The sequence below is a fragment of the Garra rufa genome, chromosome 20 (assembly GCF_049309525.1).
Source record: "Garra rufa chromosome 20, GarRuf1.0, whole genome shotgun sequence".
Taxonomy (NCBI): Eukaryota; Metazoa; Chordata; class Actinopteri; order Cypriniformes; family Cyprinidae; genus Garra; species Garra rufa.
In genome coordinates this window covers 18,651,939-18,921,399 of record NC_133380.1, presented here as the reverse complement: position 1 = coordinate 18,921,399, position 269,461 = coordinate 18,651,939, and the positions used below count along the sequence as shown (strand labels likewise).

Below are 269,461 nucleotides of genomic sequence, written 5' to 3'. Positions count from 1 at the left end.
ATTATTAGATTGAAGCACTCATGAGAGAGAAATAGTTTTCCCAGAGGAGGTTAGAGAAAATTGTGTTTTACAGATGTACACTAAAAAGAGAAAACATGTTACTTTTAAAAGAGCTATTCTTAACTGATCTGACCTATACAAAAATACTTTTGTTGGTGTAAATACAATCGCTGATTTAAATAAAACCATTTTTTTTAGATGTAATCACACTATCATTTTATTTTTACTTTGTTCACAGGGATGCTTTGTCATTTTAATTACATCTGCATTGAACATGTCTGTGTTTTTCTTACACAATCTCTGTACGAATTACAGAGCAAATTACTGGCTTTTACAAAGCGCAACAGTCAGGTTTCGAAAATAAAAACTCTATTCATTTTCTCAATAGGGTAACAGATTTTAAACAATAATCTACAAAGCTTTAAAGACAGACCTACTGTGAGCTACAAGGTTGTTAATTAATTGTATACACTTTTGTTGAAGCTATTCGTTCACATTATTTTAACATTTATAAAAACAAAAACAATAAAACAAAAAACACGCATTTAAGAGTTGAATTTGTGGCAAAAATAACCTAACTCATGATGATGTACAAAACAGAGTCAGTCTCGTTATGTTGTCATATACTTTAATAATTGTATATATATATATATATATATATATATTGTCAAAATTAGCATGTTAACTTAGCTGATTAATTTTTCTAGTTTAACAGCATTAACAGCGTAGGGTTGGCCATCCCACTCACAACAACTGCTTGGCAGAAATCTCTCGGATTTCATCAAAAGTATCTTAATTTGTGTTCTAAAGATGAATGAACGTCTTACGGGTTTGGACGTGAGAGTAAGTAATTAAAAGAGAAGTTCACTTCCAGAACAAAAATTTACTGATAATTTATTTATCCCCTTGTCTTCCAAGACGTTCATGTCTTTCTTAAATCGTAAAGAAATTATGTTTTTAAGGAAAACATTTCAGGATTGCCGTTTAAATGCAGTTTCAAAGAGCTCCAAATGGTCCCAGCTGAGGAAGAAGAGTCTTATCTAGCAAAACGATTGGTTATTTTCAAAAAAATTGTCAATTTATGTACTTTTTAACCTCAAATGTTTGTCTTGTCTAGCTCTGCGTGAACTGTATTTTAGTTCAAAACAGTTAGAGTATGTCGAAAAACGTCCATCTCATTTTCCCCTCCACCTTCAAAATCGCCCTACATCGCTGCAGAGGTACCGACCAAGTGTTTACAAAGTAAACACCATTTACAAAAAAGTTAGAGGAGAAAATGAGATGAGAGTTTTTCGACATACCCTAACTGTCTTGAACTGGAATACACAGATTTCAGGCAGAGCTAGACAAGACGAGCATTTGAGATTTTAAATTATATAAATTGTCTACATTATTTTAGAAAATGATCGTTTTCACTAGATAAGACCGTTCTTCCTTAACTGGGATCATTTAAAGCCCTTTGAAGCTGCATTTAAACTGCATTTTAGAAGTTCAAACTCGCGGCACCATAAAAAGTCCACTAGGCCTATATGGAGAGAAAATTCTGAAATTTCTTTACGAATGAAGAAAGAAAGACATGAACATCTTAAATGACAAGGGGAATAAATTATTTGTAAATTTTGTTCTGAAAGTGAACTTCTCATTTAATGACAGAATTTTTGGGTGAACTATTCCTTTAATGCACTGTTCTCTGGAATAATCTATTCTGATTGCAGATTAAACAATCCATCAATCAAATATTTTGCTGTCATCCTTGCCGATGCTGTAAATCAGTCTGCTCATCCAGGTAACTGAAACAGCTGTCCTACTGCTGGCATATTATTCAACATAAAAAGTAATTAAATCAACCAGGAGTTTTATGATATAGTACTTGAAGCTAGTAGTAGCAGCATCCTACGAAGTATGATTAATTAATTCCTAATGATATACATAATATTCGAATTGTATAATTAATCACATAAACACACACATTTAGAGTACATGACCTTCCATAACAGCCATATCCAGACAACACTTCAATATTTATTATATAGATCCGAACCCTGACCAAATTTGCACATTAATTGACTTCAATATTAATGCCTATTTCTCCAAAGTCATTTTAGAGTACTAATCTGAATAATGCTCAAGACAATGACTTGCGCATGTGTAATGGTGCAGTGCCGTGTATGTCATGTTAATGTATTCATTAGACGTAACTGCTGCAGTATTAAGAGAGAGCTGACTGTGGAACCTGCCAGGCTAGTTTGTCACTTTGTATCTCTTTGTCTCACTCAGCAGTCAGGAGTCAAGCCTGTAGGAATGGCCTCATGTGTGACAGCTTTCCAGACACCATGTCAGTTTAACTCCAGGGGGACGTGGCCAGACAGCCCCGACAGCCAGTGCTCCGCTCTCAGCGGATTGCTTATTTACGAAACACCCTGTTAGAATGTTGATGAACAGTGCGCTCTCATGCCTGCTCACTACTGACCCCTGTTGCCCAGCAGTTGAGTTTGGGAGTAGAGTGGGGTACGGGGCAAATGTTGCTGATGACTGGCATGCCAGGAATGGTCTGATGCTGGTTTACATCAGTGCATGCATGAAAGGGATGATTCAGAAACTAGAAATTCTGTTATCATTTATTCACTCTCATCTCATGTTGTTCTACTTGGTTGATTGTGCTAAATCTAGATACAAAGTCATTCGGGTTTGAAATTACATGGGGGTGAGTAGGCTAAATGATCAGAGATTTTTTTGTGAATTATTGCTCAATTTGTCGATAATTAAATAAATGCACATTTTTAATGTACTGCTTTTACAAAGAATCATTTTGTGGCTACATCTAAATACATACATTCTTTTAAAAAACAAAGATGTTTATTTCCCCTGAGGATTTACAGAAAAATAAGATGTTTGGATTAAACTCTTCGGCCCGGTTTCACAGACAATGCTTAAGCCTAGTCCTAGACTAAAATGTAAGTCTGAGCTGTTTGAACTGAAAGAAACTTGCACTGACTGATCTTAAAAATATATCGGTGTCTTTGTTTTGTCTCAAGATGCACACCAGTAATGTTTTTTTCTAAGCATGTTTATAAAAATTACTTAAATATCCTAATTGAACTATCTGCTAATCCTGGCTTAGTCTAAGCCCTGTCTGTGAAACCGGGCCATAGATGCTTAAAAGGGATAATTCACCCCAAAATGAAAATTCATACATCAATTACTCACCCTTATGTTGTTACAAAGCCATAAGATCTTTGTTCATCTTCAGAACACAAATTATAATATTTTTAATGAAATCTGAGAGCTTTCTCACCCTGCATAGACAGCAACACAACTACTACGTTAAAGGCCCAGAAAGGTAATAAGGACATTGTTAAAATAGTCCATGTGAGATTAGTGGTTCAACTGTAATGTTATGAAACTACGAGAATACTTTTTGTACGAAAAAAAAAAAAGTTTTTTCACTTCTGTGTCAGTCTTCAACGCATTTTTACAAGAGTGGCGCTGCTGACTCTGGAGCCGACATTCTGACGACCTGAATAAGATGTTTCACATAAAGACATTTATATGTAGTTTACAAGAAAAAATAATAATAGCTGAATTTATAAAAATGACCATGTTTACACTCGTTTACACTTGATTCTTACATGTTACATGAATAATCCACAGCTGTTTTTTTTTAATAGTTCTTCAGAAAAATCCTTCAGGTCCCACAGATTCTTTGGTTATTCAGCATTTTTGTGTATTTGAACCCTTTCCAACAATTACTGTATGATTTTGAGATCCATCTTTTCACACTGAGGACAACTGAGGGACTTATCTGCAGCTATTACAGAAGGTTCAAATGCTCACTGATGCTCTAGAAGGAAAAATTATGCATTAAGAGCCGGGGGTGTAAACTTTTGAACAGAATGAAGATGTGTACATTTTTTTTTATTTTGACTAAATATCATATTTTTGTTAATTTAATACTGCCCTTCAGAAGCTACAGAAGATACTTACATGTTTCCAAGAAAAAAAAAAAAAAGTTAAATTTACCCTGATCTTAAAATTCAAAATGTTTTCACCCCTGGCCCTTAATGCATTGTGTCATTGTTGGAAAAGGTTTAAATACACCAATTTGTGGCACCTGAAGATTTTTCTGAAGAATAGCTGACTGTTTAGGACAAATAAGGGCTCATGAACTATCACTTGTCACGACCACACACAAAGGGAGAAGGTGAGTATCTTTCAAGGTATTTATTAACAAACGTGCACAGTACAACACACGTGCAATCGGGTGAAATAAGGTCTCTGTGGTCAAATCTTCAAACAAACACAACAGGTGAGTTCAAGTTCATAAGGATCATAGCGTTAGCAATAGTCACTTCCCTTTAACACGATTAACGTGTATCACAGGAGAACATCAGAGCCATCCACGAGGAGCACAGGAGAACATCGGAAGAATCCACGAGGAGCACAGGAGAGACAACAGGAGGGAGAGAAGATCCACAGAGAAGCATCCATGCAACTTCGATACCAGCCGATGAGTGAGTGGCAGAGGTAGGTATATAAAGGGTGTGGTGATTGCTGGTGCAGGTGACGGTGATTAGTATTCTGGTGATGGTTCACGGGTGTGCTGTGGTGGTGATTGGCTGGTTGGTGGAGGATCGTGGTGATTGGGGCTGAGGGAACGTGCAGAGGGTGTGACATCACCCCCTCCTCCACGGGTGACTCCTGGCACCCAAGAACGGCGACGGGGACGACCACGACCTCTGGGAGCTGGGCGTTCGGGATGTTGGCGGTGGAATTCCTCGAGGAGAGTCGGGTCCAGGATGTCGTCACGGGGTATCCACGATCTCTCCTCGGGTCCGAACCCCTCCCAGTCCACTAGGTACTGGAGCTGGCCGTTCCGCCGCCGGGAGTCTAGGATTTCTTGGACTTGGTAGATGTTATCTCCAAGGATCTCTGGCGGGTCGGGAGGAGGAGGTGACTCCGACTCTGTGGAGGAAGGGAACAGGGGTTCAGTGTGGCGCTTGAGTAGGGAAACGTGAAACGAGGGGGCGATTCTGTAATGTGGAGGTAGGTTTAGACGGTAGGTGACAGGGTTGATCTGTGAGTGCACGGTGAAGGGCCCTATGTAGCGGGGACTCAGCTTCCTACTGGGCAGCCGGAGGCGTATGTCTCGAGTGGACAACCATACCTGGTCCCCGGGGAGGTAAACTGGGTTGGGTAACCTACGGCGGTTGGCATGTTCCGTATGCCTCCGTACTGCCCGCTGGAGATGGACGTGCGCTGAGTCCCACACCCTCTCGCTCTCTCGGAACCAGTGATCTACCGCGGGCACCTCGGAGGACTCTCCAGTCCATGGAAACAGAGCTGGTTGATAACCTAGAATGCATTGGAATGGGGTTAGACCAGTAGAGGTTTGACGGAGGGAATTTTGCGCATACTCAGCCCACGGTAGATACTGGCTCCAGGTGTTTTGATGTTGGGAACAGTACGTCCGAAGGTAGCGGGAGATTTCCTGTATTTTCCGTTCGGTCTGCCCGTTCGTTTGAGGGTGATATCCGGATGACAGGCTGACTGTGGTACCCAGAAGTTGGAAGAAGGCCCGCCAGACCCTGGAAATGAATTGGGGTCCCCGATCGGACACGATGTCTTCTGGGAGTCCGAAGTTCCGGAATACATTGTGGAATAGTGCCTCTGCGGTTTCTAGTGCTGTGGGGAGACCTTTGAGAGGTATTAATTTGCAAGCTTTCGAGAATCGATCGACTACCACTAAAATTGTGGTGTAACCCTGAGAGGGGGGCAGGTCTGTGGCGAAGTCAATGCCCAAGTGTGTCCAGGGTCGGCGGGGAATAGGTAACGGTTGTAATTTACCTTCGGGTAAGCGGCGTGGGGTTGTGTTGACGGCGCAGACCGAACATCCTTGGACGTACCGTTCCACTTCCCTGCTCATGTTGGGCCACCAATATTTCTGCTGGAGGAGCGAGAGGGTTCGCCTGCTGCCAGGATGTCCTGAGCCGGGGGACGTGTGCGTACTATCCAGCAGAAGGGGTCTGAGACGGCTTGGGACATAGACACGACCCGGGGGAAGCTCCGGTGGTGCAGGTTCCTCGAAGGTGGCGGCCCGTATATCTTCATCCAGCTGCCATAGTATGGGTGCGAGAAAGACAGATGGGGGTAGAATTGGATCAGGATCGTCAGAGGTAGGTTCAGGTGAGTGCATACGTGATAGGGCGTCTGCTTTGGTGTTTTTGTGGCCGGGTTGGTAAGTAATGTGGAAATTGAATCGGGCAAAGAATAATGACCAGCGAGCTTGGCGGGCATTTAGTCTCTTGGCGTTCTGAATGTACTGGAGGTTCTTGTGGTCGGTTATTACGGTGAAGGGGAACTGGGCTCCTTCCAACCAGTGCCGCCACTCTTCGAGGGCGAGCTTTATGGCCAGCAGTTCGCGGTCTCCAATTCCATAATTCTGCTCAGCTGGGGTGAGTTTTTTGGAATAGTACGCACACGGATGGAGGGATCGGGGTTCATCAGACCACTGGGACAGCACGGCTCCTACGCCCACGTCCGCCGCATCTACCTCCACCACGAAGGGCCTTGAAGGGTCGGGGTGCTTGAGGATGGGAGCGGTGGTGAACATTAGCTTTAGACGGTCGAAGGCTTGCTGAGCCTCTGGAGTCCACTGTAGTACCCGGCGACCTCCCTTTAAGAGGGAAGTGAGTGGAGCCGATAGGAGGCTATAGTTCTTTATAAAGCGTCGGTAGAAGTTAGCGAAGCCTAAGAAACGCTGAAGCTCCTTCACCGTCCTGGGCTCCGCCCACTTGGCCACTGCGTCCACCTTGCCGGCTTCCATGTGAACTCCCTCCGCAGTGATCACGTATCCGAGAAAGGAGATGGTGGGCTGATGGAATTCACATTTTTCTAATTTTAGATAGAGTTGGTACTCACGGAGGCGTTGGAGAACCTGACGGACGTGGTCTTGATGTTCTTTTAGGTTACGTGAGTAAATGAGGATATCGTCAATGTAGATGATTACGAATCGATGGAGGTAGTCGCGGAAGATTTCGTTCATGAAATTCTGAAATACGGAAGGACTGTTAGCCAGGCCATAGGGCATCACCTGATATTCATAGTGACCGGTGGGGGTGATGAAGGCGGTCTTCCACTCATCTCCTTCTCGGATACGGATCAGGTTGTATGCACTGCGGAGGTCGAGTTTGGTGAAGACACGGGCTTCCCGTAGTTCCTCCAAGGCAGCTGGCACTAGAGGAAGTGGATAGGCGAATTTCACCGTGGCGTCGTTGAGCACCCGGTAGTCAATGCAAGGTCTGAGCCCACCATCCTTCTTGGGGACGAAGAAGAAACTGGATGCTGCTGGGGACGTGGAAGGTCTGATGAACCCCTGTTGGAGAGCCTCCTGGATGTAATTCTCCATGGCTTCCTGCTCAGGACGTGAGAGGGGGTAGATCTTCCCGTGGGGTAGTTTGGCGCCTGGCAGCAGGTCGATACTACAGTCCCAGGGCCGGTGCGGTGGTAGTTGTGTGGCCCGTTCCTTGCTGAAGACATCGGTGAAAGACTGATAGACGGGGGGAATGGCGGTGGCGGATTGAGTGGCAGGGCTCTCTATGGTGGTGGCGTGCAGAGGGATAGGACGGTATGGAGACTCTGTATCTGACGAGGAAGGATGGTAGCCGTGGTCCTCACACGTTGCGCCCCACTCCAGGACCTCTCCTGTGCTCCAATCTATGCGGGGTTGGTGCTTAATGAGCCATGGTCTGCCCAGGATGACATCCACGTTGGCTCGCGGGAGTACTAGGAGGGTCAGATGTTCCCGGTGGTTGTGTTGGGAGACGAGGGTCACTTTTCTGGTCCGGCGAGATATCTTACCATCGCCCAATGGTGAGTTTTGGATTGTGGTAATTTGGTAGGTGACCTCATTTTGAACGGTGGGAATTCGATGTTTAGCAATGAAGTGTGATGAAACAAAATTGCCAGCCGCTCCGGAATCCACGAGCACATAGATGGGGAGAGTGCGAGAGTTTACTATTAGTTCAGCGGTAATATGGGGTAAGAGAGACATGGCCGGAGTAATAGATACGGTACTCACCATTGGACGAGGCGGGCGGACTGGACAGGCACTGATGAAGTGAGAGGCTTCTCCACAATATAGGCATAGACGATTATTAATTCGTCGTTTCCTCTCCGCGGGATCCAGGCGATAGGAGTCAGTAATCATAGGCTCTTCCGCATCTCGTTGGGGTGACGATGTTCGGAGTGGAGGGAAGCTGGGTACAGACTTTGTAGAAGGACACGCTGAGAGATGTTGAGAAATGCCTACTGCCTTCTTAATAAAGGTTTCCAGCGGTACGTCGTCATCGTAAATGACCATATGCTTGCGGATCTGGGGTTTAAGCCCCTTACGGTAGGCTGCTAGGAGAGCGACTTGGTTCCAACCACTGGTGGCCGCTAGAGAGCGGAAGCGCAGGGTGTAATCATGAATATTGGACGTACCTTGATTCAGAGTAATCAGTTCGTCGTGCACGGAAAGGGGAGTGAGAGCAGCTCCAAACACGTCCTTGAAGTGGGCAACGAAAGCATTATAGGAGATTAATGCATCGCTCCGTGAATTCCAGAGTGCATCCGCCCATTGAAGTGCCTGCCCAGTGAGGAGGGAAATCATAAAATATATTTTAGAACTTTCGTTTGGAAACTGGTGTGCGTTGGCTTCGATATAGAGGGAACATTGCAGGAGGAAACCATTGCAACCACCCGGGTCTCCGGAATAGTTCATGGGGCGAGAGAGGGGCGTGTTGGAAATCGTCGTTGGAGCAGCCGGTAGAGATTGACGAAGGACGTTTACCATATCCGAAAAGGAGTCGGGGGTATCTTCTGTGATAGCGGCGCTCGCCTCCATGAGTGACGTGGTGTGTTATTACTTTTGGGCTGGTATCCTGTCACGACCACACACAAAGGGAGAAGGTGAGTATCTTTCAAGGTATTTATTAACAAACGTGCACAGTACAACACACGTGCAATCGGGTGAAATAAGGTCTCTGTGGTCAAATCTTCAAACAAACACAACAGGTGAGTTCAAGTTCATAAGGATCATAGCGTTAGCAATAGTCACTTCCCTTTAACACGATTAACGTGTATCACAGGAGAACATCAGAGCCATCCACGAGGAGCACAGGAGAACATCGGAAGAATCCACGAGGAGCACAGGAGAGACAACAGGAGGGAGAGAAGATCCACAGAGAAGCATCCATGCAACTTCGATACCAGCCGATGAGTGAGTGGCAGAGGTAGGTATATAAAGGGTGTGGTGATTGCTGGTGCAGGTGACGGTGATTAGTATTCTGGTGATGGTTCACGGGTGTGCTGTGGTGGTGATTGGCTGGTTGGTGGAGGATCGTGGTGATTGGGGCTGAGGGAACGTGCAGAGGGTGTGACATCACTAAACAACGACAACAAAAACACAGCTATGGATCATTCAGGTAACAACACAGTATTAAGAATCATTACAGTGTATGTAAACTTTTGAACGGGGTAATTTGGAATTGGACTATATTTAAATGTCTTTAATGTGAAATATCTTATTCAGGTCAGTACCATTGACTGTAAAAAAAATATGGAATGTTTATTGAAGCTCATAGTGGGCGGGATTTGGCCGTCGCCATCTTGGAATCGCGTCATCATGCGTCACTCCCGGATAATCAAAAATGGGCAAAGAGGCGGGATGTGGGTGGAGCTGGTTGCTGAAACCACGCCCGCATAGTGCGACAGTGGTGACAGCAGCGGCAATCTCCCTGTCACTCAAGTGGCCACGCCCTTAATTATGCTGAACTTTAAGGCTTAATATAACTTAAACAGAGTTATAAAAAAATTCACCCCCCTCACACTTGACATGAAGGTCAAAATTAGCTATATAGCCCCAAAGCACTTTTTGTTCCAGGCTGTAAACATATTTTTTTTTTCTGCTGTATAGTTGGGCATTTTAACATGGGGAGTCTATAGGATTGACTCCCTTTTGCAGCCAGTCTCTAGCGGCCAGTCGATGTATTGCAGTTTAAGTCACTTCCGTGTTGGTTTCATTAGAGAGAGCTGGAAGTTGCCGCTTGGTCAGTACTAAATAAAAAATAACATGCATTTTGTATGATCCCTTTTATTTTGGTAAAATAATTACCATTTTGCAAGGTGTATGCAAACTTTTGACCTCAACTGTATTTAAACCAGAATATACAGATGATAAACTAATACAGATGGGCATTAAAGCATCTTAATTTGTGTTCTTAAGATGAATTAAATTCTTACAGGTTTGGAACAACATGAAGGTGAGTAATTAATGATAGAATTTTAATTTTTGGGTCAACTATCCCTTTAAGGACTTTTCGTAGAATGCATTATCATGCTAGCTGAATGTTACCTCAAAGTTGACAGAATGGCAGACACAGTGTTGTAGAGACAAAATAGACTGTTGATTACAAACAGACTGTGAAAGAATGCTGGAAAATGGGCTATACCAAGAAGGGACCAACTGAATTTTCAGAAAAATATAACACAAAAATGTCTGCAGAGGGTGTGCCACTCTTATTTGGACATTGACTGGTCATCTAAGATGACACTATTTTGAAAACAGCTGAGCTAATGTCGCTACTTGGAGCTATTCTCTAACATTTGGGAAAGACTATAACATTCGCTTTCCCAAACAACTTTGAACTAAACATCCAGAAAGTAATTTGCTGCAGTACCGTCAGTGAGATGATGTAAGCAACCTTAATACAGTTACTGGAAGACTTGCAGCTCAAATGCCAGGGGAATGCTGGGTCAGAAAACCATGAACTATCTGGTGTGCCATTTTATCGCTCTTGGGCTGGCAGGTGTATGCCTCTCAAGAGACTAGCTGAAACTGGAGGTAAGAAGAAAGACTGAGAGCCTTCAGCTGTTTTCCTGATGATCAGCATGATTGCAAGTTTTTGCATGGATGTTTCCATTAGCATGGAATGCATGGTTATTTTACTGGCTAGAATCTAATTCCAAAGTCAATAGAACTCAAACTCACCCAATCCGTTAACGTGACTTGGTGGACCATTAAGCAATTTCCCTTCACCTCAGAAGCCCCAAGGACATTGGGTGGAGAATCCCCAGTCTTTTGTGTGGCTTTAGACTCAGGGGAACGCAAACTGGGAAGCAGGGGAAGTGGAATGGATATGTCAGATCTGTTAAGAGGCTGAGTGATGGCCTTGTCAGGTCCTCTGACTGTAATTATTGGATTACTGGCCAGCCACTGCCTTGCTAATAAACCAATGGCACCATCCCATTAATGATTACGGTTAAGAGGGCGGTACAGCATCTTCATTTTGTTTTGTGCTCTGAAGTCAGAGATTTTGTGCAGACACACTAATACAAAAACATCTGAATGAATAAAATAGCAATAAGATGTATATTTACAATTGCTTTCATATTTTAAGAAAGGGATCATCATATGGAGGTCCTTAGCATCTTGCAACCTGCTTTGGAGTACTTCTGAGCTTCAGGAAATCCACATATTTTTCCACCCATTTAGACTGCAATCTGTGGATGTATAGTACATTGCTCAAATTCGAAACTACATGCTTGCAGCATTTGATTGAAGATCGAATCATGATGGAATCAATCATCATTTAACCCTTGCAACTGCCATTACGCTTCAACCATCAGGCACTCATGTTAAACTCATGCAATTTTTGGAAGAAACCTAGCGCAGGCACACCCATTATTAAAAACCCACAGCCATTTTCCACTTCACATCAGTGTGCTGATGGTACTCTGAAAACAGAGTATTAGAAGTGATCGTCTCTGACCGCCTGTCCTCTACACTCTCTCCTAGGCAGCCCTCCAGAGTCATATCTGTGGGATCAGTTCTGTCGCCACAACAGCTAGCCGCTTTAGCAGCTAGCAGCCCTCCATCTGCAGTGTTTTATTCAGTGACCATCTCCTTAGTGGCCATGCTGAAGGATAGATGAATCCAATTAAATGCATCTCACAGAGAAGAAGCGCTTGGTGATGCTGACTACTAAGAGATAAAAGTCTTCAAAGCTCACAGCGCGGCAAGGATTCATAATGAATGCTATAATATTCTGCAGAGATAGAATTGAGATGTGCGTGTTTAATGTTTGACTACCCTTGATAAAAGAAAATGCTTAAAGTCTTTTTGCAATCTTTTGAGACGGCGCATCTCAGGTCTGCACAAATGGAACAAATTAAGAATTTAACTGTGTTGTGTTTTTCACTAGATGAAAGATTTTACATAATTATGTAATTAGTAAGCATGAAGACACTGTAAGTGTCAGTGTCTCTTCTTGTGGACTCTGTTAGGCAGCAGGTAAAAGTTTATGAACAAACCTGACGGGGTTCATAGAGATGAAAACTGGTGTTAAAGAAATCTGTTTTGATCACAATCTCTCACCTGCTCAGTCATGCACCTGCTGGGAAACCATTTTGACATCAGACAGTGTGTACATGCCAAGGATGCTCACGCACACACACATAGCTTAAAGCAGCAGGTTCTGCTGTTCGATAACTGTCAAACAGTCTGTCAGCCTCTGGCCGACACAAACCAAATTCTTGAGGAGTTACTGATGCACAAAGTATGCTTCAGATCTTGTAGGTTATGTAGGGCAACACACACAGATACATCAAGCTTTAAGATGTACCTTTAGCTATTCAGTAGGTGTCAAGCGCAACATTGTATTGTTACAATGATTTGACTAGTAAGCAATTCTTCAAATAGTTGCGATGATGGCTTTTATGCACATTTAAACGATAGTACTGGTGCTGTCCAATCTATAAAGACTGTGTCTGTTCCTCGAATAGTGAGGTCAAAACAAAAATTTAATGCAGGATCTAGAAAAAATCTAATCGTGATTAAACCAGAAAAATGCACAATAAATGAACAAAAACAATTTTTAAAGCTTGGGCTCCTAAATATTAGATCACTCGCACCCAAAGCACTTATTGTAAATGAAATAATCACAGATAATAGTTTTGATGTACTCTGCTTGACTGAAACTTGGCTAAAACCAAATGATTTTATTGGTCTGAATGAGTCTACTCCACCAAACTACTGTTATAAGCATGAGCCTCGTCAGATCGGTCGTGGCGGTGGTGTTGCAACAATTTATAGTGATATTTTCAATGTTACTCAGAAAACAGGGTACAGGTTTAATTCATTTGAAGTACTCCTACTTAATGTTACTCTGTCAGATATGCAAAATAAATCTCTCCTATCACTTGCTCTGGCTACTGTGTATAGACCTCCAGGGACGTATACAGATTTCCTAAAAGAATTTGCAGATTTCCTTTCTGACCTATTGGTTAATTTTGATAAAGCATTAATTGTTGGAGATTTTAACATTCATGTTGATAATATAAATGATGCGTTAGGACTTGCATTTACTGACCTGTTAAACTCTTTTGGAGTCAAACAAAACGTCACTGGGCCCACTCATCGTTTTAATCATACACTAGATCTAATTATATCGCACGGACTTGATCTTACTGATATAGATATCGTACCTCAAAGCGATGATGTTACCGATCATTTCCTCGTATCGTGCATGCTGCGTATCACTGATGTTAACTATATAGCTCCGCGCTATCGTCTGGGCAGAACTATTGTTCCTGCTACCAAAGATAGATTCGCAAATAACCTGCCTGATTTATCTCAACTGCTCTGTGCACCCATAAATAAACATGAACTAGACAAAATGACTAGTAACATAGGCACTATCTTCTCTAATACATTAGAAGCTGTTGCCCCAATCAAGCTAAAAAAGGTTAGAGAAAAACGTACTGCACCATGGTACAACAGTAATACCCATTCTCTAAAAAAAGAAACTCGTAATCTTGAGCGTAAATGGAGAAAAACTAACTTAGAAGTTTTTAAAATTGCATGGAAAAACAGTATGTCCAGCTATAGACGGGCTTTAAAAGCTGCTAGAGCCGAGTATATCCACCAACTCATAGAAAAAAACCAAAACAATCCAAGGTTTTTATTTAGCACAGTGGCTAGATTAACAAATAACCAAACACCTCCTGACCTGAATATTCCTGCACAGTTTAATAGTAATGTCTTTATGAATTTCTTTACTGATAAAATAGACAACATTAGAAATACAATAACAAATATAGTTACTACTGCAACTGATACTTCAACATTAGTCATTACACCGGAAGAAAAACTGCAGTGCTTTACAACTATAGAACAGAAAGAATTAAATAAACTTATCACCACATCTAAACCAACAACATGCCTATTAGATCCTGTACCCACTAAATTACTAAAAGAGTTGTTACCTGTAGCAGAAGTACCGCTTCTTAATATTGTTAACTCATCATTATCTTTAGGTCATGTCCCAAAACCATTCAAACTAGCAGTTATTAAACCTCTTATTAAGAAACCACAGCTAGACCCTAGTGAACTGGCAAATTACAGACCCATTTCTAATCTTCCATTTATGTCTAAAATTCTAGAAAAAGTTGTGTCTGCTCAATTGTGCTCCTTCTTGCAAAATAATAATATCTTTGAAGAATTTCAGTCAGGTTTCAGGCCCCATCATAGCACAGAAACTGCACTTGTAAAAATCACAAACGACTTGCTACTTGCGGCAGATCAAGGCTGCGTCTCATTGCTAGTTTTAATTGATCTTAGTGCTGCGTTCGACACTATAGATCATGAAATACTCATAGATCGATTACAAAACTATACAGGTATTCAAGGGCAGGCATTAAGATGGTTCAGATCATACCTGTCTGATCGATGTCACTTTGTGTATTTAAATGGGGAGTCATCGCAGCTAACACCAGTAAAGTATGGAGTGCCACAAGGATCTGTCCTAGGTCCTCTACTATTTTCAATTTACATGTTACCCCTTGGTAATATTATTAGGAAATATGGGATTAGTTTCCATTGTTATGCTGATGACACTCAACTATATATTTCAACAAGACCAGATGAAACTTCTAACTTAGCAAAGTTAACAGAGTGTGTTAAAAATGTGAAAGACTGGATGACCAATAATTTTCTACTGTTAAATTCAGATAAGACTGAGATATTACTTATTGGACCAAAAAAGAGTACACAGAATCTCTTAAACTACAACTTGCAACTAGACGGATGTTCTGTTGTTTCCTCTACAGTCAAAAATCTGGGTGTTATATTAGACAGCAACCTGTCTTTTGAAAATCATATTTCCTATGTTACTAAAACAGCATTCTTCCATCTTAGAAACATTGCTAAGGTACGGAACATGTTACCTGTTTCTGATGCAGAAAAGTTAGTTCATGCATTTATGACGTCTAGACTGGACTATTGTAATGCACTACTAGGTGGTTGTCCTGGTTCTTCAATAAATAAGCTACAGGTAGTCCAAAATGCAGCTGCTAGAGTCCTTACCAGATCAAGAAAATATGATCATATTACCCCAGTTTTACAGTCTCTACACTGGCTACCTATTAGGTTCCGTATCACTTACAAAATATTACTTCTTACCTATAAGGCCCTTAATGGTTTAGCTCCTGCATACCTAACTAGTCTCCTACTACGCTACAATCCCTCACGCTCCCTAAGGTCTCAAAACTCTGGACTTTTAGTAGTACCTAGGATAGCAAAGTCCACTAAAGGAGGGAGAGCCTTTTCTCATTTGGGTCCCAAACTCTGGAATAGCCTTCCTGATAACGTTCGGGGTTCAGACACACTCTCTATGTTTAAATCTAGATTAAAGACTCATCTCTTTAGCCAAGCATTCACATAATGTATCTCATAACGTTGTACTTCAGTTACATCTGATCAAATGCACATTAATATTCTTCGGCTTGGGCTAAACACATCATTTTTGTTTGGTTGGAAGTTGGAACAGCAGCTACGCTAATTATTTCTCTATTTGTTTCTCTGTTTCTGACACGGGATTTCCATCCCGTGGTAACTAGGATTTACACAAGATTCAGTCTGGATTCAGAAGAAGAGATGATGCCGACCCCTCAGAGGACCGCAGATGATGCCAGCCTTGAAACAACATACAGCACTACATAATTTTCTTACAAGTTTGATCACAGCACATAATCATTGCAATTAGTGTTCATCATCTGTTCGATTACACAGTTACTGATTTTAACATTTATATCATATGTACATCGACTTGACATACAGTATTCACCACTAAATACTAAAATTACTAAATATATTGTAGTAGCCTAAACTTTTGTACAGCGCTTTGCAACGATTCGTATTGTGAAAAGCGCTATACAAATAAACTTGAATTGAATTGAATTGAACTATGCAACGTTTAGTTCTGATCCTCAAATTTCATTATCTGAGAGGCGCTTCATCTCTATCACGTGTTTTTGCAGTAAAAACCCTGTTAAAAAACAGCATATGCTGGTTAGGTATGTTTTGAAGCATGGCAGCTGGTCTGAGCTGGTCCTGAACAGGAGCCTAGTTGCTTAGGACCAGCATCTGACCAGTTTAACCAGCGCATAACCAGCTTATAACCAGCTCAGGACCAGTCTAAGCCAGCTCAAACCAGCTGCCATGCTTCAGAACATACCTAACCAGCATATGTTTTTTCAACAGGGAAGGCAGTGAAATTAAGAAAAACAGTTTTTAAGATACTACTTTCAATTTAACATTTTCATTATGTTTTTAGATGCTGTAAAACAGCGAAATGGCCAAACATGTCAGTCTAGCGCATATTTACATAGAAAAACAGCTGACAAGCAGCAGAGTTGAATGCAAAACATTTGTGTGCACAGCAATCTTTCACATAGAATGAGGCACAGGACAGTGGAATGAAAAAAAAAAAACAAGGTCTAGAGACCTCCTTTTAACTCCCATCACCGCATTTTTAGAATTCCATATCATGCACGAGACGTTGCAAAAAATGTGAGGAATGTGCGCAACAACCAAACATGTCCGTGTGCAGCATTAAAAAACAATGTATGAACAGTGGAATGCAAAAGTTCTGTGCAATAATGCTGGGTTTTTTGTGTGATTGCTTCTGTATGTTATTGGCATGCTAGTGTGGCAGCAAGGGACTTTCTGTATGAGTGAGTCATTGAAGGAATCGGTTAAAGGAATGATTCAGATTTTGAACAAATTGATTGAGTCAATAAGAGAGACCCTGAATCATTCACTCAACAGATTTGATCAAAACCACAGATTCCTAAAGGATTTGTTCACCTAAAAATAAAAATTCTTTAATTAGTCATTAATTACTCACCCTCAAGTTGTTCAAAACCTGTAAGTCCTTCGTTCATCTTCAGAACACAAATTAAGATTTTTTTTATTACATCTTAGAGCTTTCTGACCCTGCGTAGACACAAATGCAACAACAACCTTCAAGGCCCAGAAAGGTAGTAAGGACATCAAAAAAAAAAAAAGTCCATGAGGCATCAGTGGTTTAAACGTAATTTCATGAGAAGAAAATGTTGAAAAAAGTTTTATTATTTTAATTATTTTTGTTTTCTTTGCATACAAAAAGTATTATTGTAGCTTCACAACATTACAGTTGAAGCACTGATGTCACATGGACTATTTTATCGATGTCCTTACTACCTTCTGAGATTTTCCGAATGCATCGCGATTTTCTCTCAAATTGACTCTGAGCATAGTTTTTAACAGCAGATGGCACTGCATGCTTTAGAATCAGCCATACCTTACACACACACACTTTAACCTAAAATTATCATTCATAAAGTTCAAAAAGGTTGAAGCAAATTACAATGGTGTTTACTAATTAATCTTGTTTAATAAAAGCATTCTGAGACTCAGCCGAACGCACAAATGCTATGTATCACACAAAGTAAAACATGGCAGTAGGCACGTCAAAGTCATGGTTTGATTTCCAACTGGAATTATACACAATGCATTTTACATAAAGGCGTCAATTAGTGTTGTGAATTAGTTTCAGCTACAAGCACTGTGATGCATCCATGGGATGGCTGGCTGTTGCTTCAGTTTCATCTGTTTATTGTATCTGTCTCTAACAAATACAACATTAAATTAATAAATTAAATAAATGCATAAGTGAAAATGTGTCGATCATTCAGAATCCAATTGCATTAATCAACACTATGAAATAAATTATCACCATATCTAAGCTGACTGGCTGACTGACTAAACAGCTCTGAAACTGAATACATATACAGTGTATTCAATGCTTAATGTCCTATTGATTAGGAAACTTGTTAATAATGTCCAATTACAAGAGTTAAAATTTTCTGTCCTTTTAGAGAGAGAAGGAGTAAGAGAGAGAGACATTTCCCAATAGTATCGCATTGATCTTTTTGTTCCAGCCACAGACTAGATAACATCTCTGGCTGGAGTCGATGAAACGATAAACCTTTCCTTTCTGAAGGTAGGACAGTTTAAAGAGGATCATGTCATTCTCTGAGAAACTCACATTAAAAGAGAAAGAGATGGTGGGAGGAGGTAGACTAGCTTGCTGTAAACATTCCTGTCATCAAGCGAGTCTGGTGATGATTGGGCCACAGTACATAAAACGTGCTTTGACAAAAATCTTGAGAAAAACTCACCTGGGCAGATCTTTGGTTTATATGTCAAAATACAAAATGATTTATTGATGTATAAGATTTATTGAAGGCCTCCTGAAAATAATATGTAACTTAACAGAAAGCTCATGTTTTCTACTGAGTGCAAAGTAATTTGATTTGCAAGGCTGTTTGAAGTGGTTTGGCTATTACATTTATGTAAAAAATGTAAATTCAACCTACATACAAATCACATCTGCATGAACAACATTTTCTGATGTATTGTGAAACTGGTGTCTAGATGCTCTACAGCTACTTGAATATTCTTTTATACAGGTAATCAGCATATTCCAAATAAACTGGGAGATTTTTATTCGTACTGCTTTTCTGGAAATACTGAAGATGCCTGCTTGTTCCATTTATTAGTGATTTTGTACAGCAATTGAAATTAATTAATTCTCATTCATGTCTTTGATAATAATATTGAACACACTGGAGCAATGGACTGTGAAATGTAGCTCAAGAGACTTTCATAAAAAAAAATGATTCTCCTTGATTAAAAAAAAATATTTCTTTAATGGTGTACTGTCTGTATCTAATATCACCCAGAATAACCTTAGTTTTAGACATTCGCTGATATACATGTTCTGTTATGGACTGGTGGATGTTCTGAATAACCCAGTATTCAGATCAGCGCAGGCATATTTCAGCTGTGCTATTCTGATTTCTAAAAACTGTGATATTGGCTTAGCCGTATAAAGCCGTATGTACCATATGTGTATGATACAAATTGCATTTGTATTCATATCCGTATGTACAAAAACTTTTTGGATACAATGTACTTACGTGTATTCTGCCCCCTTGTGGATAACCCATGATCTTCATGAAGTAGAATATCTGCCTCTGCGTCGCGATGCACATTGCTAATGTTAGGAAAGAAATTACAAGCATAACTTTACAATATTACAATTTTTCTTTACATAATGTTATCAGTACAAGGTAGTCCTGTACTGTGAATTAGCCACGACTGAAGGGCATTGTTTGGCACGACGCTACGTGAATGTACTAATATCTGACTTTTTTGATGCAAATTCATTAAACGCTATCCTTCCGCTAAAAAAATAGTTTCTGACAGTGACAGTAAATGGAAAGAGAATGTTCCTAGCTGTAACATGCCTCATTTTATGTAGATAAAAAATAAGAGAATAGAAACTGTTCTCATCCACTGTGTCATTTTTAACACCATATATAATGTGTGTGTTTTTTTTTAAACCCAGACATCCCTTTATCTCTCAGCATGAGAAAACTTTCCTTGATGGCGGGAAGGGCGTGACGCAGGTGAATGACGCAACATAACGCCAGCAGGGGTCACTCATAATTCATCACATAAATAATAAACAGTTAATTTTACTGAAATGCATACTACATGGAACAGTTTTGACGCTAGATTGATGGTTTATGTTGCTAAATGTGTTGAGCAGTGATGCACAGAATCATTGGGTGAAGGTTATAGCCATGCCAATCAGAAACAATGACTGAAACTAATCACAAGTATATATATATATATATATATATATATATATATATATATATATATATATACAACTTGTGATTAGTATTGTATGTAAATACAACCTGCTTTATCATTATTAAAACTCATATTTACTCGCATATTTTGCTGATAATTGCTGCTGAAAATGTTAAATTATTGTCATGTTTTGAGCTATACTAATTGGTAGGACCGGGAAAAATGATAACAAATCAAGGAGAAGACTGCAAAAAAAAACAAAAAAAAAAAAAAAAAAAAAAAAACCTAGGGAACAAAAGGTGTTTTTTCCTTCCTGGGCAAGAATCTTGACAATATTTGTGTTTGTTCTTATAATTTCTGGTCAGGTAGGTGATTAGGCTATTATCTTAATTATTACTGCTCGTATATATCTTTACCACCTATTAACTTTAGCTAGTCCAAATATTTAGCCCTTTCCTGCTTACTAAGTCCTTCTCAATATGATTTAGCAGCTTCCACACATTTTTTTAGCGGTTTAGACAGCATAAATTAGCATAACAATGTATTCAGTAGTACATTAACCGTCCAATCCATGTTGTTTACATCCGAATATCGCCAATATTGCCGAGCATCCGGGTAACTGACCAAATCATGACGTAAGTACAAACCCATGCCCGAATATGACCAAATTCTGATTAATACTGGAATTTTCTTGTTTATGCAGTCCCTTGGGCATCAGTTTAATGCTCATCAATCAGCCATATTGGCGGCACTGATTGTAAATCCCTGGTGAAAAAAAACAGCTAAAACCAGCCTAAGCTGGTTGGCTGGTTTTAGCTGGTCAACCAGCCTAGTTTTAGCTGGTCATAGCTGGCCAGCAGGCTGGTTTTAGAGGGGTTTTAGCTGGTCTTAGCTGGTCAGGCTGGGACACCACCAGCTAAAACCAGCCTGACCAGCTAAGACCGGGCTGGGAGACCAGCTTAAACCAGCTACTTCCAGCTTAAACCAGCTAATACCAGCCAACTAGCTGGCTGGTATTAGCTGTTTTTTTCAGCAGGGTTTTGAAAATATTGTGCCCTTTCCTCCTTATTAAGTCCTTCTCTATAAGATTTAGCAGCTTCCACACATTTCCCCCTGTGGTTTAGACAGCATAAATTGGCAGAATAATGTATTCAGTACTTCATTAATCGTGCAATCCATGCCGTTGTTTACATCTGAGTATTGCCAATATGGCCACGCATCCAGGTAACTGAGCAAACCCTCTATTAGAATATGACCAAAAATCTGATTAATACTGGAATATTCTTGTTCATGCAGTAACTTTAAAGATGCTCTCAGGTTTCAGGTTGGGATCATTGTTAATCATCTGTCTAAGTATAATAGTGAGCAGCTCCTCTTGTGGCTATATGCTGGGTAAAACCTTACCTTAAATGGCCAAGCAACATGCTGACTCTATACAACTATCAATGGCTTTGAAAACAGATGTCTTCTCAGAGAAGGAGGAGAATGGCTAGTTGCCATACTTAGCTATGAAGGGGTGAGGGGGCAGCATGCTTTTGGATCTGGCTCACTCTATCCCCCTTCATTTCTCTACTCTTCCTGTCCCGTTACTCTCTGGGGGAGTGAGTATCTTTTCAAAGGTTGGCCTTTGCTCACTGCATACCTCTACCACAAAAGGAAGAGTGAGTTGCAGGATCCAGCGTTCGTCTGTATGTTTCCATACTTTTGAGACAGCTGTCTCCACACGAATGCAGTTTGTATTTGTCGTCCCAGACTTGACCCTTTTTTGTCAGTGAAATTTTAGACTATTTGTGTTTGGAAAGCTATTGGGCAGCATTTTATTTTTCATAGGAACCTGAGGCATTACACCATTTTAAATTTATGCGACTGGAATTAGATGAAGTGTCTACCAATTATGGCTCAGATTCAGATTCATAATGGATGTACAGTGACACAGGTACAAATGATGAGTGTTTTCATTTACCGCAGTGCACTCATAAAAAAGAGCGGTGTAAAGAAAATGGCCTCAGAATTCATTTCCTTCTCCAACCCTGTGCCACATTAAAGTGAACTACTGCTATGTCTGCTTTAATTCACTGCTTTTCTTTCTTTCTTTCTTTCTTTCTTTCTTTCTTTCTTTTTATTTCTTTCTTCCTCTCAGTCTCTCTCTGTCTGCAGAACATTCAGTTATTGATCGCACACCCACTCCAGCCCCCCAGTGTTTCTGCCTGCCGTACAGCTATTTCTTTCTGTTCACTCTTACTCGCTCTCTTTCCCTGTTAATATTTCTTATACTTTTAGTTTTCATCTATTTCGTGTTCCCTCCCCCCCATCCAGCTACAGCACAAACGTCACTCTACCCTGCAGTAGAAACAATGCTTTGAAGTTTCAATGGCTTCTCCTCTCTTTTGTCTTTACGCTGATTAGGACCCAGCTGTCTATTATTCAGACATTTTGAATTTGAGTTTAAGGGCTGGATGTGCTTCTCTGATTTAATCACTCAGAAGTAGGGAGAATAGGGTAAGATATGTTGCCCTCCTTAATCTAACAAACTGTGCATTATATTTTAGAAGAACCTTTCATGGCCAGCAAAGTCAGAACTGAGGAATATTCTAGAAATGTTCTTATTAGGTTTTTAACACTGCCAGAACATTCTGGGAACCAAAATTGTTAGGTGGGTATCAGATGCTGTAAGAAAGGATCCACTGAAACGGCGAGATGTAAGATGAACCCAAGTGCAGTTTTATTGACAAGTGTGCAACCCAAACAGTGACAAGAGATCCATAATCCAAACGACAAACATAATCCAAACAACTTGACATGAAACAGACTTGACTATGAATCAGACACTCACCAAACAGCAGGTTACTATAGCAATACGTGACAGGGGACCATTAAAACACACGGGCTATATATAGCAGACATATAGCAGTCACATGACATAAACTAACCAATGAAAAACAAGGAACAGGACCATAGCAACCAAAGACAACCAATGAGAACAAGACACGTGGAACTAAGGGACCAATGGCAGGAATACATGAGGGCAAGGGAAGCAAGACACAACAGCATGAAACAAATACAAAATAAAAGACCTGAAAACATGAACATGAAAACCCCAAAACAAAACCCCATGTTACATATCCCCCCTTCTAAGGGCGGCTCCAGACGCCCTAACATACCACCCAAAACAAAAACCCAAAAAGTCCAGGAGGGTGGTGGAGCAGAGACATTTTATGGGGGAGGGATGGAGGGCCAGGTGCATGGAGGGGAACAGGTTCAGAATCAAGGCCCAGAACAGGGGGCAATGGCAGACAGTGGGACAGTGGAGGTCCTGGGCCATGGAGCAGTGGCAGACAGTGGGACACTGGAGGACCTGGGCCGTGGAGCAGTGGCAGACTGTGGAACCGTGGAGGACCTGGGCCATGAAACAGTGGCAGACTGGGAAACAGTGGAGGGCCTGGGGCATGGAGTAATGACAGACCTGGATCATGAAGCAGAGGTGGACCTGGACCATGGATCAGTGGTAGACAGTGAAGCTTTGGAGGACCTGGGTTATGGAGCAGTGGCAGACCGTGGAGTAGTGGAAGCCAGGGCGGAGCCGGTAGAACAGGAAGCCATGGCGGTGCAGGCAGAGCAGGAATCCTTGGCGGTGCAGGCAGAGCGTGAAGCCTTGGCGGAGCAGGCAGAGCGTGAAGCCTTGGTGGTACAGGCTGAGCAGGAAGTTCATAAAAGGGTGCCACCCTCTTGGGAGGTTCTGCCATGAACGCCGCCTCCTTGGAAGGTTCTGCAGTTGGTGCTGCCACCTCTGGAGGCACTGGCGCAGCAGACTCATGGTCAGACGAGGCCTCTGGAGCAGATTCGTGGACAGACGTGGCCTCTGGGATGCAGTGTGCAGCCCACACACTTAAAATGGCGATCGCCATCACAGGCAGCGCAGTGGATAGAGGGAGACTCACCGGGCTAGTGGGTGTAGGGACCACTGGGATGCCAGCAGCTCTCACTGACATCATTGGTGGGTCCATCACACTAGCAATCATGACATGACGAAGCTCTGAAGGATAAGGTGAGGCATGGTGTGGCTCTGGCAGATCAGACGAGGCATGGCGTGGCTCTGGCAGATCAGACGAGGCATGGCGTGGCTCTGGTATAGGGACCGTGGATTGGCTTGGATCTGGCGTGGCGGCCATCTTGGCCGGGGACTCTGGCGTGGTGGCCATCTTGGCAACAGGCTCTGGAAGGGTGGCCATCTTGTGAGCTGGCTCTGGGATGTCGGCCATGATGGGTGCAGACTCTGGGATGGTGGCCATCTTGTGAACAGGCTCTGAATTGGCGGTCATGATGGGTGCAGACTCTGGAGTGGCAGCCATCTTGGGTGCAGACTCTGGGATGGCGGCAGGCTTGGCGTGAGCAGGCTCTGGAGCGGCAGGCTTGGCGTGAGCAGGCCCTGGAGGGGCAGGCTTGGCGTGAGCAGGCCCTGGAGCGGCAGGCTTAGCGTGAGCAGGCTTTGAAGCAGCAGACATGACGTGAGCAGGCTTTGGAGCGGCAGACATGAAGTGAACTGGCTGTGGCTTGGCAGATGAGATGTGTTCCTCATCTGCAACCCCCACAGTATATGAGGAACCCGTCAGCAACAAAGCAAAGTCAATATATTGTTCCAATGACCAATGAATCTTTCCCCCAGGCAGTTGAGAACAAATGGGCTTATTTAAACCCACTCTAAAAATGTCCTTTAGGGCCACAACATTAAAAGCAACAAGATGGCACAGCCCACAAAAATCTTCAACATACTCCTCTATCGCCCTGTCGCCTCGACGAAGGCAGAGGAGGCGCGAAACTGCTGGGTTCATTTTTGACGGTCACATATTCTGTAACAATGATCCACTGAAACGGCGAGATGTAAGATGAACCCAAGTGCAGTTTTATTGACAAGTGTGTAATCCAAACAGTGACAAGAGATCCATAATCCAAACAGCAAACAATCCAAACAATGACATGACTTGACTTGGCTTGAAACAAACAGACTTGACTTGACTTGACTTGAAACAAACAGACTTGACTTGACTTGACTTGAAATAGACTTGACATGAAACAGACTTGACTATGAATCAGACACTCACCAAATAGCAGGTTACAACATCAAGACGTGGCAGGGGACCATTAAAACACAAGGGCTATATATAGCAGACAATACAGGTCACATGACATAAACTAACCAATGAAAAACAAGGAACAGGACCATAGCAACCAAAGACAACCAAAGAGAACAAGACACGTGGAACTAAGGGTAAAGTCTAGAAGGGATACAGCTATGGCTACTGGGCATGCGCACATCAGTCTAACGTTATTTTTGTCACACTGTACAACAATAATACTTTTTTGTATTATAGTAAGGGTTAAGTTTAGGGTTGGGGTAGGTGTAGACGTTAATAAAACACAATCTAATAGGTAAACAATTAATTTCATTGTTAGTTTCCGGTCTGAGCTGTATCCCCTCTAGCCACAACCTGAACTAAGGGACCAATGGCAGGAATACATGAGGGCAAGGGAAGCAAGACACAACAGCATGAAACAAATACAAAATAAAAGACCTGAAAACATGAACATGAAAACCCCAAAACAAAACCCCACGTTACAGATGCACACGGGTTTCTACTTGGCAGGTAAAGTAAATGTAATGTAAAACAAGTTTATCTAGGGCTAAAAATTAGTTCAATAAGTCATGATGTTTAGTTCCCTGTGTATAAAACCATTGTTAAATGTTAAATTAAGTATTATTACATTATTATAAAAATCTATCTATCTATTTATCTATCTATCTATCTATCTATCTATCTATCTATCTATCTATCTATCTATCTATCTATCTATCTATCTATCTATCTATCTATCTATCTATCTATCTATCTATCTATCTATCTATCTATCTATCTATCTATCTATATTGACATTACACAACCTACCCAAAATGTTTCTTTTTTTTTCTTGCATTTAAAAAAATTTCTACTTAGCAGATAACATTGTTAATTTAAAAGCTAATTTATTCTGATCTGGAAAAAAAAATTATACATGTTGGTGAATTATAAAAGAAAGTATAAAAACATGCAAATATTTTGGCTCAGTGTTAGTCAGTAATTTTTAAATAAAGAATTTTATCAGAATTAAGGGCTTTGGGGTAAGATCTCCCAGTGAGTGCCTAAATAATTAAGTAAACAAATAATTTTTGAGAAATGAAATGGAAATTATTTTACTTTATTCAAGCATATTGAATATTAAACTTGGCTGATTTGTGAAAATACAAATAATGTGAAGCGAATTAATGTTAAGTAAATTGTTATTTAACAATTTGCATTAGTAAACTGTTTTTACTCAACATTTATGTTAATAATTTTAATTAAAATGTCATTAAAATGTGCTGTATGCACCCCATTGTTTGAGAAGTCATATTTCTGTGATGTTGTAGATGCAGTCAATACAATAGGATATAATAGCAAACATCCTGAAATATAATTAGGTGTATTAGTTTAGCTCTTTATATGTGACCCTGGACCACAAAACAGTGTAAAAAGTGAACAGTTGGATCAACTTAAAAAAATTACTTCAACTGGTAACACCTAAAAAAATGTTAAATTAATTAAATTGTATCAACTTAATTTTCCTAGGTCAATCACACTTACATAATTTTAGTTCATTCAATCCTAATATTTACATTACACTAACTTAATTCAACTGCATAAGTGAACAGTTGGATCAACTTAATTTTCCTAAGTCAATTCAAACTCAAACTTAATTTGAATTTCTCGTTGAACCTGAAACTGAAATATTTAATTAGATGTGAAGTTGAGATATATTTCTAGCACAGGTATATTTGTAGCAATAGCCAAAAATACATTGTATATGCATGGGTCAATATTATAGATTTTTCTTCAATGCCAAAAATCATTATGATATTAAGGAAAGATCATGTTCCATGAAGATATTTTGTAAATTTCCTATCGTTAATATATCAAAACCTAATTTTTGATTAGTAAAATGCATTGGTAAAAACTTAATTTGGACAACTTTAAAGGTAATTTTCTCAATATTTTGATCTTTTTGCACCCTCAGATTGCAGAGTTTCAAATAGTTGCATCTCTGCCAAATATTCTCCTATCCTAATACATCAACAGAAAGCATATTTATTCAGCTTTCATATGATGTATAAACCTCAGTTTCAAATATTTGACCCTTATGACTGGTTTTGTGGTCCAGGGTCACCTTTAAAAATGTGTCACCACAGGCACACTTTTTATGTTCTTATGGTCACATGTCTCATTTTACAAAGAAGTGGCACATCTTACCCCACCTTGACATTACACAACTTACCCCAAATGTTTTTTTGTTTTGTTTTTTGCATTTCAAAAATGTTCTATTTAGCAGGTAAAGTTTGTTTAATTTAAAAGCAAATTTATTCTGATCTGATTTTTTTATACATGTTGGTGAATTTTCAAAGTATAAACATGCAAATGATTTGGCTCTGTGTTAGTCAGTAATTTTTTTTAAAGAATTTTATCAAAACAATGGACCACAGATGTGCCACAGTGAGTGCGTAAATAAATAAGTAAATAAATATTTTTTGAGAAATGAAATAGAAATGTTTTTACTTTATTCTGGTGTATTGAATATTAAAATTGGCTGATTTGTGAAAATACAAATAATGTGAAGCAAATTAATGTTAAGTAAACTGTATTTACTCAACATTTCTGTTAATATTTTTAATTAAAATGTAATGTGATATAATAGCAAACATCTTGAAATATAATTAGACATGTTTAGCTGCATGTCTCAATTGACAAAGAAGCGGCACATCTTACCCCACCCTCCCTCATATGTAATGCTTAATAGAATGCAAACCAGTTTCCCCCTAAGATTCCGATATCACAGCAATTGAGTGAGTTTGTCTTCATGTGGGAGGCTGGAGAGAGCATTTGTATGTTTGTATCTGTGTGTGTGTGTGTGTGTGTGTGTGTGTGTGTGTGTGTGTCTTGTTCAGGCGGGGGCTCAACTCAATTATTCGATGGCTCTGGGCGGCTGAAAGGAGGATGGATGCGTGTTTTAAACATTCCTCTTGCCTTAGCCCCTCTCCTCACCTACTACCTACACAAACACACACACACATGGACGGCTGAAATACACCCCCACAGCATATGCACCTATCCGTGGCCCCTCCCTCCCCTGAATCATGTGGGAGGGAAGCCCGCAGGTCCTTTCAGTGATGAGATCAATGGATGAGCTCAGGCAGAATGCAAGGTCACCTTCATGGACCCGGCGCAGAGCGGGAGAGAAACACAGAGACGGCTATGTAGAATCCGTGACATTAAAGCAGGTGCACGCTTAGCCCTCGTCAGGAGCACAACATGTTTTCAAAATCATTGTTTACAAAGGTGCTTTATTTCTTTGCTTTCTCATCTCAGACACTCCTCCTTTTCATGTACCAATTAGACGTTGGTAGTGTTCAGGCTTCAAGCACCCCTTCCCTCCCTCACCGTAAATGCTCCTGCAGCCGCAGGGAAAGGGAAAGAGTTTTCTCTCGTCTTTATTCATCAAGTGAGTCACTGGCAATGGCTGCCTGGAAGAGGTTAAAAAAGAGTCATATGCGACAGAGGAGAGGAGGGATGATATAAGCCCTCGTGAAAGCAACTAACAATGGGAGGATCATTCGGGCAAGGACAATGTAGCCCGAAGAAAAGGAGAGGAGGAGGAGGAGAAATCGCACCGATCGTAAAGCTTGACCGTACTGGGAGATTAGCGGCGCTTAGCCTCGCTCTCTATCTCTTCCGCTCATTGATGGACTGCAGACCAGTGGCTTTCAACTAGTGGGCTGTGAACCAAAAATGGTTCGTGGGCTTGTTCTGACAGAGTTATGAATAGCAGAGGATTTGAATGCAGTGGAAACGGATTCAATATCTTTTGTTGGTGACGTCAAAGGCCACAGATCAGTATTTGGGCACAAAGTCATCTCTCACTTGGTAGAAGCTACCTTAATTATACATATGCCAACTTGTACAGGTTGCATAACATGCCTTCATCCTCAAACCTTGAACAAAACTACAATTAAATGGCATAAACGAAGACAGTCCTGTCAAGCAGTTTTGTAATCAAGACCACCTAAACCGAGAGCAAGTCGAGACCAAGACCAGAGTGTGTTGAGATCAAGACGAGACCTGATTTTTAGCATTATCTAATCAAATCACTTGATAAGAAAATCATCTTTGCACTGTATCTGAATTGGTACAATTACAACTGCAACTGAGATTAATGTTATAAAAATAACATTTTGAATAAAGAAATATGAATGAAAAATTAAATGATACTTTTAAATATGAAACTAAAATTTAATGAGTGAGTCATGGGATCATTTATTCAACTAAATCATTCAAAGAAGTAGATTCATTCAGTAACAAAATACCACTGTGTTGCTCGTAAAATGGAACAGTTCTTCGAAATAGCAAAAAGTTGTCTACAATTGGGTCTAATATGTAATTCACTTAATATTACCTTTTTGTTTGTTGAACGTTTATATAAATCTTTTTTAAACGTTTATATATATCATGTTTACAATCATGCTCATATTCGTGAAAACAGCTCTCTTGCTCTTGACTTTTGTTAAGGAAACTTGATCTCAAATGAGTACTCTGCAATCATATATTGAATTTTTTGGACATTTTATCAATTTGAGTGAAATTTTTGACACAATTCCCTATTAAATTATGACCCGGCATAACAGTATTTTAAAAACAAATCTAATTAGAAATAAGTTATGTATTGCATTTGAATCCAATCACAAGATGTTAACAAATAAATCGGACAATGCACCAGCAATATTTAGTGATATCCACAAAGTTATGGCCTTGACTGGTCTTTCAGTATGAAATACATATACAATCTAGACCAAGACAAGATTTAAGACCTTCAAAAAATGGTCTTAAAGGCCTTTTTGTCGTATTGAAGTGCTATATTCGGTTCCCCGGTGCATCTACCAACCCAGAAAAAGTGAAAAAGGACAACCCAGTAACTTTTTGCGATTTCTGTGTTTATAGCTTATGTGTTTTTAACATAAACTGGTATGTATTTAACAGTTTAAGCGCAATAAGACATGGAAAAGAATTTAATTTAGTACTGTTTCTGTGGACGTGTTTCCGATATGTGTGCTCAGAAAACCCTATATCAGAAGTTTAAACTGATATTGCTTTAAAACACATGATTTCAGCGGGATAGACATGATAATCAAAACCAAACAGATATTTTTTAGCAGAGTATCTGAGGTATGATCCGTAAAGGCTCAGTCCTCTTCAGGAAAAGAGGGCGGGAAGCAGCAGCTCAATTGCATTTAAAGAGACAGGCACGAAAACAGCTTGTTTCTGCTTCCACTCAAAATAGGCATTTTCAAAATGATATAATAAATGATTCGTGGCGAATTTTGAGCTGAAAGTTCACACACACATTCTGGGGACACTGAAACTTGTATTACATCTTGTAAAAAGGGAGAAAATTGGTGACCTTTGGTAAATTGAGACTAATCTTGAGACCAAGACCGGTCTCGAGTACTACCGGTCCAGTTTTTAAAAAGAAAAAATGGGGTTTGAAAACTGCAATCTTTAAAAATTAGTACTATGGCAATAATTCATCAAAAATAATGATTGTACAAAATTGTTCATTTAAAAGGACAGTTTACCCCAAAATGAAATTGCTGTCATCATTTACACATCCTCATGTTATTCCAAATCTGTTTGACTTTCTGTATTCTGTAGAGCATAAAAGAAGATATTTTTTAAGAATGTTGCTAACCAAACCATTTTGGTTATCATTGACTTTCATTAAATTGACAAAAAAGAAAGAAAAAAAACATTGAGACATTTCAAAACATCTTTTATAGTCCACAGAAGAGAGTCATGCAGGTTTGAAATAACTAAGATAGATAGATAGATAGATAGATAGATAGATAGATAGATAGATAGATAGATAGATAGATAGATAGATAGATAGATAGATAGATAGATAGATAGATAGAAAATTCTGTCTATATTCTGAAACAAACCATTTGAGAACCACCGCTGTTGATCTTAGTGCCATGAAAGAGAGCCAAACTGTAATTTTCTGCTGTTGTGTTTAATTTAGTGTTTGGACAAAAATCTGGGCTTGATTCAAAATGCGGTATTAAACGGATCTGTGTGGGATGTTTGCAGTGAAGACCTGTGTGGCACTTTGTCCAATTGGACACCGTGCTTATGGCATCAATGCCGAAAGAATGAGCGCACACATTTTTGATGTGTGAAAACCTGTTCATGCTCATGGGATTACATTTGTTGTGTCTTTACAGGTGCTTAACATCCAGTGCAAATAATCTAGGAGTATCTTTACATTGTGCTCATGGGTAAATGTCAAACTATAAATATTTGACAGTTGCTAAGTAACCTCAGAAACCACCTGCAGTGGTACATGAACGAATTGATTTAAAAATAGATGCAGCTGAATTGTCACTGTATATACGTCCTGAAAACTGTTGAATGGGAAACAGAGAGTGAGCAAATCAAGCAATTGTACTGTATCATTAATAAAGAACAGTGCATTCTCAAAGACCGTTAGCATCAGTGTGAGATTTAATGACACAAACACCTGACAGATGGAGCTGAGGGTCTATAGAAATGCAGAAATTTCTTACAGGAGACAGAAAATACTGGAGAATGGCGCCACACTGTGGTGAAAATTGAAAATCAATTATTGTGCACTATATTCTTGCTCCGGCTTCCTCTGCAACTTTGTCATCATGACTAATCAATGTCTCTGTTCCGAAACCTAGTGATCTGCCTACAAGACATTTTAAGGCATCATAGACATGCTCACAATATGAAGGGTGTTCCAAATGGTAGTTAGCACCTTCTTATGAAAAAAGGCAGCATTACATATATCCTTCAAGGAGGAATAAATCCCAGAATACTGTATATCGCAATGCCATTAGAGAAAAGAACACCCAAAATGGTGGTTAAATAAAAAATAAATAATAAAGCTGTTGTTTATACATGAACATAAGAGAACATAAAAAATGTGCCTGTGGTGACATTTCTGCAAAATTATTATATGTGACCCTGGACCACAAAACCAGTCATAAGGGTCAATTATTTTTAAATTAATATTTAAAAGCTGAATAAATATTCCATATTCCATTGATTTATTTAGCTAGCAATATTTAGCTGAGACACAACTATTTTAAAATCTGGAATCTGAGGGTGCAAAAAAATCTAAATACTGAGAAAGTTGTCCAAATGCAGTCCTTAGCAAAGCATATTACTAATTAAAAATTATTTTTTTATATATATTTACTTTAGGAAATTTACAAAATATCTTCATGGAACATGATTTTTACTTAATATCCAAATGATTTTTGGCATAAAAGAAAAATCTATCATTTTTACCCATACAATGTATTTTTGGCTATTGCTACAAATATACCCTTGCTACTTAAAACTGGTTTTGTGGTCCAAGGTCACAAATTATTTTGCCTGTTGCACATTTCACAACACTGTTGCAACATTTTTAAGCGAAATGTCCAGTGGGTCCAGTTTATTTAGTCTTATTTGAAATATCAAAACGTGAATCTTGAAATTTTATGTTAGTTGTTGTATGTACTGGTAAGTGGCACTAAAAGGGTAATGCTTTATTGCATTTGAAAACCAAGTGCTCTGCATCACAAGTGCAGTGCTGTACCAGGTGAGCTACTGAGCAAGTTTACTATATCAGAAACATCACACATATGGAGCTGGTTATGTGATGCAAATATCAAAATTTATTAGTTTCTAAATATTGCATTATGGTAAATAGGGATGTGCCAAATCCGAATAGCCTACCGTGTTCGGAAAGGTGTTCGTGCATTGAATATTTGCAAGACATATTTTTAAGAGTGCAATACGTCATCTGCAATACGTCTGTAGGACGTTTACTATCAGATGTCAAATAGACGTCTATTAGATGTCTTTAAGATGTTTATGATTTAGAATGAATGTAAAACTGACATCTTACAGACATTTGTCAGATGTTTGTACACAGCAGATGCTTTCCAAATCTAGTGATATTTAACAGACATCTTGCAGACGTACGACTATTTGGGTTGTCTATTTAATAGAGCCCAATTTAAAGTTGCCTATGTAGGCTGTTCCAAATTGGTCACATATTGTGGCTTTTCATTTAGAATTACGCCTAGCTCACTGGATTTTGGAACAGAGCCACAGAGAGTGCAAAGTCACTAGATGCCTATAATACTAACTTGGAATTTAAAAGATAGATATTGATTGCCTAGAAATCGATATAGTGACATTTTAAAGTATTTAATCTTTTTGCTTCAAATTATTTTCCTGTGTACTGGCCTAGACTGGAGTTCCTATTGGTAGTCGTGGTAAGCAGACATAAGCCTGGGCGTAAAGATTGATGTCCACAGGGTTGCCGTCAAGCCTGATGTCCTCCAGGGCTTTCCGTATGAAGTTCATGTCATGGGTGTTGCAGAAAGTATCTTGGCTTATGCTCTGTATATTGTTGTTCTGGAGAAAAACAAAGAGAAGTAGTATTACATCTGAGGACATTTCTTGTTTAGTGAGGAGAGTAACAGGAGCTGTTTTTACCTGCAGGTGGAGCACTCGTAAGCTCTCAGGTAGGGGTACGGGAATGTAGTCTAACTTGTTGTTTGACAGGTACAGGAAGTGAAGTTCCTTCATTTCCTACTCAGAAGAGGAAATGAACACAAACAAGATAAGATTATCAAGCTCACTCCATGGACTGTCTGTAATTTGTTAGTGGAAATGAGCACCAAATCAGCATATTAGTATGATTTCTGAAGCATCATGTGACACTGAAGACTGGAGTAATGATGCTGAAAATGCAGCTTTTCCATCACAGAAATAAAATATAATAATACAGGAAATATACTAATATAGAAAACAGTTATTTTAATTGTAATGACATAATGTGACCCTGGACCACAAAACCAGTCTTAAGTAGCTTTTATGCCAAAAATCATTAAGATATTAAGCAACGATCATGTTCCATGAAGATATTTTGTGAATTTCCTACTGTAAATATATCAAATCTTAAACTTTGATTAGTAATATGCATCGCTAAGAACTTCAACTTTCTCAATATATTTTAAGTTTTTTTTTTCCAGATTTTTTTTTTTCTGTATTTTTGCAGTTTTGGTGAGCACAAGAGACTTATTTTAAGAAACATTACAAAATCCTGCCAAGTCCAAACTTTTGAACGGTTGTCTGTACCTTAAAGGCCTCTGCATGCAAGCCTGAACTCCTCAGCTGGTTATTGCGAATGTCAATGTGTCTGAGGGCAGCTGGGAGTTCTGGAAGGGCCTGGATGTTGTTATCAGCCAACATGAGATCCTGAAGCTGAAGCAGTGAGCGAAAAGCATCCTGGTTCACTTTACCTATCTGGTTTCCACTCAGGTCTATCCGTTTCAGCTGATCTGAGAACATGGATTAAGTGAAGTTTTTTTTAAACATAATTCATAGTACAACTGATTGAGTCTCAAGAGGTCAAAAGTTTACATACACTTTGCGGAATCTGCTAAATGTTAATTATTTTACCAAAATAAGAGGGATCATACAAAATGCATATTATTTTTTATTTAATACTGACCTGAATAAGATATTTCACATAAAAGACATTTACATACAGTCCACAAGAAAAAAAATAATAGCTGAATTTATAAAAATGACCCCATTCAAAAGTTTGCATACACTTGATTCTTAATACTGTGTTGTTAACTGAATGACCACAGCTGTGTTTTTTGTTTAGTGATAGTTGTTCATGAGTCCCTTGTTTGTCCTGAACAGTTTAACTGCCTGCTGTTTTTCAGAAAAAGGTCCCAAAATTCTTTGGTTTTTCAGCATTTTTTTTGTATTTGAACTCTTTCCAACAATTACTGTATGATTTTGAGATCCATCTTTTCACACCGAGGACAGCTATTACAGAAGGACCAAATGCTCACTGATACTGTACTTCAAAAGGAAACACGATGCATTAAGAGCCGGGGGTGAAAACTTTTTGATTTTGAATATCAGGATCATTTGAAGATTTAACTTATTTTGTCTTCTGGGAAACATGTATCTTCTGTAGCTTCTGAAGGGCAGGACTAAATGAAAAAAAAGATGATATTTAGGCAAAATAAGAAAAATGTACACATTTTCATTCTGTTCAAAAGTTTACACCCCTGGCTCTTAATGTGTTGTTTCTCTTTCTGAAGCATCAGTGAGCATTTGAACCTTCTGTAATAGTTGTGTATGAGTCCCTCAGTTGTCTTCAGTGTAAAAAAATGGATCTCAAAATCATACAGTCATTGTTGGAAATGGTTCAAATACACAAAAATGCCTAAAGGATGTTAGGACAGCGGCCAGTTTAACTGTTCAAGACAAACAAGGGACTCATGAACAACTATCATTAAACAAACAAATGGGGAAAAAAACACAGTTGTGGATTATTCAGGAAACAACATTAAAAATCAAGTGTATGTAAAAATTTAAACAAGGTAATTTTTATGAATTCAGTTATTATTTTTTCTTGTGGACTATATGTAAATGCCTTTTTATGTGAAACATCTTATTCAGGTCAGTACTAAATAAAAAATAACATGCATTTTGTATGATCCCTCTTATGTTAGTAAAATAATTAACATTTTGCAGATTCTGCAAAGTGTATGTAAACTTTTGACCTCAACTGTATCCAGCTATAGAGTCTCCATTAGCTAACTATCTATGCATCTCAGGCCTGATGTAAACTGCGTAACACTGCATGTGTTTGAAAAACCACATTTGTATTTGCAAGAAAGAAGGACATCTCTGAGTCTTACTGAGATAGCTGAAGTCTGTGGCCCTGATCTCAGTGATCTTGTTGAAGCGAGCGTAGAAATGTGTGGTGTCTTTGGGGAGAGGGGGAATCTGAGTCAGATCTGAGTCATCACAGTAAACACTGCCACTGATACACACACACAGCAGGCAGGAGGGCATCCCTACAGTAGAGAGGAAGAGAGGACAATATTATGACGGTTTACACCACTAGAGGGCGAACATGAACAACTAAAATGAAAAACAAAATGTTTATCCCTTTCAAATTAATTATCAATCTACCTAAGCCTGTGTCAGGCCCAAACAAGCCTGGATCATGGAAGTCTAGAGAGGAAGGGACAGGTGACTTTGTCGGACGGGGCGGTAGTGTCACTTCCTCAACATAGTCCTCTGGAGGAACTATAGCCGGTGGCTGAGTGACTGTTGGAGGAGGAGCCAGGGTCCCAACCTCAGTCAGTGAGAAAAAAAGAGAGGACAGACAAAATGACTTTACAGAACATAACAACATACATAAACATGTAGATAATGACTTTTCCTTAAAGGGATAGTTCACCCAAAAATGAAAATTCTTACATTAATTACTTACCCTCATGTCTTTCCAAACTTGTAAGATGTTCATCTTCAGAACACAAATTAAGATATTTTGATGAATTCTGATGAAATCGGAGAGCTTTGTGACCCTGCATAGACAGCAACGCAACTACCGCGTTTAAGGTCCAGAAAGGTAAAAAGGACATCGTTAAAATAGTCCATGTGACATCAGTGGGTCAACCATAATTTTATGAAGCTATGAGAATACTTTTTTTGCACAAAGAAAACTAAATTAACTAATATTTTAACAATGTATTACCTTTCTGGGCCTTAAACATGTTAGTTGCGTTGCTGTCTATGCAGGGTCAGAAAGCTCTCAGATTTCATCAAAAACATCTTAATTTGTGTTCAGAAGATAAACGAAGGCCTTATGGTGTTGAAACAAGACGAGGGTGAGTGATTAATGACAGAATTTAGATTTTTAGGAGAACTGTTCCACTGAACAATCTCTTGAAACCTCCACTCACCTCCTCATCCAGGTCATCATAATCATACAGGTCTCCGTATGTGTTTAGATCCAATGTATTTGAGTCATCATAATTCTCCAGATCATATGCTGCAGGGTCCAAATCAACTGGAGGAGCACTTAGACTGAAGCCCATCAGGGTCCAAACAAGATACAGCGCCATCTATAGTAGATAAAGTGGAGATGTACTTGGTACTTCATCATTTGAGACTCGTAATGGGGTCAACATCACTTAGTGTAAACTTAATCCATATTATGCCATTTTATACTCTAACTTTCTTATTAGCTGACAAATTCTGCTTTCATTTTGTGGTTTTGGCAAAGTCTTCTCATTTTTTCCATGGATTTTATGACTGTCTGCCGGAGCTCTTTGTCTATAGCCCTGTATGCCTGTCACACAGGTGTTTGTTTAACCTTTAAGGCCATTTATTTCCGGCTGCCTAGACACATTAATCTATAATAGGCAGAAACATTGCACATAATGACAGTGTGCAAGTTTATACACTTTAGACCCTCCACGTATTTGAAAACATAAAGTGGTTGCTTGGTTCGCAAACAGTAGTCTATCATATGGTTTTATATGGATGGCCTAACATGTGAGGAAGGCTGTTTGCTTTAGATTTTCCACACACATGTTGCTATTAATAAATCCTCTGAAATTGCTTGGCAAAACAACTTAAATAACCTACTAAATATAACATAATAAATCCAAATCATGCGTCTTCCTCCATGCTAAATCAACACAGATGGAGTCCTACATAGTTGTCAGTGCCGTACAATCAGGGGACCACACCAACATTGCCTTCCCATAAACTCCTAACAGCTTCAGCCTGACACGTCAGTATTCAGAGCTCTTCTGGGTCTATTTAATTATTGACGTAACTCTGTTCTGAAAATATTTGGAATAAGACTAATTACCAAGAAGTCTTCTCGCAGCAGGAAGGGAAAAATGAAACCTACCTTTGATGTTTTTCTGTGAACAGCCATGCCCTGAGAGTGCATCTTAGGTGAACAGTGGTATGGAAGCTGGCCCTGTGTTCTTCTGAGGTTTAAGCAATGAATAACTGACCCAGGATTGAGGACACAAGCAGGTTAGGTGAGGGGGAGAGGTGGGAGCTCAGCTGGGGGATGGCCAGGTCAGTTTGCTCAGCTGTCACTAATTCTACAGCCCTTGTCAATGGTGTAGTCTCAGACTGAGTCTGGTTTTGTAATTTACCGCCAGGTTGTTATCATTATGTGAGATGCAAGGATTCCTGTTCTTGGCAGTGTGTTTTATCATGTTTTCTTGTTCCAGAAGACAATTTTCGATTCCTGGAAGCATCTTGAATTGTTCTGGGAGCAGTCCGTTTACCCTTGTGGTTTTTCAGTCTATTTAATCTTACACTTTTTAGACCTCTTAATATAATCGTGAGAGCTGAGAAGAAAATCTGTGTGGTAATTGTTTGACTTGATTTCCTGAAGCTTTAGAACTGATTCTGACTGAACAGCCTTTAAAGTCTAATTCAAACTAATGGTCTAGATGTTATTTCATGCTGTATTAAGCAGGTCGGTAAGGTCAGCTGTTTGTGATTTGACTCAGACTGATGTCCAATAGCAAACCTAGTGGGCGACCTTTGACATCCTCTGATTTTTTACTGGCGTCTGCTTGACGAGACGCAAACAGACACAGAGATCTTTCGTCACTTCTCAATTAGCAACTGTGTTTCAGATATCAAACATTCCTTTGCTAAATACTTTGTACAGATGATGAGGAAGGAGCTCAGGAGGAAGCACTAATTAACAAGAGAAGAGAAATGTAAAACTCTAAAGGTGATCGATTTAGATTAGATTTAGATTAAGATGTTAAATAAATTTCTGATGTCCCCAGAGTATGTATGTGACATTTTAGCTGAAAACACAGACCATTTTTTATAGCTTGTTAAAATTGCCACTTTTAGGGTATGAGCCAAAACACGCCATTATTGTGTTTTTCATATGTTCGAAAATGTTTTAAAAGTCAGTCATCTGATTTTACTGTGCATAATAAATGCACATTGATGAATTACACAGACGGTCTCATGCTGGACTCATTGTGCCTTCACATGCTATTACAAACTTTATAAGTCCCACTTGTGATTATGAGTTTGACAAATTCAAGCGGTCGACTTCACATTACTTTCATATGCAATTTTTAACTACCACAGTCCTATTTACGATCATTCTGGTAGCATGTGAATGCAGCATCAGTAAAAACAGGCAGTTGTAGCTTTAGCAACATTAGCCTTACAGAGTCCCAAGAAGCAAACAAGAAGACGCGTGATACTTTGTCTGGAGCTGATGTTTGCACACAAAGCGTTGGTACTGATCCCTAAACATCAAGAGAACTTTAACGTTTTCGGGATATTTTCCTTTGAAAATGAAATTAACCAGTGTCCTCAGTGGCTCAGATGGAGGAAGTCTATGAAAACTCTTATGTTCGTTGGTGCATCTCAGTACAACACTTTTAAGAAAACAGTAATGGCGGACTGCTGCTTCTCACTAGCCACGTTTCCACTGTCGGGCCAAAAGCGAACGTGCTAGTGTGCGCGGTGCTTCCTCAGGGCCAACGGCCAGGGTACGAATACAACAACAGAATACAAGCGGGCCAACTGGGGATAGAGGAGTGGTCATGTTCAAAGGAGGAGTTTATTCTAGTCAGGACATGGTCTGTGCTGCTTCTCCTTTTCTGTGTTTTCATATCAAGCTACCAACTAAAATCAGCATTTAAAACATTAAAAACTATTTTGAAACTATTTTGAAATAACCTTCAGACACCAGCAATTGCGATTCGATGGGAATTCTGTTCTGTGTTTGAGGCAGGAATGCACTATATGCTAAAGATGCTAAAGGCTACATATGCTAACCATCGGTATAATAATAAATACACATTATTCTTATGAAAATACCAGAGACCGCTGGAGGATCTTCGACAAACAATTCATGATTATAAAAAAGTGTATTTTTTTGGTTTCTTGATCTGTCTATGTCCTGTGTCTTTGTTGATCAAATTTCTGCATTCGCATACAGTCAAGCCCAAAATTATTCATACCCCTGGCAAATTCTGACAAATTTTCCCAAAAGGTAATAAGACGATGTACAAGAGGCATCATTGTGGAAAAAAAAATTCTCAACTTTTATTTACATTTGAACAAAAAGTGGCATGTCCAAAATTATTCATATTCTTTGCAAACTGTCACAGTCTATGGGAAAATCCAAAATTCTATACCATTCCAAATAGTACAAGCTTTTCTAAAGCATCCTAATTACCTTAGCCGCTTTTCCACTATCTGGCCGAACCGTTCTCAATGCTTAACCGCTCTGTTCCGTGCCGATCCTGGCCAGTCAGCACAGATGCGGTTTGATTTTCCACTGAGGTGCAGATAACGGAACTCTTTGGAATGTAAATACAAATGCGTCAGTCGTTGCCTTGGTAACGCAAGAGTAGGCAGCCCCGCTTGTACTGTTATTGTCCTTTTGGACGCGATATGTATGTTTGAGTTTTTTATTTTTTACCGGCACTGTTTTGAACTTTTCTTAACGCCCTTCTCTGCAAGACACTGCGCTATAATTTTAAAAACTTTTCGTTTCTCTTTGCACCCTCCAGCTGTTGTTGAATTTTTCTTTCTGTCCAAATATCAATATTAGAGCAAATGTTTCATCCACAGACCAAAGTGTCTCAGCCATTTATATTTATATTTACCGTATCTGCTTACTGCGCATCCGCTTAGCCATAGACAGAGCCATAGAGAAACTGGTAGCCAGGCAACAGCGTGGCGACGTCATTCACACGCATTTTACCAGCCCGGTTCAGCACGGTTGTCTAACCGTGCCGAGAATTCCGTGCCGCGAACAGTTTGTAATCGTGCCGTGCCGTACCAGGCTCAGGTGGAAACACAACTGGAACTGTACCCGACCGTTCTAAGAAAGGTTCGGCCCGATAGTGGAAAAGCGGCTCTTGATTCATTGGGAACAGCTGTTTTAATCAACTAAACAGGTGAAATAGAAGCTCTCTGCTGTTGGTTTGTAAACAGTCATGGCTAAGACAAAGGAGCTCACTGAGGACCTGCGGCTGCGCATTGTGGCTTCTCAAGATAAGGCACACAAAAGCCTGCTTGGCCTTTGCGAATGCTCATCTGGACAAAGAAGAAGAATTCTGGTCTTCTGTTTTATGGTCAGATGGAACAAAAATTGAATTGTTTGGCCCCAATGATGTAGCCTTCATTTGGTATAAAAAACAAGAAGACTTCAACCCTAAGAACACCATCCCTACTGTCAAACAAACATGGTGGTGGGAACCTAATGTTTTGTGGACGTTTTTTCAGCTGGTGGACCATGGAACCTAATCACAGTAAACAGCACCATGAAAAAGGAGCACTACATCAGATTTCTGCAGAGAAACTTGGCCTTGGACAGCAGTGGACATTTCAGCATGACAACGACCCAAAACACACAGAAAAAGTGAAGAAGTGGTTAGCAGACAAAAACATTAACGTTTTGCAGTGGCCCAGCCAAAGTCCTGACTTAAATCCAATTGAGAATCTGAGGAGGGAGCTAAAGAAATAGCAGAAAAATACCAGTTGAGACATGCAAAGAGCTGGTCAGCAATTATAGGAAGCATCTGATTGCTGTAATAGCCAATAAAGGCTTTTCTATTGATTATTGAGAAGAGTATGAATACATTTGGACATGTTACTTTTTGTTCTAATGTAAATAAAAGATGAGTATTAATTTTTTTTCCACAATAATGCCTCTTGTACATCATCGTATTATCTTCTGGGAGACATCTGTGTCATTTCTAATTAAAAAAAAAAAAAAAAAAAAACTTGCTGGTTGGATGAAAGTAACTTTAAGTCAGAATTTGCCAGCGGTATGAATAATTTCAGGCTTGACTGTATGTAATAAATTTCATACCTTTTTAATAGGAAAACAGTAATAGACAGAACAGTGCCTAAATATTATAATATATAATATAATGTCATGAAAAATTGGTATAATCAACTTCTTTCTAATGAAATTAACGCAAACATATGGGTTTATTAGTGCTTACAAATAAATGGAGCAGTCACGACTGAACAAGTACATGTTTTTATTCATTTCCCCCTCAATGATGAAATGGTGATGTTGTGTAACATTTGCTTCAGAGAGGCATGTTAAGGCCGGGTTTTAGAGAATAGTGCTGGACTGAGAATGAAAACGCAGCATGATTTTGGCTTCACGGCTTGAGGTAAGCCCTTGCTCAGTGGAAAAGCACCTACTAAGGTCTGTGTCTCTATGCTAATAGGTCAAAGATCTCCACAAATGGGCGAGATTTTTTTCCTACAATGTGTAGGGAGATATCTGGAACGGTGTGTTCAGAGAGACTTTATGATTTATTGTGGTTATAAGAAAATGAGTGGGTGGATTTTTGTTTTCTCACACTGCGGCCACACAACTGTGTTCAAACAGTTTATAAAAGTGATTTTTGCATAATAGGTCACCTTTTAACTTTTTATAAAGTATTTATTTGTTTATAAAGATTTTGTTAATGTTTTTGAAAGTCATGTATTTTGTTTAACAAGGCATGATCCATTATACAACAAAGATTGTAATATTGTGAAATAGTATTGTTATTTAAGAGGTTAAAAAAACTGCTTTCTATTTTAATGTATTTTAACATTTATTCCTCTGATGGAATTTACAGCAGCCATTACTCCAGTCTGCCACAGCACATGATTTATTTGGAATAGAAATCTTTTGTAACATTATAATGTTGTTACTGTCAGTTTTTATAAATATAATACAGGTCCTTTTTAAAAAATTAGCATATTGTGATAAAGTTCATTATTTTCTGTAATTTGCTGATAAACATTAGACTTTCATATATTTTAGATTCATTACACACAACTGAAGTAGTTCAAGCCTTTTATTGTTTTAATATTGATGATTTTGGCATACAGCTCATGAAAACCCAAAATTCCTATCTCAAAAAATTAGCATATCATGAAAAGGTTCTCTAAACGAGCTATTAACCTAATCATCTGAATCAACTAATTAACTCTAAACACCTGCAAAAGATTCCTGAGGTTTTTAAAAACTCCCAGCCTGGTTCATTACTCAAAACCACAATCATGGGTAAGACTGCCGACCTGACTGCTGTCCAGAAGGCCATCATTGACACCCTCAAGCAAGAGGGTAAGACACAGAAAGAAATTTCTGAACGAATAGGCTGTTCCCAGAGTGCTGTATCAAGGCACCTCAGTGGGAAGTCTGTGGGAAGGAAAAAGTGTGGCAGAAAACGCTGCACAACGAGAAGAGGTGACCGGACCCTGAGGAAGATTGTGGAGAAGGACCGATTCCAGACCTTGGGGGACCTGCGGAAGCAGTGGACTGAGTCTGGAGTAGAAACATCCAGAGCCACCGTGTACAGGCGCCAGGTCAAGCCACTTTTGAACCAGAAACAGCGGCAGAAGCGCCTGACCTGGGCTACAGAGAAGCAGCACTGGACTGTTGCTCAGTGGTCCAAAGTACTTTTTTCGGATGAAAGCAAATTTTGCATGTCATTCGGAAATCAAGGTGCCAGAGTCTGGAGGAAAACTGGGGAAAGGGAAATGCCAAAATGCCTGAAGTCCAGTGTCAAGTACCCACAGTCAGTGATAGTCTGGGGTGCCATGTCAGCTGCTGGTGTTGGTCCACTGTGTTTTATCAAGGGCAGGGTCAATGCAGCTAGCTATCAGGAGATTTTGGAGCACTTCATGCTTCCATCTGCTGAAAAGCTTTATGGAGATGAAGATTTCATTTTTCAGCACGACCTGGCACCTGTTCACAGTGCCAAAACCACTGGTAAATGGTTTACTGACCATGGTATTACTGTGCTCAATTGGCCTGCCAACTCTCCTGACCTGAAACCCATAGAGAATCTGTGGGATATTGTGAAGAGAAAGTTGAGAGACGCAAGACCCAACACTCTGGATGAGCTTAAGGCCGCTATCGAAGCATCCTGGGCCTCCATAACACCTCAGCAGTGCCACAGGCTGATTGCCTCCATGCCACGCCGCATTGAAGCAGTCATTTCTGCAAAAGGATTCCCGACCAAGTATTGAGTGCATAACTGAACATAATTATTTGAAGGTTGACTTTTTTTTGTATTAAAAACACTTTTCTTTTATTGGTCGGATGAAATATGCTAATTTTTTGAGATAGGAATTTTGGGTTTTCATGAGCTGTATGCCAAAATCATCAATATTAAAACAATAAAAGGCTTGAACTACTTCAGTTGTGTGTAATGAATCTAAAATATATGAAAGTCTAATGTTTATCAGTACATTACAGAAAATAATGAACTTTATCACAATATGCTAATTTTTTGAAAAGGACCTGTATAATCTTGTTGAATAAAAGTATTGATTTTTCTTCAAATTCCTTCAAAAATCTTACTGACCATAAACTTTTGAATAGTAGGGTATAATATCTGTCAAATATGTGTCAGCTTGATGTTGATGTGCTAGCATACCACTAACCAGTATGTGAAGCCACAATCCTGTGGTGCCTGCTCTTGTCTCTTTTACTAAAATTTTGCAGTTCTCATTTCTAATAATGAAATACACATTGCTGTAAGAGGAAAACACATGCAGTAAGGTCTCAAAAGATGTTCTTTAATAAATATTCGTTGCAGGACGGCAGTGATCACAGGTAGGATCAGGTAGGTCCAGTGAGTACGATGGAGTATTCTGCATTGGATCCAGCCATGACTGGCACATAATGCGAAGAATAAGATGAAGAATGCACCCTATTTAAGATTCTTTCCCATAATTCATCCAGAATATCTTCTGATAGGTCTTCTTCCCACTGCTGAGCTGTAAAGCCTTTTATAAATTAGCCTCTTCAGGAATATATAAATGTATATATATATATATATATATATATATATATATATATATATATATATATATAAAATTAGGCCTAATAGTCTTCAGTGTTCTTCCATAATAACCGTTACAGTTGTTATGTTTTGACATCCACCTGCTGGGGGAGCAAGATTACTGAGCAGTTTGCCACACTGTACAGCATTCCATCAGCCACCTGAATAACATTAGTCAAGCCATGGAAGATGTCTAAAATTACAGAAAGCTCACTAGGATTTTTTCTAAGAACAAGGACGATGTGGCCACTGTTAGAAAACTGACTTTCAGGAAGCTGCTGGAAGAACTATTTTAGTGTTTATAGTCAGTGAATACTTATAGGATTGGAGCTAAATGCTGCAAGCGACTTAACGGACTTTAAAAATTAATAAATAAAACATAAGATTAGTTATGTTGCCGACATATTGCTCTAAATCTGTACTTACCTTTTACTTTTTTCCACCATAGAATGAAAGTCAATATGCTGGCAATTGAAACATCCTTTAAAATATTTTCTTTTGTGTTCCACATGATAAAGAATGGTTTGGAATGACACAAGGGAGAATAAATGATTCATTTAAACTTCCATTTCTGGATGAACAATCCCTTCAACAAAAACATAATAACCGTTAAAGGGACGAAGAGCTATAAGCAAATAAGAGCTGCTTCTACTGACTTGGACTAATGGGAAAACAAGATTATTTGATGACAAGATACACCTGGGAAAATGACAGGGAACAGAAAAACATGACAAAGAAGATACATGAACCTACTCAACTGGTAAAAAAAAAAGAGTCCTTAAAGGGATAGTTCACCCAAAAATGAAAATTTAATGTTTATCTGCTTACCCCCAAGGCATCCAAGATGTAGGTGACTTAATTTCTTCAATAGAACACAAGCACATTTTTTTAACTCAAACCGTTGCAGTCTGTCAGTCATATACTGGCAGTCAATGGTTACCAAATCTTTAAGAGTAAAAAAACAATACACAGATAAAACTAAATTAAACCCTGCGGCTCGTTTAACCCATCCTTCTGGGCAGTTTTTTTTTTTAACTCAAATATTGTTTTAAAATGACTATATGGCTGACTTAAAATGATTTTACTTAATAAACTTATTAATAAATGTTCTTTTGACTTTTAATGTCTTTTAAACTAAAAGTAAGTAGTAATTTCATCTTTTTATAATGACTGTTGAAATTGACTTTAAAAGTCATAATTATGAGATAGAAGGTTGAAATTATGAATAAGTCAAAATTACAACTTTAAAAGTCATAATTATACGATAAAAAACCTGAAATTATGACTTTAAAAGTCATAATTATGAAATAAAAAGATTTTTAAAAATTAGACTATTATGACTTTTTATCTCATAATTTCGATTTTACAAGTCATAATTACATTTTTTTTATCTCGTAATTACTACTTTTAAAGTCAATTTCAACAGTCATTATAAAAAGTTGAAATTATGACTTTTAATTTAAAAGACATTAAAAGTAAAAAAAAAAAAACATTTATTAATAAGTTAAGCCATAATTTTGCTTTTTGTGTCTCGTAATTATGACTTTTTAAGGCATGATTTTTTTTATGTGGTGGTAATGGGCTTCCATAAATGTTGGTTCATTTTTATCAAGAAATATAGTCATTTTTAAGCAATAGTTGAGTTAAATAAAACTACACAAAAGGTTGGATTAAACATTTAACCCAACCGCTGGGTCAAAACAGCCCAGTCACTGGGTCTGTCCATATTTCATTCAACGCTGGATTGTTTTTATCCCAACAATTTTAGTGTAGTGGTGATGATTATGATTCATAAAATGAATTTGTTAATTTGTTCAGATTTGTTCTCTGATTCATTACAGTTTCTAGGTTACACCAGTAGGTGAGTAAGTGTTTTATTTATTGCAGTGAATCAATCACTCAACAGATTCATTCTTTCAAATATATGTATTTGTTCACAAGATCCAAACTACAACTACAAATACCATCATCCAAGCCAAGCAAGTGTACAGTAAGTGTGGCTTCTGTTGGTAACAACCTCTAGGAAACAATGTGGTTTGTAGGCTTACTAAATGTGACCCTGGACCACAAAACCAGTCATAAGGTAAAATTTTACTGAGATGTATGCAATCACCTTTAAAGTTGTCCAAATTAGGTTCTTAACAATGCATTTTACTAATCAAAAATTACATTTTGATATATTTACAGTAGGAATTTTACAAAAAATCTTCATGGAACATGATGTTTACTTAATTTCCTAATGATTTTTGGCATAAAAGAAAAATCAATAATTTTGACCCATGCAATGTATTTTTGGCTATTGCTACAAATATACCCCAGCGACTTAAGACTGGTTTTGTGGTCCAGGGTCACAAATAACCAGTGTTTTTGCTCACTCCTACATTCATGTTTTTGTGTAGCAGATAGTGACAATAAAATTAAACTGCTCTTGAACCCGTTGGGCTGAATGTCTGTGCATTCATAATGCAAGGTTAGAAAAAAGTATGAAAACTCCCTGACTGTTTATACCACGACTGCTTTAAATTGAACCATGTATACCAGGGTTCCCCAAATCTTACCCTGGAGGTCCAATGCGGAGTTTAGCTCCAACCCTGATCACACTCACCTACCTGTTATTCTCTAATGATCCTGAAGACCTTGATTAGCATGCTCAGGTGTGTTTGATTAGGGTTAGAGCTAAACTCTGCAGGAAAATGGATCTCAAGGTCCAGATTTGATGATCCCTGATGTATACAGTTACCACATTAAGGGCTTTTGCAAACACAGTGTAGTATCTACTTACTCACACGATTTTCTTCACTGACCTGTATGTTTGTTTTTATAAGCACACAACATGGTGTCTGTTGTTCTTTCCCCAGCATGACAGTGTTAACAATTCACTTGTATAAACGGTTTATTTGTTTTTTGGGGAAACCTTAGTCCAGAGTTTCTCTGTCTCTAAAATAGCCAGAGGGTATGCAGATGATTCATGAATTGTGATATTTCAATTGATCTGGAATAATGGAACACTTTAAATGTATGGTTGACTTTACGTTATTGACTGAATTGTAACTAGATATATATGTCTCACTTGTTTTAGCAATGCATCACAATGTTAGAGCATGAAAAACTTTGAGGAACACTGCAATAGTCTACTGACAGGACATTTCATCTTTTTTGCAGTCACACGTCAGGAATTTGATTGGTTGCAGACGGTAAGAAGACACATTTTGGAATCCTCATAGACGAACTCATATTTATTCACATTTGTTCTCACAAACAGTGAAACATTGAACCAACTTGTGAGGACATTTCAGCAGTGTTATTTTAGTTTTATTTGAACTTTTATTCATTATTATTTTAAATTAGATTTCAATTTTACATTTTAGATACAGTACTTTTTCATACGTTTTTAGTTGCTTTTGTCATTTTTAGTAGTTTTTTTATTTGTTTAATTTTTGTCAAGGCAATATAGTTACAGTTTAAGTGCTTCCCACTATTTAAAAATTAGAAAAATCAATCAAAATATCCATTTTGTCCCCTTAACTCTATCCCCACCATAGTTTTTGGAAAAAAAAAAGTACTGGTAGCATTTTTGATCATTTTCACTCAAATTTCATTTTGTAGTATGAATATCTGAAAATGCAATACACCAAAATAAAGAAGAGCTCTATTAAAAACAAAAAACACTTCCTGGATCAACATTTGACTTGGTAACATTTGGCCATTTTCACACCGCAAAAAATGTTTTTCTTATTAAGATTTTTTTGTCCTGGTTCCAGCCAAAATATCTAAAACTGAAATAAAGAAGGATTTTAGACAAGCATAAATTATTGTCTTGTTTTCAGAAAAAAGAAGGCCTCTAGTGATTATATCTGTTGGAAACTGCAGTGTACTTGTTGGTACATATTTCGCGTCTTGCGGAAAAGTTCCCACAGGTACATTTTCGAGATCAAGTAGAAAAATTCGAAATGTGTTTGGTGGGGAAGCATTTTCTCATAAATAACTAAATATTCAGTGTTTGACGGGGTAGCTTTGTTTCATAAATAACAAAAAATTTCTGTGTTTGTCAGGGAAGCGATGTATCATAAATATAGAAAAAAATTACGTGTTTAGTGAGGAAGCGTCTTATAAATAACCAAAAAATTATGTGTTTGGCAAGGAAGCATCATCTTATAAATAATGAAAAATTACATGTTTGGCGAGGAAGCGTTGTTGCATAAATAACGAAAATTTGTGTGTTTGGCGAGGAAGCGTTGTCTCAAAAATAACAAAAAATTGTGTGTTTAGAGAGGAAGAGTTGTCTCATAAATAACAAAAAATTGTGTGTTTAGCGAGGAAGCGTTGCCTCATAAATAACGAAAAATTGTGTTTGGCGAGGAAGCGTTGTCTCATAAATAACGAAAAATTGTGTGTTTGGCGAGGAAGCATCATCTTATAAATAGCGAAAAATTACATGTTTGGTGAGGAAGCATTGTCGCAGAAATAATGAAAAATTACGTTTGGCGAGGAAGCGTTGTCTCATAAATGAAAAATGGTGTGTTTGGCGAGGAAGCGTTGTCGCATAAGTAACGAAAAATTACATGTTTGGCGATGAAGCGTTGTCGCATAAATAAGGAAAATTTGTGTGTTTGGCGAGGAAGCGTTGTCACATAAATAACAAAAAATTACATGTTTGGTGAGGAAGCGTTGTCGCATAAATAACGAAAAATTACGTTTGGCGAGGAAGCGTTGTTTAATAAATAATAAAAAATTGTGCGTTTAGCGAGGAAGCATTGTCTCATAAATAACGAAAAATTACATGTTTGGCGAGGAAGCGTTGTCACATAAATAACGAAAATTTGTTTGTTTGGCGAGGAAGCGTTGTTTAATAAATAACAAAAAATTGTGCGTTTAGCGAGGAAGCGTTGTCTCATAAATAACGAAAAATTGTGTGTTTGGCGAGGAAGCGTCATCTTATAAATAACAAAAAATTACATGTTTGGCGAGGAAGCGTTGTCGCATAAATAACAAAAAATTACATGTTTGGTGAGGAAGCGTTGTCGCATAAATAAAGAAAAATTACGTTTGGCGAGGAAGCGTTGTTTAATAAATAATAAAAAATTGTGCGTTTAGCGAGGAAGCATTGTCTCATAAATAACGAAAAATTACATGTTTGGCGAGGAAGCGTTGTCAAATAAATAACAAAAATTTGTTTGTTTGGCGAGGAAGCGTTGTTTAATAAATAACAAAAAATTGTGCGTTTAGCGAGGAAGCGTTGTCTCATAAATAACGAAAAATTGTGTGTTTGGCGAGGAAGCGTCATCTTATAAATAACAAAAAATTACATGTTTGGCGAGGAAGCGTTGTCTCATGAATGAAAAATTGTGTGTTTATCGAGGAAGCATTGTCTCATAAATAACGAAAAATTGTGTGTTTGGCGAGGAAGCGTCATCTTATAAATAACAAAAAATTACATGTTTGGCGAGGAAGCGTTGTCTCATAAATGAAAATTTGTGTGTTTGGCGAGGAAGTGTTGTCGCATAAATAACGAAAATTTGTGTGTTTGGCGAGGAAGCGTCATCTTATAAATAACGAAAAATTACATGTTTGGTGAGGAAGCGTTGTCACATAAATAATGAAAATTTGTGTCTGGCGAGGAAGCGTTGTTTAATAAATAAAAAAAATTGTGTGTTTAGCGAGGAAGCATTGTCTCATAAATAACGAAAAATTACGTTTGGCGAGGAAGCGTTGTTTAATAAATAACAAAAAATTACATGTTTGGCGAGGAAGCGTTGTCACATAAATAACGAAAATTTGTTTGTTTGGTGAGGAAGCGTCATCTTATAAATAACAAAAAATTACATGTTTGGCGAGGAAGTGTTGTCGCATAAATAACGAAAATTTGTGTGTTTGGCGAGGAAGCGTCATCTTATAAATAACGAAAAATGACATGTTTGGTGAGGAAGCGTTGTCACATAAATAACGAAAATTTGTGTCTTTGGCGAGGAAGCGTTGTTTAATAAATAAAAAAAATTGTGTGTTTAGCGAGGAAGCATTGTTTCATAAATAACGAAAAATTACGTTTGGCGAGGAAGCGTTGTTTAATAAATAACAAAAAATTACATGTTTGGTGAGGAAGCATTGTCGCATAAATAAAGAAAAATTACTTTTGGCGAGGAAGCGTTGTTTAATAAATAATAAAAAATTACATGTTTGGTGAGGAAGCATTGTCGCATAAATAAAGAAAAATTACTTTTGGCAAGGAAGCGTTGTTTAATAAATAATAAAAAATTGTGCGTTTAGCGAGGAAGCATTGTCTCATAAATAACGAAAAATTACATGTTTGGCGAGGAAGCGTTGTCACATAAATAACAAAAATTTGTTTGTTTGGCGAGGAAGCGTTGTTTAATAAATAACAAAAAATTGTGCGTTTAGCGAGGAAGCGTTGTCTCATAAATAACGAAAAATTGTGTGTTTGGCGAGGAAGCGTCATCTTATAAATAACAAAAAATTACATGTTTGGCGAGGAAGCGTTGTCTCATAAATGAAAAATTGTGTGCTTGGCGAGGAAGCGTCATCTTATAAATAACGAAAAATTACATGTTTGGTGAGGAAGCGTTGTCACATAAATAATGAAAATTTGTGTCTTTGGCGAGGAAGCGTTGTTTAATAAATAAAAAAATTGTGCGTTTAGCGAGGAAGCGTTGTCTCATAAATAACGAAAAATTGTGTGTTTGGCGAGGAAGCGTCATCTTATAAATAACAAAAAATTACATGTTTGGCGAGGAAGCGTTGTCGCATAAATAACAAAAAATTACATGTTTGGTGAGGAAGCGTTGTCGCATAAATAAAGAAAAATTACGTTTGGCGAGGAAGCGTTGTTTAATAAATAATAAAAAATTGTGCGTTTAGCGAGGAAGCATTGTCTCATAAATAACGAAAAATTACATGTTTGGCGAGGAAGCGTTGTCAAATAAATAACAAAAATTTGTTTGTTTGGCGAGGAAGCGTTGTTTAATAAATAACAAAAAATTGTGCGTTTAGCGAGGAAGCGTTGTCTCATAAATAACGAAAAATTGTGTGTTTGGCGAGGAAGCGTCATCTTATAAATAACAAAAAATTACATGTTTGGCGAGGAAGCGTTGTCTCATGAATGAAAAATTGTGTGTTTATCGAGGAAGCATTGTCTCATAAATAACGAAAAATTGTGTGTTTGGCGAGGAAGCGTCATCTTATAAATAACAAAAAATTACATGTTTGGCGAGGAAGCGTTGTCTCATAAATGAAAATTTGTGTGTTTGGCGAGGAAGTGTTGTCGCATAAATAACGAAAATTTGTGTGTTTGGCGAGGAAGCGTCATCTTATAAATAACGAAAAATTACATGTTTGGTGAGGAAGCGTTGTCACATAAATAATGAAAATTTGTGTCTGGCGAGGAAGCGTTGTTTAATAAATAAAAAAAATTGTGTGTTTAGCGAGGAAGCATTGTTTCATAAATAACGAAAAATTACGTTTGGCGAGGAAGCGTTGTTTAATAAATAACAAAAAATTACATGTTTGGTGAGGAAGCATTGTCGCATAAATAAAGAAAAATTACTTTTGGCGAGGAAGCGTTGTTTAATAAATAATAAAAAATTACATGTTTGGTGAGGAAGCATTGTCGCATAAATAAAGAAAAATTACTTTTGGCAAGGAAGCGTTGTTTAATAAATAATAAAAAATTGTGCGTTTAGCGAGGAAGCATTGTCTCATAAATAACGAAAAATTACATGTTTGGCGAGGAAGCGTTGTCACATAAATAACAAAAATTTGTTTGTTTGGCGAGGAAGCGTTGTTTAATAAATAACAAAAAATTGTGCGTTTAGCGAGGAAGCGTTGTCTCATAAATAACGAAAAATTGTGTGTTTGGCGAGGAAGCGTCATCTTATAAATAACAAAAAATTACATGTTTGGCGAGGAAGCGTTGTCTCATAAATGAAAAATTGTGTGCTTGGCGAGGAAGCGTCATCTTATAAATAACGAAAAATTACATGTTTGGTGAGGAAGCGTTGTCACATAAATAATGAAAATTTGTGTCTTTGGCGAGGAAGCGTTGTTTAATAAATAAAAAAATTGTGCGTTTAGCAAGGAAGCGTTGTCTCATAAATAACGAAAAATTGTGTGTTTGGCGAGGAAGCGTCATCTTATAAATAACAAAAAATTACATGTTTGGCGAGGAAGCGTTGTCGCATAAATAACAAAAAATTACATGTTTGGTGAGGAAGCGTTGTCGCATAAATAAAGAAAAATTACGTTTGGCGAGGAAGCGTTGTTTAATAAATAATAAAAAATTGTGCGTTTAGCGAGGAAGCATTGTCTCATAAATAACGAAAAATTACATGTTTGGCGAGGAAGCGTTGTCAAATAAATAACAAAAATTTGTTTGTTTGGCGAGGAAGCGTTGTTTAATAAATAACAAAAAATTGTGCGTTTAGCGAGGAAGCGTTGTCTCATAAATAACGAAAAATTGTGTGTTTGGCGAGGAAGCGTCATCTTATAAATAACAAAAAATTACATGTTTGGCGAGGAAGCGTTGTCTCATGAATGAAAAATTGTGTGTTTATCGAGGAAGCATTGTCTCATAAATAACGAAAAATTGTGTGTTTGGCGAGGAAGCGTCATCTTATAAATAACAAAAAATTACATGTTTGGCGAGGAAGCGTTGTCTCATAAATGAAAATTTGTGTGTTTGGCGAGGAAGTGTTGTCGCATAAATAACGAAAATTTGTGTGTTTGGCGAGGAAGCGTCATCTTATAAATAACGAAAAATTACATGTTTGGTGAGGAAGCGTTGTCACATAAATAATGAAAATTTGTGTCTGGCGAGGAAGCGTTGTTTAATAAATAAAAAAAATTGTGTGTTTAGCGAGGAAGCATTGTCTCATAAATAACGAAAAATTACGTTTGGCGAGGAAGCGTTGTTTAATAAATAACAAAAAATTACATGTTTGGCGAGGAAGCGTTGTCACATAAATAACGAAAATTTGTTTGTTTGGTGAGGAAGCGTCATCTTATAAATAACAAAAAATTACATGTTTGGCGAGGAAGTGTTGTCGCATAAATAACGAAAATTTGAGTGTTTGGCGAGGAAGCGTCATCTTATAAATAACGAAAAATGACATGTTTGGTGAGGAAGCGTTGTCACATAAATAACGAAAATTTGTGTCTTTGGCGAGGAAGCGTTGTTTAATAAATAAAAAAAATTGTGTGTTTAGCGAGGAAGCATTGTTTCATAAATAACGAAAAATTACGTTTGGCGAGGAAGCGTTGTTTAATAAATAACAAAAAATTACATGTTTGGTGAGGAAGCATTGTCGCATAAATAAAGAAAAATTACTTTTGGCGAGGAAGCGTTGTTTAATAAATAATAAAAAATTACATGTTTGGTGAGGAAGCATTGTCACATAAATAAAGAAAAATTACTTTTGGCAAGGAAGCGTTGTTTAATAAATAATAAAAAATTGTGCGTTTAGCGAGGAAGCATTGTCTCATAAATAACGAAAAATTACATGTTTGGCGAGGAAGCGTTGTCACATAAATAACAAAAATTTGTTTGTTTGGCGAGGAAGCGTTGTTTAATAAATAACAAAAAATTGTGCGTTTAGCGAGGAAGCGTTGTCTCATAAATAACGAAAAATTGTGTGTTTGGCGAGGAAGCGTCATCTTATAAATAACAAAAAATTACATGTTTGGCGAGGAAGCGTTGTCTCATAAATGAAAAATTGTGTGCTTGGCGAGGAAGCGTCATCTTATAAATAACGAAAAATTACATGTTTGGTGAGGAAGCGTTGTCACATAAATAATGAAAATTTGTGTCTTTGGCGAGGAAGCGTTGTTTAATAAATAAAAAAATTGTGTGTTTAGCGAGGAAGCGTTGTCTCATAAATAACGAAAAATTGTGTGTTTGGCGAGGAAGTGTCATCTTATAAATAACGAAAAAGTACATGTTTGGTGAGGAAGCATTGTCGCATAAATAACGAAAATTTGTGTGTTTGGCGAGGAAACGTGTCATAAATAACAAAAAATTGTGTGTTTGGCGAGGAAGTGTTGTCTCATAAATAACAAAAAATTGTGTGTTTAACGAGGAAGCGTTGTCTCATAAATAACAAAAAATTGTGTGTTTAACGAGGAAGTGTTGTCTCATAAATAACAAAAAATTGTGTGTTTGGCGAGGAAGCGTCATCTTATAAATAACGAAAAATTGTGTGTTTGGCGAGGAAGCATTGTCTCATAAATAACAAAAAAATGTGTGTTTGGCAAGGAAGCGTCATCTTATAAATAACGAAAAATTACATGTTTGATGAGGAAGCGTTGTCGCATAAATAACGAAAAATTGTGTGTTTGGCGAGGAAGCGTCATCTTATAAATAACGAAAAAGTACATGTTTGGTGAGGAAGCATTGTCGCATAAATAACGAAAATTTGTGTGCTTGGCGAGGAAGCGTTGTCTCATAAATAACAAAAAATTGTGTGTTTGACGAGGAAGCGTTGTTGCATACTGTAAATAACAAAAAATTGTGTGTTTGGCGAGGAAGTGTTGTCTCATAAATAAAAAATTGTGTGTTTGGCGAGGAAGGGTAATCTTATAAATAACGAAAAATTACGTTTGGCGAGGAAGCGTTGTTGCATAAATAACGAAATATGACATGTTTGACGAGGAAGCATTGTCGCATAAATAACGGAAATTTGTGTGTTTGGCGAGGAAGCGTTGTCTCATAAATAACAAAAAATTGTGTGTTTGGCGAGGAAGCGTTGTCTCATAAATAACGAAAAATTGTTTGTTTGGCGAGGAAGCGTTGTCGCATAAATAACATAAAATTACGTGTTTGGCAGGGAAAGTTTTAAGTGTACTATTATGAATAGGTTTGTATAAAACTTTGGTTTAGAGGAGTTTCAGGTTTGGGGTTTTCCAAATATCATCCCCTCTTTACTCTTCATTAATACAGTAAATTTAAAACGTGTGTACATGTTAACTAGGTTTTTTCGACATTATGAGGACCAAATGTCTCCACAAAAATAGTAATACCAATACATTTTTAACTTGTGTGGACATTTTTTTGGTCCCGTGAGAAAACAAGCGTATAAATCATACTGTAGTTGTGGGGAGCAAATGTCCCCACAACTGTAGTAATACCAGTAAATTCTGACCTTGTGGGGACATTGTTTTTGGTCCCCATGAGGAAAGAAGCTTATAAATCAAACAGAATGATGTGTTTTGAAAATCAAAAATAGCAGAAAGTTTTTTTGTGAGAGGTACGTTTAGGTGTAGGGTTATGGTAAGGGAATAGAAAATACAGGTTATACAGTATAAAAAAACATTATGTCTATGGAATGTGCCCACAAAATTGGAAACCAGATTGTGTGTGTTTGATTGTTTTGAGGGTTTCTCATGAAACCCTGCTGAGAGCCACAGCAAACATGCTGACTACTGTGCTATTGTTGAGTTGGCTCCAAAACACACTGCTCCTAAGACATGGAGGATACATTTACCTCAGTTTATCAAACAATTTTCCAGATGTGTTTCTTAACTTCTTTAAAATGGACATTGCTTTTTCATCATCTGTAAATTTCTTGGTAAAAAATTTGTATGTGATGAACTTCTACTGGAAGTGCATTAGTGTAATCATGCTTTTGATTCATTTTTACGAAATCAGGAATTGGTTGAAATGATTTTATGTGGTACACCACAGCAATGCGGTTCACCACAGATGTTGGTTATAGACGTTAAGTCATAAATAACCTAGCATATTCAAGAATTAATTAAAACACAATAAACTTTAAACTGTTTAATATTTTCGGCAATTAAACAAATATTGGCTGCATATCCGGTGGCCTGTTTATACTACAATATTTGTGATTCTGGTTGACATCTGTTCCAAGGATGTTGATTAATTTCCCATAACTGAAGCATCACATTTGTTGACCGCATGTTCTTCAAAATTAGGACAGGTGTCATCCAATATCCTTCTTTGGAATCTCACCCGCTTGGACTCCAAAAGTGAGCCATTTGTAATGACTGATCATTACATTTAATCAAATACGAATATGCAAGGCTGGCAAGCTCATCATTTAGCAATGAGCTAAGCTTGTAAGGCTGGTGCTCCAGTAGCCAACTGTTTTTCAGCTGATTATCAGTTTTACGATTTATTTCCATAATCACTGATGAATCAGCGGGAGCAGATGTATGAGGTCGCCTCTTTCACTGTGTGCACGGCGCTAACAGCCGCAGCGATTCAGCTCCCTGCAGAGTTAATGGTCCTGTCAAGTCAATGTTTGATATCCTTGTTGACAGTCTGTAGAATGGTCAAGCCGTTATTATATTCAGAACTGATCCAAACATTTTCCTCAGCAACTGAACAACCACATGTCGTGAATGCAGATTGTTATCCATTGTGCAACCAAACTTTTTTGTGTGGTTTCTGAGCACTTCAATGACATTCACACATGTCCATGGAAAAAAATGCTTCGTGAACTGCATCCTAATTTCATAATAAGTGACTTGTTTGTATTTATGCGGTTTGTTTTTATGTGGTTACATAGTCAACAAAACCAGGTTGATCCAATCTTGAAGGATATCCGGAAGACTAGTCACATTTAGGGATGTCTTATGTTTTTCTTTCCTGTCTCATCCATGAATCTCAGTACTTTTAGGCAAAAAAATAACGAACAGCTTGAAAGGTATGATTGTATTTGTCTTTCTTTTTGTTGTCTCACACAGAGGGACACTGTAAAAAAGATCCTTCTCAGACGATTTTGTTTCAGCATTTCATCCTTGCACAGTTGGAAGGAGACTGGGACCATCTGAAACGTAAAACTTCAATGATATTCCATTTACCCCTACAGACACGCTGCAGTCAGTGCGTAATCAGTTTTGCAAGGACAGTCTTGGTTACTTAATCATTTCCAAATGACTTTAACCTCTTTGTCGAAAGTGTGAAAATGTGGATCTCAAGATGGATAAATGGGAATAGATGGAATCCTACAGCAACGCTGGAAGTGATTCAAATATGCAGAATATGCTAGAAAACTGAATAATGTCTAGGATCTGGGTTTTTTTTTTCTAAAGAACAGTGGGCAGTTTAACTGCGCAGGACAAAAAAGGGACTCACAAGCAATAACAAAATAAACACATCAGCAAATGAACATTCAGGGGTATGTAAGCGTTTGAACTTTTGTCTTGTGGGCTGTATGTAAACATCTACTATGTAAAACTGCTAATTCAGGACAGCACTAAATAAAAAAGAACTTGCTATTTTATGACCCTCATATTTTGATAAAATTATTAACATCTTGCATACAAAGTCATTCAGCATCCATAGCGTCCATTTGCAAGGGGAAAAAACTAAACTTTAGAGAAGAGGATATTGTTAAAATCATAAGTATATTGTTGAATATATGCACCATAAAAAAATGTTTGGAATCATTAAAGGCCATTTTGTCTTTTTTTGTGACAGCCATTTAAATCATTGTCTCTTCACAGTGGTTTGGAGTAGACACATTTTCTAGGAATGTGTTTTCAAGGTCAAAGATGATAAATGATATTTGTCATATTTGTCATGCAAGGCCTCACACACACTGAGAATAGAAAACACAAAGATTCTCTTTAGGAATTTTGAAAAGGACTTGCTTATGGCTGTATCATAAGAAACAGGTTTATGGTAACTCTGTGGCTGTGTTTCTGCTTTCAAGTACATTCAGGTGTGAGGAAAAGACTGAGATATCATAAGACTATGGTGTACCTTTCAAAGGAAGAGATGGGGAAGATAGATGACCAGATGTAGCAGATGTACTGTAGCTGCTGCCAGGTTGAAGTGTAGCTTGCTTAAATTCAGGGGGCCCAGGACCAAATGTTTATGAGTGATGCTGATTTCACAGAGCCCTGGAGAAAAAGGTGGACTAGGCCCCATAACCAATATGCTTAGCAGCGAAAAGGCACGTTTAATGGACTCCCAAAGTTCTGGTTGTTACCCCCAACAACAGCCCTGAATTGGGGCCTCACACACAAATGTGGAAATGATCTAAATGCAACACTGCAAGACCAAGAGCTGTGAACCAAAAAAAAAAGGAACATACCAAGCATTCCTGTAAAAGCAAGACTATGGAAACCGGAGAGCATATGTGTACTAACTCAAACAACACCTGGGCACAATTACATGAGGTGACAGATCAAAAATCAAAAATCACTTCATATTCCCTATATAGTGCACTATATTGGATTATGGGCATTCTGTAGTTTCGTTCCAATTAAAGGGTACGACGGGGCTAATGGCGCACGGTGGTAAAAGCTGCCTTTGATATTATTTTCCTCTAAACCGCTAGATGTGGCGTAGCACTTTCCAAAACATCCATTTTTAATGATACACGTGCAATTTTGTCTGATCCTTGATGCGATTGCGGGCAGCACTGCAAAGTCGATTCTGTGGTTACTTGATCTAATATTTGATGTTTTTTTTTTTTTTTTTTAGTTATTTAGTTTTTTAAAGTATGGTATTTGGGGTATAAAGCACCCCTGCTGTTGGGGCTAAAAGACAATAATTAACATGGTAATTAATAGAAGGCTGACTTTTCTATTTGTTGACATGATATTGTTAGATTCAGGTGGTAAATATCATATATTATGTTGGGTTTTTATCTTAAAGATAATTACTATGCTTAGAATGAAGCCATCTTATTTAAAAACATGCTATTTATCATAGCATATAATAAAATATAATTTGTTGTTACTACTGTAAATATATATTAAATTATTATGGGATCTCTTTCAATGCTTTCAGCATCTTAACATTTTAAAATGATTTTGTTTCTGTATTTTAAAGTATATGTTTTATTTTAACATTTTATTGACAGTATATTTATTGAACAAAAATTCTTTTATTTATCAAAATAAGCAGAATTGTTTTGAACAAGTATTAACTCATTATTAAAAAAATGTAAACTTGTATGATTTATTTTCACACAAAATCTGTTGCTCCATAAATTTTTCTGCAATCATAGGGCGCAGTGAAAAGCACTTTTTTTTTTCTCAGAGTGTGCCTTTAGCCCCATTGTACCCTACCATTCACTCTTTTTTTAAATCTTCCCAATAACACTATTATATTGTTCATTCATACTGATTTGCGAACGCAGAACACATAACACACACAAATACAAGAGGTGAGATTTATTTTATGAACCAATCACAGCCGATCATAAACAGTCATATTCAATCATATCACAAAAAGTTTAGTTAGGTTTAGTTAGGTAAAGTTATTATTTTTATCATCATCATTATTATTTGATGAAGTAAATGAGAAATTATAATCCATAGAAAAAAACTTAACATAAATAATAAACATAATAAATGCCAGACAAAAACAATGGCTAAAAAACAACAAAAGGGGCAGAACTACACTGTGGACCTAAGTGGTGGATGTGGCTAGACAATAAAATTTACAATATTTTAATGGGCTGAGAGGCCCACTCTCATGAGACCAATGAATGCTGCCAGGCACTAGAAGACTGTAGTGGGCCACACGTGTTTGCCGCAACTACATACATGTGGGGGAAAAGGGTTTGAGGTTTAAGAAAATATTTTTGGTCGCACAGTCCCAAAAGCCCAGGGTTGCTAAAAGGGGAGTGTAAAACTTGCAGCTAGCAGCCCAAACCATTAATCTAGGCAGTTACCACAACGTGAGCACAAATTGGTCAGTGTGGTAATTAAGTAACTCCCTAAATACAGATAAATAAGGTTGACAAATTTCCAAGATCAATGGAACATTTGTTGGAACAATTATAAAGTCAAAAGAATTTCAAAGGACATTGTTGTGCTACAGTAGAGTCTCTGAAACATAGTGTTGGGAAGTCATGTGACACACCTCTGCTTCAGAAATTTAATAAGCCAAAAGAATACCAGATGGTATACGGTTAGAGGAAGACTCAGAGTGAGGTAAAGAATAAATAAAAGATTTAAAATCAGTAAGTTAGATGTAATGCTTGGTGGTTTGACCAAAAATCGCTATCACATTTTTTTTATAGGATTCTGGTGGTTGGACATTTATAGCAGTCTTTTCCTAGCTGTGCATTTATATAAATAAGAATGCATGAAACTGTTACAGAACCACAAAGTCATAAGGTTTTTTTTAAAAAATAAGTTGAATAAATAAGATTTCCATTGATGTATGGTTTGTTAGGATAGGATGTTATTTGGCTGAGATACAACTATTTGAATATCTGGAATCTGAGAGTGCAAAAATCTAAATATTGAGGGAATCTTCATGAAACATAATCTTTACAATATCCGGTAACACTTTACAATACGTGTGCACACATGTGCATTAATTTATGTTTAATTAATGCACTGATAATCACAAGTTAATGAAGAACTAAACAATTTATTAATGATTACTACATCAGCAACTAATGAACATTCTATATGATTCATAGATTAAGTAATAAATAAATTGTTATTAATTAAGTGTGTCATAATGTATTAATTCCCTAATAACCAATTTTATTAACTAATAGTGTAAATTCATGTGTTAATTAGCAAAATGGGTTCAAGTCATGCATTTAAACTTCCAGTTGTCTGCTTTAATTAATCATTAGCTATAACTATATTACTTAACAATTAGTTAATATTTTTGTGCCCCAGTAAGTAAAGTCATAACATAATGATATCTTTGCAAATCATTAGCTAATGATTAATTAAAGCAGACAACTGGAAGTTTAAATGCATGGCTTCAACACATTAAGGCGCATAACTGACTAATTCTATATCATAACCACAATGACATATTACTTAACAATTAGCTAATAGTTTTGTGCCTCAATAAGTAAAGTCATAACATTATGATATCTCTGCAACTCATTAGCTAATGAGTAATTAAAGCAGACAACTGGAAGTTGAAGTACATAGCTTTGACCACTGTAGTAACTAACACATGAATTTGCACTATTAGTTGATAAAATAAGTTATTAGGGAATTAATACATTATGGCACAATTAACTAATAACAATGTATTGATTACTTAATCTATGAATCATATAGAATGTTCATTAGTTGCTGATGTAGTAATCATTAATAAATTGTTTAGTTCTTCATTAACTTGTGATTATCTGTGCATTAATTAAACATGAATTAATGCTTATTTGTGCACACGTATTGTAAAGTGTTACCCAATATCCTTATGATTTTTTGGCATAAAAGAAAAATCAATAATGTCACAGCTTGGGTCAGAGCCATTCAACTCAGTAAAGCCACATTTGACAGCATATTAGAGTCACAATCTCATCCATGTCACATTATCTATATATAAAATTGAATTCTGTGTAGAATTCAAATGGGTACCATACATTTTATGGTCTGCACATATGGTGCATATGATCTGCTCCATGCAACTGTGTCTCTGGACCAGAGCAGACTGTGTGCACTTCTGAGGTTTGCGTGACACTGTGCGAAATCAGACTTCTTTCGCCCCAATGGAAAGCATATTTACACGGAATCATTCACTATTCCCTATATAGTTCATTCACTGTGGAAAAAAACCCAAACAAATTCTGTAAACAAGAGACAGATTTAAGCCGCATCTTCAGCATCTATTTATAGTTTAGGGGGTGGAACGCTTCAAATTCTAGAGAGCATTTTGGACAGAAAGTTTGATGTGAAGCTTAAGTGCAGGGAGATGTCATCAAAATCATTGTTCCATATTGGCAGAACTTAGAGACTGAAAGTTTTGAATGCTTGTATCTTCTAAATGCGAATTTTGTCATTGTTTTGAAGCACACTACCTTATAGACAACCTGAAGGCTAACATATTCATACTAAAATCTGAAAAACTTCAATTTTGATTTCATGGGGACTTTAAATACTACAATAATATGCATTATGTGGAGGAATAAGAGCAAAACAAAATACCATCTAAACTTTTCTGAATACAGTCAGTTCTCCTCAGAGATACATTCATTTAAACCCTCACTCCCAATGCAAAACACATGATATATGTAGAATTAGCAGTTTTTGATATAAATTAGATAATTTCACATTTTAAAGTAAAAACAGAATAGTCTGACCTTAACTTGAAATTGTGCTACATAAAACATATCCAAATGAAACAAAAACAGCAAACAGGCTGAATGAGAACACAAATTCACTCTCTGACAGCAGGTGGCGCTTATGGAACAGCAGCAATACAGCGTTTCCTTGGTAAACAAATAGCGCAGCGCTTTTAAAGGTCCACTAAAGTGCTTTGAAACATGCTGCGTTGCTCTATATGTTGAGGTAATTTCAACAGAAACAGGAAGACAGGGCGGGATATATCATGCAGTCTCGCCCCCTTTTTAAATAGCCAATAGTGATTTGTTTATATCACAGCTTGGGTCACAGCCAATGAGCTCAGCAAAGCTGTATTTGACTGATATGAGAGCCGCAATCTCATCCATATCGCATTATCTCTATATAAAAAAGCTTTCTGTGTAGAATTCAAATGGGTCCGATACATTTTATGGTCTGTGCCGACTTCTTTTGCCCCAATGAAAAGCATATTTACACTGTCTTAATCATTCCCTAGCCCCTATATAGTTCATTCACCGCAGAAATGAACAAGAGGCTCATTTAATCCGCTGCTTTAGCAGGCGGGGGCGGGGTACTTCAGATTCTAGAGAGCATTTGATTGGACTGAACGTTTGATGAGAAGCTGAATTTATCTATATTTGCGGAAGTTAGAGACTGTAAGTTTTGAATGCTTATATCTTGTCATTGGTTGTGTGGTATTTTGTTCCCTTCCGGGAACTCGAACTGCGTCATCAACGCTTTGGGGAACGCCATTGGCGGGCCGCACTCTGAACATGTCTACAACCAATGAAATGACGGGAGTGACGTCACCGACGTGGTGACGTCAGCGACCAGGAAGTATAAAGCACGTGCGTTTGATGCCGGCGTCAGCTTTTGTCATTCAGCGAGAGCGCTCTGTGTATGTGTCTGTCTAAAAGCCTGTATATTGCTGTTTTTTGTGCCAATTGCACAGCTTTTGTTTGAGCAATATGCCAGGAAAAGGGGGAAAACTAAAAAGAGAGTTTAGAGCAGTTGAGCAGCCACATAGGCGGTGTGCTCCCCCTTGCCAGCGATTCATCGCTGGTGGGGATACACACAACCTATGTGTAGTCTGCTTGGGAGCGGAGCATGCTCAGTCAGCCCTCGAGGGGGCTGGCTGTAGGCAGTGTGATCGTCTTCCACTGCGGGTGCTTCGCTCCCAGAGAGCCCTCTTTGAGGAGGGGGCTTTCACCAGTGCTCCCCGTGGGTCTGGCCCCGCTTCCGCCGAGGCGGAGCGGCAGCTGCACTCATGGGGTTCGCAACTAGATCTGCTGGAGGGAATGGAGACGGGCCCAGCCTTATCTCCCTCCTCACCTGGCGGATCTAGCGACCTCTTACTGGGTGGAAGCCCGCACTGCGGTTCCTTCCCCTCCAGTAGAGGACGAATCAAGGCTTCTCCTATCTTCCTCCGAGGAGGTTGATGTGGAAAGCCTTGACACAGTTCAACCGCCCCCCCCGTTCACCCCATTATGAGGAGCTAGTAGAGGTGTTGACTAGTGCTGTGGCCAAATTAAACATCGACTGGCCGGTCGAGCAAACACATGAGCCGCAGAGAAGCCGTCTGGATGAACGCTTCCTGCGGACTAAGTCAACACCTCCTAGACGGAGCCTTCCGTTTTTCCCTGATTTGCATGATGAGATCACCAAATCATGGGGAAAACCTTACTAACCCGCTTATTCTCCTCAGCCACTGATCATTATGGGAATGTGGCTGGGATGAGTGAGCGCGGCTACAAGATGATGCCGCCGGTTGAACAGACGCTCACGGCTATCTGTCACCGGGCCAGGCATCATCTTTGAAGGCTCCGTCCTTGCCCACCAAGCCGCTTAGAGTTACATCAGGCTTGATGGGCAAGGCATACACGGCAGCAGGTCAGGCTGGGGCTTGCCTACACACTATGGCGGTCCTCCAAGCCTACCAAGCAGACCTGCTGCAGGAGTTGAACGACGGCGAGGAAGTAAGCGTCTCAGAGATGAGGCGCACCGCAGATCTCGCTCTCCGGGCCACCAAAGAGACCGCCCGCGCTGTGGGTCGGTCTATGTCAGCCTTGGTGGCCGCGGAGAGACATCTGTGGCTGACCCTGTCTGAAATGAGGGAGAAGGACAGGGTCACGCTTCTGGACGCCCCCCTGCATCCATCCGGCCTCTTTGGTGACTCTGTTGACACGGTGGTCAGCAGGCACCAGGAGGCCCACAAGCAGGCGACGGCGTTCCAGAAGTTTCTTCCTCGCCGCGTTTACTCCTCTGGGGCTGATCGGGAGCAGCCCCAGCCGTGTGCTAGCTCCTCATATAGGGAAACACAGAAAAGGAGTGTTGCAACCCGTGCTCCTCCGGCTAAGCCTAGAGGTCGGGGTAAGCAGCACTCCAAGTCGGGGGCCTCTGGGAAGAGTTCTGACCTGAGGGTCGTCCTCCAGTCCAAGAGGTCCTCGGCTAAAAGGCCCTGACTGCTGTGGCTCAGGGCCAATGAGGGCAGCCCCTCTCGGGGAGGTCAGTGGTTCACCACAGTACATGGTGGCCGCCCCTCCTCGGGGCCCTCAGGAGATTTGTCAGCTAACCCTGCCAATATTACAGGGCGCGGCAGTCTCCCGCGAACATCATTCTCTGGTCCCTCCGCCCGGAAACGTAGCGGAGCTAGAGAGTTCGCAGTCCCCACGGGGACTTTCAGAGCAGCCGATTCAGGTGTTTCCTGCCAGTTCGCTGTTACAGGCCACCGAATCAGCTGTTCAAATAAATCCAGAAACCAGTCTCGAGAGGCTGGTTCCCTTAGTAGATTATCTGGCAGCGTGGAAACTACTGCCAAATATTTCTGCATGGGTCCTGCGTACTGTAGAGAAAGGTTATTCTATCCAATTCGGCGACCGCCGCCACCTTTCAACGGGGTATTTCCCACCGAGGTGGGCCCCGAGCAGGCTCTGGTAATGGAACAGGAAGTAAACTCCCTTCTGAGGAAGGAGGCCATCGAGGTGGTCCCTCCTCAGCACAGAGAGTCCGGGTTCTACAGCCGGTACTTCATAGTTCTGAAGAAGGATGGTGGGATGCGGCCCATTTTAGATCTCAGACACTTGAACCGCTCAGTAAAGAAACTGAAGTTCAAGATGTTGACTATCAAACAGGTCGTGTCTCAAATCAGGTCCGAGGACTGGTTTGTCACGATAGATCTAAAAGACGCGTATTTCCACGTCTCCATCCTTCCTCAACACAGGAGGTTCCTGAGGTTTGCTTTCAGGGGCGAAGCTTACCAATACAGGGTTCTTCCGTTCGGCCTAGCTCTCTCACCCCACACTTTCACGAAGTGTGTGGATGCTGCGCTGGCTCCATTGCGACTCCAGGGCATCCGCATACTCAACTACATAGACGACTGGCTTATCCTAGCCAGTTCAGAGCAGTTAGCGGTTCAGCATCGAGGTGTTGTTCTCGCTCACATGCAAGAGCTGGGGTTGAGACTCAACGCCAAGAAAAGTGTGCTGTCTCCATTACAGAGAACCACTTATCTAGGTATCGTATGGGATTCGACCACGATGCAGGCACGAATGTCACCTGCTCGGATCGAGTCGATCCTTACTGCAGTAAATGCGGTCAAGCTAGGCCTGTCACTCACTGTCAAACAGTTCCAAGTACTGTTAGGTCTTATGGCAGCTGCATCCAACGTGATACCTCTTGGACTGCTGTACATGAGACCACTGCAGTGGTGGCTCAAAACCAGGGGGTTTTCCCCGAGGGGCAACCCGTTCCGCAAGATCAAGGTCACGCGGCGCTGCCTACGTGCCTTGGAATTGTGGAAGAAACCCTGATTTCTGTCTCAAGGCCCGGTACTGGGAGCTCCTTGTCGCCGCGTCATGCTAGCGACAGATGCGTCCCTTACCGGGTGGGGAGCGGTCATGAGTGGCCGCTCAGCCCAAGGCCTATGGACCGACCACCATCTTTCATGGCACATAAACTGCCTGGAGATGTTGGCCATGTTTCGGGCCTTGAAGTACTTCCTTCCGGACTTAAGAAACCGTCACGTATTGGTCCAGTCGGACAACGTCGCGGTAGTCTACTATATCAACCACCAGGGTGGTCTGCGTTCACGCCCCTTGTACAAGCTGGCGTACCAGATCCTCCTGTGGGCTCAAGGAAGGCTTCAATCATTGAGAGCAGTCCATATACCCGGACGCCTCAATGTGAAAGCAGACGTCTTGTCCAGACAGGGGACGAGACCTGGGGAATGGATGCTTCACCCTCAAGTAGTGAAGCAGATCTGGAGAGTGTTTGGCCAGGCTCAAGTGGACCTCTTTGCGACTCGAGAGACATCGCAATGTCCCCTCTGGTACTCTCTGGTGCCTCCAGCTCCACTGGGGCTGGACGCCATGGTACAGACGTGGCCGAGGCCTCGTCTGTACGCATTTCCCCCGATCGCTCTGCTCCCGGGAGTTCTGGAAAGGGTACGCCGGTTCGGAGTGCGGCTGCTACTAGTAGCCCCGTACTGGCCGGCCCGAGTATGGTTCTCGGACATAATTGCCCTCCTAGACGGCTCTCCCTGGGAGATTCCCGTCAGGAGGGACCTCCTATCCCAGGCCAGGGGCGCAATATGCCACCCCCACCCGGAGATGTGGAAACTATGGGTGTGGCCCCTGAGGGGGCGCATCTCATAAGGGCTGGTCTCTCAACTGAGGTTGTTGAGACCATCCTCCAGTCCAGAGCTCCCTCTACGAGGAAACTGTATAGCCTTAAGTGGAACCTGTTCGTGTCTTGGTGTCATGAACGCTGTTTAGACCCAGTTAACTGCCCAGTTGGTACAGTGCTGGAGTTCTTGCAGACTCGGCTTTCCGCAGGGCTTACCCACTCCACCTTGAAGGTATACGTGGCGGCTATATCGGCTTACCACGCCCCTCTGGGTGGCCTCTCAGTGGGTAGAGACCCACTGGTTTCACGTTTCCTCCGCGGTGTACTCAGGTTGAGGCCTCAAGTCAGACAGCGAGTCCCCACGTGGGACTTGGCTGTGGTGTTAGAAGCTTTATGTAAGCCTCCCTTCGAACCCATTGAGGAGATCTCAGATCATATGCTTACTATCAAGACAGCGCTGCTTCTTGCTTTGACTTCTCTGAAGAGAGTCGGGGACCTTCAGGCCCTTTCAGTGGCCCCCTCCTATATCGACTTTGCCCCTGGGTTGGCCAAAGCGTTCCTTTACCCAAGACCTGGGTATGTTCCGAAGGTCCCGACCTCAACACCACAGCCGATAACGCTACAGGCGTTTTACCCTCCTCCATTCGTGGAGCAAGAAGACCGGAAGTATAACTACATGTGTCCTGTAAGAGCACTTGACACATACGTCCACAGAGCTGCCCTGTGGCGTAAAACAGAGCAATTGTTGGTTTGCTACGGCCCTCCAAGAAGGGGTTGCCCAGCATCTAAACCCACTATAAGTAGATGGATCGTAGATGCTATATCTACTGCATACGAGTCCTCTGGTCTCCCATCCCCGATGGCAGTCAAGGCTCATTCTACTCGAGGTCTGCCGGCCTCTAAAGCTCTGAAAGCAGGTGTCCCGATCCAGGACATCTGCAGTGCGGCGGGTTGGTCCTCACCTCTCACGTTCGTTAGGTTCTACGAACTTGATCTCAGAGCCACTCCTGGCTCCGCAGTCCTCATGCCCTAGCAGCAAGCTAGGCTCAGACTCTCATCCCTCCTGGTCTGGCAGCTCTCAAGGCAGGAGATGAACCTCGTGTGCCCGAGGGCCGAGGTTTACTTCCCTCTGGTTCTAGTAGTTTCTAGACCAAGGATTATTTTGCTCCCTCTGGTTCTGGCACGTCCAGACCAAGGAATACTCTTCTCCTCGTGTGCCTGAGGGCCGAGGAATATCCTCTCCACTGGTTCTAGTAAGACTAGACCAAGGTTATTCTCCCTCTGGTTCTGGTATGACCAGACCAAGGAATATTCTCCCTCTTGTTCTGGCACGAAAGGTCCCCAGACAGAGGTGTAATACCACTCGCGTCCTGGCAAATTCCCAGGCGGAGACATTTCAGTGTTCTGGCAGGTACACCAGACACTACTTGAGTCCTTCTTGCTCTGGCAGGGAACCAGGCAAAGGACTACCTTTTCCTCGTGTGCCCGAGGGCCGAGGTATTTACTGCCCTCTTGTCCGTAGGAATACTAGACAATGGCTTATTCGGTCCCTCTTGTTCTGGCTCTTCCCAGACAAAGGACTAAGACTTCTCGTGTGCCTGAGGGCCGAGGAGTACCTCTTGTTCTGGCTGACGAACAAGAAGAGGTCTATCACTCTCCTCGTGGGCTCGAGGGCCGAGGAGGGTTTCTCCCTCTCACTCCGGTTGAGGATCCGGACTAATCATGACTCTGGTAGAATGGTGTAATACCACTCGCGTCCTGGCAAGTTTCCCAGGCGGAGTTATCGCAGTGTCTTGGCAGGTAAGTATTCCAGACACTGTTTCCTTTTTGTTCTGGCGCCTTAGTGTTACCAGACAGAGGGAACTTCTTCTCTGGAGTGATGCACCAGAGACTCAACGCGTTCCTTTCCCTTGGCCTAGCAGCAGACAGACACTGCGCAGGGATTTGGAATCATGGGGGCGTGGGTAGTCTCGTTCCCCAAAGCGTTGATGACGCAGTTCGAGTTCCCGGAAGGGAACGTCTCAGGTTACGTATGTAACCCTGGTTCCCTGAGGGAACGAGACACTGCGTCATGGACCATAATTCCCGCATCCCTACGGCGCTCGCTTCATTCCCTAAGAGCTGACGCCGGCATCAAACGCACGTGCTTTATACTTCCTGGTCGCTGACGTCACCACGTCGGTGACGTCACCGACTCCCGTCATTTCATTGGTTGTAGACATGTTCAGAGTGCGGCCCGCCAATGGCGTTCCCCAAAGCGTTGATGACGCAGTGTCTCGTTCCCTCAGGGAACCAGGGTTACATACGTAACCTGAGACGTTTTCCTTTTATAACTCCACATAATGCCTATGTAGTATTTAAAGTCCCCATGAAATCAAAATGGAAGTTTTTCAGATGCCGCTGAGCTCATTGGCTCTGACCCAAGCTGTGATATAAACAAAACACTATTGGCTATTTATTATTGGGCGAGACTGCTTGATATGTCCTGCCCTGTCTTCCTGTTTCTGTTGAAATTACCTTAACATACTGTATAGAGCAAAGCTGCATGTTTCAAAGCACTTTAGTGGACCTTTAAAAGCGCTGCGCTATTTGTTTACCAAGGAAACGCTGTATCGCTGCTGTTCCATAAGCGCCACCTGCTGTCAGAGAGTGAATTTGTGTTCTCATTCAGCCTGTTTGCTGTTTTTGTTTTATTTGGATATGTTTTATGTAGCACAATTCCAAGTTAAGGTCAGACATTTCTGTTTTTAATTTAAATGTGAAATTTTGGCCTTTGCACACTAGTTTAAAGACAACCTTTAGGCTATTATATTCATACTAAAATCTAAAAACTTTCATTTTGATTTCATGGGGACTTTAAATACTACATAGGCATTATGTGGAGTTATAAGAGGAAAACAAAATAGCATCTAAACTTTTCTGAATTCAATTTTGTGCATTGTAAACAGTGATTGTACCAGTGTGCTGGCTTTTTAAAAATTCATACCACTTCCGTAATTCAAACCATCTAATTCAAAAGATGTTATTTTGAAGGCCATGTGAAACATCTGCAGTTTAATGGATGGAAATACTGAATCTATTCAAGACTCCAAAGGGAAAACAAAATCCAGCTAGTGTATAAAAGAGGATGGTGGTTCCTAGGAAGATCTGCTGCCAAATGCATTTCACGGTGCTGTTCATCTCACAGAACTGATTCTGTAGTGACATCTATGTTATTTTAAGGTAAAGTTTGTTGTCCCTAAATGAGTTTGGTTACTACCATTACTACCAAGACAGCTTGAAAACATTTAAATCCACATGTTAATTTTAAGATATTTTTGTTAACAAGTAATGCCAAATAATGTTTCATTAAAAAAGACCACATGAAGAGTAATCTAAATATATCAAAACAAACACTTTAACATATGTGATATGTTACCGCACAATCAATGAAAAGTTTGATTAGATTCTGACTGCTTGTCCACAAAAATGCATTTAGGTTTGTCAGAAATGTCTCTCTCTGACAAACCTGGCTTTGAGCATGTGCTTTACAATGTCTACTTAGAGCTATATGTGATTTAACTACGATCATCTAAAAGCAAAGCTAAAAAGGGGGTAGCTGATCCAGTTTTAAGGCTGAATATCAACCACTCAGTGTGCCAAAGGAAGAACAGAACAGTGATCTACTGAGAGCACACATGCTTTAGGCCTGTAATGGATTTTGCTCTCTCCATCTTGAAAGAGACAGCACATATGCGATCCATGTGCATATGGTTATGTGGTGTGAAGATATTCAAGTGGGAGACATGCATGTTTTAGTCTCCCATAGCATGTGACTTATAATTCGTCATTGACTCCATTTCGAAGCCAGTAGGAGACAAGCATAGATTAGAGATAGATTAGACACAACAGATGTTATCTCAGTAATAAACATTCTGTTGACCTTTGTAGCCTAACCTTCTTTAGAGATTTGAATGTAATATAGAGTTAAATGATGTTGAAGGCTCTGATCATAGTTTACACAGCGGTTAAACCTCATTATTATGGAGTTTAACTATTTCAAATCTGAATGGTTTACACAAGAATAGTTAGCTTGTGTAAGTCATAGTTGGCATAAACAAACAAGTTTATATGAGGTCAAAAATTAAGGTTTTGCTTGTTTTCTTTTCTTTTCTTTTTTTTAATTTGTGGCTGTAATGACTAATAAAAATGCGACTTCACAATCCAGAGCTCAATGACAGGCAGTGAAATATTAAAATAGAAAACATGAAAATATGATCTGCTCCAATCTTAATTTGTACCAGCATCTCAGCCTGTTTATATCACCATGCATTTTTTCAACCTTCATGGATTTGTGTATCAGACTGGATGTCTGAGCAGAACAATGTGTTATTGATCACCTAATTGATATATAATAGGACTGAATCAGCTTATTTCAAGAGACTAATGACACCAATTCCTAGCAGAGACAGATGTTAAGTTTAGAAGCAATTTAATTAGTGTAAGGTCTTGGATATTTAAGGCAGTTTAGACTGGAGGAAATATCTTTAGATAAGATCATCCTTCCTCTCTGTAAAATTCAGGTTATAATGACTAATGACATACTTCAACAGCACATGATCAGGATTAGATGAATTTCTATTTTTAGACAATAATTCAATGTGTTATGTAATGTAAAAACATCAGTCTATTTTAAACTCAAGTATTTGGAACAAATATGTGAATGAACAGTAAAAGAGGTCTTTTTACAGACTTGCACAACAGGGGAGAATGATGTTTAAACATTGTAAAAACAGTACAGTATTTATAAAAGATATTTCAAACATCTTTCATCGCTTTCAGAGGAAGTGAAGACATTACAATAATGATTTAAATTCAGTTCTGTCAGCATTTACTCATTTTAAAATCTTTTAAAAGTCTCATATGTTTCATCCTTCCTCAAAACACAAGATTACATTTTGGAACAATGTCATAATCAATAAACAAAAGTAAATGGCAACAGTAATTGTCAGGTTTCAAAACATAACAAAAAGCACCTTAAAAGTATAAATCCCATCTAACGTGTAAGTAATAATAGATGACAGACCGTTGATTTATTAGAAAATAATGCACACCCAAGTTTTCTAAAAATACAATGGACTGGAGTCAATTAATCCATTTATACTATAGTTACCACACCTCAAATATTGTTCAGATGTTGTATTTAAGGACATTTGTCGGGTTTTTGTCCTCAAAACACTCTTGTAAGTAGTATTCATTTCTTACGGCTCAGTTGCTAATTCCAAAACTTCATTTTAGAACATTCCAAAGCATCATTTCACTTAATAATGAAGTTGGACAGAGAGAGATTAAAGAAATAGTTTACCCAAAATTGAAATTTTGATGTTTATCTGCTTACCCCAGGGCATTCAATGTGTAGGTAACTTTGTTTTTTTTCAGTAGAACACAAGTGAAAATTAAACCCCGCTGTTCGTGACGATATATTGAGGTCTTAACACACAAAACAATCAGTCTGTGCAAAAAACTGAACAGTATTTAAATTATTTTTTACCTCTGATCCACCGCAATGTCCAACTGTCCTGAGCATGTCCACAACAGCTGACGTGTGACACGTCTACAGATGCATAGTAGACGCATGCGCAGAAGCAATCTGTCGCGGGTATACGTCACTCATTGTTTACACAGTGCAGAGAAATTGTGAGTACGAAGGCTATTCAAAATGGTTATTACTTGTGCTTATCATGATTGTTGCAACCGATTAAAAACTAAAAGATTATGTTTACTTATACGGAAGTGTTGAATTGTCTTGAATTACCTTTTTAATTTTGAGCCTGATTGACTGCAGTTATGGTTGCTTGCTCTTCGTCACGTGCTGGCTGTTGTGAACATGCTCAGGACAGTTGGAAATAGTGGTGGATCACAGGTAAAAAATATATATAAATACTGTTCAGTTTCTTGCACAGACTGATTGTTTGGTGTCTTAAGACCTCAATGTATCGTCACTAACCACAGGGTTTAATTTGGTTTTGTCTGTGTATGTTTTTTTGACTCTCAAAGCCATGGGTCCCATTGACTGCTATTATATTACTGACAGACTGCAATTGTTTGAGTTAAAAATCTTCATTTGTGTTCTACTGAAGAAACAAAGTCACCTATATCTTGAAACATCTACATGTTTCTGTGCAAGTGTTTGTCCGTACAGTATGTGTGGGCGTTTGTAAGGGAGAGAACGTGGGGGGAATACAGTATGTGCTTTTAGTACATAATAAAACATAATTTGTGGCAAAAACATAAAAAATAATTTGTTTTTTTTTTCTTGTTGTTTACCATTTTTATTTGCTTGGTTAGTGTTGGTCTTTTGCTTTTGTAGGCTGTAAGGATTTTTGAATGACTGAAATAGTTTGGCGAAGTGATATGGACGTGTATTGCGGTCAAAACCTGCCTGGAACTACTTTAGCTGGGTGTTTCCCTGAAAATAACTGCTCACTTTAGAATGTTTGTCAGCCAATCAGATTCAAGCATTCAACAGCCTGTAGTATAAAGGGCTGTAAAGCATTCATCTGTCATAAGACACATGTGAACTGATGCTGTTAGGTGCCACTGATGTCAAACTTCATATTAAAATCATATACAAAGACAAATTGTGGAGGGAATGATTTTAAGTCTGTTCTTCAACAAAACCCTGCTGAAGAAACTGCTTAAACCAGCCTAGGCTGGTTGGCTGGTTTTAGCTGGTCAACCAGCCTGATTTTAGCTGGTCATAGCTGGTCAGCAGGCTGGTTTTAGAGGGGTTTTGGCCACTTTCCCAGGCTGGCCAGGCTGGTCAAGCTGGTCAGTCTGGGAGACCGCCAGCTAAAACCAGCCTGACCAGCCAAAACCAGCCTAGGCTGGTTTTAGCTGGGGGGTTTTTTCAGCAGGGAACCCAACACAAATCTGTTGCATGTCTTCGGAAAGGCTTCGGAAAGCCTTTTATACTTAACTTTTGATTTTATGGTTCTTTTTTGGCCATTTGCCTTCATTATACTGCTAAACATCTGCTATTGTTTCTCCAATGAAAGTCACGGATTGTTTGAAGTGACATGAGAATGAGTAGATGTTGAAAACATTTTTTTGGCTGAATCATATCTTTCACAGGGTAACTACTTCTGATCCAGATTTGCAAGTTTTCAATTGAAACTTAGCATTTAAATCACTACAACTGCAGAACGAGCAGATGATTTGACATCCCCGTTGGATTTTAAACTCATCTCCAAATGTAACTTTTGAGAGGACTTATATTGGTCTGAAGGGAGCGTAAACGTCCTTCATTAATAGTATGGAAGGATGTTGGAATGATCTGAGAGAGGAGAAAGTGAAAAAGCTCTTTTCATAAGCCCAACAGTGGGAAAAGAGGAAGAGGAGGAGGTCTTTCCCAAAGCTTACTTTATTGGTCCACCATAAAACTCAGGCAGAAACGTTCATCCTCTCAAGGTGGCACGCCTCCACTGTTTCACAAGCAGATCTGTTTCAAGACAACCATCAATATCTGGACGCATGAAGCCCACAGAGATCTTCGAAGGGACAGACGCTATCTTCATTAGGATCAAACGCAAAACGGAAAGACTAATCCAATGAATCTACGTGTGGACTTCATTGCTTTCTACTTGCTCAGGTCAGCCAGATGAACACACACATAACAGCCCACAAAGCCAAGGTAAGTCTGCTGCTATCCGTTGACATATGCTTGTTGCTTGTTTTAATTTCTGCTTCTGCGCGATTAATAGATTGCGTTAGATTGATGTGTATAATGAGGTTTGTTTAATGTCAGATACGATCTCTGAGGAACCTTAATTTGATCTCCCTCTTGTGAAACTTGAGAACATTGTTTTCCTTTCTTGTTGAACCTTTTCCCATAGACTTTTATTTCTTGATTTATGGCCATCACACTATTTCAATGTGAGAATGCCAAACCATTAAACAACCGGGGCTAATTTTGTGAGATTTGGAAAGTGCAGAAGTTTGTCAAATTTCATTGCTTCAGTTTCATAGCTTCAGCTTTTAATTGCTCGTTTTAGGCAACTGCTGAGTAAAAAATTAATTATTCTGGCTATATAATTGTTGTTTGTTAAGGTGCTATATCCACATATATTCCGTGTTATTTTTTATTTGGTCTTTTATACACAAGTGTTTTCATTCAGCTATTTAAGATAAGGTCATAGAAAAAAATCACTTTACAGGGTTTTTGTTCTTACCTGTTATCATTACATGCTTTTTTGGCTAAATACCCCAGGACTTCCCAGACATATTGAAGAAAAGACTATTTCAGTTTTTAAATTTCAATTTTAAACAGTAGTGTTATTGAAGCTGTTTTATTGCTTTGAAATAAATCAATAAATAAATCTTTTTTTTTTTTTTTTTCGCATTACGATATTGCACTTTTTGGTCTTGTTTAATAACATAAATGTTTTCTCATTATAAATTTGGATGATATGTTTATTAGGATGTTTGTTTATTCACATATTTATATATCAATGATATGATATAACACCCTGAATTATATATTTATTTGTATTTTTATTCAATTTCAACACCCTGCAAAAAATAACTGATTGATTAATTGATTGATTTTCAACACCTTGATGTATATAATTCAGTAGCATATTTCATCACTGAAATTAGTACAGGTATTTGCAGGGGACTAATAACACATATTTATTAATATATTATTTATGAATAATATGATATGACACCCTGAATGATGTTTATTAGTATATTTTTTAATTGCCAACTACCTCATATATATATATATATATATTTGATATGTATCTATCACTATAGATATTACCACAACAAGTAGCACACTGAATAAATATTATGGTCTAATGTAGAAAAACTGCAATATTGTTATTATTATTATTATTGTCAAATTTACTCCTTTATTAATCTTTGATTTACTTTGATTGACTTTAATCAGTGTTTACAGATGAAAACTATTAAATAGCAACAGGCTGTCTGAACTGCTTTTTAAATTTCCAGGGTAAATATTAAATTCATTGCCTAGTTAAATTTGACAAGCCAAATTTGCTTGTCACCCTATACTATAAAGCTAAGTGTGCCATAAATGTGCCTTGTTGAGCTTTTTTTTTTTTGGTTGTTGTTGTTGCCTCAGAGCTGAAGAAGCTTATAAGATGCTGTCAAGACGCTAACATGCGGTCTGGCTTTTATCAAACTTTAAGAGGTTGAGAAGCATCACACAACTATGAACACAACTATGAGTTTCAGCTCTCCTGTGGAGAAGGCTTTGGATGACATCTATTACTTGTTTTAATGATTTGGTCCACATCATAAACACAGTTTTATAGTTTCAGTGGCTTTTCACACTACAGACTTATGAAATTGGCTTATGTGCTGAGAGGTAAGGCAGTACTTAACCCAACATTATGACTTTATTAAGTGTACTATATAGCATTAAATGATAAATCCCTGTTGTGTTGCAAAAACGGTGTTGCGTAGTTAAGGGGATCTAGAATCTAAGGACTATGAATTCTAAACAGGTTAAACCAGGTTGGATTGATTTAAGGATTGGGGAGTTACTGAGGTTACATTCCTTTTCCATCAACATCTTCCCCCCTAAGATCAGGTTGCTCCAGGGGAATTGCAACTGTTGTTAATAAATGTTAAGTAGCTTTGGATATGTTCCATATGGTTAAAGCTACTTAAGTTGCATGTTAGTTAAGTTGCATGTTAGTTGGAAAATAATAATGAAATCAAGCTTTTTATGTTATATTTTCTTAATTTTGCTAGTAAATTACACAAATATTTACAAATAAATGCAAGTGAATTGAAATAAATGTGAAATTCTACAGCAGACCACATACAATGTGAATTTGGTTAACAACATTACTTATGACCAGTCATATTGGTAGTTTTATTGATTATGTGAATAATTATGTGTATCTTAAAGAGGGTCATGAACTAAAAAAACTAAATTTCTTTGATATTTTGACATATAAGAGGCCATTGTACTTTAAAAACATCCTGTAAGTTTGAGAACTCTAAACTTTCTCGTTAGTCTAAAAAAGGACTGTCAAAACGACAAGATGTGAAATATGCCACTCTATGATGTAATAGTGTGGCTGTATCACTGCCTGTTTAGCCCCGCCCACCGATTGGCGCATGTAGTGTAAATAACAAGAGGTGAATGCAAATCTACGCAGAACCCAAAATATAAAGATCACTCCGAATAAATCAAGACATTGTGCAGTGCCAAGATGTGGAAAAAGCAATCTTTGCATTGGATGAAATTGAATTTATTATTATTATTATTATTTTTTTTTTATTGACAATAAACATAACAAAAGACAATATAATTTATAAACAACAAACAAACCAAATGACAAACAAATGGACATACATGCAATGTGTTGAATAACAATACTCCCCCATCTTCCAATACATGTAAGAAAGAGTTATTATAAATAAGTAATAATAATAACAGTAGTAGTAATGGTAATAATATATTATATAAATCCAGCATGTATCCATTGCTAGTTTTTTTTCCAATTGAATATATGTAAAGTTCAAAGTATAATTTTTTTTTCCTCCCTTCCCTTCCCTCCTCTCCTCTTTTTTTCTTTTTCCCTCTCTCCCCTCCTTTTTTGAAATTTAATTTAAATAAAGTTCCAGACCACGTCAGTAAGAACTGGCTCTTTTCTTCACTTCATTTTAATGCGGATTTGCTTAGAAACAAGGAACAATTCGACATGGGATTTTCAGAAAGACTAAAACTAAAAGACGACGCTATAATGAATTTGACATTAATGTCGCACCACACAAGTGTGAGTAACTGTTTTTATTATGCGGTCATTATTGCTTTCTCTGTTATTACAGATCATTTGATATGTATGCGTTTTTTTACCTAAATCACAGCAGGGTCATTCTGTGTGAACTCAGCTTAAATTTTGTTCCTATTTTTTCCATAGAAAGACAAACATATACAATTATAAAAGCCAAAATATTAAATGTCACAGATGTATATTTACTGATTAATTACTATTTTGTAGAGGGGGGTTAAAATTACAATTTTCACCTAAGATATGGAGCCAAATTACAGGGGTGTAAAAATTACTTAAGAAAGCTGGCAGCATCATTGTTTTATTTTTACACAGAGATTGGTAGGTCTATTAGTAAAATCTGTTGATTTTAGCAATTTTTATTTCATTATATGCCAATGGTGACACTTCAAAAATTGTAAAAAGCACTTCTTGGGTTTTTTGCCTCAAGTTTTCATGTCTGTAACTCAAGAAGAATTTATGAAATCTTAATACCCTTATAGATTCTTGTTCTTAACAAACTTTCCATTTGGTATCTTTGTTTTAAAGGCCCTCAATGGTGCATTCCCCGAGATATGGAAAACTAATGCAGCTCCATGAGTAAATTTGTAAATGGTACACAATTTCAGTGGTCAAAAACCAAATTTGGGTCACTTTGTGTTTGTCTGACACTTTTTTCTTTTAGAGAGAAATATCTAAAGAACAAATTGTGTTATAACTAGAAATGTACTAGAAATGTTCTATCAGAATTTACCTGAGTGCCATAATGTCTCGGTTACGTATTGTAACCCTCGTTCCCTGAAGGAGGGAATGGAGACGTCTTGTCGAGACCGAAGAATTGGGATCTCGCCTAGAGAGACCAATCTACTTCGTGTGTATACTAACGAGCCAATGAACATTGGCATGCATGATTGCAGCCAGCTGCAGCTGATCACAGCGTGAACATGCATAGACAAGATTTCGCTGAGGAGCCGGGACGGGCCCGGCCGTACAACGTCTCCGTTCCCTCCTTTAGGGAACGAGGGTTACAATACGTAACCGAGACGTTCCCTATCAGTCGGTCTCTGGGCCCCTTTACTGGCTTCGGCCAGGGCTCGCATCAAGGAGAACCAGTCACCGTATAACATAGCACCACCCATTTCAATGAGGCTGGAGCACTGGGCGTATGCGGAGCTCACGTCCTTCCAATAGGAGGTTCGGAGCAATACACATATAACTCAATTCAGGAAATATGGAAGATTGGAGGTGGTTGAACCCTCATATACTGGTAGAAGGCCTACCGGGGAAATACACAGCCTCTAGGGAGCATTGTGGAAAATCGTAAGAGATGCAATTAAGTCTCTACGTGGAGCCTAGCCCTCTACCGGTTCTGAACGATTCATTGAGTGAGGGCCTGACGCCTGACGTTCCGCTACGTCGGCTGTCAAGCTCAGCGGAGGAACTCGACAGAGTTACTCTCAGGTTACTCTGGTTACTCTGGAGCTGTATAGCAAGCCGACCCGAGGCCTCTCTGTGCCTCTACCTGTTTGCTTGCAGGCTCACCACTTGGTCCCTGAAGGGAGTAGTGGGAACCTTGGGCACATAACCAGGCCGGGGCCTCAGTGTTACCTGGGAATCTGCCGGGCCAAACTCTAGGCACTAATCGTTGACTGAAAATGAGTGCAGGTCTCCTACCCTCTTGATGGAAGCCAATGCAAGCAGGAGCAGAGTTTTCATTGAAAGAAACTTCAGCTCGACTAAGTGCAAAGACTAAAAGGGAGCCTGCTGTAGCGCTGAGAGCACTAGAGACAGGTCCCAAGAGGGCACAGAGGGGGGCCTAGTAGGATTTAACCTTCTGGTGCCCCTAAGAAACCTGGTGACCAGGTCGTGCTTCCCTACCGACCATCCTTCTATGAGGTTGTGGTTAGCAGAAATAGCAGCCACATAGACTTTGAGGGTTGAGGGGGACAGCAAAAAGGAAAAGGAAAGCACGGCTCTGATCGAGAATCTTCGGGGGTCCTCTCTATGAGAGGAACACCAACCAACGAACAGGTTCCATTTTAGGGCGTAGGGATGTCTCGTAGACTGCGCTCGCGCCAAAGTAATAGTGTCAACTGCCCCTTGGGGTAGGTCACTTATAACCTCCCCATCCCGTCCAGGGACCAGACATGTAATTTCCCGAGGTCTGGACGCGGATGCCATAGGGTGCCCCGTCTCTGAGTCAGAAGATCCTTCCTCAGAGGAATTTGCCAGGGAGGGGCTGTCGCGAGGAGCATAAGTTCGGGGAACCAGGTCCGAGTGGGCCTGTAAGGGGCTACCAAAAGGACCTGCTCCTCGTCCTCCCTGATCTTGCACAGTGTCTGTGCGAGAAGGCTCACTGGGGGGAACGCATATTTGCGAAGGCCCCGCAGCCAGCTGCATGCCAGTGCGTCCGTGCCGAGTGTTCCTTCGGTCAGGGAGAAGAAGAACTGGCAGTGGGACATCTCCGGGGAGGCGAACAGGTCTACCTGAGCCTCGCCGAAGCGTCTCCAAATCAGCTGAACCGACTGGGGGTGGAGTCTCCACTCTCCGGAAAGCGCAGCTCGTGAGAGCTCGTCGGCCGCACGGTTGAGCAACCCGGAAATGTGAATGGCACGAAGCGACCTCAGATGCTTCTGACTCCACAGGAGGAGATGACGGGCGAGTTGCGATATGCGACGGGAGCGTAGACTGCCTTGCCGGTTGATGTACCCAATGGTCGCAATGTTGTCCGTACGGACCAGCACGTGCTTGCCTCGTAAGCGCCCCTTGAGTCGGAGCAGGGCAAGACGTACTGCAAGCAACTCGAGGCAGTTGATGTGCCAAGTTAGCTGGGGGCCCGTCCAAACCCCTGAAACTGCCTGTCCGTCGTACGTGGCCCCCCAACCGGTGGTGGAGGCATCCGTGTGTACCACAGCATGCCTGGAGACCTGTTCCATGGGTACTCCTGCCCATAGGAATGAGATGTCTGACCACGGGATGAAGGTCTGGCGGCAAGCCGGTGTAATATGAACCCGGTAAGAACCGCATAGCCAAGCTCTCCTCGGGACTCTGCCATGAAGCCAGTATTGAAGCGGTCTCATATGGAGCAGCCCTAGCGGTGTAACTGCCGCTGCTGCTGCCATATGCCCCAGGATCCTCTGAAACTGTCTCAGTGGGACCGCCATCCTGCTCTTGAGTGTATCCAGGCATTTCAAGACCGACTGAGCACGTTCCTGCGTGAGGCGTGCTGTCTGGTTGACCCAGTCCAGTTCCATACCGAGAAAAGAGATCCTCTGTGTTGGAGTGAGTTTGCTCTTTTCCCAGTTGACCCGAAGGCCCAACCGGCTGAGGTGTGTGAGCACCAAATCCCTGTGTTCGCATAGCAGGTCCCAAGACTGTGCTAGAATAAGCCAGTCGTCGAGGTAGTTGAGAATGTGAATGCCCTGTTCTCTGAGAGGAACAAGGGCTGCCTCCACGACTTTCGTGATGACACGGAACGCGAACCGCAGAAAGGGTCTGTGGCGCGGAAGGATTGAAACGTGAAGTACGCGTCCTTCAGGTCGATCACTCCAAACCAATCTTGGGGACGAACACATCTGAAGATGTGTTTCTGTGTGAGCAGCCCCCTGTGGGGACCCAGAGATAGAGATTTGCTCTTTTGTCGAGTATTTGGGTACCAGAAAAAACAAACAAAAGATTCTCCGCTCGGCACTCCTCCGGGGGAGGGAGTGGTGCTGTCACCATCTGAGAACCAGCGCGGGCCACCCCGAGATACCAATCATCCAGCCGGGAGGGCTCGGGACGCGATGGAGGATTCCATTCAAGCCCTACCCTCTCGGCGGCATGGGCAAGCATAGCCATAATCTCCGGGTCGGTATCCGGCACCACTGACCGACAGTGTGCCGTCATCCTCCCCAGAGTGGTCTGGCTCTCCCTCCGATGCCGCGGCCGACAACTGCTCATAGGGGGGAGCCCCAAAAGTAACGGGCGGTACCCCCTAGAGGGGGTAAAAGTGAACCATATTTAGTTTTTTAAACACTGAAAACGAGTAAAGTTCAACAATTTGAACAATGAGCTGCTTTGAAATCCCATATCTATGGGAATGAACTATATGAGGCCTTAATAAAATTCAGATTTCAAAAGGAAAGTTTATTGAGAATGAGAATCTAGAAGTGTATTCAAATATCTTGAAAACTTTTAGAGTAACAAGCATGCAAACTGCGGAAAAAGAAAATTTATAGCACTCAGACAGGTATGTTCTATGCATTTGTGAAATGACCCACATTTGGTTTTTGACCACTGAACATGTGTACAATTTACCAATTTACTCATGGAGCCACAATAAGACCTTATCTCTGGGACTGAACCATCGAGGGCCTTTAAAATGAAGTTACCAAAAGGAAAGTTTGTTAAGAATCAAAATCTAAAAGGATATTAAGAGATCTGTAATACTTCTGAAGTTACAGGCATCAAAACTTAAGGCAAAAAACACAAGTGCTTTTTTTTTTTTTTGCCATTTTTGCAGTGTCACAGTTGGCTTATATTGCAACAAAGATAGTTAAAGTCAACAAATTTTACTAATAGATCTACCAATCTCTGTATAAAAATAAAATAGCAATGCTGTCAGCTTTCAAAAGTAATTTTTACACCCCTGTAATTTGGCTCCAAATATTAGGTGAAAATTATCACTTTGACCCCCTCTACAAAATAGTGTATTACTCAGTAAAATATATATCTGTGACATTTAACATTTTTGGCTTTCATCACTATATATGTTTGTCTTTACACTGAAAAAATATTAACAAAATCATAAACTGAGACGAGGATGTTCTGAAATTTAGTTGATTTGATATGACCCAGCAGAGAAGAATGTAAGCTGTACAATATCCACAACCGATAGCCAATCATTGAATTGTGTGTTTACTTCTGAGTCTACAATCCGGCACACTTATTCATACAGAGCGTTCTAAACATGGGGGGTTAAAAAGCAGCCTATTACTTCTAAATTGTGATGTTTTGGTGTAAAAATCTTAATAACATTATAAGGTGACCTCAAGAAAAGAACAAAATAAAAAAGACAATTTATGGCCCCTTTAAAATCTGCCAAAATTGCAATAACTATTCAAAAACTATTCAAGAAAAAAATTGTTATAAGTAAATGACCTTAAAAAAAGAGATGACTTAATCTAAAATCTGCCAAAATTGCAATAAAATTAAATCAACCAATCAATCAATAAAATCAACATTATCTGTGCAGTTGTGATTTTGCAAAACAAAACTCATAATCATTTTGTGATTGTAGGTAAGGCATCTGTGCTTCTTCCTTATCCTGTGCTTTCATTTGGTGTATGCTGGTGTGCCAGGTCCATGTAAGCACTCAGTCACCCAGGACCATCTCTTTAATTTAAGACGTCTGGTAAGATAAACTGCTTTTACTGTCAGTAACTCATCCTGTGGTCTGTACAAAATGTACTTGTATTTTAAAATTACATGGTAAAGGAATTATTATGCTTCGTTTATTATAAAATCCCACAGCAAACCACAGCTGTCTGTAATGATCACTCATGCACAAGTGATTTGGATACGTGGAGTGCTAGTGAAATTTAATACTGAATTTACAAGTACTTTGGTATTAAACCTTTCTAAATGAAAAGTGGCACATTAAATAGTGCAGATAGTATAAATGCCTTCTAATAGGAAAACCTGACCTTTAAAAAAAGTTCCTATTAAAATGGATTCCGATGTTGATAAATATGCTCTAAACATATAGCGAACACTGATTTTCACACTGAATGCTTTCCTTTGCAGATTAAGAACCAGCTGCAAAATGGTTGTTCAATAACCTACACCTTTACCGAACGTCAGAACCTGGTATGCACATTTTCACTTTTTTCATGTACGTAATGGCTGATATGGATTACCCAGCTTTCCTCTGGGTATTTCAACAGATATGAACATTATATGAAAGATCCTGATATGATCGCGGACATTCTGGTATGATAGATCTTCCTACCATGCCACAAAATCCGACATTGATCTGAAACAGATGTTCCAGAATATCATGTTTTCAGCCAGGGACACAGCAAAACCATGTGATGCAAAAATGTTTAAGCAGTTTAACAGTCATAATATTAGCATATAACTAAATACATATTTAAGTAGGTGCAAGTATGGTTACTTTTATATTGTGACCCTGTTTTTCATGACAGCCGTTGCAGTTGCACTAGACCTCCCTGAAGTTTTGGAACATGACTGTACAGTTTGTACGAGCAGAAGCTCAATTTTCCACAGGGAAATGATCCAGGAGGTCATTATTATGTGGTCATGTCTCTCAGCAGCTCAACTGTAGTATTGAGGATTGAGATTACTACAGCATCCTCCTGAGGAAAATAAATAAACAGCTATGAAGGCCTATTTAAAGAGACTTTTGGCCTGTCGGAATCTGAAGTTACTTTTTCAAATAAGTAACGGTAGTTACTTTGTGTTCCCATTCCCATTTATATATTTGTTCCCATCTCTCATCCCGTGTTGAGAGAAATTGGGAGTGAGGCACTGAGGTTTCAGGCTGAGGTTTAGTAATTTTACTTTTGGTGTGAAAGGGTCTTAAATTCCCCATGAAATCAAAATTGAAGTTTTCTGGCTTTTAGTATGAATATGTTAGCCTTAAGGTTATCTGTAAGGTAGTGTGCTCCAAAAAATTGACAAAATTCGCTTGTAGGGTGTTTATACCTGTATTTCGGTTTGTTTGTTTGTTTGTTTCATGTGGTCCGGGTTCACTTACACTGCCATTCAGTGTAATGTGCTCACACTGGCATTTTAGACAGCGAACCTAAAGATACCGAACCTAAAGACATAGTGAAACTTTCACAACCTGATTGGTCGGGTTCAATGACGTGTATTTCGTGACAGAACTCACTAAACACTCCAAACAAAAGTAAAAGGTGTGTGACTTAATGCGGCACTGTGGGTGTATCCAATTACTGATCGGTTTGCTTAGCTCCGCTTCAGTTCATCACTTGCAAACTCACAAAGAGCTCATAAAAGGCGCTTTACCTCCTCGACGCTCCACATTTGCCCTCTGCTCATTTTGTTTTTAATACACCCTTCGTGAAATCATGTCGCACACTGTCGCATCTTGTCTTCACTTCCTGTTTTTGCTTAGTTTAGAAGTATTTGGTCTGTGTTGCATTCATTTTTTATTTGAACCATAACAGAGTTCGTTTGGAGTTTGTAACCCTGTGCACACCAAACAAGCGGACCGAGACTGCTAAAAAGAAGGGGCTCGGTCCTCTTGTTTGGTGCACACTGAGGTTTGGAAGGCAGCGTTCACACTTACTCTAAAGAGTACACACACAGAGCAATCGCACCAAAGTTCGTTTAAATCTAACTAAACATGACAAGTGTGAAGATTTCTCTAGAATCCAACACAAATTATGTGCGCTGAAGCTGCGGCTGAAATCATCAGCTGTTTCCAAAATTAAAGGCACACATTTTTTTTTTCTGTTTTTGCCACAATTTACAGAAATATGTTAACATGACGTGTGATTGACTGGAACTCACTGAAGTTGGACGTGGGGCATTTCAGCTTGGATGTTCCTTCTGCTGACCTTGTCTGGAACGCAGCATAATTTCTCACATTCTTACTGTCCTCAATTAAAGTTTGGAATGCGTGTCTTTGGTTCTGAATCACTCTTTGCCAGCCTAACTATTTTCCTGCATTCATCACATGTGAATCCCTCATCAGGTGACAATAACAGGAGAAGAAGCCATGACTGATCATGATTGTTGATTCCGAATTACCACAGTTGTTTGATGAACTTAAAAGACAGAAAATAAATGGTAGGCAGAATGACAAGCTAACAGACTAATGGAATACTAATTGCTGCATTAGCGGTTGTTTAGATTAAAGAGAATGATGTCAAATTAGTTTGACAGATAATATTGGAAATATGGTGAGAATCAAGTTAAATGTAGCCTTTTAAACAACAGAGAGTGATAGTAAGATATAGGAAAAACAAAGCTACACAGAGTTACAATCACAAACTACTCAGCAGCACAGTTCTTATATAAACCGTCAATTAAAGGGTTAGAATCTGTGTTTTCCACACAAAAAAAAGCACAACAACAGTTTTCAACATTGATAATAATAAGAAATGTTTTTTGAGTACAAAATCAGCATATTAGAATGTCTTAAAGATCATGTGACACTGAAGACTAGAGTAAAAACTGAAAATTCAGTTTTGCCACCACAGGAGTAAACTATATTTTAAAATACATAAAACAAGAGCTGTCCTGATATTTTTTTTTTTGTGCCCCAATGTAAACAATAGTAGACATTGCGAACAGACTGTGTGCGGTGTGGTCACAGTTCTGAATATAGGGCTATTGATATAAACTTTATATATGCAGTTAATAACTGCAAAATAAAAAGTAAAAAAGATAGGAGATAAGGATAGATAGCATGAAACCTACTTAAAGACGCATACTGCCACCTACGATGGTCAACGTAAAATAAGCATTGGGCTTTTGGAATGCCAATACCATGGGCAAGCTACTTGGAAAATGTAGTGAGCTAAGCTAACAGTTACTCTTCATTAAATGAAACTTAACTACACTAAAGCTACAGCCTTGGTGTAATGTAGCAAGCTAAGCTACAGCATCATGGCAAAAGTAGTTCACTAAATCTAAGCTATTTTTTAACATTTTATTTTTCTATTCAACCAACATCATACCAAGTCAATGCTCTCTCAGTGATCAATTAAATTGTCAGTCATACAGGCATACAAGTTCAGTTTAATTGTTTATTCATCCACTCTTCCAAACCAATTTGGCAACAAAAATCAGTATCATGTTGTCACAAGGAGGAGTCAGAGACGTGCGGATCCAATTGCAAGGCTTTATTGAGAAGTGTCGACAGGCAAGAATAATCACCAGAAAACAGGAACAACGAAGGTAATCCGGGAAACAGTTCAATAGACAGGCAATGGTCGCAATGGCAGGAAGCAGGAATCGTCAACGGGGTACACAGTCCAGAGTCATACACAGATAATCCAACACAGAGAAACACGCTTAGAATTACGACCATAGGAACAATAAGACTTCGCAAGGTGGCTGTGTGTGTGAGTGGCTTAAATGCAGTCAGAGTGATGAGGTGCAGCTGTGAGAACTAATCAGAGCAGTGAGAAACAAGGGCCAGGTGAATGCAGAGATTAGTGCAGTGGCTTATGGGGAATGAAGTCCATGAAGTGTGGTGCAAGAGTTTATGTTGACAGGGAAGACCAGATACATGACACATGTACAGGGCTGGATTTATCTCATATTTTGGGGGGTTGAATTCTTTCTTGGAAAAAACAACAACAACAAAAAAAAACAGAATATTAAACGAATAAAACAGGGAAAACAATAAAATAAAATAATAAAATAATTTTATACATATTATTGAATAACATAAGTCTATATATGAATGGGTGGGTAAAAAATTGCCTAATGGAAGCGCTGTACATTTGCTGTATATAGCTACTAAAATATGACACACAAAAACAGCACTTTAATTTACTGCCATTTTTGAACAAAGATAGTGATTGATTTCATGAATACAGGAGCCTGTTTTTTTTTAATTGTCAGAATCTATAGTACATAACAAATACAAAAATAAAACAAATCACAAACATTTGCAGTCAAGACTGTGAATAAAAGACAAGTGTGAAATGTAAGCCAGATTTGGCCCAGACCCTGTTACTATCTGGGAAGCAAAGCTAAATTCTATTGTAAATTTGTTAACTGACAGTAAGAATATATAACCGAATCAAGCGGCTATTTTCGTTTGCAGAAGGTAAAACACATTAACATAAATTGTAAGTCTTTGAGAGGAAAAATTAAACCGACAGGTCACAGCAGCTAGGCCTAGAAGTCACATTTTATTATATTCTGAAATAAACAGGCCTACAGCATAATGTTATAATGTTTTGACATTATTTCCCTCACTCCACAACAAATCCTTTAACTTTAACCTTATTCAGAACAGAACAATGATGAAATCAATAAATAAATAAATTTGCCTAAACAATCCAAAACAAATTAAATGCGAAACTGAAAGTAAAGTTGGGCTTATGTAGACTACCTCTCTTGCCACAAATACAAATGATCCATTTCTGCAATGTATTTGAAGCGAAATTATTATGCATTGGGTAAGCTTTGTACTTCATGCACGTCGACGGAAAATATCATGATGAGCAAAAATGTGCCACAGGACCGGTTGTCACGCTGAACTGCATGTAATACACACTATTTAAATTGACTAGTGTAACTTTTGGGTGACTGTGTTTTATTTTTCAAATGAACATGCTGCAGTGATAGTGTGCGCATAATAAGACGCAGGCACGATCAAACAGCTGAATGGAATATTCTGTCATTTTGGTCATAGTAAAGGCATAATTCGATACTGCAAGTCCAAAGCAGTTTGAAGTATCAAGAATATTAGCAAAGATTATTATAATTTGTTTGTTTTTGCTAAGAACGGACCGAAACATTTTGCCTTTCTCCATGAATTTGACACCCACACCCACCAACTCCCCATCTCGTACTCCAGGTTTGAGATCTTCCCAGAGCACTAGCCTGCTTCAAAGACTAAAATCAAGGCGCCCATCACTAGTTCTAATACTACGTTTTACATTGCTGTTTTCTGTTGCTATGTGGGCGCTCAGTTTTTTCTGAAATTTAGCTAAAATATAAAGATTCAGCGCTTCACGTAAGCAATTTGGTTGTGTCGATAACAAATGCTAAACTAAGACACACTTTTCTCATCTCCTCGAATGCAAAAAAATAGCCTTTATAAATACTGTGCTGTATTATAAATACAGAAAACATGTACTTTTCAATCAATACCTCTTTATTTACCTCAAGTCTGCAAACACGAGATGCTTCAAACTGCGCACCGCACTTCATTCACGAGAGAGGCGGGAGGAATAATAAGGTTTGACTGACAGTTTAACGAGCCAATGGTGTCAAGAGGTTTAGTGGCGGTGGCGCCGCTTACTGACCCAGGATCAGTGATCCGTAACAGTTATATTTATGATTTGAGCTTAAAGTATAGAAAAATATATAGCTTGTAGCTTTTGTTGACACTACCGCGCTACTTGATCAAAATATCTTAGTTACTGAAAAGCTATTTGATTCAGAAAACAGCAACGCTACCACCACGCTACTGAGAAATGTAGTTAAGCTAGTAGCATCACTACTTGTAGCGATGTTACTGCCCAACACTGGTTAAAGAAATGCTTAATCGGCCCCCTCCTGATCCCAGAGATCAGCTCAGGACATTGCTAATTAAATCACAATGTTTCTGTTATACTGCTTTTTAATTGAATAAATGCAGCCTTGAGCCTAGAGACTTCTTTTAAAAATCTTACTCACCCTAAACCTTTAAACAGCAGTGTATCTAAGTAATACATTTATATGTTTTTATAGTGCTTTAGTTGTGGCTTTTGTTAGCTGTGGTCGCTAAACGTACTTGAGGTGCAGCTGTTTCTTCTCGCTCTAATGTGGGTCCTGCAGATCATTACTGTTTGTTTAATTGCTTTATAATTGCTTTGTAACAAAGGCTGCAGATTTTATTTGACTTTTTTACTCATTCAGGTTGAACTAATAAATTGCACACATGCTGATCCATACCATGGGTATAGTGCTGCCATCATGTTGTGTCTGTATTTAGTTCGCTTGTTTAAAAGTAGGGGAGAGTGGGGTGATTTGTGGCAAGGGGGAAGTGGTTCCACCCCTTGTTTCTAGAAAACCATAGAAGAAATTGGTCATGTGACCACATACTTTTGAAGAGCCATCTTTTTACATTCCTGAAAGAAGAGAGACACATGGCATGAGGGCTCAGCACATTTTAGCTCAAAAAACAGTTTTTTTGCCTTTCAAAGTAAAATTTATATGATCAAGGTTTTTTGATTGTTGCGTCTGAACAATTATAGACACATTTGAAAATATTTCACAGATGTTTTAGTGCTTTAGTGGGCTACACAGTAAGTCTATACAGTTAGCATAATGTTAGCTCTAAACTGCGGGATCATGCTAGTCTTTCAAAATTGTCCGTCTGGGGTAATTTGTGCCAAAGGGCCAGGGTTAAGTTGTGCCAGTGGGATGTTAAATAATAGTCCAGGGGTGCGTTTCCCGTACAACGACATAACTCACTGGTTAACCTCCATAGTACGATGCATTGTTGTTGAAACGAACTAGCTAGTCACGAGTGTTTCCCGAACATGGTCGCATCTCTGTCGTTTGAACCACATTAGTTCAACAACTTAGAGCCGTTGTTAATGACGTCACCGAGTAATAACTTCTGCTATTTAACTGATTAGGGATCTCAAAAATGCAGGTATATTGAACATGGCACCTAATGACTAATTTACTAATTTTCCCTAAAGTTCCCTGTCATTTCGCTTTATTTGATGTTTGATTCATCGCGTGTTCTCTCTTACGTCATACTCCGGGGTTCCCTCAGACATTTGTGCACATGCGCACTAGGGGAGAGCGGGGCACAACCTAACACTTTTTGAATTTCGTGGTTTATGTAAATCCACTTGGGGTTCAGAGTACAACATTTATCCACATTATTTTCACATTTGTCTAGTACAAATATATCGCTTTGTTTCACATTTACAGTGCATACGTTTTTCGTTATTTACCTCAAAAGAAAGGAAGTGAAACGTGACAACATGCCCCCTAGGTGGGGTACATCTGAGGGGCACGTTGTAACACGACCATATGACAGCTTAAAATGTTATCTGATCGAATGAAATAAATATACACAACAAACTAAAATATTTTGTCAGTAAAATACATGTGTTAACTTTTTCAAATGAAGTAATGGCGTTTAAAAAAAAAAATAATCGAATTTTGGAGTTTGAAAATGAACACATCGCAACAATGCTTTAAACGGCTTTGATCGCAACACACAGCTGTACACTAGTTCAAAACAATGTGGACAGATAGATGAAACACATTTAGACATTCAAAAGAACACTCCACTCCTCCACACACAGCTCTCATAGAACACGACACACATAAACGAGCCAAAATGCTTTACATTACTTGAAATAATAACTTCTGAACATTAAACATTGATTGTCAGCCTTTATTCACCTGTTTCTTGAGGTATCTTATCAAAATCCTTAGAAGTAAATCGTGTAAACTGCACCGCTAATGTCACAGAATAGCATAGTTTAATAACAGCGGGGCATATTGTAACACAGTGTTACATCTTTCCCCATCTGCGTGACTGGAGTTTAAAACAGGTTAGTGTCTTCTGCTGGTTTGCGAAGCATTAATAAACCATCTAAACTGATAAATAACAAATTGGAGATTAAAATAATAGCAGATTTGTCTAATTTTAAATGAATATTAAAAACTGAAATGAAAAGTTTACTTCAGCCAGAAATGTACTTTTACTATGGTAAAATAAATATTCAGCGATATCTTCAAAAGGCTTTTGAATTCTGGCGCTCTTTTTTTCTCTGCATAGTGTTGCTATGGCAACTAGTAAACACCGTAAATTTGGTTATGCTAGCATGTGTGGAAATATTTAAACCACGTGTTACAATTAACCCCGCGTTAGGTTGTGCCCCGCTCACCCCTACTCATAAACAACGCTTACAGAGGATGCACAAAAATACATAGATTAAAATGCATTTATATTTAGATAAAATTGAGGATATAGACCGTACTGCGTGTTAGCTTGCAAACTGTGACCAAGAACATATTTTATTAAGCCCACATGTCTTACTAACAAGAAACGATGCTTCTAACCACAGGTCGAGAGCTGTAGTTTGCGACGCTGTTTGCGAATGTTCGTTTGAACTATGGTGTCGGGAAACACCCAATAGTTGAACTACGTTGGTAACGACGGAACTTGCGACCATAGTTGGCTAACGATGCTTTTGGGAAACGCACCCCAGATCTAGACCATCTAAACCAGGGCTGGCCAACCCTGTTCCTGGAGATCTACCTACCTGCAGACTTTAGTTCCAGTCCTGCTCCAACACAGCTGTCTGTAATTATCACATGCTACCTAATAGATCAATTAGCTGGTTCAGGGGTGTTTGATTAGAGTTGGAGCTGAACTTTGTAGGATGGTAGATCTCCAGGAACAGGGTTGGGCCCCCCTGATCTAGACCTACATACCCACAGGGGATAATCTGTGTGAAAAGATGAATGTGCCTCATCAGTGTTTGATTTACCTGCCGTTTGTCAGTTTTTTAAGTGACCTAAGTCACAATGGGATGTTCAGAAATGTTCATAAGTAACTTCTTACCTATATGTTACATAATTGACAGACAGCATTCTAATTATTCACAAATATCATATATTGTGTATTTGATTTTTTTTGTGTTTTCCGAAAAAGTAGAAAATATGACATGCCAATAGTTTAATAGGGTAACGATATCTAAATAAACCTTAAATGAGCAATTTTGTATTGAATTTGTCTTGATTTTATGTAGCATTACTGTTCATGATATTAAAATGCTCTTTTTAACTTAAATAATCACTGGCACAATTTACCCCAATGTATTCTCCCCAAAGGCACAACTTACCCCGCACCGGGGCAAGTTGTGCCACGAGACCACTTTTTTTCTGAAAGCTATAATTCTGAATCAGTTTATTTCAGATCCAAAGTTATTGTTCCCAGGGATGCACCACATCCTGAAATATATGTACATGCTTAAATTGGAGGGATTACTTTCATGGCTTCACTATAAAGTCACTATGAGTAAAAATTGGTACAACTCACCCCACTCTCCCCTACTTTATTTGTGTAAATCCTCTCTGGAACGGGCCTCAGTGGATTATCCCATAATAGTCTATTGCATCATGCAGGGCTCCAGATTCTTAACATGGCCAAGGCGATTTTATTTTTTATTTGTGAAATAGCGAGTGAAGTTTGTTGTCAGTAGAAATAAAGATCTTTTTGTCTTCTTGTCATTTATCTTTCACATTAGTAACTGTAGTACAGCTTGTCAGTACTTTTATAAAGAAGCTAACCATAATAATTTTTTGGTTTAAACAAAACCTTGCTCTTGCAAATGTACCACTAGTTTTCACATAATCAAATTTGAAGTTCCTCACATTCTTTAGCACCAGGAATTAAATGTAATCAAATTAAGCTATTTTTTCTGATTGTTGACGCCAAAGGGAGTCTGTTTTTAAAGGCTTTTAAATTCTCAGCATGATGTGTGTGAAGTGTGAAGAGGAAATGTTTAGTGAAGGAGACCACTGGCAGAACAAAAATAGTGAAAGAGTCGAAACGTACGTGCTTTCGTAAATTTACAAGGCCATCAGTCATTTTAAGAGTTTGAAAGATCACAGCTTGAAGACTGCTCTGGACACAGATGTGTTTTGGGATGCCTAAAACAGCAGGAATTGGCCATATATGGCCAGATGTCTTTTATATTTGAAGAATGCATCTTGAATCCCTGACTGTGAGGGAGTGGTAACAGTTGAAATGACAATTTAAAGATTTCAGGCTCCCAAACTAGGCAAGCGAGCAATAATTCTGCTGTAATTGTGTACTTGACCAAGTCACTTATCCCTGCAGAGACTTTCCCTGCTATTTGTGTGAAACTACTAAAAGTTTATATGGAGAAAAAGTTCCATTCCACTCAAACACTATAGAAGGGTAAGCCTTTGCAGGAAATCAAATTAAATAAATTAAATGATTAGTTTACCCACAACTGTGCTGAAAATGTGCTCACCCTGAGACCATCCAAGATGTAGAAGAGTTTGTTTCTTCTTCAAAACAGATGTGGAGTTTCTCAGCATGAATGGATGCCGTCAGAATGAGAGTCCAAACTGCTTATAAAAACATCACAGTAATCCACAACACAACTCCAGTCCATTAATTAACATCTTGTGAAATGCTGTGTGTTTATAAGAAACAAATTCCTCAGTAAGATTTTAACATCAAACCGGCTTTCGGCTAAAATGCGAGTCCATCTATAATAAGGGATGGACTTTTTCACTTGAGGAAGCGTCATTAAAAATCATGGACCGGTATTTTGGTGAGAATTGATGTTTTTAGGTTTTAAAATGCCTTTATGTTGGATTTGTTTCTTACAAACAAGCAACCTTTCTCTTCTAAAAACATTAATTGATGGACTGGATTACTTGTGGATCACTGGGAATTTTTTATCAGCTTTTTGGACCTTTTGATGGCACCTATTCACTGCAGAGTGCTCTAAGGTAAAGACAGTTGAAGACCATGTAAAGACAATTTGTTTTAGGGAATGCAGTGAACATTTCCTGCCTCATTTGTAAGAAAGAAAAAGTCCTGATGGCCACATGTGCCTTACTTTAGAGATATGAGACATCAGCATTCATCTGGAGCACAAGCAAAGCAGGTTTGATATGAAGCGTGAAGATGGCAAGCAAAGCTTGTATTATAATAGGAATAAAAACTCTGAAAATGTAGTCTAAAGAAACACGGTGTATGATAACATTAAAAAAAGCCTACATCAATATTACATCAATGTGTGTGATAATATCAAATGTTCATTGAGGTTGTCGTATGTTTTTGTGTTCCAGAGTGTTGTGTGTTATGTTAAAGCAGCATTCCCTCACATACTGGAGCTACTCAACACCCAGTTCAGATATGCAAAGGACTCAGACAATTATCGTTATACTACTTCACTGAAGAACTTGATCTACAACATTTACTCCCAGAGATGCATCCCTCCAATCAATGAGGAGATTGAGGTAACAAAGTCCATCTTAATTCTCTTTGAGAGCAGGGGTGTATAAAATAAGTTATTATAGGATTATGGAAGAAGATTTTTGCCTTTTACTTCTGAAAATTTCAATGTAATTGTGTTCAAATGTCCACAGTTGAAACACAAGTAAACTGAACAACAAGAAATTAAAGAGTAATTACTTTATGAAGCTGCTTAGAAATGCCTCATATAAATGTTATGGATGAAATGGTCAATATACCAGATAATAAGCTGACAGTTTTATTTAAGAAATGAGCTAGAGCTACAGACATTGTGCTGTATGCATACATTTGAGATGTATAAAGTTTCAAGGGGAAAAAGACAAGAAACCAAGAGTCTTGGACAGTAGCTAGTGGTTTTGGCAACAATGGTCAATGGTCTTTATTAAAAAAAAGAGTTTTTTGCTGTAGTGTTGGATTGCATTGTTAAATTGTTTTACTATAAATTGAATTCTGGGCATTTCTTGGAATAAGCACTTAAGAGTGATTATTATTGTGTTAAGTTAACCTCTGCCAGTGTAAAGTTAATTAGACCACATGCTTATAATGTAATCTGTATCAGCCACATAAATATTTTCTACTACAGCATGTCCAGAGGAAACCTTTCCCGTTGCAGTCCTAATTAAATCACAGATGAATAAATCACACATGCCATAGTGCATCATATGCCTTTGTCTACTCTATTTTAGAAACAAAGTCAGATGTTTGTTGTCTTTGGCACGATGCACACAGGGAAAACCAGTGTATATCATACAGCTACTTTTATATATCTTGGAACATTTCCTTATAAATTACAAAACTGATTTGATCTTAAAAGGCAATGGATATGTTATTAAATGATCTGCTTGAATTAAAATGTTTGCATTAAAATAAGTTCACAATGACCCGTGTAGCCTACCGCCTGCTTTTCCAGTTGTTAGGGTTCAGCCTAATTATGCTGGAAAAACATGTTTTGCATCCTACAGGATAGCCCAATGAAGTTTGTAAGGACCCACATGACTTTGCCCAGGGCAGCGTTGGAGAAAGCCGAGGAAGTGATTCGCATGTATATGGGTCTAATGACTCAGAGCAACAAGCCTGTGGACTGGAACTGTGAGGAGGAGTACACAGAAGATTACCCAGAGTCCACCACTGAACCTTTCAGACAGACTGCAGGTAGTACAAGAGTTTTTATGCAACAGTTGAACAAAAAGTTAAACAAGATAATTTTAACTAGCTTTATATGCTTTCCAGTACCCTTCAAATTGTGCAAATTTAAATTGCGCTGAAAAGATGGTAATAGGTGCATTTACAGATTTACAGATTTGCGCGAAACTTCTGCAATATTTTATGAATGTTGATAAAAAAGATTGCGAAATAACAGTGTTTCCATTAACCAATGTTATGCGACCAAAACTTTTTCTTCTTGCGATAAGTTATTTTATTTTTAATCGAAGTAGACATAGACATGTATCTTTATCAAGGCAGTGCGGAGAGCCGGTTCTAGGATGCTTCTGAAACATGCCGCAGTGCAGCTGGTATAAACACAAGCATTTACTAGAGTGGCCACTATCAGTTCTGGTGGCTGTATCTGTCGCAGCAGATGTGTGCAGTGTAAATAAGGAGTTATTCAAGCATTAATGGCAAGGAAAGCCCCTTAAACTTGTGAGCGGCCACATATGAGGTGTTCCTTGGAGGCTATAGTACATTAAAATGATCCTGTGACACTTACGCCAAGTGAGCTGTAAATGCGAAAAAACTTTCCATTGCAGTTTTGCAAAATATTCCTTTTTCAAATTGCCTGAAAAACCATTTAAAGGTCCCATATTGTACACATTTCTGGAGGTTTATTTTAGTTGTTGATGTCCTTAAGAATATATATTTGCGGTATAAGTGCCAAAATCCATCTCAATATATTTTTACAGCTCCTTTTTTAGGAGCTCTGTCAAAAACAGGTCGATTTTGGCCCATCTAATTAATATTCATGAGCCTCTCTTCTGATTGCCCTGTTGTTTTCTGAGTGACGCACAGCCAGGCCAATCACAGGTAACTATGGTCATGTATGCTGTAAGCGAGCTCAGAGCAATAGAGAGAGCCTAGCCTGCTGATACTCAGCAGGATATTTCAGAATGATCATTAATGTTTTTTCTTTTTCAAACACCGAATGCAGTAAGCTACATAACTGTTGCTTTAGTAAAGCCCCTTTCACAATGCGCGCTGATTCTGGAAAATTACGGGAACGAGCGCTGTGTGAACAAAAGCCAGAACCATAAAGGCAGTGTTGTAGTGATGCACGTTACCCTGCGACTCTTCACAACAAAAAAATATGTGCAAAGTGGAATGAAGCGGTGATCGAGCAGAGCCAGCTCCGCACTATCAGCGCTGAAGCACAGTTTGTTCAGGTTAGTTTCAGTTTCGTGAAGCGTATGCGTCGCATTACATCTCACATCCAGACGTCACATGTCTTTATGGGTTGTGTGTAAAGCACGCACAGATTCCGGAAAACAACTGTGAATGAACCAAATTAAACAATTCCGGAACAAACCATGGAAAAAATTATCCGTGTATTTACCGGAATCGCTGTGTGAAAGAGGCTGAAGTTGACGTGCCAGTGGTCTCTTATATTCACTGTTTTGTGAATATTATATTGACTGTTTTGAAACTCATATGGTAGTTACATAACCCCTAGACCTCAGTTATCATGAAAAATTTCGATTTTGACAATATGGGACCTTTAATGTTGATGGGGCATACTTTCAATTCACAATTTCAATTTGCGCAATTTGAAGGGTAATGGAAACACTGCTACTTTCACAAAAACTTCCATATATTGTAAAAAATGTTTAGTTTTTACGCTTACATGAAGTGGTTTTTCAGGCTAACTGAAAAAGGAATATTTTTGCTTTTTCCGCATTTACAGGTCAGCAGGCATACGTAAAAGTCACATGATCATTCTTTAATGTACTATAACCTCCAAGAATTGCGAATTGAAAATATGGCCAATGGAAAAACTTTTTCGCTAAAAAGTTTTGATGCTCACATGAGCTGGTTCTTCAGACAATTCGAAAAAAGAATATTTCTTAAAACTGGAATGGAAACAGTTTTTATTTCTGCATTTACAGCTTATTTCCCTGATAGCACACATACATCACAGAGATGTCTATTTGATGTCTGCATTTACATCTGCAAGATGTATTTTTTAGAGTGTTTGCTCGTCTACAATACATCTACAGGATGTTTCCTATCAGATGTTTAGAAAATGTCTATAAGATGTTTATGATTTAGAATGTATCTAAAACTCACATCTTAAAGACGTCTATCAGATGTTTGTTTACAGCAGATGCTTTCCAGATGAAGTGATCTTTAACAGACATCTTGCAGACGTGCGTGTGCTATCTGGGTTGGCATACGTAAAAGTCACATGATCATTCTTTAATGTACTATAACCTCCAAGAAACACCTCAAACGTGGACGCTCACAAGTATAATAGGCTTTTCTTGCCATTAATGCTTGGATAACCCCTGGTGGTGGTCGTGGTTTTTAAGGAAATTCGAAAAAGGAATATTTTGCAAAACTAGAATGGAAACAGTGTTTCGCATTTACAGCTCACTTGGTGTGCGCAAAAGTCACATGATCACTCTTTAACGTACGCATACAGTACTATAACCTCATGGCCGTTCTCAAGTATAAGGGGCTTTCCTTGCTGTTAATGCTTGAATAACCCCTTATTTACACTGCACACATCTGCAGTGCACTGTGGCTACAACACAGCCACCAAAGCTGATCGTGGCCACTCTAGTCAATGCTTGTGTTTATTTCCGCGCTGTTTGATACACGTGGCAATACACGGCTACGTCTTATTCAATTAAACATAATTACTAGTGCGGTGGCTATATACATAAACCTACCACTATTGGTCGTGATGACTTGTTTTAGTTGCATAACATCGGTTAATGGAAACACCGTCATTTTACAGTAGTTTTTTATGTACATTTATAAAATATCACAAAAGTTTTGCGCAAATCTGTAATGGAAATGCACCTACCGTTTATTCTTTCTTCATCTTACCTGCAATCAGATCTACCCATTTATTTGCCAGCAAAAATCTTTTAAAATGCGTCATTTGGCATCATTCAACAGGCTTTTGACAGCTCTTGGGCTTTTGATAAAACTGTAAATCATACATCTGCATTTTTGTATCACTGACAAGGGCATTATGAGTGTTAAAGTTTCCCTATCTTTCTCACCAAATTAAACCTCCATAGCACCTTTTCTATGTTTACTTTTAACTCACTTATAAAGACACTTTTTTCTACCTACTGGTATAACAACATAAAGAGAAAGAGTCACAAACATCTAGAACACACACACAAAAAAAGATAGTGAAAGATAATGTAATAGAGCATAAAAGACTTTCAAAATTAACTTCATTAGCAAAAGATTAGCAAAGCACCAGCTAATCTTACTTTACTTGTGTTTTTCATCCTAATTTGTTTTACATTTCCTCTAGGTGCCTCCGAATGCCCCTGCATTTGTCCAACCGTGAGCATTGGATCATCTGGGACACCTGCATCCACAAGCCATTGGAATATTTACCTGAAATCTACTCCAGCCCCACGAAGATCATCCTTTTCACCTGTGGGAACCTTGCAGGGTGGCAATGACAGAACTAAACAATTCAAGGCAGCTGTCCCAGTCACCAAACACCAAACACTAGCTCTAGGGTCGCCTGCAACAAGGAGGCCAACACAAGGAGATTTATCAAACTTCCTCTTTGGTAGCACTCCAGCATTTCAGGAAGAAACTTCAAATTCCGAGATGGACCACATGCCATCACTGAATCATTTCCCTTCATTTACACATCTCCAGGATGTATTTCCAAGCAGAACTGACTCAAGAGTTGAGTCAACAGCCTCTGGCTTCTATCAAAAAGGCACAAGCGAAAGCACACAGGATGGTGTGGAAAAGAGCACGCCGCTTTTACTTGCCAAGAGGTCTTTGGATTCCAAAAGCCAAGAAGGACCATCCAGTTCCTATGTGAAATTATCACAGAACACAGTTACTACAATATCCGAGCCAACATATAAAGACATAAAGAGCACAGAGATAAAAGACAAGCCTTTCCAAATGCTTCAACTGAGTAAACACATTGTACCAGTCACAACCACAGTTATGTCTTCTTTGAAAGCAGCTGAGCATTCATCAGAAAGTCTGAACGCCCTTGTTAAACAGCCAGGTCATTTAATCAGCCCTCCTAAAAATTTCCAAACACACACCCAAACTCCGATGAGGGTGCCAAGGAATTTCATGAGAAGCATTCATGAGGCAAAGCTCAGCAAAGGTGAGAAAGTCAGATAGTACCAGTGTTATTGAAGTATTATTTATGTACTATTTTAGATTTTAAATTAGCCTTTATTTTTATATTTTTCACTCTAATTTTAGTACTTTAGTGCTTTTGTCTATTTAGGCATAATTTATTTTTAGTTTCTATTTCAAGTTATTATCTAATGTATTTAAGCTGTATTTCAATTAACCCTGAATAGTAGCAGTCAAACATTTTCCCAAGTGGAAGAATGCATTTAAGGTCGCTTCAGTCATGTGTTATTAATTCTGTGATGACTCATCAAAAATGCCTTTGGTTTTCACAGACAGCATATCCCAAGATGACAGGCAGGAGACAAAGGACTATACTCATCGATACAGAGAAACAGACAGGAACTCTTCTACAGAGCAATCCAGCAGTACAATCATCACCTTTGGCACAGTATTCATAATGACATTAGGGTGTGGTGGACTTCTGCTCTTAACTGTCCTGTTTTACAGACAGCACAGAGTAAGTGACGCACAATTAATTTTTGCTCTGCTGAAAAGACCCACTTAGAATGATATCTTGGTCACAGTGTTGGCCTGGTGTTGGTCTAGCCTAAGAATCATGCTGAGACCAGAAGCCAAAACACACGCTCGTGACTAGCTCTGTTGGTCTTTTCAGCAGGGAGTCCCAATTGATCGCGTTCAAACAGAGAAAAAATGTCATTCTTGAAATTTCCAATATAAAAGACAGATGCATCATGAAGAACAGAAACCCAGAGTTGATGAAGTTAATTATTTATTCAAAACAAACCAAAATAACAAAATATCAGCAGGTTGCTTTTTCTCATTCTGTACATACATTTTAAAACCATCTTTTATTGCTCAAAAGATGTCTACTACTACTAGAACAATAAATTACTGATCTGGCAGATTGATATGAAATATGAAAATAGTTAAGCATTCTTGCACCAGCTAAACTGCACCACATTTATCTTCACTTTGCACATTTTGACCTGGCAAACTGACCATGAAATGTTGGAAAATATCAATAATTCTTAGAAAAAGAGAAGAGAGTTTATTTTTCTTTAGTGTCAGTCTAAGATCATACTCGTCTGGATATTCAAACGCACAAATATATATGTAATGTATGTAAATAAATATTTACTGTATATAAACTGTATATACAGGACAGGTGGAATGAAGCTACTTCTAAAGCCCAAAGTATACTTTGTTTTACACATGACAAGGCTATTGTACGCATACAGTCAAATGCATAGCCTTGTCCTGTAAGAGCGGGCATGCCCATTTGTAAATTTTATGGGTCAGGCTTCCGGTCTCATCGCGTCAAGCTATTTTTAGCTGTACAAAACAGCTTGTTTTGCTGCTTGATAATTAAAATTAGTGTGTTTTGGCATGTTATTTTAATGTATTATCTTAATTATGAACACACTGGTTTTGTGGTGCAAACAGTTTTACCGTTTACTGCACGTTGTTGTTCTTGTCGTTGTTTCCCTATAGCGGATAATGAACCGGAAATCTCACCCATAGGCTTACTTCCGCATTAAAAAGGCGCTTCACACATGCACTCTAGAAAGCATCATCCATGTCCAGTGTCTGCTCTATTTTTCCCCCTTAAAGATTTAGTTCACCCAAAAATTAAAATTAACCCATTATTTACTCACCCTCCATGCATCCTAGGTGTATATGACTTCCTTCTATTGCCTTGTTTTGAAGCAACATAATCTGCCAGTGGGGTAAGCAAAATAATCTAGTTTTCTGATTGAAATAAAATTATTTTGCTTGTTTTAAAGGGGTCATCGGATGACGGAAACTCACTTTTACATGTTGTTTGAACATTAATGTGTGTTGGCAGTTTGTGTACACAACCACCCTTCAATTATAAAAATCTACCCAGTGGTATTTTTTAATCTTTTAAAGTAATATCCCCTTTTTAAAATCAGGTCGTTCTCAGCTTCTTGTCGGGCTTCTCCCACGATAGTTGATTGACATGAGCGCCTTACCTTAGACCCGTCCTCACCAAGCTGAAACAGTCCGACTCTGAGAGCCATTGTGTCGACTCAGGTGCAGGGGAAGACAAGAATGTCTCAGATTGAGCGATTGAGGTGTTCTGTTGTTGGATGTAATAATGAACATAGTAGTCGTCATTTACTCCCAACATCTGAGCCACTGAAGACACAGAGGATTAACATTACTTTCGTTTTTGAAAGGAAAGCGCCGATCCTGATCTACATATCTGTCTATGTTCGTGTGAATCATTTCTGAGGCAGCTTCACCCACAGCAGAAGTGAGTATAAGGGTTTTTTATGCATCTTCGCAAAAGGCAATAATTTTTTAATAATGTGAGAGGGGCGGGGCGAGGAGAGCTCATTAGCATTTAAAGGAACATGCAACAGAATAGCTCGTTTAAAAAATCGTTGATTTTGACAAGGTAAAAAGAGTGTTTTTTCTACCATTGAGAAATGTTAACCAAAGTATGTTATAGACTTCTCATTTAGACCCTAAAGAATCATATCGACATGTGGAAAATTGGCATCCGATGACCCCTTTAAGCTCTTTTTTTCTGAATAATAACAATAATTTTTACTTGTCTAGAAAATCCTTCTTGATTTAAGTATTTTGGGGTATTTCGGCTGGAAAGAAAACAAAAAAATCAAAGAAAAGCATTTTTTGCAGTGTAATTTGTGACCGGTGCTGTTTTTTTTTTTTTTTCTTTCTTTTTTATTAAAATCGGTGCTGTGTTTACCTCTCTCTATGGCGCGTCCGTGCTTCCATGTATGACCAACAGGCGCAAGCTAGATTAAATTGATCCTTGTTTTTTAAAGTAACTTTTTTTACCTTAAAATAATGTTTCCGAACTCATGTCAGTGGTTCATCAACTCATAACAGGGTGAAACAGCACTTTCGTATTCGCTTTGCGACCCTCTATCAGCCATAATAGCACTATGTAAGTTTGGGTCGTCGGGTCGCGGTTTTGTAGTTCAAATACTACAAATGCGACTTGCTTCACGGCAGGCTTCACAAAAGGTTTTCATACTTTTATAAAGTCATACAACATACTCTACCTTGTCACTGGACATCGTTATTTCCAAAGCTGGTCCTGGATAGCCTTTCAAACAAATAACGTGCATGTGACACGACGGTAGGCTAAATTATTTACGACAGCGGTAATGGACAATTCCGCTTCTAACCTGTAGAGGGAGCATTGAGGGAAAAGTTACTTAGTGTTGCTTTAAAGAACTTTTTTATTATGGAGGGATGCACTTTATTGGACTTGTTTTAGACTGACGAAGAGAAACACCTGCCTATGCAATTCTAAAGCTTGGAAATGCCAGGATTATTTTTAATATAACTCTGAATGGATTCGTCTGAAAGAAGAAAGTCACACACCTAGGATGCCTGGAGGATGAGGATGAGGATGATGGGCTAGTTTTCATTTTTGGGTGAACTAACCTTTTAAGTTATGACTGACAACAAATACAGACAAAACAACAAGAGCCAAACATGCTGCACTGGTCTCTTCACGTAGTCAGCGTTGCTCTTTGGATATTTGGAGGTAAATATCAAACTGAGAAGATGAAATACTTCAAGGCACTCGTATAGTAAAAAGCTTTTGATTAAATGATGTTTGATTAAACAAGGTTCAGGAGGAGCACGATCAGATAATCAACCCATTCGGCACAGGTGCAACCTGTTTAACCAATCATTCAATCAGCGCATCCTCTATATATTACCAGCCGTCTTACCTCCATCCAGCGATAGTTTCTTGGCATCCCTCCTCCACCCCTACTCCCCACTTCTAATCTGTTTCTATCCTACACTAGCAGGGGGAGTTCTCTGGGTCCGGCCTGTATTCCGGCCCGGAACCCTTCCCCCGGACAGCACGCCAAAATATGCTTAATACTCGCTCAAGCAGATAGATGTAAGGGCGAACTCGTGAACTGGGCTAAATCATTAAAAAAAGTGTGAAGCCGAAACGCGTAGATCTACACTTTTAACTTTTTTTAACGATTTAGCCTACCTACTTAATGAAAGGCTTTTTACTATACGAGTGCCTTGGAGTATTTATCTTCTCAGTTTGAAAACAAATATTTTTGAACACCAAAGCTGAGCTATCTCATATACTTTCACTCACAAACGCCTGTCAATGTGTGAGCGTCTGTTGTTGTAGTCTCTGCTACTTTGTTGTTGTCGTTCGGTCTCTTTAGTTTGATTTTCTATTGTGAAACAACGGCCCGGGACAGTGTTGCCACCTTGTGGAACAGCTGATTACTGCAAAATAAATTCAATGCGCATGTGCAACCTACGCATATTATTCTGATGAAGAAATTCGCGTCACACCCACTGTACGCTTGCCAAGTCCGCAGTTTGCTGCCGCGGGTTGTTTTTCACTCTTGCTCTCATACACGTAAAAAGCGAAGTATACATTGGGCTTTTGTGCCGTCTTTATGTCAGAAGCAAATAATTAATCTAATGATTTGCTTGGCTCATATTGCTAAAAAGAAATCTAACAACAATATCTTTAAATCAGTACCAATAAACAAATGAGTAAACCAGATTAAAGGAACAGACAACATTATCAATGTCATTAAAACTACCCATTTACAATAACACAGTTTCAAGTTAATTGGTTCTTGACTCAGATGTGTGTTATTTTATTGCTTTCAAGTCACATGCTGCTTCGGTCCTCTAACATATGACTTATATAAAGATAAATAGAAGTCAGGGCAGATGTATGTGCTAAGAATTAGATGTGCTAAAAATTCTGTTATTTACACACCCTTGTGTTTCCAAACCCGTTTACCGTTTACTTTCATGGTGCTTTCGCATCTCCATATGGACTAATTATGTGAAAATACTGTAAGCAATTAGGACAAGTTGTCCTTTTGTGCTTCACAGAAGTAACTAAGTCATATGGCCGTTAAACAACATGAGGCTGAGTAAATGATGACGACTTCAATTTTGGGGTGAGTTATACAATAAAAACGTGCATCAAGGAATTTAAATGATGCATCATGCTGGGAAACTGTAAAGGACACTTGTATTTTAAAGCTTTTACGAGACCAATGGCATGTCTATCAAGAAGACATAAGTTTGACATTAGTTCTTTTTTATTCACATTATTACTATAAATGAGTAAGTGGTGTTTAAACTGAAATTGACCATAAAAGGTCTGAAACGGTGTGGTAATAAGGCTAAAGAAGTTTATTGATGTGAGGTTTTGGTGGTCAAACTTTCATTGCATACAAGAAATTAAAACATTCCAGTTTTTTTATTTATTTGATCATGAAGCCATTAGGGATGCACCGAAATAAAACATTCTTGGCCAAAGCCGAACAAAATTACACATTGGGCCAAAAGCCGAAGGCCGATTACCGAACATGTTTTTTTAAATGTTTTTCCCCTATGTATTTTGCCATTTTTTTCACAATTGCATAAATTAAATAGCCAATATTTGCTTTTTACAGTTTTGTCTTGCTTTTCAAAGAAAAAAAATCAATTACAAAACAATTTAAAAATATTTTACACTGAACATTTTTAACATTCTAGTAGAAATTATAGCCTTTCAGTCATCATACAGTAACCAGCAACAACCACCCCTTTCTCTTCTCATGGAAGACATGCGATGCGATACTAAACAGTCTCATGTCGGTGCTTGTAATGATTTTTGCGTCTTTAAATGCTTCCACACTGCCAACATGTTTGCTGCATTAGTGCGCTCCTCTATTTGATCAAATCACGTCATTGCTCAGTATAATTTATTTTGCCTTTTCGCTTTTTACGAATAACTTTGGTTGCCAAACATTCGGTGCATCCCTAGAAGCCATAGCAATACAGTTTTCATGAAGCCTTCAACATCAAACATTAGAGCCATTAGGATATTTTTAATATGTTCTTTAATTTTCCCTTTTGATCAATATTAGCAATGCACTGATAAAATCTTGTGTTTAAATATTAGAAAGTGCAGTTAGCATTTCTATGGTTTATATTAAGAGACTTTTTTTAGAGGGATTTCTGAAAACAGAGTGCTGTTGTGTAACCAAGCCACCAATTTTCACAGGCCAAACCTCTGTGGATGTGCCAAAAAATGATTGGAATCCTCCCTGTGTCACTGGCTTACGTTGCACAACAATCAATCTCTTTTTACTGCCTGTGGAAAAGCACTTTTTGTAATTAAAAGTTTGATTATGTGACAATGACACTTTTTTATAGAAAGTTTTTTATTGAGAATTAATTAAAAACCATTTATCTTGGACTATCAACATGATGCGCTCGCAGCTGAGTATTTAATGAAACAGACAAATCAAAGCTCATTATTAGTCGGATGTGAGCAATTGAACGGATTGCTTTTTTCATGCCACTAAAGACGGAAAACTTTTCAACTTTAGCATCTGTTATGAAATTAACCGTATTCCAACCATAAACAGAACCACATGCAGGCAGCATGTTTGTTTGCGAAGCTTCCATAACACAAATACATAGCAAGAGACATGCGCTTCAAGTTCACTGAACTACAATTATTCCATTCTGAAAGCTGAATTTAAAGCAGTCGCGCAAAGGATCTGCAATACTCGACTAATTTTATAATGAATTCAATTCAAACGCTAACTCAAAATAGAAGCATTTGTTGGAACTTTGATGTCTCCTCAAGATATTTAAGCATCTATGTCTTATCAGAATAAAGAGGGTGACTGTTACTGGCCTTTTGAGTTATTTTTAGAGTCAGTGTATGTATGTGTGGTTAGGGTTGCCCTTAAAATTAGAAGGATGATATAATATTGAATTTGTTTCCTTGTGCTCTCGGCATTGGCTCACGTTGAAATGTCCAACAAATAACATCACAGTTTAACACAAAGTTCACATCCTAATAGTTTTTTCACAGTGTTTACTACATCGCCATACAGTAACACATGCAGAGCTGTTGATACCACCAAGTGGTGGGACACTGTCAGTGAAAGTTGATGGGATCTACCATAATATTTTTGATTTGAATATTAAATATGATGGTACTGGGTACTGGGTACTGGGTACTGGGTTTACTAAAATAAGAGGAATCATACAAAATGCATGTTATTTTTATTTAGTACTGACCTGAATAAGGTATTTCAAATAAAATATGTTTTTCATATGGTCCTCAAGAGAAAATAATAGTTGAATTTTTAAAAATGACCCTGTTCAAAAGTTTACATACTTTTGATTCTTAATACTGTGTTGTTGCCTGAATGATCCACAGCTGTTTATGTTTGTTTGTTAGTTTGTTTGTTTGTTTGTGTTTAGTGATAGTTGTTCATGAGTTCCTTGTTTATCCTGAACAGTTAAACTGCCCGCTGTTTTTCAGAAAAATCCTTTAGGTCCCACAAATTCTTCGTTTTTTTCAGCATTTTTGTGTATTTGAACCCTTTCCAACGACTGTATGATTTCAAGATCCATTTTTTCACACTGAGGACAACTGAGGGGACTCATATGCAACTAATACAGAAGGTTTAAATGCTCACTGATGCTTTACAAGGAAAAACAATGCATTAAAAGCCAGGGGTGAAAACTTCTGAACAGAATTTAGAACTCATTTTGTCTTAATACCATATTTTTTTCATTTGGTGCTGCCCTTCAGAAGCTACTAGGGGTGGAACGGTTCACAGAAGTCACGGTTCGGTTCGTACCTCGGTTCAGACGTCACGGTTCGGTATGATTTCGGTACAGTGGAGGGAAAAGCAAAACAAAAATGCAGAAGGCAATTAGATGTATTTCCACTCACATACCCAACAACCGCTGAACAACGGCAACACACAGTCCTCGTCTTTTCCACCACTCTCTCGCCTGTACTACTGTAACTGACTGGAAAAGCGAAGTTTTCCCAAACTTGCGATCTAAGGGGCCGTTCACATGTCGCCAAGTAGGGCTCGCTGCAGCCTGCGGTGGACATCCAACCCCGCCCACATCCATGTGTGACGTCAGACACCACGCCCACGTCAATGCGTCATCGTGTGACTCCTCTCCCCATCGGTAGCCTTAAAGCGGTGCATTTCAAAATACTTCACGAAATTTATCCATGTAAAGTAGCTCTTTTTTAATTCATGGATATTGATAATACCTGCAGTTTCTGTAACACACATGAGGAGGACTTGTGTCATTTGTTTTATAATTGTGAATTGTCTCTTAGTTTTTGTCTGATGTTAGCACATTTCTATTCTGCAAAGAAATGATAATTATATGCTTTCTTTAAAAGATGTTATCGGTACTTATTATCATAAAAGTAAAATGATTGAGTACGTTGTTAACTTTTAAAATTTTCAAGGCAAATATTATATTCATAAACAGAAATTTGCTAAATGCATACCAAAATGTAATTTATTTTGATCAGAAATAGAACTTTTTAAAAAGTCTTTAAGACAAATGAATACATTTGTTGTTACATTTCACGGAGAACTTTTTTTCTGGTTATGCACCCACAATATAATTTTTGTTGTATATTTAAGGGAAAAGGAAGAAATTTTTAACTATTGTTTAGTTGTTTCTAGGTTTTAATTTAGTTTTTGTTTATTTATTTACTTTTTATTTATGCATTTATTTATTTATTTTTCTCTCTATGGTATTAGTTTATTTAATTTTTTTTATTATTATTATTTCCCCCCCTCTTATTACATATTGTATTACTGTATACAGATTAAGCTTGTATTTTGTGTATCTGGAATTCAATTTCAATATTTTTGTTTATTAAAAAAAAGAAGAATCCCGATGTTGTACACATGTGCAAGAATGGCGGAAGTATGTTGTGTCGGGGATGTAAACAAAACAGTTTGTATTAAATAATACAAATTAAACCTAGGTCATCTTTCATATGGAACTAATTACATTCAAACAGCCGGTAAAACGCTTGCTTTGGTTGATTAAAGTTAAGAAAATGGTAATTGGTAATAAAACATTTAAACCTTGCCCTATTTGTTTGTGTAATGAAATAAATTCACGTTTATTATAATCGATTTTGACATAGCTTACACAAGATCAGATTTAGACGGACAATTAAGTTTTGTTATTGTAAAAGTAACACTTAGCATGTTTTCATTTTTATCAAATTCTCTAAACATATGTCCACAAATGTGAACATTGCTAACCATATTATCATTATTTTAATATGTGTTAATACTATTTAATATGTTGGATGTGTGACGTGTTTGAACATGGGCGTGGCGTCTGGCGTCACACTTGGATGTGGGCGGGGTTGGATGTCCACCGCAGGCTGCAGCGAGACGCTACTCCATGTCGCGCCTAAAAACGCGTGAAAAACGCTAGGCGCGCCGCTTTCTTCCAGCTGCGCTCTAGCTCCAAGCCTATGCGTCTCCATGCATTGTTTCTTCTATTAGCGTCAAAATAATGGGGGCTTGACAAATCAAAGTTCAGGAAATCCCTGGACCACAATGATGGACCGTCGAGCTGACAAAAAATTGCAGAGTGCCAGAGAATGTAGACGGGCTCTGATAGGCCGCATACATAGGCGGAGCTCGGCTGCATCGACGCCAATCAGAGCTTCAGAGCTAAAGCGGGGCTAAATATTAGCTGTCCCTAAAGAACCCGCGTATCTAACAGTAGTTCCGCATTACATTAATTATTTTGCAGGCAAGTTTTTTTTTTTTTTTTCATACCGTGTATTCTCCGTTTAAATTCATGCACCGAACCGTGACCCCCGTACCGATTCGGTTCGAAACGAATACATGTACCGTTCCACCCCTAGAAGCTACAGATGATAAATTCCCCAGAAGACAAAATAAGTTAAATTTACCTGTAAGTGAGTGTTTGAACCTTCTGTAATAGTTGCATATGAGTCTCTCAGTTATCCTCAGTGTGAAAAAAAATCTAAAATTCATACAGTCACTGTTAAAAAGGGTTTAAATACACAAAAAATACTGAAAAACCCAAGAATTTGTGGGACCTGAAGGATTTCTCTGAAGAACAGCAAGGAGTTTAACTGTTCAGGACAAACAAGGGACTCATAAACACAACTGTGGATCATTCAGGTAACAACATATTAATAATCAAGCATATGTATTTTTATAAATTCAACTAATAGTTTCTCTTGTGGACTTTATGTAAACATCTTTAATGTGAAATATCTTATTCACGTCAGTACTAAATAAAAAATAACATCTGCCCCTCTTATTTTAGTTAAATAATTAACATTTTGCAGATTCTCCAAGGTGTATGTAAACTTTTGACTTCAACTGTATATCAAAATTATATCTAAAACTGGTCCTTTTATAACAATGTTCCTAAGAGACTGCACATCAGATGAGATTTTAATTGTTTTTTCTCAGGCCCTAAATGAAAACTTATGCTTGGTGGTAGAGGAAAAGGCAAGTCGATGCTGAAAAGGGGCATGTTTGTTACCACAGTTCAGCATTTGATGACTGCACATTTAGAGAAGTTATTTATTACTGTTAGACTTTCACAGATGCATGCCTGGTTGCTTCCTGTCAGGATGTGGTGTTTTATGATCTGAAAAATGCACTAAAAAGTGCGCCTGAAATGCACTGGATTTAAAAAAAAAAAAAGCCTCCCATTCCTTGTTTATAGGAAACATGTTTAAAAATTGTTTTTGTTCAGAAAATATGAATATTTGTAACTGTATACATGCACATCTTCTAAAAGAATGTTAAATGTACCTAAAAGAGTGAAAATTCTCTCATCATTTACTAGCCCCCATGTTGTTCCAAACTTGCATGACTAACTTTCTTCTGTAGAACTTGAACCTATAATAAAAGGTTTCTATACACTGCTTTTTAAAAGTTTGGGATCAGTAAGATTTAGTAAGACTTTTTTTTTTTCTTTTAAGATTTCGCATAAGCGCATCAAAGCTTCATTAATTTAAAAAAAAAATACAGAAAAGAATAATATTATGAAATATTATTGCAATTTTTTTTTTAACCTGTGATACTTTTTTAGGATTCTTTGATCAATTAAAAGCTAAAAAAACTCTTTTTTAATCACTTTTTTTTATCAATTTAACACATCCTTGCTGAATAAAAGTATTAATTTCTTACAAAGAAAGAAAGAAAACATTTACTGACCCCAAACATCGAACAGCGGTGTATTTTGTTAGAAAAGATTTCTATAAAAAAAAAAAAAAAACTGAAACCCTGAAAAAGTATCACAGGTTCCAAAAAAATGTTAAGCAGCATAACCGTTTCCAACACTGATAATAAATCAGAATATTAGAATAATTTCTGAAGGATCATTTGTAGACTGAAGTAATGATGCTGCAAATTCAGCTTTGCATCACAGGAATAAATTCTGTTTTTAAAGTATATTTAAATAAAAAATACTATTTTAAATAGCAATAATATTTCACAATTTGACAGTTTTTCCTGTATTTTTAATCAAATAAATGCAGCCTCAATGAGCAGAAAAGACTTCTTTAAACATAAAAAAATCTTACTGATCCTAAACTTTTGAATGGCAGTGTATTTTGTCTATAAAATTAAATGTCCATCAAATGTAAACTTGGACCCCATTGACTTTTTAATTGCATGGGCGGAAACGCAATGTTTTTTGTTCCACAGAAGAAGGAAAGTCACACAGGTTTGGAACAACATGAGGTTGAGTAAATAATGACAGAATTTTCATTTAGGAGTGATTGATTCACTTTTTTTTTTTATTTTTTTTTTTACTTTTCTACCTTAGTAAAGACAACCATGGAATAATTCACAGCAGAATCGTCACTGCTAATACTTGTAGTACCATCACCAAAGCTTTCTTGGGCCTTTTTTCTCATCCTTTTCTGTTGGGACTCATTAACATTCACATAGTCTATATCCGTCTTTTTATTCTTAAAGTCCACTAGTCCAATGGACCCCGGTTCTGAAACATTTATGTAGTCAGAAGTCTTACGACGGTCTTCAAGGCTTACGTATCGTTGAGAGCCAGTGGAAATATCCGCCAGCTAATAACCAAAAACAAAGATAAAACTCCATATGAAACAAATCAATGGCAGTAAATTATTGTAATGTTCTTGAAATGGCGCGTAACGCATCTGGAATACGTAACGGATGGCTTTCAGGTGCGTGAGGAAAAAGTGAATGGCTTTCAAATGACTTACCGAGCCGTCAGGGGAACTAGTAGAGGATGAACTGTCTCCACCTAATTGTTGACAAGGCAAAAGTTTAGTGTAAAAGCCTCAGTGGACGAACAATTACGTATTGTAAAATGTGTTTTACCGTTGCATGAAGTAGGGGAAACACTTTGCATTATTAAAGCATCATTCTGACACAACGCGGTTGATTCTCTCGTGTCGCTGGTTATGTGGATAGCGTCTCTTTTAACGGCTGTTAAAACAAAAAAACATTTCAAAGTTACATCTTATGATTTAAAGTACTTGTCAATTACTATTTTATAAAGGAATAAATAAGCAATTAATCATAGTACTGTAATACACTCACCACTTTGCATCGAAAGGAACATTTTAAACAGAAGTATCATTAGCAAAAGAACTACAGCAGCGAGGAAGCAGATGATGCCGTACATCAAGGGAAGAAGATGTTCACTAAAACAATGCAGAAATAAATGTTATCTGAAATTATCACAAGATTAAATTATGTAGTAAGGAGAAAAACAGTTTTAACCCATTTCAACCAACTTGATTGCTTCTCGTGAACGAAAAAATATACAAATAGGCTACTTTACATCTCAAAGGCTGAAAGTGAAAAGATTTTAAATGTGTTACATTACAATTACATTGCATTACGTTACAATTCAACTGGTATTTCAGTAAAAAATAAAAATAAATAAATATAAAATACAATGAGAATTGTTATACAATTACCAAGCTGTGTTTGTAAGGGCACGGCTATCTGCAGAAATCAAGACATTTTATTTGCATTAAAACAAACTGATACAGAAAATTAACTATGCAATGTTTTCTGTTTTTTTTTTTTTTTTTTTTTTTTTTTGTATCCCATTTCTATATGTGAGCCTGGACAACAAAACCAATCTTAAGTAGCTTGGGTATATTTGTTGCAATAGCCAAAAATACAATGTATGGGTCAAAATTATTGATTTTTCTTTTATGGCAAAAATCATTAGGATATTAAGATCATGTTCCATTAAGATATTTTCTTGTCAATTTCCTACCGTAAATATATCAAACGTAATTTTTAATTAGTAATATTCATTGCTAAGATCTTCCTTAAGACAACTTTAAAGGTGATTTTCTCACTATTTAGATTTTTTTCCACCCTCAGATTTTAGATTTTAAATCTCGATTTAAAAAAATTGACTGGTTCTGTGGTCCAGGTTTACATATTCCATGTACATTCTATGTTACAAAGTTATAGATTCATTTCAAGCATCATTTATAGCTTGAATATGTTTGTTCACAATAAATCATTCTCTGCCACATAAGAAATAGCATTTTTTGTTCACTGTTGATGTTATTTTTGTACATATCTGTAGTAAATAAATACATAAAAAATGTTTTATTATATTTAAACATTCAAATCCTACAGAAATTGGTTAGGTGTTTAAATAACTGCTATATTATAGTTGGACATGCAGTATATCATTAACGGTTTTTATAGTTTACAGACATAATCTTATATTTTATTATTATTATGATATCTTTTTGTATTGCATTCTAAAAATACTGAGTTAAATGTTTAACCCAAGTTTCTAGGTAGTTTTATTTAACTCAACTAGTGTTTAAACATTACTTCAAATCCAAAAACAGGTTGTTAATTAAAAATCAGACATAATTATCTTGTAAAAGTCTTGTATATATCATATATATTAATAAAAGTTATTTTATTGAACATATTAATAAATCTTAATTTCCAACCTATTTAGGGTTCATTTTAAGCAAGAAATAGTCATTTTTTAAGAGTTAAAATAAACTACCCAGAAGGTTAGGTTAAGCATTTAACCCAACCGCTGAGTTTTGTCCATATTTTTTAACCCAGCATTAATTATCATAATGTATTAGAAAATATATCAGCAAAAGTCAAATAAAATCGATGCCACGTGTCTTACCTGCCAGCACACCACAGAGAAACATACAAAGAGTAATAAACACAGGTTGTATAATCCACATGATGCCTTCAGAAACTCACACAAATTCCTTTTTTATAATGATCTTTAAAGAGGGGACTTGATCAGCCCTTTGATAAAAATATTAAAGCACAACCACGGAAATGCTCAGTGATTATCTAGAGTCAGTGGAAAGTTGTGGTTGAACGTCACCAGTTTTAAATAAGGTAAAACACTGAAGATACAGCACTTGAAATATCCTGCTTTTGAAAGCAATTCTGAATGTTAGATTTCTACCAAAATAGTATTTGTAAATTAATTTTATTATTACAAATTTATAATAATAATCCAATTTATAATAATAAACCATGGCAAAGAAAACAGACAAATCTGTAATTTGTAATCATACAGTATATTTTAAGAGTAAACATCTCAGTTTGGCTGTAATTTCCAGATTTTCCATGATGTGCCAGTATTAGTAGTTTCTTTGTAATTTAAAAGGTCGATAAACCTAAAATCAAATTTTCTTGAACCAATGTTAGGTTTGTCATTAGCATGTGTGAACAACAGGAAGTATACAATCATGAAAAACAGACAGGTTGACTCGGATTCAGTCATATTAAAATGTATGACATATTTATCTTTTATTTTAATTACGTGCCCTCACAGTTATCATTACAGCTTTTCATAATCAAAAATGATGAACTACTTCACTAAATTTCTGTCTACAGATCAATCCCATAGTACATCCAATTATGGCAATCAGATGATTAAATGATCTCAAAGAATGCATGTAAAGACATTTTTAATTGATATAATACTTCAAAGAACAATTTCCATATTTTAAAAAGACCCACAGAACCTCACTTTACAGGTATCTGCTGTTTAAACCCTGCAAGCATGTTCTGTTCTCTCTTGCCATAGCGGAGGCCGAAGGAATTGAGATTGTAGTACGCAACATTCTGCCTCCTTTTTGTATAAGGCCTTTCTGGAGACCACCACCATGTGTTTCGCTGAGGACCTGCACCCATGGAGAAGTGCATTGACAGCTTAGGAGAAGGAGATCCAGCTGTGGGACGAATATCAGTTCCCCTGAGAAGCCTGAGTGATGTTTCTTCCGGAGTTTCATCTACAGATACGACAAAAAGTTGAGAGAGATAAAGCTTGTGAGAAAAAGGCCTACAAATGAAACTTGTGCAAAACAGACTATTGCTAGGCTATATCTTATAATGTCAGTTTTTAATCAACATTACATTCAGAATCTTAGATATCTACTTTTTTAAGTTATTGTCATTTGTTGCCTTTGGACTATATTGATACTGTCTTTGATAGAAGTTATTGCCAATTAACAAAAACAAAAAACATTGAACTTACCTTCTAAATAATACTGAAAATGCCCTGAAGGGTATGTGTTGCCATTCGTCACTGACAACATCAAAATGATGGTAAGTAGCATCATTTTTAATGCGTTTTGACCCATAGTTTCTGTAAGAAAGCAATGCAATTAGAAACCAATACACATGGTTATTTTATGAATCATACACTGTAAAAAGTTTTCACCATATTCAACTTAAAAACCTAAGTTTAGCAGCTGCCTTAAAATTTTAAGTGAAATCAACTTAAGTCATTTCAACTCACAAGTTAAATCAACTAATTTTTATTGTAATAAGTTAAAATGACTTGTATTTTTAAGCTGATTTAACTTAAAATTTTAAGGCAGCTGCTGAACTTAGGTTTTTAAGTTGAATATGGTGAAAACTTTTTACAGAGTAGGTTCTTTTTACAGAATTTATTTATGAGATCACACATTTTAATGACATTTGTGTCTTTTCATAGTTGATTCATAAGCTCAGACACACGCATATAGATACAAACAAACAAACACACACACACACACACACACACACACACACACACACATGTTGGGTTTACATGTTTTATGGGGACATTCCATAGGCGTAATGGTTTTCATACTGTACAAACCATATTTTCTATCACCCTACACCTACCCTATACCTAAACTTAGCCCTCACAGGAGATTGTGCACACTTTTACTTACTCAAAAAAACTCATTGTGCATGATTTATAAGCCTGTTTCCTCATGGGGACCTAAGAAATGTCCCCACAAGGTCAAAATTTACTGGTATTACTATCCTTGTGGGGAGGGGACATTTGGTCCCCATAATGTGATGAATACCAGGTGCACACACACACACACACACACACACACACACACACACACACACACACACACACACACACACACACACACACACTTCAAAGAGAATTTAAGTTAACAAAAGCATCAGAAATCAGCCGTTCACATCTGCTCCTATGCTATGCTGTTCATAGATGTAAAAAATGAAATACAAAAATATAAAATATAATACATTTGTAATATAATTAAAAAAATATATATTAAATAATTTTAAAAAAGAAAAACTAATTTACATTTTTATTATTTTTATTAAAAAATACATTTTTGAAAAATAAGAAAATAAAATATAGAATATTAAAAATGTCAAACTTTGTAACCAAAAAGCTCTATCTATCTATCTATCTATCTATCTATCTATCTATCTATCTATCTATCTATCTATCTATCTATCTATCTATCTATCTATGAAACAACAACAATAATATAACGACATTAAATGTAAATAAGAGCAATTGAAAGACTGCAGAAATTGTCAGGATCTAAATGTACATTTATCTATTGCATGAAAAAAAAATGTAAAAAAAAAAAAACTATAAAATGGACCAAGATCATATTCAAACCCTTTTGGTTTTTACCTGCCTAACCAAAACACCTATAAAAATAAAACAGAAATAAAACACATACTATGATTAAAGAAAGAAAGAAGAAGAAAAAAAGATCTGTCAAATGCATAAATGTAAATATGTTATTCAATCCCTCCAAACCCTAATTAAAATCACATATTTAGTGCATATTTATAACACTTGTGCACTTGAACATGCTAATGGGAGTAAATGGCTTACCTTTACACTTGCAGGTATGAAGGTTGTGTTCGGTTCATGCAATCCACAGACAGAATTTATCTTTCGCATACAACAATATCACCTGCGTCATAGGCTCCTCGGTGGGTCGCAGACCTCCACAACCCTCCCCTCTTTCCCTCTGATCTTGTCTTTTTGCCCCAGGGTGGGTCCACCACCCATCCATTTCACCGGAACATTCCGGAACCACAAAGCCTTTATATATTTGAACTCAATATCATTTTCTATTTGAGGGTACATTGAAGTTGAAGGGAGCGGACAGATGAAATAGAAATTAGATGATTGGAAAAGCACTGCTCTAATTCATAACTTGAAGTGTTGTGAGCACATAAACTAGCTTTTAAAGATCACTGGACATTTCATTTTTGCTTGTGTTCATCTCTAATCTGAAAAAAAAAAGATAAATAAATAACCACACCAAAAATTTTGTTATGGTGAGTTTATTCAACATATTATAAAGGTTAACTAAAAATGCTAAAATATATTAAAAAATAACAAACCATACACAACTATCCATCATATACCACATATACATACAAAAGAATAATAAAAATTCAATAGTTCACTGCAGAAGCACCTCTAGATTCTCCAGCATCTGCTCTTACACCATGGAGGAACTACTTCCCGATAACTTGTTTAAAATCTGCAAGAGAGGGAATAGAAACATCAGAGAAGGTTTAGCCTCACCCTGGGTGTTTAATTGCACAGGTTGCACTTTAAAATTTAATTGGTAGCTAGATTTATAGATTTATTTTTCTCCCATACCGTAGTTAAAAAGGGAATGTTTGAGGCTGCTGCGAGAAATCCAAAAGCCATTGGAAAGAATGACCTGCAAACAATACAGAAATGTGTTTTTAGCTTGTTTATGAGAGGAACGATCTAAGAACAATGCCAGTTCAAGCTGAGAAAGAGCATGTATTTGGGGTAATGAATAGTAAAATAAAGGCTCCGCAGTTAGTTTGATGCAGGAACATCTTGGAGGCTTCTGCCTTGCACACCAGGACAGGATATGATTCAACTATTTACTTACTTAAATAGAAGCACAAATCCATAGGTCTCCACTAGCATGCCAATACGAGGCCATCTTAGTAGAACTAAAGCCACGCCTCCTAGAAAGAAGGCGGAGCTTCTGAGCTTCTGTCTCTGGAAGAAGAAGTGGGCCGTCCTCTTTAAGCCAATGATAAAGGCCAGACCAGACAGAAACAGAATCTGATACAGGAGAAGAAAAAAAGTTATATACAATAAATATGCAATATATGCTTATATACACTAACATTCAAAATATTTTGTGATGTTTGTGGGGTAAAAAACATCTGGTTCATTATCCGCTATAGGGAAATAATGAGGATAACAATGTGCAGTAAATGGTAAAACTGTTTGCACTACAAACCAGTGTGTTCATAATTAAGATAATACATTAAAATTATATGGTAAGACACACCATTTTGCAATATCAAGCAGCAAAACAAGCCATATTGTACAGCTAAAAATGGCTGGACGCAGATGCGATTGGAAGCCAGAACCATAAAATTTACTAATTGCTAATCTTATGGCAAAAATAAGGTGGGTAATATTGTGAAATATTATTACAATTTAAAACACTTTTTCTACTTTAATATGTTTTTCAAAATTCAATTTATTCTTGTGATGGCAAATATGAATTTTTAGCAGCCATTACTCCAGTCTTCAGTGTCACAAGATCCCTGAAAAATATTTGAATTTGCTAATTTGCTGCTCAAGAAGCATTGCTTTTTTTCATCAGTGTTAAAAATAGTTCTGCTGCTTAATATTTTGAGGAAACTTTTTTTCATTATTATTATTTGATGAAAGTAACAGTTAAAAATAACAGCATTTATTGGTAACAATGTAAATAAATGTCTTTACTGTCACTTTTGATCAATTTGATGCATTCTCAAAGAATAAGGAATAATTGATAGAAAATAATGCACATCGGAGGTGGTGATGTGTGATGGGTACATTATTTTCTATTATACTACAGGGCGTTGAATGATTGGCTGACGAACGTTCTAAGCAATGTGCATTGTTTTCAGGGAAACACACAGCGAACGTAGTTCCAGGCAGCTCTTGTCTTGACCACATTACATGTCTATATCACTTTGCCACACTATTTCAGTTATTTTAAAGGTCCTTACAGCCTAAAACAGCAAAATAACCAAAACCCACACTGGCCAAACAAACAAATACAGTAAACAATAGGATAAAAATGACAGATTATTTCCATGTTTTTGCCCCAAATTAAGTTCCCCTTCGGTAACGTCGAGCTGCGTCGTAACGCTTTGGGGAACGCCCCCAGCGTGACCACGCTCTGAACACGTGTGTAATCTCGTCCAATAGGAACGCGCGTATGACGTCACAGGCGGGGTGACGTCATACGCACATTCCTATTGGACTAGATTACACACGTGTTCAGAGCGTGGTCACCCTGGGGGCGTTCCCCAAAGCGTTACGACGCAGCGTCTCGTTCCCTCAAGGAACTAGGGTTACGAGAGTAACCCGAGGCGTTTTATTATGTACTAAAAGCACATACTCAATTTCTCCCACTCTCTCTCCCTTACAGACGCTCACATATACAGTTTGCACACACGTTAACATTCGCACTAATGTTGTTAGCACTGCTATGACAATTAACAACTTAAAAACGACATGACATTTCTCACAAGCGAGGTAACAACGAAGCAAATTAACTTAAAGTTTCACTATTAGTAGAGACGCTGCTGCCGATCACTTTTGAGAGAAGCACAGACTCACAGAGATAATTCACAAGCTTAATCTCTCTCTGCCTCTCCCTTTCCATCTGTCTGCCTGTCTGTCTAAACTTTATTATTAACTGCATTAGTTTGCTATCAATGGCTCAAGCATCATTACTAGGTCTGTACTGACACTTTGGATTTAGCAACGAAAAATTCTACTCACAAGGACAAAAACTGGACAGATGTCTTGAAATATATCATCTGGTGTGGTAACTGTAGTATAAGCGAAATAATTGACTTTGGGCCGAGGTGTAACAAGACTCATTATTTTCTAAGAATTCAACGGCCCAAAGTCAATTATTCCTTACATAATTCAGTGAACCAAAGTCAATTATTCCGCTTATGGTTACCACACCTCAAGACATCGATCAGATTATATATTTTAAGGAATTTGTCCATTTTTTGTACTTAAAACACTATTGTAAGTAGTAAGCATCTCATCCAACGCCTCCGTTGCTAATTCCAAAACGTCATTTTAGACCTAACGAGGCTTAAGCCATTAAAATACATAATAAAATGCAATTTTGTGGCAAAAACATGGAAATGATCGTTCTTACCCTATTGTTTACTATATTTATGATTTGGCCAGTGCCGTTGTGGTTATTTTGCTATTGTTGGCTGCACCTTTGAGATAACTAAAATCATTTGGCAAAGTGATACGATCGTGTAATGCGGTCAAGACCTGCCTGGAACTATGTTTGCTGTGTGTTTTCCCGAAAATAATTGCACACCTTAGAATGTCCGTCAGCCAATCAGATTCAAGCATTTAATGGTCCCGTAGTATAAAACTAAATAAAAAATTTTAATAAAAAAACAGTCCCAAATTTTGAATGGTAATGTATGGATTGTTTATCCAAAAATTAAATGGAACAATCCAACATCTAAAACCTGCCTACACTGGACGCGACAAAGCAACCGTTGCAAAGAATTTGAACTTTGTGTCAGTACGTCATAAATAGAACAAGGCATCCATTTACTGCCGGGGCTTTGTCGTGCCATGTCACGCCACATCCAGAAAAGGCAAAAATGGCTGCGCTACCTCTTGCTATTTTTACCGCAACACAACTCTGAAAATAAAATATTGATACGATCTCACATTGTGCAGCTTTTGGTTGTACTTTTCAGTCAAAGGGCAACAAGAGAAGCAATGTAAGTCTTCACTGCTTTTCCTAGCAATAAGAAGAGAAGCAAACAATGGGAAGATGCTTGTGGAAAAATAAAACTTCCAAAGACCAGCGTCTTTGTTCTTTCCACTTTAGCCCTGATGCCTTTGAGGCTTTTTAGTAGACCACAGATACCGAAAGAGCTTACAAATGGCAGAGACAAGAAACGCTGGATCCTGGCAGGATGTAAACATGTCAATGCTTGTCATGACGCTGCAGACACTGAAGGAGTTTCTTAGCGCAGATTTCACTCGATATCCAGAGCGTTTAGACTCCTTGTAAGAAAAATAAGATTGTACGGCATTTGGTTTAAGCTTACGCTTAACATCCATTGCCACCTGTAAGCTCTTTCAGTAGCTGTGGTCATCGTATCAGTATTTTATTTTCAGAGTTCTGTATTCTGAAGTGTGTTGCAGTAAAAATAACAACAGGTATAAGCAGTAGCTCACTAAATGCAACCATTTCACATCATAATGGCGCATCCCATAGTCTGACATATGTATAAAACCATTTGGACTTTTTAAATAACATAATCCTTCATAGGTTTTATACTGCATGTTTTAGTAAGAAACATCATTTACGTTATATTAAGCCATACATGGCATAATACCCAGGGTTCCCTTTAAGAAACCTTTCCTACACACCAAAGATCTATCATAATTTCTTGCGTCATGTCTAAACAGCTCATTACAGTACTTACGTTTCCAAATGCCAGCAGGACCGAGTCAAAGTACAGCAGTATTCCAAACAGCACAAAGAACACGCCAAATCCTGACAGACCAACACCAATTTCTAGAATCCAGTCAGAATAGATTGGTTATAACTGTATTCTTGGTTAGTCAATAAAACATATTTCAGTGGTCAAATTTAAAAAGGTGAACACTGTGTGGAAATCTTCTAGCCATTGCAAACAAAAACACGTCTAAAATACAAGCCATGATCAATGTGCTGATTTACATTGTTTTAATTTAATAGAACACTATTTATATTAAGAGTGAAAATGAAAATAGCAGTGTCTCTAAGCTGAGATTTAACTGTACAGAACCGTAACTTGTCCTTAATTCTTATTCAGTGAAAGAAAGACACTCACTCTGAAACTCTGTGATTGTGATCATGGTTTCCCCTCTGTTGTCTTTCTTGGCTCAGATCTCCCGGTTTTTGTTCCTCGGTTTTTACCGGTTTGTGTCTTTCACACAAATGCTTGACTTTTGAACCCTACCGTAGGGTAATCATTAACCGAACCTATTAGTCTGATGAGAGAACGTTCTGCCTGATGTTCGCTTTATCTCACCTACGCTGTATCACAGTCTATTCACTCATCCAAAGAAGCATGTGTCTGCTCACCCTCTGCCCTCATTTCTTTCCTCACATCCCACTAATGACTTCATCTCTAATATGACAGCTTGCCACATGCACCCTAAGCAACACCCTTTCATAACTTGCTGATATCCCTTCCCCTTTAATCAATTGTAATTTAATGCAATGTACTTTTATTAGCATGCCAAATAATTGTATATTTATAAGAGCTGTATACAATAATAGAGCTATAAAAGTCAGTTGATCAAGAGTGGCCTTCTATAAAAGTATGTTCCTTCAACAGAATTTATAAAAAGTAAAGGTATACACTACCAGTCAAAAGTTTTTGAACAGTAATATTTTAAATGTTTTTACAGAAGTGTCTTCTGCTCATCAAGCCTGCATTTATTTGATCAAAAGTACAGCAAAAATAGTAAAATATATTTACTATTTAAAATAATTGTTTTCTATTTGAATATATTTTAAATGTGATTTATTTAAAATACTAAAAATATTTCATCATTTCACTGTTTTTGCTGTACTTTGGATCAAACAAATGCAGGCTTGGTGAGCAGAAGAGACTTCTTTAAAAAACATTAAACATCTAACTGTTCAAAAACTTTTGACTGGTAGTGTAATTGCATCTTTTTTCCTTGCAATTGCAAGTTTATATCTCACAATTCAGACTTTATTATCAGAATTGTGAGTTTCTATTTTGCAATTGTAAGTTATAAACTCATAACTGCAACTTAGCGAGTTACAAATTTGTAATTGCAATTTTATAACATATATCTCACAATTCTGACTTCTTTACTATGGAAGCAGATTAGTCTCATTAATAATTCACGTACAATACACGATGCACACATGCGTGTCCCAATTCACGTGCACGAAAAAAATATATATATTCACAAAAAAAATTCACGTGCAAAAAATAAGAATATAAATTCATAAAATACGTTTCACAAGTTGCAAAACACAATTCACAGATTTACAACTGTGTACAACAATTTTGAATGTTTAAAAATCACGAGTGTATCACGGACTGTGAGTGTGTGAATAGCTTTTTTTACGTGTGTATTTTTTAGACTTGCGTGTGTGTTTTTGAGACTCTCCTGGCAGCGAACTCCTCCCATGCGGAGGAAGAGGTCTCTGCAGAGCAAACGTGGGCGTTTCTGAATTTTGTGGGTGTTTTCAAACTGCTGGGTGTTTCTAAATCATGATATCGAAATGATTCCCTTTACCTAACCCCACCCCTAAACCTACCGTCACTATGACGTCAGCCAATCAGGTACCATGGTCTAAAAACGCCCCGATCTAGTAACTCCCATTACTTTCCTGCAGAGACCTATACTTGCCCATGCGGGTCACTCGTACACTTTAGTCAATCAGATTTGAGCCTGTCGATCGACCAATCATAACCCGCTGTGGGCGTGCCTATCTTACGTTACGTCATCAGCGCGAGTCCAGTTCCAGAATTCAGATACGATTCAGCTGTTGATCCTCTCATTTTGTTTTATACTGCATGCTTACTTAAAAATCGGTCGTTTAGACACACTCGTTAACGTGACCAGTGTAAGCCAGCTGCTGCTCAGAGTGTATTATGTTTTAATATTTATCGATTGTTATGTTTATTTAATAAAGAATCATTTGCGTGGATACTGTACCATACCGCATAAAGATATTAAAATTATAAACTTAATGTAAAGCATAAAATACGTTTTTTACAGATGGGACATGTAAATAAATAGAAAATGAAAATTATCTATTTGGATATGTTTCAAGTAGTCTCTTGTGGTTTTGTTTTTTTTGATTGAAAACAGGAAAGAGCTGTCAGAGCCAAACTTGTCTTGTGTCTCAAATCCTACGATGGCACGCATTCAGCTGATGACGATTTAATAACACACATTGTAAACCATGTACATTTCATTTAAGTTTGTTTACGCTGCAGCCTGCAGATATTATTTATTTCAGAATTGTGATGCTTATGATGTACAAGTAGCTGCTCCTATTTCAACCTCTGCCACAAATTATGAGGTGATGTGAATCTAGAAGTTTCATTTGGAACTGTAACTCTTTCAAAACAGTCATGCTGCAACCCATCCATTTTAACAGTTTCAACTGATTTAACTCATGCATTATTACTACATTTCTTTTAGAATGGTACCCTATGACTTTGTATTTGTTAAGGCATAAAGCTTTGTTATGCATTGTTAAATGTTCTGGTTGTATGTCAGAATTAAAACATTAAAAACAAGTCGGAACTTGAATGAAGTTTACTGAATAATCTTTGATGCATTCCTTTATGTGATCAGTCTGTCTGACTGACCAGCAAATTCCAGAACTGTTAATACTAAAGCAAATACAATTGCTGCTAACCAACATCATCTTGTGTATTGTAATCTCAAAGATATTTACATCACTGCTCAACATAAAATTATGTATCACAATAATATAATATTTTAAAAAGTACATGAATGTTAATTACATTAAAAAAATAATGCATAAAGGTAAAGTACATAAAAAGAGATAAAGATTAATGTGAATGAAGAGGTCTGTAACTGTCATCCAGATGTTGTTCCAAAGTGTTAAATCCTGAAAAATGCAAGGAAAATGATTAGTGTGTTTTAATTAAACACTGCATCCAGTTGCACAAATGGTTAGTACAAACACACCGTTATTCATACACTGAGTTCTCGTGAGGTATATTCATCATTACATAAAGCTATAATAATAAAGGCAGGGTCAGTGCTGAGTGGGAGCTAGACTGGGCAGAGGACACCCAGCGTTGTTAAACAAAAACATGGCAATGAACAGAATTCTTTCTTCATTTTGGCCAATAAACAGGACATTGTGGCTAACACAAGACAGCATCTTTGGCAACACTATCTGTTTTCATAGCAGCCGCTGGCTTAAACTGGTCACGTTAACGAGTGTGTCTAAACGACCGATTTTACCTTTAGTTTTTAAGCAATCAAAATAAAACAATACACCTTTACTAGGCTAGTTACAAAAGAGACGATCAACAGCTGAATCGTATCTGAATTCTGGAACTGGACTCGCGCTGATGACGTAACGTAAGATAGGCACGCCCACAGCGGGCTATGAATGGTCGATCGACAGGCTCAAATCTGATTGGCTAAAGTGTACGAGTGACCCGCGTGGGAGGAGTTCGCTGCCAGGAGAGTCTCAAAAACACACACAAGTCTAAAAAATACACACGTAAAAAAGCTATTCACACACTCACAGTCTGTGATACACTCGTGATTTTTAAACATTCAAAATTGTTGTACACAGTTGTAAATCTGTGAATTGTGTTTTGCAATTTGTGAAACGTATTTTATGAATTTATATTCTTATTTTTTGCACGTGAATTTTTTTGTGAATATATATATTTTTTTCGTGCACGTGAATTGGGACATGCATGTGTGCATCGTGTATTGTGCGTGAATTATTAATGAGACTAATCTGCTTCCATACTTTACCCTCAGAATTCTGAGTTAACATTTTGCAAATCTCAAAATTCTGAATATAAATCTTATAGTTATGTTTCTTTCTTTTTCTCGCTCTCATAATTTCAAATTTGGATCTTACAATTTGGACTTTTTTACCCTCACAATTCTTTTTTTTTTTTTTTTTTTTTTTTTTTTTGATTCTGGCACAAAATAAAAGTTAAAAAACGTGTGACTTTTTATCTCACAATTCAGATTTTATGTCCTATTTGTATTCTTCTTCTCAGAATTGTGAGTTGTAAACTCAAAAAATGAGGTATAAACTCAATATTCTGAGTTAATGTCTTTCAAAGGTATAAGTTTATATCTTGCAATTGAGATTTTATGGTCCTATGGTGAAAACATGCTAAAAACACCATTCAGAAGTCAGACATTTTATTAATAATCTCTGTGACCCATGACGATGGGGGCAAAAGTACCATTTTTCAGAAAATTAATTGTTCAAACTGAAATTGTTTAGAATTTTTTTTAAATTGGCAGTGTCAATCCTTTTTATAAAACATTTTTTCAACAGTATGAACATAAAAAATATATTATTTTAAATTACCATAATATAAACTCTCAATATAATGTAACAGTTGTCATGTTTCCATCCAGTAATTTTCTTACTGTACTGGAAAACTGCTTTCCGACCTAACCACAGGAAACGATGAGGAAATAACATGATATTTGGCAGCTCCGTCAAGGGCTGCGTACTAAACATGCTGTTATAGCTTGGAATGCAAATGTAGACAGGGCTCTGAGAAAAATGGTTTGTTACTCTCCCCACCGTTTTTTTTTTTTTTTTTGTGAAAGTGGGCGCAGCCATTTGTAAATTTTACGGGTCAGGCTTCTGGTCTCATTTATGTCCAGCTATTTTTAGCTGTTCAAAACAGCTAGTTTTTATGCTTGATATTGCAAAATAGTGTGTCTCATCATATTATTTTAATATTTTATCTTAATTATGAACACTCTGGTTTGTAGTGCAAACAGTTTTACCGTTTACTGCACGTTGTTATTCTTCTCATTATTTCCCTATAAGTGTACATTTTTATTTGATGAATAGTCTTTTAAAAAGCATACAAAGTAGCCTACAGTCTGGTTTTTGACTCAGCATTAGCTATCCCACATGTGCAAAACATCAAAAGCTCAAATGCGGTTAGTGCTAAAAAATATCTCCTTAAATTCACACATGTACCTCTTTCTTCCTCTTCGTTCCTCATTCACTTGTGACAAGTGTTACATAGACTAAAAACAGGCCTGCCATTACTCACTTATTTTTATTTTTTTTTAAACCTCAACAACTCATTCCTCTCCTGGTATCTATTTAAACAATCTCCAACAAGCTCTTTATTTTCCATTACACAAATACCTTCCTCAGCCTGTCCACATTCACACTATGCTGTGTTTAACAAATGCACAAAGTGAGCTGTCGATATAGACATCCAACTGTTTTTCACAACAAGTCCTAATACTGTCAGTTAGAGTATGTTCCATTCTGCTGACACATTTTCTTGGCTTTCACTTGGCGCTTCTGTTGCTCGTGTCAAAATACACTGAATTTATAGTTGCTTTCCAGTAAAGTCTCACCCTCAAAATGAAACACAAATGTAAACTAAATTAAGCAAATATTCAAGCGTGATAGTTTTTTACAATGTTACAAATGGCCTGGGAACATGTATATGTGGTTAGGATTTCTGTAAAAAACCGTGTTGGAATGTTGATCTGACTGAGTTTTGTCAACACTATCTGTGCAATTGCAGCTTGTTCCATTCCCAACTGCCAAAACAAGATTAAGGCTTCAAATACTTTAGTAACAAATAGGCTTAATAAATTTGTTTTGCTGTAATCTGTTTAGTTTACCTAACAAGTCCCTGAAAAGAGCTTCTGTTGTAACTTGGATATTTGCAATGACAAGTGAATGAAACCTTGTCTTAGGAGTAAAGTGTTTCATGTTTAGAGGCTGTTCTCTGTTTAAAGAAGTTGTTCAGTTCCAGAACAAAAAATTACAGATAATTTACTCACCTCCTTGTCATCCAAGATGTTCATGTTTTTCTTTCTTCCGTCTTAAAGAAATTGTTTTTTGACGAAAACATTTCAGGATTTCTCTCCATATAGTGGACTTCTATGGTGCCCCCGAGTTTGAACTTCCAAAATGCAGTTTAAATGCAGCTTCAAAGGGCTCTAAACAATCCCAGCCGAGGAAGAAGGGTCATTTTCTAAAAAAATTAGACACTCATTTGAGATTAAAAAGAATATAATTTTTTTTTTTTTTTTTTAGAAAATAACGGATTGTTTTGTTAGATAAGACCTTATTTTCTTGGCTAGGATTGTTTAGAGCCCTTTGAAGCTGCATTTAAACTGCATTTTGGAAGTTCAAACTCAGGGGCACCATAGAAGTCCACTATTTGGAGAGAAATCCTGAAATGTTTTCCTCAAAAAACAATAACTTTACTACTGAAGAAAGAAAGACACGAATCCTATAAGGTTGAAAAAGTACCACATTAATAACGCATTGTTCATCATTTAAATTAGGCAGCTTCTTGCCTACTTTCACCTGAACACAGTGTCAGAATACAATTATGGAATCCACAAAGTGATATGAACAAATGAAGAGTTTTAATTACAAAAGAAGGTTTTAAATACATTCACTTTATTGCATGAGGGTACTTCTATAGCAAGCACATTAAGTATTATCTTGTTTGATTTGCATAGCTCAAGCAGTCTCGTTTTTTTCCTTAAAATAGCATTAGTTATGGTAAATATGAAGACATACAGTGTTTCAATTTAAAAATATTTACACAGACCAATGTGCTTCTTTTGAATTACTGTAGTTAATCCCACTTTATATGCTACATATTTTTATCAAATATTCGACATCTCTGCTTTGACTGTCCACCTGCGACTTTTTAGACCATTTCGTCCAATTACGTACAAAACAACACCTAAAAATGACTTTTAAACAAGGCCTTCAAAAGGATGCTGTAAAGTTTCGGTCAATAAATTAAAAATATATCAGCCTCGATCAGTATCTCCATAATATAGCAGATCAAAACTCTCTTTAATCAGTTTACAAATGTAACCAATCGAACCGCATTTTATACATAGAAAAATATGCGACGCATTGATCTTGTTTTTCTCTTTCTGAAAAATGATAAAAAATAGATCTCTGTCTTCGCCTTCAGGGCTGTTTTTGCAAAAAAGTGATGATGGGTAATTTGCGTCTCTGAAACGTTATTCTCTGGGAATTTCTCTTGACGGGAGATCATACACAAGGCCAGTGTTAGACCAAAAACAGACTAATTTCACACATAAAAAAAAACAAAACAAGCAAAAAGCACAGTATGGCCTAACAACTTGCATGGCATTTTAGAGGTTTGAATACGGGGAAAGATCACCTCGAAGTACAAAACAAGAGATTTATATGGTTTGGCAAATTGTTCTTTACTTTACGATACATTATAATCAAGCTGCTTGATTACAGAGGTAATTACCAGTGATAGAAAAATAATCCAAAATATTGTTCCATTTAATTCCATGTCAATCTATATTTACACAAAAACTGTGCCACAGCAAAAAAAAAATAACCAGCCAAATGAATCTCCAAATGGCACAACGATCCACAAATAAGGGCTTTGATATTCTGTCGGGGCAACAGGTTACATAATTTAACGTCAGTATATACAGGCTGTAATGCAAGTTGCTGGCCTCGCATGAACGCGTTGTTTCAACAAGCAGACTTACAACTCTAAGGACACTTCCAATGTTTCGGCGTTTTCTTCTTATTAATCTACCACACACACGCTCACAAGTATTTAGGTACCATTATTTGGTAACTACTGTCCTAGCAGTAAAAGCACTATGATGAGTCCACATGGCTTTGATGCAAAGATTAGAGTAATAGTCATATCAATATATATATGCTTTCTTTATAGATACACACGGTACTTAAAGGCCTGACAATGGTTTGAGAGACTGCAATGTTGACGGGAGCCCTATGGTGAAACCGGCGGGAAAACAGGAGGCCAGGAGGAGTCACAGTGAGTCTGGCCTTTAAGTTGATGGAGGGGAAGTGCCCAATACCAAGTCTTCTTGCATCAACAACATCCTCTGGATCAAGACAACAGCGGATTCATCAACAGTCCACGATTGTTCCAAGTTCCAACTGAGTAGCGTCCATAAATCCTCAGGGGTCGATTGTGGCTAGTCTTCTGAACACGGATAATTATCATACCAGCAGTTCCAAATCTCTCATCTAATGACTTGCAGATAAACTGAGCTTTGACAACTTTGCTGTAGTCCCTGGTTTTTAAAACTTCCTCAAGCATGGCTATTTTCCTCTGGTCGCATCTCGAGCTCCGTCACGCTCTTTCCTGTCACGAACGTGCTTGTGTCTGCAGAATCCGCCCTGAGCAGCTGTAGTATGAATCTGCTGTATGTACTCCAGTCAGCAATGTGACCAAGAGTAGATATGAATCTGTAAACATCGTCCACATCCTGGCTAGTTTGTAGCTTTTGTAATATGACTGCCATCCTTCGAAACCAAAAACCAAAACAGTTGATTAATTGAATTGCGCAGTTCTGCCACGGGTTACGCGCTCCGAACGAGGACCAGCAAGGAGATGTGGAGGCAGATAACCTCGCTTGTGAACAGCCCTCCGCAGATGTCCAAACATTCGGAAATATTTTTCTGCATGGTGCTAAGTAATCGAAAGAAATACAATGTTTGGCGGAGGAAAAACATATGTTCTTGGTGTTCGGTGTTTTTTTTTCCATCTTTTCTTTGTCTGCTGGACACTCAGAAAGGCTCGCCGTCAAATTTGACAGCTGCAAGAGCTTGAGCTGGAAAAATGAGAGAAGAAGACAGAGAATAAATGTATTATCAAAGACTTCTGTATCTTACAGATGAGTCCAAAACTCACTTTTTGCAAGAATGTGAATGCATCTAGAAATAGTTAAGGGCTAGTTCTCTCAAAAAATAACATTCTGTCACCATTTACTCGTCAATTACTTTCTTATGTGGAACACAAAAAACATTTTGAACTCTTTTTGTCCATACAAAGCCAATAAAGGAGTCTGAAACAACATTGGATCTCATTGATAGTCATTGTATTGAAAATTTAGTGTTACACAGAAGAAAGTCATAAAGAATGTTAACAGGGTTAGCAAATTATGCCAAATTTATATTTTTGGGTTAAAAAAACATGATTTATCAGACCGCAATTGATAATGGAACAATTCTATTGTTATGTGGACAATTTTTCTGTCACGGTGAAGCAACACTTTAAAAAAAAATATTGTGCTGGAAGGTCCACATCAGTTTGGGTTTGGCAAAACAGTGTATTGTGAATACAAATCATTCACAATTTCTAGCCGCTTAAATATTTTAAAACTTGGAATAACTAGAAAAATGTATATTTATTAATAAAAATGCCTATGAAGTTATATGATTTAATTAATTAGAGTGTGAATTAAAATAAGAAATATCTTACTGTTTAGTAGTTTTGTTTTAAATCAACTTGAAACCCTTGGTTGCGCAATACAGAGTTACATTAAACACATCATTTGTGACTGGGCCTATATAGTTAAAGGGATAGCTCACCCAAAAATCTCTGAAAATTCTGTTATTAATTAATCATCCTCATGTCATTCCAAACCTGAATAATAATACCTGGTTAAATGGCACACTTATTAGCCATGTGAGACTTTTTAGCTTTAAATGCGTTGCGCTTTTGAAATGCGAATGGTTAAACATTCACATCTGTTCACATACTTGTGTCAAGTATTCTGACCCAACAGTTCATAAGGTGAACAAACAATTATCACCAAAAAATGGCTGCATCTGGTTTCTATGTGATTGTAGAAGTTGATAATGGTCTTTAATGAACTGTTAATGGACCAGAAGACAAATTTGGTGTTAAGTCCCTTGGGATGTGATCAACGTAGCCACTTCAAAACCAGCATCGCCTTTTCGTTCATTCACATGGTTTTCATCATGGCTGACTATTATTTTTTCATGGGCTGATTGCAGCTGTTAAGTTTACTGTGAGTCTTGTTTACTCTTTGTGTGTCAAGATTTGATCTTTGGAAATGATGCTAATAACACAGAGTGAAAACCAGTTAACACAACTGTAAGAGCTGTTTGTGGAATATCCACAAGGCCTATACAGTGGTGGGGAAAATAATTTTTTGATCCCCTGCTGATTTTGTATGTTTCCCCGCTGACAAAGAAATGATCAGTCTATAATTTTAATGGCATGTTAATTAACAGTGAGAATAACAAAAAAAATCCAGAAAAACACATTTTTAAAAGGAGTTACAAATTGATCTGCATGTTAATGAGTGAAATAAGTATTTGATCCCCTATCGATCAGCAAGATTGGTGTCTTTTATACAGGTAACGAGCGGAGATTAGGAGTTCTCTCTTAAAGGGAGTGCTCCTAATCTCAGCTTGTTACCTGTATAAAAGACACCCGTCCACAGAAACAATCAATCAGATTCCAAACTCTCCACCATGGTCAAGACCAAAGAGCTGTCCAAGGATGTCAGGGACAGGACTGTAGACCTACATGAGGCTGAAATTGGCTACAAGACCATTGCCAAGCAGCTTGGCAATTGATTATTTGCAAATAAAAGAAACACTAAATAACGGTCAACTCTATTTCGGTCTGGGGCTCCATGCAAGATCTCACCTTGTGGAGTTTCAATGATCATGAAAACGGTGTGGAATCAGTCCAGAACTACATGGGAGGATCTTGTCAATGATCTCAAGAATACAATTGGTAACACACTACGTCATGAAGGATTGAAATTCTGCAGTGCCCACAAGGTTCCCCTGCTTAAGAAAGCACATGTACAGGCCTGTCTGAAGTTTGCCAGCGAACAACAGGAACTGGGTGAAATTTTTGTGGTCAGATGAGACTAAAATCAAGCTCTTTGGCATCAATTCAACCCGCCATGTTTGCAGGAGGAGGAATGCTGCCTATGACCCCAAGAACACCATCCCCACCGTCAAACATGGAGGTGGAAACATTATGCTTTGGGGGTGTTTTTCTGGTAAGGGGACAGGACAACTGCACCGCATCAAAGGGACAATGGATGGGGCCATGTACCATCAAATCACCATCCTTCCCTCCTTGAAAATGGGTTGTGGATGGGTATGACCCAAAACACACGGCCAAGGCAACAAAGGAGTGGCTCAAGAAGCACATTATAGTCATAGAGGGGCCTAGCCAGTCTCCAGACCTTAATCCCATAGAAAATCTATGGAGGGAGCTGAAGGTTTGAGTTGCCAAACGTCAGCCTCGAAACCTTAATTACTTGGAGAGGATCTGCAAAGAGGAGTGGGACCAAATCCCTCCTGAGATGTGTGCAAACCTGGTGGCCAACTACAAGAAACGTCTGACCACTGTGATTGCCAACAAGGGTTTTGCCACCAAGTACTAAGTCATGATTTGCAACTTATTTCACTCATTAAAATGCAAATCAATTGATAACTTTTTTGAAATAGGTTTTTCTTGATTTTTTTGTTTTTATTCTGTTTCTGACTGTTAAAATAAACCTACCATTAAAATTATAGACTGATCATTTCTTTGTCAATGGGGAAACATACAAAACCATCAGGGGATCAAATTATTATTTTCTTTACTGTAATAAATAAGAATTAAAATTTTCTCTTAAATTTTTTCCATATCGGAATTTAAATGCATCAATATTTTTTATCTCTACTGAAAGTAAAAGAAAGCAAGGGCAGTAATGAGCAGGACCAGGAAGAGAGTTTGTGTGAGGAACAGGAAGTGAAAGGAAGGGGCGGGGACTGTTGTGCAGTGGGTGGGACTCACCTTCACACCTTCATGATGTGGGAGGAGTCAGAGTAGTCAGCAGAAGGGGGAGGGACCAGGCTGGTTGGGGAGGCAGGGGGACTGGGGACGCACTGGGCTGCAATGCAGTGAAATTATGGAGGGAAAAAAATGTCAAAAGAAAACAAATGCCATGAAGCAAAAGAAATAGGAATTGTGGGACAGAGAGGTGGCTATATACTGTCCTCTTACAGAGCCACAAGCCAGAAGGCAAAATGAGTCTTTGCTATTTTTGACTATCAAAATATGGAATGAAATGAACGAAATCTATGAGGGAAAGTCCAATGAATGATTTTACAATTGGCAATAATTTTTTGCATTTTGGTTGTTCATAAATCTAGAAACTGAGATCAAAGGCATGAATAAAAATATATATATTGTATTTTTTAAATTCTCTCTATTTATACTGGTTTGTCTTCTCTGCCTTTGTCAATTCACATATGTTTCAAATTTGGTGACGATAACAAACCTGAATATATTCATAGTCATTAATTTGAGGAAAATCTCACTCTAGAGCAGTTCCCCAGAGAATCTAGATGGAACTAGACAGTGTGCTTCAGTACCGAGGTCACACATCTAGATGTTATCGTTACGTTTCTGAAACACATTATGAATTTCTTTGCAAAATAAGAAATCCAATAGCTTAAACTAACTATAATTAAAGTGCAACCTCAGCACTGAAGTGTGGTGAAGTGTGCATTGAGGACATTGAGGAGCATGTGACATTGAAAGGGCATGAGGGTCAGACAGTGGTCAGACAGTTGGGGTCACAGCTCGCCCAGGCTCCTCCGGGCGGCAGGCTTCCTCACCGGAGAGCAGCCGGCTACGGCGGGAGGCCTCGGCAGCCAGAGCGCAGGAAATCTCGATGCGTTTCTCTTGCTCCTGAAGCTGGTGCTCTGGGTTACTGGGTCCCTCCACTGGCCCATCCAACACCGGCACCACATTTTGCAGGCTGGAGAAAGACAGATAGTATTTTAAATCTCAATAAAAAAGATGTACTACAGTCAAACCAAAAATTATTCAGACACCAGATATTATTTTTGATATTTTTTGTAGACTAGTGGGTGCAGGACACTATAGTTCATTTTTGTAAGTGAGGATAGCTAAATAAAGTAAACTGTGAGATTTATACCGAAAAATTGTTCATACTACCAGTAAAACATACAAATTTGGGACCAAAAATTTTATTTGACACTGACCTGACCATGTTTTCCTACATACCTTTCTATCAAAGTTATCCGACATTATAAAGATGAATTTGTTCTGACACAGTTTAACTCTGAGTTCTTGTCATATTTTATTACCATTTTCTAATCTACGGTGAATAAACTGTGATAATGTGAGAAATGTTGAAGGTGTCTGAATATATTTTAGTTTGACTGTATATCCTCAGATGTAATAAAGTCTTTTTTCAAGTATTGATTTGACCTAAGAGGAAATTCTGCCAAAGTTTACTCAATGTTGTTCCAAACCAAACTTGTAACTTGGTGAATTTTCCAAAGAACACATTTTTATGGTGTTTCTTTTATATACATGTATTTTCAAGGCTTGACCTCGTTTTAGAAGTTAGTTCTCCAAGTGCTTCCTATGGTTTATGGCATAAAAACAAATGGGTTTGGATGGTCTTATCAAAAGCAAAATCAAGGCTACTCAGTGTGCAGCAGATGAGGACATGATGTGCATCATACTTTGATTTGGCAATCAGTGTCTTGATTCTTTCAACTTTCTTCTGTTTTTCCCGCAGCTCTTCTGGGCTGAGTGGTGTACTGGGCTCGATGTCCAAGTATCGCTCAGGGATCACAACTTTATCTGGCAAGGACAACTAGAAAAGACAACACAAATGTTCTTGCATATCTTTTACATCAACTGTTATGAAACCACTAGAGAATGTACAACAAAAACTGATGTTCAGTGCAATGTGAAGGCTGCTATGTGACTTCTAACCTCTTTGCTGAGATCCAGGTCATAGTGTTCAGGTTCCACCTGTCGTCGGAGACGAGCAATTTCCTCCCGGGGTGACTCCACACCTTGTCCCCTCACGGCCGCCTCAAGATCCTTAATATCCACCTCATCAGCTGTTACTCTCCTTCGCACCTGGATGTCAGAAAGAATATTTTTTAGAATATATAGAATATATTTGATTTGATTTGTCTTGGGAAATAGTTTTTTCTTGTTTTAAGCATATAGTTTATGGCGCCCAATATACAGTTGAAGTCGAAAGTTTACATACACCTTGCAGAATTATTTTAGCAAAATAAGAAGGATCATACAAAATACATGTTATTTTATATTTAGTACTGACCTGAAGAAGATATTTCACATAAAAGATGTTTACATATAGTCCACAAGATAAAATAATAGTTGAATTTATAAAAATTACCCTGTTCAAAAGTTTGCAGACACTTGATTCTTAATACTGTGCTGCTACCTGAATGATTCACAACTGAGTTTTTTGTTTAGTGATAGTTGTTCATAAGTCCTTGTTTGTCCTGAACAGTTAAAGTAACCACTGTTCTTCAGAAAAATCCTTCCGGTTCCAGGATTTTTGTGTATTTGAACCCTTTCCAACAATGACTGTATGATTTTGAGATCCATCTTCTCACACTGAGGACAACTGCGTTTGAGTCCCTACTCATATGTAACTATTACAGAAGGTTCAAACGCTCACTGATGCTTCAGAAAGAAACACAATGGATTAAGAGCCGGGAAGTAAAAACATTTTGAATTTAATGATCGGGGTAAATGTAACTTATTTTGTCTTTTGGGAAACATGTACTGTAAGTATCTTCTGTAGTTTCTGAAGAGCAGTACTAGATAAAAAAAAAATGATATTTTGGCAAAATAAGAAAAATGCACACATCTTAATTCTGTTCAATAGTTTACACCCATGGCTCTTAATGCATTTTTTCTTCTGAAGCATCAGTGAGCATTTGAACCTTCTGTTCCTTAGTTGTCCTCAGTGTGAAAAGATGAATCTCAAAATCATACAGTCATGGTTGGAAAGGGTTCAAATACAAAAAAACCTTTGTGGGACCTGAAGGACTTTTCTTAAGAACAGTAGGCAGTTTAACTGTTCAACTGTTTAACTGTGTAACTATCACTAAAAAAACACAGCTGTGGATCATTCAGGTAATAACACAGTTTTAAGAATCAAGTGTATGTAAACTTTTAAACAGGGTAATTTTTTTATAAATTCAACTATTATTTTCTCTTGTGGACTATTTGTAAATGTCTTTTATGTGAAATATCTTTTTCAGGCCAGTACAAAATAAAAAAATAACATGCATTTTGTATGATCAATCTAATTTTTGTGAAATTATTAACATTTTGCGGATTCTGCAAAGTGTATGTAAACTTTTGACTTCAACTGTATTTATTCCTTTTTAACACATTCTGCAGTCTTGCTACGTTTTAATCATAACAGGTTTATGAATTCAAAACATAATAAATCTGAAACTTATAAATGGATGATCCATAATCAAATTAAATATAAACTAATTTGCAGACATTATCACAGTTTATTGCATTGGATAATCATTTTGTTGACAACACATTTTGTGGTCAACAAATATGTCAGGTTTATGCCAGTAGTGTATCTTTTTGGTCTCAAAACCATGAGCTATTGGTAATAAGGTACACTTATAACCATTTAACCCTACAAAATTGTGTTACATCTTTAATACAGAGAAAAAATGATGTGACACTAACCACTCTGTAGCTAGCAGAAGATTTAAAGCCATCAATGTTCTGGTTGCTGGAGAGGTTGAGGCTGCGCCTTTTGTCTCTAACGGAGCTGCTCTGGTTTCTTCGTATCCTCTCGTTCTGTTCCTCCACACTCATTTTAGACTTTACCTCTGCAGGGAACACTGCACTCTTTGGCCTCTCCTGTAACACACATCCAACACCATTACATGCTAGATTTTTCAAAGACTATAATATAATGCCACCTAGTTCTACACAATCTAAATCTGAAACTATAATTTAGATCTGTAACTCATTTATGTTGATTGAAAAATAATAGTCCTCAATATTTTCTCATAAAACGTGAAGCTATTATTGAAAACATCAACAACTTACTAGCACAGATTTAACTTACTCTAGAAATGTGACCATTGGACACCTTCCCATTTCTCCGCTGGACGCCATCAGAATTGTTCTTGTCTTCTGAAGGCGACTTGGTCCTGGGTGGAACAATTCCAACTGCAGGGAAAAAAAAAGTCAAATACAAACGAAATTCTTTAGACAGGCGCCAATGGAAGGCAATAAAACCGTGTTGGTTTCTAGTCTCTCTTTTGATTTGAGTTTTTCAGTTGTCTATACTATAGCCATAATATTCCATATATGATTATTTAAGTATAATTTACCCCATAATTAAATATAATTGCTCAGAAAAGGTCAAGAATAATGTAAGCCCTTTTTTTCTTACCTTTATTCTGGTTGGATTCTGTATCAAAGTCGTGGATCTTTTCTCCTTGTGAGTTGTAGTTGTGCTGGAAGAGAACATAGCAAATGTAAAGTCTGGTGAAAATATCCTCAAGCAATGTATAGTGTTGCTAATGGAATTTCTTTCATAATTAAAACCAGCCATCAAAAGTCAAAAAGTCAAATAGGTCAAGTTATTGAACAGTAAGATTTCTTCTGCTCAGCAATATTGCATTATTTGCAAAAATCGTCTAGGTTACGTAGGTAACCCTCATTCCCTGAAGGAGGGAACGGAGACGTTACATTGGGAATCGCCTGAGAGACCAATCATCTCTGAGCCTTATTCAAAAGGCCAATGAACATTGGCGAGTGGTATTTGCGTGCCAAGCCACTCCCCCGTACATACGGGTATATAAGATTGCGGCGCGCACCACTCATTCAGGTTTTCGCTGAAGAGCCGAGTCAAGCCGGCGTCAGCGCGACTCCAGGGGAGTGGCAGGAGAATGTAACGTCTCCGTTCCCTCCTTCAGGGAACGAGGGTTACCTACGTAACCTAGACGTTCCCCTTCAGTCGAATCACTTCGACGTTACATTGGGAACAGACCCATGGAACAGACCACGACCCTGACGCCGCGTTACGCACAAGACCACGAAGTCGGTGGCAGCGCGGAGTTCCTGCATAACGCCTTGACCAGGACCACCCTCGTGCAGCTGTTTTAATGCCTGGGCTTGGTAAACCTGCAGGGTCGCCATGGCATGCACTTTTAGTCCCGGTCTGCCCAGGGAGGAAACCGCGGCACCACTGTGCACTCAATGGGGCTTGCTCGCTGGAAAGCAGGAGGCTTTGTTGAGGCCGTGAAAACGGCCGCCCGCAGGATCCCGCTGGCAGCTGCAGAGAAATCACTCTTTTAGATGTTGTTCTTTTCAATCGGCAGCACGCCAGCGGGGAAGAGCAGCAGGAACATCGTCTTTCTTTTCGAAGAAAGTCAAGCTTGAGCATGGAGAGGCTCTGAAAGCGAAAATCGGAATGAGTGGTGCGCGCCGCCATCTTATATACCCGTATGTATGGGGGAGTGGCTTGGCACGCAAATACCACTCGCCAATGTTCATTGGCCTTTTGAATAAGGCTCAGAGATGATTGGTCTCTCAGGCGATTCCCAATGTAATGTCGAAGTGATTCGACTGAAGGGGAACTATTTAAAACAAATGTTTTCTATTTGAATATATTTCAAAATATAATTTATTCCTGTGATCAAAGCTAAATTTTCAGCATTACTCCAGTCTTCAGTCTCACGTGATCCTTTAGAAAGCGATTTAATATACTGATTTGCTGTTCAAGAAACATTTATTATTACTATAAAAGTAAATTGTTTTCAGGATTATTTGATGAATAGAAAGAACCAAAGATCAGCATTTACTGGACAAAAAAATTATATAATTTTCTTTTTTTATTTAGCAAAGATGCTTTAAATTGATCAAAAGTGATGATAATGACATTTATCAATTTTTACAAAGCATTTTGACAATTTTGACAAAAATCCTACTCAGCTGTTTTCAACATTCTGAAGGATTCAGCTTATTTTAAATTAGATTTTTGATTAAAATAACTGTTTTTCTGTACTTTGGATCAAATAAATGCAGGCTTGTTGAGTAGAAGAGCAGAAGAATCTTATTTAAAACTTAATCTGATTCCATTCAGATTTTTAAAATATTATTATGTATTTATACTAAAAAATTCCTTTAGCAATCCCATACCTAAATTTTTTCAACTAGAAAGCCATTTTCAAAAAAATAAAAATACATTATGCTAGCAGTTTTTCTTAGCATACTGAAAAAAAAAAGAATAAATAAATAAATCATGTCGGCATGGGGAACAGTGAGGGCTTCTACAGGTTGTAGCGTGATGAATTGCAGCCTGTAATTGCATGAGGTTGTTGAGGCAAATATGACTAAGTAAAAGCAATGGAAGGATTTTTACACATCACAACGCTGTCACCAGCTTAAATAAATGCAACACTTGCACAGACAAAGGCAAGCACAAATAAAACATGTACGAAGGACAGAAATGGGGCAACTACACAAGTGTGTATTTCAAAAGAAACTAGTTCTGTCTATCACACACACACACACACGTTGGAGGGGGAAATGGGAGCTGTTGGAAGACAAGCTATTCTATCTGATTTATTTATCCGAATATTTGCTCATCTTACAACAGAAGTTATATTGTGACGGCGTTTGGTTTGAGATAAAGTAATATGTGACAAAATGATTAATATGCAAAAGCAAACAGATGATATAAAGTGAAACAGTGAAATGGAAAGAAAGAGAAGTAATGAAGTTAATAAAGTGTGGATGAAAGGAAGACGATGATCATGGCGTGAAAGTGGACACAGTGGAAGTATGAATTCCTTGTTCTCGTAGTGCAGCCGCCTCTCTGAGGTACCTTTCTGCTGCGGAAATCTTCGTCATCCTTGTAGCCTTCCTGGTGGATGCCTGAATGTGGGCCCATGCTGCGCAGCCAGGCATTGCTGTCTAAAGGCAGGGGAGGGACAGAGGGAGGAAAGGACTGGGAGGACTCCAGGGGCTGGTAAGATTTAGGAAGTGGAGGTCGTGGAGGTCCAACCTCCTGTGGTAAGAAGGCCAGGGTAAAGGAAAAACAGGAAGTTGGGAAGAGAGAGTAAAAGACATGGATAGACCAGAAATTAAGCCGAGGGGGAAGAAAGAGGAGAGAAGGAATGGAGAGGTAGAGAGAGAGCTGTGCATCAGGAGCGACTAAGCCAGGTGGCAGGTGGAGAGAATCATGGGAAGCATATAGGCATGGATCCCTCACCACAACCACTAATAAACACTGACCTGCACACGACCCACACATAAATTAGATTTTGGAAAATCTCTGCTGGCTAAAAGTCTAAAAGGCTTAGGACTTAGGTTTTAAGATGGAAATTCTAAAGTCTGAAAATGTGCAGCTCAGTCAAGGGGCTGATTCTTCTGAATGAACGGCATGTGCTACAAACCAGAATGGCATAAAACTCTGGGCATATTTTGGTAGTTATCACTGTGGGAGTGGGTGACCTATGAACACTAGCAAACACGCACAACCAACCGAGTGACTACAACTAAGTAACAACAAAAAAAAACAGAATCATACAGCCAGAAAATGGGTGTTAGACACATAAATAATCTTTGGATCACATTTCAGGTCATTAACATCATTCCAGTTAAATTAATTCAACTCCTGGTTGAGCTCACTGTTAACGAGCTAATAGAGTGCAACAGTGCTACTTTTTTCATTTTGCCCATAAAGATTTTAAAAAAGTCTTTATTTGTGAGTCATAAGCCACCAACCAGCTACGAGGTGAATCTTTGATTTGAAAGGAGAAAGTATTTGAAAATCAGGCAAAAATACAAAGGTACGACACTGTCTAGGTAAAATCTCATGAGAGAAAGAACTATAGTTCCATGAAGCATCCTGAAGGATATAATCAAATTGAAAATGATGAAAATATATAAAACTATTGAATTAAAGATTCTAATTATGTTTATAGAAATGACATGTTACATATATTGCAAAATTTACAAATTATGCATACAAATACGCTACCAGTCAAAAGTTTTTGAACAGTAAGATTTTTAATGTTTTTTTAAAGAATTCTCTTCTGCTCAGAAAGCATATATCATGATCCAAAATACAGCAAAAGCAGTAATACTGTGAAATATTTGGAGAAAGAAATTATAGTTAATACTTTTATTAAGCAAGGATGCTTTGCATTGATCAAAAGGGAGGATAAAGACATTTATATTGTTACAAAAGATTTCTATTTCAGATAAATGCTGTTCTTCTGAACTTAAAAATTCTACTCAGCTGTTTTCAACGTAATAATAAAAAATGTTTTTTGGGCTGTAAATCAGAATACTAGAATGATCTCTGAAGAATTATGTGACTGGAGTAATGATGCTAAAAAAATCAGCTTTGAAATCACTGGAATAAATTACATTTTAAATGTATTAAAATAGAAAATAGTTATTTTAAATAGTAAAAAAAGAATCAACATTTTACAGTTTTTGCTGTACTTGGCTTGATGAGTAAAATAGACTTTAAAAAAACATAACAAATCTTACTGTTCAAAAACTTTTGACTGGTAGTTTATTTAAACAGTTGGAGATTGTAGGGAGAGTGATTCCCATTATTACATATATCTTTCAGCGTTTCATGGGAGTGTTGGAGTGCTTAAGTTTTTGCCGCAATTTATTTGTTGTGATTCTGTGATGATAGCTATTTCTCTGCAAAACCGTGTAGTATTTCACCAGGAATTCCACTGTTAAGTGTGATTATTTAAAAAATTGTTGAATTAATGCAAACTGATGACTTAAACAACAGCATATAACATCAGTTAACATCCTCGTAACTCACAGTAGGTCTGTCATTAAAGTTATTGTTTAAAATGTATTCCCTATGGAGAAAATTAATGGTATTTTTACTTCCATAACTGTTGCATTCTATTATGGTATCTTTTCAAAATAAACATTTTCTGACATTTCCACCACAACTAAAGCAAATATAATTTATTTTGACTCAGGAACAATTTAGGCTGTCCAAGATAAACTAAAATAGTGTGTCCTATGATCAGATTTAATTAGGAGAAGCAGAACAATTTGCTGTCCCCTTCTTCATTTAAATTAAATGATCTGGTATTACGGCATACAGTATATACATAAACTGTAATGAGCAAAACAGTCTTTTAGTGAATAATAACACTTTGTCAAATACCTCTGTGGCCAGCTGTTTAGTAGGAGAGGCCTGAGAGCCAGGGACAGGAGAGAAGGGGCTGAGAGGACTCGTCAGACTCACTGAACTCAAGGGACTTGCAGGACTGTTTGTGCTGAAGGAGCCGGATGCTCCACTGGCTACTGGAGACAGAGACAGATAATAGAGTTAAGGACTTGTGCCACGACGTCAGAAGTAACTTAATATTCTTCCCTGTAATATGCTCTACTTTGCTGCAGTTGTATTCCAATAAATATAATCAAATTATAAAACAAATGACACTGCTCTCTGTTTTCCGATTACTAAGCTTCCTTTACATCACATGCACTGCATGAAAGCATTGCAGCAGGATAACTGCAAAAGCAGCCACATAACAGTCTCACAACATTCATGCTACATAAAAAATGAAAGTTACGAAAGAAAATAAAAAAGAAAATACGAAACAGAAGTACAGTGCCTTGCGAAAGTATTTGAATACTTATGCAATGTTCTTATTTCAGTGTTTTATTTAAACACAAATCTGTTTTGTGCTTTGTCATTATGGTGTATGCAGTGTAGATTGATGTGGGAAAAAAGTTTAACATAAGGCAAGAGGTATGAATACTTTTGCACAGCACTGTAGCAACAGATCTTTTGTATTGTGATGTATAGCAAATCTGAAGGTGAGTCTTAAAGGCAAAGTTCACCCAAAAATTAGAAATTTGTCATTTAACTCACCCTCGTGTCGTTTTAAACCCTTAAGACCTTCGTTCATCTTCGGAAAATAAATAAAGATATTTTTGATCAAACCTGAGAGGTTTCTGACCCTGCAAAGACAGCAACGCAACTGACACGTTCAAGCCCCAAAAAGGAAGTAAGGACATCGATAAAATAGCCCATGTGACATCAGTGGTTTAACCTTAATGTTATGATGCTTTGTGCACAAAAAAAACAAAAATAGCGAGTTTATTCAACAATTTATTTTCTTCCGTTAGCAGAAAGCTCTTTCATCAAAAATATCTTAGTTTGTGTTCTGAAGATGAACGAAGGTTAGTAATCATTTTTGGGTGAACTATCCCTTTAAGAGAAGCATATTTCATTAGTGAATCGGCAAGCTATGACATTTTGATTAAAAATCCTGAAATAATTTTACAAATGAAACATTTGTATGCATGGATAAATCGTCCACAAAAAGATCACTAATGCATTTAGAAAATGAACAGGGTGAATTTTCATTTCATCCGGACCCCAATAAATATCCAGAAATTGGTCAGAAAGAACTTATTCTTCTGCTCTGCAGCACCACGCTGCTAAGCGCCAAAATAAACCTGATGCTGCGCAGTATGGAGATCATCTGACCTCTGTGCTTGGCCGTGTCCGTGCCACGAGACGGGTTGTTCTTGTGCAGCCCCTCCAAAACATCCTGAACCCTCCAGAACTCCTTCTGAATGTGCCTGTGTATCAGCTCGCTCTGGGAGGAGAGGAGATTGTGTTAGACAAGCGACTCATTGAAAGAGAAAAGAGACACATGCATTATTGAAGCACTGTCAGGATCATTACAATAATGCATATTCATTCTTATCAATAATTAATGAGAGAATCACATGTCGTTCAATTACTGACTGAATTATTCATTTCCACTCAAAAGGCTTTGAGCACTTCTTGCTGCAAAAAACAGGTAACTGCTATGAATTTTAATTAATGTATCATCAAGGTCACCTTTTTCACCACAATAACACCACATATGGTGGATCAATCATGACTGTACTGAACGCAGTGAAGGTCATTCATATGATGCAAACGGATAATAGCATGTGCTCATGAATAAATGATTTGCCTAAATGAAATGATGGCAGAAGGTTCAAGAGTTCAAGGCTTCCTGGTAACTAATGATGATGATGTACCTGGCCTCCAGCATTCAGCTGCTCCCACAGGTCACCATGAATGCTGTTTACTTCATCTTCGAGTGCCTCAAACTCCATACGGGTGGTGGTCAGGGCCTATAAAAGCAACACTGATTTAACAACCCTAGCTTTGGGCTTTGGTTATGTGCTAATGTGTTTTAATAATAGTGTGAAATTGTCTGGTTTCTTACACTGGATGCCTGAGACAGCTCTCCTCTGATGTTAATCAGCTTGTTTTGTAGACTCTCCTTCTTCAGCTGAAGTTTCTCCATTGCCAACGGCTGGTTTCTGTAGAGCTCCATCTCCTGATGTGTGGCCACCAGCACCCCCTCTAGGCTGTCCTGGAAATTGCAGACCACATCAAGTGAGTAAGGACAGTATTTTTAGGCATAATTAGCAGAGGTGGGACCAAGTCATTGTTTTGCAAGTCACAAGTAAGTCTCGAGTCGTTGCATTCAAGTCTCAAGTCAAGACGGGCAAGTCCAAGTCGAGTTGCAAGTCCTTAACTTTAAGCTTCAAGTCCTAAACAAGTCACTAGTGCTGTTTGCCCAAATTAGTGTCTCTGTATTAATTACCACAGCACATTTAAAGTCAATAATAGTCTATAGTAGGTATAATTATAAAAGATAGGCTATATTAATTAGTGGTGTTTCATTGAGGAATTAATCATTGTTTGTGAACAAATATAGGCCTAATTGAATTAATCATTTAAGTCCACTGTTTCATTTGTTAAAGATTCAGTGATTTTAATGAATCAGTTGAGTCAAATATTTAATAACTTGTTAATACGTAATACAGACATTCATTTATCGCGAATTTATCTATTTCTTTAAAGACATGAAAGTGAAGAATAGAGTGAACTTTATATTTAGATACATATAGATAAAATACATATTTCACTTGAAAAAAATATAAATTTTTGAAAGTTTTAGCCAATTATTAGGCTACTGCTGTTTCAATATACATTGCATTTCTTCTTATTATTATTATAAATGGTTAATAGTGATTATGTGTCATTTAAATGTCAAAGGGGCCGTTCACATGTCCGTCTTTTGCGCGCTCAAGTTCGTTATTTCAAATGTAGACGCGCGGTATGCAGGCTCATAATGGAAGCGAAGCTGTCGCGCCGCGCTCGTTTTTTTCCATAAAAACATCTTACCGCAGGTCTTGTGACAAGAACCAACCAATCAGCTTCATCCTTTCCCTTAATAACATTGAAAGCACTTCCAAGTTGGAGAAACATCTTATCATAGTTGTACAGGAATAACCATTTTTAATAGCAGAGCAACTGCAAGCGATTTTTAATGCTGGAAATCCATTTATCCTTTGCTGAAACTTCCGCCTCTTCATGAAGAGCAGGTCATGGTTGCTTAGCAACGGCAGACGCCACGGGAGCGCAAGCTACAGAGCGTGTTGGAAAGAAAGAGAAAGCGGCGCGCCTAGCATTTTCCACGCGTTTTTAGGCTCGACATGTGAACGGCCCCTAAAACATTAATATCCTGAACATTATGTGGATAAAAACAATACAAGCGCTCACTCAGCGAGTCCCTCTCTGGCTCCGAAGTTTTTTTTGGAGGACTTGCCGAGTCACAGGGTTCAAATCCAAGTTAAGTCTCCAGTCATTGCTGTCAAAGTCTAAGTCGAATTGCAAGTCTTCTTTGATTATGTCAAGTCAAGTCACAAGACATCAAATTTGGGACTCGAGTCCACAACTCTGATAATTAGGTGGTTAAAACTGATTATTTAAAATTGTATATTAAATATGTGACCCTAGACCACAAAACCAGTTTTAAGTAGCATAGGTATCAATAGCCAATAATACATTGTATGGGTCAAAATCATCAATTTTTCTTTTAGGCCAAAAACCATTAGGATATCAAGTAAAGATCATGTTCCATGAAGATATTTAGTAAATTTCCTACTGTAAATATATCAAAACTTAATTTTTGATTAGTAATATGCATTGCTAAGAACTTCATTTAGACAACTTTAAAGACATTTTCTCAATATTTACTTTTTTGCCCCCTCAGATTCCAGATTTTCAAATAGTTGTAGCCAAATATTGTCCTATCCTAACAAACTTATTTATTGAACGCTTATTTATTTCTCTTTCAGATTGTGTATAATAATGACTGGCAAACTCCTGAAAGCAACAAACATACCTTTTCCATTCGCAAACGATGAACTACAGCCTCCTGCTCTTTTACAAGTCGATTCTGCTCACACAAGCGGCCCAGTAGTTTCTGTACAGAGACAAAATTAGAGTTCATGGATCTGTAATGTGAATGACAATTTGCAAAGTTGTACATTTATGCATTATATCTCTGGTAAAGTGACTTACGCTGGTCTCAATCTCATTAAGCTTCAGTGTGGGATGTAGATCGCCGTACACATCATGGAATGGAGGCACCTATAACGAGAGAGAATAAATAAAATAGAAATATTAGTGAAAATTTGTCTTTTATTTGAGAAGAGCAGCAGTTTGTAAAATAATTAATAAATAAATAAACAAACAATAAATGTGACCCTGAACCACAAACCCACTCATAAGGGTCAATTTTTAAAATCTGAAAGCTGAATAAATAAGCTTTCCATCGATGTATGGTTGTTTAAATATTTGGCTGAGATCCAACTATTTGAAAATCTGGAATCTGAGGGTGCAAAAAAATAATAATAATAATAAAATAAAAATATAAAAATCGTCTTTAAAGTTGTCCCAATGAAGTTCTTAGCAATGCATATTACTAATCAAAAATTAAGTTTTGATATATTTATGGTAGCAAATTTACAAAATATCTTCATGAAACATGATCTTTACTTAATATCTTAATGATTTTGGCATAAAAGAAAAATGTATCATTTTGACCCACACAACGTATTTTTGGCTATTGCTACAAATACACCTGTGCTACTCAAGACTGGTTTTGTGGTCCAGGGTCACAAATAAAATAATACAAATTTTAACAATTAAATAATTAATTAATTAATAAAATAATTAATTAAAAATAAAAACCTTTAAAATAAATATTAGCCATTGCAATGTGCTGTTTGCATTATTCAGCAACAAAAACCATCCCAAATGCTGTGTCAATGATAAGCCCCACTGCGTAAAGGCTTTACACTGAAAATGGCTTTCTTGCTTGATGAGTGATGTATATGAGTAAATAAGACAGGTACTGTACACAAAGGACAACGGCAAGACAACACAATACACAATGACCACACAATGGAGGATGTGATATCGGGCAAACGAGCACTGGAAATGGCAGGATTCAGATATACAAAATAAAGCAAAAATCTTAAAACCAACGAAGCTGAAGATTGTGGCTCTCATAGCTGAACTTAAAAGGTTAAGGCTTTAAAACTAAACCTACAGTAAGTCCACTTAAACCTAAAGCACTATTAAAACATCCAACATGCCACATCGACCAGGAAGCACAGAGAGAGGCAGGCTCCGTCACAACCTCAGAACAGCCTCGTTTGGGCCTAACTTTGCCAGAAAGAGGCTGAACTGAGGTTCAGCAGTGCAGGAATAGCAGGTAAAACAGCAGCCTGCCCCTCCAGAGGAGTCTCGACTGTCTTACTTGTGGGAATAGTTTTGCTCGAGGAGAGGAACGCTCAACCATTCTGGTTACCATGCCGATTAGGTGATCACCATCTGTCATCTAGAGCAGAACACACCATCATTCTGGCTATATGCCTAAACTTAAATATGGCCGACTATGATGGAAGCTAGCTTATACTTGCAATGTCTATAGCAGATAGGGGATGTAAAGAGACCGGGGCAAGTTGTAACACCTTTTTAACTCGAGTGAATATTACTAAAGGTAGATATTTTTGAAAGTCATTATCTGTTTAAGCACACTAACATTAAAAATGAAGTTTTTTTTTTTATATTTCTGAAACATTATACTCACCAAGGCTGCAAATACTTGATGAAAAATACAGTAAAAACAGTCATTTTTGTAAATATTATTACCATTTAAAACAGATGATTTATATTTTAATATATTTTAAACATTTTTTTCCTGTGATGGATTTTCTGAATTTTCAGCAGCCATTACTCTAGTCTTCAGTCACATGATCCATCAGAAACAATTTATAACAAAATTATCTATCAGAAATGATCATAGTTGTATAATAATAGTTGTTCAGCTTCAAGTTTTGTGTAAAATTGCTATAGATTTACTTTTTCTCAGATTGTTTGATATAAAAAATTCAAAAGAACAGCATTTATTTGAAATAAAAAATATTTTGGAATCTGCCATCAACTATCCGATAACAGGCGTATCAGAAAAATGTAATCAGTAAAAAATATAAAACATTAATACAAAGAAATATTCAATTTTTGGCCAACAAAAAATTTCTTTAAAATAATAAGTGAAATTTCTTTACACTGCCGTTCAAAAGTTTGGGTAATCAGTAAGTTTTTTAAAACTTACTGCTCATCAAGGCTGCATTTATTTGATCAAAAATACAGAAAAAAACGGTAATATTGTGAAATATTATTATCATTTGAAATAACAGTGTTCTATTTTAATATGCTTTAAAATATTATTTATTCCTGTCGTCAGAGCTGAATTTTCATCAGACATTACTCCAGTCTACAGTGTCACATGATCATTCAGAAATTAATCTAATATGCTGATTTATTATTAATGTTAAAAACAGTTTTTGCTGCTTAATATTTTTTATCAAACCTAAGATAATTTTTTTTAGGATTCTTTGATGAATAAAAAGTCAAAAAGAATAGCATTTATTAGAAATAGAAATTCTTTTGTAACAATATACATGACCATTCAAAAGTTTGTGGTCAGTACTTGTTAAATTGATAAAAAGTGATAGTAAAGACTTATATTGTTAGAAAAGATTGCTATTTTAAATAAATGCTGTTTTTTAAACAATTTATTCCACAAAGAATTTCTGAATCTTCTGAATTTCTGTATGACAGGTTCCAAAAAAATATTAAGAAGCACAACTGTTTCCAACACTGATAATAACTGACTATCAAATCAGTATATTAAAATGATTTCTGAGGGATCATGTGACACTGAAGACTGTAATGGCTGATGAAAATTCAGCTTTGCATTTTAAAGTATATTAAAGTAGAAACCCCTTATTTAAAATTGTAATAATGTCCCACAATATTACCATTTTTTTCTGTATATTTGATCAAATACATGCAGCCTTGATGAGCATAAAAGAGACTTCTTCAAAAAACAGATCCAAAACTTTTGAACAGCAGTGTGTATTTAAAAAATATAAAGCGTGACAATTTGCCTCAACAAATATATGGGGTAAAACTTTCCTCAACCTGATATTCAAAATAATCATATCCTGACAAAAAGGACTATTTTAAAACTTTTTAAAACAACATATAAAAAAACACTGCTAGGGTAAACACATATTCGTGACTCTAAAACCTTAGTTCCCGAGATATAACCCTTGTGACAACTTCCCCATGTGACAACTACGAAGAAGCCATATATAGCAGCTGCTGCTGTTAACACGCAACTGTTATAAAATTAGAAAACACTTTCAAATCAGTGTGAGAACTGACACAGAGAGGAGATAGTGGAGAAGACAGTGTGAACAGGAGGTGGTGTTTCAGAAAAATGTTTGAGAGGACCGTGAGTACATTTATGACATGGTTGTTTATGTCTTGAAGTGGACAACCAAACAGCGGTCAGTCTGTTCTTTATCATCTCTTTAAAGTGAAGCCAACAATCAAAAGCTCTGTTGGAAAACTTGATGAGCTGCCTCAGTCTGCTGTCTAAAATGTCCAAAAAGTCTAAAACGTTCTTGATTTTCAAGTTTTAATTATAGTTAATATTCATTTCACGCTTGAAATGTCACCTAGTTGGGTAGCTCACTAGGTTTCAGAACAGAGCTAATGTGCTGTTAGCATTGAATGTCATTTGTGGTTGTTGGACCGAGCCTCCTACCTGCTGATCTAGGTATTCCAGGTTCCTCTGAAGCTGCACGTCTAAAATGTCGTCCTGATGTGTGCAGTGAGGCGGCAGCAAAGCCCAGCAGCAGCATACAGCACGCAAAAGCATCGGATGGAGAGACGGAGACCGAGACACAGGTGGAGACAGACACATGCTGATCACGGAATTGCTAATCACAGCAAAGCGTAGTGCATCACGCTCATACAATTACAAATACAGTCTCAATCATTCATTAGCCAAGCTAGTGCACTTCATCTGTTGCACATACAATTTAACAGTCACATGATCATGTGATTTGCTGACTCTCAATTAACAAGGCTGTAAATGGCGTGTATCATGCTAAACACATTCACAAATTAATGGTCAAAAATGTTGACTCACCATTTTACTATGGAGCGAAGGGGATGCTGGGTAGTTGTAGTGGTACATTCCTTGGCTGTAGGAACGACGATCTCCAGGGAAATCATACTAAAGCAAAGATAATTATGGCAATTTAAAGTCAGACACAAAAAGTTAAAATCTGAGATTTATATTCTATTATATTATATAAATTTGTAAAACTAAATAGTAATGTTAGACATGAAAAGGCAAGTCTTTCCATAATATCTATTTTTGCTGCTGGGTAATATAATATAATATAATTTAATAAAAAAAATTATGAATTATAATAATATAATATAATATAATAATAAATGCTAGTGTTTGACACAAAAATGCAAGTCTTTCTGTAATATCTATTTTTGCTGCTGGGTAGTATAATATAATATAATTTAATAAAAAAAAATAGCAATTATAATAATATAATAATAAATGCTAGTGTTTGACACAAAAATGCAAGACTTTCTGTAACATCTATTTTTGTATAATATAATATGATATAATAATATAATATAATATAATACAATTATTTATTAAAAAATAATAAATGGTAGTATAAGACACAAAAATGCAAGTCTTTCTGTAATATCTATTTTTGTATAATATAATATAATATAATATAACATAATATAATATAATATAATAAACTTTTTTGTACAATAAATGCTAGTGTTTGACACAAAAAGAGTCTTTCCAGAATATCTATTTTTGTATAATATAATATAATATAATATAATATAATATAATATAATATAACATAATATGCATTTTTTTAATAATAAATGGTAGTGTTTGACACAAAGACAGGCACGTCTTTCCGTAATATCTTTTTTTTATAATATAATGTATTATAATACAATTATTATTATTATTATTTAAATGGTAGTATAAGACACAAAAATGCAAGTATAATATAATATAACATAATATAATATAACATAATATTTTTATATAATAAATGCTAGTGTTTGACACAAAAAGGCAAGTCTTTCCCTAATATCTATTTTTGTATAATATAATATAATATAATATAATATAATAGAACAGAATAGAATAGAATAGAATAGAATAGAATAGAATAGAATATATTTACATTTGTAAATAAATTTGTGGTAGTATAAGACACAAAAATGCAAGTCTTTCTGTAATATTTTTGTTGTTGGCTAATGTAATATATAATATATTATACAATTTTAATAATAATTGGTAGTGTTAGACATGAAAATGGAAGTCTTTCCATATAATCTATTTTTGTTGTTTGATAATATAATATAATATAATATAATATAATATAATATAATATAATATAATATAATATAATATAATATAATATAATATAATATAATATAATATTAATTAATATTTTTTAAATAATAAATGTTTTTATTCTTTCCGTAATATCTATTTTTGTTGTTGGAAAATAAAAATAAAAAATAAAAAATAAAGCTTTTTTTTTTTTTATAATAAATGGTAGTATAAGACATAAAAACTCAAGTCTTTTCTTAATATCTAGTTTTGTTGCTGGGTAATATAATATAACATAACATAACATAACATAACATAACATAACATAACATCACATAATTTTTTAAATAGCAAATGGTAGTGTATACGATAATTTACAATAATTTGTAAATGTCACAAATAATATAATGGCAAACTCGCATTATAAAAAAAAAAAATTAAGAAAGATACAGCAATAATCTGGAAATAATCATTCAGATGAGATGCTCTAGTTACAGATACTTAGTTGCTTGACAGGTGCTTTACCTTAGGTGAACTCAGTGACCTGCGGAGCCCGTAAACTGAAGGGTCAACATATATTCCTTCCTCTCTGAGTCGGCTGGGTCCCCGATCAAACCTGGTGCTGGGTGATCGGGCAGGTGAGGCGAAGCTGTGCGGAGAGTAGGGTCCTCCCGATGAAGAGGAGGGTGAACGAGGGACTGACCTTGAGCGTGGCTGTATGGAAAGCCGTCTCATAGAGTTCTGTGCTGAGTCCAACTGGGGGTAATAGGCAGGACCCTGTGGTCCCATCATCCACTGAGGATCTCGAGGTTGACCATATACGGGTCCGTCACGCAATGACCGCCTTCTCTCTTCCATGTTCCAGCGAGGAGGCGGTCGGTTGTAAGCAGCCGACATGGAGCAGATGCTCTCAGGTCGGACACCAGGTGGGTAGAGGGGGTAGTCATCTACATATGGAGGGCCGCCGTACACACTGTAACAGTCTGCTGACATACCGCGGTTTACTGTGTAGTACCTGGATGGACTAAAAAGCAGTGAAATGATCAATAACAGAAAATTAAATAAAAATGTAAATAAAAATACACTATGATTCAAAAGTTTGGGGTCAGTAAGATTTTTTAAATGCATTTGAAAGTCTCTTAATCTCACCATGGCTGCATTTAATTGATCAAAAATACAGCAAAAATTGTGAAATATTATTACATTTTAACTTTTCTATTTTAATATAATAATTTTAATCATTTTAAAATATAATTTATTTCTGTGATGACAATGCTGAATGTTGTTGTTGGGTAATATTATATTATATTATATTTATTATATTATAATGTTTTTTTTAAATAATAAATGGTAACATTTGTCAACTTAAAAAGGTAAGTCTTTACATAATATCAATTTTTGTTGTTTGATATAATATAATATAATATAATATAATATAATATAATATAATATAATATAATATAATATAATATAATATAATATAATATAATATAATAATCATTTTTCAATAATAATTGGTGTTGTTATGACATGGTAAAAAAAAAAATATTGTTGTCATTCCATAAAATTTATTTTTGTTGTTGAGTAATATAATTATATTAAATTATATTATATTATCAGTATTATATTATACTTCAGTGTGACATGATGCATCAGAAATCGTTATAATATACTGATTTGATGCTCAAGAAATATTTTTTCTACTTTTTTCTGTCATATTTCTGTGAAAACCATGACACGTTTTCAAATGGATTTCTTAATTAACAGAAAGAGAACAGCATTTATTCAGTTATTAGATTTGTTTGTAAATTATTATTGAATTATTAATTATTTTGTGTTTTATAAAACTCTTTACTGTCATTTTTGATCAATGTAATGCATCCTTGAATAAAAGCCTTATTTATTAGCATTATTTAAAAAAAATGTATCTATATGTACGTATGTATATATAAAACTGACCTTTACAACACTGGATGAAAGTAAACTAAAATACTTTATAATTTAAAAAAGGCTTCAAATAAAAATTACAATACATTTTAGTTTAAGCAATGTACATAAATGTAAAAATTTAGTTTAACACAATAAGTTTAACAATTAACAAAATAAGTTATTTGTTTAACAAATTAAAACTGAAATCAAACTATAAAATAAAATATAGACAAAACAAAAAAAGGCCAAGAATGCTGCACTGGTATCTCCGTGTAATCAGCGGTACTCTTTGGTTATTTGGAGGTAAATATCAAACTGAGATGAAATACTTCAAGGCACTTGTGAAGTAAAAAGCCTGTAATTCAATGGGCTAAATCTTTAAAAAAGTTAAAAGAGTAGATCTACGCGTTTCGGCTTAATCAGCCTTCTTCAGGATGCACATCAGTAGTTCAAACCAGTGTTCTTAAACAATCAGTAGCAATCACAAGCAGCTGGTTAATCAGTGGGAGTGGCTAGAGCTTTCCTCCTTGTGCATGGGAGTGGCTAAAGCTAGTCATATCATGTAATTGAAATTCAAAATCATTTTCTGAGTCACAAATACATTTCAGTCTTTGGAATTGACCATGAGGGATATTCTCAATCAACCAAGGTGGATGAAAGCTATTAGCTCTAAGAATGGTATTTCGATCTGTTAGTTTCCTAAAAATCGTCAGCATTAAAGGAACTGTATGTAGGATTGTGGTCAAAACTGGTACTGCAATCACTTTCAAAATACTGTAGAACGGTGTATCCCCTCCCCCTCCACCCTGACTCGAGGTTGCCAGCTAAGCTGCAGGATCCAGCAGGAACGTAGGCTGCTACAAGGAGCTTCCAATGGCAAGTGACGAGTCCTACACAGTATTATTTTTTCTTCTGTTAATTATGTTTATGCTTCACGAAAGATGTTTTGCGAAGTAATTATGTATCGCAAAAATTTACTAATGGCGATTAGCCAAATATTTCGTAAAGATGTACTGTAATACCACATTTCAGTCGGAACATAGATTGATTTCATACCTGCTAGTGGTGCGATATAAAGCTTTTTATGAACGCATTTAGCACGGGCGACCGTGGAAAATCCACTGTTTACGGAAGCAAAGTTAGCCAAACATAGATGAATCTGACCTGTCCAGGAGAAAATTAGCAACATTGGCGTCTGTCTTCAAATTCTTCTCCATTTTCAGCCGTCTCCATCTTTCAAAGGCATCTCCTATACAGATCCTTGTTTTATTTCGGACTTTGTCACGACGTATTTCGGATTCATAACGAGGTCTTTTAGGTTTCATAACGTTATACATGTTTTATCCGACACGTTCGTAGCTGCAGCTGAGCTGGCAACCCGGATGACGAAACTCTACTGACTTCGTGATTGGTAGATAGCTGGAGGGTGGAGCCTCAGACCAAAACACAAAATGACAACAATAACATCAGTTGTGGGCTGCAACTTTCACTTTTAAATGACAATATCCTGGCCGGACCACTGTTGTCAGTGATATAAGTATTTGAAATGAACATGATTTCTTAATGTCTAGTGACATATCAGGGCCATTTTATGATTAACTGAAATAAATTTCTTACATACGGTTCCTTTAACATCCTTAGTTGTTTTTAAATCCAGAAAATTAATTTCTGACCCCGAATACTCCAAACTCAATTTCAAATTGGGATTTGTGCCATTAATATATTCATGAAAATTTTACTGATGTAATTTCTGGCAAAGTGTATCCAATTGAGTCATTTATTAATTGTAATTCTTCATATGTAGTATATAGGCTAGAATGTGAATGTGGGCATTTTTATATTGGTCAAACTAAAAGGAAATTACGTTTAAGAATGTCTGAACATAAATATGCTATTCGATCAAAAAATAGGAGGTAGATTGAAACAGCTCTTACAACGAGAAACTTTCTGGATTTATACACTTAAGGGGACTAAGCCTCCTGGAGTCAATGAAGAAATTAATTTTTTTACCTTTTTTGTGATTGTAATTTTCCTTTGATATTTGTGTTGTTGTATGCATGCAGACTTTATATATTACTATTATAATTGTTGTATTATTAGTTTTTTTATTAGGAAGGCTTTTTTATTAGGGGTATTAGGAAGGCTTTAGCCACTCCCACTGATTAACTAGCTGCTTGCGATTGCTACTGATTGTTTAAGAACACTGGTTTGAACTATTGATGTGTATCCTGAAGAAGGCTGATTGAGCCGAAACACGTAGATCTACTCTTTTAACTTTTTTAAAGATTTATCCCATTGAATTAAAGGCTTTTTACTTCACGAGTGCCTTGGAGTATTTAATCTTCTTATAAAACAAAATAATCAAAAACTATAATATCCCTGCTGAGAAAAAAAAGATGAGGTTATGAATGCACTCTAGACCTCACCTGCGGCCGTCATCTTGGGGCAACATGGCCCGCCGCTGGTTGACCCACTGCTGCAGCTGTGTCATGGAGCTCTTCCTTTGGGCGAGTCTCTCCGGTGCCGTCCTGGGCACAAATCCCCTCCGCATCACAACATTCTCTTCTTGTGGATCCCGCATGTCCCTCACATTCTCTTGGGACTGGTATCTTGAACCATTGGGAGGACCGTAGTTACCCCAGCCATTGGGGTGATGGGGTGCCAGGCCTCCTTTCTCCCCCATCCTCCCCTCTAAATTAGGGGTAACCGGGGTCACTGGGGTGCTGGGTGTTGTGTCTCTGGTTTCGACGCCGTTAAGCTCATGTTTGAGAGGCTCGTGAACATCTGGCCTCTGGCCATTCTCTGCGTGAGAGTTGGGTTCGAGGCGTTTAGCTACCATGTTGTTTTCGTCTGCTGCAGAGATGGGCTCAGATTTATTTCTGCAGAACAGCAGGAAAGAGAAAGACAAAACATCTGTAAAACACTGTCATGAACAGAGTGATGCCTTTGATCTGCTTGATGATGAATGTTTAAGTATCAGGGTAGCAGCATTAATTGCATGCTCTTGTGCTCCATCTGTGGTGCTTTAGTTGTTGTTCTGCATACATTTTCATCAGATCTGTCTTTGGCTGTTTGCAGCCAAACATACATTTTTTTTCTAGTTGAAAACTATTATTTATACTCTATGAAAAATTACTATTTGTACTGAATGGCCACAGATCGGAGGCTGGTCTGGTTAGTACTGGTGCCTCCCATGTTGAAGACAGTTATTTCTTACAAAAACATGATGTATTTTTCTTATGATTCTTTGATGAAGAAAAAGTTCAAAAGAACAGCATTTGTTTGAAAGAAAAAAAATTTGGTGTCCCCCAGGGCTCAATTTTTGGTTCTTTTGCCTTTTAGCAATTTTCTACTCTGTCAACTATTAAAATCTCTTGACCTTAAAAGAATAGACCAAAAATTAATATTCTGTCATTAATTACTAATATGTAAGACCTTTATTCATCTTCGGAAACTCAGTAAGAACATCATTAAAATAGTCCATGTGACATCAGTGGTTCAAATGTAATTTTCTGAAGCTATGAAAACACTTTTGTGTGCAAAGAAATAATAATTCTTCTCCAAGTCACCGTCTTCCGCCATTATTGAGAGTACCACAACGTATGCATGTTGCGAAGAAAAATCGTTGAATAAAGTCCTAATTTTAGTTTTCTTTGGGCACAAAAAAAGTATTCTTTGATTATTTTAACAATTCCTTATTACGTTTCTTGACCTGGGAACATTTCAGTTGCATTGCTGTCTATGCAGGGTCAGAAAGCCCTCGGATTTCATTAAAATATATTTGTATTTATGTTTCGAGGATGAATAAAGGTCTTAACGGTTTAGAAGGACATGAGGGTGAGTAATTATTTATAGAATTTTTATTTGTGGGTGATCTATCCCTTTAACTAGCATAATTATGCTGATGATATCCAGATTAATATTAATTCAAAACCAGATTAAGATGTGGACTTATTCTATCAGATTGTATTTCGTCTGGCTCCTCGGTCCTTGGCAGAGCTTTTAACACTGTATTCACCCAATCGCAATTTGCATTCTTTTTAGTTTTAAAACATGGCTTCATTCTAGGGGTGACAGGACTTTCTCATCTCATGTCCCCAAATGATGGATTGCTAACCGCAATGATCCACAGCTGTGTTTTTTTTTTTTTTGTTTGTTTTTATTTGTTTGTTTAAGATGGATCTCAAAATCATACAGTCATTGTTGAAAAGGGTTCAGTTACACAAAAATACTGAAAACCAAGAATTTGTGGGACCTGAACAGAAGGCCATTTAACTGTTCAGGACAAACAATGGACTGCATACATTTTCATCAGATCTGTCTTTGGCTGTTTTCAGCAAAACATACAACATTTTCTTTTCTAGTTGAAAACTATTATTTATACTCTATGAAAAATTACTATTTGTACTGAATGGCCACAGATCGGAGGCTGGTCTGGTTAGTACTGGTGCCTCCCATGTTGAAGACAGTTGTGCTGCTTAATATTTCTGTCAAAAACATGATGCATTTTTCTTATGATTCTTTGATGAAGAAAAAGTTCAAAAGAACAGCATTTGTTTGAAAGAAAAAAATGTTGGTGTCCCCCAGGGCTCAATTCTTGGTTCTTTTGCCTTTTAGCATTTTTCTACTCTGTCAACTATTAAAATCTCTTGACCTTAAAAGAATAGTTCACCCAAAAATGAATATTCTGTCATTAATTACTAATACGTAAGACCTTTGTTCATCTTCGGAAACTTAGTGAGAACATCATTAAAATAGTCCATGTGACATCAGTAGTTCAAATGTAATTTTCTGAAGCTACGAAAACACTTTTTGTGTGCAAAGAAATAATAATGAATTCTTCTCCAAGTCACCGTCTTCCGCCATTATTGAGAGTACCACAGCATATGCATGTTGCGAAGCAAAATTGATTTATAAATCAAAATCTTTGGGCACAAAAAAGTATTCTTGGATTATTTTAACAATTCCTTATTACGTTTCTTGACCTGGGAGCATTTCAGTTGCATTGCTGTCTATGCAGGGTCAGAAAGCCCTCGGATTTCATTAAAAAATATTTTAATTGTATTTCGAGGATGAATAAAGGTCTTAACGGTTTAGAAGGACATAGGAGGGTGAGTAATTATTGATGGAATTTTTATTTGTGGGTGATCTATCCCTTTAACTATCATAATTATCCTGATGACATCCAGATTAATATTAATTCAAAACCAAATCAAGATGTGGACCTATTCTATCAGATTGTATTTCGTCTGGCTCCTCAGTACTGGGCAGAGCTTTTAACACTGTATTCACCCAATCGCAATTTGCATTCTTTTAAAACCCGGCTTCATTCTAGGGGTGACAGAGCTTTCTCATCTTATGTCCGCAAATGATGGATTGCTTACCGCAATGATCCACAGCTGTGTGTTTTTGTTTGTTTGTTTGTTTAGTGATAGTTGGTCTGAACAGTTGAACCGCCCACTGTTCTTCAGAAAAATCCTTTAGGTCCCACAAATTCTTTGGTTTTTTAGCATTTTTGTGCATTTGAACCCTTTCCATCAGTGACAGCATGATTCTGAGATCCATCTCTTCACACTGAAGACAACTGAGGGACTCATATGCAACTATTTACAGAAGGTTCAAACACTGAAAAATTATTCATTAAGAGTCAGTGGTGTAAACTTTGAACAGAATGAAGATGTACATTTTTCTCTTTTTGCCTACATATTAGAAGCTACCCTTCAGAAGCTACAGAAGATACTTATATGTTTCCCAGAAGACAAAATAAGCTAAATTTACCCTGATCTTTAAATTAAAAAAATACTGCATTATATTTTTTTCTGAAGCATCAGTGAGTGTTTGAACCTTCTGTAATAGCTGCATATGAGTCCCTCACAGTTGTCCTCAGTGTGAAAAGATGGATCTCAAAATCATACAGTCATCTTTGAAAAGGGTTCAGTTACACAAAAATACTGAAAACCAAGAATTTGTGGGACCTGAACAGAAGGACATTTAACTGTTCAGGACAAACAATGGACTCATAAACAACCATCACTAAAAAAACAGCTATGGATCATTCAGGTAACAACACAGTATTAAGAATCAAGTGTATGTAAACTTTTGAACGGGGTCATTTTTATAAATTCAACTATTATTTTCTCTTGTGGACTATATGTAAACATCTTTTATATGAAATATCTTATTCAGGTCAGAGCTAAATAAATGCATTTTGTATGATCCCTCTTATTTTGGTAAAATAATTAAAATTTTGCACATTCCACAAGGTGTATGTAAACTTTTGACCACCGTACCTTTGCACTTTTTTGGATGTTCAAACTTGCTACATTAAGAATGACCATGTGACATGCAATCATCAGTATTGTTTGGTGTGGCCTAAGGCAACATATTTGAATATATGCAGAACTTTTATTAGCGTATTACAGATGAATCAAATGGCTTCTAAAGACTTGAAATATAGTGCAAGTTTTGTATGAATGACTTTCATGATACTTCTACAATTCTTTTTTTAAAGCTCAATTGCCTAAATCCTAATTCACTTTATATGGAATATAGTGTTACGTGGAAGAAAGAAAATCGTGTTTTTTAATAACATGAGGCTAAATGCTGACTGAATCTGTCACGTTGGTTTTGAATTGTGCGTGAATTGTGTGTATTACAGATGTGTGTGTGTGTGTGTGTGTGTGTGTGTGTGTGTGTGTGTGTGTGTGTGTGTGTGTGTGTGTGTGTGTGTACCTGGATGTGGCTGAGATGTGGACCCTGGCAGCCTCACTCATGGCTTGGATCCACTCCTCCTGCTCTTTCTGGCTGTCTGCACTGAAGTAGTATGTGCGAATTCCTGTGTGCTCAACCTGCAAACAGAATGCAATACTGCCCTTTAAATCCTCACTTTCTTCTACCTCCTCCTCTTCCTCTTCGTTGGTTTCGCACCACACCTGCAACAGAAAAAAGACAGAAAGAAAGAATATTACTGCACTGTCCTATAGCCACTCCCATTGTGCAAGAACATAACTGTAAACCTGATACCATAGGGACAACAGAGCATGCAAAACAGATCCAGCAGAACTCATGCAAAATATTCCATGCAATTGTTCATATGAGAAAGTAAATACAAGCCTGCAAATGAAAGACATGCTTAAAGACATACGCATCCAGAATTACTATTTAGAGTAATATTTGGTTTAAAAGAATAGTTCAACCAAAAATGTAACAAAAAAAATTCTGAAAATGTACCTTCGAGCCATCCAAGATGTAGATGAGTTTTTTTCTTCATCAGAACAGATTTAGGGAATTTGTTCAGATTAAGAAACACATTACATTCTGGATAGCCTGTGCTTGAGTACATTTTCATTTTTATATTTGGATGAACTATTCCTTTAATTCCTTTTTAAAGAGCTGGACAAATGTCTGTAGGTGAAGTTGCAGTGCATGCAAACACAAATCATTCATGCAATGACAATTTTCATGTAAAGTCACAAATCTAAATATGGCCAAATTTGTTTATATTTAATATGCAGCAATACACCGGGGGGAAAAAATGTAGCTTGGGCATGCAGATCAGACTCACGAATATAGTAATTAAACACTGAGCATTTGCTGACAGGTAAACAGAACTTTCAAAAAGTAGTTTAGTCCAGTTTAATCATTCTATATAAGACTGACACTCATAAGAGCTGGAAGACTCTTATTTACTTTTGTCAACATAATCATTCCTGTCAGCTCGTGTTAGGAACGTAAGCAGGTGAGTCTGATCTTGTCACTTGTCATGCAGTTACAGGAGCAAAAAGTGGTGCTCTGAAATACCTACTACATGTGGCTCACCGACACATTGGAGAAAAATCACTCAAGGATCCTCAGAGATGGGGGTGTTGGGGACAGAGGAGAAAAGACTACATAAGGATGACTAGATCAAATATAAAGGTTAACTTTAGGAGCAGGTTAGATGTGAGCTAGATGTGGACAGGTTTATCATAATGGAGTGGTCATATTGTGCATTAAAAGCCTGAAAAAAATAATAGTTAGTAGAAATGTGGCTTTGGTGTGTTATTAAAAATACAAAATATCAGCTGTTTAAAGCACATAGACACCTGACAATGTAAAACTTTTTTGTGAATGTGCTACATTAAAAGTAAACAATAGCTGCCTTACGCACATGCACGCTTGTCCAAAACACTGTAGTACAAAAGTTTACCACATGAGGGCAATGCAGACTAATTTAGAGTTATTTGTGGACAATATATCTTGTAGTCACTCAAGTAACGAACAGTAAAAAATAAGTTAATTGATTGAATTATTTTGTTTTAAAGTGATCAGAGTAAAAAACTACAAAGCCAAAAATTATACTAAAATACTGTGACAGCATTGAAAAGATTTCTATAGTATCTCAAAAGAAGTCAACAAACCCCAGAATCTACAAGCAATTTTTTTCTTGTTCTTGACCTAATTTATAAATAATGTCTGAAATTAAACTGGGACCTTTTTGTTATTTTCGAGTAGCATTTTTGGTCATTTTATAATACAATTAAAAATACTGTCACAGCATAGAAAATATTATAGAGTACCTATAAATAAATAAAATAAAACAAATAATAAATCAGTTTATAAGAAAATCCATTTACATTTCAAGTCTACAAAGACATTTTGGCCTTTTGTTAAAAAAAAACTTAAATATTAAATATCAATAAAATAAAATATTGAATTAAAATACAAGCAAATTGCTCTTGTTCTTGACTTAATTTATGAATAATGTCTGAAATCAAACATTTCTATTGAGGAACAATAAAATAAAATATTAGTACAAAATTATGTATGTGAAAATAAAATAAAATAATTAAACCCATTTATGTCAAATAGTCTACAAAGACATTTTTGTCCACACAATTTAAATAACTGGGGCCTTTTTGTTATTTTCGACTACCATTTTGTGTCAATTTATAATGCAGAAAGCAAAAATTAAACTAAAATACTGTCACAGCATAGAAAATATTATTTAATATCTCAAAAGAAGTCGACAAACCTCCAAATCTACAAGCAAATTTTTCTTGTTCTTGACTTAATTTATGAATAATGGCTGAAATTAAACTTTTTTACAGAGGAAAAATAAAATGAGTACAAAATAATGTTATACAAGCTTTTACCTCTATAAACTCCTCTATTTACCTATAACCATAAAAATAAATAAATAAATCCATTTATATCTAACATTGCAAGTCTACAGAGAAATTTTTGTCCACACAATTTAAATAACTGGGCCCTTTTTGTTTTTTTCGAGTAGCATTTTTGGTTAATTTATAATGCAGAAAGCAGAAATTTATATTGAAATACTGTCACAGCATAGTAGGGCTGCTCGATTTTGGCAAAAATCATAATCACTATTATTTTGGTCAATATTGTAATCACGGTTATTTAAACGATTATGACAGGCTCCAAAACTTTACATAGTGGTTAATTTAAAGATAGCAATACAGCGAGAAAAAGATACAAATAAAACAAACAGTGCTTTAAAAATACTGACTACTTTTATGCAAGTCTAAAGTAGTCTAACAATACTACAGAAATTGAATTTGAATGTAAAATAAAACAATGTCTTCACTCTAATAGTTAAACATGCTTTGTTTCTTATTAAAACTAAAAACGTCCTTCATTCAAGAGCAGTGAGTAATGTTTCTTGTATAAAACTTATTTTTACATTTTATTCATATTAGGCACAGAGACGCCAAAAGGAATATTATGTGTTGCCGCTTTAACCACACGGACCCATTATACTGTTACGCACGGATTTTCATTCCAACTGTTTATGTTCATTTAAGACATAATTGACAAGAGTTTACATGAATAATCACCAAGCCCCTCATTTTGAAATATTTGTGAGTGTATTTGACCGTTTAGGTGCGCACCTTGAGCTAAAAGATAACTTTCATGTCCGTGTTCCGCTCCGTCTCTGAGCGCATTAACAAAGGACAGCGCAGGTTTTCTTACGTGCTATTATAAACACAACATCAAAGAAACATTAATAAATCAATCACGTCCCATTTTTTTTGAAAGCCACCTTACATGATTTAGCTGATTTGCATGTGAAATTTGGCTTTTATGGAGCAGCGAAAGCGCACCACTGGTAAAAGGGCAGAATGGGGCGCAATAATCGTTTCATCTCGATTACTGCATTTTCATGATCGTTTGAAGCAGAAATCGAAATCGAAACCGAATTTCGATTAATTGCACAGCCCTATCAGCATAGAATATATTATAAAGTATCTCAAAAGAAGTCAACATACCCCAGAATCTACACTTAATTTATGAATAATGTCTGAAATAAAACTTTTCTATTGAGGAAAAATAAAATAAAATATTAGTACAAAATAATGTAATACCAGCTTTTACTTTTATAAAAATCCTCCTAACCTTACAAATAAATAAATAAATAAATCCTTTTATGTGAAATATTTCAAGTCTACAGAGACATTTTTGTCCACACTGGGGCCTTTTGGTAAAATAAAATAAAATATTAGTACAAAATAATGTAGTAATGTAATTTCTCCCTTACCATACGAAACAACAACAACAACAACAACAATAATAATAATAAATCCATTTATCTAAAATATTTCAAATCTACAGAGACATTTTTGTCCACACAATTTAAATAACTGGGTATTTTTGGGTAGCATCTTTGGTCAATTCATGATGCAGAAAGCCTATTACACAACCTCAGATTTCAATAACAGACATGACAGTTTAACGCACAACAGGAAATGCACATTAGATTCTGAATGAAGAGGGTGTGTGACCACTGATGAAACCTGACAATCACTGGAAGCTACAATAATCTAACCATAAAATGTTGTTATTAAGCAACTCAACCATTGCCAGTAGTCTTAATTAGTCTTGCATAAAACAATGACCTGCACTTAGTCATCTGAGGGTGTGCCAAAATCAGTTTCATACAATCTAATAGGTAATTGCTCCACAGGACAGTCAGCTAACTGACACTACAGACCAATAAAGAACAAACTCTATTTTTAAATAGTCAAAACCTGATAAACAGGATTTGTTTTAAATACACAAAAAGTTGTAGTCATACTGTACAGATAAAAAAATGTATGACTAGTAAGGAGAACAACACGGTTTCATCATGCTGTCAAAACGGACTTCAGTTAATCAGGAGGACAACTAAAGTGTTCAAACCATTTCCTGTTTATAACAGGCTGCATGTTGTTTGCATGCTTAAAATTCTCTTGAAACTGAGACTGTCACAGGAAGTAGTGTCAAAACAAAAGTTTTCATTGCAGGGGTTGCTCAACTTACAGAAATTTGGCACAAAAACCTAGCCATGCTATTGCAAGTCCTTTGCTTACCTTTGTACCTGCCAAAAGAATGCCTTGTTTCCATTGATTGAACCTCTCCCTGAGGAAACCGTCAAACACTCCCGCACTATTGATTCATTGCAGGGCTTGGCAAATTCTGTGCTTGTTTGCATTTGATTTTACAGAGAAGCCATTGTTCTTGTGCAGATTATTACAAAATGACTCTAAGGTACCACTTTTAAATATCTGTTTAACTTTAATATAGCTGGTCTTCATTTAGATCTTCTTAATACTGTGTCCAACCTTCTAGCGCATCTTTATTTAAGGAAATAAAGTGTAGGAGGAAGAGGTGTTTGGCAATTTGTAAGTATGCAAAAGGAATTTGACACTGCTTTGTGAAGACGCATGACAAATGAACCATGATGAGCTGGAGTGGCATGATCATGATTTATCTGTTTCTAATTTGTCAAGTTGTCACCAATATGATGATTCAAAGTGTGATGTTATCATTTAAAGAGGTCAAGTGAAGTTCATGGTATTATCTGACTGCTAAATCTCAAGAATGTCCAATCAGAATCAAGTATTTGAGACATAAGTATTATGAAACAGAAACTTCGACTGCACCCAAAGAACTCCCTTAGTGACAGATCACTAAAAAAATGAAAATTCAGTCATTATTTACTCACTACATGCCATTCTGTTTGATATTTACTTGTCTGTGGAACATAAAAAGCATACTTTTAGTGTTTTTTTTTTTCAGGTTTTAGGTTTGTTTTTGACCCCAATGACTTTTATCATAAATACAACACAAAAAATAAAATAAAATAGGAATGACATGAGAGAGAGTAAATGACGATTATATTGCTTTAAAGGAGAAGTTCACTTCCAGAAAAAAAATCTACAGAAAATCTTTCTTCAGTCTTTTTTTGAAGAAAACATTTTAGGATTTTTCTCTATATAGTGGACTTCTATGGTGCCCCTGAGTTTGAACTTCCAAAATGCAGTTTAAATGCAGCTTCAAAGGGCTCTAAACAATCCCACCTGAGGAAGAAGTGTCTTATCTAGCAAAACGATTGGTTATTTCCTAAAAAAAACATACAATTTAAATAATTTTTAACCTCAAATGCTCATCTTGTCTCTGTGTATTCCGGTTCATGACAGTTAGGGTAGATCGGAATCAAATTTTCTTCTCCAACCATTTTTGTAAAGGCCATTTTAAACACTGGGTCGGTACTTGATGTAGGATGATTTCGAAGTTGGAGGAGAAAATGAGATGGGAGATTTTCAACCTACCCTAACTGTCTTGAACCAGAATACACAGTTCACGCAGAGCTAGACAAGACGAGCATTTGAGGTTAAAAAGTATATAAATTGTCACATTTTTTAGAAAATAACTGATCGTTTTGCTAGATAGGACCCTTCTTTCTTGGCTTCTTTCTTGGCTAGAGCCCTTTGAAGATGAATTAAAACTGCATTTTGGAAGTTCAATCTTGGGGGCACCATAGAAGTCCACTATGTAGAGAGAAATCCTGAAATGTTTTTCTCAACAATCGTAATTTCTTTAAGACTGAAGAAAGAAAGACATGAACATTTTGGATGACAAGAGGGTGAGTCTGTGAATTTGTGTTCTGGGAGTGAACTTCTCCTTTGAATAAACCTGCCATTTTAGCAACATAAACAGGTTTTAGTGATGCTTCAATGCTTGTAAATCACTTCCTCAAAGGTGGGTTCAAATAGTCACCTGAGTCCTAGTGCATCCTGGAGACATATTTATGGTCTATGGGAGACATTTGCGTTTAAAGTGGCGTCACATGTCAGACTGAGGCCTCCTCTTAACTACCAGGTACTCTTCTGTCCAAACAAGCACAGACGCCTCTTCTTCTTTACAAATCAGAAAGAATCACTGACTTCCTGTCACATAGTATGTCAGTGCAAGACTATATTTAGTTAAACCTTAATTATGACCTAATTGAAAATGTCTGTCATCGTTGGTGTGTGAAGCGAAATAACGTGCGTAGTTCTCTCAGGAACATGAGAGCTCAATATCGTCCTCAGGAATACCACAGGCTTGGTCTGACCATAGACAAGAACAAACACAAGATCACTGTAACTAGCCTGGGGAGATAAGCCTACGCATGTGAAAACCGGAAAGCATGTATAAGAATCTTGCTCTGTGTAGGATCTCATAGTATTATGATGCCTGCTTTTTGTACATTTGCTGATGCAAGTGATGGTAACAGATCAGAGTAACAGATTATCTGATAAGACTGACATACGTTTCACCCGTTTATTGCATCTAAAGGAAGGTCAAGCTACATAACAGTAGTCTTGTCGTAATCGGAGTTTGTTTTGTTGTCAGTCCCTGTGCCAAGAACTCTCTGTCTCCTATGGCACTGGCACAGAGGTGCGGCCCAGGACACATTAGCTACAAAGATCTATTACATAGTGGTGGAAAAGAACCGTGTTTACACTGTAGACTTAATCTAATGTCCAAGAGGGCCAATTTATTGTTAATGTTGGATCATTTATTTCAACAGGCCACATTGAAAGCCACTTTAGCTTATTTCCTTTGAGTATAATATCCACTGACACATTTTTCCATCTCAGCTCTGACCCATGGCTGAGTTATTCCAACTTGGCTTTTCACAACACAATACAATGCTGCTACATCTTATATGGGATTTCTGATAGGCCTCAGACATGATCTTGAAACATAACAAAACAAAACTAAACTAAAAAAAAATCTAACTAAACCCATACAAAACAAAGGTCTGATTTTTTCATTTTTTCAATCATAATTTGATTTAGCTGAGACTTCAAAGTGTGTATTGCAAATCATCTGATTCAGATCGGGATTTTGGAGTGTGTTCGCAAATTATTTGATTTAGATCGGAACTTCGAAGTGCATATTGTGAATCATTTGATTCAAATCGGGACTTTAAAATGGGTCGAGGAATCATGTGATTCAGATCTGAACTTCAAAATGTGTGTCGCAAATCTTTTGATTCGGATCGGGACTTTAAAATGGGTCGAGGAATCATTTGATTCAGATGTGAACTTCAAAACGTGTATCGCAAATCATTTGATTCAGTTTGGGACTTTGGAGTGGGTTTGCGAATTATTAGATGCAGATTGGAACTTCAGAGTGCGTATCACAAATCATTTTATTCAGAACAGGTCTTCTGAATGCATATAGCGAATTATTTGATTCAGATTGGAATTTGGAGCCCTTATCGCAGATCATTTGATTCAGACTGGGACTGCGGAGCGGGTTCACGAATCATGTAAAGCAGATCGGAACTTAGGAGTGTGTATCTCGAATCATTTGATGCAGATCGGGACTTCGTAACGCTTATCGCAAAACATCTGATTCAGATCAGTACTTCGGTACGGCTTCACAAAGCATTTGATTCAGATTAGAACTTCAAAGAGCATTTAGTGAATCATTTGATTCCGATCTGGATTTTGGAATGCATATCATGAATAATTTGATTCAGAACAGAATTCTGAGCATGTATCACTAATCATTTGATTCAGATTGGGACTTCAGAGTGGGTTTGCAAATCATTTGATTCAGATCAGAATTTGGAGCATGTATCGCAAATCATTTGATTTAGATCGGGACTTCGGAACACGTATCGCCAATCATTTGATTCAGACAGGGTCTTTGGAATGGGTTTGCGAATCATTTGATTCAGATTAGAAAATTCAAAGAGAATATTGCCAATTATTTTATTCAGATTGGGACTTTCTGAAAGTGTATCGTGAATCATTTGACTCAGAACGGAATTTGGAGAACGTATCGAAAATCATTTGATTCAGATCGGGTTCCTTGATTCAGATTGGAACTTCGGAGCGTGTATCACAAATGAAAAATACATTTTAGTGAGAATACATATTTTTATTATTTCCAAGAGAAACCAATTGTGGTCTCTTTCAATTGTAGGGCTTAGTTAAGCATGTGGTATTTCAAACTTTCAAACTATTTGCAAAACTTGTCACTTAACATACTGAAATCTGTAAGGATTTAAACTAAATGTCATTATTTTTACAAACTGTCATTTTTATAATTATAAACACTTTGTGCTACGAATAGCGCAATTCATTATTAGTAAATTCCCCTGTATTATTTCCCATCTGGGAAGAAAAGCTCAGGGAGTGAGCAGTTCACCTGTCAACACTCGATACATCAGATAGTAGTCGATTTGAGCGTGACACAAAAAATGTGTCGACTTTTTGAGCAGACAGTCAAGCCTCAGCAGATTTGGAAATGACAGACCAATCTCCCTGCCTCTGTCATTCTGTTGGTTTCTCTCAATTTCATGCAGAGCTAGTAAACCGAACTCTCTTGTTTTTGATTCATATGTTTTATGATCCAAGAGTCCAGGGGGCAGTGATGTGAGACATGCTTGTGTAGATAAACAAGCTTGTCAAAAGTGGGGTTGTCAGAATACCAAAAATGTACCAAAAATACCAAAAAATATATTTACACGAAATACATATCCATAAGTGTTATTTTTGTTATAAATTAAAAAGCTTCTATCCCAGCTGCTCAACCTGCAACACAGCTGGGCGAAGGCAAACAGCTGGAAAAATGCACATGCAACATAGCAGGAAGGTTACAGCCACAGCTGAGTGTAACGTATCTGGTCTTCCCTGTCATCATGAACTCTTGCACCACACTTCATGGACTACAATCCCCATAAGCCACTGCACCAATCACTGCACACATCTGTTCCTCATTTCCCACTGATCTGATTGCTGCAAACACCTGTTTCACATTTACTGACTGCATTTAAGCCACTCTCACACACAGCCACCTTGCGAAGTCTAATTGTTCCCATGGTCATTATTCTAAGCGTGTTTCTCTGGATTGGATTGCCTGTGTATGACTCTGGACTGTGTACCCCGTTTTTGATTCCTGCTGCCTGCCATTTGCGACCACTGCTTGATTATTGAACTGTTTCCCGGATTACCTACGTTGTTCCTGTTTCCTGGCGTTTACTCCTGCTTGTTGACTATTCTAATAAAGCCTTGCAAATGGATCCGCACGTCTCTGACTCCTCCTTGTGACAGAAGACTTCGCCACACCCGGATCCAGCGGCTTTATTCAACCACCAGCATCACAACATGGACCCAGTCGACCAACTTCTGCTCCTCCGACAGGAAGATCTTCCCATTGAGGATTATGTACTACAGTTTCGTAGGTTATCACTTCAAGTACCTTTGTATGATGAAGTATGGCTGAGGGACTTATTCCGCTTTGGACTCAATGAACCCATTAAATCGCTGTTGCCTGGAGGGGAATTTAAGTGTTCGGTGGAGGACTTTATGAATTATGCGTTGGTGTTATGCGGCTCTCCGCTTACTGTGAGAGCTCTAGAAGAGCCACAGCACAAGAGGTCTGCTAGCCCAGAACCACAGCAGCCACACTTTACCACGGGGTGGAAAAGGCTAATTTCTAGCGTGGAGGACCCACCGCTGCTGTCGGTTCGAGCAGCTGGTCTCCCAACCAGCCCTCCAGTGACTGCGCCGCCAGAGCGCCCTCCAGTGACTGCGCCGCCAGAGCGCCCTCCAGTGACTGCGCCGCCAGAGCGCCCTCCAGTGACTGCGCCGCCAGAGCGCCCTCCAGTGACTGCGCCGCCAGAGCGTCCTCCAGTGACTGCGCCGCCAGAGCGCCCTCCAGTGACCGCTCGCTCAGAGCCTGCTCTTCCAGAGTCTCCGCTGGAGACGCCCAGCCCTCCTGAATCTCCGCTGGGGTCGTCCAGTTCTCCAGAGCCCGCTTCACAAGAGCGTCGTCCAGAGCCCGCTTCACAAGAGCTCCGCTCCACTCCGCTGGTTCAGCCCTGCCTTCCAGACACTCCGCTGGTTCAGCCCAGCCTTCCAGACACTCCGCTGGTTCAGCCCTGCCTTCCAGAGACTCCGCTGGTTCCGCCCAGTCTTCCAGAGACTCCGCTGGTTCCGCCCAGCCTTCCAGAGACTCCGCTGGTTCCGCCCAGCCTTCCAGAGACTCCGCTGGTTCCGCCCAGCCTTCCAGAGACTCCGCTGGTTCTGCCCAGCCTTCCAGAGACTCCGCTGGTTCAGCCCAGCCTTCCAGAGACTCCGCTGGTTCAGCCCTGCCTTCCAGAGACTCCGCTGGTTCCGCCCAGCCTTCCAGAGACTCCGCTGGTTCAGCCCCGCCTTCCAGACAATCCGCTGGTTCAGCCCTGCATTCCAGAGCCTCCGCTGGTTCCGCCCAGCTTTCCAGAGACTCCGCTGGTTACATCCAGTCGTCCTGAGATTCCTGTCTGCCCGGTTCTGGTCACGGAGCTCAAGCATGGACTGTTCCCACCCACCCTCCCTGCTGCTCCAGTCCTGCCACCTCTGTCTCCTGACAGTCCCTCTACTCACCCCCATCCCACCTTCGTGGCAGAGGACTTGCCGTGGGACTGCCAGTCGCCATCGGTGTCCAGACTGAAGGACCCCTCACCATCACCTCCAGTCTCAGAGTCCTGGACTCCACCTCGGTCCTCCGACCCTGCGGCTCCACCCCGGCTCTGTGCTCCCTCGTCTCCGTTGTCGGCCGTCGGCCCAACAGCTCCTCCGGGCTCCATCGTCTCTCCGGCTCCGCCCCGGTCAGTCGTCACCCCACCTTCGCCTCTGGACTCTACTCCTCCGGCTGCGCCTCGTCACTCCGTCCTGCCGGCTCTGTGGACCTCCTCCCTCCCGTGGGCACAGCCTCGATCCTCTGTCACTCCGGCTCCGCTGCGTACCTCCGGACCTCCATCTCCGCCGGGGTCGCCAGAGCCTTGGGTTCCGCCTTGGCCCTCCGGATCCTCTGTGTCGCCCAGGACCATCGACTCTCCGGTTCCGCCTCGGGCTCCACCGGCTCTACCTCCGTCGGTCGGCCCCATGCAGGAGCCAACCCTTCCTCCTCCATGGCTTCTCCCTCCGTCGGCTCCGCCTCATTTCGTGGTTCCAGTACCACTACATGGACCTGGCCCTCCATCCCTCCCCCTGTTCCGCCTCCGCTCCACCACCCTCAAGATGGTTAAGGTGGTTAGAGCGTCTGGAAGCCGCTCCTTGCGGAGGGGCTATGTAACGTATCTGGTCTTCCCTGTCATCATGAACTCTTGCACCACACTTCATGGACTACAATCCCCATAAGCCACTGCACCAATCACTGCACACATCTGTTCCTCATTTCCCACTGATCTGATTGCTGCAAACACCTGTTTCACATTTACTGACTGCATTTAAGCCACTCTCACACACAGCCACCTTGCGAAGTCTAATTGTTCCCATGGTCATTATTCTAAGCGTGTTTCTCTGGATTGGATTGCCTGTGTATGACTCTGGACTGTGTACCCCGTTTTTGATTCCTGCTGCCTGCCATTTGCGACCACTGCTTGATTATTGAACTGTTTCCCGGATTACCTACGTTGTTCCTGTTTCCTGGCGTTTACTCCTGCTTGTTGACTATTCTAATAAAGCCTTGCAAATGGATCCGCACGTCTCTGACTCCTCCTTGTGACACTGAGTCTGATTCTCTCCAACATGTTGACAAAGCATTTAACAGCACGAGCTAAAAAACAGCAAAAATATGGGGGAGAGCTGCAAAATGAATGATTACAGCAACCTTTAATGACTAGGCATCATACAGGGCTGGACGGCTCCTTGTGTGTGTGTCCTGTCTCCCACCATACTTCACAAACACACACGTACACACTCTTTGGCTGTTCTGAACGCTCTGATGTGTACTTCATACACGGCAAACAGACAGAGTCCACATGTCTGATAAGAGAGACACCTCAGCCACGCACACCAGGACAAGGTAACCCGCCTAGGGCTACTGGGAAGAACAAAGTGAAATCGGGACAGACAACAGCGACTGCTGAGACAAGTGAGAAGGAGAGGTTTGATCCAAATTGCCGTCAACAGCTCTTCCAGTTTGGCTGCAAAACCATGTTTTAATAGTCCGCCCTACCATAGGGAAATATGTCTATCATGACTCTATTACAAACTATATGAGAGCTGTCTGCCTGTATCTCTGCATCCCACATGCAGGTTCTGTGCGTGGTTCGGCTGCTGAGGACTTTTCCTTGCAGAAAGTATTTCTCAGCTGTAAGTCTGATGAGTCGCAGACTCACCTCCTGATCTTTCATGTTTCTGCCGTTCATTCCTCAGAGAAAAGACGAATCTTAGGCTGAAAGTGTTCCAACTGCACAGCAGTTACACAACCAGCACTCATTAATAATGCAGCAGCTCTATACTGGGACATAGGAACAAGAGAGAGGGAGTAAAAGAAAAATAACCAAAGAGAACAAAACACACACACACACACACACACACACACACACATATAAATGTTTACCTCGAGCTATCTGAAATAAGCTACTCTGTCAACAATTAAAAAATGTAATTAGTTTTTAATTGTTCGACAGCCTAACGTATTTTAGATGGCGACAAGAGACTGTTTTAATGAGTGAGTCGGCATTAAGGACTTTTATTTTGAAAGAGACTGAAACATGGTTGTAAACAAGTTATTAAGTTGTAAGATGCAGCCAATAAATGCAATGTGCAGCGCTGTCTTAGCAGATGAAAAGATAGTACAACAAAGATATCGCTTTTCTCAGCGGACATTCAAACTAATGTTTTGTTGTGAATTTGAGATTGAGCTGAAGAATGACTGCTGTATCAGATGCAGGTAATCACACTCGCTCAGATACTCGACTCTACATAATACAGTGAGCTTTTAATACAGTAATACAATAAGCTTTCAACGAAGCAACTCAACGTTTCTTTGTTACCAGTTCTAAAGTGACATTTTCGAATTAGTAACGGAGGCTTGGGCTCAGCTGTTAAACTGAAATTTGAATCCATGGTGGAAGGAAGTAGCTTGCACATAGCAGGGTTTTGGAAGACACCCTGTTGTTGTTTCTTATGTATTTACACACTTGTGTCGTCAAATTGTTGTATAAATGCAATATTACACTCGTAAGATCCCTTAGAAGTGTATCTAAGTATCCACACACACAGGTATGCAAAGCCAGAAAGTATTAGACTCCACAATGTGAAACTGAAGAATATCCTGAACCCGGAGGCCAAACACCAGTTTTGATCCTTGCACACTAGTGAAGGACTTCATAAAAGAATTGGCAACACTTACAGAAGACTCTGAATAAAAAGACCCAGGGCAAGATGCACTGCGTCAGACATGTTTCGAGATCTTTTGTGAAGGCAACATGATACATGTAACCGCTCACTGTCGCAGAGCATGATGAAGAATGGCTGACTAAACACACCTTTCTTTCTCCCTCACACACACAACAAACACGTCTCAGTATTTCCTGGTTAATTATTAACACCAAGCTAGGTTATAGGTTCGAAACATACACAAGTCATTTTTAGAGATATAGTGTGACATATATGATAGTGGCATGATTTTTTATTATGGCTGCCATAAAAAGGACACTGATCTGGGCTGACGTGGCCGAAACTGCACCATGGGGGTCTGTTATATGGAAAAGACACATTGCACACCTTTTGCCTCAAGGTGCAGATGTAAGAAGCTACTGGATACTTGTGACTGATAGTTTGCTTTGTTCTGCAAATATATCTCTGGAGTATAAAATAGTCTCTTTTTTTTGTAGGAGACTGCACAGCTTTGGATTTGTTTTCAAAAACACGTGGAGAGGCAGACATGGGTTTTAGTCAAGCTGTAATGGTGATGTCTCCAAACCAGATGAAGTAAATGTGTGATGTGTAAACCAAATAAAATAGTAAAAATACAAACCACCTCTTTCTTGAAAAATCAATATTAGTTAATGGACAACAGCAACATTATGCAAAGACCATGCCATATGCTAGACTATATTAGATAGGAGTTGTCTATGATAATGTGAAGGGGAAAGATATGTCTAAATAAATTATAAAAATAACATTTTACAAAAAGGTTCATTAGTTAACGTGAACTAGTAGTTAATATCTGACACCTTATTGTAAAGTGTTCTCAAATAAATAATATTTAAGTATTTATACTTCATAAATAATGCGTAATAAAAAAAAATTATATTATGAATTATAGAATATCTGTTATTTTAAATACAATTTTTCAATATCACGGTTTTACAGTATTTTTTTATTAAATACACGCAACCTTGCTACGTGTAGAGACTTCTTTTCAAAATAATTAAATAAATCATATTGACCCTACACTTTTGAACTGTAGTGTATATGAATAATATTAATAAAATACGTCAAATAAGCACAAAATTATTTAAAATTAATTAAAATCTTTTATAAAATACAAAATATTAAATTTCAAAATGTATATATGATTACACCTGAAACTCTAAATTATTATCTTATATATTACCTTATATAGCAGTAAATTTTGATCAAATAAATGCAGCCCTGTTGAGCGTAAGACTTCTTTTTAAAATCATTAAATAAATCACATTGACCCTAAAATTTTAAATGTAGTGTATATGAATAATATTAATAAAACAAGTCAAATAAACACAAATTTACAGTGCTCAAAATCAATTAAAAAGCATAGATAAAATACAAAATATAAAATTCCAAAATGATATGAGTACACCAGAATATTAAAAACTATCTTAAGTATTCTAAATATAACAGTACATTTTAAATCATATTTTTGCATAATCATCTAAATATTCAAAAAGTTGAGAAACACAGCTCTGACAAAAGCTAATCTTATTTTATCATTTACAATATTAAAACATTTATATTTATTTTAAAATAGAAAACAATTATTTAACAGTTATTTAAATTATTTTACAATATCACTGTTTTTACTTTATTTTTTGATCAAATAAATGCTGCCTTGCTAAGCGTAAAAGACTTTTTAAAAATCATGAAATACATTTTGAGCTTTAATAGTGCATATGAATAATATTAACAAAATAAGTCAAATAAACACAAAATTATGTTTAAAATTAATTAAAAAGCATAAATAAAATACAAAATATTAAATTTCAAATGTATACACATTTTGCAGTACGTCTGAATATACAAAATTATTATTTTGAATATTCTAAATAAGACAGTAAATTCTAAATCATATATTTGCATAAAGAATCATCTAAATAACTAAATATTCAAAAAGCTTAAATCAGAAACAGCTCTGAAAAAAGCAAAGTTTATTTCATCGTTTATAATATTTAAAAATATTTCTTTATTTTAAAATAGTAAACCGTTATTGAACAGTTATTTAAATGATAATAATATTTCACAATATCACTATTTGTACTTTATTTTTGATTTTAAAAAAAAGCTTTGATGAGTGCAAGTGACTTCTTATAAAATCAGTAAATAAATTATTATGACCCTTAACTTTTGAACAGTAGCGTATATAAAAAAATATTAATAAAACAATTCAAATAAACACAAAATTGTTTAAAATTAATTAAAAAGCATATATAAAATACAAAATAATACATTCCAAATGTATATACATTTTGCTGTACATCTGAATATTCAAAATTATATTTTAAGTATTCTAAATGAGACAGTCAATTCTAAATCATCTAAATAACTAAATATTCAAAAAGCCTACATCAGAAAAACAGCTCTGACAAGAGCAAAGCTTATTTCATTGTTTATAATATTAAAATATATTTCTTTATTTTAAAATAGAAAACCGTTATTTAACAGTTATTTAAATTATAATATTTCACAATATCACTGTTTGTACTTTATTTTTGATCAAAAAATGAAGCTTTGTTGATTGCAAGTGACTTCTCATAAAATCATTAAATAAATCATAATGACTCAACTTTTGAACTGTAGCATATATAAAAATATTAATAAAACAAGTCAAATGAACACAAAATTGCTTAAAATTAATTAAAAAGTATATGAAATACAAAATATTAAATTCCAAATGTATATACATTTTGCAGTACATCTGAATATTCAAAATTATTATTTTAAGTATTCTAAACAAGACAGTAAATTCTAAATCATACATTTGCATAAAGAATCATCTAAATAACTAAATATTCAAAAAGCTTAAATCAGAAACACAGCTCTGACAAGAGCAAAGCTTATTTCATCATTTATAATATTCAAAATATTTCTTTTAAAATAGAAAACAGTTATTTAACAGATATTTAAATTATAATAATATTTCACAATATCACTATTTGTACTTTATTTTTGATAAAAATAGAAGCTTTGTTGAGTGCAAGTGACTTCTTATAAAATCATTAAATAAATCATAATGACCCTAAACATTTAAACTGTTGCATATATAAAAAATATTAATTAAAAAAAGTCAAAAACAAAATTGCTTAAAATTAATTAAAAAGTATATGAAATACAAAATAAGCCCAAATGCATATACATTTTGCAGTACATCTGAATATTCAAAATTATTATTTTAAGTATTCTAAACAAGACAGTAAATTCTAAATCATATATTTGCATAAAGAATCTAAATAACTAAATATTCAAAAAGCTTAAATCAGAAACACAGCTCTGACAAAATCAAAGCTTATTTCATCATTTATAATATTCAAAATATTTCTTTTAAAATAGAAAACAGTTATTTAACAGATATTTAAATGATAATAATATTTCACAATATCACTATTGTACTTTATTTTTGATAAGAAAAGAAGCTTTGTTGAGTGCAAGTGACTTCTTATAAAATCATTAAATAAATCATAATGACCCTAAACATTTAAACTGTTGAATATATAAAAAAATATTAATTAAAAAAAGTCAAATAAAAACAAAATTGCTTAAAATTAATTAAAAAGTATATGAAATACAAAATAAGCCCAAATGTATATACATTTTGCAGTACATCTGAATATTCAAAATTATTATTTTAAGTATTCTAAACAAGACAGTAAAATCTAAATCATATATTTGCATAAAGAATCTAAATAACTAAATATTCAAAAAGCCTAAATCAGAAACACAGCTCTGACAAGAGCAAAGCTAATATTCAAAATATTTCTTTTAAAATAGAAAACAGTTATTTAACAGATATTTTAAATTATTTTGATCAAAACAAGAAGCTTTAATGATCCTAAACTTTTGAACTGTAGCGTACAAACAAATATTACTAAAACAAGTCAAATAAACACAGAATTTCTTAAAATTAATTAAAAAGTAGATATAAAACACAAACTATTAAATTCCAAAATGTATATATAAATATTTAGAATTACTATCATAAATATTTGAAATATAACCAAATATTCAAGTATGTAAATTCTAAGAAAAACGTTATTCATGTTTTATACGAGTCAAAGGTCACCAACGCTTCAGCTGTGCCTCGCCACGCATACTTCTCTCCTATTGGTCAGTTTGAAAAGCCAGGTGCTATAAAAAAAGCAGTTTTACTAGAAACCTAACAAGACCTGCAGAGACACGACATCAGATTCTTGAGCATCTCCAGCCCAGCCCTTAGGGGCCCCGTGGAGCCGGAGGCGAGAGACATAAACACAGTTACCAAACACATAACGGTCTCACATTCTCCACAAGTGGAACGAGCACACCTACAGTCATATATTATAACCATAAACAGTTCAAAAACACATCCTCAGATGCTACCCAGAATGCACCCTGTATAATCTAATAAAGCCTCACAAACAGGCTAAGCTTAATCTTATTTCCTAAATTATGATAACTCACCACAACAACGCTCTCTCAGTGCGCAACCAGGGGCGTATCTCAATCAAAAAAATCACAGATCTCTCATATATATGTGCTCTAAAGGTCTATGTACTCAAACCCAGCTGCCTGGGATACTGATGAAAATATAATCTGACATTATGTTTGCCCTTCTGGCACATGGTGTGCAAACACAGTCGGGAACACATGAAAAGATGCAAAGTCCACTGTGTGTGTGGGTGCACAATCAGGGTAAATATAGATTCAACGGTTTTGACTAAAAACAGACACACGGTCATTGAATCATGATTAATTCAGACCGTTTCCAGTGATCACATGACCTACACTGACACCGAACACCATCTTTACCTGTCACTCCTCCCATCTCTTGTCCTGACAGCATTCAAAACAGTTAACAAAAATGCACCACTAACCTTAAAGGCAAACTTGCGGCTGATGTTGTCCGATGCCTGAACTGGTCCAATCTTGAAGCTGAGAAGAGGAAGGCTGCCCAAGACTACTTCTTCCTTATCGTCTGAATGGGAAAAACATTTTTAAAAAAAAGAAATAAGCATTAATGAGTTGAAAAACGTCAAAAATGAAAAACAAAAACAAAACATCTGTAATCCAACCTAGATGTTAATTCCGTGCTAAATCAGAAAAGTCCAACTTGTGTGCCGCTATGCTGGTGGTGATGACAGCCAGTGGTAATGGAAAAGCAGGTAAACTGCAGGTGAATCCCATAATAGATATCCATTTTTATCTCCGCGTAACGCAAATGACACTGAAGCGAGCAGCGGCGCGCAGCCTAAGAGAGAAGCGCTCGGGCTGGTTAAATAATAAAGCACATCGTTAAATTTTCAGCACGAGCAGAAGCGCAATGGAGATCCAGTGTTCGCGTTCGCGTTCGCGCTCTCGATCTCCTGTACTGAGAGCTGCTGCCGGGGAAATGCAGTGAACCCACCCGCGCATGTGTGTGTTCTGACAGCGCCGTGTGTGCGTGTTTGTGTGTGAATGAGAGACAGGGAGGGGCGGAGGGAAAGGAGGGGTGGAGCAGGTTGTGTTTGTGCTGTATAGAAGTGGGGAGAGCGAGCGAACGAGCATGCGAGCAAGATAGAGAGAGAGAAAGATAGCTATCATCCTTCAGTGACTCAGTGCTGCAGGAATTCTGGCTCTCGACCAGCTGTACCTGCATTGAACAACCAATCGGAGACTATTATTCTGTCAACAAAAGCCTAGGCAAAAACAATCCTGTGTAGGAAACATATATTGACATGAAAACCTATGTCTATTATCCCCACAACAGAATATGCTTGGAAACACATTGAAATGAAGATTGAATGAATGGAGATTGAATCTAAATCTGTCTGTCAGGGCTGTAATCAGTATAGACACAGACAAGGAATGTAACATATTCAGATTTGTGGTTGACAGATATGAGTTTTTTTTTTTATGGTTGATTTATTATGTTTAGGTACATAATATGGTTACAGACTAGCTGTCTGCATAAAATCTACTTTACTATGCTTATTCGTTACCTACACTACTAAAATCTAGCATTTTCATCTTTATTTCCAGTACAAATTATAAAACAAAATAAATATAGCTGACAAGTAAAACTGCGTAAGATGAACATGCTTTAGAAAATAAATGTATTCATTTCATTTATTTTACTTACTGTTGGCATAATGTTTTCTCTAGTTTCAAGCATAAATTTAGACAACAAAATAAGAAAATATTCACAATTTTGCTCAATTTTTACAAAATTTGTTATTTTTGGTAACATTTTACCGCGACACGTGATAAAAGGTATCTTTTCCATGTTAAAGGAGTAGTTTACTTTCAGAACAAAAATTTACAGATAATGTACTCACTCCCTTGTCATCCAAGATGTTTATTTGTTTATTTTTTTCAGTCGTAAAAAAAAAATATATTTTTTTTGAGGAAGACATTTTAGGATTTGTCTCCATATAATGGACTTCTATGGTGCCCCCGAGTTTGAACTTCCAAAATGCAGTTTAAATGCAGCTTCAAATGGCTCTAAATGATCCCAGCTGAGGTAGAAGTGTCTTATCTAGCAAAACGATTGTTTATTTTCTAAAAACATTTACAATTAATATACTTTTTCAACCTCAAACGCTCGTCTTGCCTAGCTCTAAATGTATTCCAGTTCATGACAGTTAGGGTATGTCGAAAAACTTCCATCTCATAATTCAAAATTGTCATCCGTTGCTGCAGAAGTACCGACACAGTGTTTACAAAGTGAACAAGCAAAGAAGATCAAACACTCGTTAAAAAAAGGTAAAACAGTGATGTAGGGTGATTTTGAAGTTGGAGGAGAAAATTAGATGGGAGTTTTTCGACATACCCTAACTGTCATGAACTGGAATAGACAAGACGAGCATTTGAGGTTAAAAAGTATATACATTTGTAATTTTTTTTGAGAAAATAACGACAGTTTTGCTAGGTAAGACCCTTCTTTCCTCGGCTGTGATCGTTTAGAGCCATTTGAAGCTGCATTTTGGAAGTTCAAACTCGGGGGCACCATAGAAGTCCATTATATGGAGAGAAATCCTGAAATGTTTTCTTCAAAAAAACATAATTTCTTTACGACTGAAGAAAGAAAGATATGAACATCTTGGATGACAAGGGGGTGAGTACATTCAATTTTTGTTCTGAAAGTGAACTACTCCTTTAATCTGAGTTTTTGCCCTAACTAGCCGCGACTGCGACATCGTGGCTGGAACAACAACATACAAACTATGACAGTGATAATGTGTCTAATAAGAGTTTGAATCTCTGGCTTCTTACTCGATTTTTTTGTCTGGAGCCCAAATTAGTTAATGTATTGACTAACATGAACGAACAATGAACGATACATTTATTTACACTATTTTGTCAATGTTAAGTTAATAAAAATAGTTGTTCACTGTTTGCTCATGTTAGTTCACATTGCATTATCTAATGTAACAAACACAACTTGTGATTTTAATAATGCATTAGTAAATGCTAAGATTAATACATGCTGTGGAAGTATTGTTCATTCTTAGTTCATGTTAACTAATGCAAAAATACAGATTTTTTCTTTCTTACTCAGTCTGAACTATGCCCAAGCTTTTACGTATTTTCTCCGATGGGTCATTTTACAAAAGAACTGTTACGCAAAATACGGGCTGACACATCAGTCACAAACACAATCAATCATTCCATAATAACAGCTAAATGCCAATACAAAAGCTGAGGCAATTCTAAAAAAACAGCATGCAGAAGAGCCTTATTATAGATGTAATTATTATGTAATTATTTCATAATTTTATAATGTAACCTTCACAAAAGATGGAGTCACATTTACTGCTGTTCATCAACTTTTTCTACACAAAATCCACAAAATCCAGTCACTTGATCTTGTAGATTTTGCAGCGGGTTCATGCAAATGTGCCATGATGGCCAACAGATCGCTATTGACAATGGACCTTGTTGCCCGCAAGATTTCATTGTGAGTGCACCTTAAAAGACGAGCATTTGTAGTTAAAAACAAATTTTATTTTTAGAAAAAGACTGATCGTTTCACTTGGTAAGACCCTTATTCCTTGACTAGGATTGTGTAGAGCCCTTTGAAGTTGCATTGAAACAACCCGTTGATCCCTATGGAAGTCCACTATATGGAGAAAAATCCTGGAATGTTTTTCTGAAAAACCTAAATTTCTTTTCGAATGAAGAAAGAAAGACATGAACATCTCGGATGGCATGGGGGTGAGTAAATCATCAGGAAATTTTAGGAAACGACTTGTCTCTCAGAATCTGTTACTTAGCAACTTTTGTCAAAATACACTACTAATCATAACCCAGAATCAATTTTTACATTTACCAATCATTTCATCTAAGTTTCATTTCTTTTTCCTGTTACCCTCTCTTCCTCGTACTTGGCATACGGCTCTGATATCTGCAGCGCCGACAACAGCGGGCCATTTTTCATCGTCTCCTTGTGTTCAGAATACCAATTGAGGCATTAAATTGCTCTGTCACATATTCTCAAACTCTTTTTCACAGCACAGTTGGGTAGATGGATCCGGGGTGATAAGAGGACGTAGGGTGTTGTGCCTCCAAACACAGCGCCGTCGCCAAGATATTAAGGGCAGCTGTGGAGACGTATGGGATACAGCCAGTCGCCGAGTGCTGCTGATTGTGATTTTTAAATAAATGACCCTCTGAGCCATTCAATCGGGGAAGGAAAGAAACTTCCTGGTGTTCCTGGAGTGTGTTATGCTACGAACAGTGACTCCTATTAATATTGTAATGCTGTTCAGCTGTATGTGGCTAGGTTTTTGAATGTACAATGATCTTTGTGTACGGTAGTTGCAAAATTAATTACTATACAAGAGGGTTGACATTACGTTTGTTGGCATACTTATTACTTTGACTCTAAAGAGACATTTTAGGACTGCATCTAAGATTTTGCCAACCCAGGCTTATGAAATTATGTGCCTCTATATAAATTTCTGCAACACCGTAATTATGTTTAGTAAACCTACTAAATTAGAAAACTCATGCATATGAAGCTGTATATGTGACGACAAAGGCAGAGATTTGTATATATAGGTTTGTTTTTTTCAGTTTTGCAGGAATGTATACAGAGGCACATATTTTCAATAAGCCTAATTTTTCTGATTTCAATAGACATTTAGGTCAAAACAGGAATAGTTCTATTCCGAAATTTAAAAATAATGCACTTCCTTGCTTACTAAATGGGAAAGGTAGGAGTACTCTTAAAATTGCTTAAAACTGATTTTAATAGTTTTATTTTAGCATGTTGCTAAGCTAACATGACTCTCTAATAAGCATTAAAATACAAAAGAAGGAAATTAAATCACACTGAACTATTATTCTTGATACTTTTCAGTATACTTATCAGTCCAATTATTAATCTATCTCAGCTTATCCATCATCTTGAATTGTTTTTTTCAGAAAAACTGAGTGCATTTGGAGTCTGATTTTAGCTAGAAACTTAATATTTAGAATAGCACAAAATAACAAAATATACACTAATATTTTGTCAAATTAAAAAATATATAAACATGAGGTCTGTAAGGTTGTTTAACGTTTTTAAAATAAGTCTCACCAAGGCTGCATTTATTTGATCAAAACAGTAAAAACAGCAATTTCCTGAAATATTATGATTTAAAATATCTGTTCTCTATTTTCATTTTTTTAATGCAATTTATTCCTGTAATGGCAAAGCTGTATTTTCAGCATCATTACTCCAGTCTTCAGTGTCACATGATCCTTTAGAAATTATTTTAATATTCAGATTTGGTGCTCGAGAACATGTATCATCAATGTTAAACCAGTCATGCTGTTAGATATTTTTGTGAAAACAATTTTTTAGGATTTTCTGAGGAATAGAACTTTCAAAAGAAAGTGTTTTTTTTTTTTACTGCTCCTAACCTTTTGAACGGTAGTGTCTATAATAATTTGATATACTGAAATCAATTAAAAAAAAAAACAATGCTGAAATAGTACTGAAAACTTATTTGTGACCCTGGACCACAAAACCAGTCACAAATGGTCAATTTTTTGAAATTGAGATTTATAAAACATCTGAAAATTGAATAAATAAGTTTTCTATTGATGTATGGTTTGTTAGGATAAGACAATATTTGGCTGAGATACAACTATTTGAAAATCTGCAATCTGAGGGTGCAAAAATATCTAAATATTGAGAAAATCACCTTTAAAGTCCAAATGAAGTTCTTAGCAATGCATATTACTAATCTGGAAATTAAGTTTTGATATATTTATGGTAGGAGATTTACAAAATATCTTCATGGAACATTATCTTTACTTAAAATCCTAATGATTTCTGGCATAAAAGAACATTTTGTTGGCTATTGCAAAAAATATACCCGTGCTACTTATGAGTGGTTTTGTAGTCCACGGTCACATTTATGTTCAATTCTTCTTGCTTTGTCCGCAACCTTGTGTTTATTTTTTTCACTGAAGCTGCCGCAATGCATTTGGGACCATTTTCTCTGTGAAGGATGTCAGGAGTGCTCCTGTGAAGCTTTAAAAGGCTCCCTCCGCGGGCAGCTCACTAGTTTTGGGACTGAGCATGTGTTTTGATGTTGCCTTCAGAATATAAGGGTAATGGAGAAGCAGTGTGAAGTAATTAGCCAGAAAGACGTGGGCAAAGTCAACAAGGTTGAATCATGCAGCCGTAGCCCCACAGGCCTTGCTTGCTGCACTCACCAATATAATTAAACCTGCTTTGCCTGATCCAGCCAAGAACCATTACTGCAGACCTTCTCCTCAGGGTAGACGCATACACAGATGTTCTTCAAGTTTATGATTAAATTGCAGCCCGAGCTGGGAACATTTTATGATGTGATAGGGTAAGAGAGCTCTAATGGCTCTCAAATTTACACTACAAATAAGCATTAATGAGACCAATGAGAAAGCTGGATTTGCTTAAATGATTCAACAGAATGCACACAAGTAAACATACAGTATCCACATGCGAGGCTTACGGATGCTGATGTGTTGACAGCTTTATCCTCAATATGCTTTGTGGAAGCAGACAACAGCCTTCACACTTTTTTTTTTATATAAGCCCAAACAAACCCTATGACACGCGTATTCAAGCAGAGCCGGGAGGCCGTCTACGCTCCCTTCAGAAAACCTAAGATCAAATGCCCTGCCAAAGGGGAGAAGCTTGCATGAAGACAGTAAGGTAGTAGTTCAAAGAAAAAAGTATCATGGTCTGGAAGACTCCGTATGGGAATATAGGAGGTCTTCAAGGACAGGAGTGATCTTCAAAGCGTGTTTTTAAATCACAAAGATAATTCAATGCTATTATTTACTCACTCTCGTGAGTATGACATGACAATGTTTTCGCCTGTACAATAAAAGTGAATGGGGTCCAAAACAACAATGGACCCAAATGACTGAAAATAATTTATTTTCTGTGGTCGAAGTTACATAAAAGTGAGTAAAATATGAATTTTCATTGTTGGGTGAGCAATCCCTTATACACACACACAAGAAAAATGTACAAAACAACCAAACAACTACTAAGCCAAATGCATCATCATATGCCAATTATGATGTGTTTTCATTGTATGGTAAATTTGATAACTCTTTTTCCATTCTACTATGATATGATGCTTCTGAGGAAACACATGGTGCTCTGTTTTTACACGGGTGATTGGCAGTCACAATCTCACAAAACAAGTTTGTTTCTGATATGACATGCAAGAATACAGATACACCGAAACAAGGAGCCAGTCTCTGAAAACTGAGAACACTCTAAGAACAACAGCGAGAGTGAGTGAAGAGTGAGTTTTATAAAAGTCTGACATTAGGAGACATTAGGAGACTCTGAGAACACAGAACACAGTCATATTTGCATTACCTCAGAGAGTATCGCTGTCAGCTATGGTCAGGTGAACACACACATAAACACAGTCAATGGATCTAAAACCGAAACTACTGAATAAATACTAAATAGTAGTGCCATCAATGTTGTTTGCTTTTTAAGCAACGCACAATGAACCACTGACAAGAGCATTGTCATAAGCTTACGTAATAAGATGAAAAAAAATTATAATAACATTGCGATTACATAACTTTGTGTTTTGATTTATAATCTTCTAGATGATGAAGTAGTTACACCTTCTTCAGCAAATATGAAGACAGATCACTCACTGATATTCCCAGACTGTAAAGTATGTGGGTTTTAAATCACTTAAAAAATGCGGGACAGAAAACAGGACACAAAGAGAAAGCACAGTGTTCCTTTCAGTAATGAGAACACAGAGGAATATATGATTAAAAAAGAAAGAAAGAAAATGGAGAACACTGATTTGGTTCAGTATTTCAGTTTTTTTTTTTTTTCTTAAAATAAAAATGTCTAAACATTTTGAGGATGCATTTACAAGCATAGCCTCATTCTTTTCTTTCGTGGAATATAACAGGAGAAAGAATGTTGTCTTTTCCATGCAATTACAATGACTGAAAAATGAAGCTTCAAGCATGCAAAAGTAGCATAAAAGTATTATTATTTGGCAAATTGGAAGAAACTGTTTCAAATTTTGGAGGTTTTTTAATTTTCTGCATTAAAAAAAACTCAGTTTTTACCAATCCGGTAAGAAAAATAAACCTAATTCAAGAAAGAAATTCACTGATAAGAAGCTCTATTATGCAATTTTATAAACCATATATTTTGTAAGAATGTTTTTACAAGAAAAAAAAAAAAAGCTACATTAAGGTAACCAGTTTTTTTCTAGATTTTTTTTTTTTAGTGTGGAATGCTACGGAATCCTGTTCTCAGAATTGCGAGATAAAATTTCAAAATTCTGACTTTTTCTTAGAATTGCATGATATAAACTTGCAATTACGAGTTATAAATTCAAAATTGCAAAATATACACTCACAGTTCTGACTTTTTTCTTAGAATTGCATGATATAAACTCTGAATTGCGAGTTATAAAGTCATAACTGTGAGATATAAACAAAATTCTGAGAAAAAAAAGTTAGAATAGTAAGTTTATATCTTGCAATTATTTTTTTTTTAATGTTTCAAATCTGTGAGGTTTTTAAATTGTGTGCATTAAAAAATACAGTATTTACCCATGTGGTAAAAAAAAAAAACATACCTAATTCAAGAAAGAAATTCTCTGAAAATAAGCTCTATGACTACCCTGGAAATCCAGAGGTCTCGCAAGAGCACAATTTGAATTGTCTCTGCAAGACACTCTGGCATCGAGCAATGATGCAAGTTACTGCAATACGTAAGCAATTCTGGGAACCAATCAAATCGGTGTATCTGATGTAGGCGGGACAGAGGCGAGCTAAGCTGATGATGACAGCACTGAGACGTCCGAATCATATAGTAAACTTTGAAAGATCGCTGTCGCTACAGATGAACAACAAGTTGTTTGAAACGGCTTTGGCCGCTACAATGAACGAGTTAGACTTGGCTTTCCATATAAAAGAGGAACAGAAAACCGAAAACTCGAATCGTTCCTTTGCAAGAAGGACGTTTTTGCTGTTTTGCCGACTGGATACGGCAAGAGTTTAATCTATCAGTTCACGAGTTCACGCTTACATATAATTAGCCGGAGAATAGTAGTGCATGTTTGGCGTGCTGTCTGGTGAAGGGCTCCGAGCTCGGGAGTGGCCCGAACCCAGAGTACCCCCCAATAGGAGTAGCGAGAACTCGGAGTGATGGGATGGGGTGGTGGAGGTTTACTGATAAACCATCGAGTGAATTGAGGTGAGTCAGCTGTATTTAAACCTATGGCGCTGATTGACTTGTGATGTTTACGCTAAGCATCTGACGTGCTTCTCCCGAACTTTGTTAATGAAACATCATTTAGCTCTGCTGGTAGCTAAGCGTGTATTGTTGTGATTGTCCAATTGCGTGCAGTTAGAGTTTCAAATGCATGCTTGGTGCCGCCCCTCGAGTTAGGCAGTTTTCATTGCTCGATGCCAGACCCTTAATCTTAATAGATTAGGGTCTGGATTTTTCCAGGCTACTCTATTACACAATTTAGCTTAAATATATATTCATGGGTACCAAAGACGTCACTTCCGCTATGCTCGCCGCCATATTTGTGTCCGATATGACAACAGACATAGCGCATCTAAATGAGATTTAATAATAAATTGAAATAAGAAATTACTTTTTACTACTACTTCTCACACTGTATATCTGACTTGATTGTACTTTTAGGACAAAAAGTGTACATCATTGTGAACGTAGTCGCTCGATGAAGGCTTTAAGACCTTGAAGAATCCTCTGCCGGCTGGTCACTAACTTACTTCACAGCGAACGGGACTCGCGCTGATGGCACTTATCCCCTTACAGTCCGCGCTTAGATTTCGGCAAATTAGTTTTGGCAAATGCAGAGAAATGTGATTATTGAGCATAAGACCAACATCCAGCAAGCCAAGAAAACATCAAATTTACCTAATGTAAGAAGTCTTTCACGTCTTGTGTATTCCTAAACCTGGATCTCATTATTGAAGCACAAATTCAAGCACCAAAAGCATGAGATTTCTTTATTTAAAATATGCGTTTTTATTCATTCAAACTATATGGCTGCAATAACATTTTAGTTTAATTTAGTTTAGTTTATTACACCACTTGTGCAGCCAGTCACAATTCACAATGGTACCATTTACTCGGGACGATGGTTTGTGTGTAACTTTGTTGTACATAAATAGTTTCAGCAAAACAAATATGATTATTTTGAGAACCTTTTTACATGTACATTCTTTACTGCAGGCGTTGTAATGACGAACGCTATGTAGTAAAATAGTTTAGCGTTTATTATTTAATTTTCATAATTCACTAAACACCGTATATTCTAAAACACCTTCAACTATAAAACACTCTTGCTCTTAAGCCAAATATACACTGAAACAAATAATTTACGGCATCTGGATGTACAGTAAGTCACTATTCTCTGCATTACCACTGTTTTGAACTTGCTGTTCGAATGCTTTCTTGTTTACTAAATCTTTGGACTTATGAATTGATCGGTTCAAAATGATGTAATCGCAAAAAAAAATGCTTCTTTTCATTTTAAGGCATTATTTTCGTATTAATGTACTGATTCACAATCTTAGTCAATAATTAATTATTATTCCACTACTCTTATTGTGCCGAAAAAAACACCCTTGCTGTGAAAAGCACCTGCGTGAATGACACCGGTACGCTAAAGACTATATGCATACCGACCCACTTCAAGCACTGCTGAGAACGAATAAAACTGTAACTAGGTTTTTTTCTGATGACTGTTGTTACAGCGTACAGAACAACAGATCTTGGGCATATTGTATCCTTGTTGTGAACATTCTGGGAGTTTTGTTGATCTTCCTCTGGTAGTTGTGACTGAAACAGGTAGCGCGGTCACAAAAATGGCGGCGATAAAGCACAGTGACGTCACATGGTCCCTATGGATAAGCAAACTATATATTTTTGACTTTACAAGAAAATTGACAAAAATACTACAAGTTATTGTTTTGAAAGTTTTTTTTCTAGCTTTTTTGGAGGGTGGAAGGCTAAGGAAGCTTGCTTCGGTCACTGAGTAAAAAATAGAAAAGCTTATTAAGACTCTTTATCTCACAATTCTGACTCTTTTCTCAGAATTGCATGATGTAAACATGCAATTGCGAGTTATAAAGTCAAAACTGCGAGATATAAACTCACAATTCTTTTTTTCTCAGAACTGCATGATATAAACTCTGCAAGTTATAAAATCAGAATTACGAGACACAAACTCAAAAGTCCATGATCTAAATGTACAATTGTGAGTTATAAAGTCAGAATACAAACTCACAATTCTGACTTTTTTCTCAGAAGTCTGTGATATTAACAGAATTAGTGTTGATAAAAGTCCCAGTACTTTTGTACCAAGTCGGTACTAAATAAAATGAAAATGTTACGGTACCGTGTTTTCTTAGGCCATTAAAAAACAATTTGCAAACAATGTCGTCTAGGTTCTTTTAAAAGGAGGAAACAAATTAAACTTAACAAAACACCTTAAAGACAGACTCCCGGATCAAATGAAAGAGTTCAAGTAAGGTAAGTTTCAATTTAATTTCATATTTATAGCTTCTGTTATAAATATTATTGCATATATTATTTATTGCATTATTGCATATTAAATAAAGGTACAGTCAAATAAAACACGTTTTATCTCCTGTTTAGTTTGGTAATACTTTACATTAAGATCAAATTCATCCATTATCTAACATCAACTTGAGTGAACAATATATTTTTACAAATTAATTAATGTTTGTGAATGTTATTTAATACAAACACATGATCATTCATGTTTGTTCATGTTTAGCAGATTAAATAATTTTATGCATTAGTAAATGTTAAAATTAGCCTAACCTTAAGAATAATTGCCATGTAACTACTGTTTATTGTTAGATCATGTTATCTAACAAATGAAATCTTATTGGAAAGTGTTTTTAATACTGCAGTTTCCATCTGTGATAGACACTTGACTCAATATATGTAATCTTATATAAAGTTATTATAACAAAAAGCTGAGGTTTGTTATTTACTGAAAATGAATATTTGCTGGTGTCAATGATCTAATGTCACACCTGGTCAGACTTAGCACACTGCTTTCTTTAAGTATATTATATTTTTTTACAGCTGCAGATTGAGGAAGATAGTATAAAGAATGGCACTGGTTTTTGTTTTTATTTAACTTTATTAATAATAAAAATTTATATTTATTAAAACAATTGTATTTTAATAAAAAATTGTGTGTTGTTCAATTAATACGTTATTGTGTTTTACTTTAGTATTGAAATTGGTATCGAGAACCGTGGATTTTCACTGGTATTGGTACCGAATACAGAAATTTTGGTACTGTGACAACACTAGTCAGAATTGCCAGTTATGAAGTCAGAATTCTGAGATACAAACTCACAATTGCGAGTTATAAAGTCAGACTTGCAAGATAAAAACTAACAGTTCTGACTTTTTCTCAGAACTGCGTAATACAAACTCACAATTCTGACTTTATTTCTTGCAATTGTGAATGATACAGACTCGCAATTGCAAGCCAAGTCCAATTTTGAGGAGAAAAAACTGATACTGTATGTTCTCAGAATTGCATTGAATCTCACAATTCTGACTTAAAGGAGTAGCTCACTTTCAGAACAAAAATTTACAGATAATGTACTCACTCCCTTGTCATCCAAGATGTTTATGTCTTTCTTTCTTTAGACTTAAGGAAATTATGTTTTTTGAGTAAAGCATTTCAGGATTTCTCTCCATATAATGGACTTCTATGGTGTCCCCGAGTTTGAACTTCCAAAATGCAGCTTCATCGCATTTGAAATTAAAAAGTATGTAAGTTGTAAATGTTTTTGAAAAATAACCAATCGTTTCGCTAGATAAGACTCTTCTTCCTTGGCTGGGATCATTTAAAGCCCTTTGACGCTGCATTTAAACTGCATTTTGGAAGTTCAAACTCTGGGGCACCATAGAAGTCCATTATATGGAAAGAAATCAATTTTCATCAAAAACACCATTTCTTTATGACTAAAGAAAGAAAGACATGAACATCTTGGATGACAAGGGGGTGGGTACATTATCTGTAAATTTCTGTTGTGAAAGTGAACTACTCCTTTAATAACTCACAATTGCGTTAGAAATGAAAAAAAGTCAATTCTGCAATTCTGAGAAAACAATTCAGAATTGTGAGTTTATATCCTGCAATTCTGACTTTATAACACAATTGTGAGTTTGTATCACACAATTCTAAAAAAAAAGTCAGAATTGTGAGATGTAAACTCACAATTGCGAAAAAAGTCTGAATTGTGAGATAAAAAGTCACAATTACCTTTTTTATTTTTTACTCAGTGGTGGAAATAAGATTCAGTAGAAGGCAGAAATTCATTCTTAAACTTAAAGGAAGAAATGTGGAAAGGAATCCACTGAGAGCCAGTGAACTAGTGTGCTGCTGTTGACATAATACTGACTGTGGATGTAGGGAAGGGGGCAGGACATGTGGTGGACGTGGTGGACATGCTGTCAGCTGACATGCATCCTCCACACCTGCAGGGCAACCTCTCATGCACTGACATGCCCAGTGCAAACCCACTCCTTTCCGAGAGCATGCTATCTGCCTATAGAGTCTAAATATAACCACAAGACAAGAGTGTAGGCGGGGCTTGGGTGACAGAGCGATTTGAAGTGTTCCAGTATCTTGCAAACCCAAAATAGAATATTTGACAATCTTGTCAAGGAATTCATGTTCCTCAAGAATTATTAGTAGGATGATATTTTACAACACCATTCATTCTTCAATATGCCGGCCATTTTCACCTTCCCATCATGGTATTTCCTGATGGCGTTAATCATTATGCACCCTGCATGTTTTTAAATAAAAATAAGCACTCACACGCATTTATATTCCTGAAATATAATATAAATCAGGTCTGAAAAAGGTTAAAAACCCCATTGTGAACTGAGCAGAACAGAACTCTGGGATTGAAATGAGAAAGAAAAAAAAACATGAAGGAACATCTGGGCAAAGCTGCATTCCAACTATCTTAACACCCTACTCTATCCCACAATGCCTCTGGATGATGTTGATTCTCCATGCATGAGCTGTGGCTGACCTTCACAGCTAGTCTAAAGGAGACGGTCATATATTCCTGTCACGCAGATCACAGATGCCGCTTTCTGAGAGCGTGTGATGGATGTGTTTGGATAGTGTGGGAACAATTCACTTCTAATTTGCTTCACACCTAGAGTGGCATGCGGAAGTTTGAGAATCCCTTGTAGAATCTGTGAAAATGTGAATAATTTTAACAAAATAAGAAAGATAATATAAAATGCATGTTATTTTTTTATTTAGTACTGTCTTGAGTAAGATATTTGACATAAAAGATGTTTACATACAGTCCACAAGACAACAACAACAAAAAAAAAAAAATAGCTGAAATGATTAAAATGACCACCTTTAAAAGTTTGGGAATCTTGGTTCCTAAAACTGTGTGTGTTTACGTGGATGATCTTTTTTTTTTTTTTTTGTGATGGTCGTTTATGAATCCCTTGTTTGTTCTGAACAGTTAAACTGAGCACTGTTCTCCTGAGAAATCCTCTAGGTTCTGCAGATTCTTTAGTTTTCTAGCATCTTTTGCATATTTGAACCCTTTCCAGCAGTGACTGTATGATGTTGAGATAAACATTCACTGATGCTCCAGAAGGAAGCGCGATGCATTAAGAGCCAGGGGGTGAAAACTTTTGAAAAACAGGATAAAGATGTCTAAATTTTTCTTATTTTTGTTGAAATATATATTTTTTCTTACATTTAATACTGCCCTTTGGAAGCAACAGAAGATACTTATATGTTTACCAGGAGACATATTAAGTACAATTTACTTTAATCTTCAAATTAAAAAAGTTTTTGCCCCCCGCCTCTTAATGCATTGGGTTAAAGCATCAGTGAATGTTTAAACCTTTTTTAATAGTTGTGTTTGACATCTTCACAGATTCTGCAAAGGGTTTCAAAACTTTTGAATGCCACTGTAAAGGTGAAGTGTGTCACCAAATTTAATAAACAGTGTGAAATATCAAGCAAAACTCATATGACAGGTTGAGCAAATGTTGCTATGTCAAATCAAGGATACCTAAACAAACTGAATCATGTTAGCAGAGCTATTTTTGACCATTTTCAGTGAATCCAGTTTTTTTTTTTTCATTTTAGCAGAACTTACACATTTCAAACACATAAAATATTATGTAAACACATTTAGTCCTAATATGATTTATTTTCTTAGATCTCCGACATTACACACTCCTTAGGAATCCAGCTACACTTCATTAAATTCTTTCCAATAACAAGCTGAATATATATGCAAATTGAAATGTCATGTAAAAACATGTAATTATCCCAAAGTAAATCAAATGTAATTACTAATGTCGGGTGGAAGGGAACCACAAGTTGGATGCTTCAGGTTTATGAAAAACCCATGAGTGCTGCCATGACAACATCAGTCTGTGTGGCTGTCACCGAGACATAACAGATATGACAAAACAAACATGTTTGAACATGAAATCCTCTATTTTCAGCACTGAATATAAACAAACTGATGTGCAAGATAACGCTTAGAAAAAGAAAAAGCTATACCATGGTGCTTTCTAAGTATTCAGGTATACACTTACATTCAAAAGTCTGGGGTGGATAAGACGAAATGTTTTTAATGCTCACAAAGGCTGCATTATTATTTATAAAAACAGCAATATTGTGAGATGTTATTATAATTTTACTTTAACTGTTTTCTATTTCATTAAATTTCAAAATCTCATTTATTCCTGTGACGACGAAGCTGAATTTCAGTGACACATGATCCTTCAGAAATCATTAATTGCTTAAAGGTGACATATCATAAAAATCTGACTTTTTTCTTGCTCTTAAAGGGAGTGCTCCTAATCTCAGCTTGTTACCTGAATAAAAGACACCTGTTTACAGAAGCAATCAATCAATCAGATTCCAAACTCTTCACCATGGCCAAGACCAAATAGCTGTCCAAGGATGTCAGGGACAAGACTGTAGACCTACACAAGGCTGGAATGGGCTACAAGACCATCACCAATTAGCTTGGTGAGAAGGTGATAACAGTTTTATTCGCAAATGGAATCTGCCTAAGCCTGGGGCTCCATGCAAGATCTCACCTCGTGGAGTTTCAATGATCATGAGAACAGTGAGGAATCAGCCCAAAACTACATGGGAGGATGAATGATCTCAAGGCAACTAGGACCACAGTCACCAAGAAAACAATTGGTAACACACTACGCAGTAAAGGACTGAAATCCTGCAGCGCCTGCAAGTTATTCTGTCTCTCACTGTAAAAATAAACCTACCATTAAATTATGTAATCACTAATGCAGAGATGACGAGTCAGTGTCGCCGACTTCATCTCTTAAGCCAAAACAAAGAAAGCACTTGTTTATCAATAGATTATTAAAACGTTAATGCAGTCTCCTTGCTGTTTTTCCCTGACACATTCATAATTATTATATCTGTTTGTGCGCTGTGACTTTTTGTGAGTGCGCTTGAGCGCTTAGGCTCTTTAATAGGCTATGCAGGCAATTAAAGGCTCATTATTATGATTTATTAATAAACATGTGACTAATAGTCGACTAATGCTTAAAATATATAAAAGTATACTGATCCCAAACTTTTAAACGGTATTGTAATATTTTCATAATATTTAATGGTTTTTGCAGTGCTTCATAATACCACGGTACATTTTTCGCTGACAAAACATAGATAATAGTTTCCTTAGGCCTTCATAGAGGATGTGTGCTTGTGCTAGACTGTCATTATAGATCTACTTTTATACTTTTCTTCTCCGCTATTGGCAGCACACAGCCAGTGTGTGCTGAAGTATTGCCATAGGGGAAAAGTCAAATGTTTTACTGAACAAACTGATTTGGAATAAAAATATATTAAAATCATACAACTTTTGAGCTCTGGGGAACTCACTGAAATTTGTGAAAACCAAATTCACCATTTACGCATAAACCAGCATTTACATAAACAACCCACCTTTATAGTAGAAAAGGCATCGATCTGTCAGCACGAACCAGCGCTTGTTCCACTGTTTCATACCACTGCTTGCCTACATTACAGAAAATGAGAAGAAGAAGAAAAAATCAAGGCCTTGAAACTACATTTAAGTGCCTAGATGTTTTTGAAAGAGAGTGGCTTAAGTGTGGATTATGGAGGTATGGCTCTGGGCTGTGTGAGTGTTTTGTTTTGTGTGAATGATGGCGAGGTTTAAGGGTGAGCAACAACAGTACCTGTTTGTGAAGCCAACCCTGCCGGGCCACCTCAGCGTTGGGGTTGCGCCGCATAGAGTTGGAACGCTTCCCAAATGTGGCGGCTCTTTTGGGTGTGCGCGTGCCCTGGTTAGAGAGGCACAGAGGAGTGTTTACATAATAACACTAACAGCAAACACAGACACATTATGGGTAATAGATGACAGACAGAATGAATTACAAAGGAGAGACATCCACCATGGCAAGACCAGTGTTGTTATTGTTAAATAAAACTATTTTAATAGGTGAAATCCAGCTAACATTAAATAGAAATGTTAGATGTTATGTCTAATAAGTTGAAGTATAAACATTATTAATACTGAAATAAAAATAAATTATAGCTAAAATAATAAAACAAAAGGTAACATTTTACAATAAGGTTCTATTTGCTAACAATATTCAATGCATTTACTAACATTTACATTTACTTACATTTGTTATAGTATTTATTAATCTTACTTAAAATCTAACTGCTGCTAGTCCACATTAGCTCAGGTCCATTAACTAAAATTAATATATATAATCAATCTTAAAATTTAGATAATACATATTTATTTAAATAGTGTATTAGTAAATGTTGGAATCAACATTAATCAAATGCTTCAGAAGTATTTTTATTGTTAGTTCATGTTAACTAATGTAGTTAACTAATGTTAACATACCTTACGGTAAACCGTACTGGAAGTGTTTAAAAAAAAAAAAAAAGAACTAATAAAAATAACAAAAGCACACAAAAATGACAAAAACTAAAATTGTAAAAAAAAAAAAAAAAAAAAAAATTATATATATATATATATATATATATATATATATATATAAAACATATATAACATTAATAACATTTAAATAATACTAAAATAACCCTGAGCATGACTTCTTTGTCAAAATAAAATTGTAATATTACAAAATCATAGTATAATATAATAAAAATGGATATCCATAATTTTAAAAATTAAAATGATTTATTTTAAAATTTAATAATAATAAAAATAAATAATTATAATATTTTTTACAGGACTGAAGTATTTATTAAATGATTCATTAGTAATTTAATTTATTAATTAAGACACAAGAAAAATACTTATAAAATTTATATTTGAAAATAATTTTAATAATAAAATATTTTTATTAAATACTATTCACAGACACAAGAAAAATACTTATTTAAAAATTCATTTTCAATAATAATTATAACAAAAAAATAATACAACTTAAATATTACAGTATTTATTAATCTTTGTTAATGTTATTTCATGAAGGTTAGTTTATGTTAGTCGAGGTCCATTAAATAATATTCACAGATACAAAAAAAGGTCCCACTTTACATTAGGTGGCCTTAACTACTATGTGCTTACATTTACATTAATATTTTGGCACAGTGCACTTATTGTGTACATACATGTTTTTACATTGTACTTCCATTTTTTAAAAATACCTGTAATTACATCTGTAATTAATTTCTGTAATTACATTTATAGTTACACCATTGACCCATCCCTTACACCTTAACCCACCCTTAAACCTACCCATACCACCAAACCTGTCCCACCTTAATAGAAGCAAAAGTGTTATGCAATACAATATGACCACAATAAGCACATTGTACTTATTTTCTGATGTAAGTACATAGTAGTTAAGGCCACCTAATATAAAGTTTTTTAAGGTAAGTTCATAATGGTTAGTTTATTTTAGTTGAGGCCCATTAAGTAATACAAGATACAAGACAAATACTTAAAAATTCATATTCAATAAAAATTATAATAATAAAATAATTACAAAATAAAGTATTACAGTATTTATTGATCCTTGTTAACGTTAGTTCATAAAGATTAGTTTATGTTAGCTAATGTTCATCCATTAAATAATATTCACAGATACAAGAAAAATATTTATTTAAAAATTCATGTTTATTAATAATTTTAATAATAAAATAATACAAAATTAAAATATTACAGTGTACATTCATCTTTGTTAATGTTAAAAAGGTTAGTTTATGTTAGCTGAGGTCCATTAAATAATATTCACAGATACAAAAAAATACTTAAAAATTCATACTCATTAATAATTATAATAATAAAATAATACAAAATTAAAATATTGCAGTATTTAATAATTTTTTAATGTTAGTTTATAAAGGCTAATTTATGTTAGTTGAGGTCATTAAATAATATAAGATACAAGAAAAATAGTTATTTAAATATTCATATTCAATAATAATAATAATAATAATAATAATAATAATAAATACAAAATGAAAATATTACAGTATTTATTCATCTTTGTTAATGTTAGTTCATAAAGATTAGTTTATGTTAGCTGAGGTCCATGCATTAAATAATATTCACAGATACAAGAAAAATACTTATTTAAAAATTCATATTTATTAATAATTATAATAATTAAATAATTAAAAAACAAAATATTACAGTATATATTCATCTTTGTTAATGTTAGTTCATAAATGTTAGTTTATGTTAGCTGAGGTCCAATAAATAATATTCACAGATACAAAAAAAACAATACTTAAAAATTCATACTAATTTATAATTATAATAATAGTAATAGTATTTAATATTTTTTAAATGTTAGTTTATAAAGGCTAATTTATGGTAGTTGAGGTCTATTAAATAATACAAAATAATACTTAAAAATTCATACTCATTATTAATTATAATAATAAAATAATACAAAATTAAAATATTGCAGTATTTAATAATTGTTTTAATGTTAGTTCATAAAGGTTCATTTTTGTTAGCTGAGGTCCATTAAATAATACAACATACAAGAAAAATACGTATTTAATACATATTAAATATTTAAAAAAATATATATAATAAATAATAATAATAATAATAATAATAATAATAATAATACAAAATTAAAATCTTACAATATTTATTCATCTTTGTTAATGTTATTTCATAAAGATTAGTTTATGTTAGCTGAGGTCCATCAATTAAATAATATTAACAGATACAAGAAAAAATCATAATAACAAAAAATAAATAAATAAATAAATATTGCAGTATCTATTATTCTTTGTTAAAGTAAGCTTTAATTAAAAATTATATTTAATAATAATTATAATAATAAAATAATACAAAATTAAAATATTACAGTATATATTCATCTTTGTTTATGTTAGTTCATAAAGGTTAGTTTAAGTTAGTTGAGGTCCATTAAATAATATTAACAGATACAAGAAAAAAAATCATATTTAAAAAAATCATAACAACAAAATAATAAAACATTAAAATACTACAGTATTTATTAATCTTTGTTAATGTACGTTCATAAAGGTTAGTTTATGTTAGTTGAGGCACATTAAATAATATTAACAGATACAATAAAAATTCCTATTTAAAAAAATCATACTCAATAATAATCATAATAACAAAATAATAAAACATTTAAATATTACAGTATTTATTATTCTTTGTTAAAGTAAGTTCATAAAGGTTGGTTTACATTAGCTGAGGTCCATATGCAAGAAGAATATTTCATTTTAAAATGAATTTAATAATAATAAAATAAAAAATATTATTATTATTAACTATATTATTAATATTAACTACTACTACTACTAATAACAATAATTATAAAAAATAATTACTATAATGCCTATTTCTAGAAACAAGTTAATGTACAGGAGCTGTACTGACCCGTGTGCAGTTCTGGGAGTCCGGGGGCATCTCAGAAACCATGCTGAGATTGTTGGCGTTGCTGTTTGCTTCACTGGTTTTGTTCACGGGCCCCCTGCCACCCGCCTTGCCGTTCATTTCTGAATCAGAGCTCCTGTGAGCACAAACACAAAGCCACTGAGCCATCCCAGCTTCTGATACCGAAACAAACTTCTCATGTGCGTTCGGCGTTCAACGCACCAATACAGAGAAATCATTTTCAAACCAATAAACTGAGCTCAAACTGCTGAAAAACTGAGGGATTATGGGAAGGAAGCACACAGGCATTCGGGGCGCAGCTATTTTTATTCCCAACTGGCACCGTCGCAAGGCCGCACCCCTGAGGTTGCAGTTTAAAAACAGGCCGATGGTTCACAAAGAATGTGATCGGAGTGGCGAAGAGAGGAGGAAAGAGAAAGAGTTTGTTGGTGGATGCAGGCCTGCAGTCCCAGGTCAATCATATTGATCTTCTTCCTGGGACGACCAGGCCAACTCCAAAAGCCTTCGATCCACCGACCAGCAAGATGAATTTACACTCCCCTAGAGCCGCCCGGTGGCTAAAGCTTCCATCTTGAAAAGCTTGCTGTAGTGCACGCTACCATCCGCAGTCAGTTTATAGCCATACGCAAGTCATTATGAGCCTCAGAAGCAAAGAACATCGCATAAACACATATGGAACAGAGCATGAACACACAGATCAAATGAGGACATAAAAACACTCACAATCATTAGCGTGAAGTGGGAACACGCACACGACAATAACAATTACTACATTAGGACATGAAACCCACACTAGAAACATCCCGGTGCTAATTATCAAGGCTTTATTTAGCCATCGCTGCAAACAGCGGGGTTGTTCCAGCGGCTTCCTGTGTTGTATCAGGAAATTAATAAAAAGAAATCCTGGGTGGATCTCGGTTGAATTGCATTGACCCTCATTAATGTGCTATTGGCTCTCCACTCAATATTGTATCGATCCGGAGGAGAGTGGGATCTTGAGAGAGGTAAGTGATAAGTGCGTTTTCTTTGTCTAGGAGGAATGTTTTAGTAAATTTATAGAGGAAATCAAGGAAATCCTGATGTGTTTATTCTCTACCTGTTATATGGTGTAGTTTAAGACTAATTAATTAAATGCTTTCAGTGTAATTTATCCTGACAGTGCTGTTTGTTTGTATATATTTATGTTTGCGCAAGTGTACAATTACTGTATAGTGGCTATTATGCAAAAAGGCAGACAAAACAGGGTTGGTCTGACAAGTAACTGGTTTTCTGTCTCCTCAAGGGCGTTCACACTTTGCAGCGACAAAGAGACGGAAGTCATTCATTTTCAATGAGAGTTGGTGATTTTCGACGGCATGAGTGACAGTCATTATTGGAAACACCATGATTTTGCCAGCAAGTAAACGAATTCCGTGTCCAAATAAAATTACATCTAATTTTTTCCTTCTATACCTGTGATGCTAAATTGTTGTATTTTTATTTAAAATCAATGTTGAAAACTATGGAAGTCTGTTTCCGACACTAAAAAATAAAATAAAAAGGTAATTGTGACTTTTTATCTCACAATTCTGACTTTTTCTCACAACTGCAAGTTTACATATTGCAATTATAACTTTCTTCCTCAGAATTGTGAGATATAAATTCGAATTCTGAGAAATGAAGTCAGATTTGCAAGTTATAAAGTCAAATTTACAGGACAAACTCACAATTCTAAAAAATAAAGTTGCAATTCTGGGAAATAAAGTTCGAATTGTAAGATATAAACTCTGAGACTTTTTCTCAGAATTGCGAGTTTACATGTCACAATTATGACTTGCGAGTTAAGTAAGAATTGTGAGGCATAACTCGCAATTTTGAGAACATATTAGTCTTTTTTCCTCTTAAAATTGGACTTTATATCTCACAATTCTGATAAAAAGTCAGAATTGCGAGAAAAAAATCTGAAATGAGAGATACACACTTGCATTTGCGAGAAAAAAAGTCAGAATTCCGAGAAAAAAAATATGAATTGCAAAAAAGAAAGTCAGAATTGCAAGAAAAAAATCAGTTAAGTAAGAATTGTGAGATATAAACATATTTTCCCCCTCATAATTGGACTTTATACCCCACAATTCTGAGAAAAAAGGTCATAATTGCGAGATGCAAACTCGCATTTGTGTGAAAAAAGTCATTATAAGTGTAATAAATTAATAGTTTTATTCAGCAGTGGCATATTAAAATTTGCGAGTTTCCAAATTTAAAAAAAAAATTCTAAGCAGCACAGCTGTTTTCTCTGGAAGCCCGTTTCCGCCACTGAATAAAAAATAAAAAAGGTCATTGCGACTTCTTATCTCACAATTATGACTTTTTGTTCTCAGAATTATGATATAAACTTGCGAGTAATAAAGTCAGAATTGAAAGATATAAAGACAAAATTCTGACCTTTTTTCTTGCAAATGCAAGTTTGTATCTTGCAATTCTGATTTTTTTTCTCACAAATTAACTTTTTCTCGCAAATGCGAGTTTTTATCTTGCTATTCTGATTTTTTTTCCTCTCGCAATTCTGACTTTTTTCTCAGAATTGTGAGATATAAAGTCTAATTTTGAGGGGGTAAAAAGACAGATATGTTCAGTTCAAGTGCAAGAAAAAAAATCTAAATCTCATATCAGTCTTTTTTCCTTCAAAATTGGACTTAATATCTCACAATTCTGAGAAAAAAGTCTAAATTGCCAGAAAAAAAATCTGAATTGCGGGATACAAACGCACATTTGCAAAAAAAAAAAAGACAGACATTCGAAAAAAAAAAATCTGAATGGCGAGATACAAACTCGCATTTTCAAGAAAAAAATCTGTTATTAAGAATATCAATCTTTTTTCCCCCTCAAAATAGACTTTATATCTCACAAAAAAAAAAATATATCAGAATTGCAAGATACAAACTTGCATTTGCGAGAAAAAGTCAATTTGTGAGAAAAAAAAATCTAAATTGCAAGATTGCGAGAATAACGCAATTCTGGCTTTATAACTCACAAGTTTCTATGACAGTTCTGAGAACAAAAAGTCATAATTGTGAGATAAAAATCTGAAATGAGAGATACACACTTGCATTTGCGAGAAAAAAAGTCAGAATTCCGAGAAAAAAAATATGAATTGCAAAAAAGAAAGTCAGAATTGCAAGAAAAAAATCAGTTAAGTAAGAATTGTGAGATATAAACATATTTTCCCCCTCATAATTGGACTTTATACCCCACAATTCTGAGAAAAAAGGTCATAATTGCGAGATGCAAACTCGCATTTGTGTGAAAAAAGTCATTATAAGTGTAATAAATTAATAGTTTTATTCAGCAGTGGCATATTAAAATTTGCGAGTTTCCAAATTTAAAAAAAAAATTCTAAGCAGCACAGCTGTTTTCTCTGGAAGCCCGTTTCCGCCACTGAATAAAAAATAAAAAAGGTCATTGCGACTTCTTATCTCACAATTATGACTTTTTGTTCTCAGAATTATGATATAAACTTGCGAGTAATAAAGTCAGAATTGAAAGATATAAAGACAAAATTCTGACCTTTTTTCTTGCAAATGCAAGTTTGTATCTTGCAATTCTGATTTTTTTTCTCACAAATTAACTTTTTCTCGCAAATGCGAGTTTTTATCTTGCTATTCTGATTTTTTTTCTCTCGCAATTCTGACTTTTTTCTCAGAATTGTGAGATATAAAGTCTAATTTTGAGGGGGTAAAAAGACAGATATGTTCAGTTCAAGTGCAAGGAAAAAAATCTAAATCTCATATCAGTCTTTTTTCCTTCAAAATTGGACTTAATATCTCACAATTCTGAGAAAAAAGTCTAAATTGCCAGAAAAAAAATCTGAATTGCGGGATACAAACGCACATTTGCAAAAAAAAAAAAGACAGACATTCGAAAAAAAAAAATCTGAATGGCGAGATACAAACTCGCATTTTCAAGAAAAAAATCTGTTATTAAGAATATCAATCTTTTTTCCCCCTCAAAATAGACTTTATATCTCACAAAAAAAAAAATATATCAGAATTGCAAGATACAAACTTGCATTTGCGAGAAAAAGTCAATTTGTGAGAAAAAAAAATCTAAATTGCAAGATTGCGAGAATAACGCAATTCTGGCTTTATAACTCACAAGTTTCTATGACAATTCTGAGAACAAAAAGTCATAATTGTGAGATAAAAAGTCGCAACAACCTTTTTTATTCAGTGGCGGAAACGGGCTTCCAGAGAAAACAGCTGTGCTGCTTACAATTTTTTAATTTTTTAAATTTGGAAACTCGCAAAATTCTGATGAATATACATTTTAAAATAACATGTTTTTATTATTTTATTTAACATATGTAAAAGTCTTTACAGTGACTTTTGATCAATTTAATGTCACTGCTGAATAAAACTATTAATTTATTACACTTATAAATTACTTAAAAATGGGGATAGTACTACAGTGTATTTAAAAATTAATACCTTTTTTGTTTAAAAAGGACATACTTTGACTAAGAACCCTTTGGACTAAAGACATAATTGCAGTCACTTTTAAAGGAAGACACTTGGTGATCTTGTTATCAGAAATAGTTAAGCATGTCCAAGCTGAAATGCACACTAGTCTACAAGCTCTTACTCAACATGTCACAGATTTGGTGAAGGAAGTACTAAACTAGCAACAAGTGAATAATCAAAAGATCACTTACAGCAAGGGTTTCAAAGGTCCGTTCTCTTCCAGGTGTATCTGGATCACTTGCTGGTGTCCAGCTGTTCCGTTAGGGTCATTTTGACTGAAATGAAAAAAAAAAAAAGACTCTTAGGATTTCATCGACAAACACTTTTCAGTCCAGCCACAACAATACTCTGAAAACTCTGTCTGGAAGAATATCAAGCCAACAGCAGCTGGAACTGATTTGTTTAAGATGCTCCACAACTCGTTCTTGTGGCTTCAAACCTGTTTCACAGCAGGCACTTCCCTTCTTTATTAATAATTCAGCATTACAACATCAGGTCCGATCAATACACGGCCACTTTCTTTGTAAGTCCATATGAGACAACTGCTGTGGAAATTAATGGCTGTCAGCTCTTGTGAAAGAGTGTGTTAAGTGTGGACTGCTTTCCGCTCAATGTCAAAATATCAACAAGAACTGTTCTAGCAGAATAACATGTCAGAATTCATACACACCTATTATGCTGAGTCAATATTCAGGTCTTTTGTCCGTATACAACGCCTGAGGCCTGGAGTTCAACTTCCTGTCACACTTTCTCTGACCTCGGCTCGTGTGTACTCCCTGTGGATGCGCACTTGTAACTCGTCTCTCGGGTGTAAATCCTACAAGTGTTTTCATTGCTGCGTGTCACTTTCCTGGCTATTGATTTTACAACTGCTGAACAGGGAGCAAGCAAATACATTTTGTCTGTTTTCTGTGAGGGCATGGTTAACCTGATTCACTCAGAGAGCCATGGATGCAGAAACATCAAAACTAGCATTTAGAGGAGATCCAGGCCATAAGATATAATTTTAGTCTTTCTACAGTAAGAGTAAAATTTAGACTTGTTTTGCCTCAGGAACCAGATTTTACATCGGAAAAGTGCAGGGTTGTTATTGTGAACTAAAACTAAACTATTAAAATGTTTTTTGTTAAAGGATTAGTTCACTTCCAAAATGATTGGAATGTTGGCAGCTGTCTAATTTAGCTAGCTACATGTAAATCAGCTAAAGCTAAAGTTATTGGACACTAACAGCAAACTATATAGTGTTTTCTTCTCCCTTATGAAAGTTTATTAGATTATTTATTATGCTACTCCAACAGTGCATAATTATAGCACATGGCTAATTGCATTTTATTATTCGCATAATTTAGCAATGATTGTTCTCTTCTCTTCAAGTCATGGTGAATGTAAATAAGCGAAGACAATAAATTTAGCACATTTACTGCTCTGACTGTGAACCTTAGATGAGAATAATGATCAACTAGCTAGAGTTAAATCCGTAATTTACCCAATGACCTCCATAAGGTTTTCACACTATGCTTATCCTAGGGTTAAAAAAGTTAACCCAAGGTTAACTAACTTGATTCAAAGTGATAAACATCTACACTTACACAACTGGGAGATTGTCCACAACATTAACAACATTCAGTTCTTGCAGTCACTTTTTTTTTTTTAACCCAAAAGTTGGGTTAGTCCATATTTGAGCCAAAGTTGGGTCAAAAAATTGACTAACCTATCTGTTGGGTTACATTTCTCAATTACATTTTTTGAACCCAAAAGTTGGGTTAGTCCATATTTGAGCCAAAGTTGGTTGAAAGTATGGACTAATCCAACTCTTTTGTTAGATTTTTCAATTATATTTTTAACCCAAAAGTTGGGTTCTACCATATTTGAGCCAAAGTTCGTCACAGATCAGCCTGACATGTAATCATGTAGATGACCCCCAAGCTTAACCGAGAAGGAGTCTCCAAAACTCCCCTGGGACGTCCATGGCAGTCCATCCAAAGTTGGGTCAAAATATGAACTGACTAAGCCAATCACTGGGTTAACTTTTTCAATTAAATTTTGTAACCCAAGAGTTGGGTTAGTCCATATTTGAGCCAAATTTAGGTAAAAAATATGGACTAACCCAACTGTTGGGTTAATTTTTTTTTACATATCAGCCTGAGATCTGTGATATGTAGACGCCAAAGTCTAACCGAGGAGGAGTCATGACCAAAACTCCTCTGGGACGTCCATGACAGTCCATCCAAAGTTGGGTCAAAATATGGACTAACCCAACTTCTGGGTTAACTTTTTCAATAAATTTTTAACTCAAAAGTTGAATTAGTCCATATTTGATGCAAAGTTGAATCAAAATATGGACTAACCTGACTGTTGGGTTAAATTTTTTAACCTATCACAGATCAGACTGAGATGTAGATGCTAGCCCCAAGCCTAACCGAGGAGGAGTCATGACCAAAACTCCTCTGGGACGTCCATGACAGTCCATCCAAAGTTGGGTCAAAATATGGACTAACTCAACTTCTGGGTCAACTTTTTCAAATAAATTTTTAACCCAAAAGTTGTGTAAATCCATATTTAATCCAAAGTTGGGTCAAAATATGGACTAACCCAACTGTTGGGTTAATTTTTTTTACATATCACAGATCAGCCTGAGATGTAGATGCTACCCCAAAGTCTAACCGATGAGGAGTCATGACCAAAACTCCTCTGGGACATCCATGACAGTCCATCCAAAGTTGGGTCAAAATGTGGACTAACCCAACTTCTGGGTTAACTTTTTTCAATAATTTTTTACCCCAAAAGTTGGATTAGTCCATATTTGATCCAAAGTTGGAACAAAATATGGACTAACCCGACTGTTGGGTTAAATATTTTAACCTATCACAGATCAGATTGAGATGTAGATGCTAGCCCCAGGCCTAACTGAGGAGGAGTCATGACCAAAACTCCTCTGGGACGTCCATGACAGTCCATCCAAAGTTGGGTCAAAATATGGACTAACTCAACTTCTGGGTTAACTTTTTCAATTAAATTTTTAACCCAAAAGTTGTGTAAGTCCATATTTAATCCAAGGAACAAAATATGGACTAACCCAACTGTTGGGTTATTTTTTTTACATATCACAGATCAGCCTGAGATGTAGATGCTACCCCAAAGTCTAACCGAGGAGGAGTCATGACCAAAACTCCTCTGGGACGTCCATGACAGTCCATCCAAAGTTGGGTCAAAATATGGACTAACCCAACTTCTGGGTTAACTTTTTTCAATAAATTTTTACCCCAAAAGTTGGATTAGTCCATATTTGATCCAAAGTTGGAACAAAATATGGACTAACCCGACTGTTGGGTTAAATTTTTTAACCTATCACAGATCAGATTGAGATGTAGATGCTAGCCCCAAGCCTAACCGAGGAGGAGTCATGACCAAAACTCCTCTGGGACGTCCATGACAGTCCATCCAAAGTTGGGTCAAAATATGGACTAACTCAACTTCTGGGTTAACTTTTTCAATTAAAATTTTAACCCAAAAGTTGTGTAAATCCATATTTAATCCAAAGTTGGGTCAAAATATGGACTAACCCAACTGTTCAATTTTTTAATTATTTTTTTTTTTTTACCCAAAAGTTGAGTTAATCCATATTTGACTCAAAACTGGGTTAAAACAACACTGCATTTGTCTATATTGTGAAGGTTTGAGCATGTTACGGCAAGTTCATAAGCAACTAACAACAAATTTCAAACTAAACAGTTCTTGCTGCGTGAAAAATTCATGTACAGTTGCATAAACTTTCATGCTCTGTTAATTTCATTAACAGGGAAAAGGTTAAAAATGTAGCCAGCAGTCCTAGTGAGTTTATGAGGCGACAATTCCACATGTACAAGTCACATACTTCACTTGTCCAATAATGTTAACCTTATAAATATGCAAGTAAAGACAGTTAATCCCTATGTTTACATATCTGAAATCCTGACTATCCCAGATCAATGTGTAAACCAATCGCTAAAATGCCTCTCAGTTAGCAATTTCTTGGATCTTCTGTGGACACTAGACTTGAGGCCCTTATATTCATCTTGCTCTTGTCCTATCACTTCAGTTTGATGTTATTCCTGCATACAGCAGACTCACCTCTTTAGTGTTGTTTAAGTGGGCCATAGAAGTGCACTCAAACAACATGCCAAATTCTTGGCATCAGCCACTTAAGAACAACACAAACAGAAATCAGAGTCTGTGCTGTCTCTGTATACACAGACACACAACACACACATGGCCTGATAGGCAACACAAGCCAAGAATACACTCATGCTGAAGGCATCTACCTCTTGACACCAACAAGGTACAGAGCCCAGCGCTCCATATAACATCAGAGGACAAACGTTTAGATAAATCTAGCACAACAACCTAGCCACCGAAATCAGGTTGAGGTGTGTGAGCGCACATGTGCGCGCTCCAATGTGGTCTTCCAACTGAGCACGCTCGCTCGTGTGTAACCTATAAACCTACATAGAAGCACAAGCTCATAAACGTCGCTAATATGACCACTAATCAATGCTGGAGTCGTTAGCGAACATGAAATGATTTAGCGGCATCGGAACGGCGCTTATAAAGGCATCCACGCTGGAATCCAGGAAGGGCACAAATGAGGTGTCAACGGAATTCCAACTTCACACGAATAAATCTCGTAAAGCCAGTCCACGGGAAAGCCGGCACTGCATTGCAGTCCTGCCTGACCTCCAGCTCAGAATTTCCTCTCACACCGCTGCCTGCCGCTATAAACTAGCTCCCAACATCCTGCCTTACCTACCTCACTCGCCGGTCCGCGCGGAACTTCAGCATTTTCCCCCGGATCAATCATATAAAAGTCAGTGGGATGAGGCCAGGTGGAGAGAATAGCAGGTTTGTGATGCCGACAGCAGCGAGGAGCTGTAGGGTGTTGGATACAATAATTGCTGTCCTCTTTTCTCTCCTTGAGCATGTGTGCTGTTGCCAGCCAGCTTCACACACACACACTCTCTCTCTCTCTTTCTCCCTTACTGGCTCAACCTCTATATCCCATTCTGGCTCTCTTGCCTTCTAGATCTGCTCGGCTCAGCTTATTTGGTTACTGGTTTCGTCCCGACTCTCTCTCTCTTCCTCACACACACACGTGGGGCCTCCTATCACAGATCAGATTGAGATGTAGATGCTACCCCCAAGCTTAACCGAGGAGGAGTCATGACCAGAACTCCCCTGGGACGTCCATGACAGTCTTGGCTGTGGTGAAGGGGAGTGGCCGAGGCAAAAAAACAAAAGACGTTACCCACTCAGGTAGATGGGTTTGCATCTGCACCAGCCCCCTGTCAAACCTTACCCAGATACTCACACACACATCGCTCACGCACAGAAATAATTAGATCTGTATCTCACACCGAGACAAGCTCAGCATTAAAAGCACTAAGTCAGAGTCAGGCATATTAAAATGTCACTTTGTCATATATACTCATGTCAGATCGACTTTAATTATGTCTACGGACATATATCCCACCATTTTCCCCCACTCTAATGACTCAGTCATTTATCTTTGAGTAAGGGGTACCTGCAGAAAACATATTTAATTGGAAATAAGGCAAGTGTCGCTATTATTATTACAGACCTGTAACCCCAAGCACTGAACTTTGGCTTGTTACAAATGATAATTTACTTTCTTAATGATTGGATGTTTTTCATCTGGTAGGTGATTAAATAAGCAATAAATTAATTAATTTTAATTGTATCTAGACACCAGAATAAGCCCACCTATTTTAACTGAGTCTTAGCCTAGTAAGCAATCACCTAGCACCCATTCAAAACATCCTGTTAGCCACCTAGCAACTCCCTGACAACCCCTTCGGAGGCCCTAGAAATCACCCAGAACACCCTAGCAATCACTAAGAAACCCCTAGGAACCACCCAGAACGCTATATCAATCACTAGAACACCCTATGAAGCACCTAGCAGTCCCTTAACAATGACTCAGCATTCGCCTTGAACAGCCTAGCAAACCGCCAGAAAATCCTAGCAATCACGGAGAAATCCTGTCAACCACTTAACATCCAAAACATCCTAGCAGCCACCTAGCAACCACCCAGAAACCCCCAAGAACACATTGGCAAACCCTTTGGAGACCTTATCATCCGGAATACCCTAGCATTCACTGGGAAACCCCTATCAATCATCTACAAACCATCCAAAATACCCTAGCAGTCACCTAGCAACTACCCAGAAACCCCCAATAACACCTTGGCAACCCCTTTGGAGACCTTATCATTTGGAATACCCTAGCAAATACTGATAAATGGCTATCAACCACTTAACAACCTTCCAAAACACCCTAGCAACCACCCAGAAACCCCCAAGAACACCCTGGAAACCCCTTGGAGACCCTAGAAATTTCCACGAACACTTTGGCAATTACTGAGAAACCACTGTGAACCACCCAGCACCCAACCAAATCACCCTATCAATCACCAGAACACCCTTTGAAGCATCTAGCAGTCCCTTAACAACAACTCAACTTCCCCCGCTGAACACCCTAGCAACCACCAGGAGACCCTAGAAATCCACCCAGAACACCTTATCAATCACTAGAACATCCAATAAACTAATACATACCAAAATCCCACTAGAAGTCCACCAAGAACACTATAGCATGTTCCATATCCAAAACATCTTAGAAGGCATCTAGCAACTACCAATCACCCTAGAAACCGTCAAGAAGACATTAGCGACCACTTTCCACCTTAGCAACCATCAAGAACACACTAGCGAACACTTTGCACCTTAGCAGCCATCCAAAACATTCTATCAGGCATCTAGCAACTACCAATCACCCTAGAAACCGTCAAAAAGACACTAGCGACCACTTTGCACCCTAGAAACCATCAAGAACACACTAGTGACAACTTTCCACCCTAGCAAACCTTCCAAAATATCCTAGCAGGCATCTAGCAACTACCCATCATCCTAGCAACTACTTTGCACCTTAGCAACCATCCAAAACGCCCTACCAGGCATCTATCAACTACCTCACCCCAGCATCCATCAAGAACACATTAGCAACCACTTGCCACCCTAGCAACAATCCGAATATAGCAACTACCCATCACCCCAGCAACCACTTTGTACCCTAGCAAACATCCAATACACCCTAGCAGGCATCTAGCAACTACCCATATCCCTAGCATTTATCAAGAACACACTAACAACCACTTTTAACCCTAGCAACTATCAAGACATCCTAGCAGGCACCTAGCAACTACCCACCATCCTAACATTAATCAATAACACATTAGCAAACATTTTGCACCCTAACAACCATCAAGATTACTATAGCAACCATCCAAAACATTCTAGCCAGGCATCTAGTACCTATCTACCACCCTAGCAACTACTCTCCACCCTAGCAACCACCCAAAACACCCCAGCAGGCACCTATCAACTACTGATCACCCTAGCATCCATCAAGAACACACGAAAAACCATTTTGCACCCTAGCAACCACTTTCAACCCTAGCAACCATTCAAAACATTCTAGCAGGCATCCAGCAACTACTTATCACCCTAGCAAACACTTTGTACCCTAGTAACCATCTAATACACCCTAGCAGGCATCTAGCCAAACATTACCTTAGCATCCATGAAGAACACATTAGCAACCATTTAGCACCCTAACAGCCATCAAGAACACCATAGCAACTATCCAAAACATTCTAGCAGGGATCTAACAACTACCTATCATCCTAGCAACCACTTTGCACCCTAGTAGGGATGGCGAAAACTAAAAAATTTCTTGACCGACCACCGAGCCTCATTAGCCGGTTGAAACCGGTTAACCGATTAGTTTAAAATATGGTACGCTATTTGAAATAACAGCCATTTCGAGCCGCGCCTGCAATTTCGCAACTCTGTCGCATCTCTCTGCCGCTCTGCCTCCCGCACACACACGCACACACTGCCACTTGTAACGGCCAAAGCTATGTTTTTGCATACATTACATTATATTGTGAGGTGCCCTTTAAGAGACTGATCACGTAACATATAACTCACGCTGTGTGGAGATGACGTAGAATGACTACGTGACTGTTTTAATGAGAACCATACAGATGATAAGTTCGCTCTGCCTTCTTGCTATTATTTTGCCTTCACTTTTATTTTGTAACGCCAAGAAAGAGTTAAACTCTCATGTATGAGAGGGGCGCGTTGTCATGTACCAACCATTAAATGTGTGGATCACCAACTTTGCCGTTTTCTATCTCTTTCATTTCACTAACTTGAATAGTTATCCGGGTTAGAGCGTTACACATAGTGTTGGGCGATATGCTCAATTTTCATATCGCCCTATCGTCAGCCTGAGAGATCGCCGATACACGATACTATCGTGCTAATTTAATTAATTATCTATGTACTAAATTCCGTATTCGTTTTGTAAAGGTAGACTTTTCTATTGGCATATGATTAAGTTGTGCGTGTACAGAGCGCTGACTGTAGATCTGCCGGAGTTGTTCAAGTTACTTTCGGTTTCATTCTCTGCTATCGTCAGTGAGTGAGTTGTAAATGTGCGTGCCAGAATGTAAATTATTTAACCTTTCTTTACCCGTCATATTGCGATAATGTTACCGCTGTATATCTGACCGTTGTCATCAGGTGATGTTTTAGTTCAGTTCATATTGAATGCGGAGAAGTGATGTGCGTGTAATACACGTGCATATGTTTAGCGCCATCTGATCGCATCGTAATTCTAATTAACGCCTATAGACGTTACTGAGATCAATGTTTATGTTTACTATATACAGACTGATTATGATACATCGTAATTAATTCAGCCTGAACCACGTTTTACTACCTCTGTTATCCTAATGACTGCAATGCTAATATAATAACACTCCCTTTAGAATCAGTTAATCTACCACCGTACTGCATGATGAATATCTCCCATTTTAACTGCACGAGGTGTGTTAAGGTGCCGTGGCGTCTCTATGCGTGTGTTTATAGACGGTTTCAACGGCAACAACATAAACAAACGTTACTGCGCATGCGCGCTTTTGTGGCCCAAACTTAACTTCCGGTAGACATCCAAATAGAATCAATAACAACAGCTAAGTCCTTCTAGAGTAGATTATTTTTTTAATAACAAGCTAAATATGTTGGCTGCGTAAATTAGACTGATTTATTAAAAATGCAAACTCATTATTTGCCAGCAGGAGGTGCTTTAAGCACGAGAAACGAGGTTTCCCCGGTAATGGCTATAGACAAAGCAGCTCTTAATTTAAAAACGCTGCCTTATGCAGGAGGAAATGAAAATGACATTTTCTAAAGACAGTCTTTCTTCAGAAATACAGTGATATAAAAACACCCACGCCTCGGTTTGATTTTTAAACGTGCATTACGTTTATTCAACGAAGTCTATTAATAGATTAATTAATTAGTCTATTAATTCCAATTTCCAATTTCCAAATCAGTCGGTTTTTATATCGTGGCAGGTCGCCACAAATAAATAAATGTTTGGGAAACACATACCACAGCACAATAACCTGAGACCAACTTCATTACTCATTATTAGCTGCGTTTGTAGCCCGCGACACGAACCAGACAGATAAACAAACACAGACCGGAAGTTAACTTAGGTCCAGGCGCGTGCGCCCGATGAAACCGTCTATACCACGTCAAGTTTCTGAAGCATCCTAGAACAGACTCTCTGCGCTGCATTGCTAAAGTTAAGTTCTTTGTTGACGGATAATAATAATAATCGTCTAATATCGTCAAAGGCATCAGCAACAGGCGATATCTCTGACTATCGACGATACACGATACTATCGTCTATCGGCACAACCCTAGTTACACACTCACGTCACTTTTTTAAAATCCCAGACAGCGCGAAACATGAGTCCCGCAAACGCGGCCCCGAAGAGCTTGTTGTATGTAATCGTAGGACAAATGGCTCCTTAGTTTCAAATGGTTTGGGTACAAGGTGATCGCTTTGAAAATAAAGGCGTTTGTCTAGGTTAGAAGCTCATTTGAAACATTGCCATGGCTCATTTAAGAAAATGACAGCTCCGAAGAGACGCTGCTTTAGTTGAGGTAACAGTGCTAACCATAATAAAGAAAGATGATGATCATCATCACCTTATCGGTTACCACTGAAATGTAGATGTAATGTATTTCCAAATCTAAGCCCATCTTATGCGGAATGTTGCCTAATAGACTGCAACATGATAAAACCAATGGATAAAACAGGCACCTTCAGAATGCGTAAAAGACGCACCGGCACTTTTTTTTTAACCGACTACCGACAACTTTGACCGGTTAACGTTGATACGGTCAACCACCGGTCAAACGGTCATCGGTTAACATCCCTACACCCTAGCAACCTTCAAAACACCCTAGCAGGAATCTAGCAATACCCATCACCCTAGTAAATGCTTACAACCCCATCAACCACCTAGCAACCCCATCACATTCCCTTGGATACCCTAGCAACCACCAAGAACATCCTGGTGACCACTTTACACTGCAGCAACCACCCACAACACTCCAGCATTGTCACAGTCATTTTTACACAGTCAAGCACCACTTGACTAGTTATATCATAGCTTTGAAGTTAACCGTTTCGGTGCAGAGCGATTAGCTGAGATAAACAGAGCCCTTAGTGACTGTGGAAAGATTATTATTTAATATCTCTGTGAACTAGATCAATAAGAAATTAATTGTATCTGTCCATGTAGATAAAAGAAGCCAGTGGCATCTGCTGAGGTCAGTCTTATGCTTTGCCTCAGCGAGGTGTATCAGAGCTGTCAAGTCCACTATAAACACACGGCGGTCGTCCCAGTTCTTCTATCTGTGGGCCTCAATTATAAGTGGTCTCACCAGATGGTCTCCGTACCGTGTCCCCCGCTGTGGACGGATATGACAGGGACATGTACAAATAGGATGCAGAAGATTACTTGCCCCTCTGAGGGGATCGCCTACATATTGGTACCTCCTTCTCACCCTGGGTTTCAAACCTTCACATCCATATCTTGCTTTGTTTAAATTATGAGGTATGAATATTTTAATTGAACTCTTGAATATTTAAACTAACCCTACAGACCTCACATTAATTATTTACATTCCTGCTAATCCATAAGCATTTGTTCCTCAGCCACAATCCTTTTAAATATCTTGGATATAAAGAGCTAGCATTCATTGAACAGAGCTGGTATGGAATGTACCATATAAGCCTGTAATGTGTTTATTTTTTGCTGTAAAGCACGACACGTGGCATGCCGACGTCTAAACAGCGCTTCCATTTGCTAACAATTTACCTGCTGCGTTTGTGCTGTTAAAAGCGCTTAGAATCGAGAGCTACACACTCAAATTAAAAGTGTCCTTGCGGTGAAAGAGTGAAGGTCAGCCAGAGAGCCAGTTTGTCATCTGCGCTTGCGGGACTCAAAATGATTCGTATGAGCGCTGTCTCCACGAGCAGTGCCCACTCAAAGATCATCTGGGAACACCACAGACAATACGTGGTTTATGTTTTGTGCACGGGTGGAATTATGATTACGGTTATGAATTATATAGTCTACTCATTTAGATTGGCAAGATGGAAATCTAACTGAGTGTTATCTTTGTGGATAATGAGTCAGAAAATGATCTGGGATTTGAAAATAGAATAGAAAGCAATACTGTGAAAAAATATCAAAATATTCATCATTTAAAATACTCAAACATGGGTTTAATGAAAAAAAAAACTTACTGAATACTTAGAGAAATACTGAATGAAATATATTTAAATATTAATAAACTTTAATAAACTAATCAAAATAACATTTAAAATTAAAAAGGAAAAAAAGAAACATTTAAAAGAAATGTTTCAAAAAATATATTTAAATATTAATATTTCAAATATTCAAAATATGGGATTTAATGGGGGGAAAAAACATACTGAATACTTACCGAAATACTGAATTAAATATATTTCAATATTAATATGAATTTAAATTAATTTATTAATTACATTTTTAATTACATTATTAATTACAATTAATAACATTTAAATTAAAATAATTAAAATAACTTAAACTTTAATTAAAATAAATAAAAATTAAAAAGGTATTTAACATAAAAAAGAGTTGCCAAAGAGAATGCCAAATAAATATTTAAATATTACTATTTAAAAATGTTAAAACATGGAATTTAATGGAAAAAAAACACTTACTGAATACTTACAGAAATACTGAAATAAATATATTTAAATATTAATATTAATTAAAATAACATTAAAAATTAAAAAAAAAAATGAAAATACAGAATGCAAATTAAAAATATTTAAATATTAATATTTAAAATTTTCAAAATATAGGATTTAATATCTAAGTAAATGATGGATCATTAAAAATACTGAATATGTAAAGAAATATGTAAATATTAATATTTTAAAATACTCAAACTTACTGAATACTTACAGAAACACTGAATTAAGTATATTTAAATATTAATAAAAATAACATTTAAAATTAAATTTTTGACACATTTAAAAGAAAGTTATTAAAAAACAGAATGCCAAATTAAAAATATTCAAATAATGATATTTAAAACATTAAAAATATAGGATTTAATATATAAGTAAACGAAGAATCATTAAAAATATTGAAACATTTCTAAATACTGAATTAACAAATATGTAAATATTAATTCTTTAAATACTCAAACACTGGATTTACTGAGTACTTACATTAAATATTATTATTAATTAAAATTAAAACAATTAAATTCAAATAACAAATTCAAATGAAAAGCTACAAAACATTTTTTGAAACATTTAAAAGTTGTTAAAAATACAGAATGCCAAATTAAAAATATTTAAACATAAATATTTAAAATTGTACTAAATACTGAATTAAATATATTTAAATATTAATATTTTTCTAAATTAACCTTAAAATTAAAATGACATTAAAAAGGAATATAAAAACACATTTGAAACATTTAAAAGATTTAAATTGGTTAAAAATACAGAATGACAAATTAAAAATATTTCGATATTAATATTTAATCGGATTTTTCTTGTTTATTCTTTATTAAGTTTATTCTTATTTTGACTTAAATATTTAATTACTATTATTATTTATTTAAAAAAAATTATATTTAAGAATCTATGCTTTTACTAGGTGCAAGGTTTATACGTGAGGTTTTATACAAAGTTTATGCATCTTGAGTTCTGCTGTCATTAAATTCAAAAGAAAGGAAGCCCTGAAAAAAACATTTTTCAATAAAAAAATAAATAAAATAAATTCATTTATTCAAGAACTGTTTACTAAAATGATCAGGTTGTTAATATAATTTGTAACAACAGTTTTTGCATGAATAAAAACACCCACAAAACTCAAGACTTCCAGACCTCGCTGTATTTCATCTGTACATGGCAGATTTGAGTATTCATTACAGATTTGTGCACTTAAGACATTAAAACACACCCAGCTACATGTCTGACAACTTAACCCTGAACATCACCGCTGGTATTTCATCCTGTCAGATCTACAGTGCTCCTATAAAAGGAAGCTGCATGTTCTGGCTGCTGGTGTTCAGCACACTGACAGGTTTTCAGGTTTCAGCTGCGAGTAAAATCCAGCATTAGACCTGACAGTCTCTCGCTCCCCTGCCATAGAGACAGAAACGAGAGGCAAGGCACAGCGCTCTTAAGCATCGCATCTCCCTGTCATCTCAGACAGGTCTGTAAAAGCATATCGATGCAAAAAAGGGAGAGAGGAGAACTTCCTAGAATCGCATTGGCCCACGGTCCATCATTAAACCATAAAAGGGAGGAGCAAATGTATCCGCGATGCAAATTGCATGAAGGACTATGATGAATGGGACGTGTGCGTACGTGCCTGCGCATAGAAATGTGTGCATGCGTTGTGTTTTCATTCCTTTAAGATGATGCAATCGCAAGCCCCTCCTCTGACCTCAGTACAGCCAAGATGGTGGCAGCGAGCAACATCACAATTGCCACATCACAGCGACCACATCCTCACCGCCAGCACGCTTGCCAGAGGATGAGTGGGAAGAAAGGCGAGAGGGGGTTGGAGGGATAATAAAGAGGAAAGGAGGGAGGAATGGGGGATGAATAATTAGACCTCCAATGAGCTTGCAGCAGCAGTATCGCACAGCGAACCACAAAGCGGTCCGCTGAAACTTAATCATTGGCTGTTTTCTGAAGCTCACAACAGCAACATTTCCGCTGAGTCTATTTCAGCGGTAAAGATGGAGCGAATGGGCTCCTAGTGTTTGTGAATAGGTATGTGCATACACACAAACAGATATAATGCATGAGTTATTAAACTAAATGAATCATGGATAATAATGATATGACATTGTCTTAAATCACTCATGGTCATTTTCAACCGTGTTTGTTTTGTTGGAAATGTGAGAAAGAGTAAACATGGTGTTTCAGCTGTTTTTCTAGCAACAGCAATCTTGAGATCACACATGCATGTTCACACTCACATGCAATGACTCATCCCGCATTGAGGACGTCAGGGACAGAGCCATTAATAGAGGTACTGTATTACACACTCACAGAAAAATACACCATGATGTATGACAGGACATTTGTGGGGCACATGATAAAATAAGGTTATATAAAGTACTGAAAAACATTATTTAACTGTGTAAATGTAATTATTTGAATTCTTATTTTTGTTTTTCATTTTCAGGAAATTTTAATTTCAAGATAATTATACTTGAAGCAAAAACAAAAAAAATTATAAAAATCATTGAGGCATAGTTTATGTGTCAGAAAGTACAGTAAAAACTGTAACACTGAAATATTATTGCCATTTGAAATAACATGTCTATTTTAATATTAGATTTAAATCTAAATTATTACATTAAAATTAATTAACATTTGCATGTAATTTTATTTTGATGTAATACCTGTGATGTCAAAGCTGAAGTCATTACTCTAGTTTACAGTATCACATCCTTACATCCTTTTGATATGCTGATGCTCATGAAATATTTCTAATCGTCATCATTACTGAAAACTATAGAAGCCTGTTTCCGCCTCTGAATGAAAAATAAAAAAGGTAACTGCAACTTCTCTCACAATTTCTTTCTCAGAATTATAAACTCAGAACTCTGAGAACAAAAGTCAGAATTGTAAAATACAAACGTGCATTTAAGAGAAACAATGTTACAATTGTGAGATTTACGAAAAAATTCTGAATTTCAAGATGTAAACTCTGAGTTGCGAGAAAAAAGTCAGAATTGCGAGATATAAACTTAAAATTGCGAGATACAAGTAAAAAGCCAATTGCAACTTCCCTTGCAAATTGCAACACGCTTCCCTTGCAAATTGCATGATATAAACTCGTCTCACAGTTGTGTTTTTGTTTCTTTAGAATTGAAAGTTTATATCTTGCAATTTTTCCTTTTATTCTTGCATTTCTGAGTTTATATCTTTTTCAAGAAAAAAAGTCAGAATTGCGAGATATAAACTCACATTTTCGAATAAATTTGTTATTTTCCCCCAGTATTGGACTATATAATTTGGAAGTTTATAAACTAATAGTCTGAATAGTGATATATAAACTCAAATGCAAGAATAAAAGTCATAATTGTTACGAAAAACAATGTCAAAATTGCGAGATATAAACTAGAAATGTGAGAAAAAAGTCAGAATTGCGAGATACAAACTTGCATTTATGAGAAACAATGTCAGTATTGCGAGATACAAACTCGCATTTGCGGAAAAAAAAGTCAGAATTGCGAGATATAAACTCGCATTTGCGAGAAAAAAGTCAGAATTGCGAGATATAAACTCTGAATTGCTAGAAAAAAGTCATAATTGCGAGATACAAACTCGGAATTGTTAGAAAAAAAGTCAGAATTGCGAGATGTTAACTTGAATTTGCGAGAAAAAAGTCAGAATTGCGAGATATAAACTCGGAATTGCTAGAAAAAAAGTCAGAATTGCGAGATGTAAACTCGCATTTGCGAGAAAAAAGTCAGAATTACGAGATACCAACTCGCATTTACAAGAAACAATGCCAGAATTGCAAGATACAAACTCGCATTTACATCAAAATTGCGTGATGTAAACTTGAAATTGCAAGAAAAAGTCTTGAATTGCGAGTTACAAACTTGCATTTGTGAGAAAAAATATATATGCTTAATATTTTGTGGAAACAACAATGCTTTTCCTGCTGAATTATTATTTTAAATCAAAATCTTCTCTAACATTATAAAAGGTCTTTACTGTCACTTTTGATCAATTTAATGCAAACTTGTTGAATAAAAGCATAAATTTACTTAAAAAACATTTTTAACAGTAGCGTACATTGAACATAATTAAATCAGGACAATATTTAAAACAAGAAAAACAACTGGAAGAAAAAAAATATTTCAAAACATATTCTGTGAAAACAGCTCTTTTTCATTTTCTTTCAAAGTTGGGATATTAAAGCCTGGGGCCGTTGGATACAAAAGACAAAAGAGGTTAGGAAACTTATGCAACTTTGTTTTAAGTTCAGATACCTCTAAAGAAAAAAACTAAATTTTGCAGTTAAAAATTGTGTGGGTGATCCCAGAGCAGCATATAAATTTGCTGCGAGTGGCTGTCCTCAGGGGGAGGCATCATGGGAACTGATACCGGGAGTTTCCAGTACTTCCCTTCATGTTCTTCAAAGCTAAGGTTACATTTTCCAACTGCCAAGAGCTGCCCAAGGCAGAGAGTGTGATCTCATAGCACAGAGAAAGAGGGGAAAGAGACGAGGAGGAGAGGAAAGCAGTAGTAATAAAATAAAAGAGCAGAGGTGGGGAAATTTACCTGTACCTCTAATTAATGATGGAGACTGCGGGGAGTATTGATTGTTAAGACTCACCCAAATGGATCAATGCACACTGGTGGAAAAGAGCTGCTGACAAAGCTTTCTCTCAGGAATATCCTATTGAGTATTGTGCTCAGTGCGGCATGGGACCGTCCATTAAAATGCTTTCCCTTTAATATAACTGCATTTAATACCTGACCTAAAGGAACAGTTCACCCAAACATGAAAACCAGTCAGCGTTTACTCACCCTCATGTTGTGACAAACCCACATGCAGTTTGTTTTCTGTGGAACATGAAAGTAAAACTTGTTTCATAATGACTCCAAAACAGACAAAGCAGTGAATATGATTTAGTTTTTGATTCGTTTCTCAATTCCGAAGACACTTTTACGAAGCTTTTGTGTTGTTGTTGTTGTTGTTGTTGTTGTTGTTTATTTTTTTGTTAAATTGAAAAGGAATTTTAATTGAGGTAAAAAAAGATGAGGGTGAATAAATATAAAATATTTAAATGTTTTGGTGAACTGTCCCTTCAACACACAGTCAGACCTTTTCCAATGAAAGGTTTAAGCTGCGAGCTATGAAGTAATGAAAACCTAAAGCTATAAAATTTCCAATAAGCTCATCACTCTGACTTTATCACCACTGTCTATTTGGTTTATTAATTTGATTGTTAGTTTCACACAGCCTGTCACAGACTCAATAAATCACAAAATATTAAACATGCGCACCTAAGCGCTGGATAAATCACATGGTTAAAACTGGCTCCAGGCCACGAAAACACAAAGCTTACACGACAACTCGGTAAAATGATTCACAGATTGGTCTTCCAGGGCAGCACAAATATCCCTCCTGCCGTCCGGCAGACGGTAAATCTGTCCGACACACCCTGATGACATCACCGCGGTAGAGAGTGATTAGTGCCCACTATCAGGTTTGCTGGCCGAAGCTCAAATCCACCTCCCTCCCCCTCTTACTCTCTTTCTCCGTTTCTATTGGAAATACACACAGACGGGCACTGCGCTTTCCCTGACCAAGTCAAACAATACGTTCCAGGACATTGCTGAGCTCTGCTTTCTTTGGTAACTGTGAGATTCATTGCTCACCAGTGCTTACGATCTTCCTGTAATTTCAGGTGGGAACTGTGTGTGTTTACTTACGAAGAGAGCTGGCAAGTGTTCAGACTCTACAACTGATATGCATACATTTATGATTGCAATAAACAAGCTGCTTTATGATAACACTAATCATTATGTCATTTATGATAATTGCGCCACATCCCGTTGCTTCGTTTAAACAAACAATAGGTGGCTCATTACAAAAGGAGGATCATACGAAGACAAACAGGCTTACACATAACTCTGAAAGGTCTGTGATTACAGTTAGAAGGGTCAGAATGAATAAAGCTAGCCTTCGATGTCCTGTCCGAGGCAGAAAACAGTCAAGTGTTGATGGAGGTGCAGGTGCTACAGTAAAATCAGATCAAGGGGAGATATGGGTAATCTAATCCCTCTGTTGGCAAAAATTCAGCTTAGCTTTTATAACTGCTCTACGAGAGAATACTAGCGTGTGTAGGTTTATGTCCATGCTAGGTTTTTCCCATAGTCCCAAGTCCCTTATGCTTACAAAAAGGCTATAGAAAGTTGAGAAAAACAGTGAAATATCATTACAATTTCAAATAATTGTTTTCTAATTCAGTGTATTTTAAAATGTTATTTATTCCTGTGATGTCAAAGCTGTATTTTCAGCATCATAACTCCAGTCTTTAGTGTCACATGATCCTTCAGAAATCATTCTGATATGCTGATTTGGTGTTCAAGAAATATTTTTTTTTATTATAAAGTATGGAAAAACTGTTAAAAAGTTGTTAATTTATCAGGAACAGCATTTATTTAAATTAATTGATTAACATTATAAACGTTGTTACAGTCACATTTGATCAATTTATACAACCTTGCTGAATAATAATAGCATAACTGAATACTAAGGTGTGTATTAAGTAAGAAATAATTGGCGACGGGCATTTACGAGAAACAATGTCAGAATTGCAAGATGTAAACTCAGAATTGCGCGAAAAAATTAGAACCAAGATACAAACATGCATTACTCTAGTTACAAGTTGCAAGATACAAACATGCATTTACAAGAAACAATAAAATTGCGAGATACAAACTTACATTTGCCAGAAAAAAAGTCAGAATTGCGAGATGTAAACTCAGAATTGCTAGAAAAAAGTAAGAATTGCGAGATACAAACTTGCATTTACGAGAAAAAAGTCAGAATTGCGAGATACAAACTCGTATTTAAGAGAAAAAAGTCATAATCGTGAGATACAAATGTGCATTTACAAGAAACTATGTGGTAATTGTGAGATACAAACTTGCATTTGCAAGAAAAAAAGTCAGAATTGCGAGATATAAACTTGCATTTGCAAGAAAAAAAATCTGAATTGAAAGATACAAACTTGCATTTGCGAGAAAAAAAGTCAGAATTGCGAGATATAAACTCAGAATTGCAAGAAAAAAGTCTGAATTGCGAGATACAAACTTGCATTTGCAAGACAAAAATCAGAATTGGATGATACAAACTTGCATTTGCAAGAAAAAAAGTCAGAATTGCGAGATATAAACTCAGAATTGCAAGAAAAAAGTCTGAATTGCGAGATACTTTCTTGCATTTGCAAGAAAAAAAATCTGAATTGGAAGATACAAACTTGCATTTGCAAGAAAAAAGTCAGAATTGCGAGATATAAACTCAGAATTGCAAGAAAAAAGTCTGAATTGCGAGATACTTTCTTGCATTTGCAAGAAAAAAAATCTGAATTGGAAGATACAAACTTGCATTTGCAAGAAAAAAGTCAGAATTGCGAGATATAAACTCAGAATTGCAAGAAAAAAGTCTGAATTGCGAGATACTTTCTTGCATTTGCAAGAAAAAAGTCTGAATTATGAGATACAAACTTGCATTTGCAAGAAAAAAATCCGAATTGGAAGATACAAACTTGCATTTGCAAGAAAAAAAATCTGCATTGGAAGATACAAACTTGCATTTGCAAGAAAAAAGTCAGAATTGCGAGATATAAACTCAGAATTGCAAGAAAAAAGTCTGAATTGCGAGATACAAACTTGCATTTGCAAGAAAAAAAGTCAGAATTGCGAGATATAAACTCAGAATTGCAAGAAAAAAGTCTGAATTGCGAGATACTTTCTTGCATTTGCAAGAAAAAAAATCTGAATTGGAAGATACAAACTTGCATTTGCAAGAAAAAAGTCAGAATTGCGAGATATAAACTCAGAATTGCAAGAAAAAAGTCTGAATTGCGAGATACTTTCTTGCATTTGCAAGAAAAAAGTCTGAATTATGAGATACAAACTTGCATTTGCAAGAAAAAAATCCGAATTGGAAGATACAAACTTGCATTTGCAAGAAAAAAAATCTGCATTGGAAGATACAAACTTGCATTTGCAAGAAAAAAGTCAGAATTGCGAGATATAAACTCAGAATTGCAAGAAAAAAGTCTGAATTGCGAGATACAAACTTGCATTTGCAAGAAAAAAAGTCAGAATTGCGAGATATAAACTCAGAATTGCAAGAAAAAAGTCTGAATTGCGAGATACTTTCTTGCATTTGCAAGAAAAAAAATCTGAATTGGAAGATACAAACTTGCATTTGCAAGAAAAAAGTCAGAATTGCGAGATATAAACTCAGAATTGCAAGAAAAAAGTCTGAATTGCGAGATACTTTCTTGCATTTGCAAGAAAAAAGTCTGAATTATGAGATACAAACTTGCATTTGCAAGAAAAAAATCCGAATTGGAAGATACAAACTTGCATTTGCAAGAAAAAAAATCTGCATTGGAAGATACAAACTTGCATTTGCAAGAAAAAAGTCAGAATTGCGAGATATAAACTCAGAATTGCAAGAAAAAAGTCTGAATTGCGAGATACAAACTTGCATTTGCAAGAAAAAAAGTCAGAATTGCGAGATATAAACTCAGAATTGCAAGAAAAAAGTCTGAATTGCGAGATACAAACTCAGAATTGCAAGAAAAAAGTCTGAATTGCGAGATACAAACTTGCATTTGCAAGAAAAAAAGTCAGAATTGCGAGATATAAACATGCATTTACAAGAAACAATGTCAGAACTGTGAGATACAAACTTACATTTGCCAGAAACAATGTCAGAATTGCGAGATACAAACTTGCATTTGCGAGAAAAAAAATCAGAATTGAGAGATATAAACTCGGAACTGTGAGAAAAAGATCAGAATTGCGAGAAAAAAGTCAGAATTGCGCGATATAAACTTGGAATTGCGAGAAAAAAGTCTTAAATGCGAGATACAAACTCACATCTATGAAAAACAATGTCAGATTTATTAGACACAAACTCGCATTTGCAAGAAAATGTCAGAATTGTATATATATATATATATATATATATATATATATATATATTATCTTGCATTAATATATATGCTTAATATTTTGTGAATTTATTTTAAATAAAAATCTTCAAGTGTTCAAGAAATATTTCTAATTATAAAGTACGGAAAAACTGTTAAAAAGTTGTTAATTTATCAGGATAAACAGAAAGTTCAAAACAACAGCATTTATTTGAATTACACTTCTTGTTTTACAGTCACGTTTGATCTATTTATGCACTCTTGCTGAATAATAATAGCATAGCTGAATACTAAAGTGTGTATTAAGTAAGGAATAATTTATGACGGGCCATTACAACTTGGGTGTGCATTATTTTCTAATAATTCAACGGACAAAACATAATTTTAGACCTGGCAATGGAGGCTTGAGCCAAAACTGCAAGTTCATCTTCAAATAATACATTTACATGTAGTCCACAAGAGAAAATAATAGTTGACTTTTTTAAAATGACCTAGTTCAAAAGTTTACATACACTTGATTCTTAATACTGTGTTGTTACCTGAATGATCCACAGCTGTGTTTTTTGTTTAGTGATAGTTGTTCATGAGTCCCTTGTTTGTCCTGAACAGTCAAACTGCCTGCTGTTCTTCAGAAAAATCCTTCAGGTTCCACAAAATCTTTGGTTTTTCAGCATTTTTTTGTATCTGAACTCTTTTCAACAATGACTGTATGTTTTTGAGATCCATTCTGCAAGGTGTATGTAAACTTTTGACCAAAACTATACATTTGGAAACAAGAAACATTTTCACTAACTGAATGAATGAATCTTATAATTTTTACAATAATGTCCCGCGGGCATGATATGTATAATAATGTAAAAAAGTCAAAAAAAAAAAAGAAGGATAAATAAGCTTTTGTAAAAATAAAAAATAGGATAAGATTACAGGAAATAGTATAGGTCATGAGGGTCAAGCTAAAATGTAACAGATTTGTTTTGGTAAAATGTTCTCATTAGTCCTCTTGTAACCTCGTGGGAGTTGCAGGATCCTTCAACTTAACCAGGGTCCATCAAGGACCTTGTAAACTCTTGAGACAAGAGATTAAGAATGTGGCAATATCCTTTCAGGAACACAGGGGAGTTAGCAAATCCCCAACCACAAGACATGGCTTAAGACTGAGACTGGGGTTAAGGCAAAGAATGTAAGCACACACATGCCACCACAACTTCATACAAAGAATGCGCCTTTGACCTGCATCTCAGACAGACAAACACAATTAAAGCTTCAGACGAGATCCAGATTTCAAAATGACAACAGCGACACTGCATGGGATGCCTGAAGCACACATAAAGAACTCGAAAAGCTGGGGTTTAAATAAGGTTTGCAATCCTGAAACATAAGAGATCGATAAAAAAATTCAGTTTGATCAAACAGTATTGTTTCCTGTTTTCACAAGGTGACAAATATGCGGTTGAGTGCAGTTTTTAAAATGCATTTGGGAGCGAATGTAGTAAAGCAATGGTTTATTGGGTTAATAGGTTTGTATAATGTCCCATTCTGTCCAAACTTAGCAAGAAAAACCCTTTTCATCTACCAGTGAAGTCAGTTCTTAAGGCAGTATTTTATAATTTCTCCATTATAAAACAATGCAGTATGTCTTAACATAACAGATTAAATATTAAACACATTTTTAAAGATGAAAAGTCATAGGCAAGATAATACATTTTGAATAACTTTTCTTAGTTTTGACCATCTTTGGTGTTATTTTAGTGCCTGCTAACACAAACTGGCGATTTATTAAAAAATAATCAGTTTGTTTCCAGGTCTCTTAATGCTGTGGTGGGTTTTTATGTAAACACATCTATAATATTCACAGATAAGAATAGGATATTCAGTTATTCAAAGGATTCAAATACTCCCACGGCCTTGATAATTATTTCACATAATTTCCTCCGTGTGTTAACATAAAGCATTCTCACTTTAGAACCAAGGCCGAATAGAAACTGCTGATAACGTGTGGAAAATTAATTTGACTGTGAAAAAATGTAAACAAATTCAATGCAGTTCAACAGCACAAATTAACCCGGGTCAATACTAGAAATAATAAAATTCCATGTTAACCAGGGTTTTAAGAATTCATTTGTTTGGGGGGAAAAAAACACTACGCTGAACGAATCATGTGAATACAAGCACACAAGACATCCCTTACAAAATATTTACCACCGCAGCTGCCAAAATCCAGTAGTTTACTTCTGTTATTGTTACTACTGTGGAACTATTAATAACACATTAAAATTGAATCTCCTTTAAAGAGTGTACGTTTTCTGAAACTTTCATTTTAAGACAGTAGTGGCTAATAATTTCTCACAGTTTTACAGTTTTAACAACAACTGCAAGTTTCTAAGAGAAAGTAAGGTTACTTCAGTACATTTTGATGGTGCGGTAAGTGATGTGCTTAAACCCACCACTTGATTCTATTTACAAACTTATGTTCAAGACTAATGTTCCCTTGGTGATGACATCTATATCAAACTCAGCTAATTCTGGAAACAAGTGTTAATTAAAAGTTTCCATTCCCTAAGCATGACAAAAATTATCACATATAGCCCTGTTTTTTGTTTGAACAAACTTCTTCATTCAATTACTTGCAATTCTGGACACAGTGTTATTAAAGTAATTAACATGCTCCCAGTGTATAGCACAAATCAAACGTTGAGAAAACGAGAATTCAATCAGTTATCAGAGGGAGTCTGCTGGGACCTGTGTGAAATAAGATATGACAGAGTTGTAAGTGCTTCTTTGAGGAAACCTGCAATGAAAACTCATTTTAAGTTGCACAAAAACAACAAGTTGGTGAATGACTAGTCAGCTAAGGAATCCCTGTGTAATTAGGCTGGTTTCGGGTTCAACTTACTCTGAAAAGACAAGTTTCTCTGGGGCCATTTACCCATACCATCTTAGAAACATCACGTTCATTGTGGGTGGGATGGTCAATAAAAAGAATGAGAAGCAACAAAATGGCCAAAGATGTCAGTCTGTTAGTGAATTGCTGTAGCAGAAATGTTTTAAAGGGAACAGATTTCAACCTGATCTCATGACGAAAATGTACCTGTGGGAACTTTTTCGCAAAATGCAAAATATGTACCGTCATGTACGTTTCGTGACATATTCAATGTGAAATATCCACTGAGTGGCACTAAAAAGTGTTCTTTTTTCCCCCGGAACAGATGACTACACCTAAACCTACCCCATAGTATGAACAAAAACGATGTGAAGTAAAAACGCAATAGCAAGCATGTCGTTTTAGCTTTGTTTTTGATCTCTCATCTTTCAGTTCTTTCATCGTGAGTCATGTTTTTCACGGGATCCGTACCCAAGGATTCATATTAAGTTAAATTCTGTGCCAGCTGAGCTACTGGGCAAGCTTGTTAAGTCCAGAAAGCGAAATATATGGAGCTGTAATCACAACTGTGTACGAAAACGATTACAAGTGCTTGCTGTTTTACCGCTTCTAGTGTTCATTTCTGTTGGAAACTGCAGTGATATGTACTTATTTGTACGTATTTCGCATCTTGCGAAAAAATTCTCACAGGTATGCTTTCGTCATGAGATTAGATAGATACATTTTAAAGGTGCAGTATATAATATTGACGCCTTTTAGGTCGGACAGAATCTGCAATCTCTGATCCAGTTCGTTTGCTGGCTTCCATGGCTGCAATAAGGTCTGTTTTCCACCAACTGGCAACTCCAAAATACTATTGGTTAAATTGGCAGTGGGTGGAACCACATGGACCAAAACAAAAAACAGACATTCAGACACAAAATGCACATTTTCAAAGTAGAATAACTGGCTATAGGTTTGTTTCTCTGAAAACAATTCCTGAATATCTGCAAACATATTATGGTATTTTTATGCTTAAAGTTTTTTTGGCTTTTAGTGTGAATATGTTAGCTTTAAGGTTATCTATAAGCTAGCGTGCTTCAAAACAATAACAAAATTCGCATTTACAAGATATGAGCATGCTTCCATCAATATGGATCAACGATTTTGATGACATCACCCTGCAACTTTAGATTTTCATCAAACTTCCTGTCCAATACAATGCTCTCTCTTAAATCTGAAGAGTCCCGCCCCCACACTATAAATAGGTGCTGAAACTGCAGCTGAAATTGGTCACTTGTTCACAGAGTTAGCATTTTCTGTACGTTAAATGGCGTAGTACACTATACAGGGGATAGGGAACGATTCAGACAGTGTAAATATGCTTTCCGTTGGAGTGAAAGAAGTCTGGTTTCGCACTGTCACGCGAATCATCGCAGCGCGCACAGTCTGCTCCAGTCCAGAGACATGATAACACTGAGTGGATCATATGCGCGAATCACAGCAGACCATAAAACGTATTAGAACCATTTAAATTCTATACTGAGCTCAATGGCTCTGGCCCAAGCTGTGATATAAACTAAACGCTACTGGCTATTTAAAACAGGGGGCGGGACTGTTTGACATCTCCTGCCCTGTCTTCCTGGTTTTGTTGAAATTACGTCAACACATAGAATAACACTGCGTGTTTCAAAGCACTTCAGTGGACCTTTACAGTCCAAAAAAATACATGCATCACCTTTAAAGACATATTTGAGATCAGTATTGTCACAGACAGTAGAAAAGGCTTAGAACTCAATGAGGAAAGCTTGAAAAGGTCACGATGCTCCACAGGCAAGTGACATGGCAGCCTAGCTCACTCGCGAGCCAATCAGATTGGTCTTGGGCCATACAGCAGAAGTCCTATTTGTGCATCTGTTCCTGTGTTAGGTCAGAGAAGAACTAGGCCAAGCTACAACTGAGACAACAGATGCCACTCCTAGATAACCCACTATAGCAAGACGCAGTGGAACATGAGAGATGATGACACACCTGACCTCAAACAGGCCTTACTTTTGTTTTACATTTCAAGTGAAACATGTTGATAAGACTGCAATGCGTGTTACGCACCTTGTGGGTGATGGCATTCAGACATGTACGATACATTGTAATGATACGCTCCTGACACTCCTGAAGCCTCAAGCATTCATTTTTTTCCACTGACAAATCCCTATTGAAGGATGAGATGTAGTCGCTCACACTTACACCAGCTGGAGAGGGGCGTTCCCAGAACATTCCTGAGCATAATACCACCTCCAATGGGCAAAACACACTTCTTTCCTCTTATACGTCCTCTTGAGTGAGGGCTTAGCCTAGCAGGCTGCAATCTCACAACAAATAGGATGTCTTGAGCTAACACTAGATCATTTCAAATCACAACAAACTCCCAACTCTTAAGTCTTGCAGACTACTGAGCCTCAGGGAACACTGGTCTTTCCACCCTCACAAACACTGTCAGCACACATTTGCTTAGGTGTAAAAGAACTGGCCACCTGTGGAGTTGCCAAGAGATGCATTCCTCTCATAGCATGATAGGACAAACAAAAGGTTTAGCAGATACAGGTATAGCACAAGGATGTGCAATCCTATTCCTACAGGGCCACTGTCCTGCAGAGTTTAGCTCCAATCCAAATCAAACACACCTGAGTCAGCAAATCAAGGTCTTTGGCATTTACTAGAAACTTCTAGGCAAGTGTGGTTGGGGTAGGTTGGTGTGCAGTGGTGTTCTGAAATGAGGATAATTTTTCATCAATCATCGAAGCTTGGTAAATATACTCACTAAAAACTCCCACAGATCATGTTTAAGGCCATTTCAAGTATTATTTTGACATAACAAAGTGGTTATATTTATCTGTGTGTGAGTTGTTTACTTACTTTTTTCAATTAGTCTTCCCATAAATGTCCCTATATTGCTCATTCAGACAGATTTGTGAACGCAGAACGTGCACAAACATAAGAGGGGGGATTTATCAAATGAACCAATCACAGCCGATCATAACCAGTCATATCCAATCATATCGCAATGGAGGCATTGCCTCCTCTCACATGAGTTTCTTCCATTCATTGTCAATTACCCCCACCAACTCACTACACGCTTTAGGGTGTCTTGTTAAAACTCAATGGGCTCAGGGGAGGTGAGAGAGACACAGAGTCCCACCTTAACTTCACCTGCTGAAACAATTTATTTATATACCTTTTATTGATATATTTTGTAATATTTTCATTGTTTGTACTACGAATTTGTTCTTATGCCATTTTTGAGGAGGCACTGCCTCCCTTGCCTCCTCGAAGAAAATGCCCCCTGCTCCAGAAACAAGACTAGACACTCCTAGTATAGCATCTTGAACTTCACTAGTTGTTGAACTTTGATCTGTGGGTTTCTTCTCAAGTCTGAGCCAAAACATCCTTTCATGGCACACAGACTGTTTAGAAACACCAAGTCTTTGTACTAGGACTGTATTTCTGCACCACTAGCATTATTGTTGTTGCTCTTGCCTGACAGCACTTTCACGCTTTGAACTTTACTGTGTTTAAGCGAGGATAATTCTTCCAGTCAAAACACCCCAGCCTGCCCTGTGTGTTTCTCAAGAGTAATCACGACTTGGAGGTTCTCATTCCATCTGCAAGCAAACTCCCCCTTTATACAAATTTCCCATCTGAGAACAATGAGGAAAATTTCCATTCCCACTTTGTTCACTAATCCCTACAACCAGACATTTCATAGAAGATATATCTTTAGTAAACACAGAGGTGAGCCATTATTGATAATGTTTTACAAGCAGGTGAAGGGTTAGCGATGGGAGGTGGCTCTTAAACCTGATAACCTTCTTGGCATGAAACACTAGACACTCATTGAGAATGTGCAACTTCCATTAGGTTCAAGATTAAGACACATCTAAAGTTGGTACTTGTGTTTTGAAGCATGCTAGGTGGTCCAAGCTAGTTATTAATTGGTCTAAGACACCTTAACGTGGCATGATAAGCTGGTTTATTCCTGGTCCAAGATAGTCTATCAGCTAAGGACCATTTGGACCAGCTAATGACCAATTTACACCAATTACTCTGTTCCAAAATATAGCTACTAGCTTAGAAATCACCTATTTAGGTGATAAAACGCTTAAGCTGGTATACAAAAACACAATACGCTAAGCAAATAAACTAAAGTAGTCAACATTTGAAGTGAATCATCAAAGTTGTCCCAAAACAAAAACAGTACCCATTCTTGTCCTAGGACAACTTTGAGTAACTTTTTCTTTGATCCACTTCAAATGTTGACTACTGTATTCTAGTATGGGGCACATTCAGAATCCAACTGGTTATCCATTAACATTAAACAGAACCAAAGTTTATGCATGAATGAAATGTAAAGGAAGTTTTGGAAGTAAAGCTCAAATGAACAAGAACTTCAAAGAAAATACTATGTTGCCTCATGCTGTAAGATCTTTGTTGTGGTCCTATATTCCAGGCTTCTGAATGCTGCAGAAGTCCCACGCCCCCATCTTTTCGCCTGTCCACACACATACATAAACACACATGGTCTCCTCTTGCTTCCTATCCAGACACAGTCCAAACAGCCTTGCACAAAGTACTACCTCTGCACCGGTATTAATTATAAAACAAAAACAAAACCAAAACCTCAGACAACCTACCTCACTTCGCCTTCCTCCTGCGTGTCCGCTTTCATTCTTCTCTCGGCTGCCTAATTGTTATATTGTTCTCAACTGTTCCTTTCGCCTTTTTCGTTTTTATCCCTCCAACTTTCTCTCAACTTTAACTTTGTCCTTCTCCACACTATACCTCTCCTTTTCTGTCTGCCGTTGAACCAGAGCCAGGGTCCAGAGGCCAGAATGAGTGGAATTTAAACAAGAAAAGAAGAAACAATCGCTTCTTTGCGGGTAATATCTTTTCTTTTTCCTGCAGCTGAACTCGCGCTCACATATGGATTACATTCCCAGGGAGGCAGCCAGCTGGATTTAAGCACAGTGGCTTTCTCTCTCTCTCTCTCTCTCTCTCTTTGCTCTCTCTCTTCTTCGCTCTCACTCCCTCTCTCGTTCTCCCCTACAAATCCCCCCACTGCCCAGCCCCTGCATGCTCCCTCATTTCTGCAGTTTCTGTTTCTACTCTAATCATTAACTCTGATTGGAGTGGCGATCCGTCCTTTAACCCTTTCGGTGGCCTCCTGCCACTCATTCCTCATGGGTTAACAAAACAAAGACCGTTCTTACTCCTGAATTACTTTGCACTATCAACCGGATGGTGGAAGTGAACATGAGGGCCACTGATTCAGTACTAATGGGCTGCAGAATGTTATATAACATGGTGAAGTAGGGCAATCCATCTGAGGTTTGGATGGACTATGTCGTACTAGGGCTTCGCAGCAATCCGTTTTCATGGGTTTGTGGGAGTGTAATCAGGTCCTGTCCAGACTCTTTATGCTCAGACTGTCCGGTAAAGGTTGAAGGGAATGGGTGATTAGACAGGCTAACGTTTGCTAGTTTTTATTACAGTTGCACCACTTTAAAAGTATTTCAGTGCAAAAACCTGGGTTATATTTACTGCACAATATGTAAATAAAAATAATTAGTCATTCACTTCCATAATAATAATAATCTACTTACCCCCATTTCATCCAAGATGTCCATATCTTTCTTTCTTCAGTCGAAATACAATTAAGGTTTTTGAGGAAAACATTACAGGATTTTTCTCCATATAGTGGACTTCAATGGGAGTCAACGTTTGAAGGTCCAAATTGCAGTTTTAATACAGCTGCAAAGGGCTCTACACAAATCCAGTTGAGGAGTAAGTGTCTTACCTAGCTAAATGATTTGTCATTTTTCTAAAAAAAAAAAAAATATTATTTTTTAACCACAAATGCTCATCTTGCACTAGCTCGACTTCACCAATACATAGTCACATTTGGTCACGCATGACGAAGGCAGAAGTACTGACCTAATAGTTACAAACTGAACGTGCAAACCAAGTCAAATGCCCTTTACAAAAAAAAGTTAAAACAACTACTTGAAGAACAGACAGATGAAGAACTAACCATGCGTAAAGTCGCAAAGCTAGTGCAAGATGACAATGTGTGGTTAAAAAAGTATATTTTTTTTAGAAATGTTTCGCTAGATAAGATGCTTATTCCTCTGCTGGAATTGTGTAGAGTCCTTCAAAGCTGCATTGAAACTGCAATTTGGACCTTCTACCTGCTGGCTCCCATTGAAGTCCACTATATGGAAAAAATCTTGGAATGTTTTCTTTTTGACTGAAGAAAGAAAGACATGAACATCTTGGATGAGTTTTTTTTTTTTTTTCAGGCAATTTTTAATCTGAAAATGAACTAACCCTTTTAAGTAACTGCCATTATTTTGCCTTAAACATGCCTTTTAGGACAAAAGTTTTTGAGAAAATCTTGTTCTTAAAACTCAGCACTATTTGCCTGGTGTTGTAATATTGCACTGAACAGCAGTAAACACAACACTATTTGCTCGGTGACGGTAAACAAATTAACATCACACTAAAATGCAATAAACTCATTGCTATTTGCCCGGTAAAATTAATGCTGCACTAAATGACACTAAACTACTATTTCATTAAAAAGCTGGTTTCTGCAATTAACAATGCACTAAACAGTAAGCACAACACTATTTGCCTGGTGAAACTGAAGTCATACTAAACAACAGTATACACAATGATAGTTACCGGGTGAAACTTTCCAGCTATATTTACAAAAGAAGAAAAAGCATAAAAGTAGTCCTAACAATGTGCAATATATTCTAAATACCATGTAGCAATAATTTTTCACCATGTTTCCTTCTGATTTGCACAATTCCTTTAGTGAATCAGGTACTAAAGTAACAAAGACAGATCATGCAAACAAATAGTGCTGTAAGTGAACACAATTCATTCTTAATGATTTTCCTTTTTAGTCTCTATAATCGCATTGTCTTATTCAATGAGATATTTGCAGTTATAATTGAAGGTCAGTGATAATGACAAGAAAAAATGTTTGTGGAATGACACCCCTAGGGATTATTAGTAACGTTAGGCCGCACACCTAATAATTATTGTAATGAGTTGTATTCAATTGTTTTGGGCCTGCAATGTTCACTTACAGTCCTACGATGATTATTTCATTAATTTGTAATTATTGGATCACAATAGGTTAACTTGTGCATAACAGGATGTAATGTTCCTGAGGATTGCTCCATAACTTCAAGCCATTACTAGCTGCGCTAATGAGTCTGTGTGGAGTTTTGCCAATAAGCATTCTGGCCTTTCAAGAATTCCAAGGTCACAGTTTATTTACAACCATGCTACATTAGAAAATGTTACCAGTTTATCAGGCTTCTATTGGTTTATCAGCTGTGTACAAAACAGTGGGAACTGGCTCTACAAAGTTTCTCTGTACTCCCCTACTTACACACATACTCGGGCCTAGTTAAAGGAAAAATTCACTGAAAAATTAATATCCATTATTAATCCCCCTCATGGGTCTTATGGACTACTTTATGGTGTTTTCAGTTACTTTTGAAGCTTGACAGCTTCTGGATTCATGAACATCCTGCCTAATTCCTAATATGCTTAAAATCATTCGGTTTTGGAACATCATGACAACATTTTCATTTTTTGGCTGAACTGTCACTTTCAGTCAATCTCTGATTCCTAGCAGTGGTTGCAGTTTTCACATACAAGGCCTCTGTCCCAGCTCTTCATTCCCAAAACAAACTTCCAATGAAGACTGTTCTCATAATTCATCCTGGCGTCTGATGGCCATGCATGTCTTATTAGTGCTTGGCCACTTGTTTTCCAGAATGCTTAGGCTGATATACGGACAACGCTCTCACAGTGTCCATGGCGCTTCATTGTGTATCATTGCACATTCCTCAATGACACTCCGTCCATCTTATCAGACACTCTGGCTGCCTTCTCACAAATATTTTAGGTTCAAGACAAGGGAGGCAGGCAAAGCAGGACAGAACATCCCTAAACCCAGCTGGCTCTCAATGGGATGAATATAAATGTGGATTTTAATAGACTCTTGGCTTATGAAAAAGCTGCCCCATCTGATTTATGTAAGTTTTAAAAACTTAGGAAAGAACTGCAACAAAATAGATGTATTGCAAAAATGAAACATGGAAAAATAAAAAATGTGCAGAAATGTGTAAAAACAGCCATTAACTGGCTTGATCTAACTTTATGTCCACAGGGCTTCACAGTTTCTCAGTAATATATTGAGCATTTATTCAAACCCCTTTGAAATCTAAGTCATATATCAAGTGGTGACATGAGGCAAGGTCATATCCATTTCCTGTTCCATTACCACCTCATTCACACATCATCGTACACCAGAATGGACTCATGGGAAAAGTGTGCTCGGAAGTTCTGGCACAAACACCTTTGCATGCATGCAGGGGAGAAGCACATGTGCATGTGCCATGCAGATGCCTCTACTTTCAGGTACAACAGCATAAAAAAATATCATAATAATTAAAAAATATGAAACAAGTATATGAATTATTATATATATTTTTTTCTTTTTGGTGAATTTTTTTTTTTTTTAATTAATGGATTAGAGAATCTGAATCTTCTTTAAAAACTGGATACATACATGGAACCATAGTGATACTCTCAGGCCTGATGCAAGTCAGTCCTTAAAAGGATAATTCCCCCCAAAATATTTTTTGTCATTATGCATTTACTCTCATATTGTTCTAAACATGTTCTAAATACTTGCTTTTATCATCAAAACACGAAAAGTGTTTTTTTTAAGAACATTCATTTTTTCAATAGTAATAAAAACAAAAAGGCTGTTAAGCTACAAAATGACAATAGAGTACTATAAAACGTGACCCTGGACCTTGTAGCAATAGACAGCAATACATTATATGGGTCATAATTATCGATTTTTCTTTTATGCCAAAAATCATTAGGATATTAAGTAAAGTTCATGTAAAATCATGTTCCATGAAGATATTTTGTAAACGTCCTACTGTAAATATATCAAAACTTATTTTTTGATTAGTAATAGGCATTGCTAAGATCTTTATTTGAACAACTTTAAAGGTGATTTTCTCAAAATTATTTTGAATTTTTTGTCCTATTCTAACAAACCATACATCAATGGAAAGCTTATTTATTCAAAAGATCCTTATGACTGGTTTTGGGGTCCAGGGTCACAAATTTTCATGATATCATATCACATATTCATGAGTTCATATATGCAATGTCCAATTCTGGAACAAATCACAGTTTTGAAAATGATTTGTGTAAATTAATTAACTGTTACAGTTCACAAAAGCAGTCTGAATCATTTGCAGGGCCCTCTGAAATCAGTTTTATTTTTTTCTCAAATTTCATTTTATTTTTTTTCCAAATTCCGTTTTTTCCATTTTTATTTTTCTGGTTTCTGGTTTCCGTTTTAATATTTGTAGACTCTGTTTTAATGGTTAAATTAAATTGTATTACTTAAAAAAACATCTCTAATTAACTGACATCCTGAAACACAATTTAACAGCAATTTATTAAAAGTTTAACAAAAATAAAAATTTTCTGGATTTCATTTTAATGTTTTCATTACATTATAATAATCAAAAACATCTCTAATTAATTGATTTAATTAATTTATTTATTTATTAGGAAATACTGCATTGTGTATTTATATTTTCCTGCTAAATCAATTCTGGTAAATATTCTTTAAAAAATAACATAATAATAATTTTATAATAATTTTAATAATAATTTTATTAGTAGTAGTAGTAGTACTATCATTAAATCCAGTAATATGTTTCTGTCACAGTTTTTTCAAGATAAACCAAACTTTTATTTTGACGGGTTGCTGCGAAGACCTTTAAGCTTCTGTTTGTTTATGACATGATGGTAGTTTTTTTCAAAAGAAATGGTAAAATGCCCATGAAGTGACTCTCAGAGCAGTTCTAGAGATTATGTTTATAGTTTTTATGTACTCATAAATTGAGGCGGCAGAGGCTGAAAACACTGCAAGCTTCACACACACACACACACACACACACACACACACACACACACACACACACACACACACACACACACACACACATGTTGGGTTTACATGTTTTATGGGGACATTCCATAGGCATAATGGTTTTTATACTGTACAAACTGTACTTTCTATCGCCCTACACCTACCCTACACCTAAACCTAGCCCTCACAGGAGATTGTGCACACTTTTACTTCCTCAAAAAAACTCATTGTGCATGATTTATAAGCCTGTTTCCTCATGGGGACCTGAGAAATGTCCCCACAAGGTCAAAATCTACTGGTATTCCTATCCTTGTGGGGACATTTGGTCCCCACAACGTGATGAATACCAGGTACACACACACACACACACACACACACACACACACACTTAGTGTAGTAAACAAAACTGCATGTCTATGGCATTCATTCACACAGAGACATGCAGAACATGTAGGATTCATATTTAAATAGTATTTTTGCAGCTTGATATTCACATACACTAGTTTTGATTTAAGTGTACTAAACTACTTTTAAATCATGTATCCAACATTTGGCAAATTTTGGGACATTCTGCGTTATACAGTAAATTCTGTTTTTATGACTGGATTTTGTGATTCTGTCCGTCTTCTCTGCATTGTGGAAACAAAAGGGCCCTACATTTGTCCAGGAATCAAAATGATCCAGTTCTCGAATTCGCACTGACTTAAAAAAAGACAACCTTACAGGTAAACAGCTCACTGAAAGGGAAGTTTTTCACTGAAACATTCAGAATATAATGCATAGGTCATATGGACCACTTTTATAATAGGTTTAAGAGCTTGAAGGCTTAACTTTTCATTCATTATAATCACAAGGAAAACATCAACCAGCAGCCTTCAAAATATCTTCTCGTTCCACAGAAGAAATAAGGTTTGCAATGATAGGAGTGTGAGTAAATAATAACAAAATTATATATAATATAATAACAACTGGCCTTTGAGGACGTGAGAGTCCACATAGACTGCCTTTAAAGCATGTGTTCAGTCACCAGCTCTGCAAGGCTTTTAGACAGGTGGCTTATTTATGCTTCCCTGGTCACCATGGAGTTAGTGCCAGCTCTCTAGCCTTGCACAAACACACACATTTATACTGGAAAAGGACGGTGTGTGTGTGTGTGTGTGTGTGTGTGTGTGTGTGTGTGTGTGGATAAGGGGTGCGAGGGAAACCAACAGAGGGACAGAGCAACAGTGTGAGGACACTTTGTTTGCTCTGGTTACATAAGCATAACCACATGCAAATGTCCACACACGGTCAAACATACAATCTGTTCATAAGGAAGAAAAGTAGCTAGACAGGATCAAACACAAAGGACTTGACATGGATCTAGTGTACAATAGAAACCCTGCAGAAGGTTTTATCTACAGTACAACCAGAGGCAAATATTTGAGTGCAGCAAGGGGGAGGTTTCTGAGAAAAGATGTGATCTGGTATTCCGGTCCATTTATGTCTGCGATGTCTCAAAATGAAGAGTCTAGAGTGCTTTCACCTTTGGCGCAAGTCAAGGTCGGGCTTCGACCTGGCTTGGCTCCTCAATGACTTTATCAAGAGCGAGTCAACACAGATGGCCAGTCACAGACACACATACTCACACGTCGAGGCCTTTCAACACAGGAGATAATCTGAGGCACACGCATGCTTGGGCGAGGCCCGCTGGGGAATGTTATTTATCGCTATTTGTCCGACCACACAGCAGCTTGATTCATTGCCTGGGGTCTAACGTCTCGTAAGACCCACAGATCTCCCCCTTCTTGGGCCAATTAAAACATTCCAGCACCACAATCCTTTGTTTTCATTCAAGACCATTAACTTGTAATTTACCGCTAATCTGTAAACCAACACAACCACAAGCATCTCTTCTCAAACTGTAGGGTACAAAACTTAAAACTTAAGAAAACAGGACACCTGCTCTTTCTTGGTTAATGTTGTTGAGAAATGGAAAACAAGAACAGTTTAACACCATTTGCGTTCTCATTAGCCATCAGAGAGATTATTAGACCGCACTTTGATAGGATGGAAGGATGAAACGGGCCACAGATAGACCCATTATCCCTAGCCTAAGCGAGACTAAAGTAGAACAGGTACTGGCAGGTTCCTCGAACATGAGGAATTTAGGTTATTTGTATGCCACTTGCACTGAGTGGACTAACCTACTGAGCACTAAACCTTTATATCTTATCAACGGTGGCACTAATTCTGGAATCCCTTGTGAGGCGTGAGCTTGCATTAAAATGCTGATAACCAGGTGGAGATTAAAGGAGCATGAGAGAACAGAATGTTACTGGCCAGCAGTAAAATATTGGTTATCTTCAGCTGCTCTAGTTTCAAATTTGCTTTAGTTTGGAAACACTTTTTTGCCTTTTGCTCATATTTTTATCTTGCAAGTGGTCAGCATGCATGGGAACTACTTCAATAATGTTTAAAAAGCATCCCAGGATGCATCTCATGAAGCTAAATAATCGTGCTAAATAATTCAACATTATGTTACAGCATTAATTCACCTCAAAGTGTGTATTTTTTATTAAAATGAAATAATCTGTATAATATAAAGAAAATGTACAAAAATGAAAACAAATTAAAATATTTAAAAAAAAATGTGTTGTGAAATTAACACATTTTATAGGTAGGGCTTTTCCCGGAACTCTTCATAGGGATAAAACATTTGGAGAATAGATGTTGTAAAAACATAAAAATTAAAAATAAATAAATAAAATAAAATAACACTTCGCTTTCTGTCATCTCTATACTGTCCTATAATAATAAAAAAGGCAAAAATGCAAAAAAAATAAAAAAAGAAATAAAAGAAAAATAATAATAATCTTAAAATTTAAAAACAAAATAAAACAAAAAATAAAACAAAATAAAATAAATAAAATGAAATAAAATAAAATAAAATCACACTTCGCTTTCTGTCATCTCTATTAATAAAAAAAGGAAAAAATGCAAAAAAATAAAATAATAATAATAATAATCTTAAAATTTAAAAACAAAATAAAACAAAAAATAAAAAATAAAATAAAATCACACTTCACCTTCTGTCATCTCTATACTGTCCTATAATAATAAAAAAGGCAAAAATGCAAAAAAAAAAATAATAATAATAAATAATAATAATAATCTTACAATTTAAAAACAAAATAAAACTAAAAGTAAAATTAAAAATGTAAAAATTACCACATTTTATAGGCAGGGTAAAAATGCAAAAAATCATTAAATAAATAATAATAATAATAAGAAGAAAAATAATAATAAAATTAAATAAAATTAAATTAAAAATAAGTAAATAATAATAATCTTTAAAAAAAAATTAAATCAAATTAAATATACAAATCAAATTAAAAAAATCCCACCCTCCTCTCTCTCTCCTCAAAAATACTACTAATAAAAATAATTAACACATTTTATAAGAAGGTATTTCCCAGAATCCTACACAGGGACAAATCATTTGGAGAATAGGAAAAATATGAAATAAAATTAAATTAAATAAATAAATAAAAAAACCTGGTCATCTCTATAGTCATATAATAATAAAAAAGGCAAAAATGCCTTTTAAAACAATAAAAAAATAAAAAATAAAAAATACAAAAATAGAAATAAAATGAAATAAAATAAAACATATACCAACATATAAGGGCATCCCGAGGTCGAATCCCAACTCGTGAACCTTTCCCAGTCTTGCTCCCCTCTCTCTATCACACACTTCACTTCCTGTCATCTCTATACTGTCCTATATTAATAAAAAAGATAAAACCTTAAAAAATGTACACAATAAAATTAAATAAAAATACACCAAGTTTCCAAGTATATTTCTTCCAACTAATTAAAAAAAACCTCACACATGCTTCCTCGTCGACACCCTGTGGCCATATTGCAAGAATAACTCCACAGTCTCTCTTGATAAACAGAGATCACATTAATTACACACTCTGTTTTTCATGAGGGAAACCATTCCATGGCAACGATTCAGAAACAACATGTGGTGAGATAAAGAAAAAAAAAATGAAATAATGAGCTCCCTGTAACTTTTAATCCAGAACCCTTTACAGCGACCAGGTCAGGTTAGTAGCAGTTCACTGGAAATGATTAAAAGCATTTCTCCACGGACTGGAAAATGATTACAAACAGTCACGTCCAGATGGATGAGGTTCCATCTCTGGGTGTAGGTTTGTTTTGGAAAGCGTACAGTATGTTTGTTTGTGTGTATTAGTAGCTTGTACGAGTCACATGTGTAAGTTGAAAAAAGATGTCAACACATCTTTCCCAATGACATCCGGCCGTGTTTAGACAAAGGTGCATTCAGTGTGCCTGACGTCTCATAACAGAGGTATTTAACTCTGTCCTGTTCCTCCTCTCGCCTGTGGCGAAATACTGGGGGTGTGATTAACAGGTCTCTACAAGCAACACAATTATACTCTCTGACTTTGGACCAGGTTCCCCACGCAACCTTACTGTAACCTCTTTAAAAGCTGATTGCAGATCAGCGGAAATCACCAACTCCAAAGCACTGGGTTATTATCACACATCTTAAAGTTAGCCAGATTCACTGAAATCTGACTGTCAGTAATGTAGAAAAGAAAGCAGTATAGTCGTACTGGTCATCTGGATATTTTTTGCATACTGTTATGAATACTATTATTTTGGACATATGCATATTCAGATTAGGGCTGTCAAACGATTAATTGCGATTAATCGTGATTAATTGCATTTAAAATAAAAGTTTTTGTTTAAATAAAATAACTATGATTTCAAATATCGTACTCTGTTCATATCATCTATAACAGAATTATGCCTGTTCAGATTAGGGCTGTGAAACGATTAATCGTGATTAATTGCATCCAAAATAAATGTTTGTGTCTAAATTAAATAACTGATTTCAGACACCATTCACTTTTCAAATACTGTTTTTTGGCTACTCTATAACAGAGAAGTAGTTAAAGATTAATCGTGATTAATCGCATCCCAAAAAAAATGTGTTTCAATACAATAATTATGATTTTAGGCATTGTTCTCTCTACACATACTACTTTTTGGCTACTCTATAACAGAGAGGTATGCCTATTTTAGGGCTGTCAAACGATTATTCACGATTAATCGTGATTAATCACATCTAAAATAAAAGTTTGTGTTTAAATAAAATAACTATGATTTCATACATCGTTCTCTTTACGCATACTGTTTTTGTGGCAACTCCATAACAGAGAAGTAGGCATATTCAGGTTAGGGCTGGCAAATGATTAATCGCAATTAATTGTGATTAATCACATCCTGCAAAAAGTTTGTTTAGACAAAATAACTATGATTTTACACATACTGTTTTTGTGGCTACTCTATAACAGAAGTATGCATATTCCGATTAGGGCTGTCAAACGATTAATCACAATTAATTGTGATTAATCAAATATAAAATACAAGTTTGTGTCTAAATTAAATAACTATGATTTCAGACATCATTCACTTTTCAAATACTGTTTTTTGGCTACTCTATAACAGAGAAGCAGGCATATTCAGATTAGGGCTGGCAAACGATTAATCGAGATTAATCGTAATTAATTGTGATTAATCACATCCTAAATAAAAGTTTGTGTTTAGATAAAACAACTATGATTTTAGACATCGTTCTCTTTACGCATACTGTTTATTAATTTGCTTATTATTAATAATTTAATGATTAATGTTCTTATGATTTTAGTACTTCAGTAAGTTGGTATATTAACATTATTAACAAAATTTCTTCATTACTGAAATATTATTATTTTTTTATAGTAAAGGTTAGTATGCTATGAACTAGTGTTCATTTACAGCCTCATTCTGTGTAGCATAATGATCATAACAGCTCCCCTGCTGGACACCTGCCAAAAATATCTCTTTGCCAGCAGACCGGCCCAGCAGAGAGCGAGTGCGAGACCACTCAAAGGGCAATTAAATTGGCCAAAGCGGTTCACAGAACAAAGGAAGCATATCACTAAAGCACCATAAGTCAACCCACTCTCCCGAATCCCTGTCTGGTATGACTTCCTGCGCCCCACCTCATCTTCTGCTCTCTCTCTTTCATATTAGCCATCTAAATGATGCTCCAGAGACAAAGGTGGGAGGAAGTGACTTGTGCAGACAACGTACAGATACTGAAGGCTCTAATTTACACTGTGTGTGTGCTGGATGGGGGGATACGCCTATGGATACTGGCTTTTGCTAATAATGCAGTGGCTAATTAGGACCCCAGATGGCCTTGCACAGTAAATCATGAACAGACAATACAAGTTGCCGTTTCATCTCACAGCGTCGGCCCTTTATTCAGGACTGTGTTCTTTGGTGAACAACAGACTTTTGCCTTGTTATTTAGTCCTGGCTTTTTAAAGGATGTCTGTCTGGAATCTTTATGACTCATACCCTTGCAATAAAAATACTGTGGTATTGGTAAAGCTATTGATGCTATTCAATGGTAAAACTTGGTTGCTTTTAAATATACTATGGCTCTGCGTGTTTTCCCCTTATCTATGGTATTTAAACAGTAGTTCAAAATCTATAATGTTCTAATTGTATTACCATGGTTAGAAAAAACTGAAGGAAAGAATTAATCTAGCATCCTGCAACCCTAAATAGGACAAAACATTTGGAGAATAGGTGGATTAAAAAAAAAACACCAAGTTTCTAATATTTCTTTACACTGAATTTTAATTACCTCTGTGAAATTTTATTTTTTAAATTGTATTTTATTTTATTTAAATTACTTTGTTTTTTATTTTATAAAAATAAAAATACACAAATGTCCTAGTATTTCTTCAAACTGATTTGAAACTAATTTTTTATTTTTTTATTTTATTTTATTTAAATTATGATTATTATTTTTTTAAATAAAATAAAATAATAATAAAATAAAAATACACCAAGTTCCAAGTATATTCTTCAAACTGATAAAAAAACTGTTTCTTATTTTCAAATGTTTTAATTTAAATTTTATTTTATTAATTTCTTTTTTTTTAAATAACATAAAATAAAATAATACAATAAAATAAATAAAATAAAAATTACACCAAGTTCCAAGTATATTTCTTCAAAGTGATTTAAAAAAAACTCTGTGAAACTGTATTTAATAATTTTTAAATTACATTTTATTTTATTAAAAAACTACATAAATAAAAAAATACACGATACAAGTTTCTTTTTAAAAAGTTCGATTTTTAAAACCTAAAGAAAATTATTTTTAGCTTTTTATTTATTTAAATATATATATTTTAATAAAATTAAATTAAATAAGTTAAATAATTTTGTGAATTTCATTAATAAATGTCTGGGTCATATTTAATGTCAAAATAAAGAAAATAATATATTTTTTTTTTTTTACTAATATATTATTATTATTATTACTACTACTACTACTATTTTAGGGATATAATTAATCGTTTTAATGTGTCATAAATTAATCAATAAACTGCATCTTGACTGCATTTTTAAGATATAACAATATAACATTTCCCATTACCACAATGCATATTTTTATTAAAACAAAATAAATTCAATAAATTCAGCACAAAAAAAACTGAATTTAACGTAATTTTGACAATATTTTTGCATTACTGTAATTCCGACACATTTTAATAAGCTTACAATGGAGTAAAGGGGTTAAATGACTGTCATAAAAATAATGCCAAAACAAAATAATATTATTTTTTATTATGCAGGATGTATTTTTATGTATTTTATTAAATATGCCCTACATATTTCTTCTTATGAGATTCATACAAATGATTCAACAATTGTTCTCATTTACTTAGATAAGCTAAGACATTTTCTTATCTGCTTGATATGCCTAAACTGTCTTGCTTGGACAGTTTCTTGGCAATTTCTTTGACAGTTTTTGTGATATTCACCCAATTAGCAGAAATGTGGTAAAAGCTTTCCTTAAAAAGTCAAAACTGCCTTCAGACTTTGTGTGCAGCAAGGGTATTTTGGAGAAAGGTGTGTCTAAGCGAGCTTTTATCTCCACACAAACTCAGATAAACATCACACTCCCACACAGAACACTGAAGAGCTCCTTAGACACAGGACACAAGTGGGGTATTCTTCCCCTCTCCCGTCTGTCATCTTCAAGCTTTTTGTTCACCTCTCCTGATCCTTCGACCAGTGCCAAGTCTGTCCATCCAGACACCGAGGCAACTATTCACCCCGTGCTAGTCACGTCGAGGGACGCCAGCCTGGTCCAGAGAGCGGCCAATCTGACCACCGCCACTGCCAAACCAACTTCTGCCAGCTGACTTCTGCCATAGCAACAATGCTAAAAAGATCATATATTAACATGCGATTACAGCAAGGGTGGATCTTTTAATATCCATGCTGTTGTGGATGCAAAAATTAGGCTTTAGAACACAAACTGCATTGCAAGTAACTTTCAGCACAGTTCTCAATGTTTAATTTATGTATTTTCTGCAGATGATGGCTGCCTGCCCATCACAAATGAGCATCTTTGCATTTCCCCCAAAATCCAAATATAGCGTAGAAATTAGCAAGTCTAAAATTCACACCAGCACCGCAGTTCCACCGCGTGCCACTAAGCTCCTTTCTAAAATTAAGCCCAGGAGTTTATGGTTTCCCATTTAAATTTTTAAGCTGCCTCTTGGCTTATTTTAATCAGAGGTTTGAACCCAGAATGCGGGATGTATATCAACAGCCTACAGCAGCATCCCAGTTTTCAAATCAGTTTGTTTTCTAGATTTTGGAATATACCGCAGTCGCAAAAACAGGTGCTCTGGTTCTCGTCAGAAAAGAGTAAATCAAGTAGCAGAGGTTGTGAAACACCGCTCAGGAATGAGTCACGACTATAATTAACAGTTTTTGCTTGGTTTGAAGAGATGAGGGCATTTCTGTTGCGTGCTGTGCACCTGGGCATCTGGATGACCTCAGACAGCATCTGTCTTAGCATGTGTGAATGACATCTGTTTTTTTTTTTTGTTTTTTTGCCTTTAAGATAACCTGATGAATCATAACTTAGTCAGTTCATCTTCCTGTGTGTATATTCCAGGGATGTTGTAGTTAACTAATACTAAAACTACAAAAATGTGACTATTGAAATAAAGATGAAAAAAAATTAAATACAAATATTGAAACAAAGCTACAAATAATTAAATAAATAATATATATTTATTGGAAAACTTCCTAAAAAAAAAATAAGCATGAAAATTAGTTACTGGAAAATAATAAAAACTAAAGATAAAACTTAACTTTAACTAAAAGTAACTAAAACTGAACTGAAAGAGGAAATAAAACATTTGTTTAAAGCTAAAATAAAGCTGAAAAAGCTAAAAACAAATAAAATAAAATAAAATAATAATTAAAATATTAGATGAAAGGAAAAAAACTAAAGCTAAAAGTAACTAAAACTGAATTGAAATTTGAAATTAAATAAAGTAAAAATATTAAATGAAAGCTAAAATAAAATAAAATAAAAAAAATAATAAAATAAAAATATTAGATGAAAGGCTTAAAGTAAATGAGTAAATGAAAAATGTAAATGCTGTCTTAGCAACTAACTGAAAAAAAGTTAAAGGTGAAGCATTCAAATTATTAACAACTAAAACTAAAGCTAAAACTTACACTTAACTGAAAGTGACCTGGAACTAAAATAATTTAACTTTAAAATTAAAAAACATAAAATGACTATAACTTTTAACAAAAATGAAAATGAAAACAATAGGTAATTAAAATAAATGAATAAATAAATAAATAAATAAATAAATATTTATTTATTTATTTATTTAACATGAATATTCAAATAAAGCTAAAATAAATAAAATAAAATAATTTTTGAAATGCTGTCTTGGCAACTGACTGAAAAGGCTAAGGGTAAAGCATTAATATTATTAAGTGGAAATTAATAACAACTAAAACTAAAGCTAAAACTTACACTTAACTGAAGCTGACCCAAAATTAAAATAATTTAACTTTAAAATATTATTTAAAAATCATAGTATGACTTAAAATGGAAAATAATGAAAACTAAAGCCAAAACCTTAACTAAACTTAACTAAAACTGAACTGAAAGTGGAAATAAAATAAAACAAGAATATTCAAATAAAGCTGAAATAGAGCTGAAATAAATAAAATAAAATAAAACTAAATAAAAAAATAATAAAATAAAATAAAATAAAATAAAATAAAATAAAATAAAATAAAATTGAAAATTAGAAATCCTGTCTTGGCAACTAACTTAAAAAAATTAAGGGTGAAGCTGGAAATTAATAACAACTAAAACTAAAGCAGACCTAAAAGTAAAATAAATTAACTTTAAAATTTTATTAAATAACAAAAAATTGAACCAAAATGTAAATGAAAACAAAAGGTAATTTAAAAAAAAAAACTACCACGATGCATATATCCATTAACATATTTATTGACATATCACTTATATAAATATAGAAAAACTATCAAACAAAATTATAATTAAACTTTATTTGGAGTATTTTTTTATTGCACAATGCACATTTTTAATATTATGCCTAAAATGTGTTTAAATATCACTATTAATAAGGACTGTATGATCTCTGTATAATATCAGTCTTTAAATGCACGATATTTAAAGTGTACCTGAAGTATACGTGCAATAGTTCCACTTCAGCACAATCAAATATACTTCAGTATATGTTTAGTTAGACCTCAGCACTACTTCTGCACAACTAAAGTGCATAAAGCTTAAAATAAACTGTTCCAATTCAGCAGACTTTAAGAACACCAGTTTAGTATATGTTTATCAAGCACATAAATATGTAAAGTATCTGCAGTATGCGTAGCACAAAATAACTGCACTTCAAATACATTTAAGTATTTTTCTTTTCCCCTAGGGTATCTTGGATTATTTACATCCCTTCTCAGAGGAAGATCAGAGGAAGTCCTTTAGGTGTTTGCATTTAAACTTGATATGCCCATATGTAAACACTGATATCTCATATTTAACCTAGATCTGTTCTCTGGAAGACAGGAAACATTGGACTACATTCTGGTCTTAAGACAATGCATCCAAACCACATTCTCCGTCTAGACACCTTGTATTTCATATCGAACACACACACACACACACACATACAAAAACTCGAATGCACCTATTGATTTTCTCAAATCTATCCTGGAGCTGGAGAAATGACAGAACAGAAACAAGCCGTTTGGATGGAAGAAGCAGGACTTTCCTTCTCTTTTCCCACCCAGCTACAGACTCCCCAAAAGAAAGAAGTGATCCTACCTTGCTGGGAGTTTGTGTGGCTGAGAATCGTCTCCGTTAAGTCCCCTCGATGCACTTTCTTCACTGCCTCCCTCTCTTCTCCCTGTTACTGTGCTCCTGAAGCGTGGTGGTGTGGTCTGAAGGGGGGGTGGCTGGAGAAGAGAAAGAAAGAGAGAGGGTGAGCGAGTGAGAGAGAAAGGGAGAGCAAAGAATCAAAAGCTCCAGGGTAAAGACGGCGAAACTTGAAACCACCGGTGGCCCTCAGACAATCATTTCCCCCTCTCCTTTCTTTCTCCTCCACTCATCAACCTCAGAGAAAATCCCTTCCTGGTGCGTAAGACCAGCTATTTTTTCCCTCCAATCCAGATTCGATAAAGAAAATGAATAGGAGAGTTGTACATCCACAGGGCCGTATTTAAAAATATAACCTGTCAGCCAACTTCCTTTTTTAAACATACTCACAGCACTTTTCATTTTCCCACACTCGGTTCCCTCCTGTAATAGCGTGCTTCTTCCAGAGAGAAAAAGCCATGGCAACATTTTTTAATAAAGGGAAAGGGCTGAGGTCAGGTGCACTATGGCTGGCCATTAGAGAGTGTCTGACTGAGCATTTGGGGAAGGCTAACAACTGTACTAAAGACAGCCGTCTCCTGAGAGGCGTGGAGGACTTTGGGATATGGGTGGTGATTACTCTGCACACTTTTCATCATCATCATCTTCTCGCTCCCTCTGCATGCTTTTCATTGTTCCTCACTTGCCTGTACAAGCACACAAAGACATGTACTGAGTTTACACAGACATATTTTTGGTATCATACAGGCCTCCTGTGCAAGAACACCCAATCAGATCTGTGTGTGTGCTGTGAGAATGTACACCGCCAAATATCACACTAGATATTTTATCTAGTGTATATGGGGTTTGAGTTACAACTACTGGGAAAATTTTAATATACATTTATTCAATAAAAAAAGGAAATGCAGCTATATTAAAATGTGCACAGCCAAATATCACACTAGTAAAAAACATTACATTTTATCTAGTTATATTGGGTTTGAGTTACAAACACTGGGAAATTTCAATATACACTTATTAAAAAAAAGACACAAATGGAGAAATATTAAAATTCAGTCCAATAGGTTTTGATGAGTTTTCATGTTGCAGCTGATACCGTAACTGATAAATGAACAGTGTTAAAATGTATTTAGCGTTGTATTCTATTTAGTTAAATGAATTCCAAATAAAAAACTAATATCCATTGTTTTTTGCTAAACAATTTAAGAGTACATAACAGTTTAACAGTATATTAGATTTAAATTTTTTTAAAGATTATATAAATAAGATATAAATAAGAAAATATATCTTAAAATACATTAAGATATTAAAATCAAAAGTTTTTGGACAGTAAGATGTTTCTTTTTTTTTTTTTTTTAAGTCTCTTCTGCTCACCAAGCCTGCATTTATTTGATCCAAAGTACAGCAAAAACAGTAATATTTTTACTATTTAAAATAATTGTTTTCTATTTGAACATATTTTAAAATATCATATATTCGAAGCTGAATTTTAGCATCATTACTCCAGTCACATGATCCTTTAGAAATCATTCTAATATTCTGATTTGCTGATCTAAAAACGTCTAGGTTACGTAGGTAACCCTCGTTCCCTGAAGGAGGGAACGGAGACGTTACATTGGGATCTCGCTTGAGAGACCAATCATCTCTGAGCCTTATTCAAAAGGCCAATGAAAATTGGCGAGTGGTACGTGCGTGCCGGCCACGCCCCCGTACATACGGGTATATAAGATGGCGGCGCGCACCACTCATTCAGGCTTTTGCTGAAGAGCCGGGAGAGCCCGGCGTCAGCGCAACGTCAGGTCGTGGCAGGGGAATGTAACGTCTCCGTTCCCTCCTTCAGGGAATGAGGGTTACCTACGTAACCTAGACGTTCCCCTTCAGTCGAATCACTTCGACGTTACATTGGGAACTTAGACCCATGGAAAGGGCCACGGGCCTGACACCGTGTTACGCCCTACGTCACGTGCAGACAGGAGGACGTGTCCGCAGGCGGGTATGAACGTAACCTTCCCAACGCCCTGGGGGCCGAGAGGGGGCCCCACAGGGATGCCAGTTGTACTGAAGCAGGGGTTGGGGGGGCGGAGCACATGAATTCTTTTCATGCGGAAATAAAGAAAATTCAATATATCCATAAGGCTAGGGATATACGAGGGAAACAGCGATCTTCTCCGCTGGAATAAATAAAATAAGCCACTACCTGCGGGGCGAAGGAGACCCAGGCAGGAGCACAGTCAGAACTACTCCGCATATCTAGCCCTGACTGCGGGGCATGGAGGACCCAGGGTTCGCCGGAGGGAACAATCTGGGAGATAGCGCACGGATCCACGTGGAAATGGTGCAGCAAGCCGGCACCAGCCGGCCTCCCGTTCGCCTGATGTCTAAGTTAAGACACGTGAGGACACGGCCTCTACGCGTAGGTTATAGAACCTGGCGAAGGTGTTGGGTGTCGCCCAACCCGCAGCTCTGCAGATGTCTGTTAGAGAGGCGCCATGAGCCAACGCGTAGGACGAGGCAACGCTCCGAGTGGAGTGGGCTCGAAGTCCTAAGGGGCATGGCTCTCCCTGAAATAGATAAGACAGGGAGATGGCCTCGACCACCCAATGGGTGGTCAACCTCTGTTTAGAGACAGCATTCCCTTTCTGCTGACCTCCAAAACAGACAAAGAGCTGCTCGGTGCGTCTAAAGGGCCGAGTTCGGTCCACATATGTGCGTAGAGCGCAAACTGGGCACAGTAGCGCAGAGGTTGGGTCTACCTCCTCCAGGGGCAGAGCTTGCAGGTTCACCACCTGATCGCGGAAAGGCGTGGTGGGAACCTTGGGCACATAGCTGGGCCGGGGTCTCAGGATGACGTGAGAAGCGCCGGGCCCGAACTCAAGGCATGTTTCGTTGACAGAGAAAGCTTGTAGGTCCCCTACCCTCTTGATGGAGGCCAGCGCCGTCAGGAGCGCTGTCTTGAGTGACAGAAATTTTAGCTCGACTGAGGTGAGTGGCTCAAATGGGGCGTCCCGTAGGCCACGGAGGGCGACGGAGAGATCCCAAGAGGGTATGAGGTGCGGTCTGGGAGGATTAAGCCTCCTGGCACCTCTTAGGAACCTCACGACCAGTGGGTGCTTACCCAGGGATGTTCCATAAGAGGCTTTATATGGCCGTGAAAACGGCCGCCCGCAGGATCACGCTGACGGCTGCCAAACAATGCTCTTTCTGTGAAACACTCTTTTAGTTTTGGCAGCGCGCCAGCAGGAGGGAGCATGAACTCTGAAGAACTCTTTTTTCTTTCTTCTTTGTAGCATTCAAAGACCGAGGCTTGAACCATTGGCTCTGAAGCAAAAAGTCTGAATGAGTGGTGCGCGCCGCCATCTTATATACCCGTATGTACGGGGGCGTGGCCGGCACGCACGTACCACTCGCCAATTTTCATTGGCCTTTTGAATAAGGCTCAGAGATGATTGGTCTCTCAAGTGAGATCCCAATGTAACGTCGAAGTGATTCGACTGAAGGGGAACATTTATTATTATTATGTTGAGCTTTGCCAACAGCTGAGTAGATTTTTTTTTCAGGTTTCTTTGATGACTAGAAAGTTCAGAAGAACAGAATTTATCTGAAATAGAAATCTTTTGTAACATTATAAATGTCTTTTTTGATCAATTTAAGGCATTCTTGCTAAATAAAAGTAGTAATTTCGATAATTTCTTTCCCATTTTGATTTCTGAAGACTAATGTGACACTGAAGACTGGAGTAATGATGCTGAAAATTCAGCTTTGATCACAGAGATAAATTACATTTTAAAATATATTCAAATAGAAAGCAGTTATTTTAAATAGTAAACATATTTCACAATATTACTGCTTTTGCTGTATTTTGGATCAAATAAATACAGGCTTGGAGAAACATTAAAATCTTACTGTCCAAAAACCTTGGTAGTATAACTGGTATTATACCGTATTTTTGATCAAATAAATGCATAAATGCATGCTTGGTGAGCGTAAGAGACTATTTTCATTAACAAAACATAACATAATACAGTACATACTGTATTACGGCATGGTATTGAAACAAATTTTATGTTTCGATGCGATTCTATATTGATTATTTTGGATATATATCAGGTACAGTAAAGGCAATTTTTCTTAAAGAAAAACATATCTCTTCAGAGTCAGCAGGTATTACATTATATTACTATAATATTAAAGCTTAACTGATTTATGTACAAACACCTAGATTAGGTCTACACTCAATAACTTTTTTTATAATAACAAAGCTATAATACTAACTTTACAATTACATTTTGTTTTCAATTCGTTTTTGAAATAAAAACATTTAAATGGTGGCTGTCAAAAACTTGACAGATTTATTTAAAACATAAATTAAATATAGAATACATTCAGCAAAATACTCCTCTCTACTGTTACATTTTCTAGCTGACTAACGAGTTTATGTTCACCGAATATGTTTATTTTGAGGTAAATGTGACCTTACGTGACATTGTTTACAAGCTGTTATACTAAACTCTTTGCTCGGTTAAAACCAGTGTTGGGGAGTAACTAGTTACATGTAACGGAATTACGTAATTTAATTACAAAATAAATGTAATTGTAATTAGTTACAGTTACTGAGAAAACATGTGTAATTAAATTACAGTTACTTCTGAAAAATGCCAGAGATTGCAAAGGGGATTACATTTGAATTTTTTCACACACTCACCCCCACTTACAGATTTAATTGACTTCTTTCATAAATTGCATTGAATGCTCTAAAATGAGACACCAATGTTTCAGGATTTTAGGACATAGAATAGGACACATCTTTATTTTTTTGTTGTTTTTTTTTCCTATTTGGGTTTATAAACATACTTTATTTTTTAAGATTGTTTTTTCCAAGGCATTGTTAGATGCTTGTGTTTCCTGTCATAACTATGCAAACATTTAATTTCAAACCCAGTATCACAGCTATTAAACTATTTCTCATGATGTTATTTATGTTATGATCTTGTTATGACAGCGCTCACGGTGACCCTAGTTTGATTCCCGTCTTGAGGTCCTTTGCCGATCCCGCTCCCCTCTCTCCTCCCAGCTCTTTCCTATCATCTCTCTACTGTCCTATCACAATAAAAGGTATAAAAAGACCCCCCCCCCCCCCAAAAAAAAAAAGAAAAAAAAAATGTGGAATGCTTGATTCTGATTGGTCAGTCACGACATTCAGGGCAACTTAAGTCAGTGCTATATGCTTGATCATTTTTCTTGGCGGAAGCTTTGTGTTTGGTTAGCTAATAAATTATTAAAGCTTAATTCAATATTATGTGGACAATTTCTTAATTCTGTCATCCTGGTATCGTGGACTCACTCTATTGTTTCATACAAATGAAGCTGCTGCCATTTTTTTTTTTTTTGTACACTGTAATGGATTATAAGATAACTAACAAACTAGTACTACTTCCTTAATTATTTATGTGGTGAAATGTGTAAGAAAACTGGTAAGACTGCACTGTATGCCTAAAATGTCTAATTTGAACTTGCCATTTGCTAGTAACTGATTTCTTCATGGAAGCTTTGCGTTCAAATATTTCAACTCAGATCAGTGTTTCGTGTCTAATAATTTTGACCTAAATCTTAATAATCTATAAAGCAGTTGTGTAATAAGTGGGATAATGTTGTTGATAATGTAGCCAGTTGTTACCGCAAAATAAAGATGTGTATTATCCCTTACTTTATTCAAGTGATGAAGGTCTGACAATAATCAACGTTGAGTGCTACTGTAAGATTAACTCTGCCTGGTTTAAATGTTGAATGCTGAATAACAGATGAAGATATTCGAAATTTAGAAAAGTAATCAAAAAGTAATTAAAAGTAATAAGTTACATTACTTTTAAAAAAGTAATTGAAAAGTTACACTACTTATTACATTTTAAATCAAGTAACTTGTAATCTGTAACCTATTACATTTCCAAAGTAACCTTCCCAACACTGGTTAAAACATTAATTGAGCGATTAGATGAGACAGGATATGGATTTCGGTAAGTTGCATTCTTGTTTTAATGTACCTTCGGATGTTCATTTATTTTTATCTAGTGCTGAAAGTGATATTAACGTAGAGGAGACGGCGCTACAGCGATCTGTCAGTTCACATCAAACAGCGCCAAAACGGCATTTATTGTTTGAATGCTGTAATATAGTGGACATAATTAAAAATCTGAGACGTGTTTCATATCAAAAGTGACAAAGCACAAAACTTTTTGCAAATTATTGGAGGGCAGATGAACGTTCCATTCACTAACTGAAAACAGGCTAGACTAATCGATTCTTGGGATTTATGAATCTATATCCTCTCGTAAAATGAGAATCAATTAAAATGGAGAAATCTATATTGTTACTCAGCCCTAGTATATATGTTTAATATTGCCAAATAATTCCCAACTAGCCTAATTAAGATGCCTGAACATATAGATCATATAAAACCATATAAATGACCACAATGCAGACAGTTTGGGTTTGAAACTTTTCTGAACAGGACACCTGAAGTTGCCTTAAGGCCAGACACTGCAGGTGAATAGGGTAAAAAAAAACAAAAAACTAATAGTTATCACCTTACTTACTCAGTTTATTGATTACATTGATAATTGCAAACATTTTTTGTATTACAAGTTTTCTAAAATGTTAAAGGGGTCATCAGGTGCCACATGCACTTTTACAAGCAGTTTGAACTGAAATGTGTGTTGGGAGTGTGTGTACACAACCACCCTAGAATGACAAAGATCCGCCCAGTAGTTTTCTTTTAATTTAGTACAATAATTTGCCCCTTTTCATATCGAGCCGTTCTCAGATGCCTGTCGTTGTGGCGTAACACCGACAGAGGCCGCTCCTGCGATATTTGATAGACAGCAGTGTTTTAGCATAGACCCGCCCCGAGTGTAAACTGACAGCACTGAGGGAATGTGACCGCCGATCTACCTAATGGGTTAATGTTTACATGAATCATTTCTCACCATACTGCTTTATAAACGAGGGTCAGTAAAGCTTAGCTTTGTAACGCTAGTTGGTTTAAAACGGTGTCTGTTAATGATTAACATGTAACCTTAACGCAATACCTGCAAACGTGTTTACAGCCCGCAACTGCACATGAGTAAAGACTATAACACTCACATTTATGTATTTCAATATAAGGACGGAGTAAGTTATGTTAACCGATCACTTTTTTGCTCTTGTTCAATCAGCTATGCCTCAGTAAACATATCGCGTTCGTCTCTTTACCACAGTAAACACACCGCGTTCGTCTCTTTACCACAGTAAACACATCACGTTCATCTCTTTACCACAGTAAACACAGTAAACACACCGCGTTTGCCTCTTTACCACAGTAAACACAGTAAGTTAAACACACCACGTTCGTCTCTTTACCACAGTAAACACATCACGTTCGTCTCTTTAGCACAGTAAACACAGTAAACACACCGCGTTCGTCTCTTTACCACAGTAAACACAGTAAACACACCGCGTTCGTCTCTTTACCACAGTAAACACATCGCGTTCGTATCTCTCTCAGTACTCTACTGCCAGTACATATAAAGATAAATCAAAGTGACATTAAGTTTACTAACCATTCAGACACGTCCAGTATAAGCCATAATTGCCGAACTTCTTTGCGGGTGTCATCTTGTTTCGGTTCCAACTCCGGTTTTTAAATTAAATTTTAAATGGATGGGGTACAGTGTCTTCAACGCCCCCAAGTGCCATTTTCCCCCAAACTATACAACTATACCCCCAACTGTTGTCTAGGCAACACCCTGTGTGCTATGTAATGACAATGGGGTGTAATGGGGTGAGCAGAGGTTCATAAATTTTAAAGGCCAGGTACTGATATCGCTTGCTGAGAACAGAGGCATTTTTTACCAGGTAAAATTAGTGTTTTTTTTACACTACCATAGAGAATTTTTAATCAAAGTATATTACAAACTTTTCATTAGGACCCTAAAGCATCATATTAACTTGTGGAAAATGGGCATCGGATGACCCCTTTAAGTCTAAATATGATTATTTAATGAAATATGCACTAATTTGCATACATTTCTAGTGCAAAAATCTAAACACTGAATGAAGTCAGTTTCAACATTCTTGTTAATTTTTTTTTTGACATATTAGAGTCAAATGTTAACAGAAGGATTTTTTTTTTTATTTTGTCACTCCATAATTCAGAAAATACAGGCATACAACAATATATTTTTGGGGGAATAAAATGTTGTATAAAATCAAGCAAATTATATATGAACATATTCCTCTGTAAAAACCTTCAGGATATAGACAGGAATAAAAATGTAAAGTTTGGTGTGTGTAAGTGCTACTGAAGTGGAGATTTATGGCTCAGTGTAAGAGAAAAAACTCATTTTGAGAAAACGGCCTTTAAAAATATGTATTGTAATTGAAATCTATTGACACAAATGGATAAAGTGCTTAAAGGTGTCTTTTGGATGTTTTCTTTCCACTAGTCTGAAAAACCAAAAAGCCCAAAATCTCAAACTTGACAGGTGCATGAAAAAAACTATGTTTTTGCCTGCAGTGTTTCCCCTTAATAAAAATTCATCAACTGACATTCAGTCAGTGAACGACCAAAGCAGAGTTAGCAAGACTTATCTTCATGCATCAACTTGCCTTTATTTTTTATCTTTTCCGAACAACCCATTTTTTCATTGTATGCCTAATATTACAAAGTATTAGATAAGATTATCAGCAGCCTTCCTGTTTGTTTTTGCGAAAACCACAGAAATTATCCCTTAAAATCAGCACATGTGCCAGTGCGCCTGTGAGTAATTACCGAAGTGCTCTGAGCCTTTATATTTCCCTATAATCACACACACCCACAAGCTAAACCGCCCGAGACTTCCCGGCCCTCTCCACGCTTTTACTCATGTTTAACGCTACGGTATTCGGCAAGGTCGGAGGTTAAGTGTTGTCAGACCCACTACTGAAGAGCAGCCGTGTTTGCGGGACCAAGCCAATGACAGCAGCGCTAATAGCCAACATCCAGGCCGAGCCACTGCAGGTCCGCTGGGAGCGCACTTACACTTTTTCATATTTTATGAAAGTGTTTTTAGAGGACTGTGGCACAATAACTAAATCTATAACAAAAACATCCTAGCTATTTCTCTTTCGCAAAAAGCTGGGCTTTTTTAAGTAAAAAGGATATTGCTACTCTGAATAGGGTTGGCTATCACTGGATACAAATAGAGCTTCACCTACACAGCACATCTGTGTATGGTATTACTCTGCTTTGTAACTAAATCAGTGTGTTCTGCTCAAGAGAGAATGGTGGGAAAATACCATGACAGCTTCTTTGTTCAAGCAAAACAAGTCTATTGTTACCGGATCTTCGCGGTTCTGCGGAGGTTGCACGTTCCCCCAGCTGCCGCTCCTCTTATTCTCCCTTTCTCATTTGGTCTTACCTGGTTTAACAGAACAAAATGACACAAGAAAGACCTCTTTCTCCCACAGCAGGTGACTAGGTCAACCGTACCACAGAGTGTTGACACATAGCGCCCCTACAAGGGTGTAGAGCTTAACATGGAAAAACCACAAGGACAAAAAAAGAGCAAGAGAGATTACGGTGTCCTACGCTTTGACAGTATTATGACCAATAAAGTTCAGACAGTGTCCAGATGCTGTCACTTTCAGCACACGTGATCAAGAGAGGTTAGCAAACTGACCTTTTGGATTGTCCAGTGATCATTAACCAGGCAGTGCAGGGAACATTCTGTACATGGCCACGATCAACATTGCAACATGGCAAGGTTCAAAAGGTTATCGATCAAATTGGCTCATAGTCTTGACCTGAGAGATATACCAAATTTTAAAGACATAGAACATCAAAGAGCAATGGATTTTAGCACCACCATTTTTTTAGGCTTACATAAGTCTGAGGATTAGCTTTGTCAGCATATCATTGAGGAAATAAAGCAATCAGAATTATTTTAGTGCTATTAAAAGACACAATATGTAACTTTTTTTATTAAAATATCCAAATCCCACTTGAACAGTGTTATATATTATGCTGACTTGTGTACTTACATTATCCCAAATGTCTAAATCCAGAGAAATAAGCCATTTTAACTAGTGTAACGGAATTTATATAATATTTTGCAGAAAACATAAGCATTTATTTGAAATAAAAATCTTTTGTAATTAATATATGTCTTTACAGTCACTTTTGATCAATTTAATGTCTACTTGCTGAATAAAAAAAGTTCTGTTTTTTTTTTTTTTATAAAATCTTACCCCTAATACTGACATTTCTGATGATACTAGTATGTGACCCTAGACCACAAACTTAGCCATAACAGTCAGTTTTTTAAAATTGTGATTTATACATAATCTGAAAGATTAATAAATAAGCTTTCCATTGATGTACTGTTGTATGTTAGAATAGGACAATATGTGACCCTGGACCACAAAACCAGTCATAAGGTTAAATTTGACAAAACTGAGATTTATACATCATATGAAAGCTCAATAAATAAGCTTTCTATTGATGTATGGTTTGTTAGGATAGGATAATATTTGGCCGAGATACGTCTATTTGAAATCAGAAATCTGAGGATGCAAAAAAATCAAAAAGACTGAGAAAATCACCTTTAAAGTTGTCCAAATTAGGTTCTTAACAATACATATTACAAATCAAAAATTACATTTTGATATGTTTACAGTAGGAATTTTACAAAAAATCTTCATGGAACATGAACTTTACTTAATTTCTTAATGATTTTTGGCATAAAAGAAAAATCAAAAATTTTGACCCATGCAATGTATTTTTGGCTATTGCTACAAATATACCCCAGCGACTTAAGACTGGTTTTGTGGTCCAGGGTCACATATTTGGTTGAGATACAACTATCTGCAATCTGAGGGTGCAAAAAAATCTAAATATTGAGAAAATCAACCTTTAAAGTTCTTAGCAATGCATATTACTAATCAGAAATTAAGTTTTGATATATTTATGGTAGGAAATGTACAAAATATCTTCATGGAACATGATCTTTACCTAATATTCTAATGATTTTTGGCATTAAAGAATAATCGATAATTTTGAACCATTCAATGTATTTTTGGCTATTGCTACAAATATACCCTTGCTATTTAAGACTGGTTTTGTGGTCCAGGGTCACATATTGTATTAATAAAACCGATTCACAACCAAAAAATATCAATGGTTTCTCAATAATAATAATTTTATTATTTATTTACCATTTAAATAAATGCATATCAAACGTTTTTAAGTGAAAAAATCTTTTTAAGAGGACATGAGATGCCCATTTTCCACAAGTTGGAAGGGTCTTCATGAAATGTCTGCAAAATACTTAACATTTATTACAATTCCTCAATGGTCGTTTAAAACAACACTCTTTTTACCTTGTCAAAAACAGCTCCGTTCACAGCGAGTCGTTTCGGTGAATGACTCTTTAAATGATAATGAGCTACTGCTAACCCCGCCCCTCTCATTTAATTTTTTTGTGTATTAGGTGGCATGTTACCATTAAAAACAAAGACAAAAATTATCTTTACTTTTACAAATACAAAACACCTGCACTGTTGTCACTAGACTCACCACAGCTGCTCAAGTGCGGAGAAAATGGCGGACATTGTACAACTGGCTGAGGCGGAAATATGCTAATACGAGTCAGTCAGCTGTCGTGGGCGGGGCCTGAGAAAATTTAATTATCAAGCCGCTTGATAATTGAGAGTCTTTAGGTGTTTTAGGGATGAAAAAAAAAGGAGTGAATGGATTTTTATCATTGTAGGGTGGCTGTGTCCACAGACTTACATTCAAAAAGACACATTTAAATGCAAACACTATGTAAAAGTGAATTTTGAATCCGATGTCCCCTTTAAGAAGTTTTTAAAACAACAAACTTGGATAGCAAAACAACAAAAAAGTAAGCTGTCTCCATCAAACAATAATATTCAAAATTAAAACACTGATCTAGATAAGAGAGAGGGATTTTGTTGGAAAAACATGGAGGTGGTGCCATTACTTTTGGAAATCTGTCCATATTAGGAAGCCATCCATTCACTTTAATGGCTCTGAAGACATGTGAGCGGCTATTTTCCCATGCCCTACAACAAAGCTGTGGTAAACCAGGACAGATGCACGGAGGCCACTCAGTGCCTGAGAGAGAAGAGTTTGCTAACTACATGCTAACAAAACTAACCATCAACGACTGTCACTGGACTGCAGTGCCATGACTACCGCTGGCCGCAGGGATGAGGTCAACATCAAGGGCAAGACATCTTGGCAGGGACAGAAAATACTGACATCACAAAAATACTAAAAGAGAGTGAAATGAATGCTTGGCCAAAGGAGACTGCATGTCCAGCAGTCACTACAGCTGATTCTAATATCCAACCTGGGAGCCATATTAGCAATGGAAGTCATACATGCCACGGAAGAAGCAAACAACTGTGCAAATGAGGACAGATGCATCTGGAGGCCAAAGCAAAGAGCGATTAAGCAAATTAGCTCTCGAAATTGTTCCTTCAGTTCACTGCCGCCTCAGATATTTTAATAGTCTGGTTATATCTAGTAGAGACGGGTGCGCACTGCAATTATTTTCTGCCCTTTACAATTGTTGCTTCGCAGGTTGTTCAATACTAGGCTGATGAGAGCTTGCATATAATGATCCAAGAGAGACAATTATGCCCTATAACAAATATTTTGATACCAAAAACCTCCAAATATTACAATCGCCTGAACACAGCTGAACACAGAAGCTGTCACTGGGGTGGTAGCCTTTCAAAAGGTACAAAATCACAATTTAGGTACCTTTAAAAGGATAGTTCACTCAAAAATGAAAATGTTGTCAATAATTATGCACCCTAATGTCGTCCAAAACCCATAAGAACTTCGTTCATCTTTGAAACACAAAGATATTTTTGTGTAAATCCAAGAGCTTTCAGACCCTGCATAGACAGCAACGCAACTGAAACATTCAAGGCCTTGAAAGGAAGTAATGATGTTGTTAAAATAGTCCATGTGGCATCAGTGGTTCAACTGTAATTTTACGAAGCAACTTGAATTTTTTTTTAAAAGTCGTTATTTTAGTTTTCTTTGCGCACAAATGTATTTTTGTAGCTTAATAAAATTACGGTTGGTTCACTGATGTCACATGCACTATTTCAACAATGTCTTCACTACCTTTCGGGGCTTTGAAAGTGGTAGCTGTTTATGCAGGGTCTTGAAACGTCAAATCATACTGTATGCACCACTGGCTTGAGCCCATGACCCATTCTATCCCCCAGAGGATGCCATCCTGCAAGGCTGTTTGGCTGTGGTTAAGCCCAATGGGATGAAGCTCTAGTGGATCCAGTTCTATACATAGCACTGACTCACTGTTCACATCTCTCTCTCTATCTTTCCTTCCGCTTTGAGCTGTGAAACAGCGAGGATGACTCTTGTTCAGCATCCTCTCCCACACTGTCTGTTGGCTTCCCTCCCTGAGGAGTGTACATGTCCTTATTTCCCAGAGAACTCCATTTCCCAAAATCCTCCCAATGACACAACAACTATCATCCTCCTATTCACATAACATATCGACATAAATGCACATCTCCTCTGTCTAACTTTCTTCAGTTAAGAGATGAAGCTCTAAACCTCTCCAGTGCACAGAAGACTTCTATTAAATGGCAAAAAACAGTAAGGGCAGATTTTCCTGGAGCAATTAAAGAACTATCAAAGTAGGCCAGCAGTAAGACATGAAAGACACATGTCCTCTTTTCTGTTCAAGTTCATCTGAAGTCTTAAATCCTTCTTGGTCTGCCACTGACTGCTCCTGAATCTTGGAGTGCTGATTGAAAAAAGGGCTTAAGACTGACTCATAACAGAGGAAGATCTGAAGAGGAGGAGGCTACGCTTCATTGCAGCCATTGCATTTTTAATCAAACTTTACAAGGTCAGAATTCTCACAGACTGTGCTCAGAATTAAATATTAGCTGCATATTGCAGTATATACTGCATACTGATGCTATTTTTAAAGGTAGTATGTGAAACAATATGTTCTAAGAAAACAAAATGTTCCTCAATATATTCAATTCAGTCTTGCATCCAGTTAACAACTCTATTTTGCCCTTTTGATCCAATTTTGTGCAGAAATATGTTACATATATCACCAAAGTGACGTTTTTCTCAAAATATCAGCACGAGTACAAATATGATATATATAGATGAACAGTTCAATAAACAAGCAAGTTAAAGGTCCACTGAAGTGCTTTGAAACATGCAGCGTTATTCTATGTGTTAATATAATTTAAATTTCAATAACTTCCTGAAACAGGAAGACAGGGCAGGGCATATCCAGCAGTTCTGCCCCCTTTTTAAAATAGCCAATCGCATTTTGTTTATATTACAGCTTAGATTAGAGCCGTTGAGCTTGGTAAAAACCACAATCTCGTTCATATCGGTATAAAATATAGCATTCCTTATAGAATTGAAATGGATCCGATACTTTTTATAGTCTGCGCCGACTCACGCATATGATCTGCTCCATACTATCGTGTCTCTGGACCGGAGCAGTGTGCGCTCACTAGGCAAAACCAGATTTCTTTCACCCTTCTTTACACTGTCTGAATCGTTCCCTATCCCCTATATAGTGCATCCAAGATGTGGGTGACTTAGTTTCTTCAGTAGAACACAAACGAAGATTTTTTAATCAAAACCGGTGCAGTCTGCCAGCCATAAAATGGCAGTGGATGGGCACCAGACCTTTAAAAGTAAAAGATTACACCCTGCGGCTCGTGACGATACAATGATGCCCTAAGACACAAAACGATCGATTTTTGCGAGAACCTGAACAGTATTTATATAATTTTTTACCTTTGATACACAGCCACGTCCAACTGTCATGACCACGAGCTTATCAACTGGCTCGTTACATGTGAACGCGCTCTGGCGTAGTATACGCAAACACCGGAAGGAGAAATCGGTGCGAAGTCAACAGTCCCAGATAAGTTTGCGCAAGCAAACGTAACCTTTTAGCTTTAAATCGGTTTGAACAATCAGGATAAGCGCAAGTAATTACCATTTTGAATAGCCGCTATACCCACAATCTCTGTGCACTGTCTAAACAATGAGTGTCATATACATGCAACAGATCGCTTCCGGCGTTTGCGTATAGTACGCCAGAGCGCGCACACATGTAAAGTGCCTGATGCTGAGCTTGTGCGCATAACAGTTGGATGTGGCTGTGTATCAAAGGTAAAAAATGCTATAAATACTGTTCAGTTTCTCGCAAAAAAACGATCGCTTCATGTCTTAAGACATCAATGTATCATCACGAGCCGCAGGGTGTAATTTGGATTTGTCTGTGCATGTTTTTTTTTTTACTTTTAAAGGTCTGGTGCCCATCCACTGCCATTATATGGCTGGCAGAGTGCACCGGTTTTGATTAAAAACTTAATTTGTGTTCTGCTGAAGAAACAAAGTCACCTACATCTTGGATGCCCTGGGGGTAAGCAGATAAACATCAAACTTTCATTTTTGGGTGAACTATCCCTTTAATGGGCACTTTAATATTAATTGACTTACATTTTAGACACAATAGTTCTTGTTTTAGCTGTATTTTTAAACCGAAAGTGGTTTAAAATAAAGCCATAGCAGCAGGGTTTCCAGGTAAAAATTGCATTCCCCGGGGGATAAAATACACGTTTTTGGCGGGTTCCTCTGGTACACTTCGCATTCCAGGGGCTAAATATCAAGTTAATGAGGTTGCTTTAACCCACAGACATGAAAAACAATCCGTGGCAACAGAGTAAAAGTTAAAGAGTTAAAGACAAAAATCTGCGGAAAACCGTAAACTTGGCAATACTGCACACCAGAATTGCACAGCAGTCTCTGGCCAACAAAACAAAACTAAACAAAATAAAACAAAATCAAACCAAATAAAAATGACATAAAATAAAATAAAATAAAATAACAAAATAAAAAACATACTAAAATAAAATAACATAAATAAACTAAACAAAATACCATGATATAAAATAAAATAAAACAAAAACAAAATAAAACCATAAAACAATAACAAAATAAATAAAGTAAAATAAACAAAAACAAAATAAAATAACATAAAATAACAAAACAAAATCAAATCAAATGCACAACAGCGCATCTGAGTAAATCAGTTGAATAAATGACTCAATGACTCATTCATGCATTGTTTCAGGTTTACATTTAAAGTATATTTTCCCTCAAATCATTTCAAATACCATAATGTATTATTATTCAAATATTCAAATATGAACTGCAAGTTAAATGCATTCATGTCCTACGTTAAACAGTCTGTGTGAAAGCATCTAAATGCCACTTAGATCCAGATTCAGTGCCACCTCTGCATTGCAAACACAAATTTTGTTGATACTGATTTCATTTGATTGGTAACAGCCCTATAGTGTCTTAAAACTTGAATTTATTGATTCAATTTAAGAATGAGACACAAAAGATGATGCATACATTTAATTAGGTTAGCAAAAATACCCATAAAAGGTCAAAATCAATTGAAACGCATTGGGAAGGTTATTTCCTGTTACTCCTGCAAACTAACCACCCCAGAGAATATGAAGAACATCAAAAGCTTTGGGAGTCAGCTGTTCACAGCAGTCCTAAACCTGTCAAAATACCAGCACAATAACACACTCAGCAAAATATAGTCTAATTATTGTTATTGCGTAACGTCAGCTGTCTGGTTATCAGCGTTCTCTAAAACATCTACCGTACATTTGTGTTCAACAGAAAGATGGTCAGTAAATAATGACAGACTTTTCAGTTTTGGGCTTGAACACAGCCCAAGTCTCTAGCCTCAGATACTGACAGGGAGAAACTGCCTAAAGCCCTCTGGGAAAGATAACCAGAGACCAAATCTACTGAATCATCAGACAGGCAGCCACAGTTATATAACAGTCCTACAGTGAGAAAGGATGAACATCCACGAAGGACAATGTCAGACAGCAAAGGTGGTAGATCTGAGGAGCAAATTTCACAACCTTAAACACAAATCTGATACGATCCGACGGTTCGTCCCGCTCTGTGTCCTTAGTTTAGCATTAACTCGGCAGGCCTCTCAGCACGCAAGATCAAGTCTCTCCTAAAGCCTCAAGACAGAAAACATTCAAGCAGCATCAGTTTTCAGCTATAAGAGTGAAATAATAATAATAATAATAAAGCTTGTTTCTTGATTTCTTTCACAGTCTCATCAGTAAAGACAGGCAACTGTTTCATGCAGTGGAGGAAAAAGCTAATCTAATTAGCCAGTGTGTTGTTAGGCATCTTTGATGATTAGACCTCATGCTGGCCCTTATCAAAGAAGGTTTCTAAATTCATTAGAGAGACCGTAACGAATACACACCCTGTCTATTGACTACACTTGGCCTTGTCCTTGCTGTGAGCAGCAAGAAAAGATCCGTTTAGAGATTTGTCCTCTGCTTGTCGCTTTTAATTAAACATACTTTTTTTTCTTCAGGTTAGCTCAATATATTTGAAATTAAATTAAGCAAGCACATAATCTGCCGCTGGTCTGTGAACAACTCAAAACAGGTTTCAAACTAGTGCAAAGTCACTACGTGCCAGTCACGTCAAGGAAGCACGGCAGAGATTAAAGCAGATTGTGTCAGACATCTGCCGAGACGAAAACACTTGGCACGTGGCGAGGAGGCTGCCACAGAGAAAAGAGAGCTTAACAAAAGGAGGCAATCACAGCGAGGGGCTTTGTGTGCAAGTGGAGGAAGGGAAGGCGCTCCTGTTCAAGTCAATTATGTTTTAGCGGCTGCTATTGGTGCTGCCGGTTAATGACGGCCCCTCCCGACTCTCTTCGCCCCACCCTCTTATCAACCCAACACAAAAGGTGAAAGAAACAGAGGACAAAGAAAGGATGCTTCATTCCCATTAATGTGTAATTGTTCATTCTTTTAGTAAAACTAGCTATAATTGTAAAATTGTTATTTTCATGCAATTTCTAAAAGCTTTGGATTCCTAGCAGTTGGCACACTTGCTTCATCATGTGTGAGTCACTGTACATCATTTTTTTGAAACAACTACCCCCTCTTTTTTCAGTGATTTCCTGTCTTTTAAATGCTGTTTCTGGCAACAAAAGAATCAGAGGAAAATAAAATAAAATAAAATAAAATAAATAAAATAATAAACAAACTAAAACATAATAAAAAATAACAACATAATTTTTTTTAATATAATTTTATTTAATGTTGTTATTTTATTTTATTTTGTTATTGTATATAACATAACATAAAATAAAGCAAAACAAAATAAAATAAATTAAGACGAATTAAACCAAAAATAAAATAAAACCACAACATTAAATAAAATAAAATAACAGATAAATAAAATATCGCAAAATAAATTAAAATCAAATTTAAAATAAAATAACAAAAATAAAACAAAATAAAATAACAACGAAACAAAATAAAGTAAAATAAAATTATTTTATTTTGTTATTTTATTTTGCTTTATTTTTATTTTGTTATTTAAATAACAAAAAGCAAAATAAAATAAAATAAATAATGTAAATAAAAATAAATTAAGATAAAATAAAATCTAATAAAATCTAAAATCAAATCAAATAAATAAAATAAAATTTTATTTTGTTATTTTAAATAACCAAACACAGCACAGTAAAATAATAAATTAAATTAAATTAAATTAAGCTAAGATAAAATAAAATCTAAATAAAATAACAAAATAAATACAATAACAAAGAAACAAATGAAATAAAGTAACAGAATAAAAACAACTAAAAAGTAAAATAAAAATAACATAAAACTAAATAAAAATGATAAAATCAAATAACAAAATGAAATAAAACAAAATAAAATAACATGCCAAAATAAAATAAAATAAAATAAAAATATCATAAAATAACAAAAAAAGAAAAAAAAAGAACATGACATAAAACAAAATTTACTTTAATTAAATAAAAAAATATATATATATAACAAAAACAACAAAATATCAATCCAAAAGAATAATTTTTAAAGAATAAATATAATATATAA

At 36.8% G+C, this 269,461-nt stretch overlaps 5 protein-coding genes across 14 annotated transcripts; 1 reads left to right on the top strand and 4 right to left on the bottom strand.

Moving 5' to 3' along the window:
- Window positions 1-31,272: 31,272 nt before the first annotated feature.
- Window positions 31,273-37,974, bottom strand: optc (opticin). Its single transcript, XM_073826193.1, has 7 exons — window positions 37,898-37,974; window positions 36,939-37,100; window positions 36,163-36,328; window positions 35,886-36,044; window positions 34,300-34,502; window positions 33,655-33,750; window positions 31,273-33,573 (listed from the first exon to the last, which is right to left on the bottom strand). The coding sequence occupies exons 1-7, from the start codon at window positions 37,937-37,939 to the stop codon at window positions 33,403-33,405; spliced, it is 999 nt and encodes a 332-aa protein (XP_073682294.1). The 5' UTR covers window positions 37,940-37,974; the 3' UTR covers window positions 31,273-33,402.
- A 37,188-nt stretch (window positions 37,975-75,162) lies between these two features.
- On the top strand, window positions 75,163-101,772 carry csf1a (colony stimulating factor 1a (macrophage)). The gene is made up of 7 exons (XM_073826286.1): window positions 75,163-75,195; window positions 83,595-83,708; window positions 84,101-84,163; window positions 94,871-95,041; window positions 96,020-96,209; window positions 99,544-100,374; window positions 100,682-101,772. The coding sequence occupies exons 1-7, from the start codon at window positions 75,163-75,165 to the stop codon at window positions 100,912-100,914; spliced, it is 1,635 nt and encodes a 544-aa protein (XP_073682387.1). The 3' UTR covers window positions 100,915-101,772.
- Window positions 101,773-114,767: 12,995 nt separating this feature from the next.
- kiss1 (KiSS-1 metastasis suppressor) lies at window positions 114,768-117,458 on the bottom strand. Its single transcript, XM_073826262.1, has 3 exons — window positions 117,375-117,458; window positions 115,749-115,859; window positions 114,768-115,503 (listed from the first exon to the last, which is right to left on the bottom strand). Exons 2-3 carry the CDS (start codon window positions 115,852-115,854, stop codon window positions 115,238-115,240), a joined length of 372 nt encoding a protein of 123 aa, XP_073682363.1. The 5' UTR covers window positions 115,855-115,859; window positions 117,375-117,458; the 3' UTR covers window positions 114,768-115,237.
- Window positions 117,459-117,816: 358 nt separating this feature from the next.
- Window positions 117,817-122,658, bottom strand: golt1a (golgi transport 1A). Its single transcript, XM_073826293.1, has 5 exons — window positions 122,417-122,658; window positions 122,027-122,118; window positions 118,423-118,601; window positions 118,158-118,221; window positions 117,817-118,035 (listed from the first exon to the last, which is right to left on the bottom strand). Exons 1-5 carry the CDS (start codon window positions 122,439-122,441, stop codon window positions 117,994-117,996), a joined length of 402 nt encoding a protein of 133 aa, XP_073682394.1. The 5' UTR covers window positions 122,442-122,658; the 3' UTR covers window positions 117,817-117,993.
- A 6,055-nt stretch (window positions 122,659-128,713) lies between these two features.
- LOC141293364 (pleckstrin homology domain-containing family A member 6-like) lies at window positions 128,714-250,425 on the bottom strand. 10 transcript variants are annotated; one of them, XM_073825393.1, is made up of 27 exons: window positions 250,379-250,425; window positions 205,204-205,287; window positions 200,499-200,631; window positions 196,819-196,923; window positions 196,565-196,637; window positions 179,912-180,012; window positions 161,278-161,477; window positions 156,972-157,424; window positions 153,142-153,640; window positions 151,375-151,461; window positions 150,988-151,041; window positions 148,627-148,707; window positions 147,384-147,452; window positions 147,205-147,285; window positions 145,234-145,383; window positions 145,043-145,138; window positions 144,498-144,609; window positions 143,163-143,302; window positions 140,838-141,020; window positions 138,399-138,462; window positions 138,069-138,172; window positions 137,681-137,857; window positions 135,917-136,066; window positions 135,661-135,794; window positions 134,782-134,924; window positions 133,955-134,051; window positions 128,714-130,955 (listed from the first exon to the last, which is right to left on the bottom strand). In XM_073825393.1, exons 3-26 carry the CDS (start codon window positions 200,613-200,615, stop codon window positions 133,957-133,959), a joined length of 3,468 nt encoding a protein of 1,155 aa, XP_073681494.1. In that variant the 5' UTR covers window positions 200,616-200,631; window positions 205,204-205,287; window positions 250,379-250,425; the 3' UTR covers window positions 128,714-130,955; window positions 133,955-133,956. The 10 variants fall into 10 exon arrangements, with proteins under 10 accessions (XP_073681494.1, XP_073681489.1, XP_073681490.1 ...); XM_073825388.1 differs by lacking the exon at window positions 250,379-250,425 and adding an exon at window positions 233,765-234,021; XM_073825389.1 differs by lacking the exon at window positions 250,379-250,425 and adding an exon at window positions 233,765-234,021 and having other exon boundaries at window positions 143,163-143,299.
- Between the last annotated feature and the right edge of the window lie 19,036 nt (window positions 250,426-269,461).

Bases quoted from the DNA above. Each gene is read 5' to 3' on its own strand.
- optc (XM_073826193.1), bottom strand. From the start codon at position 37,939: ATGCACTCTCAGGGCATGGCTGTTCACAGAAAAACATCAAAG. The intron at 37,101-37,897 runs GTAGGTTTCATT...TATCTACTATAG, and splicing joins TTCACAGAAAAACATCAAAG to ATGGCGCTGTATCTTGTTTG. The intron at 33,751-34,299 runs GTACAGACAACC...TCTTCTGAGTAG, and splicing joins TGCATGCAGAGGCCTTTAAG to GAAATGAAGGAACTTCACTT.
- csf1a (XM_073826286.1), top strand. From the start codon at position 75,163: ATGAACACACACATAACAGCCCACAAAGCCAAG. The intron at 83,709-84,100 runs GTAAGATAAACT...TTTCCTTTGCAG, and splicing joins TCTTTAATTTAAGACGTCTG to ATTAAGAACCAGCTGCAAAA. The intron at 96,210-99,543 runs GTAGTACAAGAG...CATTTCCTCTAG, and splicing joins ACCTTTCAGACAGACTGCAG to GTGCCTCCGAATGCCCCTGC.
- kiss1 (XM_073826262.1), bottom strand. From the start codon at position 115,854: ATGGGTCAAAACGCATTAAAAATGATGCTACTTACCATCATTTTGATG. The intron at 115,504-115,748 runs GTAAGTTCAATG...TCGTATCTGTAG, and splicing joins TTTTCAGTATTATTTAGAAG to ATGAAACTCCGGAAGAAACA.
- golt1a (XM_073826293.1), bottom strand. From the start codon at position 122,441: ATGATCACAATCACAGAGTTTCAGA. The intron at 118,602-122,026 runs GTAAGTACTGTA...CTCCTGTATCAG, and splicing joins TCCTGCTGGCATTTGGAAAC to ATTCTGTTTCTGTCTGGTCT. The intron at 118,036-118,157 runs GTATGGGAGAAA...CCTCTCTTGCAG, and splicing joins ACATTCCCTTTTTAACTACG to ATTTTAAACAAGTTATCGGG.
- LOC141293364 (XM_073825388.1), bottom strand. From the start codon at position 233,799: ATGAAAGCGGACACGCAGGAGGAAGGCGAAGTGAG. The intron at 180,013-196,564 runs GTGGGTTGTTTA...TTTCCCATTCAG, and splicing joins ATGCCTTTTCTACTATAAAG to ACGATAAGGAAGAAGTAGTC. The intron at 145,384-147,204 runs GTATGTTTGTTG...TGCAATTTCCAG, and splicing joins ATCGTTTGCGAATGGAAAAG to GACAGCCTAGAGGGGGTGCT.